Source organism: Sciurus vulgaris (assembly GCF_902686455.1).
Source record: "Sciurus vulgaris genome assembly, chromosome: 4".
NCBI lineage: Eukaryota > Metazoa > Chordata > Mammalia > Rodentia > Sciuridae > Sciurus > Sciurus vulgaris.
The window spans coordinates 57,129,098-57,413,290 of record NC_136464.1 but is presented as its reverse complement, the minus strand read 5'-3'; the positions used below and the strand labels follow the sequence as shown (position 1 = coordinate 57,413,290).

General features: G+C 53.4%; 1 protein-coding gene across 2 annotated transcripts; it reads left to right on the top strand.

Annotated features, from left to right (window-relative positions):
- Positions 1 to 110,852: 110,852 nt before the first annotated feature.
- On the top strand, positions 110,853 to 252,677 carry COL13A1 (collagen type XIII alpha 1 chain). Of its 2 annotated transcripts, XM_079135786.1 has the most exons (41): positions 110,853 to 111,683; positions 128,491 to 128,560; positions 169,443 to 169,450; positions 173,949 to 173,975; positions 176,800 to 176,835; positions 180,207 to 180,233; positions 182,290 to 182,340; positions 189,619 to 189,654; positions 190,433 to 190,459; positions 191,429 to 191,455; positions 193,699 to 193,725; positions 193,822 to 193,848; positions 194,477 to 194,503; positions 196,141 to 196,197; positions 197,523 to 197,588; positions 201,106 to 201,213; positions 203,490 to 203,516; positions 204,290 to 204,325; positions 213,722 to 213,766; positions 214,663 to 214,695; positions 215,212 to 215,238; positions 217,906 to 217,959; positions 218,932 to 219,018; positions 220,509 to 220,562; positions 221,701 to 221,745; positions 222,054 to 222,122; positions 223,183 to 223,206; positions 224,462 to 224,524; positions 225,444 to 225,488; positions 225,798 to 225,950; positions 226,517 to 226,615; positions 227,838 to 227,882; positions 230,304 to 230,345; positions 231,389 to 231,415; positions 232,244 to 232,324; positions 238,663 to 238,716; positions 239,776 to 239,829; positions 241,067 to 241,102; positions 245,893 to 245,979; positions 250,096 to 250,134; positions 251,848 to 252,677. In XM_079135786.1, the coding sequence occupies exons 1-41, from the start codon at positions 111,390 to 111,392 to the stop codon at positions 251,848 to 251,850; spliced, it is 2,244 nt and encodes a 747-aa protein (XP_078991912.1). In that variant the 5' UTR covers positions 110,853 to 111,389; the 3' UTR covers positions 251,851 to 252,677. The 2 variants fall into 2 exon arrangements, with proteins under 2 accessions (XP_078991912.1, XP_078991911.1); XM_079135785.1 differs by lacking the exons at positions 110,853 to 111,683; positions 128,491 to 128,560; positions 169,443 to 169,450; ... (13 more) ...; positions 250,096 to 250,134; positions 251,848 to 252,677 and adding exons at positions 196,210 to 197,285; positions 235,779 to 235,814; positions 246,866 to 247,871.
- The last annotated feature ends 31,516 nt before the right edge of the window (positions 252,678 to 284,193 follow it).

Genomic DNA, 284,193 nt, shown 5'->3' with positions numbered 1-284,193 from the left:
GTTTCCTGTAGCTCTGTCAATAGCCGCAGAGGCAAAGGAGGAAGTTTGAGCACCCTTTTCCTTCTACAGATGTGTATGTGTTTCAGAGAGGTTAAGGAACTGACCCAAGAAGCAGAGCAGACTTCTCTGGCTTCATCATGTTGGTCCCACACACTGTTCCAGACTTGGCCCCATTTCCACAGATGGGGAAACTGAGGTTCCAGAGACTCTGAGATGCTGCGGAAGTCAGAGCATCATGGTGGCTTTTATCCCTTCTGGTTCCACACGGGTCCCTTGTCTTGCCAAAACCCATTGAGTCTTGGGGGCCTGCTTACCCCACCTGGACCCCTGACCCCTTCCTACTGGTCCCATGACCCTTCGATGACTGTGCCTCGTGGCCCTTCCCAGAGGCAGCTGTTCCAGATGCCTGCAGTCGGTTTGTGAGGCCCATGATAAAGCTGGGGAGTGGACAGGCCCCTGAGGAGACAAACTCCAGATCCCTCTTGCCTTGCCAGGTCGGCGCCAGAGGCCACTCTGCAAGGCATAAAGGGCTCTTTATTGGGTTTCAGGCCCAAACGGGAAGAAAACTCCAGGGTCACAAGACCTGTGAGCGGGGAGGCAGAGGTGGGGCGTGTGGCCAAGAAGACAAGAGGCCGAAGGAAGGCAGAGATGGCGACTCAGGACCCTTGAGGGACCAAGTGTGGGGGAGTGCCCCTGAGCGGGCACTCCAAGATGGCAGCCCCACACAGCCGTCCGGCTCCTGGAGCTGCTCAGCCGGCCCTCCCAGCCACCCCTCCTGGCTGGAGGGCAAGGATTTGAGAGCTAGGTGGAGCCTGGGGAAGGCACAGGCTCCGGGAGAACAGGTGTCTTCCCAGAAGGTGACCTGGGAGGATCTTGGGGAAGTAGTCCCTGGCGTGCTCGGGCGGGTAGGTCTTCAAACTGCTACTAAGTAGACTGCTGGCCTGCCTGGCCAGCCGAAGGGCTCCATTAACTGGCTTGCTGGAAAGGAGGCCGGTCTGAACTGGAGACTTCTTCCAAAGAAAAGATACTGAATGAGCCAAGACACCAGCAGTCCCTGGAGGACCTGTTCTGAGGAATAGAGAAGAATGGCTGTCATTAGCATCTCTAAAACGTCTGGGAGGAAAGGGGCCTTCTGGAGCCTCTTTTCAGGGGCCAGTGATTGCAATCTGTTCTCCGGTGTCTGCAGAGTGCTCCCTCTGAGCCTGTTTGTGGGGGTCTGGCATCTGCAGAAAGCCTCGCCTCCAGGGGAGCTCAGCCCCAGACCTCTCTGCTGCTGCCCAGCTCAGCGTGAGTCGAGGAGGAAGGGCAGGCCATGCTGTGTTCACACGACCTCCGCAGCTGTGGCCCCAAAGGTAGAGGTTCAAGGACCCCGTCCCCTCAGGGTTCTCCTGAGGCCTCAGGTGAGCTGAAGAGGATGGTTTCTGCCTTCCTGACCACTGAATCCATCTGTCCAGTCGGGTGCTGGCTCAGGGCGATGACAGTCAGCTTGTAGGCCCCTGGAAGCATTCTCTCTGTCCAGGGGTGGCTGCGCTGCACGGCCTGGCCTAAGAGAAGGCCCTGCAGGTACGTGGCGAGCTGACCACTGCGTGTCCTGATGGGCTGGTGCACAGCGGGGAGCTGGGCACGACTCTGGGCTCGTCCAGCCCTGCAGTCACGATGGACAAGGACGGTGACAGGACTTGCCACCTGCCAGCTGGCTTCCCCAGCAGGTGGGGGAGCCCCAAGTCTTCTCTGTCTGCCAAGGGGAGCCCCTTCCCCCACAAGGGGTAATCAATCCACAAGGTCCCCTGGGGTACATGTGACAGGAAGGAGGAATGCTGGCCTCACCTGTCTCAGATGCCACGTTGGAGATCCCCTGTCCCTCAGAGCCCCTTAGCTTTCTGCTCCCACTTTGAAAATGGCCTGTCCTTGTTCCCTGTGTGGTTAGGACTCTGGAATGGATGCTTCGGGACGGGTGGGTGGCGAGGGTGCTATGCGGGGCTGTTCTGGGGAGGCTGACCTGGGGGTGGCGAAGGGTGTGTGTGTGTGTGTGTGTGTGAGAGAGAGAGATAGAGAGAGAGAGAGGGAGAGAGAGAGAGAGAGAGAGAGAGAGAGAGAGAGAGAGAGAGAGAGAGAGAGAGAGAGAGGGAGGGAGGAGTGGCGCAAGGGGAAGGCATCATGGAGTTGGAAGAGACAAGTGCATTCACAACTGGCCCCCAGGGACCTCACCTCTGGAGGGACTTACATGTCCCTATAACCCCCTGTCTTAGTACAGGAGTGGTGTAGGTTAGGAGGGACAAAGCCTTTTCTGGGGGAAGAGACAGCTTTCCCCAAAATGCTGAGCCCCGAAACTCTGGCTTAATCTGAGCTACAGACCTGGGGAGGAGGGCAGATCTTCCTCAGAGGTGAGGACCCAGGGCCACAGCCAAAAGGCCACTCCAGACTGAACTCAGACCCAGGGTGGTGAGCAAGTCTGTCAGGAACATACCTGGTGGCCTGGGATTCTGAGAAAGATCAGCTGGTGACCCCCACTTTCCACCCCAGCCCCTTCCCCTGGCTGCCTAGAACCCCGTCTCCCTTAGTGGAGCCTGAGCCCCCAGCTTGGCTCCACTAAGGAGCCAAGTTACAGGGGGTTGGGGGCAGGGGCTGAACCTTGGCCAGTTTGCAAAGTGGCTGGGGAGCGGGGAGGGTCACCTGAGGCTGGCGGGGCCTCTCCTCTTCCAACCTGGGGGTCCAGAGTCCCACTGCTTCCCTGGGGTGTGCCTGCCGTAGGCGGCAGGAGGAATGCCCTGCTGGGGTGGGAGGCGGTTGCTCAGGCAGTGGGAGCAGCTTCGCGGCCTCCATCGTGAGGGGCGCCCCGCGAGGCCCCTTCTGGGTGCTACACCCCCTCCTGCCTGTGAACTCGGGCAAGTCACTTAACCTTGGCCAAACCAGGTGCCTGAGAATAGCTTTCTCACTAGGCTTCTAGGAGGTTCAAAGGAGATTACAAATAGTGATAGGCAATATTTGCTTTATTGATTACTGGCCATGAACCAGGCAGGAAGTCCCTGTCAGATCAAACATCTGCTCCTTAAGAAAAATGGCATTTTAGTGCCTGTGGGCCAAACACTGAACTGGTGTGACCCTGTGCACCAGAACGGTGGGGGTCGGAGGAAAGGGGAGCCCAGAGGCCTGTGGACCTGCTCCTGCTGCCCGTGGGCGGCTGGCGAAGGCCTGAGGGGGCAGGAGGGAGGTAGAGCCTGGGGGCAGCAGCTAGGTGAGCAGCTCAGGTTCAAATGCCGGTAGCCGACCTCGCACGGTGCTTCCTCTCTGAGCCTCGGTTTCCTCATCTAGAAGATGGGTATGATAGTAGTGTTTATGTCCAAGCATCCAGGTGGGGTTCAGTGAGACGCCATCTGCTCGGCACAGTTGGGAAGCTCAGTGGCATGATTTCCCGCGTTTTCTTCCTTCCGCACTTCTCCCGTTCCTGCAGCCAGGCTCTTTGGTGCTCCCTGCCCCCGGGTAGGAGGTGGCAGAATGAGGTAATGGGAAATGGAAGGAGTTTCTTCCTGTCTCTCCCGTGCAAACGCCTTGGCTTCAGGGGAAGCTGCGGAGGCAGCAGACTTAGAAAAAAAATCCCCTCGGAATGAGTGAGTAAGAATAGCCTCAGCCCAACCAACTGGAAGGTCGCCCCTGAGGGACGTCAGGAGCCAGAGGGGATGTGAGGGCCATGGTTCCACAGGAGGTCTGGCTCTGGGAGCAAAGGGGATCATGCCTCCTCTCCTGGCGAGGCAGTAAGGCACAGGAGGAGGAAAGGACCGTGCAGTGTGACCGGTCACGGGCCCCGAGCATCCCACGGTGGCCTTCCTGCCTCATCACTGGAGGCAGCAGAAGGGACCCTAGTGCAACTCTGACCCAGATGAAGTGGAGAAACCTCCCCATCCTCTCTCAGACTGGAGGGGTCATGCAGACAGGATCCCAGGACACCTCCATGGTGACCAAGAGGACACGTGACACAGAGGTCTCATTGGATGCCTCATCAACCCATTCCTACCCACAGGCTCTCAGACATCCTCCTGGGGAAGGTGAGGGGCACCTTGAGTCGTCTGAGACGAGGCTACGCTGCCCACCGACGTGCAGATTCGATGAACATAAGTCTGAGTCACAGAAAAGGGAGGAAGTTCTGCTTCTTGCACACCTGAATGTAAGGATTGAGATTCGTGCTTGCTACAGTCCATGCAAAGGGACAGGCACGATGCCTGGGCCAAGGCAGCCTGTGTCCCATGCAGGTCGGGATGCTGGGCTGGGAATGTGACTGGCCCCCGCTCCCCCGTGCCCTTAGAGTTCCCTGCACCACTGGCTCCCCGGTTCCCTTCCTGTTCTCCACCACGAGCTCTCTGTGGCTAGTCTCACAGGAGCCAGAGGTGCTGGACTGAGCCTGGCTGAGCAGAATTCGAGGCGGACGATCAGATCAGATTGTTCTACGGGCTCACTGCAAATGGGGGCGTGGCTCTGGGCTATCTTTGTATCTGGCGAGCCCCTCTCTCTCTCTGCCCTTACTGTCCTGTGGGCTGCTTCCCTCCGCCACTCTCTTCCGCCATGGGGTTCTGCCTCACCTCGACCCTGAGGAAAGGAGCTGGTCTTCTGGACTGGGACCTCTGAAACCCTGAGCCCCCACATAAACCTTTCCTCCTCCAAAATTGTTCTGTCAGGTCTTTCAGTCGCAGCAGCCAAAAAACTGACTATAAGGAGTACTTAATGATGAGGGCACCTCCGAGAAATGTGCTGTTCATGCACTAAGCTCGGACAACCGGCAGCGCTGGGTTTGTGTGCACCAGTCACCACAAAGGTGTGAGTGATGCGTGGCGCTGTGATGTATGAGCATGTGCATGTATCATCATGGCCACAGTGTCACCAGCTGAATTTCCAGCTCCATTACAATCTTATGGAGCCACCGTGGTATGTGTAGCCCGTTGTCGAGTGAAACGTCGTTCCACATGTGGCGCCCGACCAGGATGCCGAGATCACCTAAGGTCGGATCCCTTAGGATGTATCCTCCTCATCAGGTGGTGTGACTGCACCATAGAACGGGACTCCAGAATGCCCCCAGTGTAGACCTTGCAAGAGAATTCAAGTGAGTGAAGACTCACAGGGAGGTTACGCTGGCTCAGGAGTCCATCAGACTTCTACATCATTCACTAGACTTCCAGAAGTGAGGCGAAGAGGCCAGCACTGTGTTCATATTTTGCTTGAGGGAAATTTGAAATTGGGGTATATATGTCAGTGTCCCCAGAAGAAACAGTCCACTTAGGATAGTTTGAGGGAGTTGAGTTTATAAAGGGATATTTACAGAGGTGAGGCCAGGGTGGAAGGGATCCTGGGAGGTTGGGATCCTGGGTTAGTAACAGGCCTCTCTGAGTCCACCAATTCAATACCAATCTCATCTGGAAACATCTGGGCCGTTCTTGGACTACTCAAGGTGGTGCATAAAACACCATCACAGAGAAGTTAGCAGCACCCAGGAGAGAGCTTGAGTGGGTGGTGGAGGCTGCTTTGTGAGGAAGCTCCTATGGCGGGACCAGCAGGAAAGACGGGAGGGAGCCAGGCTCCCTCACCTCGCTCTCCCTCCTGGCTCTCAGTTGGCCAAACCCGGGCACAGCCAGAGGGCAGGGGGCCCACTGATGTGGACAGCAAGGCGAAGAGCGAGCAAGGGTGGCACTGGGCGTGTGGCTGGGGGGCAGAGGGACAGGATTGTTACCATCACATGGTCCATTCAGTCCTCATTATCTGGGAGCCATGTCCTGCCTGTTCTAACTGCCGGGGCCAAGTCCCTGCTTCATGGAACAGGTCAGTGGGTCACTATTAAATGTGGCAGTGGCCATTCAGTTGGGAATATCTGCCCAGCCTGACCTCCCTCTGTCTCCAGTGAACATTCTCATCACCAACTGGGCCAGGCCAAGAGGTGTGCCCACCTGAGCCCCGTGCCTGCCCCTGACTGTGACATGCTCGGCCTCCCCGCCTTGCAGAGGCCTACCTGAGCGTTCAGGGGATTGTACTGTTTTATCCTGTGTATGGTGGTGACCCTGCTGGACTGGGAGGGTCACCAGCATACACAGGTGACCAGGTGCCTTGTGACAGTGGCTGTCCCACAGGCATTGGAGGAAGGGATAAGAGAGGGTTTCATTTTCTCACAAACTGTCCTGCTGCTCTGCATCTTCCTTCTCTTGGTCACGCTCCCCTTTTATCCTCTGCCCTTATCTTGCTGCATCTTTGCTGGAGTCCCCGACCCCTAGGAAGCCCTCGCAGGCTCCGGTCCACAGCACCCCATCTGTCCTGTGGTGACCACGTCGGTTTCCTGCCCCGTACCCAGTTGCTTCCTGATTGTCCCCTGGGTGCACCACACGCCTCCTTGGCTGGTCAGGAGCTGGGCTTGAAACCCAGGCTGCGAGCGTAGGCCTTGTCTCCTATTTCCTTTGTGCCTGCTCCTGCCGCTGCCCGCCGCGCGGTAGGAGAGGTGAGAATAGCGAGCCTTTTCAGTGACATCCGGCCACTGGTAAGCGGTGGAGCCTGCTCTTGAACCTCCGCAGTCTGGTTCCAAAACCTCAACTCAGAACCACATCGCGCACGTCCCCTGCATTTGGATTCTTCGACAGTCTTCCCACCGCCTACCCCTCCTGTCCCCCGATCAGCACCCAGAATGGGCCCAGTCACGTGGAAAGTGCTGAGTAAGTGCTGAGGGTGGATGGTTGCGTGACGCACCCATGACAGATCAGTGACCCACTTTTCTGCAAGCCCTGTGAGGTACAGGAAAACCTTTGCAGTCAGGCCTCGTCTCCGGAAGTCAAGCATGTCACCCTTCAATAGCCCGACAGCCCCTTGTCTCCCAGATTAGAGCGCCGGCTGCTTTTCCACCATTCCGGGACACGGCTCCTGACAAGCCTCTTGGCGTTCCAGGCTAACCCTCATTCAAGCCCCGTGAATCAGAGCGACGCGGGCCCATAAAGTCCCGGTGATGAAGTGTCACAGTGTCTGAAACAACTGCTTCTTTATTGCGTAAGCACAGACCAGAAATCTGGGCAGCGGTTGATGGAAAAAGAGAAGGATTTTCCATGTATTTATTATGTGAAGCGTAACATATGGGGATACGCACAGCGCTATGTAATTAGACATAAAACGAGCCAGACCTGCGGAATCGCCAGAACTCTGTGACAGGATAATGAAACTGTTTTGAGTGGTATCTTTTATTTCACAATCTGTCATTGTGACGGACTGCTCCTGTCACCGGTAGAAGGGAGACCTGGCCGAGGAAGCCAGGGCTGGGGGCTCACTGGCCGGGAGCCTGGCCAGCACCATCTTGATTAGTTCCTGAGTCTTTTCCATGGCAAAGGTGTTTCCATCTTGGAACCCTGGCTGTGAAAGAGATGGAGAGAGAGGGTGGGCTTGGAAGGAACAGGGTCCACCCCAGGCACAGGTGGGTGACAGCATGTCCCCAGCTGGACTGGGCTGGACCATCATCTTTAAGATCAGCTTGGGAAAGGTGACAGTAGGGGACCACGCAGCTTCTCGTTTCAGCTCTGTGACAATCTTGCTTTGGGATGTTCCCCAGACCCCTGGAATTCCCTGGGGCCTGTGTTTTCTCCTCTCCAGGATGGGAGAGACCCAACCAAGTAGTCCATACTGAGTGGTGACTGCGATGAGTCTGAATAATAATAAGTGATCCTCCAAACAATAATGCATGCATTTGAGAATAGCAGAGCATTGAAATGGGAATATGTGTGCCTGGTAAACTGTGTGCCTATTCCAAGAGCTCGAAAAGGAGATTCTAAAGGTACGATGGGAGGTGCCAGTGGTGGCCACGCCTGTGATCACAGCTGCTTGGGAGGCTGAGGCAGGAGGACCTCGAGTTCAAAGCCAGCCTCAGCAAAAGTAAGGTGCTAAGCAACTCAGTGAGACCCTGTCTCTAAATAAAATACAAAATAGGGCTGGGGGTGTGGCTCAGGGGTTGAGTGCCCCTGAATTCAATCCCCAGTACCAAAAAAAAAAAAAAAAAAAAAAAAAAAAAATACAATGGGGAGAATTACACAAGTTGAATCAATCCTCCTTGGCTACCGGGATGGACATCCAGGGCAGTGTTGGTCCACAGTTGGACAGACAGTTGTTGGGCAGATGGCCTTGTCAGAGTGTTTTCCGTGTCAGGTTGTGGTGGCCTTTGTGCACGGTGGTGGTTCTGGCAGTCTGTTAACAAGATAGTTCTTGCTAAAAGGCCTGTGTGCATGAGATCCCTTCTGCCACACATCTGGGCTGTGTGTTCTAGGTTAGGGCTCGACCCAGGCGGCTCTATTCTGACTTTGATAATGTCCCCAACTGCCTAGCTTATCATTCATCACCACGGTGCATTTCAAGCCTTTAGGACGAAAAAGATGTCAGACACGTCAGAGTAGATCCTTTTTTTATGACAGATCTGTGGATTTTTATTTTAAAACATTTAAAAGATAAGACGTGTAAATATTCCCTAAAAATACCTTTCTTCTCTTTAGTTAGTCACTCATAATGAACATGAAGTAGAGGTATGTTTCAATCAAGAAAAAATAATTAAATGTTAACTTTTTTCCCCTAAAAAACATGCCTTCATGGAGAAAACTATGGTTTAAGTGACTGCGTGTTTGCATTTTTGCATATGTGCCGAGGTTCCCTTCCTGGAATTATCCTCCAATGTGCTTATAATGACTTTCTTTAGGTTAATTGAAGGCTGTTCTAATTAAAATGGCATCTGAAAGAAGCAGGTCTCCCCCGCCAAAGGGATGCCAAACTGGGGAAGACTTTAAGCCATCCCTATGTTGGCCCACCAAAAACTGAATTTGCAATTGCAGTAGTGCCAGCCGAGGTGCATTGGCTGAATTAACATCTGCATACGGTCTTTGTGGTAATTTATTTTTAAATTAGGTTTGAAGGTCTGCTACGTGCACCCCTGGCTCTTAGCAGGTGCGCAAGCCCTTGAACCTTGCAGACACTGCTCACCAAATTCCGCCAGTCTTGTTTCAGTAAGGGTCCCCATGTTTGTCTCAAGATCTTTTTTTTTTTTTCTTGGTACCAAGGATTAAACCCAGTGACACTTAACCACTGAGCCACATCCCCAGCCCTTTTTAATATATTATTTAGAGACAGGGTCTCACTAAGTTGTTTAGGGCCTAATTAAGTTGCTGAGACTGACTTTGAACTTGCGATCCTCCTGCCTCAGCCTCCCGAGCCAAGCCGCTGGGATACAGGTGAGTACCACCTTGCCTGGCCCTCCTTCTCCTTTGTCACTGCCCTGCTTGTCTTTCACGATCACTCCCAAACCATGAAGTCCACACTGGTCTGGTCCGGATGGTGAGTTCTTTCTGTTTGCCCACCCCAGTCCCATCCTCTCTCCATCTGTCTCCAACCTGCTCTGGGTCCCCAGGTCCTGACTCCTGCAGACCCCTACTGCCTGCAGCCAGTTCTGGCAACTGCCTGCGGAAAGCCCAGGAAGGAGATCTGAAGGCTGGTTCTTGCTCCCTTCCTGCGCCAGGTCACATGTCCAGTGGCAGTCGCTCCTGCTGGTGGCACCTCCCCCTCTCCCCAGGTGCAGGGATGGAGTTTTCTGTCCTCTTTCATGACTGGGAGCCTCTGGGGGCTTTTCCATTTCTCACTGGTCCCTCCCACCCCTCCTTGAACACAGGTTCATTTACCTGTTGGTTGAGCCCCAGGTCAAAATGCCTCTCGCCAGAGCCCTGAGTGCGCAAGCTGCTACCGCTGCTGCTGGCCCAGGTGTGACTTCCAAAGCAGGCCCTGACTGTGCCCTAAGACCTCTGCTCCGTCATCTCTTGTCAGCATAAAGGGGGCATTTCCAGGCCTTGGAGACTTGCCGTGCTGTCTCCTCTGATCCCTTTCTGTCAATGCTGTCATTCCCTGGCAGAACAGGCTGCTCTCCCGGAACACAACCCCCACGCTCCCTTTTCCCCAAACCCCGCTCCCACTCCTACCTGTGCTTCCAGGCTTGGCCTGAACGTCCCCTCCTGCCTCAAGCCTCCCTCCTCCTGCCAGCTGGAGGCTGTCTTCCCCTCATCTGAACTCCCCGCGGGTGTTACGCTTCTCTCTTGGTCGTGACCCCTTCTCCAGCTTGTACAGAGCGGCTGATATACAGCCACCTCGTCCCTTCGGGGCTATAAATTCCAGCTGTGTCTCTTTCATCTTGCCGTGGACCGTGCGGCAGTCATTCACCATGCCTGCTCTGGGGACGGTGCCGGCTTCAACACCTGTCCCCGCTGCTTTCTGGCCACAGGAACATACGCGATCCATAACGTCACCTCTCTGAGCCTCACGTTATTCATGTGTTCACCAGGGCGTGGGATGCGGGCTGTGACAACACCTGTCTGGTAAGGCTGCTAGAGGATCGCATGAGCTCGTGCACAGAGAACAGGGAGGAGCGGGTGGGCTCAGGCAACGCTCCATAAACGTCCCGTCTCTTCTCTTCCAATCCCATGATGACTCAATGTGGCACATGAGTCAAGTCCACTTGCTCTCAGAGATAACGAGAGAGTAGATGGAATGATGGAACCATTTCTCAAGGACATAAACTTCCCCATCACAGTGATTTTCCTAGGTTGATCGTGCAAAGATTATGACTGGTTCTAAAGCTGGAAACATATTCAGAGACAAAGCCCACACCGCTCATGAAAATGCTGGGAAAACAGGCTTTAATTTTCTTATTGCAAGAGTTTTCCTCCTATGCTCTGTCAGGTTTCTTAATAAAGTACACAAACTCCCAAGCCCCAAGGGACAGGACCTCCTTAAGATCAACCTGGAGGATGGGTCCCCTTGTCCACTGGGGTACCCACTGCCGTGGGGGTTCCCTGGACCTTGCTGGCCCTTCTCATACTAAAGGGGTAGAATTCAAGGATCTGGAGACCCAGCCTCACCTTTGCTTCCTGGAACTTTGCAACTCTGGCGACAGTGCACCCTGTGAGCGGGTCTCAGAATAACAGGAGCGTCCTTGGCTTTGAGAGGCTTGAGCACTTTGGGGAAGTCAGAGGGAGGAGATGGAAGAGAAAGGCCTGGTTGATGTTGCCCAGTCTGGAAAGAGAAGACTGATTTGACCTGATGAAATTTGGGCAAATATTGACATGATCATGGAGTCCCAAGTCTCGGCAGTAGGGCAGGGACCAAGAGCATTCCAGGAAGGATGCTCACGGGTCTGGACCACCAGGAACGCCGCAGGGGAGATCTGGGGAGAGGAGCTCCATGGACAGGGAGTTGATCATCTGAGGGCAGTGGAGGGGAGGGCATTTTCTTTTTTGGCAGTGTGGGAGTTGGAGCCCATTCTGGTACCCCACCTGGCCTCTCTGAGCTGCTGAAGTCTCCTCAATCCACTATGGGACAGCATTCCTCATCTTCAAGTTGGGACATTGGCTCCTGCTCAGGTTCTCAGAGTTCCTAGGGGAGTGTAAAGAGGCTTAGAGGCAGGAGAGCGGAGTGTGAGAGATGGAGTCAGATCCTGCTTCTACCATGTAATGCTGTGAGTTCTTGAGATACAGATATTCTGAGTCTCACTGTGTTCCTCTTTACAAAAGGGTCATTGCAAGGGCCAAACAGCGAGGCCTAGGAGGGGCCTGCTAGTGGTGTCCTTAGCAAGGCACAAAGCCAGACACAAAGCAAAGGCTCAGGAAGTGTCCGTCAAATGGCCAACGTGTGCAAGGCACCTTGAAAATGACAAAGGAAGCAAGGACTATCATACTCAGGCAATGGGTGCCTCTAGGTAGGTTGTGGAGATTTCTGCACCTGAGAGACCTTCTCCCAGCCTTCTTAGCACCTCAGATTGGTGCTTAGCCTGAACTAGAGATCCACACAACTGACTTTTCTCTGGAGGGGGAAAAGCCTCACTGGCATAGGATTCCCACAATCCAACCTTAGGTCTCTGTCCAGAATATACACTGGGCAAGATGCCAGGGTCCCTTGGTACCCTGCCTCACCACAAGGGAGGCACTGATGGTGGTGAAGGCCAATCCTACCAGCCTATATCAATCTTTCAACCTCCAAGTGCTAGGAAGCCCATGATCACTCGTGTCCACTTGGAGACAGTAGAGATAATGAAGCAAATATGGTAAAGAAGCACTCCCTCATGACTCCCCTGTCCTTGGCTCAGACACAAGGTCTCACGCACACAGGCAGATACTTGTTAATACCATACCTGTGGACAGACAGTCCTACTCTCAACAAACATTTATCAAACTTCACTAACACTACAAAAATGAATCCAGTTCAGTCCTCAGGGAGTTTGCCATCTGGAACAGGGTAGGAAAACTGACTTAAACAATATGGCGGTGGGTGCTTTCTCTTCGATGGGCAAAGCCAAGCATGTTCTGGATCGAGAAACACTCATTCTGCTGGGTGAGTCTGGGAGCACTTCAAAGCAAAGGTGCTACTTGAGCTGGGAGTTGGAGGATGAGTAAGAGTTCTCCGTGAACAAGACAGAAATCTCATTAGAAGGTACTTTTCACAGGAAATCTTTCCTGACTCTCTCTCCTACTCCCTTGGCCTAGTGTCCTGGGCCTATGACCCCATGACACTTTGTATGTCTCTGCCAGTGTGAGCCACTGAGGATGGGGCCTGCGTCTTTGTGCCTCTAGTTTCTGAATCATGTCTAACATACAGATGATTTTCCATAAATGCTGAATGAGTATGCATGGGAGGAGGAAGACACACCTAGAGAGAGCAGCATGTATGGGGACAGGGAACATGGAAAAGAAGGGGCATCAAGGCAGAGCATAGAGGTACACAGGGCAGCTGAACAAGGCAGCCCAGGGCCCTCTTGCCAACTCCCCGTGGCACTCACCTGAGAGTTAGCAAGAGCAGTCACTATTTGCACCTTCACTACCACTTGGAGAACACCAGCAAGTCTAGTATTGCCACAAAAGGGGGTCAAGATCAGGAACAGGACCCGGATCTTTCACTGCCTTTGTCCTGTGTGCAGCCTACAGCCTGATGCACACCAGCACCAAAGGCTGGAAAATGCTTTGCAAATCTCATTCCCATTAAGATACCAGAAAAGAAACCCAAGAGGTTGTCATGATAAAGTCAGACCAGATGGGAACAGACTGACCAAGATCCCCGGGGACCAAATCAGCCCCTGGCTGGGAGGTTTGAACACATCCAGGCTCCCTCCATGTTGGGGTAGGGTCAAGAGACAACCCTGGCCTTTGAGTATTTCTAAAGAATGTAAAGTCACAACATCGGTGAAGAAATGTCTCACCAAAACGTGACCCAAAGAGCAGCCCAGCTCCCCAGGGAGAAAAGGTCACTGCTGCTGGTGGTGTAATCATGGTGCTGGCCACACTTGCTGGACTCCATTAAGTCGAGGCAAATCCAAGAACAGGACTGCAAGGTGCTGGGAGCAGGGCCTCTGCCACATGGCATATTCTGGTTCTGCTACCTACTAGCCTCGTGAGCTTTGGCGAGGATTCAATGAGGAGCTAAGATTGCCCAGAGCCCCAGAACACTGCCTAGTTCAGAATGAACACCCAACCAGTCTCAGCTATCATTCGTATTCTTGCTAAAACCCTGAAAACTAGCTCAGGAGGCAAGCAGTGGGATCATGTCCATGTTGGAGGTGAAGAAATAGAGGTTCAGAAAAGAGTCACACAGCCGGGACAGGAGGAATGGGGCTCCAGGATCAGGTCTCTGCAGAGCTAATGGACTCAGGAGCATGGTGTCCTGGGACTTCAAAGCCAAGAGCTGGGGCCATGCTGGAAATAGGGGTAAGGAAGGCAGAGAATGGTCGGTGGAGGTGGCAATAAACAGGTGCTAGAATGTTAGAAGAGTCCAGAAGGAGGACAAGGTACCCATAGCACCTCTTGCCCCATCCTCTCTGCAGGTGAGACTGGCTAACTGGCTGAGACCTGAGTGTGAGCTGGGGGCTCAGGTCTGTGCCCAGATCCACCATTCAAGCCTCCCAGTGTGGTTTCCTGTAATTCCGTCTGGGTCTGAGAGCACCCTTTCATCTGGCCGACTCAGGATAGAAGGATTCGGAGAGCTCAGCTCAACACTCAAGAAGTTTAGCTTTTTTCAGATAACTTCCAGTAAATTCAGTTGAAACTTTTCAGTCAAACCAGTCAGACATCCAGTCAGGTGGGTTGAAAATTGGTCAAGTCAGGCCATGTTACTTTCAGTCAAATTTCATGCAAACTTCTGCAAAATCAATCAGAAACTCAGTCGGTTCATCTCAGAGTCGGGGGAGTCTAGACAGAAGTTCAAACTTCACAAGGCCTGAGGTGGAAATTTGGAGAGCTCAGTCCAAGATCCAACAAGGTCAATCCAAACTCTGGATCCTTTCTAAGTTCCTTTCAGTGGGGCAAAAGCCCAACCAGTGAAATCAAGTATTTAGTCAGATCTGTCTAACGTCAGCCAGACTAGATGGTACTTTCTAGGCCTGACACCCTAGTGTGGTACTGGGTTTGAGACAGACAGAGGATTGGCTGTACACATAGGCCAGGCAGAAGATTGGAGACCAAATGGTAATGTCTGGAAGTTTCTGGAACTACCTCTACTTGAGCTCTGCAGAGGAATGACCAGGCTAATCAGGAGTGGGGGTTCTCAGACAAAGCCCTGCAACCACCTTGAGGAGACCCCACCGCCACTCTGTTGACCCCTGTGACCCCCGCACATCGTTAAGCTGTCAGGTATTCTAAAATCTGGCTCTAGTCCAGCCAGTGGGCAGCAGGCCAGCCTGTCCTTACCTGGAGAACAGTGGCTGGGTGCACACGTAGCACACGCTGGTCCCCACCCGGCCTGTTTGTCTGTTCTCCCACGCTCTTTCCCTCCCTGGCCAGAGTCGAGCAGCCAAAGCCAAGAGCTGGCCGGCACCCCAGTGCATGGAGGTGTAGCTGGGCTCCGACCCAGCTCCTCAAACAGGTTCCATATGGCCGCCCCTCAGCCCCCTTCCCCACCTTGACTGTTTCTGAGATTAAAATTCTTTCCTGGTTGTCGGCAAACAGCAGCAGGGAGGGAAGGGCTGAGCAGTGTGCCATCCTCATCACCGGGCTGGCTGAAGGGGTCCCATTTCCTGGGCGGCTGGGTGAGGGGCATGAAGGGGACCCATGGCCTGAGCAGGAGACAGACCCCTGTCTGTCCCCTTCAGCCCATCTGTGGTTTCTGAAGGAATTCCTGACTGTCTGGCCTTGGTATCTGGACATCGAGACTCCAGGTGGGAATAGGCAGCAACCTGGGTCTCCCTAATTCTCTTCCAGGACCTGGAATTCCTTATGCAGCTAAGACAGGGATGATGAAAGCAAAGAAAGGGACAGCTGAGAGGAAAGGACCTGGCAGAAGCAGGGAGGCTAATCCATATATGTAACCACCAGCAACACGACGCGGCCCTGGTGAGGGGCATCAGACGTGGTGGAGGAGTGGGGTCCCCGGCGGCCACCCCGCCCAACCTGGTGTCCGCTCCTGGTTGCAGGGCTGTGGGGGAGTCCTGGCACCGGAGCAACTAGCTGGGGTGGGTGTGGGAGACACTCTGGAGCTTAGGACCTCAGTTCCTACCCTGGTTATTATGTATTTTAATCATTGAATAGCCCCCCTGGCAGTTCTGAAAGTTGTGGCCAGACCTTAGCTTGGTTTAGGACCTGTTTCTCCACTGTCTCTGCTCTCTTCCCTGGAAAGACTTCTGTTGACAATGAAGCCCGAAAACACGTGGTGTGTGTGTGTATGTGTGTGTGTGTGTGTGTGTGTGAGAGAGAGAGAGAGAGAGAGAGAGAGAGAGAGAGAGAGAGAGAGAGAGAGGGAGAGAGAGGGAGAGAGAGGGAGAGAGAGAGAAAGAGAGGGAGAGAGAGGGGGGAGGAGAGAGAGAGAGAGAGAGAGAGAGAAGAGAGAGAGGGAGAGAGAGGGAGAGAGAGAGAAAGAGAGGGAGAGAGAGGGGGGAGAGAGAGAGAGAGAGAGAGAGAGAGAGAGAGAGAGAGAGAGAGAGAGAGAGAGAGACTTCTCTGGGCACCAGCGCTTCTAAATGCCCAGGAGACATTCAGGCACGTGCCCCACCCCCACCTTTGCACTTTGCCTGCCCTGGCCCTTGGTCCAAGGCCCACCAAGTCCAGCCCAGAAGCTGGTCCAGACAAGAGGCACAGCTGATCCACCTCTGAGCTCCTGGCTAAGCCATGTCCTGGGCTTCTGAACTATTATCCCTTCTCTATCCTGTCCCTGGCTCTTGCCTAGGATCTGGCCCCCATGTCTGGGGCTCTGGGCATTTGGAAAGCTCCCATTGGAACAGTGTCCCACCCGCCTGTCCTCCCACCAGCAGGCCACACTGCTGGCTCAGTGCTGGGAGCCCATCCTCCCTGCCGGGAAGATCAAAGCAGAACCCATGTCTGTTTTCAGTGATGACATCTGTCCACAGCAGGTGGTGATTTAGAATCTCAGCACTGGAAGGACCTCAGGCATCTCCATTGCAACCATCTCATTTCCCTTGTGGAGACTCAGAGAGGGGAAGGGCCCCTGAGCTGGTAGCCATGCTGAGGCTGGAATCCAGGTCTCCAAGGTCCCTGGAATTTTACCAGCAGCAACCTCATGCACAATGGGAGAAAGTGAAAAGGAAACTCAGCCAAATCAGATTGGCCCTTCTTCCAGAACAATCTGTGGGCAGAGAGAGGAAAAGTCATCCTTGGAGACTGATGTCTAACGTCTTGTGGTCCTTTGCATGGAAGGAGAGGACAACATGGTGCCCCAGGGAGATGTCCAAGAGGTTGTAGGGCAATTCCAAGAGCATAAAGAATCCTGATCTGTGAAACACTTTGGAACACAGGTGCCAGGGAGGGAGGCTGGACGGAGAGGCCTAAATACCCTGGATCATCTTTTCGCTGGTCTCCTCCCTCCCTTCCTCTCTTCAGCTGTTAAAACTATTGCTAGACACAGGGAGAGGAGGTGAGCGTGTGTGTTTCTCCTTTGGAGGTGCTGTTTGGGAGTCTGGGGCTGAGGAAGAAACAGTCATGACCCCAGTTAGTCCTTAAATGTGTGTCAGGGGTTGGAGAGGCTGTGCACCTAGTCCAGCTTCCCCATGGAGCCCAGTCTCCCTTACAAGGCAGTGGGAAGCCCTTTACACTAGCCCATCTGCAGCTGTCCCAGCTGTACTCACAGTGGCTAGCTCTTCTTCTCATACTGGGGTTCTGTTCATGGATTTTTCCTCCTATGACATCTTTCCAGGGACTTCCCCATCCTTCCAGCCCTGCTCAGTCCACTGGGGGACCAGTTCTCCAATCTTCACATCACTTCCCCACAGCTGTGCCTTCCTTTATCATGGTGCGCACGCTAACAGCCTCAGCTAAGGAGGCGGGATGCCCCTGTTTGAGCGCTTAACAGGTACTTTTCTTTGGGGCATCTGCTCTATGCCCCTGACTCCGCCTCTGAGCCTGTGATTAGGAAGAGGGGCAGGAGGGATTGTGTGCGGAAGCAAAGCATGTGTCTGGTGCTTTAGTCAGTTTTTTGGGGGGCTGTGATTGAAAGACCTGACAAAACAATTTTAGAGGAGGGGGTTCATTGGGGGCTCCTGATTTCAGAGGTCCCAAGGCCATAGAAGGCTGGTTCCTTTCCTCAGGGCTTGAGGTAAGGCAGAACATCATGGTGGAAGAGTGTGGTGGAGAGAAGCAGCTCAGATGATGATCAGGAAGCAGAGAGAGGGAAATTCCACTCACCAGATACAAAATACATACTCCAAAGCCACGCCCCCAATGCCCACCTCCTCCAGCCACACCCTACCGGCCTTTAGTTACCACCCAGTTAATCCCATGAGGGGATTCATTCAATGATTGGGTGAAGGATCTCATAACCCAATCAGCTCTCCTCCAAACCTTCTTGCATTGTCTTACACGTGGGTTTGGGGGACACCACATATCTAAACCATCACACCTGGCTTTGGGTCCTCACACTCAGACCTTGGAAGAAAGGAGAAGATGTAGGGCCTAGTGAAAATGGGGGAGCAGGGTCTCCAGTGGGAGCAGGCTTTGAGCTTCGGGGGTTGGGGGCTTCCCTAGAGAGTCCTGAGAGGCAGCAAGACCCAGTCCTGAGAAAGGCTCCTGTGCCCTCTTGCCTTGCCAGGAGGAGACAGGGAAAGACAGGAACGAGGGGTGACTTGGCCATGGCTTCCGCATGTGCCCACTGAGGCGTGATGCAGAGGTCCTTGTGGGACAAATTCTTAGGGACTTACTAACCTCATGCCCCAGCACATGGGGCTCTACAAATCCTATAGCTCAAGCCTCTCCTGGGGAAAATTGAGAGGGACCTCAAAGCCACCAAAACACTGGCTGGAGAGAGGGCGCTCCAGCCTGAGATTCAACAGCTGTGGTCAAGAAGAATTCTTTGCCTCACGCGGCTGGCTGCAGCCCCAGCCTGTACCTGCTACACTAACACAGTCAGCAGGGCCTGGCAGCACCTTCGTCCATCCTCACCGTTAGTAGGGCTCATGTAGTGAATCCTCCCATTTTACAGATAAGGAAACTGAGCCACAGAGGTGCTGAACTGCTTGTCCAAGGTCACCGAGCTGGCATGTGGAAAGCGCACAGAAGCAATCCCCTGTTGGTTTGACTCCAATCCCAGGTTTCTTTCTGCTCCCCCTTGACACTTTCCCACTTGGAGGACATAAAGTATATTTAAACATCTTAGCCATGCTGTCTGAGTTTAGTCCACGGGTTTAATGCCTGCTTTTGTCAAAAAACTGTCTGTTCTTCTGTACCACCAATATTCAGATCCTCCAGAGGCCCAACCCAGGTTACCCTTCCTACCTCTCTTCCTGTATTCCTCACAGGCTCTGGAGCAGGCCCGTTCCTCCACTGCTGTGACCTGCAAGGAACACAGTTATCATGGATGTCATGACAGCCCCTTAAATTCTGAAGCTGACTTCATGGCGTAGCTCTAGGAGAGAGGCAGAATAGGATTTGTGCCCATTTCACAGGCAAAGAAATGGAGGCTCAGGGTTTGACCTAAGCCCTACTGAGCACAGGAAGGAACTAGACCCAAAGGCAACCCTCACTTTTGTTTCCAATTCATGTGCAGCTGAGAACCACCTGATATGTTTATTAAGTACTGATTGGTGGGCTGAATTCAGATGTTTAAATCAGTGTCTTGGAGAGAGCAAGTCTCTTACCTCTTCTGACAAACTCTGTTGCCAGAGAACTGTGAAGGTATTTGAAGACTTGGAAGCTTTTATTCCAAAAATTTGTGCGCTGGAGAGAAAATCAGTGAAGCAGATCCAAAGTCCTTCTCTGAAGTGAGGGTGGTCACCCTGCACTCTGCTCAGATCCCTCCAGGTGCCTCTGGCCTGGCTGAATCACGGCAAACCACACTCTCATTCAGATCTCATCTCTCCTTCTTATTAACTGTGGCCCCCCAAATTTTCATTAACTTCTCTGTGCCTCATTTTCCTCATCTGTACAATGGGAACAATAATGTTTTCTGCCTCACAGAATTGCAGCAACTATCAAATGAATCAGTGTCTGTTAAGTACTGAAAAGAGTACTTAGCAAAGAAATGCTAAATACATAATTGTCATACTCCGGGACATCTTGTCTTGTGTGATGATGATGATGATGATGATGGTATTGGTGATGATGATAATGATGATGATTAATTATTTGTGGTACCAGGGATTAAACCCAGGGTGCTTTACCACTGAGCTACATCCCCAGTCTTTTTTTATTTTGAGACAGGGTCTTGCTAAGTTGCTGAGGTTGGCCTCAAACTTGGGATCCTCCTGTCCCAGCCTCTTGAGTGGCTAGATTTATGGGCGTGCACCACCACGCCTGGCTTGCCTGACTATTAGTTGAGGACTACATCCATGCGTGACTGAGTTAAATGGTTGCCTTGGTTAGAGGAATGGTGAAATGTCATCATCCCAATGAGTCAAGAGGAAAAGCCGTCAAAGCAAGGGCTAGATTTATAAAAAGACTGTTTTAAAATAATAATCCCATGTGGGGGTGCTGCTATTTCTTGAAGCAGGACCAGTCATCCCTGTGGACGTGGGTGGGTTGGGATGTGAGAGGACCTTCAAATTCCCGGCCAGGCTTCCGGGAAGCTCCCAGGTGCGGCAGACATCAGAGGACAGGCCCCCAGTCTTCCTTGCATGCCCAGGGCTTCCCAGAGCTGCCGCAGGGCGGAGCCTGGAAACCACGCGTGCTTCCGTGAGGGGACCTTTGAGCTCCCCGGCTCCCTTCCAGCCCATTTCCTCTGGGGAGCTCAGCAGAGGATCATTCACTTCCCTGCTGGTCTCTTCAGGTGGGGCAGCTGGGTCTGCTCTGGGCAGGAAGCAGAGATGGGGAAGCACAGGATGGTCATCTCCTCCCAGGCTCTGCTTTCCTACCTGAGGGCACTTGGACCTGGGGGATACCCAGAGTGGGGGTGCACCAGAAGAAGGGCCTGGAGGCCTCGCAGATGGGAAGCTACATGAAACAGTTCAGGGTTTGGTGTGGGGAAGGCCTTGCTGGTAGAATCGGCCAGGAATGGAATGAATGGGTTGCCGCAGGGAGGGGTGAGTTCCCTGTCCCCAGGGGTCACAGGCTGAGGCTGAGTGACTAGGTGGTGGGAATGCCGAAGAAGGAATCTGAGCTTCTGAGCAGGTTTAGTTTCCAGAACCGTCTTTCCAACCTTGTGTTGGTGATCCTAAGGTGGCCATGGGTGAGGGAATGGAGCAGGCACGCCCCTGTCGCCTGCAGGAAAGTCTCTGCTCTTTTTTTGGTTTGTTTTTGTGGTGCTGGGAGTTGAACCCGGGGCCTTGTGTCTCTAAGCACGCACTCCACACTGAGCTACTGGCCCTGCCTCTGGCGTCCGTTAGCCTAGAGGCAGGGGAACTACCTCTTCTCAGGTTTGTCCCTGAGTCACTGCCCAATCAGTAGGTGGGACCTGTTAAACCAGGGTGGCTCATTTGGCACCCATGAGGGCCGGATTTGGAACATAGATGAGTAGGGACAGGCAGGTGTGTAGGAATCAGGCAAAACATGGTGGTGTGGACACAGAGAGGCTACAGGGAGCAGTGGGGACTGAGGCAGATGAGAGCACAGGCCCATTTGAAGGGGCCACCTCAGGAACCGGAGGCCAGTGAACCTAACACTGTCTAGATCTTTTGATTTTTTTTTTTTTTTCACAGAAGCTGAAAATAAGGATTTGTGTATGAAATCTCCTAATTTTTCAAGTGTTGGCGACTTGTGAACCAGATGGAGTGCATCTAGAGACTGCATTTGACCTTCTGGCCTAGTTCTAAGATCTGGGGGATGACGTCCTGGTGCCCCAAGGACAACTGGACTTCTACTCTGAACCCTGCTGTCCTAAGTCACAGTGGCAGGCCCCCTCCTTTCTGCACACAGCCCTGAACTGGACACTGAGGTGCTCCAGCTGGGCGCCCTAGTCCAGGCTGATGCACCCACCCCCAGCTGCTGGGAGTGTCAGCTGCTACTGACTACAGCTGCATTCTGGGGACAGCCTGGCTGGCAGGGAGTTGTTTCACTTTGGGCCACAGCTTCTCCCAGGGGTGACCCACGACTGATGACTGTTCGATGCTAGGATATGAAGACCGTCCTCCCCACCCCTGTCTTAATCCAGGACAGCTCTGAAGGACCATTAGAACTTCTCACAGGGTGGCCAAGGCCCCAGGTGCAACTAGTCTCGTTGGGCTCCTAGAAGTGACCACGGTTGATAGTGAATTTCTTTTTCCAAAGTTATCAGCTATTTATGAGAATCTTGTCAAAGGGTGGATGTAGCTTCGGGAATTAGCCCAGTGGACAATGAGATCAGATCAGGGCTTTTCTGACTTATCAGTGAGTCAGGGATGGGACCATGTGACCACTGCAGAGGAAGACCACATAATCCCAGGTCCTGTGAATACGGTGGGGCTGGCCTTTGTCAGAGCCGGAGAGATGTTAGGAGTTCCAGGAAGAGACCCCGACACATAGGGAACCGCTTAGCTGGGTGACTTCCTCCCTGCAGAGCTCTTTCTTCACTGATTGGTTGCAGTATCCATTTGAAAACTGCGTCCACATCAAAGCTTTTTTATGGAGAAGATCCGCACACTTATGTGTACACAACAAAAAACTCAATGCCTAAACCCAGAACCGAGACACCTAAACTTTCTCTGTTCGTGCCAACCAGGCCATCACGGTAAAAAAAAAAAAAAAAAAAAAAAAAAAAAATTTAATTACTTATGTATCCTTAAGGCCAAAAGAAAAACCAAAAAGATTCTCTGATTAAGAAGTTAGGTTTAAATAACTCAATGTGTGTTTCTGTTCTCTCAACTCTGTAGCCATTGAAGAGCGTGAACACACACAAACTGAAGGGAAAACATGTTTTTACCTCAGTCTGAAACAACCACACTTATTCACTAACAGGATGTGGGGTGGACACTGCACGGCTTCTTAAGCCCTGGAACCATACCGGGCTCCGTCACCTCGTTTCCTGTCCTGCAATGATGTGCACATGGTACTGACTTTTTATCACAGAAAACATCTGAAGCTAAGACATTGTGGGAAGGAATGTGGTGTGCTGTGCTCAGGTGGACAGCCGGGAGCTAGCAGTTTGCAGCGCATCCGACAGGCGTCGCTGTGTCTGCCATGGGATTTGAAGTATCCCTGCAGCAATTCTGTGACCCTGGGGGACTGTGGTACCCTGGGGTGTCTTGTGGTACCCTTGGTGGCTACACTTTGACAGTCCCAACCGTAGCCTATTAATTGTGGTAGTCTTCAGGGAGTGGAATTTGGGGATTATTTTACTTCTTTCTACTTTTCTCACATCTTTTATATGGTGAGCAACTAACACTTAAACAAAATTAGAACCAGAGACAGGTGACGGTGAAGGCCCTACAACATTGTGAATATTCCAAAGTCGATAATGGTCCTATTTATGTTCTGTGCATCTTACCACACAGGAAAAATCTCTTTTAAAAAGATCAGAGGGGCTGGGCTGTGGCTCAGTGGTAGAGCACTTGCCCAGCATATGTGAGGCACTGGGTTCCATCCTCAGCACTGTACATAAATCAAATAAATAAATAAAATGAAGGTCCATCGGCAACTATATATATAATTTTTTAAAAAGATCAGAGATAATAAGTCTTATATCTCTTAAAATCCCAGATCCCTCAGGGAAGTTGACTGAGATGGTGAAGGGAAGGCCCTGTGAGATCAGGGGCTGCGGGGCAGCCAGCAGCCAAGACGCCAGCTGCCCGGCCCCGCAGCCAGGCAGCTCCCTCACCAGGCCTCCTTCTGCTGCTCCCCAGGGGAGCACCCCGCACTGGAGACACCACTCTGCTTTCTACCTTTTGGATAGAGAGAAAGGCCCGTTGGGGGGTCCTTTTGGGTCTACCAGAACTGATGGTCGTCAAGCAATCTAATTGTGATTTCTGAGTAGTCTTTTCTGTCTGGCTGCTTTTAAGAGTTTCTTTCTTTTTCTTCTTTTTCTTTTACTTTTTTATGGTCTAGACCTTTCCTTCAGCGTGACCTGGTGTGGGTTTGTCTTTAAACATTCCGCTGGTATATGTTGGTCTCCTTATGTCTGTGGATTTATGTCTTTGATCAGTTGTGGCTAATTCTTAAGCATTCTTTCTTCACATATTCCCTCTCTGATATTATTTTTAGTTCTTTCTTCCAGGACTCTGATTATACTTCCTCATTCTATTTTCTATGTTTCGGAAACTTTCAGATTCTTTGCCTCTATGTCTCTGTCGCTTTCTCTCTGTTGTATTCTAAGTTATTTCTTTAAACCTGTCTTCTAGTTTATGAATTATCTTTTCAACTATGTCTAATCTGCTACCTAACCCACTAACTGTTTTGCCTGGGTTTTGTTGTTGTTGTTGTTTGTTTGTTTGTTTCAGAGTTTATTTAGGAAAGAAGGGGCACTTTCACAGGGGAAGGTGGACTACATCAAGAGTGAGAAGCAGCAACCTCTTGGTGAAGCAGCATTAGTGTTTGTAGAGGGATGGGGCTGGACTAGAGGTGGAGTCAGGGCAGAGTTAAGCAATTACATGCCAGTGTACCCTGGACTTGTGTGATGCCCTCATGCTACTCTTTGCATGGGTCAAGGACACTGACCAAGGGTGCAGGCGGGGTTGCTCAGGAGTCTTAACTGTGCAGGGGCACATTCTGAATTTCAGTGCTTCATGGACCTTTTCTGCATCTCCATGATATATGTGCTTTTCCTGCATTTCAATTGTTCATCAGTACTTCCTTCAAGACTCAATATATCTCTCCCTTTTTTATATCCCCAAATCCCTGTCTCATTACCCCTTCCCCAGACTTTGATTCCCTAATAGTAAAGGTTAGCTAGGGGCGAAGCTTCATCTTCTCTATCTGGCTGGCAAGGGGCAATAACTTTGGCTAGTACAGGACCAAAAGTCTCATCCTGACCGATCTAAAGGAAATAGAGAGACAATGGTCTCAGTGGTGGGGCTGGTTTGGAATTCTTGTGCTGCTATCCTCTTAACAAGGAATTGTGTAATCAATGTTGATAGCTCCAAAGTTCCCCATACAGACCATCAAGAGATGTCATGGGTGAAGCCATGTCTCCCAGGTTTCTCTGGGAGAGAAGGAGGAAAATTGGACTCAGAACCAGTGGAGTTCTTGGCATAACTGATGGAAGAGTTCCAGCACGTGGCAGTCAGAGGCACAGACGGAGGTTTATTTAGGAAAGTAGAGGCACATTCAAGGGAGAATGTAGGCTATCTCTGCGGTAGGGACTTTCTCAGAACAAAGGAAAGTTAGCATGGCACCGTCAGTATCCATGTGCACATCCCACAACTCTCGTGACATGGCTGCAACTCCATAGTATGGAAATAGAATGGCCCATCAGAAGGTGTGTTAGCTAACATGGGAGACAAAGAGCCAGCGTGAAAATAAGAACTAACACCAGGTTCATAGAGCAATGCCTCCTGCATTGGGTGCTAAGCCTTTGGGATAAGAATCCTCTGAGCTAAGACCGGCACTAATAAACTCTGCTTTCTGCTGAAGACCATGGTGTTGAGTCTCTATGCAAGAATCCTGCAACATCTCAAGAGTGAGAAACAGCCTGCTTATTTTAAATAATGAAGGTGCTATTGCCATATTGTGTGGGAAATTGTTTTGCATAACTGTCCCATTAATCGCAAAACTTAGCATCATTTAATTGCACTCACTAAAAGTTCTGGTTCAGCGTATGCCCCAAACCTTTCTCAGTAACATGAGGCAGATGTAGGGCAGAAATGACTCACCTTCACTGAGGGCAAAGAAACACGAAATCCAAACCAGAGTGTATTATCAACTCAGGTGCCATAGCAAAAATCATAAATTGGGTGGTGTCACAAAAGAAATTTATTTTCTCACAGTTCTGGAGGCTGGCACTCAAGGATCAAGATGCCAGATGATTAGCTCCTGGTGAAGATTTTCTTCCTCACTTGCAGACAACCATCTTCTCCCTGTGTCCTCACATGGTGGAAAGAGGTCTTACTTCCTTTTCCTTTGCCCCACCCTTCTGACTTTACTTAACCTTAATTATTTCCTAAAATCCCCATATCCAAATACAGTCACAAGGAGGTTCAGACTCCAACATAAGAATTTGGGAATAGATACATAATTCAGTCCACAGCACAATACAAATAGAAATGAGAACTTTTGCACAGAACACATGCAAAATTATATTCCACACATGGAGCTACATTTTAAAATAAAGATAAATTAATAGAAAGCAGCACCGGATTTAAAACATAATCCCCAGACATCAAGGAGTTAAAAATCTGTTTGAGAAAACTACATAAAGTCGAAAAATTTGCAAAACGAAGGATCAAATGAGAATTTGAGATATGTGTAGAATAAATGCTGCAGGGTATTCTAGCGCAGGGTGAGGGAATGATGCCCTTCTTAATAACCACTGGGGCCAGGGGTGTAGCTCAGGGGTAGAGCCCTTGCCTAGCATGTGTGGTACCTGGGGTTTGGTCCCCAGCATCACCAAAACAAACCAAAAAAGGTATAAGCTTCTCTCCACTGACTCTCTCTTACATAGGAGCTGATAGAAACCCCGCAAAGTGCGCGACAGCACCTGCCTTTGTCTGCAGGTGTAGTACCTGGTGCACAGCTTCACGCCGATGCCTCCTTTATGTATGTATTTAATAGCTGCACCTTATTTCTGAAAACCACTTATTTTGAAGAAGTTTTTAAACTGAGAGGAGAGTTGCAAAGATAATGCAGAGGGCTCCACCCCAGCTTCCCTGGTGTCCATCCTACCTGGCTACAGCACCCTGGTCAAACTAAGACCCAAGCACTGGTACAAGAATATTAACTAAATGATTTTAACTTTATCAGTATTTTTTTCTACTAACATACTCTTTTTTTCTATTTCAGCATCCCATCAATAATACTACCTTGGCTTTAATGGTCACATCTCTTCAGGTCCCCAATCTGTGATAGTTCTTCAGTCTTTCCTCATCTATCTACTCTTGAGGAATTCTGATCAGGCAATTTGTAAAATATCTCTCAAGTTGAATTTGTCTGATGTCTCCTCATGATTGGATGAGGGATATGGATCCAGGGGAAAGAAGACCACAGAAGCAAGGTGGCTTTTTACAGCATCGTGTCAGGTAAGACATGATCTTGTTACTGGTGATGTCAGCCTTGATGTCTTGGCTAAAGATTTCTCCATTGTTATCATCAGAAGTGAGACATAGACGCAGGCCTCTCTCAGGAGAGGGGAATTAGGCTAACCGCTCACAGAGAGGTTCATCAGAGAACTCATGGACGTATGGTAAAACTGCCATAGTAAGTATTTGAGGAAAGAGACCTTGAGGCTATGAAAATATAATTTTTCTTCCTGTAGTTTTGTTCACTAATTTGAATATGATTGGTGACTCTTGACTGCATCCATGATTACTGTTGTGTTCCAATGGCAATTTTCTATTTCCTTCATGTATAAGAATTCTTCTACAAGAAAGAGTTCTCCCTTCTCCACCATTAATTTATTATTGAGACAGACATCATTACCCTATGTACATGTATGATTACACAAATGGTGTGAATCTATATTGTCAACCATAGAAACAAAAAGTTGTACCCCATTTGTGTATGATGAATCAAAATGCAATCTGTAAAAATAAAAAAATAAATACATAAATAAAATACGAAAAAGTACCATAATATTAAAAAAATTATTTACATCAATATGGATTCACGGAGATTTGGGATTTTTTTTTGCTCAAATTATTACAGGCTGGCCAATGGAAGCTCATTCAGTTTGGCTCCTGTGCTTTTTGCTTTTTTTTTTTTTTTTTAAGTACTTCCTTACTTCCTGCACTCTAAGGTGTTTTGGGTTCATCTTGTGTTTCCCTGTCTCAGACACAGAAGCAGGCATCTCATCCAGGAGTCTGGTTTCCTTTATTGGGCATTGGTATTAGAAACCAAGATCTGGGCATGAAGTGTTCTCATGTTTTCTGAGTGTCACAACTTCTAGGTCCTCTCAATGGGCAGAGCTAGGAAATGTGCATACGTCTACTAACCCATGTGTGTCCTTCCATCCATCCATCTATCCATTCACCCTACATCCATCATCTATATTTACCTACCTACCTACCTCCTACCTACCTATATTTTACCTATCATATCTATCCCAGACACACATACACACACACACACACACACACACACACACACGCAAACACATTTGTATGTGTGTGCGTATCAATGTGATATCGCTGATATTTCAGACTCCTAATCAGTACAATAGGGTTCCAAACGCTGAGTTCTTAACTGGACAATTACAGTGTTTTCAAAAAGTCTGATGCGTTCATTTGCAATCTGTCACTCATTTTAAGTGTATCATGTGTTGAGTTTTGACAAATGTTTACATACCATGTAGCCTCCGCCACCACGATCACCATGCACTTCCATTACCCCAGAAGATCCCATATGCCCACTGAATCCTCTCTCCAGTCCCAGGAGAGACTGGGACTGTAGATTAGATGAGCTTTAGATTATCTAAAGTTATCTACAGTTACTGTAGATTAGATGAGCTTTCTCTAGAATTCCACTAACATAGGAAAGGTACAATGTGTATTTTTGTGACCTCTTCTTTTGCTCACTGTCTTAGCTTCTTAGTGCCGCCATAATGGCTCACTGGGTGGCTTCAGTCTACCCCATTTTATTCCCTTAATTCAGGAGGTCAGACATCTGAAATTAAGATGTTGGCAGGATCAGCTCCTCTTGGGAGTTCTGAGGGAGAGTCTGTTGCCTGCTTGCTCCTGGTCCTGGTGGTCCCCAGCAACCCCTGGTGTCCTCTGGTTTGTGGTGGCACTCTTTAATGTCTGCCTCTGTGTTTACATGGTGTTCCTCCCTGTCTGTCTCTCTGTGTCATTTGTGCCTTTGTCTTTTTATAAGGACACCAGTCTTACTGTATTGAGGGTACATCCCAATAAGTAGGATCTCAATTTGATAACATCTGCAAAGACCCTTGGTTAGGACTTCAACATACCTCTTTTGGGGGTGGGTATGTTTCAACCCATAACATTCAGGAAAATCATGTTCCTTTTCATTGGTGGATAGTGTAATATGGAATCGGCTTGTTGATTTCTACCAGAAAAAGGCATATGGGATTTTTTTTTAAGGTTTGCATTAAACCTATTGATCAACTTAGGAACAATGGACATATTTACAATATTGAGTCTTTGGATCTGTGAGCATGATACAGTTCTTGATATTTTTTGGCAGTTTTCAGTACATAGGTCTTGCACATGTTTCATTAAATTGATTTCTAAGTACCTTTGGATAGTATTTAGCATTTTCCCATGTCAGTTTCCAGTTGTTCATTATTGGTTCACACAAATATAATTGATGTTCGTACATTAACCTTGTGTCCTACAATCCTGCTCACCTCATTTATCATTCCAGTAACTTCTTTATTAATTTTTTGAGATTTTTAATGTTCTTGATTGCATTGCCCGAAAATAAGGATGCTTATACTTCTTTTCCAGTCTGGAAGCTTTTATTCTTACCTTATTGCAGTAGCTAGCAACTCTAGTAAAATGCTAAGTATAAATAATGATAGGAGCCATCTTTTAATAAAAAAGGCAAAAATAATTGGATGATTGTATGAAAACAAATAAGTAAACAAACAAATAAGCCAAAAGCTCCAGGGATTCTCAGTCTTGTATGGGTTTTGGGAATTTTTCAGCTTACATCTCTCTGGTGATTGTTCTTTCCCCAGAATTGTTTTTACTCAGTATTGGGTTTCCATCCGTGATGCACAGGCTGAAATTTAGCCAATGATTCAAGGGGAAAATTTTTTGATTGCCCAGCAAATTGTAGCTTCTATGGCTTCCCCAGACTCTAATTTCCATCTCTTCAACTCAGTGAAACTTCTTATTCTTTTTTGATTTCTCCAATTTGTCCTATCTTCCAGAAATTGCCTCCATGCAGAAAATTGGGATGGAATTGATCTCATTTATTTCTCTTTTTGTGGTCCTGAGTTGAGTATTATCCAATGTCTGAAACTAATTGTTCCATGTACTTCCCTGCTGAACCCTAGTTTTCTAATTCCTGACAGAGGGAAGAAACAATTGAACACGTAGCACATGCCTAGATTCCAGCAATTTGAGGACTGGGACAAGAGGATCACAAGTTCAAGGCCAACCTGGGTTACTTAGTGAGACTCTCAGCAACTTAGTGAGAAACTACCTTAAAAAAAGTAGTAGTGGAGCTCTGCTTCCTGATTGTCAAATCCTGAGCTGCTTTCTTCTGTCATATCCTTCTTCCCTGGTGTTCTGTGTCACCTCAGGCACAGAGCAATGGATGGAATAAGCCGTCTGTAGACTGAGACCTCTGAAACCTCTTACTTCCAGGTACACTGAGATACCCATAGGAAAGAAGGAGTCAACGTGTAGAAAACAGTAGAGAAAGAAAGGGAAAGGATCCTAACTTGTTAAAGGACTCCTTGAAAGGTAATTACTACATTTGAACTCATTTGAAAAGATGTTCATGAATTTTGTGAGAAGATAAAATACAATTGTGTAAACAAAACAAACATGAGCATCTAAATGCATAGTTCTGTTTGACAATATGGTCTTGTCTTTTTTGGGTGAGAGGAATTAAAGAGAAAAATAAAGTCCAATTATCCTGTTTTTTTAAGAAAAAAAAAAAGGTACTAGAGATGTAGCTCAAAGGTTGAACACCCCTGAGTTCAATCTATAAGAAAGGAAGAAAGGAAGGAAGGAAGGAAAGAAGGAAGGAAGAAAGAAAGAAAGAAAGAAAGAAAGAAAGAAAGAAAGAAAGAAAGAAAGAAAGATTCATCAGAGGGAAGAAAAATCTAAACACTGCAATTTCCTCATGGCGAAAAGCTAAAGTCCTAAATTACTTTTGATAATCTCTGTCCCTTGCTCATTTTGGGGGATTCCATCTTGTATTTCTTTAACTCTTTCAAATATTGTTATTTAATTGGCTATTTTTTTTTTTTTTTTTTTTTTTTTTTTTTGTGCTGGGGATTGAACCCAGGGCCTTGTGCTTATGAGGCAAGTACTTTACCAACTGAGCTATCTCCCCAGCCCTTAATTGGCTATTTTTTAAGATTCTAACATTTATAACGCTTGAGAATCAAATGTGGTGACTTGTAGCTTGGTGTGTCTGGTAAGTTTTGATTGTGAGCTCACATCTTGCTAACCTTCATCCCTGGGCATCACACGAGTCCCATCTGGGAATGCCTTCCTCTAGAGATGCTTTGTGCTTGTTTGGCTGGGAATAAGAGAAGCACTTCTGAGCTGGAACCCTTGTCCCAGAATTAATTTAGGAGAGAGAGAGAGACAAAGAGAGAGAGAGAGAGAGAGAGAGAGAGAAAGAGAGAGAGAGAGAGACAAAGAGAGAGAGAGAGAGAGAGAGAGAGAGAGAGAGAGAGAGAGAGAGAGAAAGAAAGAAAGACAGAAAGAAAGAAAGAAAGGCGCGAGGAAGTCCTTTCCTCTCAGAAGTGTCACAGCAGAGGAAGCATTTCTAACACACTGATCCTCCTTTCAGAAGCTCCTTCTTCAGCGGTCAGGCCTCCCGCCCGGCACAGCTGTGCCTCTTCCCAGTATCTCAGGACTCCCTGGAGTTGCCCCTGTTGAGGAGAAAGCTCCCAGCTAGCGTCATCCCCCAGCCTGGACTCGTGGGTTCAGGGCCACTCTGGGTCTGAAGCTGATGGGGCTGTGGGAAAGGGGGCCAGAGGCAGGGCTGGGGAGCTCCGGGTGGGGACACACTGGGATGCTTGGGTCTTAGAATCGGCAGGTGCAGCTGGGCCAGAACAGCGTGGCGACATATGCTCCCAGTCCCCAGAACAAGCCCCACTTGTTAAGAGAGAAAAACAAAACAGCCCATCTTTCTCTGTGTGGAGTGGGTGCATCTTTGAAGCTGTGTGGCTCCTCGAGGGTCCAGGCGGCTGCCGTTTGGTGTGTTTGGTCAGGCTGGCTGCCAGCCTGTGCCTGTCTCCCGGTGCCCTTCTCCATCCCAGCGTCTGCAGCAGTAAATCACCCAGTAAATGCTCCCTCGGAGGGGGAAGAGGTCTCGGGACCTCCTGGGCTGTGCAGAAGGAGGGCTCCCCGCACAAACACCCTCTGCCTCCTCCGCCTCCGCAGCTGAAAGGATCTGAGAGGTGGGGGTAGGGAGGGCGCTGCAGGGCGTGGCAAAGGGAGCTCTGCTGGACTGAGGGATAAGGTGGGAACAAAACTGTGTTTCCCATCAGCCAGCGCTTCTCAAACTTTAAAGTGCTGGTAGAATCACCTGGAAGTTCTGCTCTGGTGCAGATTCTCCTTGGGGAGGTCTGGCATTGCTAACCAGCTCCCAGGGCTGCCTTTGCTGCTAGCCCAGAGGCCTGAGTCCTGGGCTTCAGGACAATGGTCCCTGCAAGGTAAGCTGGGAGGAATGGCACCCAGAATCCTTGGGGAACTTTAGGGTGTCCCTGGCCCCCACTCCAATCATTTGAATCAGATTCTCCACTGGCACTAGGGCACTTGAGTATCTTTGATGTCCCCACTGCATTCCAGAGGTGGAAATGAGGGTCACACCTTGTCCAAATCTAAATGTCCCCTCCCTCTCCCCTTACAGGTGGTTTGTATGCACAGCCAGGATGGAGATCCACTCGGCTGCATTATGGAAGATTATTTTCAATCTTCAAATCAGGAGTTTGCGAGGAACTGATTTGCACAGGGGCAGTGGGGGTGGGGGTAGCTGGAAATAAATGATTTTACATCAAAAAACTCTTCCCAGGAGCCCTTCCTTTTCACAGTGAGTGGGCGTCATGCTTTGGGGGCTGTTTTGCCTCAAAGGAATTCCTGGGGTGGTGGATATGAGGGTCACCCCTTGTCCAAATGGCGACATTATATGATTTCTGTTTCAGCAATTTCATGCAGTGGGTCTCTGAGTCTTGGCCTAAACCAGCAGAACTCCTGTTTTGTTCTGTCAACCCAGAATTCCCAGAGGGCTTGGAGTTTCCACTGCTCTGGAAGGTTCTCTTCCCCTCGCTCATTTCATCTGAGTGAAAGAGGCAGCTGGGAGCCCTCGCCCCACCCTCCTCCAATGACCCCAAGCCACGGCTGAGGACAGAGGGAATGAGGTGCTAATGCCCAGTCTTGAGTGGATTTTCCCCCAAGGCCCACACATCTGGTTTCCATTTTTCTCTGCAGCAGGCCCAACGGAGGAAGCCTTTCTCTTTGTATCTCTTGGAAAACCACATCTAAGGATAATGTCCAGGCCACCCTCCATCCCCAATCCACCCAGAGTCCTTCCTCAGAGACACTCGGCCCACTCCTCCCCACAGGAGGCCCCTAGGAAGAGGAGGGTCCCACGTCAGAGGGGCGAAGAGAAAATGGGACTGGAGGAGGCTTGGTTCCTTAGGAAGCAGGAAGGTAGTGGCCACGGCATCTGTCAGTGAGCATCAGGGAAGACAGTGTCTGCTTCCCCTGGGCTGTGAGGACGGCCACTAGGTCCCAGGAGGGACCAGTTCAAGAGCCCCTCCTCACCCTCATTCTCAGGGCAGGCTGGGGACAGGAGAACTCTGCCACATCTCCAGAGTCTTCTTTCTCTCACCCAAGTCTTTGGTCCCAAAGAGAGAGCAAGGGCCTTGTGGGGAGGGGGATGAGGGTTCCTGGGGTCAGAGTCTACTTTAAGAGATGCCAAGGTCTAAGAAACAACAAACTCGTTCTGCTCACAGACCGGAGGGTCTCCCAGAACTGGCTCTGGAATCTCCCAGGCCTGCGCCTAGTTCTGGCCCTGAATTTCTCTAGACAGGTCAAAGAGCCAGTTTCTCATGCAAAATAGGAGCTGTGAAGTGAAAACTGAATTGAATAAATATAAGCAAAGCATTCAACTAGCACATAGGAAATTATTAATAAATGGTGCAGGCATCTGTGATTTATCTACGCACCCATCCATCCACCCAGGGAAACATCCATCCACCCAGGGAACCATCCATCCATCCATCCATCCATCCATCCATCCATCCATCCATCCACCCACCCAGGGAACCATCCATCTATCCATCCACCCACTCACCCAGGGAACCATCCATCCATCCATCCATCCACTCACCCACCCAGGGAACCATCCATCCATCCATCCATCCACTCACCCACCCAGGGAACCATCCATCCATCCATCCATCCATCCATCCATCCATCCACTCAGGGAACTGTCCATCCATCCATCCATCCATCCATCCATCCATCCATCCATCCACGCACCCATCCATCCATCCATCCACCCATCTGTATGATGGAAGGCTTCTTACGGTCCCTGGGGAGCTTGCCTGCTGGGTGGGCCTGGACCTCCCTCAGAGCTCCTGACTTTGAGGCTGTGGTGGGCCCAGGAATCTGCATGCTAAAGGAGCTTCCTGAGTCATGTGGATGCAGGTGGTTCTCAGACCCCTGCCAAGAAACCCTGGCCAACTACCTCACCTCATTAGGTCAAGGAGGAAACAAGGACAGAAAGGTGACTTCCTTAGTTGTGTGACTTGGTGAGCCAGTCAGGCTAAGGGCCCTGTTTGAGCTTGGTCCCTCCCCTCCCCACATTGTCTCCATGAGCATGATGTTTGGGGGCGAGTAGGTCCAGGAGCCCCGCCAAGCATCGCCAGCAGCCCTCACACTGTCCCCCCTCCCCTGCCCCTGCTACTGCCCTGACTCCCACACTGAGTGTCGGGCAGTGGGGATTTATTCCCCTGGACCTGCTTTCCTCCCTTTATCTGCTGTATTATTTATGTCCCTTGCCCTTTATCTCCCTCCTGGCTGGCCCGTGAGGCCCATTATGTCTCTTTGGCTGCGGCCACATCAATCTCTAGCCCTGGGAGCCGAGCCCCCAGCTCATCCTTGTCATTTATTTTCCCTGAGGCCTGGCAGCAGCTGTCCAACACCATGGATGGCCCTGACTGGCCTTGTCCCCAGAGAGGACCATTGTGAGGGCACCTGGGACTGACAGTTCAGACAGGCCACGGGCAGCTTGTCTGGGGACCAGGAGTGAAGCGACCTTTGGGACTTGTCAGGAATCTAGAGTCCTGACCTGAACGTGGCCAGTGACTCCAGGGGTGACTGGGCAGTGATCAGCACTTCCTGGTCCCAGTCTCTTCCTCTGTAAGATGGAGACGGGCTGGATGGGATGATCCAGATGGTCACTTCTAGGGTCCCAGGCATATGACGAGTGCTTCCCAAACTGTTTTAAAATTTAGTAACTATTCCTGAAAAAGGCAGAGGATGGTTCCATTGTCCGTTTGGGGCTCTCCGGGTAGAACAGAGGCAGCGGGGGGTTGCCTGGTGGCTCCTGGAAGAGGTGCTTATGTCTTTACCCCAGAAAATGTGGATGTGACCTTGTTTGGAAAAAGGGTTTTAGCAGACAAGAATAAGGTAAGGATCTCAAGATGAGCTTCTCCTGGATTTAGAGTGGCTTCAACCCCAGTGACAAAGGCAGAGATGGACACACAAGGGACAGGGACAGGGAAGACACAGGCAGGTGGGTCACATGATCCTGAGCTGAGAAATGCCTTCCAGTTCCTGGAAGAGACTAGGAAGGAACCCCCTGGGGCCTTCAGCGTTAGAACAGTCCTGCCAATGCCTTGATTTCAGACTTCTGACCTCCAGACTAAATTCCTATTGTTTGAGGTCCCTAAATTTATGTTAATTTGTCATGGCAACCTGGGAAGTGACTACAAGAGGAGACTGAGTTCTGTACAGCAGGGCTCGTCAGGGCCTTGGGAGCTAATGTGTGTGAGGAAGCACTGGGGTACAGTGACATGAAGCACTTGACCAGGGACCACCCTCGGGCGTGTCCTGAAGGGTAAACTTGGGCGAGATTGACCTCCGTTTTGGTGGGCAAGGTTGGGGAAGGAGTGGAAGTCGGGGAGACCTACCCAGTCCGTCTTTTCCTGCCCAGGTGCCAGATACCATGCAGCGAGAGAGACTGAAGTTCACAGCCATGCTACTTGCTCCCAGACAGCATTAAGGTCACATTATTGTGTTCTAGCTGCAGACAAGATCAGCCACCCATCCCCAAATCCTCCTCTGCTTGACAAAGATGGGGTGGTGGAGTTCCTGCACTGTCGATCATCTCTTCACTCCAGGGCTAAAATTTAGTGAGAGGTTACTAAGTGCCAGACCCTGTGCTGAGTGCTTTGTGGATATTGATTTCCACAACCAAATAGGTCATTTTACAGATGAGGGAAGGGAAGCGCAGAGAGGTTGAGTAGCTTTCTCCACAGCACACAGCGGGTAAAAGGGATTTCCAGGATTCAAATCCAAGCTGTCCAACTACTCTTAACAATAATGACAGTTGCAGGGACTCTGGGGAGATCATGTCAAGCATGGAAGAATGACTGGGAGGGAACGTTCATTCATTCTCTCAACATTACTGCCTGCTTATTATCAGTTGCTGGGCCAGTCTGAGGCCACAGCGCTGTGCCTGGGAGTTCCTGATTCAGAAGAGCCCATGCACGGCCTGGTGGGGGAGACAGCCAGGATTACAGAGATGACAGTGGTCACAGCACTGGGGACAGTGGCCACCGTTGTTGGCAGAGGCTTCTATCCAGCCTTAGTGCACAGGTCTCAGTTTCTCTTTTGTTCACTGAACTAGATTTTCAAGGGCAAACCAGATCAGTCCCAAGAAGGGAGACTCTGGCTGACAGATTCGGGAAAGCTGCGCATGGAGCCCTTTGAAGGGCTGGGTCCACCTGACGGGGACAGAGAGGATGCGGCGGGCCACGGATGCAGCCATCGGAGGATGGGGGCCGTCTGGGGGTCTGAAGTGGGCAGACGTGACTCCCCGTCTCCAGTCTTGAGGGTCAGCCCCTCCCATAGGTCTCTGCCCAGTGACAGTAGCTCCATTCATGCCAGACACCACTAAGCATGCGGCATTGATGGTCTCATTCAATCTTCACTGGACAGAGTGACGTGCTGACTGTTCACCATGAGAAGGCACAGGCTCCTGGGGCTGAGCTCCTGGACCACGCTGGGGGTGGCATGTGGTCTGCTTAAGAAAGGTCTGTGTTAAGCAGGGTGATATTCATTCCACCTGCTTAACAAAGGGGCTTCAGGGACTCTGAGCTGTCAGTTAAGTGAGTCCCAGGAGCCTCTGGGTGTGTAGCCACCAAGCAGAGACTCTACCAGAACCTATTCTTGCAGAGCTATTCTTTTCCTCCTAGGTGTTTTCATTATCCATCCCTCTTTCTGGGATGATGGGACCATGTGGTTCCATCTCTTCCCACACCTTTCTGGATTTATTTTTCAAAGCTTTTATTTAAGGCCCATCCACTGCTCAAGAATCTTCAATGGCTCCCCTTTGCCTTGAGGAAAAATCCCAACTCTTCAGTCATTCACGGCCCCTGAAGATGGCTGCATGCGCCCTTTGCAGGTGGATTTCCTTCCCCTCCAAGCCGGCCCCTCACAACTGCTTCCTCTCTGCGCCCCCAACATGACATGCTCTTCCTTCCCTGGGCCTTGGCTGAGCACTCCCCCACCCCAAAATAGCTCCTCATCTTCTTCACTGCTAAAAATCCCACATTGGTCTAGAAGCCTCCAGAACACACCAGCCCTCGGTCACCCACTTTTGAATGTCCTACAGCGATCCCTTTTCCGCCAACACTTGTTCGTGGGCCACAAGTCAGTCTTTGGTCTGCTTCCCAGGAACCCAGTCACACTTGATCTTAGCCAAAAGACCGAGGAGGAATAAAATGCACCTCTTGATGTTGGGTGTTAGATTCACCAATGTCAGTGCGCCCACAACCGCCTGGGGATCTTGTTCAAATCCTGACTCAGGAGGCCTGGGAAGAGGCCAGTTCCCAGGTGATGCCGCTGGTCTTGGGACCCGTCCTGGAGTAACAGGGCCGGAGCGTCTGTCAGAGTCTCCAGCCCTTGGTTCTCAATCCAGGAACCTCAGGAAACACCACACCTTGCCCGGCTCCCAGTCTCCTTCCACTGTGGGTGCAGGTGGAGGGCGGCCCCAGGAGACTGGTGAGCGCTCCTGGCCTAGACCCTTCCCTCCCCTGGCGGAGGACAGAGATCTGACTCCAGAGGCAAAGGGAAGACCAGAGAAGCCGAAGCACCACAGGCTTCGGTGGGTGGGTGTCCACTGACTGCCGGGGCACTTGGAGGGTGTCGAAAGAAAACCAGCGCTGATGGCCCCAGGGTCAAGGCATCATCCCTAAGCCTGCCTCTACCACCCAGGCCAAGGCACAGACAGAGCACGCGTGACTCAGGAAGGACCAGGATTCTGACCCAAGCAGAGGTTTGACCAGGAGCTCCCTCCTCCCACCACCATCTGGGTACCAGCATGCCAAGGACTCCTGCCCTGGCGCCCAGGAAACGTTGCTGAGCTGTTAGAAGGCACAGCGCGCCCTCTGCTGGGATGTTCGAGTCATTTCTCCCCTGGGGATTCCCAGGCAGGAGGAGACCCGGGATTCAGCGGGTGCAGGCAGGGAAGGGCGCTGGTACCTGTGCCCTTTAAACCTCCTCAAAACAGGGGAGGTCAGGGCAGGGGGCGGGGAAGGCTGCTCTGTCTCTTCTCTGCCTCCTGATTCCAGGGTCAGGTGGGGAGAGGTGGCACGCCCATCTCCTCATCATCCAATCACACGGTGCCTCTCCCACCTTCTCCTGCGACCCTAACCATCAGCATCGACCTGCAGTGGCTGGTGCTTAGAGGGAACAGGACTGAAGCCTGACTTTGGCTGTGTCCCCAGAAAGGCTTAGTCGTCTGAGAACCCACAGTTCCTGGTCTGCACTCCCTCTTGGGGTATAATGCTCTGGGGTCTGTGTGTAGGCAGTGTTAGGACCAGGGGTGATCCTAGGGCCTAGAACTCAGTCTGGGCTAGGATGGGGGTCAGCTTCGACTGGGGGCTGGCATTATTCTTACAGAGTCAGAGTCAGCCTGGGTCCAGGGTCCAGGTGAGCAGGCCAGCAGGGCCATCTCACTCAAGGCCAAGGCTGTGCATCTGGCCACAGTGGAGGAGCCCCAGGCAGGAGAGGATGGCAGAGAAGGTAGAGCCTGCCCTACACTCTCCTGGTTTTCCCAGGATGGCTGCTCTGAGCTTTCACGTCAGGTACAGGACAAAAGTTTGGGCTCAGCAGGCAGTACATCAGAGGTCAGCACCAGGGCTTGCTTCCACCCTGGGCCCAACCCCATGGCTCTGTCTCAAGGTGCAGTGCCTCCCCGTAATCTCTACTGGGTTTTTTTTTTTTGTTGTTTTTTTTTTTTTTTTTTTTTTTTTTTTTTTTTTTGCGGTGCTGGGGATTGAACCCAGGGCCCTGTGCCTGACAGGCAAGCACTCTGCCAACTGAGCTACATCCCCAGCCCCTGGATTTCTTGTAAAGACATGTTCTTGGTCCAAAAAAAAAAAAAAAACCACCAAGTGAGGGTGGGAAATACTGAGGAGAAGGGGTTCAACATTATTTGGGGTGGAGAATTAGCATACGAACAGGTGCAGTGACTGAGGCTACTGTAGACCGGGTATGTGGAACATGGGGTCAGAGGGCAGGCTTCACAGCCTCTGAAGTCTACAAACCCACCTGGAATCTCATGGGACTTGTGCATGTCTGATTTTCTGGGGTGCCCATCAGATTCTCTAACAGTTTAGAATCCTTGCCAAGCTTGTTGTAAACATTTTGTGTTAGAGCTTTATTGAGGTATAACTGGATACACGATTTAAAATGTCCAATTTGACAGATTTCGATGTGTGTCTACACTGTGAAATGTTCACCACAATCAAGATATCAAACTTATCCATCACCCACAAACGATCTGCTGCTCTTTATTCCTATAGATGAGTTTGCATTTTCTACAATGTTCTATGAATGGGACCCTACAGCATGTACTCTTTGGGAGTCTGATTTCTTTCACTCAGTCAGTCTAACGATTTTGGTAGCCATCTGAGTTGTGTGTCCGTAGTTCATCACTTCTATTGCCGAATGATTCTTCATTGTGTGGAAGTGCCACAATTTGTATCTCCGTTCATCTGCTGAACATCTGAGTTGTTTTCAGTTTGGGGCTCTTATCAATAAAGCCACTGTGAACGTTTAAGAATAAATATTTATGAAGATGTGCTTTCATTTCTCTTGGGTAAATATCTAAGGGTAGGAAGAAAATTCCAGATTGTTTTCAAAAGCAGTTGCACCATTTGTGTTCTCAGAGCTTCTGGAGTTCCAGTGGCTCCACAAGCTGGCCAACACTTGCTAAGGTTTGTCCCTTCAAGCCGGATTTCTCCTTCTCTGTGGCTGAGCAGTGGCTTGTTTTGCTTTGTCTTTGTATTTCCCTAAGGATGAATGAGGTTGGGTATCTTTTTGTGTGTTTATGTATCTTCTTTGGTGAAGTGTCTGTTGAAATATTTCATTCATCAAAAAAACTGGGTTGTTTCTTGTTTTCTTATTTGAGTTGAAGAGCTCTCTATTTGGCTCTTAGAAATAGAGTTGCCATGATACAAGGCCTTTGTTGAATAAATACATATTGCAAATATCTTTCCCAGAGTGTGGTTTACCTTTCCATTTTTCATGACTGGATCTCTTGAATAGCAAATTTTAAAAGTTTTGATAAAGTCCACTTTATTTATTTGTTTGTAATTCATTCATTTATTTTATTTTATAGTTTGTGCTTTTTTGCATCTTATTTACAAAATCTTTGCCAACTACAAAGTAAATAAGATTTCTCCTATGTTTTCTTTTTAGGGCTTACATTGAAGTCTACGATCCCTGAGCTAATTTTTACATGAGGTGCAAGTTTTGAATCCAAGTCCCTCCTTTTCTGGCCGCTTTCTTGTACACGGATAGCTAAATGTTTCAGTGCCACTGGTTAAAAAGATTACCTTTTACTCATTTTCTGGCACTTCTGTCAAAAATCTATCAACTATACACATGTGGATCTACTTTTGGACTCTTACTTTCTGTTGATCTATTTGTCTGTGTTTATTACAATACCATACTGTTTTCTTATAGCTTTGTAATAATAAAATCAGACCGAGTGAGTCTTCCAATTTTATTCTTTTTCAAAATTGTTTTGGCTAATCTACATCCTTTGTATTTCCGTAAAACTTTAGAATACGTTTGTCAATTTCAACCAAAAAGCCTGCAGGGATTTGGACTGGGATTCCATTGACTGTATGCATCAATTTGGGGGCAAAGTGACACCTTTCCTACCAAATCTTCTAACCCGTGAGCTCAGCAAATCCTCCATTTATTTGATCCTTTCATCTCTTCCTAGTTTACAGTTCATGGGTCTGACACATCTGTCGAATTCATCCCTGACTATTTCACACATTTTCGTGCTACTGTAAATGCTAGTGTTTTCAATTTTGACTTCTCAATTTGTTGCTAGTATATAGAAATTCAATTAATTTTGTATTTTGATCTTGAATTTGAGAACTTTCTCACTCACCTATTAGTTCTAGAAGTGCATTGGTGGTTCAGCGGGATCATCTGCATAGACTATTGTGTTACCTGCCAACACAGACGGCTTTGCCTCTTCCTTTCCCGTCGGGATGTTTGTGATTTCGTTTTCTTGCCTTATTGCTCTGGCTTCAAGTACAGTGCAGTGTCACATAGGGAGCGAAGCTGGGCCTCCTTGCCTTGTCTGCTTTCACGGGGAGCAGGCATGGCTTCAGTCTTTCATCCTTTACTTTCACTCACCTTGAAAGGCTCAAAGGGTGTCCCTTCAGGACGGGTGGGAGGGCCTGGAGTTTGCTCTGGGTCTTTGCCCTCCTTCCTGGTGTTTTGGTGGGGGCCCAGGGAGGTTGCAAGTGCCAGGAAGGCCGGATGGCCAGTCCCCCTCGCTGTTATTGGCACGGTGCTCAGCTCCATGCTGTCCTAACCGCTGGACCCCGAATCCTTCAGCGCGGGTCTGCGCTGTGTACTGTGGCCCATCCCCTCAGCTCGTGGACGGTGGACCGGTGGCCGCCCAGCTCCCCTCCTCTCCTTCTCTCCCCTCTCCAGAAACCTGAATGGAAGGGGATGTGAAAGAAAAGGACTCAGGTTTCCCAGCATCGGGTTACTTTCACGCAGAGTCCTCATTCAAAAATAAACCTGAGGGGACCAAGGGAGGGGGGTGACAGAGACAGGAGGGAGCTGTTAGCATAGCTCTGTTTCCAGGCAGTATTTTTAGGGTTGGTATTTAGGCTTGGCCTGGGGACAAGGGGCTGGAAAATGCAAGGCATTTCCTCTTCCTGTCAGCTGAGACTCGGCGTGTGTGAGTGTGGCCAGGGCCCCTGCCATCTTCCCATTTAGCACCTCCAGAATAGCAAGCGAAATACGTGTCCTCCACAGGCCTGCCCCGCGCCAGGCGACCGCAGCCCTCCCAGGCCTGTCTCGTCCTGGGACACTCAAGGCTCCTGAGTCCGGCAGGGAGAGGAGTGCCTTGTTCCCTTGCACTGAGGTGCTGCTATCCCCTGTTGAGCAGGTTGTCTGCCATGTGAGGGTGCCAACTCTGTGCCTTCTGAGGCCCCCCGGGGGACATTTTCAGAGGACCCAATGATGCCACTGGGACTCATTCATGGCCAGCCAGGCATTGCGTGGGAGTTTCTTGTACTCCTGGTGCCTCAGTTTCCCCATGGGGGCGATGATGGAACCCACGTCCTAAGGGAGTGGAGAGGACTGGCCGAGTTCCACAGGTGAAGCTGTGAAGCACTTAGGACAGCCCTGGGCAGGAAGGAAGGCGTTTAATGAGTAAGAGACACTCAGTTTTGCAAGATGCGAAGACTGTGGAGACAGGAGGTGGTTGTGTGATGTAAGTGTGCATTGACACCTTATGAATGTGTGATCCATTCATGGTACGGTCCGAAGGTGTAAACCACACACTTTAACTGGTTGTGGTAGTAAATTTCATTAGATGTACCACACCACAATAAAAAATTTAGAAAAAAAAAAAAATGAGAGGATGCCAGGTAAGGTGGCACATGCCCGTAATCCCAGTGGCTTGGGAGGCTGAGGCAGGAGGATCGAGAGTTCAGAGCCAGCCTCAGCAAAAGGGAGGCACTAAGCAACTCAGTGAGATCCTGACTCTAAATAAAATACAAAATAGGACTGGCTCTGTGGAAGAGTGTCCCTGAGTTCAATCCCTGGTACTCCCCCACCACACCCCACCCCCCAAAAATGGCAGGGAAAGCAGTTAGATAACCAATTACGTCTGTACCAATAATTTCTCCCCTAAACTGAATTCTTTTTCTCCTTTCCTATTGTCTAGATGGCTCCCTTCCCCTCTGTAGACAGCAGTCACAGCTGGCCACTCAGGAGTACACATTGTGCCGTAAAAAAACAGGGACTGCTATTTTCCACTCGAGTGTGAGTGGTCTGCCTGGAGTTGGGCAGTGCACAGCCTGTTCAACCACATAATCGAGGCTGCTTCTGATCTGCCTGAACAGAAGGCGGTCCCCAGTGTCCCATTTCTTAGTTTTTGCAAAGTAGGAAACAAAAACAGCATCATATAGGAATAACAAAACAAAACAAATCCACTTACCTGGTCCTGGGACACTGACCTAGAGTAGTTCCTTCTGTGTGGGCTTGTTGACATCCCTGGCCATTCACTGCATAAATCTGTAACACCGACAGGGGGGCGGGCGCCACAGGGGTGCTGGGACAAGACTGAGGTCCCTGCTCTCAGTTGCCCTAGGCCAGGGAGACAGACGAGGCCCAGCCAATGACAGGCCAGACAGTGTGGAGTGCTAAGGGCCATGTGGACAGTGACGGGCCAGGCAGGGTGGAGAGGGGCCTGCTTCAAGCTGTGATGGGGGAAGGCATCTCTAGAGAGGCGACATTTGAGTTGTCACCAAATGGCAAGTGGCGTAGGGCAGAGCCCTCCCGGGTCTCCTCGCTCAGGCCTGCCGTGTTCTTGGCCTCTTGTGACCTATCCAGCCCTTGCTCTGTTCCCTTGGCCCCAGGCCTTGCCTTTGACGGATGGCAGGTCCCTGCAGGCGAAGCTTGTGGATCTCCACTCGCTGCAGCTGCAGCTGCCCCTTCACCCCCCGCAGACCCAGGAGACAGGAGCCGCTCGGGTTGCTTCCCGGAGATGTTTGGGGCAGATCCCCCAGTGAAGCTGCTGCCACATTCCAGGGCCACTCAGAAGGAAGGAAGGCCACTTACTCGAAGGCTCCCCTGACTCGGCTGACAGGACAAGCCCGCCGGCATGGCTAGGTCAGGCCAGTGAGGAAGAAGAGAATTGCTTCCCCTGTGGCTGAGCTTGCTGGGTGGAGCCTGGCTGCCGGAGCCCAGCGGCCCTGGGTCCAAGCCCCATCTCCGCCTCTTCCTGGCCAGGAGGTCTGGCATCGACCTCTCTGCGTCTCAGTCTCCTCCTTTGTGATGAGGCACAACAGCTGGCAGGAGCAGCGGACTCTGCCTCGGAGGTGCCACCAGGACTGGGTGAATTTTGACACAGTGCGGGTGCAGTAGTTAGCAAGCGAGCATGAGGACCTGGCTCTGCTCTTGTTTTTCAGGTGGAATCTACCCGTGGCGACTTCTCTTCCATCCACTAGGGACCCTTTCCTGACTCTACAAATATGATCTTGGTTCATTCACAAGAAGCTTAACCTGGAAGGGACAGAGCAACACCCAGAGCAGGGGATGTGTAAGTTGAAGATCTTAGTACGTGGGAGGGGAACTGGTGGCAAATGTGAGGCTACCTTCCCCACCTGTGTCAAGGTCCTCAGCATGTGGGTGCCTGCTTTTGCATCTCTAAGAAAGAGATCGTTCCTTACTGCATCCCACCAGCAAAGACTTTCATCCATCCATCCATCCATCCATCCATCCATCCATCCATCCATCCATCCTTCCTTCCATCCTTCCATCTATCTATGCATCTATCCATGCACCCTTCTATCCATCCATCCTTCTTTCCATCCATCCATTCACTCATCCATCCATCCACCAATCCACCAATCCATCCATCCATCCATCCATCCATCCATTCACCCATCCATTCACCCATCCATCCTTCCATCCATCGATCCATTCATCCATCCATTCACCCACCCAACAATCCATACATCCATCCAACCATACATCCATCTGTCTGTCCGTCCATCTATCCATCCAACAAACATTCTTCAGAACTTGTTTTTGCTAAATATTATGCTGGTTTTACAAAGGCGAGTACTTCAGCCAGGGTTTCCACAGAGCCTGTGGCAAAGTTGATATGCTAATATTTTATGATGCAACCCCAGGAAGCAGAGTGCAGGCAAGGGTAGAAGGGCAGAGAGGAAGGAGAGCAAGCAGTCGCTCACATGGTCTGATTTGAGGACTCTGAACAGGGTCTGTCCCAGTGACACCATACCCCCAGCTAGCTGTGGCTTCTAGAAGGAGTTAAGTTTCCAGCTAAGCATCTTTGTGTTAAATACTGTTCTTTGTGTGGCTTTTCTTTTCTCCATGGCCATACTACCAAAAGTGTTATACAGATTTAATGCAATTCCTATTAAAATCCCAATGACACTCTTCACAGAAATAGAAAAAGTAATCATGAAATTCATTTGGAAAAATAAAAAACACTGAATAGCCAAGGCCATCCTTAGCAAGAAGAGTGAAGCAGGAGGCATCTCACTACCAGACCTTAAACTATACTGCAGAGCTATAGTAACAAAAACGGCATGGTATTGGCACCAAAATAGACATGTAGACCAATGGTACAGAATAGAAGACAGAGGCTGGGGATATAGCTCGCTTGGCAGAGTGCTTGGCTCACAAGCACAAGGCCCTGGGTTCAAATCCCCAGCACTGCAAAAAAAAAAAAAAAATTCTCCACATTCCCAGAATAGAAGACAGAAGACAGAGACAAACCCACATAAATACGGTTATCTCATCTATTTAAAAATACTTTAAAAATTGTGATAAAACACATGTAACATAAAATCCACCCTTGTTGCCCTTTAGGCCTACAGTTCTGTGGCAGTAAGTACCTTCACGTTGTCGAGCAGGATGTACCAGGATCCACCTCCAGGACTTCCATGTCTTGAAAAGCTGGAACCCCGAACTCATTGAACAATACCCTCCATTCCTCTTCCCCAGCCCCCGGCAACCCCCTTTCTGCACTCTGTCCCTGTGATTCGGACGCCTGAGGAACCTCACAGGTGCGGCCACACCATGCCTGTCGTTGGGTGGCTGGCCTGCTCCACTCAGTGCAAAATCGCCGCCGTTCACCGTGCTGTGGCGCCTGTCAGACGTCCCTCCTTTTCCACTGGATGTATGTCGTCCGCCTCTTGCTTGGCCTTGGGATTGCTCTCACCTCTTGGCAGCTATGGTTGACTCTGCCCTGAAGGTGGGCGTGTGCCTGTCTGCATTCTGCTTCCGGTTCTGCTGTGTGTCTATCTGGGAGCGGGCTGGCTGCTCCTAGGCTGGTTCTACATTTAATTTTTTGAGAAACTGCCTCCTATTTTCCATGGTGTTGCAGCCTTTGTCATTCCCTGGGGCTTTCTTGGAACCAGAGGCTGTGTTGCCAACCTAGGAGGGTCCCCGGAGGCAGGGCCGCCACACCCGCCTAGCTGCCTCCTTTCCTCCGCACAGTGGCTTGGGTTGTCATGAGGCTCTTGTTACCTGTTGCCACACTGATGATGAGGTGGTGTCATTATCTCCCTCTAGTAAAAGAGGAAGGCCAAGCCTCAGAGTCCACAGCAGGCCTCCCTGCTCCCTCCTGCCCAGCCTCCACACATCCTCCTGGTGCAGCTCCTCAGTTTTCCCCTGGGGACCCTCCTTCCCCACCCCCGGGCACGATGATCCCTGGTTCTTGGCTCCAGGGGCGAATCAGACATCCTTTTCTCCGGGAGGTGGTGATCCATTCAATGGGAATTCCATGACCCTGACCCGATCAACCAGGGCCTAGGAGCATCTTCTGGGAATTTGACAAGTGTTTGAGGAAGCTGTTTGCTTTCAACTTGGATTGCTAAACCTATAGAATGTGAACTTTTAGCTGCAGGTACCCACTGCTGCCACCTCTTAGGAGCACCATAATTGAGCATGAAGTCAACCTGGAAACATGGAATCAAGAGGTGAAGAGAGGCAGATTTCAAACAATGTCTTTGGAGCACCTGGATCTAACTGTACCTGAAGCTCCTGGACGTCTCAGTTACAAGGACCAAGAAATCTCCTTCTTAGCTTGAGCAAGTTCATTGAAGTTCTCTCTTATATTTGAAGGGAATCCTGACAACTCAGATGGGTTAAGAGATTGCCCAAGATCGCCAGCCAGTGGTGGTGCCCAAACCTCAAACCCGTCTAGGAGCCTTGACTTAGATCTGGATCCCGGCTTGGGGTCAGGACTAACCCTGTTCAGCTCCGGAAAGGGAGCCGGATCCTGGCTGAAGCAGCACGGGAACCAGCCGGCAAAGCGCAGTGCTCGCAGCTAAACCTGTAGTGAGGTGGCAAATCCTAGCCCAGGGGCCACATCCGGCCCCTGCCTGTTTTGGGGATAACCCATGAGCTAAGAATGCTTTTCTCATTTTTAAATGGTTGAAAGCAATCAAAAGCAGTCTATTGAGTGGCATGTGAAAAGTACACGCAATGCAAATTTTGGCAACCATGAATAATGCTCTCCTGGAACACGGCCGAGGTCCCCACAAGCGCCTGGTTAATTGCTGTTTTCACACCACGAGGGAGGAACAGAGGAACTGCCAAGAGACGCCTGAAATATTGACTATCTGGAAAAGGCCTCCACCCTGCCCTGTCCGCTTCCCTTCCCTCCAGTCCTGGTCATTAGAGGTCTGGCACACCATCTGCAAGTCCACGGGAAGTGCTTAGCACGAAGCCTGGCACATCCTTTGCGCTCAGTGATCAGAAGGTGCCGGCAAGCAACCTGATTCAGTGGTTAAGCACATGTGTGGCAGCTCTACATCCTGTCTCTGCTTTTATTCCCTGTGTGACCTTGGGTTAGTTGCTTCACCTCTCTGGGCCTCAGTCACTTCCTGCAAAATAGGAATAAAAATAGTACCTACCTCATGGTGTCCTTAAGATCAAATTAGTCATTACGTGTAAAGTGCTTCAAAGAGTGGCATCTAGTAAATGCTGGCCAAGATCCTAATTGTTGTTCTCCTTGGCTTAATCTCCATGGAGGATCTGGGTCTGCCTATTACTGAACCTGGCCCATGTCTGACTGCAGGGAGCAGAGACCTGGCCTCCTGACCCAGAGCCGCATCAGGCCACTGCAGGATCCTCCCAGAGGAGGCAGCTAGGGCCTACAATGAGGTCTTAAAGGATAACATCCTGGGTTTGGCCTCCCCAGCAAAGGTGTGTGTGTGTGTGTGTGTGTGTGTGTGTGCACGCACAACAATCATTTGGGGGAAAAGGAAGCAGGTAGACTGGGCACGGTGGCACACACTTGTCATCCCAGCAGCTCAGGAGGCTGAGGCAGGAGGATCATGAGTTCAAAGTCAGCCTCAGCAAAAGTGAGGTGTTAAGCAACTCAGTGAGACTCTGACTCTAAATAAAATACAAAATAGGGCTGGGACGTGGCTCAGTGGTCGAGTGCCCCTGAGTTAAATCTCCGGTATCCCCCCCTCCCCAAAAGAAAGCAGGTAGGTCGTGCTCAGGATGGCTAAATTCAGCGGGCAGTTTCCAAGGCTGGAGCCGCCCGCGTGAGTTGGCCTCCACCCGTGGGGCAGGAGCCCGAGCCTCTAAGCCCACCTGGACCTGTTACCTCTGGCCTGACATGCTCTCTGCGGGTGGACAAGGCCCAGGACAAGCAGCCCAGAGGAGCCAGACTCCTGAGCAGGTGCAGCAGGCTTGGGTGGGGGCAGGAGGACAACAGTGACCTGAAGGAGGAGGAAAAGGCCTCCAGGCCTCCTCTCTGCTCCCCATTCAATTGTCCTCTAAGGATCAAGAGGAGGCTGGGCAAAAGGAGGCAGAGTTGAAAGTCGGGGACTCCTGCCCAGGTTTCCAGTGGCTGGGAAGTTCTGGAAGTCCTGTGGGAGGGGGTCCTCTGTGGACCCACTGCCTCTCCTGGCTGCCTCCAGCCTCGCCCGCTCCACCCACCCAGCCGCCTGCAGCCGTGTGTTCTGGCTGGAGTCCAGCCCTGAGGGAGGCAGGGTCCACGCTCTGCCCAGGAGGGAGAGAAGGGCCATTTCAGCACCCGTCCCTCCCCCGCAGCATCAGAAGGTGGCAGGAGGGCAGCGGGCGCTGAAGGACCCAGCCTTCGGGTGCGTGGACACGGGCGCGCACACACACGCTCTCTCACACACACACGGCTGACATGCATGGTCGCACACGCTCAGTGAGGACACGCACACCCAGACCGCCTCCTGCCACCAGCCCCGCGCTGCCAGCTTCTCCTGCTGTCGCTCTGCTCCTGTGCTGGTCTGAAGCCAGAGTAGGCCCGCGTCAGCCTGCGGGCCGCGAGAGCCAGGCCAGCGCATCCGCAGAGCCCTGCGGCCAACAGGGTCCTCTCCAGTTCTGGCCTGGGGCTCCCATACCCGTACCCCATCTTAGGGGCCTTCAGTAAACATCCCCAGAACCCGTTCCCAAGCCCGAGCTGGTGACTGGGAATCGTGGGGGCCGTGAGCGGGAAGCAGGGCTGGATCTAGCAGGGGTGGGGGCTTCTGAGGCGGGGTGGACTTGGTAGCCCAATCTGGCCCCGCGCCCTCGCTGATCACGTGCAGGAAGCAGGGTGGAGAGCAGGGCAGTGTCACACGGCAATTGCATGAGACAGCGGGGCTGGAACCCAGGTCTCTACCTCCCGTCCCCAGACTTTGGGGTCTGCAGAGGCCCCCATGCCCTCTGCCACCCCCATCAGCCCGGAGGGCCTCCTCATCCCTGCCTGCTTGCCAGCAAGGGGGCCAGCTGTCTCTTGGGTTCTGTAGGGTGCAGGGGCCAGGGCCAGCCCCCAGCAGGCAGTGCCCTGCAGCAAGGCTGGGTGACGTCCCCCTCTCCTTCCCAGGTGGAGGGAAAGCAGGGTGGGGCTCCCTGCGACCACAGATGCTCTCACAACACGCTGAGCCCCCACTCCTGGGGGAGGCCGGAAAGGGGAGTCCGCACACTGTCCAAACATCTGGACTGCACAGAGCGCCAGGACTCGCCATGCAGATGTTCTCAGAGCTCCGTGCTGGGCGCGGCCCAGAGCAGACATCTGGGTGGGATTGGTGCTGGTGTTGGAGGGAAGGGTGGATTTCATTCACGATTCAGGGTGGTGTTAGCAAGAAGATGGGGAGAGGTGTGGCCCCCACCCAGTTGGCCTCACTGCGTGGGATTCGGGTGCCAAGGGTAGCAGCCAGGTGGCCTTAACAATGATAGCTACCATTCCCTGGGCTCTTGCCTTCCTATGCTTTGCACGTATTATCTCATTTAACCCTGACAACAACCCTGTGAGGCAGCTACTATTACTGTACCCATTCTCTACGTGACAGAAGCACAAAAGGTCGTGTCATTGGCCCAGGCTTACTCATGGCAATTCCAGACTCGCATGGAAGCACATGCAGGCCGTTGCTGTGACAACCCTGCCCTATCCTGTGAGCAACTCCCAAGGGTTTCTGGGGGCCAAACCTAGGCACCCTTCTCCCCCCAGCATCATCTGCATGTGGAGAATTTCGCACGGAGCCAGTGGGCTGCCAGGGGCGGTTCCTTTTCCTCGGCTGGAACTCGGGAGAGAGGGGCAGCAGGAAGCCAGGCCAGGCCCTCCTCCCAGGCTGGTGGGCAGCGGGGGGGATGCCATGTTCCTGGGGTTCCAAGAGCAGGGGCCGCTTCCTGAAGGACAAGTTGCTCCCTGTGGTAGAGGGAGCTGTGGCCAGCGGGCTATTTATTTCCTGTCCCTAAGCCTTTAAGTCATCTGTTTACACAGGGAGAAAAGGGAGCTGGGCTCGTGTCCCTGCCCAGGCCCCCTCCCCCGCTGAGCCTTGCAGGCTGAGCCAGGGACCCTGAGAGCTAGTGGCAGTAGTGGACAGGAGACAGTTCTGGGGCTTGGAATCAGGGCTGAGATATGGACTGGTCCTGGCCAATGCCTTTCCAGGGACAGGGGAAGTCCTCAGGCCTGCCAGGGTGGGGCGGGCCACACAGGGCCAGGCCAGGTTAAAGGTAGCCTCACTTCCTGTGCCTCCTCCCCCACTGCCCTCCTGGGCCATCAGCCTCCGGCCTCTCCCCTCTCCTCATCCCAGCTCCAGAGTAGTCAGATAGCAGCCATTCACAACCTAGTGAGAAAGCTCACCAGCCCACATCACCCTCCCCTCTTCCTCCTGCTGGGAAGGGACATCGTGTCCCCACAACAGAGGCCCTCGGGGAAGGCTACACAGGGGTCAGGGCCAGGCATGGGAGGGGGGAGCTTCCTGGGCTCTGAGCACCTCAGAAAGACAGGTTCTGCTCCTCGAGGCTGCTCTGGACACCCCGATGGAGTCCCCAGGCTTGAAGAAAGACCCCAAGCTGGCTGGGCCAGGTTAGAGGCCCCCACGACGGCGCGGCTGCAGTGTAGCGGGCAGTGGGAGGGACCTCCAGGGCTGTGAACAAGCCATTTCTAGAACATGCAGGCTGTCCACCAGGAAAATACAGGAGGAAGCGGCTCCGTTTCCAGAGGGGAGCTGAGGCACCAGCGGGAGGAGCGGCATCTCCCCGCGCCTGGGGCTCCTTTCTCTCTCTGGGTGCTGTGTTTCTGGAGGGTGAGGGACCCTATCAGTATATCAGAAACAGCTCCTGACGGGCGGTTGGGGGCCAGGGCTGCCCGGGCTCATCGCTGCCCCATGGGGGATACAGTGCGCACACCTCGCCTCGGCTTCTGGTGAGTAAGACCAACCGGCTGTCCTGGGCCAGGTGAGGACAGCCCAGAGCTTGTGCAAGGCCACACTGACAACTGGCCACACTGACAACCGGCCACTGGAGAGGCCTCCCGGGAGGCTGCCCCGAGGCTGGGCCTCCTCCCAACCACTTCCCCACCCCGGGCCCCTGGCTGGGTTGCACAAAGCAGCAAAGGGATCAAAGAGCTGAGCCCAGGGTCCGTGTGATGTCCCAGTGGCCTGGCCCACCTGGCAGTGCTGGAAGGCAGCCCCCACCCCAGGGCTCCCCTGACCCTCACCGCACAGGGGTCAGCCCAGCCGTTGCCGCCCCAGCCAGGGAAGATGGTGGGCCAACGTGTGTCACCTCCGGGCTCTGGCCCTGGATGCTGGAGAAGTCACAGACAAGAAGGGTCCAGTCTGTCCTCCAATGGGGCGGGGGTCCTCACCTTTTCCTGAAGGATGAGGCTAGGATTTCCTGGGGGTTCCCAGGCCAAGGCCAAGGCTTCCTGGGCTCCTGCAGGCAGGCCTGTTGCAGAGGACCCACAGCTGGCCTGGCCTGAGATGCCCAGGAGGAGAGGGGCGCTGCCAGGAGGGGCCCGCAGCAGCCTCGGACCCCACCTCCTGCTGGAGACTGCCATGGGGCCTCCAGGCTCTGCCTCCTAGGTGTCAACTTAGGTCTGATTCGCTGGGTGACCTCAGACCACTCACGTGCCCTCTCTGTGCCTGAGCTTCTCCTTGGGACGATGTCAAGAAAACTTTTCGTCTTTCTCTTCCTTCTCCCACTTGGAAGGTGTGGGAGGGTCGGAGAGGAGGCTCTGGTCGATGGGGCTATCATGAGTCCCACGAAGGGTGCAGCACAGACGCGCGAACCCGAAACCCCTCTGCCTCGGAGCCCCCGTACACACAGGCACACCCTTGTGGACGCAGCGACCCACACACACACCGATGTGTACCAGCACGCACGCTAATCTGCCTCCCCTTTCATTCCTTCAACTTCGCCAATTCAGCTCGACTTTTTGATACCAGAGACCAAAGAAGAGGCCCCAGGTCTTGAGTTTGCCTGTGAAGGCACAGAGTCGGGCGTACCCACGCAGAGCAGTGGTACGGCTGGGTGAGCCATGGAGGTGGCTGGCGATGTGGTGATTATGGAAGCAACAGAAGCCGTGGTCTCCGTCTCCTATGATCAGATGATATGATGATTTATTTGGCACTGGGGATTGAATCCTGGCGTGCTTATCCACTGAGCCACATCCCCAGTCCTTTTTAATATTTTATTTAGAGACAGAGTCTCGCTGAGTTGCTTAGGGCCTTGCTAAGTTGCTGAGGCTGGCCTCAAACTTTTGATCCTCCTGCCTCAGCCTCCCGTGTAGCTGGGATGACAGGTGTGCCCAGCATGATCAGCTTATTTTCAAAGTTCTAATTTCATTTCTGAAGATATTAGCACTCTGTCTCTCAGTCCACCCCTCCTAAAAAAGCAATCCCTTCATAACTTTAGAGTTAAGGTCAAGAAGTCTCAGAGAGGTACATCTGCTGGTCCAGGGTCCCACCGTCGGTTTCAAGGAGGGGCCAATGCTGCCTGGTGCCCATGCCTGACTCAGCTTCCCTGTCACATCCAGGCTCCCACTGAAAAGACCTTGGAGGTCAGCTCATTCAGTCTGGGGTCTTGTCCTGGGTCTGAGACCACACTGGGGACAAACAAGGGACCAACACTGAGAGCAGAAAGTGGCCAGAAACAGAGTGGACTCCAGAGCGACTCTGCTTCTGGCATCTCCTGGGGGCTGGCCAGTGGAGCAGCTGTGGCTGAAGGGCTGGCCTGAGCCCCTGACCTGGCCCTGGAGCCGACTGGCAAACTCCGGGCTTCCTCTCTGGGGCCAGCACCTTCCACGAGCCACTCCTGGCAGGACAACTGCTGCCCGGGCCTTTGCAGGTCGAGAGGGCCCAGTCATGAGGTCATCCAACTGCCCTCTTCTCTCCCTGTGGTCAGTCCACAGAGGCCTGAGGTCCCCACACCTGTCCCCTGGCACTCCTGGGGCAGGGCCTGGCAGGAACCTTCTCTGTTCTTCGGCTTCCTCTGAAGCAGGACGAGCCCCTCCACCGAGCACCGTCCAGTCTTCCCGTTCCCTCCCACAATGCTGGGTTGGCGGGGGATGTTGGGAATGGAGGGGCTGTTCCTGGCGCAGAGGAGGGCCCAACTCGGCCTGGACACCGAGCTCCGTCAGTGTACTCCACTGCTGTCAAAGAGCTACAGAGGCAGAGCTCAGCACCAGCAAAATTGCCACAGCTATCCCTTCAGTGAGCATGCAAGACTGTGGGGACAAACACGGGCAGGCAGATGGGTAAGGAGAAGGGGTTGGCCCGTCTGTCTTCATAATATTAAAGGTGAAATAGCAACAACAATGGCTAATTCCTCTCCTACTGACCATTAGCCAGACACTCTTAGTACCTCTCATATTAAAACAGCTCATTCTCATCACCCTATGATGTGGGTATTATCATATCATCCCTATTTCATGGATAAGGAAAACAGGCTCAGAGAAGTCAAGTGTGTCGTCTGAAGTCACACAGCAAGGGGGTCTGATAGCAGCAGTCGGGCCCACAGCCCCCGCACTAAAGCACTTTTGCTGACTGCTTCTGCGTGCTTAGGTGGTTCAGCGGTCCTGCCATGAACCTGTTGAGTCCTAATCGGGTCCTACAAATTCTTGGATGGTGCAAAGCCCATGCCGGAGTGACGTACAGGTTGTTTTGTGAAGAACTGACATCACTGGGTCCTCTTAGGTCCTTCTTGGCCACTGCTGCCCGCCCTCCCGCTGCCTGGCCGGGCCCCACCACTCTTCTGCTGGGATCGTGGCACCCACAGCGGGCCTGGTTCTGCCCGGGTGAGGACGGCACCCTCCTGGGGAAAGTCTCCCGCTCCCCCCAGCCCCCACCTTCACCCTCCCCAAACAGCTGAAGCTGTGCAATGTGAGAGGAGAGTGGACTTGCCAGAGGTTTCTGGAAAGCATCCAGAGGTCGCTGTGGTGGCTCCAGCCCTGACCACCGCTCTGAATAGCCACCCGTCTCACCCCCCCTGGGCTGGCTCCCTCAGCCACCGGGTGGGCAGTGGAGGCTGGGGCTGGTGTGCTGCTGAAGGGAGGCCACGGGAGAGCTGAGCATTTGACTCAGCAGCTGGCCAAACCTGGAGGCCAAAGGGAGGGAGGAAGGAGCCCCCAGCCTCTCCAGCCTACGCCTGCCATCCCGGGTCAGTCTCTGTCCACACCTGGCCCAGCCGCACTTCCACCTGCCAGCTGACCTCCCTCACCTCCCAGCCCACCCAGCACCTGAGCATCCCCAGGGCTCCCCTCATACCTCCTGGCCTAGGTGCCTCCATCAACCATGCTCAGCCCCTCCATCCCCAGGTCCGTTCGTTCCATGCCCAGCCGGTGGCTGGCTGGATACCCAACACCCATCGCCCCCTCCACAGGTTCAGCCCCGACTACTCCTAGAGCACCAGGTGACTGCCACACGCTCACCAGCACCTGTCCCCCATGGTGCGTGGCCTAAATTGGAGCCACTATTTCCAGATCCAGCTCCATCCAGGCTCCAAAGAGGTAGCTGGGCCCACACTTCCAGATTGCCCAAGAGTCATCTCTGGGGCTTCAGATATGGACAGACATTCTCTAACCAGGTCGGGGGGCAGAGCAGGTGGGTGGGGCCACCGGAGAGAATCTGCCACTCCTGGGGCACCTCAGTGGCTTTCCCCACCTCTCACCCCCTTGGCTGTGAGACTCCTTGGGAAGACAGGAAGTCTCTAGCATGAGGGGACAGGCTGAAGTTCCCAGCAGATAACAAGTCTGGGAGGCCCGGAGAGATGGACGGAGCTTCCGCGCCCACATGGCAACGCAGGGCTGGCAGAGTGGAGTCCTAGAAAGGTACCAGGTGAGGTTGGGCAGCTGGATTCCTTCCGCCCCACCATGCCCAGTGACCCTGGGCACTGCACCATGAGGTCTGGGCTAACAGTCACCTTGTGGTTTGGGTACATCACCTGTCTCTCTGAGCTCTTGCATAAAACAGGAGTGTTGAACAAGACGGCTTCCACCCTCCCCAGGCACTGAGGACAGGTGGAGAGCCCTCTCTGGCCTTGGTCTTCCACTACCAACCATAGGACTCCTGCTTCATCCATTGGCCAAGTCCCCCGGTACCTGGGTCCTGCATGGCAGGCTGGGGTTGAGAGGAGGACAAGCAGCAGGGAGCCGTCTCCAAGGACTCCCACACCAAGGGCCGCCAGCAACATCCCCATGAGGGATGCCCCAGGCGAGAGGGAGCACGTAGGCTTTCACAGGTCAGTGCCCTGGACTGCTTGGGGCTGCCTGGAGCTGTTCTGAGAAGGATCCTGCGCTCAGTGAGAAAGTGCCAAGATCAACTAGTGATGTCTGCACAGGACCTGAGTAGGAAAAGGAGGCTCCATGCTGGAGAACTTGGAAACCCTCAGGGAGGTTCATGCTGGCCCCTGGGGTTATTTCCCTAGCACAGACCTCAGGCCTACAGCAGAGTCTTATTTGAAGACTCTCAGTTGTATTGAAGAAAATTAAAACTGAAAAGTAAGTGTACCCCTAGATCAGATTCCGACTGGGAGAGAGCACCCTCCCTGGGGTCAACAGGGTGACTCAGGGGCCATCCTAAGGAGATCTGCTCAGAAAAGCTACTATCAGGCAGCAAGGTGGCCCACTGTGGGCCTGTTTCCATTTTGACATTTTTTTTAAAAGGATCATATTTTTCCAAGAAAGTGCAAGTTCCCTGAGCCTTGTCTCGATCTGCTGTTTCCAGTGGAATTCCTACTGGCCCCGGAGGACCTGGGTGTGACAGTCATCATTCATTCATTCCATGCAGCAAACACTTGCCAGCCCATCTCACACCGACTGCCTGCAGATGAGTGTGTCAAATCTTCCCAAGCCCCGAAGCACTCTGCCCATGATTAAAGGCGCCATTGGCTGGCAAGGGCGGGGCAGGGCCTATCAAGACTCACGGTGTGGGCGTGGTCTCCCACCAGCCACGCCCCTCTTCAGCTCGTTTTCACCTGCTGGTGGCCAGTGGGCAGCCTGAGAAGGAAAAGGGAGGAACTTAAGAAGAGCAAGTGAAATGAACTCAAAAACCTTAACACTCACAATACAAATAACCCAATCAGTGAATGGGCAAAGGAACTGAACAGGCACTTCTCAGAAGAAGAACTGCAGTTGGTCTTATTTCTTCTTCTATGAAGTGCCTGTTAACTAAAAAAACAAATTAAAAAAAAAGAAGAAAAGAAATATGATCAGTCAGAAAATATATAAAAAAGGACCAACAATTCTAGCAATTAGAGAAATGCAAATTAAAACTACACTGAGACTTCACCTCACTCCAATCAGAATGGCAACGATCAGGAATACAAGTAACAATAAATGTTGGCAAGGACGTAGGGGAAAAGGCACACTCATACAGTGCTGGTGGGACTGCAAATTGATGCGACCACTCTGGAAAGCAGTGTGGAGATTCCTCAGAAAACTTGGAATGGAACCACCATTTGACCCAGTTATCTCACTCCTTGGTTTATACCCAAAGGACTTAAAATCAGCATACTACAGTGACACAGCCACATCAATGTTCATAGCTGCTCAATTCACAATAGCTAAACTATGGAACCAACCTAGGTGTCCTTCAACAGACGAATGGATAAAGAAAATGTGATACATATACACAATGGCATATTACTCAGAGTTATGGTTTGGATGTGAGGTGTCCCCCAAAAGCTCACGTGTGAGACGAGGCAGCAAGTTTGGGAGGAGAAATGATCGGATCATAACCTTAACCTAATCAGGGAATTAGTCCCTGATGGGATTAACTGAGTGGTACCTGAGGCAGGTGGGGTGTGGCTGGAGGAAGTGGTTCACTGGGGGCATGGCTGTGGGTGTGTACTTGTATCTGGAGAGTGGAGTCTCTCTGCTTCCTGAGCTCCACATAAGCCGCTTCCCACCTCCCTCTTCCCTCTGCCACACTTTTCCGCCATGATGTTCTGCCTCTCCTTCAGCCCCAAGGAACGGAGCTGACCTTTTTTGGACAAAGACCTCTGAAACTGTGAGCCCTCAATTCAAGTTTCCTCCTCTACAATTGTTCTGGTCAGGTCATTTAGTCACAGCATCTAAAAAGCTGGCTAAACATTCACATAAAGAAGAATGAAATGATGGCATTTGCTGGTAAATGGATGGAATTGGAGATTACCGTGCTAAGTGAAATAAGCCAGTCCCAGGCACCAAAGGCTGAATGTTCCCTCTGATATGTGGATGCTAACACACAATAAGTGGTGGTGGGAGGGTTCATTCCCTGGATTAGATAAAGGGGAATGAAGGGAAGGGGGGGATGGGAATGGGAAAGACAGTGGAATGAATCAGACAGAACTTCCCTATGTTCCCATGAGAATACAGCACCAGTGAAACTCCACATCACGTACAACCACAAGAACGGGATCCTAATTAGAGTGTTCTACTCCATGTATGTATAATATGTCAAAACACACTCTACTGTCATGTATACCTAAAAAGAACAAATAAATTTTTTAAAAAAAAGAAGGGCGGATAGTTCATCATGTAGTGTGCTCGCCCAGCGTGTGCACGGACCTGGGTTCGAATCCCTGGCACCTGGAGAACCAACAGACCAAAAAAGAAGGGCAGGTGAGACTCTTCCTGGCGATGATAACAGGGTCCAACTTCCTGCCCAGATCCGAGGGAGGGGCGGGAGTGTCAGGACGGGCTGCAGGGACACCCAGCACCCAGGAGCTGTGGCCACGCTGGCCCAGCTCCCAGCCAGGGGCACCAGGTATGCTGGGGATTGGGCATGGTTGGGCCCCTCCTGCTCTGCTGCCAGGGGTGTTGACCTCCGAGTGAGGAAGCCTTGGGGGTACTTAGGACAGCTGTGGGGTGCACTCGTCTGAATGTGTGTTCATGTGGCAGCCCTGGCGGGGAGAGGGTTCCCAGCCTTCCTCAGAAGACTCTCCTCAGCAGGAACCAGCAGCTCTGATCCCCCTTCTCTTCCTGCCCCTCCATTGCAGGCAGCCTCTTTAGCAAAGTAGCAAGAGCTCAAACTGCCTGCTTTGAACCCTGGTCCTATCAACTTCTGGCCACTAGGCCTCAGGCGAGAAAGCTCCCCCTCCGACAACAGAGGAGCATTGGGAACTTCTGGGGACAGGGGACCACAGTGCCTGCCCCTCTCTCTGCCCCCCGTCTTAGTAAACACTGGGGCCTCCACTAGCCCAGATAGGGAGGGGGAGGGAGCAAAGACCCATTTCCCAAAAACATTGGCTTCGACCTTGAACCCGAGCAGCTGGTCAGAGCTGGTGGCCTCTTTCTGGAAGCGTTTGTGTAGTTCTTCTTGTAAACACAAAGGATGGAAAACAAACCCCCCAAATTTAAAAATAAATGAATGAGGAGTCATCCGTGGGTAAAAGAGCAGGGCTGGACAGATGGGCCGCAGAACATGGCCCCAGGGATGAGTCTCTGGGTGGGGCTGGGGGCTGGCCCAAGACTCTCCGGTCACCCCCCCACCGCCCCGTTCTTGTTATAAACCCCGATTGTTCCCACCTCGCCGGACAGGCCCAAATCCTACAGTGCTGTCACCCGGTCACCACCATGTTGAAAGCCATGGGCTCCTGCAAGGAACTGGCCCTCCCTGTGTGACCATGGGAAAGTTACTTTCCTTCTCTGGGCTGGTTTTGAAGACTTCCAGGTCCTTTTTCCGACTGACCTGCAGACAGTCTGTCCTGCTCAGAGAGCAGCTAGGAGGACTTTGAGAAGAATAAAGAATCTCTTCGTTAACCCCGTGCTGGGGCAGCCCCACCCCCTGGGGATTGAACCCAGGGCCTTGCACGGGCAGCTCTGGTTTTCAAGGTCTGGTCTGGAACGGGGGATAGAGGCTCTGGGGTCATTGCCCTGAGATGAAATATCAGTGTTCGCCAAGGGGGTAGGAGGAGCCCGGGGCTGGACAAGCAGCAGCAGGTGGTAGTCAGGAGGCCCTGGTCAGGGCCTGGCCTCGCGGGGAAGACTCGGTATTCTGACCGTCTGGTCCTTCATAGGTAACATGTACTTACTGAGCACCTACCTTGTGCCGGGGGCGTGGTACATTAATGAACAGCCTCGACCTTTGTCCTTGTAGAGCACCCTTTGGTACAGGGCCTGCCTCTCCATCACACCTGCGTGACCCCTCCTGCTCCTACGCCCCCTGCAGGCATCACTAGTCGATCACAGCCCCTTCATACCCAGCATGGCCATGACCTCAGGCTGTCTTTGAACCCAGCATGCCAGTGTCTCCAATCAACTCCTCCCAGGTGGGGACTGTCCCCTGCTGTGCCTTCCTCACATGGTCACCCACAGAACAAAATTAGACTGTAGCTGGGGGAGGGGACCATGTCCAAAATCCAGGACGAGGGCCTGGACTATCCCTGAGCCGCATGAGCATGCAGAGCTGCCAGTGGGACAGGAGGGGGCGCCCTTCCTCAAATGTCCTAGAGAATGAAAGGGCCAGGAGCAGTTTCTGTGCAGGCACCTCGCCTGTCCCCCAGGTCCAGATCATGGCTTGCACACTCTGCCTGTCCCACTGACGCTGGCTGGGACAGGCAGCATCATCCCAGCCCAGCCACGCTGTCACATGCCAGGACAAGGGGCCCTGTTTCCTGGCTCTTCCTCTGGAGCAGGTCAGCCCTGTCCCGAGGGCTGCATGGACAGATCCTCAGACGGCAGATCCAAGGCCCTGGGTGTGGGGAACTGCAGCCACGCGCCCCCTGGGCCTCCCAAGCCTCTTCCTTTCCCTCTTGGCTGCAGCCTACGGGGGTCAAGATGGCCTGCACAAAGTAGGGTGTGTGTCTGGTGCCTTCTCCCTCCCCACTCACCAGCTGGATGGCGGGTGGAAGCCCCAGGGGCTTCTGGGGCCTGAGGATGCTCCCGGAATGTGACAACACCTAGGCGCTGACAGAGTGGGAGGGGACCACTCAGCAGCCTTCCTGGCTGGCCTCCACGGCCTGTGTGTTTCCAAAGCAGACAGGTGAGGATCAAGGAGGTGGCTTTCCCCAGGGGACACAGAGTCCGAGCTTGGCGGGGCCTCTGCTCTGCTTGTTTATGAACTGGAATCTCACACAGGAGTCTGGCCGAGCAGTGTTTTCAACACTCTCTCCCATCCTGCAGCTGATGTGAGGCTGTATAAGGTCCAGTGAGAAAGGCAGGCATAGTGATCACTGCTGCTGTGCCTATGAGGAAGCTGGCCCAGAGAGGCTGAGCATCTCATCCTGGGTCACACAGCCTTCTGAGACTGGCCACACATCCATCCTTTCTGCCCACTTCAGGGAAACTTAGAGACGTCACAGCTTCAAAGTCCACAAAAGACTGCCCTGTGGGTGAAACAGAGGTCTCTGGGTAAGCGCCTGGGCCCTGGATAGGCTGTCTGGACTGAAACCTTGCTCCTCTCACCTTCAAGACGTGGACTTGGGGCACATGGCTTAACCTTCCTGAGACTCGTTGTCATTTGAAAACTTCAGGAATACCACCCAATTCATGAGGGTTTTAGAGAATCAATCGATCAATCTCTCTCTCCCTCTCTCTCTCACATGTATTGGGATTTATTCTTTGCTACTGAGGCATAAAGTTGGACAATTTGTCATCTCTGCCCTTGAGTTTGATGTATAAAGACCACAGATAATAAATACATGGCTGGGACTTGCTCCTACTAGTGGCCTAGAGATGCTGAGGAAGAAATTGACTGGGGGCGGGTGCATGGGAAGCCACGGTGTGGGGGTGAGTAGGAGCTGCCCTAGGCACAGTGGGCGCCCGGGCTCAGGGGGCCAGACAGCTTGTAGAGACGTGAGGCGTGAAAGGGCGCGGCGGGTCTGGACAGTAGGAAGGGTCATGGGTACTTGAGCTTCACCTTGGAGATGAGGCCAAAGGGGTTGCTGTGCCTGAGCACAGGGGGCTTTGCAAAAGTCCCGGGCCCAAGAATACAGGGCCCGCTCCCAGAGGATCTCCATGTGCAAGGGGGCCGAGAATCGGTCGGGGGCTACTGAAGAGATCCCAGAATCCTTGAGGCAGCGAGACGGGGTGGGGCCAAGGAAGGACCAGGAACCAGGGCCAATCCAGGAGCGCAACCAGGAGCCGACCCCCTGGGCCTCAGGCCGACCTGGGAAACTCACACTGCACCAGAAAAGCTGGGGGCCTGCCGGAGCAGCAGCCCACCCTTTGTGGTCTTGTCCCAGGGCTTCCCTTCCCAGGCATCACCCCAGGGAAAGAGGCCTCCTAGGCAGTGAGGACCAGATACCCCACTTCCCAGAGCAGAAGCCTCAAAGTTCAGAGAGCTCAACCAGCGCACCCAAGGTCACACAGCAGGTCTGGGGCAGAGGAGAGACAGTATGGAGTGTTTCCAAAGATGCGAATACACAAGTCTTGGCTCTGATCTCCCTGGGGAGGATCTGGAGCAGGCTGAGGAGGAGAAGCCACATAGGGTGCCTCACAGGAGCACGGGGGCAGCACCAGAAGCAGAAGTGAAAGGACAAGCCCAATTTGGGGACTTCCATTTGTAAAACCCAGTATTTCAAAGGTCACTGTGCTGCTGTCCTGTGGGGTGGGGGCAGGAAGAACAGAGGGAAGAGTGGGAGCTCTTCTTGAGAAGTTTCCTGACCCCCCAGCACTTCTGGGAACCTACTCTAGGTACCTACCCTGAAGAAACACGAGCCAACTGCACAGGGTTTTCACTGCAGTGTCGATAAACAAAAATGGAAAGCAAACTAAATATTCCCAGTACGGAATAGCTACCAGAAATGGGATCTATTCCAAGATGGAGCACAATTCACTAGTTAAAAGAAAATCCCTATGTGCTCTCATAGATAAATCTCAAGATCACTGTTAAGTAGATAAAGCCACATACATATGCAGTACAATCCTTATAATCCTGAGTCAAGATTCCTTTGTGTTGTAAATAAGAAAAGACTCAAACTACTATAGTTTAAATGAGGAAGAACTTATTTTTCTCAAATAGCAGAGTCCAAAAGTAACAGTTGCTGGAATTGGGATGGCAGCTCAGTAATGTACCCCAGTGATTCTCAGTGGTTCTCTTGGCTTTTCTCTTTTGTTCATTGCCTTATAGTCACAAAATGGCTACTGCAGCTCCAGACATCACATTTGTATTCAATGTAGAAAGAAGGGGAGAGTGAAGGGATTTTTTGTTCACAAAACTTTCTTTGTCTTTTTCTTTGGTAAGGGATGCTTTCCACCATAAAATTCCCCCTACGTCCCAATAGCAAGAACTGGGTCATCTGCTCATATTTAGACCATTTCATTAGAGACTTTTTTGTTTTGGTTTAGTTTTTGTAGCACTGAGTATTGGTCCCAGGGGTGCTCTATGACTGAACTGCTTCCCCAGCCTTTTTATTTTCATTTTTGATTTTGCAGTAGGGTCTTAGCAAGTTGCCCAGCCTGGTCTTGAACTTGTGATCCTCCTGCCTTAGCCTCCTCAGCAGCTGGGATTGCAGGCATGTGCCACCATGCCCAGTTAAGAAGGGAGATCATGAAGACCTGCGTAGGCAGTCCCAATTCATTCTCTAGTGACTGGGAAAGAGACACTCTTGACTGGAGAGCAAGAGATGTCTGCCCCCTCCTTCCATGTCAGTTTCTGGCTGAGAAGAGAGGGCGCCTCCTTCTGCGAGGGCAGGTGGGCACGGCCATGTCTGCTGCAGACGCGGTCCACACAGAAGAGAAACACACCTAAGTGTGCGACCAAAGGCCGTCACAGAAATGGAGGTGGTGGAGACAGAGAGGAAGCGCGCAGGGAAGGGGCTTGGGAGGGACATTCGAAGGACCTCTGGCCTTACTTGCAATCCTTTAATTTTTAAAGAATAAAGACATCACGTGTTCCTGTAAAATCCTGGCGGTGACCAGTTTCCCTGTCCCCAGATTGGTCCAATCCCAAATGTGCAGAAGCAAATGGCTGGGTCCTCAGGGGAGGAGAGGGGCAAGCAGGAGAGGAGGGAGGGATCCAGAACAGGTGGGCACAGGTCCCTTAGGGCTTAGCACCCTCTCCGCCAGGTTCTCTGTGACAGACAGAACGTCAGAGGTGGGTCTTTCCTTGTAGATTTCCGGGACTTCCCTCTGGGATCCTCCCTCATTCTTCAAACAGAAACTGCAGTGTCTGATGGACCTGCCTGTCAAAGACCCAAAGATGGACAGATGCAGCTGGCATCCTTGATCCCACTTATAAGGTGATGCAGGGCACAGGGGTGGCCGGGACCCACGGGTGCTGCCTTCACAGGCTAGGGGGACCACGATGGGGCCGGGGGCCCCTGCAGTCACCGGGTTCTCGGGAGTGGGCCAGGCAGAGCTGAGCGGGGCCCAGAGTGGTCCTGCTGCTTACTCCACCCAGCGTCCACTGCTACTTACATTTCAAGAAACAGGGTCTGGGAAGGAAATCGCCCAGCTTCACCCAGCACAGAGGGGCTCAGATCAGTCACTGGGCCCAGGAAAGACCCCCGGGATATCTGGGGCAGCCAAAGGGAGAACGTGGGTAGGACGGGCAGTCAGCTCCTCTGCGCCCCCTCTGCGTTCTTCAGGCACCCCACGCGCTCAGCTGACATCTCCAGTCAGAGACCCCGCAAGCACGGAGAGCATTGAGGAAGGTCCTTGGAGTCACGTTGTCCTGGGGGGATTTTCAAGAGTAGGTGCAGAAACCAGCTTCAAACACAAAATAAGCCAACCCCAAAAAACCAAAGGCTGAATGTTTTCCCTAAAAAGTGGATGATGATATATAATGGGGGTGGGGGAATGAGGGGTGAGAGAAGAATGGGGGAGCTTTAGATTACGTAGAGGGAAATGAGAGGGGGAGGGCTATGAAAGATGGTGGACTGAGACAGACATCATCACCCTATGCACACGTATGACTACACGAATGGTGTGACTCTACATCGTGCACACCCATAGAAACGAAATGACGGACCCCACCCATGTACGATGAATCAAAATGCAGTCTGTAAAAATAAAAAAATGAGAAAATATCAGCATGCATTTCTTGTAACAAAGGTCCATGCTGTTTATGAAATTCGTTTATGTGTTTGTATTGGGTCAGTGGCAAAGGTGTTTCTTACTCTGTTGCAATTGAAGGAAAGAGGAAGGAAGGAAAGAAGGAAGGAAGGAAGGAAGGGAGGGAGGGAGGAAGGGAGGGAGGAAGGAAGGAAGGGAGGGAGGGAGGAAGGGAGGGAGGAAGGAAGGAAGGGAGGGAAGGAAGGAGAAGGAAATGAAAGAAAAAGAAAAGAGAAAAAGAAAAAGAAGGAGAGAGAGAAAGAAAAGGAAAGAGGAGAGCTGCTGTCTGGCTGAGGCCTGGCTTCATGGAGGGGAAGCCTGAGGCCAGGAGGGCATGTGGCTGTGCAGGCCCTGCGGTGAGCAGAGGCCAGGGCTGTCCCCACTGGGAGGGTGTCCCTGGGGTTGCCTCTCAGTGTGGCCCTGTCTGGACCTGCAAACCTGAGTCCTCATCCGGCTGTCCCCCGCCTTGCTGCCTGTCGTTGGGTTTCCTTCCCTGTTAAATCAGGTAGCTGTCTGCCCCCAGCGGCCCCGGCTGCAGGGAGCACGTGAGATCAGCTTTGATGCACTATCTCACCATCTGGGACATCAGTGGTTTTCTCCTGACCTGTGTCGCTCTTCCTCTCTCCCTTTCTGCCACTGGTACCCAGTGTCCCTTGGACAACCCGCTTGTCTCAGTTAGTCCCTAGGGTTGATGTGGCTGGCCACCCCTCCCAGGTGCACGCTGACCCAGGCTTAGTAAATCAGCATGTTCACCTCCCTCCTGGCCTGGGGTGTTTCAGGAATGAATGGGATTGAGCCTTGGGCCCCAGCCAGCCCTACTGCAGGATGACTGGGTTGGTACAGGAGCCTGAGACGCAGGGAGCCACAGTTAGAGGAGTCAGATCCAGGAGCCCAGAGAGTGTTGCCAACATTGCTTGGCCCTCTAATCCAGATAGACCAGAGCAAACCCCAGCCCTGTCAGCCTCTTAAAGGCAATGAATTCTCCTTATGAGTTAGTTTGACTTGAGTTTCTTCCATTGGCAGCTGAGAATCCTGACTAAGCCAGTGGTCAAATATATACATAAAGTGTTAATCAAAAAAAGGTATGTTTTCTCCCATGGGGGCCTCCTAGACCCCTGTCTCCTCCTCTGCTGGCAGCAGCATCCACTGCCTTTCCCAGAAGTCACCTCTGTATTCAATGGCTGGGGAAGGGTCATGCTCGTCTCTCCTGTGAACCCATCTTGGCCACACTGGAAGGTAAGAGGGCCATTGACAGCCATTATTAGTTTGGGCATTGATTTCCAGTGTAGGACACCAGCCTGCCCAGTTCTGCTCCTCCTGCCATGTTGATCCCATGCTGCTCTGGGAGGCCCAGCAGGCCTGCAGGCCTCTCTGACCTTCTCCGCCATGCGGTGTCTACACCCTGCATCTGAAATGCCTCACACCCACCAAGAGGCCCAAGCATGTGCTGGGCTCCAGCCCCGCCCCTCCTCCCCACCTCTGCTCCCGTTTCCGCCTCATTTGGAGTCTGGCCCTTGGCTCTTTCTTTCTTCCTGACTCCACCTTGGCAGCCTCTGCTCTGGCTTTTGGTGACTTCCAGGTGCACATGGGCAGGGCCTTGTGTCCCACTCTGGCTGCTGGGCCTCCCTCGGGGGCAGGGCCCCTTCTCCCATCCCCTCCTGACGGGATGGCGCACCATCGTCAGACCTGGCCCTTCACGCTGGGTTCAACCCACTGACTCCAGAGTGGGCTGCTCCAGTCTGGACTTCAACACCTCCTCTCCTGAGGGCCAGGAGAGGTCCTCCCAAGTCCCTCCTCCAAAGCATGGGTCATACATCCACAGTCCACAGTCAGCATCAACCTGAGCAAGGTAAAGCGTGGCTTGCCAGAGAAAATTCAAGACACCTGGTTAAAAGCCCATCACGTTGAACTGGAGACTATCGTGCTAAGCGAAATAAGCCCATCCCTGAAAACCAAAGGCCACATGTTCTCTCTGATATTCGGATACTAACACATAACCAGGGGGAGGGAGAATAGAAGTTCAGGGGATTAGACCAAGGGGAACGGAGGGAAGGGAGGGGTGGGAATGGGGAAGACAGGGATGGATCTGGCATTCCTTCCCTACGTTCACAGATGAACACAGACCGGTGAAACTCCACGGCACGTAAAACCACAAGGACGGGATGCTCATCAGAATAAGCTATACTCCATGTATGTATAATATGTCACGCTCTACTGTCATGTACATCTAAAAAGAACAAATGTTTTAAAAAGTACATCACAAGTAAGTAACAAATGACTTTGGAATATAAGTATATCCCAAAGAGTGCATGGTATATACTTATACTAAAATTGTTCCTTGCTTATTTAAAATCAAAATACATCTGAACACCCTGTTCATTTGTTTATGCTTTGGTTAAATCTGGCATAGGTGGTAGAAGCAGCCCAGATCTTGCAACTGGTACCCAGGGTGCGTCTACCCCTGCAGGACTTCAAGAATAGAAAAAAATTCTAAAAAGCAGATCAGTCCTCTCTTTAGAGGTGGATGCTTCCAGGACTCTCCTGGCTCTGGGCTCCCACTCTGTTTTGGGGATCTGGCTGCGTTTCAAGTTCATGAGCTCTGAAGTGCCCCCCAACCATCTTCTGTAGGAGGATTTTACAGTGTCTGTTGGTGCTGTGGAGAGCAAGTGTGAGTGACCCTAAATGCCCAAGGCCCTGGAGAATAAAGGGGGTATAGGAGGGGGGTTGCCGCAGATGTTAGCAGGAGGGAAATCAGTCTTCAAATCAGTTTCCACATATTGAGTCCTAATTTTTCATCGATTTTAATTGTCAAATTAGAAATGGATTTCTCTGGAAGGAAAATTTTGAATCCCAGATGTAATTAAATGACAGTTTTTTTCCCCCCAAAGCTAAATTAAATATTTAAAGGGAAAATATTTTTCCAGTGTAAGAATGGTAATATTCAAAATAAGTGGCCAAGCATAAACACAAAGTGACCAGAAGTGAGTTTTTGTGTTTGACCCGTAGTTTCTGAACACCCTGGGGCAGCTGCGTGGAGCCGAACATGGAGTTCATGGAGATTTTTCCTCAGCTTCACACGGCCGCAGACAGGGCTGCACCTCTTGGCTGCGAGAGTCACGTTTAAGGGCACTGTGGCAGCCCCCACGGGACCCATGGGGTCCAAGTTCCTCCAGGCAAAGCCAGGCGCAGGTGCTGGCTTGACAGTTAGGAGACGGTGACGCAGGGGGGCGCGCCCAAGAGCAGCAGGCTGTGGACAAAGACTGTGTGGCTGCTGGGAGGAATCAGGGAGAAGGGCTGCCAAGGAATGTTCTAGAAGGTGTACCTCTAGGTTTCTCATTTAGACCCAACATCTAGGTGAACAACAAAACAAATGCATGGCTCTGTTGGTGGCATTTCTAGGTTCGAAGTTCCATCTACAAACAGCAAGGCCAGAGCTGGATGGCTTCTGGAAGGCGGAACTCATAATGTGAGAGGTCCAGCCCGGACGAGGAGAGGGCGGCTGGCGGGCAGACCGGCGGCCTTGGCCACAACGTTCAATATTTGCAAGTCTGGACCACAGTGCGTCTCTCTGCTTCTCGCTGCCCCGCCCCACCTGGCTCCGTCACCTCCAATTTCCCCGTCTTCCCCACTTGGGCCTGCTCTTCCCGCAGGGCCCAGGCGGGGGTGTATCCTGGGCTGGGCCGTCCCTGGGCTCTGGCCTGAGTGGTGTGTGCCGGTGGGTGTGCTGGGGCGGGCTGGGCTCGTGAGCATGGAAATTCTTTTTCCCAGTGCAGAATCTCGCCTCAGTCGGGGCTGGCAGATCTTTCTGGACACAGTGTACCGGGCGCGGCTCTGGGGTGTCGACCTAGCACGAGGAGGCTCAGGTGGGGATTCGGAGGAGGATTTAGGCCTGTTTCCTCCCTCTGAAGAAGAGGCCAGGAGTAAACGACATTCCCAAAGAAAGAGGTAAACAGAAGGCTCTGGGTTTGGGCCAAATCCATAGCAGAGCCCAGAGGTGACTAATAAATGGGTCAATTCTGAGGAAATCTTGGAGGACAGGCGAGGGAGAGCTGGGAGCATCTGGAGAGGGGGATGTCTGAGCTCCTGGAGAGAAGGGTGAGGGGAGAGGACCAGGAGGGAGCCTGCAGGGCCGAAGAGGGGTCCCAGAAAGGCCACGTGCAGAGGGGGACTCCTTCCCAGCCAGGAGGCCAGTGTCCTGAAGACGGTGAGGGGCACAGCGGGTCCCCAGGCCTCGGCTTAGGCCTGCTCTCCATTCGTTCTTCCTTTCTCACTGGGCATCTTCTCTGTGCCTGGCTGTGACCTTGAGCTTCCTGCTCTGGGAAGCTCCTGGCTGGTGGGAAGTACTGTGCTGAACATCTCCATCCGCCAGCTATGGCCGAGGTCCTTGGAGAGGTGGGGTGCTGCCCATTCGTCCATCGACCCCTCTGGGGCTCACTGAGCCAGTCTGGACTCCCCCATCTTGGCCCATTTAAGTGGGGCTTCCTGTCACTGCTGGTGCTGGGACGATTCCATTCCAGCCCCCGGTCACCCTCCCACAGACATCCCCTCTGAGAAAGAGGAGTCGAGTCAGATGTCAGGGCTTTGAGGACAAAGGCAGGGAGGCAGGGGAGGAGCGGGCCTCACCAGGCTTCTCCAAGTCCCTCCGGCCCTTCCAAAACCTGCTCTGGGAATGTGTGCCCCAAAGTGGACAGGCCTCAAAACAGTGGGACCAAATGATCTGGGACTGAAATCCCCCAAACTATAAGCCAAAGTGAACCTTTTCTCTTTGTACATTTATTATCCCAGGTTATTTGTTATAGTAACAGAAATCTAACTAAAACTGTCTACCTAACATCTACCTATATCTATCATGTATCTGTCCATTTATTTATCTATCTATAAGCCTATCATCTAGTTATAATCTCTATCTACTAGCCCATCTGCGTCTATCATATAACTCTATCATCCCTCCGTCTATCTAGCTATCATCTACCTTACAAAGCTAGAACAGAGGGAAAGATCCACCATGACAAAAGAGCACGGAGTCAAACCTGGAGGTTCATTTTTTGCAAAATGGAGCTCATTTCCTTCTAGACTTTTCACTTTGTCAGACGTATTGAATATGCAGACATATTGAATATCTCTCTGTACCTCTATACATTTTGTGAAGATAAGGACACTTTTCCAGAGTCTAATTTGCTCCCTTGCTTTTATTTCGTGGTGTGACCTTTCTGGGGAATCCAGGCTCGACAGAGACGGACTAGAGCCGGAGGGTGGGCGGCACACCGGCTGGCGGGTGGGAGAAGGCCTGGCCCCTCACCTGTTCTGCCTCCCCTGTCTGGTCTCAAGGGGCAGCTGAGAATGGGGGTGCCCCATGCACCTCCAGGGGCTCTTTCAGCTCCTAGGTAGAGGGAACTTACGTCCAGTCTCCATTTAGCTCCCACAGGACTCTGCATGGGCACCGTCACCATTTAAAACCCGGGCCCAGTGACAAAGGTGACTTCAAGGTCGTTCGGCAGTGCATGATGCTGTTAGGGTTGGAACTCGGGTCGGGTCAGTGTGACACCGTACCCTCTGCCTCTGCCACAGCGCATGTCAGAGGCCCTGGGAGGCACACTCCAGGACGAGGAGGGCCAGTGGTACATGGGCTGGTGAGGACTTTGGTTCAGGGTCACTGGGTCAAAGTTTATACAGTAAAGTAAGGCAGACACTTCTCCCAGAAGGAGCTGGCTTTAACCCTGAGCTTCGTGGATTCAGGGGGCAGCGATGGTAGGGAGAGAACAGATCTGGGGCATAGCTCAGCTGCCCTCTGGGGTAGAACCAGTGCTTTTAGTCCAAACTGAATTCTAAGCCTCCAGGAGTTTGTCAGGGGGAGTGCAGGTCTGGATGAACCCAGCTGCCCAATCCCCAGAGAGACTCAAACACAACTCTCCTGAGGCTCAAAGGTCTAAGGGTGGTGTTCATTCATCCCTGAGAGGGTCTGTCTACCAGGAGACCCCAGGTCAGCGTCCAGCTGCCTCTGCTGAAACGTCACCCCTCCCCCGATGATCATCCCACACAGACCGACATGGCCGGTCTCCCTATCCTCTGTTATTTATTTACACCCCCGCCACCCCAGCTATCCGCATCTTCTGGCTGGCCTCAGGCCACGCGCTTTCCTCCTGGTCTTGGCTGCAGTGACCGGAGAGGAGAGGGCAAGGGCATGCCGTAGCTCTGGGCACATCCGCAGCGGACCTGGAGCCCCGCCCTTGCTTTCTGTCCCTCCCCTCCCCCACTGCCGGCCGCCCACCAGCACACCCTCCGCCTGCGATTGAACCCAGATGCCAGGAAATGGCTGGTTGTACGGCTGGAGTGGAAACACGTGGACGGGGCGCAGCGCTTCTCCGTTAGTTCCGTTACTGTCATCTTGGAAACTTGCATCTTGGAGCGAGTCCTGGGAGCCCCGGGTGGAGCCAGCGTGCAGGGGCTCCGTGGGGACGCCCCAGCGGCACACAGTGCCCATCGGCTCCTGGGCTGGGCCCACGGGGCTTGAGGCGGACCGGGAAGGGACAGGAGGTCCTCACTCCTCCCCACTCTGCTGCTTCCTTCTCAAGGAATTTAGGATGCCAGTGCCTCAGTCTTGACCCTGACATTCACTGGCTGTGTGACTTTAGGCAAGACCCATCACTTCTCTGAGCATTCGTTTTGGAATCCATAAGGTGATGATAAAAATGCTTTTTTTTTTTTTTTTTTTTTTTTGGAGTTGCAGCGTAGCAACAGGTAATTTGGGATCAGAAAAAATAATCTGAGGCTATAAGGGGTTCATAATGCAGCCCCACGATCCCTAATCTACAATGGGCAAACCCACAACTTGGAGAACGCCGGCTTTCTGTGATTCATTTGATGGGAAAGGCTGAGTTGAAGGGACCCATATATTGCACATATTTATCCCCCTTGCTGTAGAAGTCTTACCACGTAGGATAGTGAGGTCAAGGTCTCCTGCATGCTGGTAAGCACTCTGCCGCTGAGCTCCTAGGGTCAGTGCTTACTAAGCCCTCCGAGGCTGTGGAGCCAGGAAGGGGCTGTCTTGGACAGGAGCACTCTGTGCAGCCCACGCCGGAAGGGGGCTCTTCTGCTCGCCCCTCCAGAGCTCTGCCTGGCTCAGCCGAGGGCTCTCTTCCCAGGCCCAGGCCTGAACCTCCTTCCTTCCCACACATGTCTGCCCTTTTCTTTCTGGTTGCAGGAAAGAAAATCATCCCTGAGACCTACTTCCTTTTTCCTTCGGTGGGATGAGGGGTTCCCAGAGTCCCTCAGACACTGCCCTGTTGGCTGTGATTCTGAGTCGCCCATCCACCCAGGGGGTCTTATAATTTCCACAAGACTCATTCGGACCAGCCGGATAAGGTCCCAGATGACCATGGGCCTGTCGGGTGGGAGGCACTACTGACCCCAGGAGCCATGTCCAGCAGCTGCCTTGGAGACATCGCTATGGGGACACCCCAGGGATCTCCCAAGGGCTCGACCCTTCTCTGGTCCATTTGCTCAGCTGCCCCAGTGGAAACCCAGCTCCCTGCCTCCTGCCACCCAGGTCACCTCCACCGAGAGCAGACGGCCTGGGCATGGCTCTGGGTTTGAATCACACCAGAGAACCACACACACGTCCTCCGTGGGAGGAAGCCATCCACCAGCACGCCATGGACAGTGACCATCCCCCTCACCCAGCCTCTCCCTGGGTGACTGCTGTTTACAGCGGGTGTCCTCATGGCCTGTTTTCTTGGTGTCTGTTTACTCGTGGGTGTCATTTGGCTTTGGGGCACTTGGTGTGCACGGCTCACATCGTGTCCAGTGGCATCGTGTCCAGCGGCTCGTCCTCTCCTGCACAACAGGTCTTGGGGACATGCCCAGGTCAGTTCCTACGAGGTGCCTGGTTCGCTCTCTCTGCTGCCTCCTCCTTGCTGGGTGCATGGGGCTCGGGGAAGCCCCCACCCTGACTGGCCCGGGAGCTGTCCCCCGACCTCCTTGCAGTGGCATGATGCCCAGGGTGGCTGCCAGGGGCCCTGCACGCGTGTGGACCCAGCACCCACGGGGCGTGCCAAGTGAGCATCCCCGAATGTCCCCAGCCCATCAGGAAGGGAAACAGCTGCGCCAGAGGGTGACATTCTTAATATGTGCTAACTTGTGTCAAATCGTCCTCTGAAAGGCTGAATAAATGGAGGTCTCACAATTGGAATCAGCCTGGTTGGGGAGGGCAGGTACCGCCGGCCAGGCTGGGGTCGAGGCTGCCCCTCTGCGGCAGCGTCCTAGTGCCTGGGTCGCACGTGGAGGTCAGCAGAGTGATCAGATACCACGGTGATTAAAAGCAGAGGCTGCGGAGGCTTTTGAGTCCTGGGCGTCACCCACAAGCTGCGTGACTGACCTGGCTGAATCTCCTCATCTGAAAAACAGGAGTGACGGGGTCCCCAGGAGGCACGGCCCTCGGCGTGGTCGTGCAGAGCAGGTGGGGATGCAGGGAGACGCGCCTTTCCTATGGTCGTGAGCCTGACCACCTCTGGGGACGTGGCTCCCTGTCCCCAGCTCGTCCCCACAACCCCTGCAGGTACCGCGCGGGTCTGTGGCTGCTGTGTGCAGAGGGCAGAGCCCATGGGGAGCGGGTGCTGGTCCCCAGGAGGAAGGACTCGTGGTCTGGCTTCCCGGCTGGAAGGGTAGACAGGACACAACCAGACAAACACCAGTCGACAGAGGTGGCCAGTCCTGCGGACAGGGCCATGCGGGGGGCGTCTCCCAGATCGACGCGCCAGAGCCAGCGGGGCGGATGCGGGGTGCGGGTGGGTGGGGAGTGGGCAGGAGGCAGCAGGAGGGTGCAGCCAGACAGACAGAAGAACCCGGACAGGCAGAGTGGAGGGCGGAAGTGGCCAGGGTGCCCGGGCAGCCACTGTGGGGCGGGAGGGTGTCCTGGACCGCCAGCCTCAGGACCCGCAGTCCAGGTCCCTGCCCTGCCTCTCACAGGCGCTGGCCTTGGCTGAACCCGCGCCCCTTCCTGGGCCTTGTTTTGAGCATCTGTAAAACAGGGCAGGGACGCGAGGGGCCTTAGACACCAGGGGCTCCGTCTAGAATCCCTTCCCGCCAGAGACTCCCAGGAATCCCGGCCCCATCACGAAACCTCTGCCGTGAGCTCTCTGCCCACCTCTGAGTCACAGAGGCCCCTGGCCTCATCCCTCCAAAGTGCCAGCACTCGACAGTTGGTGACTGTGTTCCCACCTGCTCCCTCGTCCAGGTCTGCCACCAGCCTTGGGTAAAGGTAAATGTGAGATTCGAATCTCGCTTTGCAGAGGAGGGTTCTGGGCTGGACCTGAGCAGAGGCGAGCAGAGAATCAGGAAGGTGGGGGACTGATGGAAATAGTACCAGCAAGAGTCACCGTTCACCTAGGCCCTGTGCTCAGACTCGGTTGAGCTTTTAACCATTTATACTCATAAGAACCTTATAAAGGCAGATGTTTGCCTCAGAGGTAAAGTAACCGGCACAGAGAGGTGGAGTAACTTGCTCAAGATCACACAGCTCTAAATGACAGTGTTAGATTAGCCAGAGCACTCAGCTGCTGATGGGAGGAAGGGGTGGAGCAGGGCATTCACAGATAGGAGTCCCCCTCCCAGTCTGAGACTTGCAGGGTCCCATGTCTCCTACAGGGAGCAGGGAGAGTGTCCTGTGTGCCCTCTGGCCCTCCACTGGGTCCTTCCTTCCAGCTCGCGGGAGGGAGGGGAGCCCAGCCCCCTCCTTTCGCTGCTGACTGGAGACCTGTGCTGAGCAAAGAAGCCGCTGGCTGCCCTGGCCTGTCTGCCGGTGGCCCCGTGGCTATGGGCCCTGGCGTGGCTGCCGGGAGGCAGTTCACACAGCTGCTGTGCACAGCAGCCAGGCTCCCGGCAGCTCCCCCGGGCCCAGAGAATGTTCCAGAACATCTTGGAGTCATTAGGTACTCTGTGCTCACCGCTCGTGGTGACAGCTGGGATTCAGACCCAGGGGCTCTTCTGCTGCCCACCCTTCTCTCGTTCCCTCACATAGCCGGCGAGCCCCCACCCGCCCTGCAGGAAGCGGGGACAGGAATATGGCTCAGTTCCCCAACATGACTTCCACTCTTGAGCTTGGCCTCTCTCTGATCCCCCATGGTGGCTTCTCCCACTGCTCAATTTGAAATGAGTCACTGTGGCCCTTGGAAGGCCATGAAAGGAAGGCTAGGTTCTGGGGCTGCTTCTGCTGTGTGACTATGGGCAGGTCACATAACCTCTCTGGACATCTGTCTCGTTTGTTTGTTGGCAGGAGCTCTTGGTTCCTGCCCTCCTTCCTCCTTTGTGGAGATGAGCAAAGCGTGCCTGAAAAATACTGACGTGGGAAAGCAGACGCTGGCAGAGGGTGAACTCATGTCATTTGGTGTGTGGGGGTCAGGCCAGGGTGAGCTCAGGGGACGCTGGAGCACAGAGCTGCCCGGGGGTTCAGGAGCACACGGAGAAGCCCCCTCACTGTAAGCGTGGGGAGGCTGAGGCCAGGCCAGTGCCAAGGAGGCTGGAGTTGGGAGCCCGCCCGCCGTCCCCTGCGCCCCGGCTCCTCCGTGGCACGGTTCCGCAGTCCCGGAGGCACGGACTCGAGGAACTTTCTGAGCGCTCTCTGTGGACCGTGTCCCCTCGCCCTGGGGAAGTGGGTCTAGTGGCATCCGGGCTGGGCCTGTGGACGGGATGTCCCGTCAGCCGGCTTAAACGGCAGTCCTTTCTAGGTCTAGAAAACCCAAGCGGGAATCTGTGCTCGGTGGACACAGAAGGAACAGGTTCCCCTGTGGACCTGACTGTCCGGTTGGATGAGGGAGGGGGATGCTTTCTGGGCCCCCGCGGGCAGTCTGCCTTCTGGGGTCAGTGTGGCTGGCCCGGGACCTGCTGCCGGGACCTTTCTCCCAAGCCGCCTTCTCAGCCTGTGGTGGGGCGGGGCGGGCATCACCAGCAGAGGAGGGAGGTCGGAGAGAGGCCAGGGCCCACCCGGGTCTGAACCCCGACCGCCTTCACTGACTGCGAGTCGGATGTTAGGCGCTGTGACATCTCTAAGCTCCTCTCCCGTCTATAAAACCATCCCCGTTAACGATCTCCTTAAAAGATCTGCAGTAACTCATGGGGTGCATTGGAGCTAGGGACCCCATAGCTATCACGGGACCACCGGACCAAAGACAGTGGGGCCTGCATGGAGAGGGCTGGCGTGGCCTGCGGAAGGAAACTGGGCTGCCAGTGGCCAGCTGGGAAGAGGGGCGGGTGGCAGGGCCTGTCCGCCCTGGTGGTTGGCGCCTGCCACCGCTCAGACACCTCTCGGCTCGGGGGCTCTTGGGGTCCAGCCCAGCCTCGCTCAGTCGGACGGGCTCTGGCGGAGACCTCGTTTTCTCCTCTGAACACTTCTCCCTGCCGAGGGCAGCAAGAGGCAGCCAGGTCGCTGGCGGTGCTGGGAGTCCTGCTGGCCCCCGCTGCCCTGCCTGGTCCTCGGCCTTGGGGTCCGTCCTCAGTCTGGCCTCCAGAGGCTGCGCCTTCTGGGAAGCAGGGAGAGAGTCGCCCCCAGGGCTCTCCCTCCGTCTCTGGCTGGCCGGGCTCCTCAGGAGGGCCACAGACGTTCAGGTGGCTCTGGGCCTTCTGGTTTGAGCTGAGGGCCCCCGGGAAACTGTGTCGCTTTCTTTTTTCAGGCAAAGCCCCTGAGTGGAGGGCTCGGCCCCAAGGCCATTCCCGGGGTGCCAAGAATGGCTGCCTTCCCCAGCTCCAAGCCACCTCCAAGGCCCACACGTGTGTGCACATGTGAACAGGGGTGCGTTGTATGTGTCTACGCACGTCTGTGTGGTGTGCACGTGAGTGTGTGCTGTGTCAGGTGGCGTGGGGGGTGCCCGAGCCTGGGACCCGACACCAGGCCCTCAGAGCGGGCGGTGGCTACAGTGAGCTGAGCCCACAGGCCAGCCGCCCCTCCACCCCTTCTCCTTTCAAGTCCCGTAATGGCTCTGCTGCGGGTGCCTCAGGGACAGTGTGGAGGAGAGTGCCCACCCCGTCCCCAGGGAGCTTGCCTTCTGAGGGGACAGAACCAACAAACGGGCGCTGTGGCGGTCACCCCGCCGTTTTCTCTTCCCTTCTCCTCTCTGATCTTGGGGGGCAGCAGGTGAGGGGAGGCCTGCCAGCCAGGAGGTCATGGGAGGCTCAGGGTGTGGGCGGGGCCCTGTGGAGACCACAGGGACACCTGCTGGCCTCGGCACCCGTCCAAGGTCTTGGTTCCAGCAGCCCGTGTCACCGCCGCAGGGCTTCTGGTGGCAAGAGGGGTCCCCACCCTTTCACTCTAGAGTCTGGTGAGTTTGCAACTGGGGGGAGAAAGAAGAAGCGGGGGTCTCATTTCAACTCTGGCCCAAGCGCACGCTCCCGCCTGCCTCCTGCCTCTCTCTTTCCTTCCCTTTCCTTTTCCTTGTTCTAAGCGTAGAGTGACCCGGGGGACACAGGCATAAAGGCTCTCAGGATGAACCTGACTTTCTTGTTCTGAACCCCCAGAAGACGGCATTCTGTGAAGAGAAGAGGGACACGGGCAGCAGCAAGGACACTGGGGGACTGACCAGGGACCCAGATGCTACCTACCAGAAGGAAGGCCCCCCAGGAGGCCAGAGGCAGGGCGAGGCTGCCTGGGGCCTGCCAGCTCTGGGCCCTCCTGCCTGCGTGAGCCACCCCACCCTGGGCACCCGGGGCGGATTTCAGAGGTGTGAAAGAGGAGCAGGAGGCTCAGAGTCCTCAGAGTCCTGGGCCCTCCAGGAAGGTCCCTGGAACCCACGGGGAGCTCCCCGCTCCTTTACACACCGATGCCGGAAGGTCCGCCTGTTACCCAGGCCACTGTGGCTGTGTCCTTCTGAAACGCGGCCGCCCGCCAGGAGGAAAGCCCACTGCATCAGTCATTTATGCGTCAACCTAAATTAGCCCTCCGGCCGGCTTCCAGGGGCAGGTTTGGATAGGAAGAAGGGAGGGAGGCTGTTCAAAGAGAAAGGACTCGCTGTCACCAGGCTGGGGGATATGAAGAAGCAAGGCCAGCAGGCTGCAGAGGGGCTGGAGACAGCATGCCCAGACTTTGGGGTGGGCCAGTGGCTGCCTGAATGAGATCAAGGCTTTGCACGGCCAGCCTCTGTCCACCCCACGAAGCGAGTGAGTTCTTCCAGGCAGCCTGTGTTCTCGCAGCCTCTGTAGCAACCCACAAGGTGCCGGCCTGCTGCGCCCCTGGCTGTCTGCCATGCAGGGGGGCTGACTCAGGACCACGCTGACCCGTGAGGCTGGAGGCTGAGATGGGAGATGAGCTGACCAAGTTCACACAGCAAGACCCTCAGCCTGGCCTCTGCCTAGGGCAGCCCAGCACACCTGCTCCTGCTGTGGTCACCAATGACCGAAAATTGAATGAATGAATGAATGAATGAATGAGTGAATGAATGAATGAATGAGTAGGGGAAACCGAGGCCCGGGGCCGCCATAGCTTGCCCCAGGCCACATGCTTGGAGCTCCCAGAGCAACACCTGAGACCCAGGCTGTCCCTAGCTGCACCCTGCCTCTGGCAGCCCTGACTCTTCTCCGCAAGCGCCTTTCCATAGTTCCACACGTTGGAGCTCTGAGCCTCCCTGGCAGCATGGGGGCCTGGATTCCTGCTCTCAGATGTCGGGAGAACTTCATTACAGTGGGTTGACGCTGTGGCTCAGTCACCTTCTCTCTCTGGTGACATCAGTTGGTCTCCCTGTCCCCTCCGCATTATGCCTGGGCTCTGAAGTCACAGGAAGACGCTTGACACCGGGTTCTGGAGGAAGGCCTTGGAGACCCCGGTGTCTCCGTGTGGTGCCTCCCCTTCCCACGCTGCATTGCACGTTGCACGCCTGACGCTCGGACTCTGCAGTTGGTGCCTGAAGGGGCCAGCAGTGCAAGAGGCCTGTCAGCCTCCAGGGAGAGGCCAGTGGAGGGCCTTCCAGAAAGCAGATGTGGTGGTATCATGATAGCCTCTGATGATGGGGAACCGGCCACCCAGAGGCACTGCCTCCTGGGAGAGTTGGAACCTCCCTATCTCCTGATCCAGTAGCTCAGAGACTCAAATACAGCAGAGGTTCCCAGGTCAGTGAGGGACCCCACACTGTGCCCACTGGGGCCTGTATCTGCTCCTCCATCTCGCCAGCATGCAATCCCAAGACATCTATAGCCCGTCAGGCTCTGCGTTAGCCCCGCGAGTCCAAGACGAGTCAGGCATGAAATCACCTGGGTTGGTCGCAGGCCCCTAGCCAGGCGGTCTCCATCCTCTATTTCTGCCCACTTCCATACCTCCCCACCGGGGCCAGGGAAACGAGGCAATGGGCCAGCCTCTGTTCACCCCCACGACGGAAACCATTTCTTCCAGGCAGCCTTTGTTCTTGCAGCCTGAAGCCCAGAGCCTTTGACTGTGGCAGTGAAGAGGGAGGGTCGCCCCAGAAAGAAGAGACCTAAGGAAGGGCTAGATCTCTCACCGGAGGCACAACAGAGAGGCTGGGAGGGCAGGACCTGGAGCTGGACAGACTGACCCAGCTGCAGCTCCACACTGAGAAGCCACGTGGCAGATCCTGAGCCTGCTGAGCTGCAGCCTCGGCCATCAAATGGAAATGGTAAGAGAGGCTTCCCCACAGGATCGCCAAGAGCCGAACCGAGCAGACGTGGTGGGCGTGAGTCCAGCGCCAGGCACATACGTGCATGTGGAGAGCTGGATAAATAGGATCCGCTATTATTTTCCCATGTAAATATAAATATTAATTAGTAATTATAAATAAATAATAAATATTATTTTCCATAGGAAATAATAATAGATGACAGGTGAGCACCTGAGAATAGAGTCCCTTTACAAGATCAGGCTGTGGAGGCTGGCCTGCTGACTGCAGTCTGGGCTGGGGTCCCCCTGCAGGATATTTGGCACAGGGAGAAGTGGGGACAGACAACACCAACACTGGGTGTCAGGCCTGGAGGTAGTGTCTAAGGAGGTTATTCCAACATGGCCATTTGACAGAATGGAAGACCAAGGCCCAGACATGGGAAGGGACTTGCAAAAGTCACTCTGGTTGCTGATAAAATGTTCCATTAGCATTAACCCCCGAGTCTGCTGGCGTGCTACCTGGTTCCTTTCCATCTCTCTTTTGCTCAGACTTTCTGGTGATGGACCCCAAGAAATCCCTTATGTCTATATCTCAGGCTTCCCTCCTTCCCTAGCTCTTGACACAGCAGGGAGACTGCTGGGCTGTCCTCCAGAGAGAGCTTCAGAAGCCAGGTCCAATCTGAACCAAAGAAATCAGAGTGTGCAGAGGTGGCTCTGCAGGCCCTGGGGCTGGGAGTGACAGCAGAGAGGCACAAGCTTGGAGCACAGAGGTGCCCTCCCTGGAGCCCTGGGCCCCTCCCTCCCCTGTCTGAAAGAACTCCACGCTGTCGGTGCCATGCTTGAGGCCTGGGGAGGCCCGAGGTTAATGATGACAGGTGAGCACTCGAGAATATGGTCCCTTTACAAGATCAGGCTGCGGAAGCTGGCCCGCGGACTGGGGTCTGGGCTAGGGGTCCCGCCGCAGGATATTTGGCACAGAGGGAGATGTGGGTACAGACAAAACATCCCCGTTTGCATCTGGAGTCTCGTCTCTGGCCAAACCTTCTTCCTGCCTTGTCTTCCTGCTGCTGCGTCTCCCTCGCCACCACTGCACATCTGTCAAGGTTCCAGCATGATGACATGCAACTTACACATGTGGCCAGGGAGGAAGCAGAGGAAGACATGGCTATCATCAGGCTGGCCCACAGGAACAGGGAAGTCAGTGCAATGTGGTGAGGAGCTACCAGCCCTGAACCCTCGCTTAAGTTCCCAGGCAAATTCCCTGTGTGGCTTTGACCAACTCACAGCTCCATTCTGGGGTGGGCCCTCCAGCCTGCCTTCAAGGACTCTTGCAGTTCTGATATTCTAGAATCAGTGCCTACCAGCAAGGCTCAGCTGACAAGCAATTACTAAGCACTCATCATGTGCTATGCACCTACTAAGTGCTCTACTCTGGTCTTCAGGCAAGGAAGGTGTATCAGTTAGCTATTGCTACAATACTAGTGTATAACAAATGACTCCAGACTTGGTGACTTAACATAGCAATCATTTATTCTCAAGGAGGTTGGCTGAGGCTCAGCTGATCTGGGCTAGGCTTGGCTGGGTGGCTCTGCTTCAACCCACTCCTTATTGTAGGTGGGGACAGTCAGAGGGGGACATTCTGCTTGCAGAGACATTGTGTCTCTCCCCCTCCAGCACAAGGTTGTCACTGGGACATGTTCCTTCCATGACAGCAGCGGAGGCGTAGAGGGATGCAGAAGCACATGGAGTAACCAGTGCCTTTTCATTTTTGTCCTAGGCTGTTGGCCAAGCAAGTCACATGGCCAATCCCAGAGTCAAGAGGCAGGAAAACACTCCACCACCGTGAGACTTGGCAAGGTCCAGCTGCCTTGAGGAGCCAAGAGCTAGGGCTATACCTTGCCAATGCCCCACAGTGGTGGAGTGTGTCTTCCTGCCTCTTGACTCTGCAATAAAAGATTCTGCATCTTTTATTCTGGAAGTTAAACCCTTTTGCTCTCTCCCTGTTGCACTGGAAGAAATTGAGTGCAAACATGTCCCCTCACTCACTGGAGGGTTTGAGACTTGAGACTGGGGTATTAAACAAACCATCACGAACAAAGGAAAGAGAGCTTTCCCTTTGCTGGGAGGAAGGGACAGGTCACGAGGTGGCAGGACCTGAGGGGAAGAGGGTCTAAGACCAGCCCTGGGGTGTGGAGGGATTCGAGGGATGTGAACCGTGTGAATGGGGGAAAGCTGGGGATCTGGGTGTGGGGAAGTCACTGAGCTGACGAGGCAAGAGACCTCACGGAGCACCATGTTGGACAGTCTGGGAGCTTCGAGGCCACACCCACCAACCCAAGGGCAAGACACTTCCATTCTCCTGGGTGTGCACCTGCCCTGGCTGACTGACCCAAGATTTCATGTTCACTCCTTATGAACTAACTAAGCATCAGGCCAGACAGAATGGCCACCCAGGTCACTGGTCTTGACTGAGCCCCTGTCTGGTCACCCTGTATGACATTTTCCATCACCCATGGCTAGGTACCTGTTACGGTTTAGACATGAGTATCCTCCTCAGAGGTGGCAGGATTCTATGATAAGAGGTGTAGCCTGATCAGTGGATTAATCCTCAGATGTGGGTTGGGTGATACCTTTAAGCAGGAATGTTGTGATTGCAGGAACTAGTTCACTGAGGTGTCCTTTGGGGTTATATTTTGTCCCTGGTTGAGCAGAGTGTGTTCCCTACCCTGCCCCCTCCTTCCTGGAGCCGTGTCCTGAGCTGCTTTCCGCTTCCACACCTTTTGACCATGATGTCCTGCCTCACCTTGGGTCCAAAGTTATGAAGTCAGCAGACCACAAAACCATAAGCCTCTAAAACCATTAGCCAAAATAAACTTTTTCTCCTTTAAAGTTGTTCTTTTCAGGTCTTATGGTCCCAACAATACAAAAGCTGACTAAAACGGTCCCCATGAGCAGGTCTCATGGGGGGCCAGAGGTAAGAGTATAAATGGCGTCCCACACACCCTAGGCTGGAAGTCTTCTCCTCACCATCCGATCCACTGAGAAACTTCCCAGTCACCTTCCCAGGGACCTCCCAGTCCCTTACGCCCCAGGGAAATCCAAGAAGGCAAAAGGACAGTCCCTGCCTGTTCAGAGTCCACCACCTAGCTGAGAAAACTAGCTCATGTTCAGAAAGCCTTCACGAGTCACATGCGTAAGAACCTCTCAACAGAGCGACACCCAACCTTCCACAAGGCATTGAGATCACCAGGGGGCCAGAGAACAGCATTGACGGAAGCATCCAGAATGTAGGAGGATGGAGAAAGGATCGTGCACGGAGCTAGTTAGACCCAGTTCGCTCTTCATTTAGTCCACAGCTACCCTGTGCCAGGCTCTGGAGAGGCACCCAGAGCCGTATTGACTGAGACGCACTTTCTGATCTCAAGGTGCTCATCATCTCCGACAAAGATCTGCAGAGACTTCATGGAAGGGAAGGAATTTCATCTACCTTTGAAAGAATACAACAAATTGGGGTAGACAGAGGAGGGGTCCCTGGAAAGCAGTCCCTGGAAGGAGAAGAGGGACTTCCTTCCACAGGAAATTTGGCTTGCAAGAGTTCCACAGGAAAGGGGACCAGGTGATTAAAAGGAGTGACTCTGGATGGCGGAATAGTGCTAAGTAGGCCAGCCGGAGACGGGCCTATGGGATACCAACCAAGGCACCAGGTTCACAGCCACCCCTCCACGGGCGCTGCCGCCCAGCCTGGTCATCACGGCGTGGGCAAGCTTCCACAGCTTCTCCGAGGCATGGCAGGCTCCTTCCACAGTCTCTCCTCCCAAGCCATGACTCCTTGCTTCTGGAAATCCAACACGCCTTCCGAGACAAGTACCATGGAAACCTCCCCACAAACACAAGCTTCCCTGATTGTCCTAATTAAAGGGAAAGGCTGGTGGAAAAACGATTTGAAGGAAACACGCTTTATTATTTTTAAGTTAATCCACTTACTCCAGAGAGCTAACCACTAAGCATTGCACAGGGAGGGTCTGCAGGGAACCTGCTGTAGCGTTCTTTGTTCATTTATTCAGTCATTCAACTTTCTTTTTAAGGTACTGGGGATTGAACCCAGGGGCACTTGACCACTGAGCTCCATCTCCAGCCTTTTTGTATGTTTTGTTTTGAGACAGGGTCTTGCTAAGTTGCCCAGGATGGTCTTGAACTTGCTCATGATCCTCCCATCTCAGGCCCCTGAGTAGCTGGGATTACAGGCGTGCACCACAGTGCCTGGCGCTAATAATAGTCATCCCAGGCTGGAGGCCAGCCGTCCAAGGCTGCGTCAGTCCCCACCTCTGCCCTTGGGAGCTCGGACTGGAGAGAGTAGGTACAGAACCATAATTACAAAGCCAAGGACGGGAAGACAGAACAGGAGCAGCGGTCCGGGCTGTGGGGCATAGCCCAGGATGAGTGTATGAGGGGTGGGTCATCGAGAGCTCGCTCTTGGAGCAGTGATAAATGCTTGCAAGAGAAAAGTTGGGGGTGGGGACGGGAGTGTCAGGGAGGCCTCTCCTGCCATGGGCACAGCATGCTCGAAGGTTCAAAGGAGAGGCGCAGGGGGATGGATAGGACCTGAAATTGGTGAGGCTGGGATGGAAAGAGAAGCAGGCAACAGCGAGAGGTGGCACTGGAGCCGGCAGCAAGGCCAGACCTGGGTCACCTGCAAGCTCTCCTCAGGGTTGGACAACAGGGGGGCTCTGGGTAGTTCAGCAGGGAAGTGAGGCAGGTAAATTCCTGTTGCAGGAGCAGAGTGGAGGATGCACTGCCAGCCCAGGGTCAGCGGCAGGCGGCCAGGAGAGAGAGTGCAGGGTCTCCTCCCAGGGCAGGGAAGGGAATGGACCTGAGAGACAGTGGGGCCTGTCAATTTGTGGATACAAGAAGGAGAGGGAGAATTCTAGAATGACAGCCAGACTGTCAGCTGGGGTTGGAAAGTGGATGGTGGTCACCCCAACTAAGGTTGAGAATTTTGAGAAAAGGCAATTTAGAAGGGGAAAAAACATTAGGATCGGTTTCAAGTGCTGAATTTGAAGAACCTGGGGGCCTGGGAACCTGCGGCCCTCCAGTGGAGAGGACCCTCAGGCAGTGGCGTTGAGCTCGCCTCTGCGGAGGAAGAGCCAGGCTGCAGACAAAGCCTGGGACTCTAGAAGCCACAGAAGCGGTGGGCACCCGCCTGTTCAACAGGATGTTTTAGGTGACAGGGAACAGAACACACTTCAAAGCTGCTCCCAGGATAAGGACTTTTATTTATTTACTTGGCTTTTTTTTTTTTTTTTTTTTTGGAGGTGGGTCGTAGGTTTCTTCATCATCTTAACATGTTATCGAGGATCCAGATCTGGATAGACCTTAGCTCTGCCACCTCAACTCATCAGTGAGTGTATGTCCTGCAGTAACAGGGAAGGCACCTGGAGGATGTGCACCGGGGAGGAGCTGAGGAAACGACTTGTTAATAGACGCGGTGCCTGCCTTTGGTCGGGTTTGATGAAACACACCAAGGATGGGGCTTATGTAGGAATGGGCTGCTTAGCCAGCCAGGAGGAGAGGAGGTTACAAATCCACTAATGAGCGCCCGAGGGGTCGGAAGAGGCAGCTACTTCTTAAGCTAAATGGGAAAAGGCACAGTTGAGACATGCTTTCCGTAGGAAGGCTGGTGGACACTGGTCCCTGTGGACATCTCTGCTTTAAACTCTGATGGAGGAACTGATACCCAGCCAGCCCCCAGCCACCCCTACAAGTAGGAAGATGGATCAAACAGAGGGAACATCTGTCTTCTGATATTAGATAGCCAGAAGACCTAGACCTTGTTCCCTAGGAAAAGGAGAACAAATAAAATGAACTCTGGCCAATCTGACTTTGTGCCTAGAGGCAGTGAGCCAACCGTGGCTCTGGGAGCAGGGAACCCAGTGGAGCAGAACTCTTGCTGTGGTAGGAGACAGAGATCAGAATTCTGAGAACTGGTGCAGCTGGAATTTGCAGGGCAGAGTACTGGAGAGGAGGGAGCTGTGAGAGAAGGAGCTTCAGAAACAGCACAGGGCTCATTCGGAGTCTTTGGCTAAATACTAAGCTGTGCATGTATAGGATGAGGTCCACGTTCACGTTCACGGGATCAGGCAAAGAAGACATTCTGGAGAAAGAATAATTACTGGAGAGTTGTAAATGAACAATACTCTGAACTCAAAGTTAGGATAAATTCATGTTTAGGGCAACCAGAGTGCAAAGATTCCATTGAGCACCCAGAGTATCCAGTAGAAACAGAACAGCTGTACCATAGGGGTCAAGCTCAGCTAGCAAGCCCTAGCATGAAGGCCATTCTAGACCCGTCCTAACAAAGTCTTGAAAGGATCAAATAGCTCCAAGTCAGCTGCTAGAATACAACTCAACACTCTTTAAAGAAAGATAAGAAAATTGAACACTCAGTTATCATAATATTCAAAATGTCTACCTTCCAATCAACAATTACTAGATATAAGAAGCAAAGAAAAAAAAAAAAAAGAAGAAGCAGCAAAGAAATGAATGGTACCGTACCCAAGGAAAAAATCAGGCAGTAGAAACAAACCCAGGGACAGCTTATGGAATTCTCAGGCGAGAACCTTCAAATAGCTATTGTAAATAGATTCAAGGATTTAAAGGAAAACATAACTATCGTGAGAAAAGAAAAGGAATATATGAAAAAGGGGGGGGCACACAAAATCTTTAAGAACTAAAAAATGCAGGTTTATTCCAGCAATTTTTAGGAAATAAAAATTTCATGGTAGGTTTAAAAGCAAATCAGACATGGCAGAAAAAAATGTCAGTGAACTTGAAGACAAATTGAAGGCTAGAGAGGAAAACAAGTCTGAGAGAAACATTAACAGAGCCTCTAACAGAGCCTCAGTGACTCATTGGACAAATGGCCTTAAATACACGATGTAATTAGAGTCCAAGAGAAAGAGTTGAGTCGGGGAGCAAATATTTGAAAAAATTTGACCAATTATTTTCCAAATTTGGTGAAAACTATAATCCAATAGATTAAAAAAAATAATGAATTTCAACCAGGAAAAAACAAAGAAAACCATACCACGGCATATCACAATGGTGCTTTAAATTTTTTTTTTCCATTATTGGAGATTAAACCCAGGGTCTCAGTTATGCTAGGCAAGCAGCTCGACCACCACTGAGCCACCTCACCAGCCCAGAAAATCAGTGAGGAAGCAAAGTCTTCAAATACAGCCAGAGAAAGACATGAGCCCATGACCAAATTAATGGAGTGGTTATCACATCCATTGTTGGAAACTCTGATCAGACTGAAGTGAATCTTTTTCTTCCTTTCCTTTCCTTCCTTTTCCTTTCCTTCCGGGGATTGAACCCAGGGGTGTGTAACCACTGAGCCACACCCCCAGCCATCTTGTGTATTGTATTTAGAGACAGCATCTCTCTGGGCCTCCTAAGTTGCTGAGGCTGCCTTTGAACTTGTGACCCTCCTGCTTCAGTCTTTCGAGTTGCTGGGATCGCAGGCATGTGCCACTGTGTCCAGCTGTGAACCTTTTAATCAGACATATTGGTTCAGGAAAAAAAACTTGAAGGAACGGCCCTCCTACCTGAGTCTGTTAGGCTCATCTTGCTGCAGTTAATTACTCCAAAAACTTAGCAGCTTCTAGGAAATGGGACCGATGGGGACAAGAGAGAAATTCAGAAAATTTAAAATACGTTTCTAAAATTCAAACCATGAATGTGACTCTTAATACCTGCAATTGTCCAGAATCAAGTAAATAAGAAAGCTATGTCTTTAAGTGAGTTATTCTGGGAAAAAATTCACAACCCTGGACATCAGAGATTTAACTTTTGGTCTTTCAAAATTCTACAGGCTGGAAACAGGCTGGTAAAGCTGCTCACCACCCAAAAAGGGCCTGTTCACCAGTGGTGACTCATGACGGGGCCAAGGAGGTTGGTGGCCGGGAGGGTCACCGCACAAAGGCAGACATTGTCGCTCTGGGCATTACGAGGACATTTGAAAGCTGGAGGGTAAAAGGAGAGCCTTTCCTTAACCTCCCTCTTTTCAAGGAGGGGCTAGGACTGGGCCTTGTGGCCACACTCTAGCTGCAAGGGAGGACAGTCGAGTAGCTAGCTATCTGGGCGTTCCAGCCTCAGTTTTGGGAGGTGGATTTTTCCAGCAAGGGAGAAATGGGGAGTGGGGTTGGGCTGGCAACTGGAGAGGCGAGCCGTGGTGTCCGCTTGCCCCAGGAGTGCCAGAGTGAGAAACCAGCAGAACCCCAGGGGATAGCGACACTTCGTGGGACTCCATGGAGGTGGTCAGGAAAGGGAGTCTGGTTTCTGAGTAACAAGAGACCCCCAAACTTAGTAGTTTAAAGCGACCAGCATTGATTTCCTCGTGCTGGTTTCCGAGGACCAGGAATCTGGGAACAGCTTAGCCGTTTGGTTGTGACTCAGGTGTCTCCTGAGGTGCAGTCAGCTGACAGGTGGGGCTGTGATCACCTCATCTGGGGCAGGATCCGCCTGCAAGAAGGCTCACTCACCAGCCGGGGATTGGAGTCCTGTTCCTCACTGTGACTGGCGTCTTAGGCTGCCTGAGGGTCCTCAGGGTGTGTCGCCTGGCTTCTCCTGGAGTAAGTGATCTGAAGACTGAGTGAGAAAAGGACCAAGATGGAGACCTCGCCGTCTTTTATTGCCTTGTCTTGCAGGCGACATACTATCGCTTCCACCATATTCTCTTGGTTGCGTTCTCCAGCCCTGGTACGGCGTGGGAGGGGATCGTGCAAGGTGAACTCCAAGAGGTGGACATCTCTGGGGGACACTGTGGGACCTGGTTAGGACAGAGCCCTTGAGGGAGATAGAAAAGAAGACATGAGACCTGAGGTGAGCCCAGAGAAACTGATATCCCAGGGGTCAAAAGAGAGAGTTCCAGAAGAGAAACATTCAATGCTTTTTAAGGCAACAGTGAGAACCAGTAACAAAGAGCTGAAAAATGACCACTGGATTTGTCAACCAACGTCATTGGGGTCATTAAGAGCGACCAGAGGAAAGTCCCATGGGCCAGTTTGCAGTGGAGTGAGGTCTGAGCAGGTGGGCCGAGCAGGTGTGGACTACTTTTTCAAGATGATTGGATAAGAAGGAGAGAGGGGAGATTTGGACAGAGCTAGAGGAGAACAGGGGAAGATTTAGTTTTTCTGGCTACAAACAGGCTGATTCTCTTTGGGGGCGGGAGAAGCAGCCTGAGGCCTGGAAGAGGTGAAGATCCAGGGGCGGGGAGGATGATGGATGAAGCAGCCTCTTGGAGAAGGCAGGAGGACGGGAGGTCAAGGACACAGGTGGGCTGGTTGGCTTTGAACGCAGAGACACCTCCTGCGCTGAGGCCGCCCGCGGAGACAGGAGGCTCTGGGCGAGGACGCCTGGCAATTGGGAATTCCTACCTGATGGCCTGGATTTTCTTGGGAAGAGAGGGAGGGTGCGAGCTGAGTGAACGTGGGGTGATCTCCCCGGTGATTGCTTGCATATGACGGAGGCCGGGAGACGGTCTGTTCTCCCTCGGGAGCTCACGTACTCTGTCTCATTTTTCATGGTTGGCGATGCCTCCCGACAGCACCTGGCTGAGTTGCCACAAGGTATGAATTAGCGGAATTGAAATGAATGAGGTGAAAGGTAGCGGAACTCAGTGGGCGCCAAGAATCAAGACATCGCAGGGAGCGGGACATTGGGGTCTCAGCTGATGTCCTACCATCCAGGGTTGGTCCCTCCTCTGCTTCATCAACCCCCTTGCAGGGAACCCTTCCCCACAGAGCTCTTTTCATTTGCAAACGGATCCTTAAGACTTTGCTTTGCTGGAGCTGAAGTCTGACTCCATGTCCCTCGGGTCCTCTAGGAAGTCCCAGAACTGGCCCTTCCCCTACCCTCCAGCCCTTCCGTGACGCAAGCCTCTCCTCTAGAATAAGCATTCTCTGTTCTCCCAGCCTCTCTCCTCTGGCAGGCTTTCCTGACACCTCCCAGAGTCACCTTCTCTCCCGGATTTTCTCCAAGGCAACAATGACCCTCAAGATTCAGCCGCGACCGGGTTTCCTTGCTTCTTGCTTCCTAAAGTTCTTGGAAGGCTGCTCAGCAATTTGCCACCACCCAGGGCCTGTGCCGCACTTCCTCTCCCAGGAGGGTCTGATGGGCCTGGGGTCCTGCAGGTCTCATCCCCTCCGTCCTGATGTCAGGTCCCCGGGGCGCCCTGGCTGTCGACGGCGGGCCCAAGTGATAGGTTCCTTCCGGACCCGTACATTTCTGTGCCCAGACTCCTTCCTCATCATAAATCAAAGAGATGCTCAAATCCTAAACTTTGGCAAGCAGAAAGAGGTCCCAAGTTCCCATTTGGAATCTGTCTGTGACAGTGGCGTTATCTTCACAGGTTCTGTCTGGTTTTCAGGGGAGACTTCAGGTCAGTGTCTTGAAGTATAAGTCTACATTTCTCCTGATGACATTTCCCCTTCCCACACCTTACCCCATTCCTAATCACCCCTCCCAAATTTTGTCCATTGACTTGGGGAAAGGGCATGACCCCAGAAAGCAGAGGAAGGTGTCCCCTGGCTTTGAGTTGAAAAGTGTTGGACTGCAAGGCAGTAGAAAGGATTCGTCAGCAAGATTTGGAAGGAAACTGAGCAAGGGAATGTGTCCTTCGCAAAGTCTTCACAGGAGCCGCTTCCCAGAGGTGGGGGCAGGGGCCTGGGGGAGCGCGGGAGGCCTCGGGAGTGAGGATCGTAAAGGTTTCAGGCAGAGGGTCCCAGAGAACTTTGGAGGATCTTAGAGTAGAGGAGACCTGGGTCCCCTTATCCAGTGACCCCTGGGAAGTGTCAAGGCCACAGGGAAAGAAAATGGTTTTGTGGAATGTTCTGGAAGCAAAGGCTTAGGCAGCCTTGCTACTCCTAAGATTAGCCTGAAACGAACACCAAAAGGGGCAGATCAGGGACAAAGGCCGCCAACCTCCACAGCAACCTGCAGGGATCCATGAACAGGGACATCCATGGTGACAGACAAGGCAGATGACAAGGACCAGAAGCCTGGGTGCCACCATGGACGAGGAGAGGGACCCCAAACCGACTGCATCACTCCCGCTGGGGCAGGACGAGGCCCTGAAACACGAGTCCAGCGGCAAGGAACAGAGACGGCGCGTACTCTCTGCCTGGGTCTGCCCTGGGATTCACCCGCCCTGGTCACCTCCCGTCCTTCTGCTTTCCCACAGCCCTGCACACACTCAGCAGGCAGGGCCCAGCAAGAGAGGCTGCTGGGGCAGGAGGACGCGGGTGGGGACCTCACAGGGTCCTAAAACCAGTGGGTCACATCCAGGGAATGAGAAGAGAAGTGGGACTCAGGGGCCAGCCATGGCAGGTGGGCTGGGGACAGGGCTGGGAGAGCCGCTGGCCCCCCAGAGTGCCGGAAGTTCCACCTGCACCCTCCAGGAGATGAGGGTAAGGGTCCCGGGGGGCGGCCAGAGGTCAGGGGCGCTGGGAGGCAGTGAGCCCAAGCCTTCCACCCTCTGCTTCTGCTTCCGCAGCCCCTTCCCTCATCCGGGGTCCCTGCTCCAGGGCATCCCTGCCGCCTCCCCCAGAAGCAGCTGAGGTCAGGGGAACCCCGGGATGTTTTCAGGGAGGCTGCTCCCCTGAGGGCCCCATTTTCCTTTCTGATCGGCTGGAAGGCTGCCCTCCTCCTCTCCAGGTCCTCCCAGGCTGGCTGAGCGTGCCTGGCCTCCCCCACTGCCCCAATACCCCTACAGAACAAGACCCTCCAAACCCCCTCGCCCATAGCACAGCCTGGCGCGGCCGCGCTTGGATGCTATTTGGGTCTCCTACCCTGCTCCTGTCTCTACTTCGGAGGAAGGCAGCCATGACTTCAGTTCCACATCCAGAAGCTTCCCTTCCCCATTGCTTTCTGTTTGGCCAAGAGACAACTCAGGGTCTCTGAGCAGCCAGGGTGACCCCAGCCACCCTCCCCTTTCATGCCTCACACAATTCATGTTGATCTGGCCTTCGCAGTCAGAGCCACTGGCTCATATGGCTCCTTTGGGAAAATTAGAAAAATACATCCCTCTAGGTCGAGCAACGCTGCAATGCGACAACTTGTTAAGGGGAGCACGGCTGACTTTCAAGACTCACCTAGGAGAAGGCACATTTGTGCAGTGAACATCCTGCAAAACCATACATGTCAGCTGTGACCACAGATATTGTTTTATTTGAGTTTAACAGGAAATCTTAGGAGGCAGGCAGGGAAAGTGTTTACCTCATGAGATGTGTCAAGGTCACACAGTGAGTAAATGGAAATGACAATGATCACCAAGCCGTTGGTACTTCCACCTTTCTCTGTCTAGGTAACAGCCCATTGCACAGTCCCCAGGTCGCTGCTCTTTGACTCTTAGGCAGCTACTTGTGTGGATAAGGAACTCTGAGTCAGGTAGGTTGTGGTGGTAAGCACCCACCAACCCAGCACTCAGGGGTTGAGGCAGGTGCTCACTTGAGTCCAGGAGTTCGAAGCCAGCCTGGGCAACACAGAGAGCCCCTGTCTCAAAAAAAAAAAAAAAAAAAAAAAGGAACCCCACATACACCTGAGTGCTGTGGTCCTTTCTCCTACCTCCTGTGCTCTGAAGGGCTTTTTTTCAAATGTCTTTGACCATTTTCTTGCCTTAGAGCACCATGAATTAGCTGGGCGTGATTGTGCACACCTGTAATCCCAGCAGCTCAGGAGACTGAGGCTGGAAAATCACGAGTTCAAAGTCAGCCTTGGCAATTTATCAAGGCCCTGAGTAATTGGGCAAGACCCTGTCTCAAAATAAAAAATAAAAATGGCTGGGGATGTGGCTCAGTGGTTAAGCACCCCTGGGTTCAATCCCTGGTACCAAAGCAAAAACAAAAACAAAAACCCTATTGTTAACCGTTTGGATGTGAGGTGTCCCCCAAAATCTCACGAGAGACAATGCAAGAAGGTTCAGAGGAGAAACGATCAGGTTATGAGAGTCATCTGTGCATTAATCCCCTGATAAGGATTAATGGAGTGGTACCTGAAGAGGTAGGTGTGGCGGGAGGGGGTGGGATCTGGGGGTCACTTTGGGTGTATATTTGTATCTGGAGAGTGTAGTCTCTGCTTCCTGATCACCCTGTGGGCTGCTTCCCTCTGCCTCACTCTTCCTCCGTGCTGTTCTGCCTCACCTGGATCCTGGAGGCCTGGAGCAGGCTGTCTATGAACTGAAACCGTGAGCCCTCAAATAAACCTCTCCTCCTCTAGAATCGTGCTGGTTGGATCCTTGAGTCGCAGCGGTGAAAAAGCTGACTAAAACCCTCCCGTGAATGATTTTTGCCACTAGAGAATGACCCTGGGTTCCAGGAGCCTGGGTGTGCCCTGCGGGATCAACGCTCTGCAGAGTACGTCTGACCACAAGAGCCCTGGGGGCGGGGGGTTTTCACTGTGCGTTCAGGGAATGACCTTGGGTCACTGTGTCATTTTGCTCATTTTCCTAAAAGGACTTGAAACGAGCACAAGTGATTGAGGCCGACGTGGAGAGAGAAAATGAGCTTTCCTGTCCTCGGGGACAACGCTGGCAGGCTCTGGCGACACCCAAAGCCCCCTCTTGGGCCGTGCTGGCCGTTTCACCTCTCAGACCCATGCGTGGGGGCTCAGCTCCTCTGCAAGACGACAGCCCCTGCCCTTCGCCCCCTCCTCACCGCCCCCCATCCCCGCTGGCCCCTCGGCCCTGCGTCCTCAGGTGACCAGTCCTACAGACACACCCTGAACTCCACTGGCCCTGCGTCTGCTGTCGGTGACAAGATCCCACACTTCGGGCTGACACGGGATGTCCGTCGGCTTTTTCTTGCTGTGACCAAAATATAGGACAAGAAGAACTAGGAGGAGAAAAGGCTTCTTTGGGCTCAGGGTTTCCACGGTTTCAGCCCGTGGTGGGCTCACGCCATTGCTTTGGGCCTGAAGCAAGAGGACTTCATGGTGGAAGGGCCTGAAGAAGGAATCTCCTCATCTCATGGCAGCTGGGAAGCAGAGACACGGAGAGGAAGGGGCCAGGGACAAAACAGAGACCCCAAGGGCATGCCCCCCCACCGTGACCCACCTCCTCCAACTAGGTTCTACCACCCAGAAGTCCATGAAGCCACCGGTGTAGTGACCCACTGATGAGGTCAGAGCCCTTGAATCCAATCGCTCCCCCGAGTCTCCACTTCTGAACACATGAGACTTTGGGGGACATTCTAGATTCAAACCGTAGCACCCTGTAATAAGACAAGGCTTTGGGGGACTCAAGAAGGGTGAGTGTCCTTTTGATGTGGGCAGGTCATGCATTGCCAGGAGCCAGGAGGAGCATGGTGGCTTCCAAGATGGCACCCAGTGGCCCTCAGGTCCTGATCTGCATCCTTGGTGATCCGTCCCTCGTGGAATCAGGGCTAACCTGTGTGACCTAGGTGGCTTCTACGAGTCAATCATAAGAGGTGTGGCAGTCTCTGCCTTGGTCTCTTGGATCCCTGGCACTGGGGGAAGCCAGCAGCCATGTCATGAAGAGACTCAGCAGCACTATGGAGATGACCTGAGAAGAACTGAGTCCTATCACACAAGCCCCAGGGCCACCTTAGAAGTGGCTCCATCCCATCAAGCCTCAGATAAGTTTGGTCCCATCTGAGAGCTGGCTTCAGCCTCATAGGAGACTGCAAGCTGGAACTCTGATCTCTCCTAAATTCCTCATATGCAGAAACTGAGAAGTCATGAATAATTGAAGTTGCTTCAAATCACTAGGCTTTGAGCGATTCAGTCACTAATACTGCCTTCCTCACTGTCAGAGGTTTCAATGTTTTTCTCCCTTCTAAATGAAGCACAGAGATGTTGAGAGGCAGTCCCAAGTCACACAGCAAAGTTATCAGGTTTCAATATAATACTCAGCTCCTATGTTCTTATATAGAGCGCCTAAAGCCACGGCAACCTCTTCAGCACCCTCTCTCCTTTCTGGGCCTTATCTTCCTTTAGCTCATGCCCCCCACTTCCCAGCACCCCACTACTGTCTCTTTGGCAACAGGCTCATTCTTCGTTTCTCAAATCCTTACGCCCCAGCCCACTCCAAAGTGGAAATGGTTAACAAGCCCTGCTTGTGAGCTAATAAAATTCAGCATGGTCAACTGGGACAGACGAAGCGTGAACTGCCAGTAGGTTTTCCCCTAGAAGGCTGGTTCACAAACCCCTGTGCTGCTGCCAAACACACAGTTCTTGGTTTTGCTTTGAGCTTCTTAGATGGGCTCAAAGAAAGGAGAATCCTGGCCGAAGAACAAGAACTTAAAGATAAGAGCCATAATGTGATCACAAAGGCCCAGTTTCAACCGTTCGTCCCTTGAAGGTGATCTTTTCATAACTCCCTGTGAGCTTTAGAGGTAGAAACCTAGCCATGGAAACAGCCCAAGGAAGACAGGGGAGGACGAACACATGGCCTTGCATCTTGCTCATCTCTGCTCCCGCGGTCCCCTGGCCTTCCAGCCTCTCTCTGGAGTGAAGCTCCTCAGGCCTGGAAGGTAGGCCCCACTGCGGGGCCCTGCAGATGCTGCCAGACCCGCCCCTGCACACCCCTCCCCCCAGCGTCCTCACAGGGCAGAGTTGCACCTCTCCCGGGCTGTCCTTCTCTCGACCCTGCATGACAGTTTGTTTTTCAGTATCCTGTCTTCCCCATTCGGATCCCTTTGAGAAGCATCACCTCAGGTAATGCCAACACTCCCGAGGGTGCCCGGCCGAACCTGGGCACTCCTGGATGTGTGGATAGAGAAGATGCTCAGAGACATGTCTGCTGATCCAGGCACAGCTACACAGTGGGCCAGTTGACACGTGGTCGCCCCGAGTTATGGAATTCTATTAACTTGAATTCCACAAGAAGAATGTGTCTGTCGGGTTGAACTTGGCTGGCGGGACAGACCGACCGGGCAAAGAGCATGTGGAATGAAAAATACATAGCAAAGCCCTTCGGATTATTTAGCCATTTGAGGAAGGACTTGCGTGGAAACGGCCGGCAGGCTGTGCACATTCTCCTGGGAAACAGTCCCAATAGGCCTGGCTTAATTTCCCTGGGGAGCAACCTACGCAGCACCCCCGTGATGCCTTCGTAAGGGGGTGGCCTTGCCTGCCTTTGGCTTCTGCTCCCTCTGGAACGCCTCCTTCTCCCGTATTTTTCAGAAAGGACCCTGTTCCTCCCTGGCCAGGGGAGATGGCCTGCAGGACGACTCTGACCCACTGCAGACAGCAGCGTTCGCTTTTCAGCGGGCCCAGTTTCGACAGTCCCAAGCAGAAGTGGCTGGCAGGGACACTGCCCCCTCGCTCACAGGCGAGGCTCTGCGCAGAACAATCAGTTGTCAGCTCACTGCCGGGGCCTGAAAACCCAGCTCGACTGGCTTTAGCCAAAAGAGAAATCGCTGGAATGTGCTCTGAAGTGTCCAAGAGAGCTGTCTTCAGGTGAAGCTTGCTCCGGGGTTTCAAATGGTCACTAGGGAGCAGTCTTGGTCTCTTCTAGCCCCGCTCGTTTTCAGGCATCAAGTTGTGGTTGCAAGGCTGTCAGCAGCTCCAGGTCACCCCCTCCCAGGTTCAAAGGCAGCGGAAAGGAAGAACCTATCCTCCTCCGTTGGTGGGAGACCAACTCCTGCGCTGGCCGCCATTGGCCCAGAGTGGATCACGTGCCTCCCTCTGACCCAGTCCCTGACGCCGAGAAGCTGGAATGCACTGATTGGCTAATCCTAAGTCACATGGCCCCATTCAAGTCCCAGGGGCGAAGAAGGTGGGTGGGTTGATCCCCAAAGAGAATCTGGGGTGCTGAGCAAGGTGTGAAGATTTGAAGTGTAATAAAGAACAAAGCGCCCACCACACCACGGGGAGAAACTCCGCCCTTTCCACAGCCACACGCAGGGCAGCCTGGGGCATCCACAGCGCTAGCCTGGCTGAGAGGCTTCGCGAAACGTCTTATGCTATTCTTGAGGTATTTCAATGTGTTTTGACTGAAAAAGAGGTCATGCACCATGGAACACGCAGGCATTTGCTGGTCGTCCCTTGGGACCCATTCCTAATAGCTCTATTTTCTGTCTGGGGACAGTGGCCCCGGAGAATGGGCTCCATCCTCACTCTCCGCCAGGAAAGAAGCTGCTGAGCCCTCCCCTCCTCCTGCCCAATGACTAGCCTAGTGACCCAAGCTAGGCCAGTTGGAGGGGCTCTCAGGACTTGGGACGGTGTGGAGGGAAGGAAGCAGGATGTCAGTAGGAAAGCGTGTAACTCTGGGAGCTGTGGGCAGTCATCTTGGAACCACCGGAAAGTGGGGCTGAAGGTGATGGTACCTGGGGGAAGAAGCAGGAGGGGTAGTGAGGGAGGGAGAGAGAAAGAAATGAAAGGAAAAGAAGGAAAGGAGGGAGGGAGGGAAGGAGGAAACAGTCCTTGCACTCTGGATCAAGCCTCACCTGAAACCAGACCTGCTTCTGGATTTTTTAATCATATAGATCTTTATTGTTCCAATCCACATGGGTCAGGCTTCCTATAACTTGCTACCCAGAGCATTCTAACTGATACACTTCAAACACTTTGATCTGTTTCCAATCCAGGCAGCCCATGGAAGTGGCTGCATACATGAGCGTCCAGCACAGGGGCAGTGACACTACCTCTATTCATGGTGGTATGGTTTGGATGTGAGGTGTCTCCCAAAAACTCATGTGTGAGAACGTGCAAGAAGGGTTAGAGGAGAAATGATTGAGTTATGTGAGTCTTAACCCAATCCAGGAATTAATCACCTTATGGGATTAGCTGATGGTAATTGAAGTCTGGTGGGGTGTGACTGGAGGAGGTGGGTCACTGCGGAGCATGGCTTTGGGATATATATTTGTACCTGGCAAGTGGAATCTCTCTCTGCTTTCTGATCATCATGTGAGCTGCTTCCCTCTGCCACACTCTTGCATCCTGACATTCTGCCTCCCCTTGAACCCTGGGGAATGGAACCAGCCTTCTACAGACTGAGATCTCAAATAAACTTTTCCTCCCCTAAAATCGTCCTGGTCAAATCTTTTAGTGCCAGCAGGGAAAAAGCTGACTAAAACACAGGACAACTCTGGAGGTATCTGAGCTCTGAGCTCCTCTAGGGCGTGGCTGAGATCTCTCTTGGTACTGCATTGCAGTTGAACTTTGACCTCCGTTCCTCTCACATGCCCAGCATGCCTTCTGCTGCACTCTCCTGTCTGAGAGCATCTCCTGAGAACCCAAGCCACAAGGTCAGGCGAGGCCCGTGTCTGTCTATGTGGCACGATGTCAGAGGCCTGATTCCAACCACACATCACGTAATGGTGGGGATACATTCAGAGATCTGCATCACTATTTAATCCTTGTGCAAACATCACAAAGTGTATTCATGTGCACTATGATGGCTATGACGTCCTAGGCAATGTCATCTCACAGCACCACTGCTATAGATGCAGCCTCTCATGGACCAAAGTGACACCATGCTGTGTGTGACTGTCTCTTTTCCCAGGCTGATGGGAAGAGTGTTCAGAAAGGAAATGCAATTGAGAAGCACAGAGATTTTGTTTGAGTTTTATTTCAAAATAGAAGAAATATTCTTATTAGAGAAGCAATGTGTGTTCATTGTATTAAAAAAAATCCCAAATAACTAGATAAACAAATTAATTAAAAGACCCCCACAGGGGCTGGGGTTGAAGCTCCACGGTAGAGTGCTTTCCTAGCATGTGTGAGGCCCTGGGTTCAATTCTGACCACCACATATAAATAAGTGAGTAAAATAAAGGTCTATCAGCATAAAAAAAAAAAAAAAGACCCCCACAATTTTCCATGAAAAACAGTGATGGTTTTGTGTGATTTAAATTTGTGTGATTTAAATATGTATCAAGTCCTTTCCATATTGAAGGCCCTTTGTGCTACCAGCCTGAGAAGCCAGGACACTTATCCCTGAGGGGTTACACCATGGGGTGCAGAGGGCGAAGGGCAGATAGAGCCTCTGTCTTCTGACTCCAGATTTGTCACTTTCCTCATTAGGTTTACACCAACAGATTGATGTCAGAATTTCCGAGCATGTGCTTTGATGGGGCAGATGTTGGTGTGTTTGGAAGAGTATTTCTGGGCCAGGAAACCAAAACCTCTAGTTCTGGCTCTGCCGTTTACTTTCTGATTGACCTTAGACAAGTATTTCACCTGGTGGGGGGTCTCTGTGCACTAACCCTGGGGTCTATGCGCACCATGTTGGAAACCATAGATAAATCAACAGGATTAAGAATGCAGTGACCCTGCCTGCCTGCAGGGGGCACCACTAAGACGAAGAAGACAAAACTAAACTTGGGCATATGGGACACCCCTCCCCCAACAAAAAGATAGTATCTCAAGGAAGACTCCCCATAGGCCTCCCAGGGCACTAGGGAGGGGACTCCAATAAAGTCAGCACCAGGCAGGGTGGGGCCCAGAGCTGGAATAGTGTGTCTGAGGAAAAGGCTTAATTTATCTTTCTCAGTCCTCTTTGACCAAGGGAGACGACAGGAGTATGTTTTACTTTCGTTCTTTTTTTTTTTTAAAGAAAACTTTCCATTGTGGAAATGGCATGTGTTTATTTTTAAAAATCCAGCCACAGGGCTATGTAACTTCTGGGGGCGGGAGGAGGCTCAGGGGCCAATAATGACCCTTTCTGCTCTTAAATTCACGTCTGGGTTTCTTTAGCTGGTTGATCTTTCCCTCCTGGGCCTCTCTCCTTTTAGCAGAGCAGAAATCTTGCTCCTGGATGAGAAGGGAGATGACAAAGAGGAGAAGTGAAGTCCAGGGAATTAAAATGCTGTTAGAATAGTTATGGCTGACATTTATTGAGGGCTTCCTAGTGCCAAGCCGTGGGCTAAGCGCTTGACACAATGAATGTTCCAGATAGCCCTGGGAGGTAGGTATTGTTATCTGGACTTTACAGGTGTGGAAATCTAGTCTTAGAGAAGTAGTTACCAGCCCAGGGTGGTGAAGTGAGAATTACACACAGGTCTGACTGACCCTGGAGCAGTGACTTATGTCTTCTTTTGTGGCAGAATCTTGGAGCTCTGAGCTTTCAGAGGCAGGCAGGATCCTTCTGTTTGGAAGGAGACACTGAACTCCAAGGAAGGGGGTGCCATCCCAACAGCCCAGCCCTCCTCTGTCAGCGCTCCCCTTACCTTAGGCCATTCAGTTCCCTAAAGCAGATAGCCTCTTCCAAGGAACCCAGCAAAATTCACTTCCTCCCTCTTGTTCTCAGGCCCTCCCTCTGGAAAGTTCTCTCCTGAGTAGCAGGGGATGAAGAAAGGAGGCAGGTGAGGAAGAAGGCGGATCAGAAGCATTGCTCAGGGCGGGGTATAGAAGCTCCCCCTAACTGAGATGAGTTGGGGGAGGCTCCCAGAGTCGGGACCACGTGCCTGTCCACCCTCCCTTCTGAGCAGCGTGACTTGGTGAGTTACATAATCTCTCTGCACCTGGGCTTCCTCATCTGTCAACTGGGGGATAGAAACCCCACTGTGGTGAGGATTTCATCACGTGCAGTGAGGCATATAAAGCACTTAGAACAGTGCCTGGTCCATAGTAAATGCGCCGCAAAAATTAGCTCCTGTTATTCTCCAGGAGCAACTCATTTTTTCACCAAGTAGAACATGGTGAGCAAATATTCACAGATATGTACAGCTCAAGTATAAATGCTCTAGGTCAGCTCTCCCAGGGGCCAGAGTATAGCCCTACCCCACGTTCTTCTTGCCGGTTTGAACCTGGCTACTCTTGGCTGCAGGGGCTGACATTCTCAAAAGGATCTGAAGGGGATGGGGAACGCCAATTCTCTCTGTTCCAGAACATTCTGATATGGTTCTGAAGGTCTATGGGACCCCATCTGTTACTCCTCTCCTCTGCAGGCCCAGGTTGAGCTAGGAGTTAGCCAGCTAAGTACAAGGAGAGCACCTGACATTCTGGAAGGATTTGTTCTCCCTGCTCCACCTAAAGACCCTTTTCTAATGATCCTTTCTTGGGTGAGTTGGGCCTGTGTATCTACATTCCAGATTAGGCTGGAGAAGATTCAGCATCTTCTCCATCACAATCCACCACATGGTCACTGCCGTCATCAACAGTGTCATCTTGGCAATGTTGCCATCATCCAAGCCAGGATCATCACCAGCTCCGCATCTCACAACCCCCTCACTGATGTGGTCTTCGCCATTTCCATCTTCCTCTCTACCATCAGCACTGCTGGAGTCTCTCCTACACAAAGAGTTTTACACTCACACCATCACCTGCTGCTCACCGTCAGTCAGAATCCTCTGGTGGGAACAGGCAGCAGAAACCCACATCAATGAACTTAAGAAAATAAAATGTGACTGGGGGTTTATGTCTCACCCACCCAAAACAGAAGGAGTAAGACTAGCCTAGTGACTGAGCTCAAGGCACTCAAATACCCAAACACAGTTAGGAAGATTTCTTTCTGTCCATCTCTGCTTTTCTCCTTTGTTTAGTTCATTTTTTTTTGCAGACAGACCCCTATCCATGTGAGCTTCATGTATTTCTATGCTGACTGTATAGTGAGTGACCCAAAAGCAAAAGAAATTTCATCTCTCAAGTTCTTACTGAAAAAGCCCAAGAAAGTCCTCTGATTGCTGGAGCTTGGTTACCCTTTGTGCTGAGATCACAGGAGTTGGGATGTGTGGTTGTGATTGGCCCATCTCGGACATGTGCCTAGCAAAGACAGGGACTGGAGCAAACTTGGCAAACAGGTGATCGCCTTAGTTTGTGTCCACATTCATACCTTCCACCAGCACCAGCATCACCACCACCACCATCACCATCACCACCACCACCATCACCACCACCACCACCATCACCATCATCATCACCATCACCACCAGCATCATCATCACCACCACCACAATCATCATCACCACCACCATCACCACCATCACCACCGTCATCACCATCATCACCACCACTACCATCGTCACCCCCACCACCACCACCATCACCACCACCATCACCATCATCACCACCATCACCACCATCACCACCACCATCACCATCATCACCACCATCATCACCATCACCACCACCACCACCATCACCATCATCATCACCATCACCACCAGCATCATCACCACCACCACAATCATCATCACCACCACCATCACCACCATCACCACCATCATCACCATCATCACCACCACCACCATCATCACCACCACCATCACCATCATCACCATCACCATCACCATCACCATCACCACCACCACCATCACCATCACCACCACCACCACCATCACCATCATCATCACCACCACCACCATCACCACCATCACCATCACCACCACCACCACCACCATCACCATCACCACCATCACCACCACCACCACCATCACCATCATCATCACCATCACCACCAGCATCATCATCACCACCACCACAATCATCATCACCACCACCATCACCACCATCACCACCATCACCATCATCACCACCACCATCACCATCACCACCACCACCACCACCACCACCATCACTACCATCACCAACACCACCACCATCACCACCACCATCATCACCATGTGCGTCATCTCCACCGCCACCACCATTACCGCCCCCGCCACCATAACTGTTTTGCTAAGAACTATCCTATGCCCAGCCTTGAACTTCGCATTTGGAACTGCAACAAATTTGATTTTGATGAAGTCTCTCAGACCTATGGGAATTTATCATTTGGGGGAAGCAGAGTTAATACATCAAGGAGTTCGGCTCCTAGCTCTTGGCCACGAGGGGAGCACGAGGAGAAGCGTGAGGACAGAGCCTGCCCCTGCAGCACTGGCCCTAAGCCCTACGCAGGGCCAGCATCCTTGGAAACCTCTGAGGCTCTACTGATGGGCCAGGCTATTTGGTAAATGGCGACCTGTGTCTGGCCCAGAGAGGGACACATTCCTTCATGCCTGCACAGCTCCTACCCCAGCCCATTGCCCTGTGCCCCACCAGAGCCCTCACCACAACTGCCCCTCCCCAAGGGCTGAGGCTTGTTTTTGGCTCCAGGCCTTCTGTTCCTGCTCCATCTCTGAGCAAACATCTGTTTCCAGATGTTGTCCCAGAGCCTTATAAAGTTGAGGAAAGGCCCGAGTTAATATATCTACAGCAGACCCGCCTGTCGGCAGCAAGCTGATGTCAGGAATGGATCACTCAAGGAAAGCAAGACCCCTCATTTCCTGAGGGGGTGGGGTGTACGGGAAAGACAAACAGGGCATCCCCCTCCCCATTTCAGAAATGACCTTAACAAAGCAACCACCTTCAGGAAGAAGAGAGAAAAGGCCTTTGTGATGAGGTTTGCAGGAACGAATGTTCCAGGCTGTTCTGCCTTCACAGCTACTGCTGGGGAAGGAACCAGAGGGAGGGAAGCTCAACCGGACAGCGGAGCCTCCTCTGGATTTACTGGCCATTAGCCACAATCTGAGTTTGACCCTGGGGTGGCAGGGAAGAGACCGGCTGGAGTCTGGCTTTGACACCAGTGTGCTGGATGACCTTGGACCACACTCTGACCTCTCCGCGCTCGGCGTCTGCAGGTGTCGCGCACAGTGGAGCCTTGGAAGATTTATGAAGGTCTTTCTGGGCCAGAGTCGGGGCTCCTCTGCACTTCAAACAGGGAGAGCGACTCCTAAGAAGAGATTCCAAGGCAAAGCGTTCAGAGTGGCGGGGTGAGCCCAAGGCCGGGGGCAGGAGACAAGCGAGGACCCCGGGCCACGACTTCACCTCCCAGGGACTAGTAAATAGGATCGGCTTCAGTCAACGAATCCAGCTCTTTGTTATGTGTCTGTCATCAACCAAAAGCATGTGTCTCTTGACGGCAGTGCCTGCCTTCCCGGCAGATCTCCCGCCTCTCATGGGAGCTCGGGTCCTGGGCTGCTTCTCAAGCACATGCTTGGGGCGCCCTTCCACCCTCTCTGTGCTGAGGCCCAGATTCCCAGCCCTGTTTCCACAAGCTGACAGCTCGGAGGGCCGGCGTCTCTCTCACTCCTCAGATGAATGTACTTCCTCCAAAAAGCTGTGAACGGGGCCCTAACGGACGTGTTCGCTGATGGTTTCTGACGTCTGGCTGCAACGCGGCCATCGCCGTCCCCTCTTCTGGGTTTTGTGCTTTATTAGGGCCTCGCGCACATGACCTCATTTGAGTGTTTCAGCATTCCCCGGAGTGGGAGTGAATATTTCCCCGCCCTGGACAGGAGGAAGAGTTCCAGAGAGGGTCAAACATTTACTGAAAGGCACACAGTTTTCAGAAACTGGAGCTTTCGGGTGCCTTGTTTCAAACTCACCCTGAATTAACAGAATGGTTTTATCTCCAGTGCTAATCTCACTAGATTGATAATAGCTTCCTGTTTTGAGAAATTTAAGAAGTGTGCGGGTGTGTCGAGAGCGGTGTTCTGTAGTTGATTAGTGATGTCTGCCGTTGGTGTGGGAATGGGAGTGTTGGCATGGCCAGACCATACCACAGAGAAGGGATAAATGGAAGCAGCTAAAGGTTGAGGACATTGGTATTAGGAGGTCATTTATGCATCCCAGTCATTTGCAGTCATTTGATGGCAAAGATGGACCACAAAGTTGGACCTTCTGTTCGATTCTCCCAGTCCTCTTCTCTATCTGGATCCTTCCATGCTCTAAGGCCCAACTCAGGACTTCCTCATCCAGGAAGCCTTCAGGAACCTTCATCCCACCTCTGAGTCTTCACTCCAGTCCCCTTCTCCAAGTCCCAAGGCACTAGTCATCTGCCTGCTTCCTTGGCCCTCAGCTCATGCTGCTGGACGTTGCTCTTCTCTTTCCTGAAGTCCCAAAGGCCCCACAGGATTGTGAGCCCTGTGAGAACCTCGTCTGGGTTTTGTCCCACCAGGAGCTCAGTACCAGATGTGGGCTGACAAATGGATCAAGGGCCTAGACCCTAGACTGGGCAAGCAGCGGCCTTCCTCCCAGCCACAGGAACAGACTTAAAAGCAGGCGAGACCCCTGTTCCATCTCTTTTGTTTGATCTTCGTCATGCGTGCCCGTCTCTGCAGTTATCATGGTGACCCCACAGGCTAAGCTGGGGGCTCTGCACGCTGTACACATGGCTGCATCCAATTCTCATGCTCCTGGAGAGAGAAAGCGATTCTCCCAAAGATCAGAATCCAAGCTCAGAGCTTGAGCAATTCACCCAAGATCACACAGATGGAAACAGCGAGTCAGTTCTGAACTACCTGGAACAGCCTCCAAGTGCAGAGAGAATGAGTCCCCGCTTCGCCCATGCCCAGCCCTGGGGAAGGCCAAGTGGGAGACACTTGTGGACTTATTCTGAAACCCCTGAGACCAGAGGGACATGGGCTGCTGGGGGCTTCCAGCTGCTCCTGGAGGAAGTCAGCAGGAGGAGAGCTGGGCTGGGAAGGAAGGCTCTGGCCTGGCTCTAGGGTTAGCAGCTGGGCATGGCCTTTGCTGACCACAACACTCCTCAGATCCATTCTTCAGGGCCAAGTGGTGCTGGACAGGCCCACCCCGCCAGGCCTTTGTTCCTTATGGGGGTAAACACATCTGGGGCCTCCAGTGCACCACACATCTTGGTGTCCTGCGTAGTTCTGGGCTTGGCCCTGTGACTCACACCACATGTCCCATGAGCAGAGGAACTTGGAGCTCTCCTTTGAAAGTCAAGTTCCCATGCCGTAAAGCAGCTCAGGAGAGACTTCAGAGGGTGAGAGGCCATGCTCAGAGGGTGAGAGAGGATGGTCCCAGTGGAGCACCCTGCCGAGTCCCCACAATGCAGCCAGCCACACGAGTCACCTTGGTCATAGTACCTAGAGCAGAAGAACCACCCCGCTGAGCCCTGTCAATTTGCAGAATTAAAGGGAAAAATAAATGCATGTGTAAGCCTCTGGGTTGGACCTGTTTGTTGGCAGCTACAGGTGACAGAGATACTGTCCTTCTTGCCATCATTTCTAGACATGGTTGGGGACCTGACCATTCAGAAGTATGAGCATTTAGACCAAAGCAGGCCACACACAGGGGGTCAGCACACATCCCTTTCAGGTGCATATAGGGGCACACCCTCCCCAACACACGCACACTGAAAGCCAGCCACGCGTGCCTTGGGACAGCCCTGGGCATCCACCACATTTGCTCTCTGGCACACGCCTGCAGAAACATACATGATCTCCTGGGCCCCAAAGCACCGCAGCAGATAAGACCCTGAGTAAATGACAGTGAAGGGTCACACCCACATAAGCAAAGTCACTCGTGGCCTGACACCGTAAACACCCACCTTCCCCGTTGGGCCCGCTGCCTGTAGAAGAGGGTCCCTCAGTGTTTTCACCAGCCCTGGCTCTGTTCTTAATTAGGGAATTTGTTTTGGCTCCAGTTAATAAGGCTCCCAGGGCCGGCCGGGCCCTCCCCCGCACATCTGCAGCCCTGCCCCTCGACCCCAGCCCCCTTTTCTGCAGGGTCACAGCCAGTGAACTGATGCATGCGGCTGAGTGGGAAGGAAGTGAGGCCTCAGGAAAAGGCATTTCCACATGTCTGGACTGCAGCTCAACCAGCCTTCTCAGGCTGGGCCCCGAGGCCCCAAGTGCTCTCCCCAGTGACACTACATACTGCTGTCCTGGGGTAAGAATTTAATTTTACAGCCTGTACCAATGCAATTTGGGGAGTCAAAGTTCCAGAGAGTGGCTGCCTTGTTCGTCCTGGCTCTTCTTGGGGTGGGCCTCAGTTCCTATTCTGTGGGATCCATGTCGGGCACACATCAATAGCACTCACAGCCAACGGAGGAGCATCACATCTTTGATGGGCCCGTTTGCCTTCAGGACCAAGTCCAAAGCCCCTACAATGCTGGGCCCCTTCCCTTTGCAGGCCGCATTTCAGCCACAATGAGCCACACCACTTCCCCCAAAGCACTATGAGCTTTTGTGCCTCTGGGCCTTTGCACAAGCAGGTCCCTCTGTCTATGTCTTCACCTAGCTACTTTGCTCATCTCTCAGGTACCTGCCTGACCTGGCAGGGCTCCATGTCCACACTGCACTGTGGCGTCTAGCAGCCTTACTGGCACCACCAGCTGGCCTTGTTCATATCTGTGTCCCCAACACCCGTGCAGAACCCAGCGCTAGGAAGGGCCCCATATTTGCTGAATGAATGGATTTTGGAGATGGAAAGGCTCTTTCTCACTCCCTTCCTTGCCCACCAGTCTCTGCATGTCACACAAGAGGACATGGAGGCTGGGGTAGTGACTGAGCTGGGAGAGTGCCACCTGTGTCCTGGTAGGCTGTGCCCTCGTTCAGTCCTACCACCATTTCCAGGACATCTGCACTGCTGAGGGCACAGAGGTGGACACAGGCAGCCAGTTGCCCAGAAGCTCACAGCCTGGGGGACAGACACAGAGGAGTTAGTCTAGAGCTCAGGCCCAGAAGGACAATGCATTCACTGCAAGTCTAGGCTTGCGTGGCAACTCGACTCCACCCAGCCACCGGGCCCAGGGCCCTGCTGTCCTGCTGCCCACCACACACGGGAGTCAGAAGCAGAGCAGGAAAGTCCGGCTGTCCTGCCAGAAATCAGGAAGCCTGGGAAAGAAATACGGAATGGGGAGTCTGGAGTGTGCGTGGGAGGCTCTGGCAGGTTCCTGGTCCCGGCCTCCCTGGGTCAGGTTTGCCAGTTGCAGTGGAAGAGGGGCGGGAGGGTTGGACCTGGGCGAAGGGGTGGCTGGCCAGGCAGCAGGAGCGGAGAAAGAAGCGAGGCAGAGCGGGTCCAAAAGAAGCGCTGCAGTGTAGCCCACGGGACCAGGCCTGGCTGGTGAAGGAGGCGAGGTGGGGACAGAGCCAATGTCCAGCCTGTGCCACAGTGTGATGCCAGTGGTTCTACCAAGGGGACAGCCGGGGAGCCGGGGGAGCTGGAGGGAGCTCCACCATCCCCCCAGGAAGCAACTGGAGATGCGGGGGAGACATCCAGGGAGCAGGACGTGAGCTGTAGGTTTGCAGAGGAGGCTTGTGGACGGAGAAAGGGGAGAGAGGCCAGGAGGGACAAGTCCTCCCAGGGCCAGCGTAGGGAGGCAGTGGTTCTCTCCTGGAGGCACCTCTGTTCCCCGGGGAGCTGTCCTGAGCAGGACAGGGACTTGGGAACTCCTCCCACCAACCACAAAGAGTTTGGGGTCTGTAAGGTGGAGTAGGACCTCCATGGTGACCTCCGGGTGTGCCAGAAAAGAAGCCAAATTCACACTGGCTCGAGCAAACCCACTCACAGCACTGGACGGCTCGGCCTTAGCGAGCCTCTTGCTGGTGCTCCAAGGGCATGATGTCTTAAGGACTCATTTCCCATGGCCTCCCTGTTGGCTTCATCTCAGGGAGACGTCACCCCCAGTGACAAGGTGTCCCCTGCAGCTAAAGTTGGGGCCATTTTAGAAAACCCTTGCCAAAGGACTTCTCAGTCCTTCCAGCCCCTTTCTTGTGGCCTGAAATGAGCCCTGGGCCCATCTTTGACCCAGTCACTAGCCAGGGGAGATGGGAGAAGCTGATTGGCTACGTAAGGTTTTATACCTGACAGGGCCAGGTGTGGCGTTAAACCATCACAGACACTTAGACTGAAAGGAAGAGGGTTCCCCAAAGGGAACCAAGTCACAGTTTCTAGGAAAATGGGAAATAGGCTCACACTGGATAAAATGACAGATGTCTGCTCTCCTGTGACTCCGGGGTGATTCCGATGTGCAGCTGGGTCAGGAGCCACGGGGAGAACGGCCTACCAAGCGGCTGTGCCAGTCCTGAGGAGGCTCGACTGCCACGTTTGACTTGGTGAGTGGGAGAGCAGTGTTTGGGGAAGACTGGAAAGCAGGCAAGAGACAGCAGGAGACGGGATGGGAAGGTTGAGAAGAAGGTCACAGCCACAAGGAGAAGAAGTGGGTTTGTTTGATAAAACCACACTTGCAGCCAAAGGCAGGATTGATTTTTATTTTTGTTTTTTTGGTACTGGGAATTGAACCCAGAGGTCCTTAACCACTGAGTCACATCCCCAGCCCTTTTTAATATTTTATTTAGAGACAGGGTCTCACTGAGTTGCTTGGGCCTCACTAAGTTACCGAGGCCAAGTACAGAGGAGAGTGAAGAGTAGCCTTCTGGGCAGGGGTCCAGCAGGAACAAATGTGTAGAAGAAGAAAAACACAGAAAATTCTTGAAGAACAGTACCTGCTGTATTTGTGGGGGTATGTTTCCACTTAGTTTCCCATCCGGGTACCCCTAAATGTCCATTTTTATCTGGGAGTATAACCAAGACCACAGATCACAGTCAAATTCCTTGGCTTAGCACTAAAGTCCCTCTCTTCTTGCTGCGAACAAGAAATTCTATTTCCTAGGGACTCTGCTGAGGCCATTCTTCCTGGGGACCCCTGAAGCTTCAAATAGACTTCATACAATCTGTGGATGACTTAGTACCTACTGGACTCTGAGCTCCTGGAAGGCAGGGTCTTTTCACCTCTGAGTCCCCAGGTCCTGGCTCCCACTTCTGAAGAAAGAGGAGTTCAAGATAAGCCTAGTTATGCTGTGAGATTCATTTGGGCTGTACAATACTAAGGCTAAAGGGAAAATCTCCAGGGTAAGAATTTCAGACAGTGTTGGAAGAAGGAGAGGGACATCTGGGGATAGGGCACCTCAACCCAGGTGAAGGGTCACTTCCTATACACTGCTACCTCTCAGCTGTGGAAAATCGGAGGCTAACAGTGACCCATTTGCTTTCTCTTGGGATCTGACTTTTTTTTTTTTTTTTTTTTCACGTTACAACTGGGAGCCCAGAAGTAGCTGAGTCTTAGCAGCTGTGATTTCCAAGCAGATACCATTTATCAAGTCCCCACCATGTGTCAAGTGCCATTTTAAGTGCTTATATGTATGTCTTCATTACATCCTCCCAAACAGGTAGGTATTTTTTTTATATATGTCCATTTTATAAATGAGGAAACTGAGGCTTAGAGGCAGTAACTCACGTATTGATAGAAGTGGGCTGTATATCTGGATGTCTCTGACCCCAGGGTCCCCAGGAAGCCCTCGGGTTTGGACATGCTTCCAGTGCTGAGGTCAGGTCAGGCTAGCACAGCACCTTCCTCCAGCAGTTCCCAATCCCCAAAATGCTGCAGCTCCAAACTTTTTTGGCTTCACTGCCTTTGTATTCCTGGGAGCCCCAAAAGTCCCGAAAAGGAAAAGATCAACTTGCAGAACAAGGAAGAAATGAAACTGACTCCCTAGTTCAAATACCTTCTTTCAGTTTGGTCTGGGAGGAGGGAGAGGGGGAAGCCCCAAATCCCTGAATTTCCTGGCCTCTACCTCCTTGCAGAGAAACTCTCCAGCTCCCCCTAGTGGTCTTTAGTACCACTGCTTTCTCAAGGACTGGTCCTCAGGGTACCCTGACTGGTACATCCTAAGGCCTCAGAGATGGGGAAACAGAGGTGTCTTCCTCAGTGAGGTACCTCAAGGGAACTCAGAGCTCCTGGCTACCAGCCCTTTCTGCAGCATCCCTTCCCATCCCAGTAACCCTTCATGTTATTTGATTGGCTCAGTAATTGTTATAACACTTATCATACATGAATGTAAGTACTGTGTTACAAGGTCAATGCACTCGGACATATCTATTAAATGTTCTGCGATACTGGATTGTGAATCAGTCTTCCTCCAGTCAATATGTAAAATGTGAGGTTCGTAATAGCCCGTTCTGTTATCCCAAAAAGAAATCCCAACTCCCCTGTCACCTCCGCCTCTATTTCACATTTCAAAGGCTAGCTTCAGCCTGCTGTTCCTGAGTGGTTGGCTTCCTCCAGAAACTCAATCCCACCATGTCATTTGCAGGAACGTCAAGAGACACAAAGAGATACACTCACTTGGGACACAAATGTTACTTAAAGTAGGAAAGGTGACAAAAGTTGAACAAAACTATGAAATGCAAAATACCCTTCAGATCACCAGTTTTTCTCTTGTGGAGTTCTAATAGGAAATGACAGTAGCAGAGTGTGGTGCCACACACCTGTCATCCCAACAGCTCAGGAGGCTGAAGCAGGAGGATTGAAAGTTCAAAGACAGCCTCAGCAATTTAGTGAGGCCCTCAGCAACTTAGTAAAACCCTAAGCAACTTAGTGAGAACCTTTCTCTAAATAAAACATTAAAAAGTCCTGAAATGTGGTCACTGGTTCACCTCTGGGTTCAATCCCTGGTACCAAAAAAATAATAATAAGGAAGTGAAATGTGAATTGACAGCTGGAGGGAGGAGGGGTAGCCTTAAGGTGGGACTCACACAGGGCTGGAGGATGAGCAGGTGTAGGAATTGCTTGCCTTTGATGACTTGGGATGGTGGGGTGGTCTGATCTGGTAGCAAAGCGATGGATGGAATGGGAAAAGGGGAGAAATTAGGAAATTCCAGAAGCAGGACTGACCTGCCTCTAGATAACCTGGAATTAAAACAGCGGAGGGGGCACTGACTCACAAGATCTTGGTCCTGAAAGAGAGAAGGGGCATCTTTTCTCTTGCCCCTGGAAGGCTGGCTTTTCACTCCAGAGTAAAGATGAGGCTGGCAGAATGGGTGCTGGCAGCACCCATGGGTGCTGGAGGAACCGTAGGACTCAGGAGATATGGCGCCCAAGATGCCAGGGGTAGAAGAGAGAAGCTGGGGTGAGAGGTTGGCGGGAGCTGCAAGGGCAGCGGAAGGCATTCAAATTGTCCTGCTGGGGATGTGAAGGTCCATCAGACGCCCTGGTAATAACTCAGTGGGGTGTCTGTAAGTGGGGTGTCTCAAAGGCTGGCTTTGCCAACTTCTCGAAAAATGGAGTGGCATGAAGCGTGGCCCCTTGACTTTGGCGGAAGGCGAAATGGGCCCTCGCTGTGAATCTGGAGAAAGGGAGAGAAGTGCAGCCCCAGCGCCACTCCACACCCCCTTCCTGCCTATAAATAACCCCAAGTGTCACTTCAAAGAGGACAGGGAGCGCGGGAGAGGGGCTCCTGGCCGGCTGACGAGGGTAGCGGCCCTGCACACCACGCCCCCAACCCCGGGCGAGTTTGCATAAATAAACAAATCCAAGCAGGAGGCGGAGGGGGAGTGGAGGGGAGGAGGAGGGAGGGGGCGGGAGAGATTAGTTTGGGAAGTAGCAGGGATTGCTCATCCGATCCGTGCAGCCGCAGAGAGTGTGTCAAGTTACAGAGGCGCCGGAATCTGCCCCAGCGCTCCTCGGCAGCGGCCGCGACCCACCTCAGCCCATGGGGCCCTCCATGTGCGCCCCTTCACCCGGGGACTGAAACTGGCTCTCCCGGGAGAGGCAAGACATCCAGAAGGACCGGCAGCGCGGCACCAGCTCGAGGACTCTGCAGACTCTTGAAGGGGAAGACAGGCGGGGAGCCGGCCAGATTCCCCTAACTTTCTGGACTTGGAGCGTTCTTCAAAATAACTTTTTCCTCACTTTGGTGTACCCCGATTACCGCTGGTTGTGATTTTCGGCTTTCCGCTTCCTACTGCTAATTTTTCCGTCCTCTTTGCCGGAAGCAAAGGAAAGGGACGTTTTCCAGCCACACAAGCCCTTTCCCCCTGCCCCACAGTTTGGATCGCGCCTTTCTCGGCAGCGGCTCTTACTTTTATTTATTCTATTTATTTATTTATTGGTTCTCAAGACGCAAGGGGATGGTGGCGGAGCGAGCCCGCAAAGCGGCAGCCGCCGGTACCCGCGGCCCCGGGGAGCTGGGCGCGCCCGGGACTGTGGTGCTGGCGGCGGCGCGAGCCGAGCGCTGCGCGCGGCTGCCCAGCCCAGGGTCGTGCGGGTTGCTGGCGCTGACCCTCTGCTCGCTGGCGCTCAGCCTGCTCGCCCACTTTCGGACCGCGGAGCTGCAGGCCCGGGTGCTGCGCCTGGAAGCAGACCGCGGGGAGCAGCAAATGGAGACGGCTATTTTGGGACGAGTCAACCAACTGCTGGACGAGGTCTGTGCTCTTTGTTGCTGACTTTTACCCCTCCCCGCGGCGCCCCCTCGCGCAGCCTCCAGGCTGTCCACCAGCCAGTGCCGGTGGGTACTCGCCCTCCGCGCCGCTGGGTGCGCCCTGGGTAGCACGAGTTGTCTGCGGGACGGGTGGGGGCACAGATCGACGCCGTGCTGCCAGGGATCAGAGAACCTGGTCGGCTCCGCTCTCAACGGGCACCCCCATGTCCGACCCTGGGAGCACCCTGGGCGCGCCAGGCAGGTGGAGGAAGGCAGGGCGCACGAAGGAGGGCAAGCTCCACTTCATCCTCCGGGACCGGCCGGGGTGGTGTGAGAGGTCCCCGCGCCCACGCCGGGGGCAGCATGGCAGGCCCGGCAGCCGCCCAGGTGATGAGCCCCTGTGGTCTCCCCTCCACCCCACCAGGTTAGGCGCTGCCTGTTTTATTGCCACTGTGGGAGGAGGGAGTGACGAATTGAGTCATCCAAGGGTCTGCGGAGAGGGGGAATGCAGGGGACAGTACTGGGGGGGTTGTCATGGTCTTTGCTCATTGGTCCAGGGGCTTGAGCCCCTAGTGTGGGTCTCCTGGCTCTGCTATCGTTGGGCATGAATTAGCCCATACTTTCTTGTTCCCAAGCTGGGGTTCTTATGCAGGGGCCCTTGGAAAGGGTCCCCAACCTTTTTTCTGGGTAAATGATTCTGAGCTTTCTCCCGTTTCCCAAATTTCCTTGATCCAAGTAGAAGAAAAACTAATTATGTCACTTAGCCATGGTACTCTTGGGAGTGCATGAAGGGATGGCACCTCCCCAGAAGGAGGGACAGGCCTTCACCTCGGGCCATCAGAGGAAAGTTTGGACCTTGCTGGAGTCTGGACTGCACAGAGAATCCAGGCAGGTGAGGACCGCAGAAGCCGGAAAGTGGTCCTGGAACAGGTGTGGCGGTGGCGGGTTTCCACGGGGAGAAGTGGAAGGAGTCTGTTCCCTAGTTGGAGGTGGTATGGAACAGCGGAGAAAGAGCAGGGTGCTGGTGTCTGGCCACTCTGGGGTTTCATTCCTGCTCTGCTACTTGGAAGCTGTGCAACCTGGAACAAATATGCTGACCTCTCTGAGCTTGCGGAGTCGTGGTGATGATGGCGGCAAACCTCAGAGGCCAGCTCGAACAGTGGTGAATGCTGTGGCCATTTGCTTCCCTAAAGTCTGGTTCCTCCCCGGTACCTTTGCCAGAGTGGTTCTCCAGGCTGGTCAGGGAGCGGGTGTTCATAGGGCCAGAGCAGAAGGGCGGCCTTACGGCAGTGACTGGTGCTAGTAGTGCCACCAGGACTGCTGCTGTCAGCTCATTCCCACGCCCTCCAGGCCCCAGGGAATCCAGAGAACTCCGTCAGGACGCCCAAGTCCCCTGCCCCCAGGCTGAGCAGCAGGAGCAGGCAGCCCTTGCTGGTTGGCCGGGTGTGCAGATGGGACTGGCTGAGAGGGTGTCAGATGCCGCCTCCAGGTATCCTGGGTGCCTGGCTGCCAATGGCAGCATCTGGCCCTGGAGACGCACTCAGTTCTCTCTACCCTCTCCCTGCCCAGGACCCTTGCGGGCAGGGTGAGCCCCAGCCCTTCCCAGCTCCATGCTTTCTCTGCTGATGATGTAGCTGCACCAAGTCACATGCTCTCAGGGCCTTGGGACTAACTACCTGCCATGCCCACCCATCCTCTCGAAGAATAGCTTCATGTTTACCCCCCTACACCCCCAGATCACATCTGCAGAGCTGAGCATCAACCCAGAGATCATCTAAAGTGATCCCCACTTTACAGATGGAAAAACTGAGGCCCAGAGAAGGGCAGCAGGTTGCTCAAGGTCAGATGGTGAGACCCGGGACTCCAGCCTCCAGACCCGGTGTAAGGTGTTTTTTGGTGTCCTGCCAGGGCTTCCTGAGAGCCAGCTGTGGGTCAGGCCCTGTGGGAGACACACGTCTGCCTCTTACACTCAGTGGTACATGGGACACAGAAAGAAAATGGGTCGTGACCTTGTCATGTAGAAAATATTACAATAATGAAAGAGGGGGCTGGGAACCATGTTCCATGTGACATGATCTGATGGTGGTGGTCATGGTGGGCTTCGGGGGAGTTAAGTGAAGATCGAAAGGGTGAATAGGAGTTTGCCAGGGGAAAGAGGGGGAGCGTGTGACCTGGTGCTAAGGGGCCAAGGGACCCGTTCTGGAGGCTGGAGCCAGAGGGTAGGGTTTTCCTTGGGGTGCTGAGGAAATTCCAAGACCCCGTGGGCCAGGAGGACAGGAGGGTTGAAGATATGGCCACGGAGAGAGAGGGGAGCAGAGGCCAAGAGGGAGGCAGAGCTCTGTGAGGGCAGTGGGGAGCCACCGGCGGGTTTGGAGGAGGGCGCTGGGTCCCCAGAGTGAGAGCCCAAGGCAGGCAGATGGGACACCACTGCAGGGAGAGGGGCGGTGACCTGGAGCAGAGTGGAAGCAGGGTCCAGAGGAGCGCCTGGGCGGGGCTGCAGGGGGCCTGAGGTCTGAGGGAAGGTGCTGGGACCCAAGGGAGAGTGGGAGCCTTCCTGCGGGTGAAGGCCTGGCCGTGCGGAGGGGTGGCTCTAGTCCTGGGGCTTCTGGAGGGACACACGGGTCACATGGTCCCATACAGTGACCACTGGTCACATGTGACTTATATTTGTATTCATTAAAATTAAGCAAAAGGTAAATTTTCAGGTCCAGTCACACCGGCTCCACTTTAAGGGCTCAGTCGCTGTGGTAGCAGCAGCACAGCTGGCGGAAAGTCCTGCTGGACAGCACCGTTCTGGGGGCAGTGTCCAGGCCTGCAAAAGTGTCCCCAGGCAACTTGGGGGGATCCACCCTCTGTTTTCTTTCCCAGCTGTGGGCAGAAGCAAAGGAGAGGAACAGGAGAGGCGGGCCAGGCAGGAGCAGGCCCGGCTAGCGCCTTGGGGGAAGAGGGACAGGCAGAAAGGAGAGCAGGTCTGTGGAAGGGTCGGGCAGAGGTCCAGCCCTCGTGGGGCCACACCACAGACGACGAGCTTAAGGCCAAGAACAGGATTCTAGCCGGGCTTTGCCGGCCCTCTGGCCTAGCCAAGCGGCCCTCAGGTTCCTCCTCTGTACAGAGCAGGACCTACCTCCCTCCTGGGATCGCTGCAAGACCCTCTGAGAGGGCAGCTGGGAGCAGACACGGAAAAGTGCCACCAGCAAGAGCTACCCAGGACCAAATGAGCACACAGTGGAGGCAGCCAGGCCGGGGGTGGGCAGCCTCACAACAGTAGACCTGGGGCGCCCACAAAGGAGGGTGGAGGGCCTTGGGCAGGACACCTGGAGAGGCACAGCCCCGCAATGGCCTGGAGGCAGGAGCAAGGGCGCACAGTGGGCAGGGGCTGGGCTCTGTCTACAAGGTGGAGGGAGGAGGGAGCTGGGAGGCCAGGCCAGGCTGGGGACCCAGTAGGAGATGAGCCTGAGACAAAGGCGAGGGGCCCAGCCACTGGGCGTGTGGGAGCCGGGATGGACGGGGGAGCTGGAAGTGAGGCCTCCAGTCAGGGCCCCACTCTTCCCCGTCGGCGCCTCTCCCCTGGTCGGGGACCCTTAACGAGCACTCCAGCTGCCTGTTATTTGATTTGCTTGCTGAGAAGAAAGAAACTGGAATGTCCCAAATGGAGAAAATCAGATGACACCTAGGACTGGACAGCGGGCGTGCAGCAAGAGGAAGGAGCAGACTTGACACCAGGCAAATGCATCCTGAAGGGCCAGGGGGCATGGAGGACAGTGTGGGCAGTCACCTCCAAGGTCAATTTAAGGGCTACCAGGCAGGATCCCCAGTCCCAATAATAATAACAGCAACTCTAATAAGATGTGGGGTTTCTGGGCAGGACCCACACCATGCTGTTACCAGCCCAGTTCTTTCCATCCTCACAGCTTCCAGAAGGATGGCCACTCTCCTTAACCATCCTACAGTTGAGAAGACCCCCATCACCTCCACCACACTCTTGGTGATCCCTTCCTTCAGGCATTGAGGAATCCCCTGGGAGAGGAAGTGGTCAGAACTTCCAGGCTAAAATGTCAATGGACCCCAGGCAGACTGCGCCGGGGCCCTAGAAATAACTATGGCAGTAGGAATGTCGTACATTTACAGCCTGTGCACAGGGGCCTTCTTTTGGGTCTTTTTCCAAAGAAGTATTTAGGGGAGCAATCCGTGGCTTACTTACTGCGGCTCTGGATGAGGTTCCCAGGACTGAGATGGTAGGATGAGGGTGGGTACAGGGTAGTCTGTGCAGTGTCCTGGTAGTGTGGGGACCACAGCTGCCTGGACCTCAGGAAGTGGACAGACCCTAGATCCAGGCACCCTCAAGTGTAGCCTAGCACTCTCCTGCGTCAGTCCCAAATCTGGTCCTTCTTGCAGGTCAGGAGCCAAGTCCAGGCCCCTCACTCTATGGCTGGGGAAAAGATCCAAAGGATCTCTCCTCCACACCACCCCTTCTCCTTTCCAATTACCTAGGTGACCAATATGTGGCAAGTGTACCCTGCTCCCTTCCCATTCCAGGGCCCTCAGCAGACATCGCTAATCAATTGCAGCCTACTCTCCACCCCCTCTCTCCCTGGGTTCACCTGCAGCCTCAGAATCCTTTTCAACTCGTTTTCCAGGAAGCCACTTGTAACTAGTGGGCAAGTTGGTGTTCGGCTCTGAGATTCTTTCATGATTCTAAGTATTTTTATTTTTCCAAATACGAAGTGCTTTGTGATGGGTAAAGTCAAGGAGAGTCATTACAGCCTTACAGCTTCTCTGGCGACCTTAAAAAAAGCAAGTAACTCCAAATCAGACAGAGGACCTCATCATGTAGCCAGAGGTGGGGACAAAAGCCAAGTTCCATCTATCACAATTTGATCACTCCCAGGAAGGTGTCTTTTCTTTCCCCTTATTCTGAATCATTCTAGATTTGTCCCCAGGCACCATGGAAAAAGCCTTCTCAAATCATCCCAACCCAGTCCTTGCTCTGACTTCCTGTGGCTCTTCCTGGCTGACATTTAACTCAGAGGAGCTAAACGCTGTTGGCTTCCCTGTCCCAGACCCATGGCAGACCTTACTAATCACTGCACGCTGTGTCCACTGAACCTAGATGGGCCTTGGATCCTTCTCGCACAGGGCTCCAGTGAGCAAGGTAAAGTCTGCTCCACGCAAGGCTCAGCCCCACCCCATCGTGCCTTTAAATGTCTCATCTCTCCATTCAGCCATATGCAATCCGATGACAGAGTCGGCTACTCCCTAGTCTCTGGGTCTCTTATCGAGCCCAGTCAGGGTTTTGCAGGCAGGAGGCAGACCTGGCCATAAGTTTCTGCTGATAGAGGCCACAGAAGTCATCTCAGCCAGCTGTGCCCGCCCCGTCCCCAATCCAGGACCCAGCTATAGGCTCAGCATTTGCTCAGGGACAGTGTCACCTGGATGGAAGTTTTCCCAGCAGCCAGCAGCCAGCAGACGGTGACATGATTAACTCCTCTAAGTCCTGGCAGGGGAGGGAGGGCTCTGTGCAGTGGTTCTACAGCACGCCGCAGCTGGGGTGCTGTCCCCACTCATCCCCTATTCTGGAGGTCGGGAGCCATTTCTTCACCTGCCAGGCTGCCTGGCAAGTCTTCCTTTTTCTTTCGGCAGGGGACAGGGACCCAGCAGTGAAGCAGGCTGGTGCACAGCCTTGGTACCGCAGAGATCTCTGCAGCGGGTTGTGGGACCCGAGCCTCAGGCTCCGGGTGGGAAAGTGGAGATGACAAGTCCTCCTCACAAGGTGGTAGGACTAAACCGGACCATGCACCCGATGTCATCTGTACCCTTCCCACCTCCCTCATTGCTGGAGGGGATGAGATGGGGCCGCTCTGGGTCCACAGCTTTTATTCAGAGCTAATATTTATTGAGCGCTTACTGTGTACCAAGCACTATTCAAAGAGGTTTAGCTCTATGGGTCCACAGAATCCTCACTCTGACCCTCTCAGTGGTTGCTATTTATTTATTTATTTACTCATCCCTTTTTACAGAAAAGTAAAGGCACTCCAGGGAGGTTAAGTAACTTTCTCAAGATCACACAGCTAGGGAGCAGCAGAGACAGGTCTTGCCTCCAGGCTGTGTGGCCCCAAAGTTGGCTTCTGAGCCGCTAGCTATTCTTGTCTGCATCGAGTACCACACTCCTGTGGCTGCTAAGGCTGGCCTGGTCAGCTGGGGTCTAAAGAACCATTTGCTGGGTCTGGGGCCCCCCAGAGGTGGCGTTCACTGAACCCACTTGACAAGGGGCCTGCATTACCACTTTTTTTGTCATTCATGTCGTCTGACCTGGGTGATGAGGACCCTTCCTCGAGTCCTTGTCCAGCCCTGGCATGTGGAATGCTGGGGCTCCCAGGAAGGGAGGGGCCTGTGATTGTCTCCTGGACTCAGAAATGGCCAAGAGGGAGCAGAGCACCCTGTCTGGGGCTCGCGCCCGGCACAGCGTGGTCCGTGGGCAGGGGTTTTGTATGAATGGCAGTCCCAGTTCTACTTGCTCGTGGACCTGGCTTTCCTTCTATGGGCTGTCTGTCCGTCTGATCAGTTGCTCCAATGCCCTTTAGAAGCAGGATAGGGTTCAAAGTTTTGAAGCAACTGGATAGTTTAAGTGACTCTCCTTCCTTCTCATCGGATCTAGAAGCCCTCAAGGCCTGCACCTGGACCAGCGACCCTCTGGCTGCCACCTTCTCCCCGAGTGGGGGTCCCTGAGGGTCAGGCCCGCCAGTGCGACATGCACAGACTCCATGGGGCGCTGGCTCTGTAGCCGGGGCCCCCTGCGCAAGAGTTTGGGTGTAGCCCGGTGCCCAGAGCATCCTGTGCAATGCGACCCAGACCCCTCCCAGGGTCCCCCCAGTGCCTGAGGGGCTGAGAGTGGCAGCAGCAGGGTCAGAGTGAGAAGTCAGTGGGAGTCCTACTGTGTGCTGAGCAGTCTGAAAGACTGGAGGTTTCAAGAAGGGCGAGCAGTAGGTTCTTCTGGGGTGTTGTTTTCCAAAAACTGAAGCCAGTGAGGGCTTGTCATTTAAAAGAGAGGTTTCTAGAAAGGCCTGGAAATTCTTCTGCCACCTCTTTTTTTTCCCTGCCCCCAGTGCTGTGGGTCACCCCAGGGCCTCACGCGAGCCAGGCCAGCCCTCTGCCGGAGCCGCCCTTCCCTGCCGCTGGTGGTGGGATTCTGGACCCAGAGTCACCTATTAGGTCCTCGGGAAGTGAGGGGTGAACGCCGCCCTCCAAGGGACGCTGAGGCCCAGGGCTGTTGGGGACACTGGGGCTCGCTGGACTAGGTTCTCCTGGGCGTCGCCTGGGCCCCAGCAGACGCCAGCAGCGGCACCCCTGCTGACTCTCCAGCCTCCCACGTGGCCAGTGCTGCCATCGCCCTAGGGACAGGGCGTCACAGGCTCTGTGGCTCGAAGGGTGGGAGGGAGCTGCTGGCGGCTGGTGCTCTCCCATCCTTCCAAGAGCATAGGCACACTAACACAAAGGGGCGGAACTGGCGTGACAGTGAAGGGACACTGGGCTCCTGTCGCCCTCCTTGGGGGCTATTGTGGGCTTCCCAGGCACCACGTGGCCAAGTCCACTTGGGCGGGGCCTGGGAGGCCCCTTCCCCTTCACAACCACCCCGGCCGCCCGGCCGCTGGTTGGCTGCAGTGGCCTTGGTGCGTCCTTTGAGTGTGCTCTGGTTCTCCCTCCGGGCAGGCCCTCCCGCCACCCCACCTGGCTTCCCGCAGGTGGCCTCCTTGTTCTTCACGGTGCAGCAGCAGGCTGGCTGCCCCTCACTGTCCTGGGGCTTCCGCCATCAGGAGACTCTGCGCCCGCAGCCACCTGTGCAGCTGCAGGTGTCCTGAGAGGGCACTTCTGTGTCGGGTCATGCTCTGACCAAGTGGCCTGCAGGGCAGGCCAGGGAGAGCGACCTCTGGGGACAGGGACACAGGAAGGGCAGTGGTTAAAGGTCCACTCTCGGGCTCGGGGGCTCTTCTTCTACCTGCTGCAGGCTGGCACTTGAAGCTTCCTGGGCACGGAGGAGGCTTATGACCTATGAAGTCACCTGCCACCCCAGCCTAGGAAGTCACCTGCCATTCCAGCCTCCCCCACTTATAAAGTCAGAGTGTGGGAAGGAAGGGCCCACGTGAGTCACGTGCCGCTGGGGACTTGCCCCCAGCAGCCCTGGGTTCGCACACCCTGGGTGACAGAGAACTCACTCCTCGTGCTGCGGACCATGTCACTGGGGCCAGACACTCCGCCACACCCACCATGCAAGACCCCTGAGGGTCTCAGAGCACCTCAAACTCAACGCGTCTAAACCCAGGAAAGCCCTGCCTCCCCCTCGGCACAGATGACCATGACGTCTCGGCCTCTTCCCTCCATCACTGTCTGCCCCTCACCCACTCCGTCCTGACCCTCTTTCCCACCGGCAGCCACACAGTCACATCATCTCCCTGATTAAAACTCTTTAGTAACGACCCATCGCTCTCAGGTCAGAGGCAAATATTTTCAGGCTTACCACCCTCTCCGGTCTCATGACTTGCTTGCTCTTGGCTCTCAGAGCCCAGCTGTATGGCTGTGCACAGTCATGGCTGGGGACACAGACTCTGGAGTCAGTTTGCTGGGTTCAAGTCCAACTCTGCTAATGGCTGGCTGTGTGACCTTGAGCAAGTTGTTCAACCTCTCTGTGCTTGGATGGTCTCTATGTCAGATTAGAGTTGATGCTAATGAGAGTGTCTCTCCCTATAAGGGTTGTTTTTAGGATTAAGTCAAAACATAAAGTGCTTTGAGCGGCACCTGGTCCTCTGGTAATGGATATTTTAATCTCCTTGAACAAGCCAAGCTCCAGCTGTCGCGGTCACAGAATTAGGGCACGGGCTCTGAGCCAGGCTTTCTGGGTTCAAATCCTGCCTCTGGCCCTCCTGGCTGATGCCGACTGGCAGGTTACTGCCCCTCTCTCTCTTCCTCAGTTTTCTTGCTCATAAAATGGGTGGCCGTTGGCACAGAATGAATGAATGTTGGCAAGAGGCTTGCCTGTTTCCTAAGAAATGCACTGTTGTGCAAGCTTTGTCCCCTTGGCTGGCTGGTGCCCCTGTGTCCCCAGCACAGCTATCACTTCCTTATGATGAGCCCAGCTAGCCACACCCAGGGAGAGTGGTCCCTGGCCACTCTCCCTGTCGGCCGCAGCCCTGCTGACTGTGGCTGCCCCCACCACGTGCGTGGTCCTGTGTGGCTCTCGAGAGCTCTATGGGGACAGTCTGCACCTCTCGGCTGGGGCGTGCGTCTCCAGGAAAGAGGCTCCAGCTTCTGCCCAGGACTCTTTCCATCAGCCGCCAGCTCCATGATCAGGGCCCTGCCTAGTCCTGCACAGGCCCAGAGAGGAGCCCTGACCTGCTGAGCCCCTGGGGGTCCTGCCCCCCATGCCGGGCTGGCTCCCACCCACAGCCGGCTGCGGGGCTCAGCCCTTGACTCCCCAGCAGTGCAGCAACAGGGCCTTAGGGTAGCAGAGAGGAAGGACTTCCCCATCTGAAGGCCGGAAAACTTGCACAGAGGTGTGAGCCTCCTTGTTCTAGCTTTCTGAACTGATTGGAGCTTGGGGTGGCGTTTGTCTGTGGTTCGGATGGAATGCAGTCAGTGGCAGCTCGCGGCATCCGGCGGACCCTCCGGCCCCTGTCTCATGGCCCTGGGAGTCTGTGATCAGGAGCCAAGGCCCTTGACAAAGAGAGCTGCGGAGCGAAGGAGACCGCTCCAGCACCCCCTCGCGCCCCTCCCGCCATAGCACCCAGCCCGGAGTGACTGGGCACGGCCTCTCTGGGTGGGCGTGGGTGGGATGCCCAGTTTCCTCTGCTTTGATTTTGCGCTGCCCGGCTGCCTGTACCCTGGGGCGCGTGGTGGTGCATGGTGTGGGATCAGCCCACTTCTGCGGTCCCTGGGGTCCGGCCTGCGCCCTAGGGAGTCAGCACCGAGCAGCCTGGTCCTCCCCAGCCTTGAAGGCCTTCCCGCCCCATCACCACCGAGCCCCACCCCGCCGGAGCCCCGCCCAGAGCCCACCTCCCTCCTCCACAGGGGCCAGGCCTCTGAGCTGGCCCAGAAGTAAGGGGTATGGTTCTAGAGGGGATCAGAGACACCAGAGCGACCCTGTCCTCAGAGGGCCAGCTGGGGCTGCAGCCCAGAAGGCTCTGGAGGAGGCCGGAGCACAGCTCAGTGCCAGGATCAGGGTGTGGCGCACCTGCCATGGTCATTACCCTGGAGCTTCCTCTACTTCAGCATCTAGTCCTCCTGCCCACAGGACCAGGGTAGGGTCAGGAAACCTGACCACTCTGAAGGGGCCAGGCCAGCAGGAAGTGCAGGCGGTGAGGCGGGCCTGGCAGCAGCTCCAGACAGGAGTGACCTTCACCTGGCCTGCGAGCTGCACGCAGCTGGACAGGTGCCCCCTCGCAGGCCTGGCCCCCTTCTCCTTTTCTCTTCCCGTTTTTGTCCCTCCAGCTAATATTATCCCGACTCCAGGGCCAAGGAAATCGAGGTCCTATTGGGTTAGACCTTCATATATGTCGAGGTGGAACACGGGGTCTAGACCCCGCTCAACCTGTGTGGCCAAGCTCCGCCACAGATAGTGACGCTGCGTTGGCGTTTGGAGTTCATCCACACCAACCTAAAGACAGTCCCCAGGGCAGGTGCTGCTAGGAGAATTCATACTCTAATAATAACAAAACATTAATTGTTAAGGGACTGTGGTAGAGCGCTTGACACATTGCCCAAGGCCCGGCTTCAATCTCCAGGACTGCTCACACAAGCAAACCATGAACTCACAGCTTCTTTTTAAAAACATTAATTAAGACCGGGCACAGAGGGGCACACCTGTAATCCCAGAGGCTGGGGAGGCTGAGGCAGGAGGATCACAAATTCAGCCAGCCTCCACAACTTAGCAAGACCCTAAGCAACTTAGTGAGACTCTGTCTCTAAATAAAATATAAAAAGGGCTGGGGATATGGCTCAGTGGTTAAGCTCCCTTGGGTTCAATCTCCAGCACAAAAAAAAAAAAAAAAATTTTTTTTTTAATTAAGTGATTTTTTTTTCCTAGCACTTAGCACAGAGCCTGGCGTCTGGTGCTCAGTGAGTGGCCACAATTGCTATTCATGCATCCTGTGTGTCATCTCGTTCCGTCTCCACGTCAGCACTTGGGAGGTGGCAGCCGTGCCACAGGCCATGGAGTGGAACTCAGAGTCCCAGCCTCTCTCTGGGCTCCCTCCCATACCAGGACTGAGACCCACAGGCATGACAGAGGCCCCGGGAGCAGGTTCCTTTAAGAGCCCTGAGGCTGGGGCCTGGGGCGGGCCCCTGGCGGGCCCTCTGCAGCTGCATTCTCTAGGGCAGCGAGAGGCCGCCTGGCATTTCCCGCTTTGATACTGATACAGGCATTTTAATAGCTGGGACCCATCGGGCGGGCGGTGTTTCAGCTCTGGCCACACAGGGCATTCCAGGAGGCCCCAGCCACCAGCAGGGGTGAAGCAGGAAGGCTTCTCAGCTTTGGTGGCTGGGGGTCCCACTTACCCCTGAGATTCTCACTAGGGGTCTCAAACTCAGATGCCTCAGGGAGCAAGCTGGTGTCCTAAATAGGTATCGCTGGCCACACAAAAAGAGTGCCCCCGTGATGTGGGTGGCACATTCACATACGGGGGGCAGCTGCCACGCAGGGCCACCTGATGGGACTGTGGCCCACGACCGCCAGCAGTCTGACCCTGCCACTGTACAAGAGACAGGAAATCAGAACCTAATGGGACCTCATCTGATGTGTAAACCACCAGTATTTACTGAGCACCTACTGTGTGCCAGGCCCTGTCTAGACACTAGGGACGTGGTAGTGAATGAAACAGAACAGAATCCACATCCTTGTGGAATTGACCTTCTTGTGGTGGAGAGAAGCTATAAACAAGATAAACAACCAAATTCCTAAGGAGGAGATGACAGAGGGAGAGGATAGGAAGCACATGGGGGAGGGTAGTAAACGCAAAGAAGGCCTCATTGGGAGCACTTCAGGTGGACAGGGAAAAGCATCCCAGGCAGAGAGACCAGTAAGTGCAAAGGCCCTGAGGCAGAACGCTGGCAGCGTGTGAGGGATCAAGAGGCCTGTGGGGTCGCCTGGCTGCTGTGTGGAGGAAGGGCTGTGGAACCAGAGCAGAGGCAGCAGGCTCCTTCAGACGGCTTTAGCAGTAATCCATGATGAGGCTCGGACCAGGCGGTCACGGTGGAGGTGGGAGAAGGGCGAAGACCTGAAGCGTCTGAAAGGCAGAGAGCAGGAGTTGCTCAGGAGGCCTGGGTGAGAGGATCCTGAGGTTCCATGGGTTGTCGGTACTGTGGTGGGGAGGTCACTGGGAGGCGCAGGCCCGGGGAGGCGCTCCTTTGTGCAGGGCCTGGGTGGACGCGTGGGGCAGGCGGCTGGCTGCGCGGAGTTCCGAGGAAGATCGAGGCTGGGGAGGCAGAGGCAGCGGTCACCACATACAGATGTCACTGGAGTCACGAGGCCAGGTGAGGCCCCCAAGAGAGGCAGTGTCTAGAGGAGAGAGGCAAGGCCCTGGATGGGGGCGCTGGCCGTGACATTTAGGTGTCAGTAGACGAGAAGAGCCAGAGACGGAGACAGAGGGGACAGCCAGGGTGGTAGGAGGGAAACAGCAGCGTCCAGGGAGCCCAGGGCTGGAGGACGCAGGAGGAGGCTGGGCGGACGGGACCGTCCAGCAACATGAGGTCACTGGGTTGGAACCTTTGCCAGGAGGGGAGGGCTGAAGGCAGCTGAGAGGGGACCAGGCGGGCAGGAAGAGGCAAGCAGGGGGCAGCCGAGGTGGACCGCGGTTGGCCGAGAGCTCTCCTTTGCCACCGCGTGTGCGTGACGATCGTGGGCTGGCGGATGGCCGCTGCGCCCGGCTCGTTGGGGTGCACCCCTTTTCTGGGAATGGCCACACTGACCTGCTTTGGAATCGTCTGTCTTCTTTCACCTGAACAGTCGAGTCCTTTTGATGGGGCCTAGACTATTTCCCAGGGGGCCCTGGGCAGAGAGCCTGCGACAGCCCGATCTAAGTGAGCCGGCCCAGAGGAGGACGCTGGCCAGGCAGGAGGGCGGGGGCTCGCTGGCGTCACCTCCCTGGGCCGGTGGAGCGTGAGGTCCGGGTGCCGAGGCGGGCGGCCTTAGCCTGGAGCACAGATGGTGAGAGGGGAGAGGGGCGCTTGGCACTGACGCAGATGGACAGGCACGTGCCGGGATCGTCTCTGGAGCCCCAGGCTGCTCCTGCCCGGTGCTGTTGCCAGCTCCATGGGTCCTGTCGTCCTTGACCAGCTCCACCCATCAGCAGTCCTAGGTCACACACCTACCAGGCGCCAGGCCACAGGCCATTGGTGGGAAGGGGTGAAATAGATTCTTGGAGTCCCTTACTAGAAAGTGGCACTCGTGAGCCAGGCTCAGAGTCCGGCAATGGAGGGGCTGGCACCAGACTTTGTCCTGGGAGGTCACATGCTAGCCCAGTGGCCACTCCTGCCAACCGCACCTGGCCTCCACACGCCCACCTTGGGTCCTGTGCCCAGCCTCCTCTTTCTAAGTGAGGGTCTCCCCTTGGGGTGTTCCCCTTCTTCCCTTCTGCTTTGATCTTCAGCCCCCTTCTGCCCTCAGAGCCCCCACCCATCCTGTCACCGTGCTCCCTCACCAGGGTTGGTACACTCTTTTTTTTATTTATTTATTTTCATTAATAAACTTTTATTTATTTATTTTCATTAATTTTTTGACAGTGATAAATATTTTTTTAAAAAAATTCTTTTCACACTTGTATATAGGATAATAATGTCTGCCTCAATCTGCCCTCCGTCCCATCCCCACCACCCCACCCCTCCCCCGACTCCCTTCTGTACATTCCAAAGTTCCTTCATTCTTCCTTACCCACCCCCCACTATGGATCAGCATCCATTTATCAGAGAAAACATTCAACCTTTGGGTTTTGGGATTGACTTATTTCACTTAGCATGCTTTTCTCTGGTTCCATCCATTTGCTTGCAAATGCCATAATTTCATTCTTCTTTAAGGCTGAGTAATACTCCATTGTGTATATGTACCACATTTTCTTTATCCATTCATCTGTTGAAAGGCACTTAATTTGGTTCCAGAGCTTAACTATTGTGAATTGAGCTGCTATAAACATTGATGTGGCTGTGTCACTGTAGTATGCTAACTTTAAGTCCTTTAGGCATAAACGAGGAGTGGGATAGCTGGGTCAAATGGTGGTTCCATTCCAAGTTTTCTTAGGAATCGCCATACTGCTTTCCAGAGTGGTTGCACCAATCTGCAGTCCCACCAGCAATGTGTGAGTGTATTTTCCCCACATCTTCACCAACACTTATTATTGCTTATATTCTTGATAATTGTCATTCAGACTGTAGTGAGATGAAATCTTAGTGCAGTTTTGATTTGCATTTCTCTAATTGCAAGAGATGATGAACTTTTCTTCGTGTTTGTTGATCGATGGTATTTCTTCTTCTGTGAAGTGTCTGTTCAGTTCCTTAACCCATTTCTTGATTGGGTTATTTGATTTTTTGATGTTAAGTTTCTTGAGTTCTTTATATAACCTGGAGATTAATGCTTTATCTGAGGTGCATATGGTAAAGATTTTCTCCCATTCTGTAGGTTCTCACTTCATGTTATTGATTGTTTCATTTGCTAAGAAGAAGCTTTTTAGCTTAAATCCATCCCATTTATTGATTCTTAATTTTACTTCTTGTGCTTTAGGAGTCTTGGTAGGGAAGTCAGGTCCTAAGCCAACATGATGAAGATTTGGGTCTACTTTTTCTTCTATTAGGCACAGGGTCTCTGTTCTACTTCCTAAGTCTTTGATTCACTTTGAGTTGATTTGTGTGCAGGGTGAGAGATAGAGGTTTGATTTTATTTTGTTACATATGGATTTCCAGTTTTCCCAGTAATAGACTATCTTTTCTCCAGTGTATATTTGTGGACGCTTTGTCTAGTATGAGATAACCATATTTATGTGGGTTTGTCTGTACAGATTGGTGGGGGTACTGGGGATTGAACCTAGGGCCATTTAACCACTGAGCCACATCCCCAGCCGTTTTTTATATTTTATTTAGAGACAGAATCTTGCTGAGTTGCTTAGGGCCTCACTAAATTGCTGAAGCTGATCTGACCTTGAACTCACAATCCTCCTGCCTCAGCCTCCCAAGCCGCTGGGATTGCAGGCATTGCCACCATTCCTGGCTAGGGGAGTGGACTTCACCTAAGAAGGCCTGAGTTCATAGCTCAGATCAGCATGGGCTGGCTGTGTGACCTTTAGCAAATCACTCAGTCTCTGAGTCTGTTTTCTTAAGTATTGAATGAGGTCCCTGTTAAACCTACTTTAGAATTTGATTATGAAAAATTGATGTGACTCTTTATATCCAAGCACCCAGCTGAGTGCCAGTCCTCAGCAGGAGGCCAAGCAGATGTTAATGTGCTACAAATCCTCTTGAAGTTTCCCGACCTTCCCTCCCCACACCCAACATCAACTCCTATGATACAGCCCCCGTGACAAAATGACGAGGTAATGAGGAAGCAAATGTCACAAAAGTGCTTGGGGGGGGCCACTGGCACTCAGAGTGGCCAGCACCATCCAGGGGGACTACAGTGCCCTGGATGTAGCCAGTCACTGGCCACTGGAGTGCAGACCCCCTTCTGGGCAGATCTTTGGATTTTCTAAGAGAAATTAGAAATGCAAATTTGCATGGGGAACCACCCCCTTCAAAATGTTGTCAACGAATCCAATAATGATTTTAAAAATCACTGTGGGAACCAGGTGAAATCCACCGAGGCCCAGTGTATGTCCAGGACCCAGGCCCCCTCCCCCCGCCCTGCCGTGACGTTGGCTGGCTGCAGCCTCCTGGGTCTTCAGGTTCCTCACCTGTAACAGGAGCGCAGCAGAAGCCAGTACGTTGAGGCTGAGCGCTTCCTAGGACTCAGGCGCCCATCTCTGTATGTTCCAGCATTTTCAATGGGGTCTGGGTGGGGTTGGGACTGTTACCAGCCCCGGGTCCCAGACCGTGTGTGAACCGGGCAGCCTGACCCGGGCCGGTCTCTGCAGACCCCCATGCTCGTCTGGCCGCCTCATTGCCAAGATCAAGTCTGAGTGCTTCCTAAGGCCCTCAGCCCGCAACCTGGCAGCGCGAGCCCACGGCAGGTGAGCACCCGCCACGGGGGCCGTTCTGCATGAACTGGTCCACTTGCCACCAGGCATGTGGCAGCTCCGTGAGGCTAGGGGGCTACGAGCTCTTTGGAGCCCCTGCCTCTTTGGTGCCTTCTGTCGTGGCTCCAGGAAGAGCTCCGGTGGAGCCTGCCCAGGGCCTACCCAGGGCCTGCCCAGCTCCCTTCTCCCCCACCTCTGCCCACCTGCCTGAGCCAGATGGATCCCTCCCGTGGGATCCATCAGAAGCCCAGTCCCAGAAGGGAAACAATTAGCAGAGAACCCAGAAAAGCATGTCATTGCGCACATGGTGAGGCGCCTGGGGGCTGGGGTTAATTTCTTTAAGAGCGCTCTGAAGAGACACTGAGATTACCAAGATGGGCCTTCTCCTCTGCTTCTTATTACCAGAGGCCTGGTGGCCAGTGGAGGGCCATTAACCACCAGCCTTTGATCCCCGAACAGCCCCCTGCAGGTCCCCCAGGTGGCCCCTCCTCTCCCGCCCCTCCCCCACCCCCTCCCCCGCCCCCGCCCCCCAGCCCACAGCCGGCTCCAGCTCCAGGGCTGCAGGTTTACAAGCTCCTGGTGACTCCTCTTGTCTGTCTCTTCCTGCAGAAATGGAAGCTCCACTCACGGAGGCGCCGAGAGGCCCCAAAGATGTCTCCGGGATGTATCTGCCCACCAGGTAAGGAGCCCTGCTATGCGGGAGGTCGGGCGTCCCTAGGACAGATGCCACACACCACGCCCTTCTGCAGTGGTCATGCTACGTTCCTGCCATGCTCGGGACATCGATTCTCTGTTGAATGATGGGAACAGCAATATCCATGATGGTGACTTTGCATCCACCCACTGATGGGTGGCCCGTCCCCCTCCATCCTTCCTCTGTCAATTCAGGCACACATTCCTTCATGAACCTCTTCCGCGGGCCTCACGCTCTTTGACACGGGTTGTGGTTAAGTCAGATAAGATGATGGATGTGGTTACGTTTGGAAATCATAACGTTACGCAGAACCCAAGGGCAGGTCAGCCCCAGGAGGGCGAGGGTCCCCCTTGCCGTGTTCACTAGTGCTCCTGATGTAGCCGGTGCACAAAAATGTTTGTCACTTGAACAAATGAATGACTCCCTGATGATAAGACTTGGTTTGCCCTGACTAGGTGGCTTGGGGTGATGCGTGTCCATTGTGTGGCATCCAGACTGCCCATATACACCAAGGAATCAAGACATGGCTGCGGGTTGACAGGTCACATGGTGCAGTGATTTAACCCGTCCAATCAGGATTCAGATTCTGCTTTGCCATTTACTAGCGTTGCATGGGCAGGTTCCTTGAGGAGGATGTCTCTGGTGCTTCGCGGGGCAAGCCTTCTCCACGCTCCGTCTTTTGATGGACTTCAAGCTGTGTGCAGAGTGTCTGCTCTGGACTGGGCACCACATTGGGTGTTGGGTTCGAGTGCATTGTCGGTGGTTAATAGCACTGATGAGTGATAGCTCATGAGAACCTCTCAGAATCCTGACTGTGTTGGTCAACTATGAGAAGGACAGATGAATAAGTCACACTGTTCCCTTGAGTAACTGAAACGGGGCATGCCCTTAGGGGGTAGGGAAGGAAGTCTTTAAAAAGGGTTGGGGGAGACAAGATAATATATTTAAGTGAGTTCAGGGAGTTTTGTCCTGCTCAGCGTCTCCGCCACACCAGTGTGGTTTCCTTAGCACCTGTGGGGGAAACTGGCCTTGGGAGGGGACTTACTAGGCTCTCTGGCAGGTCCTTCTCTGGCCTCAGGACCCTGAGGCTGTAGAAACCCTCACACAGGGTTCTTAAGCCAGGGAAGAGAGGCTAACAGATGTGAAGCACATGGGACACGGAGGCTCTCCATTGGCTGGGAGTGAGTGGGCCGGGTGGGAGTCACAGTTCAGGCAGGCCATCCTGGGAGACTGGGACAGGGAAGGGATTCAGCTGGCCCCAGGCAGCAGAGGGTCATCTGGGTTAATTAAAAGGGTATCCAGAAGCCTTGGGAAGCTCCCTCCCTCCCTCCGGGCCTGGGAGATTGGGCCCTGGGGTCTGGGAACACTTCCTGGAGAGAAATGCTGAGGTGAACAAGATGAGGTAGGGGTGAGCGGGCGGCAGGGCCTGGCAGGGCCACTGTAGACTTCCAAGTGTCTGCGGCTTCTCACATTTCACATAATTGTGTCTGCTGCTCCGTAACTCTTGTGCAATTGCAACTGATTTTGCTCAAAGTGTAGAATACTGATTAAGACCAGGAGATTTGGAGCCATTTCTTAACCTCCTGGTGCCTTCATTGCTTTGTCCGAAAAAAAAACAGGGACAACAGTCACGGTGCAAATATGTGACAGAGATTCCGAGGAATATCCAGGCTCGGCCGGACGTTAACACCATGTCTGATCCGTAGTAAGCACTATTATTGCTATTTTTTCCTCCATTGCCTCTTATACTTCAAGAATGCACAGAAATCCTCACCAAACACCATATCCTAGGGTTCCGGGCAGCCTGCACACCTGTGACCTGGCAGAGGCTGTCCCTGTCCCGTCCCGCTTGCTGGGAAAGCAGAGCAGCTGTCTGGTGGCCTGGCCACCGTCAGAGTGGCTGCCTCACCAACAGGCCTCACTTCTGTGCTTCAGAAGATCCGGCTCAGGCTGTCCTGGGGAGGCAGAGCTGGGGAGGGACGCGGCAGGAGGGAGGGAGGATTTGGAAGAGCTCTTTGTCCCCTCCAGGCCTACTAGGAGGTCACGTGGGGCCAGGGGTTTTGGTGTGGTGGGGAGGAGGGACACAGGGGGAGAAGGAAGGGTTTAAGCGGAGTGGGGAGGGGACACCAGCAGGGATTGGGTGGGGCAGGCCCAGGAGAGCGAGAGAGCAGGGCTTCAGGATGGGTACCCCAGCGGTTGGGCAGAGGGCAGTGTGGCCCGATATAGAAATCAGAGCCAAGCGGGGAAGGCCAGGAGGATGGAAAGAAGAGGCCCCACCAGGAGGCAGAATCAAGAGGGCACCAAGGGGCTCCCTCAGCTTTCCAGAAAGTCAGGCCATGGACTGGAAAGTCTGCACAAGGGCACGTGACATCTTGGACTCTTAGAGCACAACTGCCAGGGTGGATTAGGTCCTGCTGGGTCCCTGGACCTGCCTTCCCCGGGGCCTGCCGTAGAGGAACCTCCTCAACATGAAAACCAGCCCGCTTCACATAATGGCAGTTCTGTGGCTGCTCCTAACTGAGCACCTACTATGGGCCAGGCACAGTACTGATGCTGCATATTGATGGGTGACCCTCCTCAAAACGCTTAAAAATCCTCAAATGTCTGCGTGAAGCCCCCTCTCCTTGCGCCAGCCTCCCGGATGTCTCTCGTTAGGGACGTGACCACTCTTGGTGCTTGCAGAAGGGCTCGTGAAGCCATGGAAACAGAAAGTCTCACCAGCACTCGTCTTGCTCCCCTACACAGAGGCTCTGAATGTTCAGTCCACCCAGTAATCGCTCCTGAGCACTGGATCCTCCTTGTGGTCTCCAGCTGCTCTCTGGCCTCATACCCCTGGTCCCCTCACACCCCTGGTCTTGCCTGAAGCTAAAAGCACCACCATTGGGACTCAACCAAAAAACACATTCTCCCTGCCCACGGTGGCCACTGGGATCCCAGCCTCCAGCTCCAAAGCCTGGCCTGCCCTGTTTTTCTGTGTGGTCAGCGAGGCTGAGGCCGGAGTCCTGTGGTGGGTGTGTTCTTCCTTGTGGCAGCGCTGGGACCCTGGGTAGCATCCAGAGGGTTGGGGACACATAATCGTGGGCAGAAAACCTACGTCCTTCCCCTCCTGCTGACCCTGCCAGCATCCTCCTGGGATCCTCCCTGTCCCAAAATAGCCCTCCCCTGGCTGAGAGCTGTCTGCATCCTGCTCCGGGGCTACAGGCGCTGCCTGCCAGGGAGTGATGGGCGGGCGTGCAGGCCTGGGATGGGATGCCAAAGGTCCTCCTCAGTGAGGAGGGTCACGGTGTCCAGAGGTTCAGAGGAATAGGTGTGGGCCGCTCACAAAGCCTGACCCTGGTGAGGCAGGAGAAGCAGCTTGGGAACAGAGGTACATACCGTGGGACTTCCTGGGCCACTTGAGACAAATACAAAGATCAGGAAAATTCGCCCATTCTCTGTCCCGATTCTTCTTAACAAACGAGGAGCATACAATATAGGTTCCAGCTGGCAAGGAAGCAGCTCCTTCAAGCCCGCCACGCTGGGGCTGGGCAGGGCTGCTCCTCACCGCGTCCAGGCTGGGCTGGCAGTGGGGACCCATGGCCAGCTCAGCCGCTGGAACCAATCACTTTGCAGCCTGGGCCTCGGTTCTAAGGGGAAGAGCAGGGCAGGGCCACGAAGGGGCTTGGGCTGCAGCAGTGGGGGCCAGGGCAGCACGGGGTGAGCTCTGTGTGTGAGCACCATAACCGGCTCTCATGTGGAGGACGGTGGCTGGGAGAGAAGTACCCTCAGCTGGCTGCCGGGAGCAGCCAGCACCATCCCCTGGCTCAGGTGTGCTGGTGACGAGCTGGGCACCCATGGAGATTGGGGCTCTAGGAAGACTTCACTGAGGAGTGGCTCTGAAGGCTGGTCCCGAGGAACCAGGAAGCAGGTGGGAGGGTCTAGACAGTTAGGGTGGAGACTCAGCTGCCACCCGGCAAAATCCCCCTCAAACGGGGACTTCAGCAAAGCAAAGGTAGAGGTCTCCCTTCCTTGGCAGGAGCATGGCCCAGGCCTGGGATGACGCCGCTGTCTTCGTCTTGGGACTTCCATCTCTGGGCTCTCACAGCTGTTTTGTCCTTGCCATCCGCTGGCCAGCATGAAAGGAGAAGGGACTAGGGGACTGCAGGCTCTAATCCCAGGAGCAGACCTGGAAGAGGAGACACTTCACTTCTGCTCACATCACTGGCCAGAACTTAGCTGCATGGGTACCCAGGCCCGTGGGAGGCCAGACACTATTTTGACGGGTAGCCAAGACACAGATAGCACCTTGTCACTGTGGAAGGCGGGGGAACAGATTTCCAGTCATCCCAGGAACCATCAAGGATAAAAGCTTGGAGAAATATGTTCACGGATGACCAGGCAGGTTGAGAAATCTGAAGCACAGAGCAGTGGGTGGGGAGCAGATGGGCAGAGATGAGGGTGGAAAGAGATGTTGAGATGGCAGGGACCTAGGCTGAGGAGATTGGCTCTCTCTGTTCAATGGGAGGCAAATGGTTTCCATGCCAAGGATGATTGATTGGTAATGGCTGCCAGGAAGGTTGTGCCAAGTTAGCAGAAAATTGGTGATTGCTTAATGATGTCTGCCAGGGGTACAGGAGTGGTGAGCAGGAGTGCCTGCATTCTGGCTGTGTTACTGCTGTTGTTACTGACATTCAGACGCTCCCTGGTTCTGCTGTAGCCCAAAGGATGTGCTTTCCACCTTCTGGATCTCTGTCTGTCCCTTCCCCCTGGCTGGAGAGTCCTTTTCATGACCCATCTGACATCCCAAAGGCCAGGCTGGGTCCTGCAGCAGCAGCCCTGAGACCTCCTTCACCCTGGCCCCTGCAACCCCTCAGTTGCTGGGGCCGGTCAGTTCCATTCCTCTGCTCAAGAACCATCCATGGCTCCATGGTGCTCAGGCGTCCCCTCCCCACCCCAGTGACGACCCTCATTGTCTCTCCAGCCTGCACTCTGATCCGTCCCCTCCAGTCCTTCTTTTCTTTCTGTAAAACCAGTCTGTGCCCCGCCAGGCCTGCAGGGTCCCCCGCACACTCTTCTCCCGCAGTCCTGACACCTGTGTCCCCCGCTTCCCTGAGCCCCTTCAAGCCTGTCACCCTGTGCTGACAATATAGGCCATCCCGTAGGGCGCCGGCTTTGCAAGCAGAAAGGCCGGGGTTCAAATCCCCAGCACAATGGCATGGAAAAAAGAAATAAAAAACAAGAAGAAAAGCCTGTCACCCGGCCCTCCCGCCTGTCTCCTCCTGCCTGTCTCCTCCTGCCTTAGCCTGTCTGTCTGCTCCACTCTCTGAGCTGTGTGGACACAGCGTGCTTATCGTAGGAGGCATGCACCTTGAAGGTGTCTCCCTGGCTGCAACCATTAATCGCCTGATGTAGATTCTAGGCGTCTGAGACCATTGGTGAAGGATCCCGGGCTGATCCGGGCCGTGGTCGTGGTGTGCTTTAGAGATCAGGCAGCCACCAAGAAGCCCGGCTGGCAGTGCAAAGGAGGACGCTTCCTTCACCTTTTCAGCCCCTCCTCGGGGACCCTGCTAGCTCCAGAAAGGACGTCCTCCGTTGTCTTGAAGAAGGCGCCTGCCCTGACAGAAGCCCCCCAGCCGCAGCTCCTGCCCCTCCTGGGAAGCAGGGTCAGGTGACGGGCGTGGGAAGCCCCCAGCTGCTGGAAGACCAGCGCCCATGCAGGAGCCTCCACCGGCTGCCCCTGGAAGTGCCTCTTCCCTCCAGGCCCCAGCCCTGGGTTTTAGAGTCGCCTGGGGAATTCTCCGAAGCTCATTTCTTCCCCATTTCCTCCCAAAGCACTTCCAGATCCCAGCCCTCCTGGACTGTGCTGATAATGTGCTTCTCCTAGATCAGCTCTGATAACGCCCGGGTGGTCGAGGTGATTTGTGGGGAAATAAAAAGAAGGAAATGGAGGGTTCCGGAAAGGCCAGAAGAGGCCCGGCCTGGGAAGGATTCCCAGACCCTGAGGGACTCTGAGCAGGTTCTCCTCATTCTGGTCCTTCATTTCCTCACTTACCCAAAGGGGTGAGTGACTTCCAAGAACTATTTGGCAGTATCTGGTAAGGGGAAGATTAACCCTATGAAGATTTACCCCCACGGAGGAGCCAAGGGGGCCCTGGGGCAGCGCTGTTCCCACCACTGGATCAAGGGAAGGAAGAGAATAGCCAAATACTCATCAGGAGGAGACAGACAGGCATGTTGAAGGGTAGATAAGTTGCAGAACTTTTATCAAAGAAATACCACCACAGCGAACACAAATCAATAGACCTACAATGCAGCAATTCTATGGATGAATTTCATCCTATGGAGGAAAATAGGCAATGGCAGGAGAATCTTTACAATATAATTTATTTGTAAAGTAAAAAATATAAAGGGCTGGGCATGACAGCTGGTGCACACCTGTAATCCCAGTGACTAGGGAGGCTGAGACAGGAGGATCCTGAGACAGGAGGATCGCAAATTTGAGGCCAGCCTCGGCAGCTTGGCAAGACTGTGTCTCCAAGGACTGGGGATGTAGCTCAGTGGAAGAGCACCCCTGGGGTCAATCCCAGTATCACACACACAAAAAATTAAAGCAACATAGCACATTGTTCAGGAAATATATGCTTGTCATGAACATATAACAAGTATATGGGAATGATCAACCGTATTAGATGGAGAGGAGGGTCACAGCGGAGATCAAGGGTCACTGGGGGTTCTGGTGAGCTGGGTGGTATGTCAGGTCCATAACGACTTTATTGAGATATAGTTCACATGTCAAACAATTCACCCCTTTAAAGTGTACCATTTTTTGTACAGTCACAGAGGACCATCATCACCGATGGCATTTTTAGAACATTTTCATCCCCCCAAAAAGGAACCCCACACCCTTCAGAGGTCACCCCCCACCCCCCACCCCCAGTTCCCACCATCACCCATCTCCTGTCTGTGGATCTAGTATTTTCGCGGTTATCCATGTTGTAGCCTGGCTCAGTACTTTGTTCCTTTAATGGTCAATAATACATCACATTCTTTTAAGCCTGTCTGGATATCTGAAGTATTTCAGGAAAACACACGTTTAAATCGGGAGGCCAATCAGAGGGTGTGGTTGGATTTGCTGTTAAGGAATCTTTCAGGCCTGACTCTCCTCCATTGAGGATGTACCTTCGCTTGGCACTTAAATCGCTCAGCCACCTTGGTCTGGTGGCCATAATGCCAGTCCTCCTAGAAGCCAGGACCAGGGTGTTGACGCCCGCTGAGGCACATCTGGACTCCAACACTTAATGCCCGGGTGGTACTGCACGGTCCCCTGCCCATCCTCTGCCCCTGTGAGTGTCATCACCTCCGAGACATCTCCCAAGAGTCCCCCGGGCACATCAGGTGGCCCGTATCCTGAGCCCTTGCAGCATTGTGTTCCTGCCACTGCTTTCCCCGGGAAGCAGCAGCCAGGCTCACAGCCCAGCAAGGTCCTTCACTGTTCCAAGCATCAGACCTTATCACAGTACAGTGACGTGGGCACCCATCTGATGGACGGGAGGGGCCTCATCAACCCTGTCCGTCATGTCGGGAAGGACATCTGCTGGAAGGTCTCCGACTGCCCCTCTGGACAGGAAGGTGGCCGTGGGCAGGTGCTGGCTTCGGTGGCACTTAGTTGACATGGGCAGGCTAACCTGGTGGCCACAGGTAGGTGTGGGCTCAGAATTCCCACCACCCTGGGTTCAAATCCCAGGAACCCCGGTTCTACACCATCCTAGCCCTGGGGCTGCGGATGAGTCCTCTCCTGACTCATGGAACTGACATCCTGGCTGCTGGGCTGCACCTGGGGCCTGGTATGCTGAGCTCCAAGTGACTGTCGGTTGCCGTGGCCCTATGATGATGACGTTCTGAGTGGAACAGAGCTTCTGGTGACCTGGGGTTGTGAGAGCTGCAGCCAGCCTAGGGTCCTGGAGACGATGCCACCTTTGCCACTGAGTGCAGTGGGGAAATAGGACTGAGGCTGCCCCGGCGCCGCACCTCCCTCTCTGCCCTGCTGGAGGCCAGGTCCCTCCAGCTGTGGGGAGCTTGGTCTCCTCTATTGGCACAGCAGCATGTAAAGTGGGTCAGATGCCTGCCTGTCCCCGAAGACGGGACGCAGCACTTGCTGTGGGGAGAAGCCCTCTTCTGGATCCAGCTCTCCACCCAAGGAGAGCCTCCTCCCTCCCTCGACTCCCACTGGCTCACATAGAAAGAAGGATGACCTGGGGTTCTTGGGAAAGTTCTTGGGCTGCTGTGCCAATGAAAGATGTTGGGGAGGGTTAACTTGCCTGTGACCCGTTCTCTTTTTTTAACATCGCCTCAATTTTGTTTCATTTATTTATTTTTTATTTGCTCTGTAGTGACACATGGCAGTCGAGTGTGTTTTGACATATCTCACATACACAGAGCGTAACTTCCCCCTCCTGTGGTTGGATATGGAGTGGAGTTTCACGGGCCACGTGTTCCCATAGGAGCACAGGCGAGTGCTGTCCCCTGTGCTCTGCTGTCTTTCCCTGCCCACCCCTCCCCTCCCCCATGTCCCCTGGTCTGACCCAGTGAACTTCAGCTGCGTCGCGGTTCTTTAGTAGAAGGCAGACTGCGAGGGCTGTGGGATGAAAACCCAGGGCCATCCGTGGACCACGGGTTAGTTACAAGAGGGACGTTGGACTCACTGGTGATACTCAGGGTCAGAGCCTTGGGACCTCTGGTTTATGAGGAAAGATTCGCCCTCCCTTCGCTCCATCCAGCCACCACATGGGCTGGGAGCCACCAGAGAGTGGAACTTGTCCTGGGGCCACATTCATATCCCTGTCCTGAAGACTCACCTGTCCTCAAGGGGAATGGGCCGTGGACTCGCCGATGTTGGTTGGCACAGGGGGAGTCCTTGCTTTTCACAGGCGCTCCATTGCCCATGGAATGCTGGGGACCATGAAAAGAGGACATGGGACAGCCATCTGGCCAGGTAGACCGCAGCACCCAGCAGGGTCATTTCTCCCCATCTTTTGGACTTCCTGCCTCAGAAGCCAGCAGAGGTGGACTGGAGACAGGAAAGGCCACTCTGTCCCTGCTCTTGGAGGCTCATACCCCCCAGAGATGATTCCATAGGTTTGTCAGAGCGGCTCCTTAGACCCTGCCCTGTCAGGGTAAAAGCTACAGCTAGGGGAGGCAAGCGGACCCCCACCTCCCGCCCACTACCCCACTGAGCAGAGAGGACAGCGACCTGTGGCCGGATTCCTGGGCTGACCACGTGCTCTCAGGGCTCCAGGATGCCCGTGGGCCACATCAGCAAGTGACCAGGGCCCACCAGTGGGTGCAGAGCAGCTCCAGGATCCTGCTCAGGGCTGTGTGTAGATGAGACACAGGGCCTCCTGTCCAGGTGCGGGACATGCCAAACAGAAGAAGAGGCCACCTTTGGAAAATGCAAGATCAGGCATAAGGGAGGATCTGGGGGCTTCACTGAAGAAGCGGCCTTCAAGGGAGGCCCTGAAGGACAAGCAAGACTTCAGGAAACGAAAATGTAGATAAGGAACTAAGACAAGGACTCAGCATAACCAAAGAACAGGACCTGGAGGACTGGGTGTTTCTTTTTGCTATTTTCCCTCCTCCCGACTCTGGAAAATAAGGAAAAATCTGGAATGGTTGGAACAAGCTCACCTGGAGGATGGAGAGAGGCTGGACAGCAAAGTGGGGTGGAGGGAGGTGGGCCCTCAGGGAGCTGGACGCCACCCACTGCTCTGGGTGGGCCTGGCATCAGCAGAAGATGTCTGCAGAGGAGTGCAAGGTGACCTCCTGCGGAGCTGTAGTGTAGAGGACGAATGAGGACAGGGACAGCAGCCAGGAAGAGACTACAGTGGCCCTGCCAAGAGAAGACCTTGAGGAGCACAGGGAAGGAGTGGGGCCGAGGGAGACATTGCAGAGGGTCACCTGCTACAGGTGGGCCCAGGAGACCCAACATGATCATGGCACCTGTTTCAGGAGGAGACGACCTCACACCCCTGTGCTCATGCTCTGGCCCAGCACCCCGACTCGTAGGCTGTGGTTTACGCCCAATTCAAAGACTAAAGGAGGCTCGGAGATGCTAAAGGATCATCCGAGGTCCACAGCTAAGAGCCAGAGCCAGACTTGAGGCCAAGACTTAGATGGCAGTGCCACTGCCCTCAGGGCACAGGGCACAGCGGGAGAGGCAGGATGCGGAGCTCAGTGTGGGGCAGCTGAAGGTGGAGCCCGGGATGCAGGAAACCCCTGTGGAAGCGCCCGAGGCCCTGGAAGGGCTGGTCCCAGGGAGGAGTGAAAGGGCAGCTCTGATGGCGATCTCCGTGGCCAGCATCTGGCTGGCTGCCAGGGTCGCCGCTCAGGGCAGGGAGAGGACGGGTGTGCTCGCTGGAGACCCAGCTGCAGACCCAGGGGCTAAAGGTGTTCAGCCCCAGGAGAACCTCTCACCCGCCCAGGGCCAGCCCCGCCCAGAGCCGGCCCCGCCCAGAGCCGGCCCCGCCCAGAGCCGGCCCCGCCCACAGGTGCTGCGCCGCGCTGGGCACAGAGCCCCCTCTCTTACTCAGGGGAGGGCATCTTGGTCTGGCCTCCTGCTGCTCAGCCTGCCAGGTCCTCTGAGGAGGTTCCCACGGGTGACGCTAAAGATCGTAGGATGGTACTTTAGAGGAAGGGGACAATCAGGAGGGACCAGCCCTGGGTTCTTCTCCCAGAGCCCCTCTGGCTGTCCCTGCTCCTTGTCACACCTGCTCCCTGGCAGATTCCTGTTTGGCCACCAGGGTGGCCTGGACGGTCCCTGCTGTGGAGGGTGTCATCACTCCCGTGCACCTTGTCCCCTGAGTGCAGCCCCCAAGGTGGCTCTGAACTTACCATTCACGTTGCCAACCCTTTCCTGATGAGAAGGAAAGCTTCAGTACACTGAAGCTCAGAGTACTTTTTTTAAAAATCTGTTTTTAGACATACATGACAGTGGAGTGTGTTTCCACATCTCACACACACATGGAGTATGACTTCCCGTTCTTGTGGTTGGACCTGAGGTGCAGTTACCTGTATTCATTTGTGAACATAAGTTGTGTCCGATTCATTCTACTCTCTTTCCTATTCCCACCCCCTCTCTTCCCCTCATTTCCCTTTGTCTAATCCAGTGAACTTCTATTCTTCCCCCTTCTGCCTCCCAATCCCACCCCACTCCCACTTATTGTGTCAGCATCCACATATCAGAGCGAACATTGGGTCTTTGGATTTTGGGGACTGGTTTATTTCATTTAGCATGATAGTCTCCAGTTCCATCCATTTACCAGCAAATGCCATAATTCCATTCTTCTTTTTATGGCTGAGTAATATTCCGTTGTGTATATATACCTCACTTTCTTTATCCGATCATCTGTGGAAGGGCACCTAGGTTGTTTCCATAGCTTAGCTACTGTGATTTGAAGCTCACAGTACTTTACTAAGGATACAGAGCTGGGAAGTGCTGGGGTCAGGACTGGAAACCAGCTCCCAGACATCAGAAGGTCACTGCCCCATGGCAACTTGAGGGCTACCCTGGGGTACCGCAAAGAAACTGAAGACAGATGATGACCGCGAGACTTGTCCAGGGAGAGTGCAGTTAGGTAGGGCCAGAGGACATTCATTAGTCATCATAATAACAACATGGATGAAATGCTTACCGCATGCCAGGCACCGTGACTATGCTGCATGATCTCATTTCTCCCGGTAGCTGCCTAATGTGGCAGATACTATTGCTATGTCCACTTTACAGCTGAGGAGACTGAGGCCTCAAAGAGCTTATGTGACAAGGCCAAGGCCACAGAGCTAGTGTGTGGGAGTCAGAATTTGCACCCTGGGCAAACCCAGGCATGTGGGAATGCAGAGGCGTCTCCCTCTCTCCTGCTTGGCCGCTCAGTGTGGTTCCTGAGCCCTGGCTCTGAGACTGTCCTGTCTAGAGGAAGGAAGGTAAGGCTGCCTCACCAGGCCAGGTACAGCGGTGCCCAGTAAAGCAGCCGATGCCACCGGGGACAAGGGCGCCCGCATGGGCTCAGTCCTGGGGCCTCACCCTCATCATCCCAGCTGCTGTGAGGTTGATTCCAAGCAAGTCAGGGGTCCAGAACCACGCCGCTGGCGTTTGGCCCTAAGACACCAGATCCAGGGTCAGAAGGGAGCCCCCAACTCGGTTGGTGAGGAGCAGGAGAAGCCCCCCGCCCCGTCCCACCAGGGGCAGGCTCTGCATGTGGGTGGGGCTGGGGAGGCAGAGAGGAGGGGAGGAGGGGCAGAGCCTCCAGCTGCTGATTGGCTGCAGGGCCCTGCCCCTCCTCTCCGCCTCACTTCGCGGTTTCCGCCACCACTCCAGCCTCTGCCCTCTGTCTCTGTGTGGCAGGCACACAGGCAAGGCACTTTGGGAATGTCCCCAGCAGGTGGGGGACTGGTAGCTAAGGAGGAGATGGGTCTGTACCCCTGTCCTCAACCTGATGCAGACCCTGGGGAGCCCCCTGGAGCCTGGAATGAGCGTGGAGCCTGGACAGGGGATCCGGCAGTGCTGGCCTGCCACTTGACACTCCAACTGGGGAGGAAACGCCATGAGCCCTCCTGGCACCGGGCCATCGGAGAGTACCAGCCGGCGAAGTGTGTATAAGTGGATGCCAGCTCCCTGCATAGCTATGCGAGCTGTCACAGGGCGGCCTGGCACCGAGACGGCCGCAGGGAGGGCCGGGCAGCCTGGACATGGCATTGCCCTGTGCGCCCCAGGCCTGCCGCGGGTTGGCGGGGAGGGGTCTCCTGGGCCCGCCTTCGTTCTCCAGGGCACCTGGGGCCCGCACGCCCTCTTGGGTGTCCTCTGGGCTTGCCCCCTGGAGGTGCGTCCTTCTCAGGGAAGAGCCTCCTCCCCTCGTGCTGCTCACGAGTCTAGACGCCGACATCCAGGTCAGCCTCCGCAGGCCTGTCTGCCGCATGGTTGCGGCTGGCCGTGGTCATGACGGGTGGGCCCGAGTTCGGGGCGAGGTCTTCACACCCTGACAGTGTCATCCTTTGATGATTGGCCCCCAGGCACGTGGCCGGCTGTGTGGTGTTCCATTTTACTTCAGGAAATAGGAATGAGTCAGGGGCAGGTGGTCCACTGGGTTGACTGAGTGCTGACTCAGTCTGTGGAGAGTTTTGAAAATCTCTGTTGGATGATCATTTTGAACTCTCACCCCCCTTTCTTCTGAAAGTGTGGCGTTCTGGGTAACTGAGCTCCTTTCTGGTGAGTCGAGGATGTGTCCGATGATCGGCATTCCTTTTTTTCCTATTTTATAGACAGGAGATTCATTTCCCATCCCCATTCTGTCCCTTTGGTTCCTCTTCACCAATCATGAATAAAAGAGAGAAAATCTGGCTTTGGAAAATCCTTTCAATTCTAGGAGAATCCAGCTCCCAGCCCTGACGTTCTCAATGCAGGCGCCGGCCCTCTGCCCCCCACTTAGCTGGGAAAGGAGCAGGAAGTCACAAGCAAGGAAAGGATCTTTCCTTTCAAGGAAATTAAAAAAAAAAAAAAAATATATATATATATATATATATATATATATATATATATACACACCCCCCCCCCCCCGGGGATTTACCCAGAGACGCTCACTGAGCTCCATCCCCAGCCTTTTCTTATTTTTATTTTGAGACAGGGTCCAACCAAGTCATGTAGAGCCTTGCTAAGTGTCTGAGGCTGGCCTTGAACTGGCAATCCTCCTGCCTCAGCCTCCTGAGTCGCTGGGATCACAGGTGTGCACGCCTGCACCTGGCTCTTTTGAGGAAATCTTACATGAGCCCCACCTACACTCTGGGTACACGTAAGAGCAAGCCCTGAGGCAGGGGTTGGGGTCCTCGGGTGCCCAGCGTGTGTCCTCCTGGTAACTCCCTCGAGGTGCCTCCGGAGACCCCCAGATCTCTGTCAGCACAGTGTCAGATCTACCGATGTCATTCAGCCTCTTCATTTTACAGTTAAGAGGCCAGTGTGGAAGGACGCTTAATCCAGCCCACATGGCCACAGGGGGTGCAAGGTGTGCCAATGGACCAGGCTCCGTCCCCATATGTTACCTCCTATATGAGTCCCCAGAGCCACTGCCGGTGTCCCAGGGAGGCAGGAGTTTGATGGAAACTGAGGCAAGGTGACCCCAGTGGCCAAGGTCAGCCAATGCTACAAGCCCCTGTGCCTCCTGAGGCCAAGAGCTCCCGCCAAGCTGGGCATGTGGTTCCGGATTCATCCGTTCACTGACAGCTTGTCCTTCCTGACAGGTGATACCTCGGGTAAAGCGGGACAAAAGATGCTGCCACGGCCTAAAACCAATTGGCCCCTCCAGCCACCACCCACCGCACAGCTATTTCCAGGGGTGAGGTCATGTCCCACATGTCAATCTTTAGTCTCCCACCGGCAGTCCCGCTGCCCCACCAGCTGGCTTCGGTAGGTTCCCCGGAGAGCACTTGGCATGACCCTTACCCTTCTCCACCCTCCGCCCCCCCCTTGGGGGGCGGTCACCTGGGGCAGTGCCGTCACGTTCGGTGGAAAGGTAGACTCCAGAATTCTGCCCCCCACAAGGAACCGACACATGGGAATAAAACGAAAGCATCAGGTTTTATTAGCGAGGAAGCTCAGCTCAGGGCTGATTTCCGACGCATGTTCTAGCCGGGCCTGGTGGAGCCGGGTGCTACTCGGAGGCTTCGCCCACCTTAAAATCCCCCTATGAGATGAGGAGTCGCTTTCTTGGTCTTGAGGCTCTCCAAGACCCCTCAGCCCTCTCCGTTCCTGTGTGACTTCACCTTTGTCCTCTGGCCTGCACAGGAGTCTGGGCACCGTGACTGGTTACCCTGGGCAGTCTACCCAACATCCTGGGCAGTTCCCCGCTCCGTGGCTCTCAGGCAGCGAGCGACCCAGGAGACAGCTGCACTATGTCTGCCCCACTGTGAGTCAGAGTTGGACAGGCCTGAATAGAATCTGGTAGGAACCTGAGCTTCACAGACAAAGTCTAAAACCTCAGAGAAGGCAAGGAACTTTGCGAAGTCCCCAGCAGTTCCTGAAAGTGCCTGGACTAATGAGTGGCAGGGTTGTGTGCCGGATGTGTGCTGGGATCCTTGCACCAGTGAATCAACCTCTCTGATTCTCAACTTCTCACCTGTAAAACTGGGATAAGGACCACCTCTACCTCTCATGGGGATGCAGTCCACTGCTGGCATGGGGGCAGTGCCCAGCAAATGCTCGTCCCTGTCGTCTCCCAGTTCTCCTGAAACCAGCCCACGGCTGTTTTGACCCCTGTCCCTGTCCCCCACTCCCCAGCCTCTGAAACACCATTGCCCTGGGGACCGGCCCTTGCAGAGCAATCCGTTTGGATGTGAGCACTTCCAATTGCCTGCCGGCTACAGTACATGCAGCGTCTGTACCAGGTGCTCAGGTGGTGGCAGGGAAGACGCAGGTCTGCACCGTGACATGGCCGGAGCCTGGCTCCTGTGGGCACCGTGCGGCTGCAACTCCGCAGACCCCACTTCCCACATCTGTGAGGGGGGTTCCAGCGGCCCCCGCGAGCGGTGGCAGGAGGCCAGCTGGGCCCTGCGTGTGGAGCTCCCTTGAGCTCCGCAGTGGGCTGCTGTTCGCTGCACGGCGCCACTTGTTATTTTCAGATTTATGTGATGACGGACAAGACCTGACCCTGCCTTCTAGAAACCTTTTCCCTGCCTGGGCTTCTGAGCAGTGTCCGCAGGAAATATTTCACCAATTATATCCTGCAGTCTGGCCGTGCCAGCTGTGGCGCTGAGAGAGCGTGCTGGGCTCAGAGGCCTTCCCAGGGCAGGTGACCGGTCCTTTGTTCACTCACTTGATGACTCTGTGCCAGAACCTGCCCGGAGCAGGCGCGGCTCTGGGCAGAGAGGGGTCAACCTGACTGGAGCTTGCCACTCGCAGGAGAGACCCACAGAATAAACCCGTACAGAAAGCTTTTATTACGAAGAATAAAAATTAAGGGGTTCTTTTTAAGGACCCCCCAGTTTTATTGGAATATAATTAGCAAATAAAAATTGTACATATTCAAGGTTTACAACTTAGTCAAGTGGATATTTTCAACAGGGCCTGGCAGGGTACAATGCTCTCTGTGCTAGATGGTGGTCAGAGAAGGCCTCCACCAGAAGGGGACATTCGCAATGACAAACCAGACTGACTATGAGAAGAGTTAATTTAACAATGATTCAGAGCGTGAGAAGGGCTTGGACTGAGCCTGGTGTGGTGTAAGCTATAAAAGTGTCCGTTAAATAACTAAATCTGAGGATGGGGGATGAGTGTTTTGATCAGCAGGAACAGTGTGTGCAGAGACCCTGGGATAGGAATGAGTTTGGCTTGTATGAAGAAGAGAAAGAAGGTCCGAGTGGCCCTGTGAAAGGAATGAGAGGGCGAGGACTGAGATAGCTCAGAGAAGGGGTGTGGCCAACCCCGGCGCTCCGTGAGACTCTGGCCTGTGAAGTTTATAAATTTCTCCCTCAGTGAACCAGGAAGGCCCTGAGAGTCCTGAGAGGGGGAGCCACAGGTTCTGGGTCCCGCAGGTAGAGAGCGGAGAGGCTGGGGTGGGGGCCTATTGCGAGTGTCCGGGGGAAAGGCCATGGAGACAGAGGAGATGGGGGCGGTGGACATCCTTGGGGTGGGCAGGCCTTGCTGATAGCTGGTTGCGGTTAGAGACAGAGGGAAGGGAACCAAATTTCAGGCTTTGGACTTGAGCGGCCGTGCAGGGCGTGGAAGGGGTGGAGCTGGGGACTGTGCAGCCCAGGTGCTGGTTTCTGGCAGGATGAGGACAGGAAGGTCAGGCTGGCCCGGAAGGACCGGCAGACTTGGGGTCCCAGAGGTAGCACTCCTGGCTGCGGCTGGAGAAGCCTGGCTCACTCCCGCTCATCAGCGCCGCTGGCTCAGGAGCAGAGAGGGGCCAGTGCGGGGAGGGGGCCGCTGGTGGCCTGTTGGTGGTGTGAGGGGCTCTGGAGTGGCTGTCCCCGGTTCCCCTCCCAGCCCGCTGAGGGCGGTTTCCTCTCTAAATCCTGAACCACAGGACGACAGGCCCCTGGAACCGTAGGAGGTGAGATGGGGACAGGAAGCCCTGCTTCCCACGGAGACTTGGCTCGGAGAGGGGGTCCTGGCAGGACTGGCGTGCAATGCAGCCCCCAGGGATCCGGGTGAAGTCAGAGGACGAGGGGCCTCCACACCCTGGGAGCAAACCTGGGACTCGCGTGACCTTTAAGTTGACGTCAGGAGGAACACCAGTCTCCTGAGGCTTCTGCTGGCAGCGGGGGTAGAGCCATCCCGACCCAGCCCAGCGCGCCCCTGCCCGGGGCTCCGCGACGCGGCGCCAGTGCTGCGGCCCAGACTGCCCGGTCCCGTCCTCTCCTTTCACTCAGGACACTCCTCTGTCGCCCTTCTGCTGGGAACCCCATGGGGGCACCAGCCCGTCGAGGCCCCGCTTCACTGTCCTCGCTGAAGCCCCGCCGTCCAGGGGTCGGGGGCTGGGCTCTCGCCCAGGCCTTTGCTCCTTCTCTGTCCTGGGTCAAGAAGGTCATCGTCGTTGTTCTCTCCTGGACACCCCCTGATCCTCAGGGCACAGGGAATCCTCCCGACTTTGTTTTTGTACTAGGGATCGAACCCAGGGGTCCTTTACCAGTGAGCTCCATCCCAGCCCTTTTTATTTTTTATTAAGACAAGGTCTTGCTAAGTTGCTGAGGCTGGCCTCAAACTTTCCGTCCTCCTGCCTCAGCCTCCCTAATCACTAGAATTACAGGCGTGCACTGCTGCACCCAGATTTGGAGCCTAGTCGTAACCAGCTGGGTCCTGTGACCTGTTCACACATCTGCTGCCCCTCTGCACAGTTAGCTCTATGTCTTCCCAGCACCTGGCATGGTGTAGGGCTCTTCAAACCACCATTAAGGGTATCAGGCCCAGAGAGTTTGCCTGGCACAAAATTCATAACAGTGCCAATTCATTCATTCACACATCCAACATGCATCCCTGAGCACCTACTGTATGCCAGGCCTTTGCTTGGTGCTGGGTACCCAAAGAGAAGCACAACGTCATCCTTGCCCTCACAGAACTTAGTCACACTGGTGACTGTCAAATTGCCAAGGTGACAAGTACCACCGAAGGACCCACAGGTTTTCACGAGGAACTAGGTGGCATCCTTAGAGATGCGGGAAGGCTGCCCTGAGGAAGGGACCCTTGAGAGGTGGCCTGGCAGGGCAGTAGGACTGACCAGGCGCAGGGAGAAGGGAGGGTATCCCGGCAGAGGGAACAGCACGTGATGTGCAGTGACCCCGAGTGGGGAGAGTGGAGAAAACGAGGTGCGGAAGGAAGAGCAGCGTGGCTGTAGTGGACCTTAGGGGCAGAGTGTGTTGAAGTGAGGTTTTGGGGGTCAGCAGCAGCTGGCCATGTGGGGCTTTGAGATTATTTTACAGTTTTAATTTTTAGCCTAAGAGCAATAGGGAGCCACTGAAGGGTCTTGAGCAGGGTCATGACCTGACCAGATTGGTATCGTGGGAGCTCACACTGGTTTCTTTACAGAGCAGGGATCAGACCCCAGTTTCCTGACACTCAACCCCTGAGAATGTGACACCCACATTCTACAGCTCCCCCTGCGCCCAGGTCCCAGCATCCCCCGGGGCCTTCTTCAATGGGCCCATGCTCCTTCCTTGAATGCCAGCTTTCCCGGGCCCTTGGCACAGCCGTGCTCCACCAAGCTGAAATCTACTCCTACCCCGTGTCCGGCAGCAGGATGGGCTGTGGGCGCCTGACCCCGTGTGGGCACCAGTGCCGAGCGTGAGGACGACTTCACTGGGGTCTGCTCCTCTGGGCACAGGGAGCCCAGCTCCCTGCCACGGCTGCGGGGTCCTGCGTGAGTGTTTAGACAGGAGCCCCGCAGGGGTCCCCGGCAGCGCTGCAGACAGAGCGGACACCAAGCCGAAGCCCTTCTTTGCTGCCGGTCTGCACACATGGAATTGGCAGCAGGACCCGGCAAGGTGGAGTCCCCCAAGATCCCCGGGCTGCAGACGCACAGCGACAGGCAACTGCGTGTGTTCCCTCATTGCGGAGCAGAGGCCTAAGGCTTCCTGCAAAGAAACCGCCATGTGGGAACGTGGGGACCGTCCCCTCCAGGCCCCACTGTCACAGCAGGGCTGGATCCCAGGGAGGTGCAGAGCCTCAGCCATGACACGTGGCTCACGTCTCCGAAGGGCGCAGCAGAGCTGGCGGTGAGCTTAGATTCCTTCCTCTCCACCGTGACCCAGGGGTGAGGAAAGGAGACGGAGCTCAAGGCGGGGGTTCAAAACCTGGGTTTCAGAGCCAAAGGACCCTGGGGTTCAAGTCTTGCCTTTGTCACTTGTCAACTGCAGGCTCTGGGGGGAGGTTCTTCGCCTCTGGGGTCTTTCTTCATCTGTACTTCAGTGTCTGTTATGACCGCCGCGAACCGCATGGACGCTTTATGCTGAAATGAAACGAAATGAAGTTTAAAATGCAGTTTCTCAGTTTCCCCAGGGGTACTTCCAATGCCCCTCTGGCGCCTTTGTGGCCAGGGCATTGGACATTTCCATCACTGGACAGCTTCCATCTCTAAAATGAGGATCGTGACACTTGTTCTATGGCTTATGCTAAGGATGCCACAAGACGGTGATTGTAAAGTGACCTGGCAAAATGCCACCATATACTAGGTGCACAGCCAACCTTTAGCGTGACAATATTGGCAGCGATGGGGTTGGTGCAGCCCATTCATGTCTGCGTGCGTTCTCTGCAGGACGGGTGCTGTAGCCAGTAGAAAGGTACTAGAGGGAGGCCTCCATCCACCTGGATTGATTGGTTGATAGATCGATCGATCGATGAATCATTGGCTCTGAGCCAGGCGCTGCGTAGGTTTGTGACTTGGCACAAACTCAAACAAGACATGGTCTCTGCCCACTAGGAGAGATGTGCAATATGAAACGCAGCATGTGCCAAGCACCCAGGAGTGTCAGGAGGAAAGGGAAAGGAAGAGCAAAGCCCGAGGGCTTCCTGGAAGAGGTGTCATTTGCGCAACTTCTTGCATCAGAGAGGGCGGGAGGGCAGCCCAGACGAAGGGAGCCACAGGTGCTGACATGTGGGGCCTGAAAAGCTCTCCATGCTGTGGAGATGACATCTCACTCTGTGTGCCTGGCTCAGAGGGGACAAGCCACAAGCCCTGTGCTCAGCCAGCACCAGATGCTCGGTATTTGCTGGGTCTGTGAGCAAAGCGAAACTGTCACTGTGACCCTGGGCAAGTCGTCCTCCCTCCCAGGGCCTTGTGGCCCACTCCGTGCCTCAGCTCCCCATCTGAAAATCAGAGTAATAACGGAAGCCACTCCCTGGGTCACGGGAATAATTAAACGAGTTCGTTCAGAAGCATCACAGGCACAGAGCGGGCACTGCGGGGAACTGGCATGACAGCTGCAGAGACCACACTTGTCAGGAGAAGGGGGGGCAGGCTGACCCACCTGAATGGGACCTGACCCTCAGGACAGGTTGGCCAACCAGACCTTGCCTGCCTTCAAGCACGACTGGAAGCCCGAAGTCCACGTGCCAGGCGAACACAAGCTGGAGGGAGAGGTGCTGCGGTGCCACTGATGTTGGCACTAGGTGGCAGGGAGGGTTGGGCCTCCAACCCAGGCTTCTTCCCTGTCTTCTGGACCTAAATGTCCAGTTATCCACTGCCCACGTGCCCCAGGAGGGCCCGCAGGGTCTCCAAATTGAAGTCCAACAACATGCACCATTTTTCTCCTGAACAGCCCCAGGAGAAGCCCCTTCTGCCCCTTACCCAGCCTAGAATGCAGGAGGCACCCTGGCAGCTTCCTCCCTCAGTCTTCCAGGCCCTCTGCCAGAGGATCCAGGCTCCTTGGCATCGTCCATCTGGCCCTTCCTCAGGGATGCTTGCCCACCTCCTGACCCCGCCCTCCTCCATCGCACCCCGCACCTCTTCCCACCAGGCAGCTCAGAGAGCCCTTTCAAACTGGGGACCCAGTCAAGAGGTCCCCTTGCTTGAAGTCCAAGGCATGTCCAAGACCTCACTCTGCTCCAGCCTCCAGCCCGCTGACCCCTTCCTCTCCTCAGTAGGAAGCAGTGTCACGTGCCCTCCTGGGGAGCCGTCCTGCGCCCACACTGCCCTCCATCCCATGCCCTGTTCTGCACATTCCAGTCTGTCTCCAAATCAGCTCTGACATCCACCTGCAGCAGAATCACTTGCTCTGCTTAAAAACGCAGACGCACAGGCCCCGGGTGGGACCTGCGCCGATGTCACACTCATCTCACCCTCCGAGTCTGTGGCCTGCACGTCGGCATTGAGCTCAGTGTCCAGGTCACCCTTTTGTCCATTAGGTTCAGAAGCCACTGCTATCTGTTTTCATCTGAGCGCGCCTGTCCTCATCTCTTCCCCCACCAGACAGGGCTCTCCAAGGGGCAGGGTGGGGACAGGGACAGCGCCTTGCTATCTGTTTTCCCAGGGCCTGGTGCTGAGCCTGGCACAGAGCCGGTGCCCAGGCAGTTCTGAATGAACCGTTCCTGGACATGATTCCCGTGCCCTCCCTCCTTCCAGCCTGAGCCGGAAATAACCTTTCATGCAGGAGTGGTCTGTGAGCTCTCTGGGAGACGCAGGTCTCCCTTGAACAAGGAGGATCCTAGATGAAGAACAGCCAGTTTAGGTGACAAGGGGCTGGAGGTGGCCCCAGGACAGGGAGTGTGGATGAGGAGGGGTCTGGTAGAACGGGGAGGGGTTTGGGGGAGAGCGTCCTGGTTCCTAATCAACAGGAAGGGCCTTCTTCCTCCTGGATCACTTTTCAGCCCAGCTGCTTGGACAGAACCTGAGCTGGGGGTTGGGGCCGTGGGGGAGGAGCGGCGACAGACAGACAGGCTGATGGGAAGGCCAGCGCTGGGACAGACAGACAGCCAGCCCAGCATGCCCGCGGGCTCCCACACACCCCCGTGCTCAGCAAGGCCTGCCCAGGAGGAGCTCAGCTGGGAAGCACAGAGCACCTCCTGCTCCCTCCCCCAGCCCTCTCTTCCCTCCTGCTCTCTCCAAGTTCAGGGACATTCAATCCTTCCTTTGATGGACAGCCAAGAAAAGACTTCTTCCACATCCTAAATTTGTTAGCACCCGCTAATCATCTTAACCTTAGTCCCTCCCAACAGGCGCCTCCTTAAAGACACAGGGTGCCTTTTTCCTCCTCAGCAGGGAGTCCCAGGAGGGAACAAATTCCCACAGGAGACAGATCCAGCCCCGAAGCTTAGCTCGGACCCTTCCGTGTGCCTCGGGATTCCTGGTGGGAGTCCCCAGGTCCTCCCTAGGAGCTCACCCCCAGGTACTGCAGGAAAACCGAAGCTGACCACATCCCGGAGGAGGCAGCAGAGGGATTCTCCAGCTCGGACCCTCTTAACCCCCTGCTGTCTTCTCAGAGTCTCACTGTCTCTGGAAGCTGCTTCTTCCTCCCTTTCAGCCGCACCCTGTTGAGCGCTTCCCAGGCCAGGAGCCTTGCTGAGGTCTGACCTCGGCTCCTCCAGAGCCCTAAGAGGCAGGAACTCCCATTTCACAGAGGAGAAATAACGTGTCTATGTCGAAGGTCATCCCTAACGGGCGAAGCTGGAGCACCGGACCATCCCGTCCCCAAAACACACTCCCGCCCTGCTCACGCCTGCGCACAAAGTCGCTAGCGGTGATCTGTTAAATGAGATCACTCCTATAAACACTTGAGCTCCCCTTCCTCCATCCTTCCTCTCTCTGTCCCCTCTGCTCCTTCCCTCCCTGCTCACAACCCAGGTGAGAAGAGCCAGGACCCCAGAGAATGTGGCTGAGCTCTGGGCCTCTGGGCCCCATCCTGGCCCTAAGCCTCCCCGTAAATAACGGGTTCTGCGCCTAGGCCTCCAGCTCTGCAGCATCTCAGCGCAGGAGGTCAGGCTGGGTGAGGGACGAGCAGCCCCGGGGGGCAGGAAGAGGGGTCTCCATTGAAACGGCAGGGTCCCCTCCCTTTCTCCTCTCCATGTGTGACTGAGGATCATGGCAGGCCCCTCAAAAGTATCCAAGAAACCTGAAAAGAAAGGTCAATAGGTTCTCAACATCCGTTCCTCAGCGGGAGTGGGACTGGCCCCCGGGGGGAGGGTCCCCCTCTCTGCTGAGGGTCGGACTCTGCTTCCAAGGAGTGCGAGGACCTTCCGAGACCCAGTGCGCCTGCAGGGCCCTGACCCGGGCTCCAGCCCCACCCTCCTCCCCTGCCCAGCTATCTGGGCTCCTACAGCGGGGCTGCCTGGCCAGATGGAGCCTCGGGTCCTTGGCTGAAGTCCTCGAGGTCGCGGAGCTGGGGAAAGCACGGGGCCAGCTGGACGGAGGGGCTCTGGGAGAGTTTCCAAGCAGAAGGAGCAGATGGTTGCACAAGGGTCTCAAGGGGTACGACTGAAGTGCTGATGAAGGTAGCAAGACGCCCCCAAACCCAGGGTGGCTTAGCAGCAAGGGCTGAAGCTGCCCTCTACTCTCTGGGAAGGGCAGGACCTCGCACGCTCACACAGCTCACTCCCGGGACCTGCCCATGAGCTCCGTTTTATCAACAGGGGGGCCGGGGCTCAGTGAAGTGCAGGAGACTCACCTGGGTCCAGGCTGGAGAGTGGCCGGGAACTGAGCCCAGGCCTGGCTGGTTTAGCAAAAAGCTCTGCGGCTGTTGGGAAGCTTGCCCGCAGCAGACAGGAGCTCCTCAGAGTGAGAGGGCGACAGCCTGGCCCGGCCAGTCCCTGTCCCTCAGCTGCCCTCCAACTCACCTGTCCTCCCCGCCCCGGATACCAGCCGTGCCTCTCTGGAGGCAAAGGGACAAGGATGCCTCCCTGGACCAGAAAGGGATGTTCTTCCCCTTGTGAGACCGAATGAAGCATCCCACAGAGGAATGGCTGGCCCCCAGAGGGGCAGCGGGGACAAATGAGGGTCATGGCCACACCACCGGCCCTCATGTCCCACCCGACAGTTCACCCTCTCCTGGGGGCCATTTCTGCCGCCACAGGCTGTTACCTGCAGCCCACGATTGTTCCTGCGTCCTGTCCGGCGGGTCCTCCTGGACGCGGACTCCCGGGGTGCCTCGGGCACCCTACCCCATTCCGTCTCCCTTCCCCTCCAGCTCAGATGGACCACAATTGTCTCAGCACGTTTTACGGAACCCAAAGAGAAATATTAAAAACACTTCTCGATGTCTTAGACTTCTCAAAGTTTCTCACATCTCGTCACGTACAGAGAGCAGGTTCCCGACCCTCACTGACGGAAGGTGGCCCCCAGGTTTCTGGTCACATCGGAGTCTCTTCTTGCCTCAGAGGCAGAGGGGGCTTCCCGCCCCTCGAATTCCTTTCCCAGTTCTTCTGAGATGCTCTGGTCATCCGGTTTGGTCTTCAGGGGGCCTCAGGCAGCAATGCCACTCTTGTCATTTCTCAGCATGGAGGCCCAGCATGGAGGCCCAGTGTGGAGGCCCAGCATGGAGGCCCACCATCAGGACCTAGCTTGGCAGTCCTCCTGCTTGTCTTTGGGAAGAGCTGTGGTTTTCTTGCTTCACAATGGCAGCTTTTTATTCTTATTTGTTTTTATTATAAAAGAGAACATGGTTTCTCAGTTTTTCCATCTCCTTTTGATCTTGGCCCTGGCCCTCCCACTGTCCCCAATTCTGCAGGACCGTCTGGCCCTGGAAGCATATGGGTCCTGTTCTTCAGAAGTCAACTGTGGTCTTCTGATGCGTTCAGGGCTGGGGACAAAGACAGTGTTTCCTGCCATCTCTCCAGGATACTTCCCCCTGTCCCCAGGGCAGATGGCGGCTAAGATCCTCCTGTGGCTCCTTTATGGGTGTTTTTCCCAAATGCTGAAGTCAACGGTGGTCCTGGCCTGCAGCCAGTCCTCCTTGTCTAGTGTGAGCTGCCTGGGGTCGCACCCCTGGGTGAGGTCAGAGGTCATGGGTCTGCTCCATCTAATGATTTCTTAGCCACTGTCCCCATTAGGGGCTGTTAGCACATCGCAGCAGTACTGGTAGAGGCTGGGAAAGTAGAGACTGTGACAGTGACACGCAGCAGCTGGTAGCTGTGGCTGAGCCGTAAGACCCCCACTGGGGGAAGTGAACCAGAGGGAGGGGTGGGTCACTTTGGTCTCTGACCACAAAGAAGGCAGGCGAGATTCAAATGTCCACCTTCCTTAAAATGAGCCCAAGTGCTAACTCATGAGGCTCCTGAGCTGGCAGGGAGTTCGGGCTGTGTGGCACCGTGTGGCACCGAGCGGCACCAATGGCCCTGGGCCTAAGGAGCAGAAGCTGGAGTCGGAACAATCTGGGTTCAAATCCCAGGTGCGGCACTGGACGCCACAGGATGCGGGCTCCCTGGAGGCTCGGCTGTGTCTGCGGGGGCTTGGGGCCACCACACCTCTCACTGGAGAGGCCTGGAGAGGGACCGGGCACGGAGCGACACCCACGGGCGCACTTCCTTCCACACAGGGCAGTCCGGTGCGGGGGCTCTCTGGGGTCTTTCTGGCAGCCTCCCCATTTGGAGGAAGCCGCCCTCTTACAGGTCCCTGCCAGTCCGGTCAGGGTTTAGCACTGTCGCCTTGGCGACCGCTCTTCCTGGACTCCTTGATGTGCTCTGACCAACACAGGGACAGGGCTGCTCCCTGTGGCGTTGAGGGGCCCAGGCAGGTGGGGTCCTGGGAGATTGGCTTTGAAATGGAGGGAGCTGCCGGCTGAGGATCGGGGGCAGGAAGCAGAGGGAGAGGCTCCACTCACAGGGTCACCTCATGGCCTCACCGACCAGGGGGTTCTGAACTGCGATGGCCCCTCAGAATCCCAAGTAGGGCTTGACAGCTGTACCTCCAAGGGGACCCTGGGACAAGGTGGCTGTCTCCAGCCAAGCAAGCCCTGAAGAGGGTGATGCCCAGGACGGTCTGCAGGTCTCCTCAGTGTCTGGGGACGAGTCCGTCACCCCCTGGAGGGCACTGTCAGCGCCGTGTCACTGCAGTGCCAGGACACGAGCCGGCGATCTAGAGACAGAAGCTCCGTTCTGCCTTCACTGAGGGCAGCCGGGGATGCCGCCTCCCCGGAAGCATCTGTGGCTTTCCTTTCTGCCCTTCAGAACTTGTAGGTTTGGAAAAATGAGACCACGGGGCTCAGCAGACCCCTCTGTTGCCCTGGGCTCTGACTTCTAAAGATCCTTAGGCTCAGGGAAGGAGGGGAATTAGAGAGAGTGTCCCCTGCGCCCGCTGCACACGCAAGCCAGAGTGAGTTTACCAAGGTACGGGCACCCCAGCGGACGCCCAGCGCTGGGCTCCTTGCTCTGACCGTGGAAGGCTGGCCCTCCTGCCTCTCCTGCCTCAGCTCAGGTCAATCTTGTGTTTTCCCCAAAACTCCAGGACACAGCAGCTTAATAGAGCTTTCTAAAATGATAAAAATATTTTAGGCCTGGCTGGCGTGGCTCAGGGCGAGAGCACCTGTGTGCGAAATGTGAGTGACATCCTGGGTTCTACCCCCAGCACTGCAAAAAAAAAAATCTTTTAAAGGACACCTGGGTTGGTAAGACTGTTGCCTCTAGCCACATGTGACTATTGAACACTTGAAAGATGGTCAATGAGACCAGGGCCTGAATTGAATTTTCATTTTTATTTTAGTTGATTTAATTTTAATGACTGCGACTTAATTTGAATGGCTAGCAGCTACTGTAGTAGACATCTCAGCTCCAGCCACGCGGGCCTTTTTTTCTGTTTCCCAGACCTGCAAGCGAATTCCTACCTCAGGACCTTACTTGCTGCTGTTGCTCATGTGGAATGATTATCCCGTGGGTGCTCTCGGGCTGCCGGGAGAGGCTGGGCTGCTGTGGCCCCCGGAAGGCCTCTGACCCCGGGTGTGGACTCAGGCTCTAGCTCCATGGAGCTCCAGGCTGGAAGCACGGGCTGGGGCAAGGACAAGGGAATTGCCAAATAGGGCCTGCAGTCACACCCACCCTGTTCTAGGAGACACCGGGGCCTGGCAGGGGACAGGAGTGGGCCTGAGGCAGCCTCTGCCAGTCCTCAGCATGGCCATCCCCAGGCCCAGGCCCCGCTGAGGCCCGGCTGCTGGCCTGTTTGTTGTGTTTTCCCAGGACCTCAGGCAAAGGAACCGGAGCCGAGTCCACCCAGTCGTTCCCTCTGCTGAGAGCTCACGCCCACCGCCCTCCCCTCCAGAGGGCTGACCTGGGGGGTGGAGGGACAGCTGCCTGCGCAGCCCACCCCCCGGAGGAGGGCGAGGTGCTGCGGGGAGCTCCTTCATGGGAACCGGCCCCTGATAACACAGCCTGCCCCCATGCCCCTCCCCCCACAGCATCTTCTTTTAATTAAAAAATCAGGCGGACCTCCTGTTGGGAGGGACATTCCAGGAGGAGGGGAAGCCACCAGAGAGGCTTGGGCCTCCTGGTGATGCCTCTGTCCCTGTTTCCGGTGCCCTGGGCATTCCCCCCACTCCCCTCCTCACACCAGGGCTTCTGGGTAGGAAAGGGCTTTGGACCAGGACCTGAATGGCCAACTGCCAGGTCCTACCACACTTCTCTGCTCAGCGACCTGGAGAAGCTTCTTGGCCTCCCAGCCTCAGAGTCCTTGTGGGTTCAGAGGAACACAGGAGCCCTCCTAGGACGGCAGCGGCGGCGCCCAGGGAAGAGTCCAGAGTCTTCACACGGGAGGTCAAAACCAAGTGCACGCCCACGTTCCTACCGAGGGACAGTCCTGCTGGGTCTGTGTTCCTGCACCAGCTCCGCTGTCCTGGCCTAAGAAACAGTGTGTCAGAAGAAGAGTGCTAGGCCCACAAGATGCTTGTCGCAGAATGCAAACGCCTGCCCACGTGGCGGGCAGTCACCAAGAACAGGCAAACTGCTCCCCGGGCAGCCATTTCAGAAATGGCACTCGAGCAAGGGCCCGTAACCGCGGACATGGGTCTGTCTTGTCGTGTTAGGTGGAAGAAGCGAAGGACCAGGTTACTTGCATGCCGATTTCTGCTCCAGGAACAGGTTGATGAGGTGCCTGTGGGCGGGGTTGGGAGGGGACCTGGGAGAATGGCAACAGTGGGGTGCAGGGGCAGGGCAGGGATCAGGGAAGACGCTTGTCTTTCATAAATGTTCTTTAATGTTCTTAAAGAGCTGGGGTTTGTTGTTTTTTGTTTGGTTGGTTGGTTTTCGTACTGGGGATTGAACTCAGGACCACTGAGCCGCACCCCCAGCCCTATTTTCTATTTTATTTAGAGACAGGGTCTCACTGAGTTGCTTAGCACCTTGCTTTTGCTGAGGCTGGCTTTGAACTCGCGATCCTCCTGCTTCAGCCTCCAGAACTCCTGGGATTACTGGTGTGTGCCACCAAGCCCAGTTTAAAGACCTATTTTGACAATAAATGAATGTCAGAAAAACAAACAAATTATAAAAAAAAGGAAAAAGCAAAGACAATAAGAGCCAAAGAGTTTTCACTCTCATCGGCTCCGAGGGACACCCAGCAGTTCCTCCGCTCCTCAGTCACCCGGCACTCCGCACACCCAGCCTAGGAGGCCAGGCAGCCAGTAGTGCAATCCAGGCCCGACCCCCACCTCTCTGGTCTGGTGCCTGGGGACACAAAGCAGACCTTCATCCTTTTGGTTCCTTCTGTTCCGTCTCCTCTCCCAGGCTTCAGTCCTTTTCAGTTCCCAAGACAGTGCTTTCTACCTACCTCTACTTTGCACCAGACTCTGTCTAGAGCTTCTACATCCTCAGTCAGGAAAGAGCTTTCCCTTCTAGTCGTGCTGAGCGCCAGCTCTGACCGATTGGTTGTGGCTGCCAGAAGGATAAGAATCAGCACTGCAGTTGACTAGTTATGTCTGCACGGGCTCTGGACAGAGGAGTCATGGCAGGATTCCCAGACATTTGCCATCCCAGATGGATCCAGCCTGAAATGCAGGCCTCTGACATCTGGGCTTTCATCTGTTTTCTGGAGTATTATAGGTACTGTGTGGCCTTGTCCTGTGTATAGGGAGGGAGAGGCCTGAGTTTTCCAGGGTGGGCTGGCGGGATGAGCATGGCCTCTGTAGCTTCACGGGCCCGAACGGGAACCCCAGCTCCGTCATGTCTTGGTCACTTGACCTTGAGCAATCTGTTGAACTGTGGGGCCTGGGGTTTTCATCCGTAAGCTAGAACCCTTGCAGGTAAGTTGGGTTGAAAGATTAGAAACAGTGGATAGAAGGGCCCAGTCTCCTGCCGGCCCAGAGCAGATGTTAAACACGAGTAGCTGTCATCGGATCACCTGTGACGTTCAGAGGGCTTGCCGGTGCCAGTCAGGCAGGTGGTGTGGCAGAAGGCACCCACGGGGTGTCAGGCTGCTGCCCCTGAGGCTGTGTGTGTGTCTTATGTCTCTGTGTGTGTTTGCTTTGGTAATTCTTTTATAATTATAAATATTAACTCATATTAGTTCTACAAATCAATGGGTTTCATGGTGACATTTCCATAACGCACGGATGGTGTCTTAGTCGTCCCCTGACCCACCGCTGCCATGTCGTCGTCACGCCTCCCTGACACACCATATGGGGCACACCTAACCACGGACAATACCACAGCTGCTGCAGATGAGACGAGGGGAGACAAAGACAGAAATGATGTTTCACTCAGTTGTGGGATTAGAAGTTAAGACACTTTAATAAGACCAAATACCAGCATTTATTTATTACTAGTCACATTATACATTTTTTTAATTGCACACAATTGTAAATATAAGATTTAAGAAAAATAAGTACCCAGGGGTAATTCAGAGTCTCACAAATTATTAACTATTCCTGATCACTGTTCCACACAGCTGTGCTTTTCCTCCAGGCCTGGGAGAAACAGCCTTAAGGCCAGACTTGGTGGCACATGCCTGTATTCCCAGTGGCTCAGGAGGCTGAGGCAAGAGGATCGCAAGTTCAAGGCCAGCAATTTAGCGAGGCCCTAAGCAACTCAATGAGACCCTGTCTCTAAATAAAAAATAAAAAGGGTTGGGAATGTGGCTCAGTGGTTGAGTGGGTTCAATTCCTGATACCCACTCCCAACAAAAGGAAGAAAGAAACAGGCTTCTGAGTCACCTGACACCCTGAAGCCTGGCCCAGCAGAAGTAGGGAGGCCCAGGCAGGGAGGCAAGTGCACAGAGGGAGGCAGAGCCAGCAGTCCCCCTGTGAGTAAAGCCAGCTGTCAGACACAAGTACAGCCTGCACACTGTCAAGACGCTTCTCCTCCACAGCTATCAGCCCAGGTGGTGGCTATGGGTCCTCCCTCCTGTGATTCTACCCAGGTGTCCAGTGAGGATTTATTGCACACATGCTCTGGTCCAGAAGTTCTGGGTTAGCCAGTGCCATGGCACATGCCTGTAATCCCAGTCGCTTGGGAGGCTGAGGCAGGAGAATCGTGAGTTCAAAGCCAGTCTCAGCAACTTAGCGAGGTCCTGAGCAACTCAGTGAGACCCTGTCTCTAAATAAAATATTTTTAAAAGGGCTGAGGATGTGCTCAGTGGTTAAGCACCCCTGGGTTCAATCCCTGGTACCAAAAAAAAAAAAAAAAAAAAAAAAAAAAAAGACAGAAAGAATAAAAAAAAGTTCTGGGTTGCAGAATTGAACGGTGCAGGGGAAAGGTCCCAGAGACGGACAGTATGTTGTGAATTAGCAGCTTGAGGACTAAATGCAATTCCCTCACTGGTTTCATTTGGCTTATAGTATTAAATTGTATCAACATTTAGAAATAGGAGATTTTTGCATGAAATATCAAATATTTAAGAGTTTTTTCTTGAGTAGTTTCAAGATTGGGCAATAGTAGATCTGCCTCCCCAAACTGGCAGTATTTACTTGCAGGTGAGGGGTGGTTAGTCCATCTTGGACACACAGGCACGTGCTTGGTACTTTGCCACAGTCTCCACCACTCCCTATTGCACGACACCTGGTCCGCTTCCTTCATTACGGTGCTCTTCACAGCCACCAGAGCATGAAGCCACTAGTGTCCCTCAACTCCTCTTGGAGAAATGACTGAAAGAATTAATAACTGTGCCATCATAAATCTTCTAGACTAACAGAAAAGACAAGAAGGAAAACATGGAATTGGTATCCACACAGACAAGGACAATAATAAACTGAATATCTTGGTATCATGGGGTTGCAGTAAATGAACGCCCACTGCCTGGAGAAGGTGGCGTGGGGCTGGTGTGCGTGCCATGACCTTTTCTGGAGCCCCGTGCCCTTTGGTTGTGGAAGAGGGATGACAACGTGTACAACGGCCGACTTTCTGGGAGAGACCCAGGGGCGAGGGCCTGGGGTGGGTAGGAAGTCACTCTCTCTGGGAAGATGTTTCCAGGTCGTGTGGGAGAATGTCACTGCTGCTGGGAGATTCAGTCAAGAGTGACAAGTTCAAGTTCAAGTTCGGAGACCCTGAGACTGCAGATCCTTGTCAAAACAGAAGCGAGGGGTCAGAGCCAGCACCATCCGGCGGGCGAGCCCCAGCCCACGGGTTCCCCTGTGCCTACACCAGGAGGGACTTGACCGAGAGCCTGTCCCCTTCCCCAGACCGGTGGCCCCCATCCGTGCCGCCAGCCCCTCAGCCCCGTGCCAGAGGTCACGCCAGGAAACGCCCAGCCTGAGAACAATGCCTGCCCTTGGCCTGAGCCTGCAGAATGGCCTGTAATCTCCCCCAGCAAGACCTACCCCAGACTTCCTCGTCCCGGGCTTCGGAGGCCGACCCCAGCGCGGAAGTGTGGGGGCCCGCGGAAGAAAGACACAGTTTGTCCCCCAGTCCAAAGCTGGTGACGCTGACCTGGGCTGTTTTATTCAAAGGCCCACCCGGCCCCGGGCATCCTGCTCTGCTTATCTCCGTGCATCCTGAGCCCTGCCTGTTTGCCCTGCTCAGTTTCCAGGGTTTCGGGGCCCCTCGGAGAGGCAGTGTGGTTGAATGGTTAGCAGCCTGGACCTTGGATCGGCCTGCCCCTCACCAGCTGGAGACCCCAGGCAGGAGGTGAAGACCCTCTGCGCCTCAGTTTCCTCACACATAAAATGAGGGTGACGATGGTACCCATCTCCAAAAGCGGGGAGCTGAATAGGGTGACATTCGTAGAGCGTTAAGAACCCATGAGGAGCCGGCGCCGTGGCGCATCCCTGTCATCCCAGCGGCTCGGGAGGCTGAGGCAGGAGGATGGAGAGTTCAAAGCCAGCCTCAGCAACTCAGCGAGAACCTGTCTCTAAACACAAAAAAGGGCTGGGGATGTGGCTCAGTGGTCAAGTGCCCCTGGGTTCAACCCCCTGTACCAAAAAAAAACAAACAACCAGCGAGAACTTGCAGGAAGAGCCCCTAAGTGTCAGCCGTTCTTCTGGGCAGGCCGCGGAGAAAGGCGACCCATGCCCCTGGGGTCGCAGCTCATTATTTCCAACTTCCTAACCACAGCGACTGTCGTAGCTGTCATTGTCACACACTTCCTCTACGCCAGGAAGGGTGCCAAACAGTTTACTCGTAGTCTCTCATTTGCTCCTCCAAATCCAGCAAGGTCGATACTATGATTACCCTCATTTTGCAGAGATGAACAGTGTGATTCAGAGAGGCTCAGCAATTTGCCCAAAGTCACACAGCTCGTAAGCAGCATTGTCAAGATTCTAACCTGCGGCTGCGTGGCTCCACAGCCCGTGCCCTTGTACATCTCTGGACGGGAGCCCGATTCCATTCCTCCTAAGTAAAGGGAGAGACCGTGAAACCTGGAGGCTGCGTGTGCTCAGCTGGTTGTCGTTCTGCCTGGGATGGGCCACGTCTGAATGAGGTTAGCAGTCAGGCCTCTGCGGAGGCAGTTTTAGGAGAGAGATGAGAGTGATCTGAATTTGGCCCAGGGATGAGGCCACGTGGTCCTCAAAGGGACTTGAAAGGACTTCTTACAGATTTTCCTCCTCAGTCGTCTAAACATCTCCCACCACCGCCTCAGTCTTGGCGACTCTTAATTTGCTTTCACAGCTGAAGCAATAACTATAAGGGTCAGGAGGGCAAGCTTAAGGATATAGCGGATTCCAATCACTCATTCTACCACTTACTAGCTGTGTGATCTTAGGAAAAATACTTAACTTCTCTGAGCTGCAACAGCACCATCTACTAAACGGGGCAATAAGACCACCGAGCCTTCAGTCAGGCAGTGAGGTAATTCATTCCCTCGGGGCCTGTGGCATGTCTGGCTCCCGGCTGGGCTGCAGGACCGTTGCCTGGGGACTTGACCTCCCTAACCCCTGTGTCTCCGCCTGTCAGGGGAGGGGCAATGGCACTACTTCACAGCACTGCTGTGCCAAGTAACCGAGGCGACGCTGGAGTGCGCGGCAGATGCCAGTGTGCGTGACGATGAGGCTCAGGGCTCAGATGAAGCCAGCAGAGATGGGTTGTCAACCAGTGAGACTGTAAAAATTAAAAGCCTGTCCTTGGGAGACAGAGGCCTGGTTGTCAAAACAAGACCTAAGAAGTTTGCAGCCTCTTGGCCTCAGAGGGTGGCTTTCGGCCTTGGTCTGACCAGGTCGCGACCTCCCTCCGCCCTCCTCTCCGCTCCTGCAGCAGAGGCCTGGGGTGGAGGCTGAGCCTCCCCGAGCAGGACCCTGCCCTGCAAAATTGGAGGCAGTGGCAAGATCAGGTGTCAGGGAGTGTTCCTGGGCCCGAGGTGTGGTGTCCCAGAGACTGGTCCTCCCACAGGGACCCGAGTGACACACTGCCCTCAGGGCTCCAGGGCAGGGGCAGGCAGTCGAGGGCCCTGCTAAGCCCACGCGTCCCCACAGTCCAGCTGCTGGCCACTGGGCCCAGGTCCACAGGCAGGCGCTGCTGGAGAGCCGGAGGCTGAGGAGGAGACCGGAGTCCACCAGGAATTCTCTGAGAGGTTCTAGTGGCACTGTCCCTCCCGCCCTCAAGTCTGTCACTCACAAGGCGGGGCTACGCCAGGGTTGCTTCCTGGCTCAGTCAGAGACAGTGAAACAGGAGCCTTGGGAAGTTGGGCAGGCCGCAGCTCACCGAGGAGTGGAGGCCGTCACAAGTCAGGGCCGGCGTCCCTCCGGAGGTCACGAGGTCAGGGTCAGGGAGCCTGAACCCGGGTGGGCAGCGTGGGGTTGCAGTGACTCTGCAGATACCTGGCCTCATCTGGAGGGTCTTCTGGAAACAGGAGGTGAGCCTGACTTCAAGGGAGAGGTCGCCAGAGCCTAAGCCTAAGAATAGGGTGTTGGGGGGCTCGGGTGGGGGCAAATCCGAGCCACACAGGAAGCCCCCCAGGACAGGGGCACCTGACACTCCAGCATCCAGGACAGCGGCCGCCACAGAGCAGCCCCTCCTCCTCACCTCTGGGGGACACACACCAAGACCCCCGTGAATGCCTGGGACCCCAGAGAGTGCCGAACCCCATACACACACGCCTATGATAAGGTTGAGGTATAAAATCAGGCACAGTAAGAAATTGACCACGAGGGGCGGGGCTCAGGGGTAGAGCGCTCGCCTAGCATGCGTGAGGCCCTGGGTTCCACCTCAGCACTGCATAAAAATAAAATAAGGGTATTGTGTCCACCTACTACTAAAAAATGATTTTAAACAAAGAAATCAACTATGATAACTAATAATAAAAGGAGACAATTGTAACCATATACTCTAACAATTTGGGACCACAGTTAGGTTAAACACGGGTTACTTGAGCACAATCACTGTGATACCAGGCAGTCGATCTGATGACACAGAGGCTACTCAGGGACTAAAGGGCAGGTAGCATATAGAGCATGGATACGCTGCACAAAGGGAGGATACCCACCCCAGGCAGAGCAGAGCGCGACAGCACAGGATTTCATCACTCAAGGCAGAAAGAATGGCATGAGATTTCAAATGTAGGGATTGTGATCTTTGCAGATGGTGGTTGACTGCAGGTGACAAACTGGGAAAATGAATCCATGGATCAGGACCTCCAGTCTCTCTGCCAATTGTAACTGCTGAGTGGGGGCAGGGAGGGGAGGCCTACAATTTTGTGACCATCCCTACACCTGGTATGAAGGGCCTCTGAAGAGTCCAGTCTAGCATGTCCACCTCCATCTCTGCTGCCCACCAAGGCAGAAGCCCATTCTGCCTCATACATCAGGAAGGGGCCTTTGTGCTCCACCTGCAGCCTCCCCTGTGTCTTTCCCAAAGATGGTTCTAGCTCTAGGTTCCATCTGACCTGCCAGTCCCTGCTGACTGACAGTGGTCATGTTGGAAAGAATTGTGAAGCTTTGTCTAAACTCACTAAGGAAGAGTAGCTGTGATTGATTAGCAATGTCTGCCAAGAGTGCAGAAATGGAAAGTGAGTGTGTGTGTGTGTGTGTGTGTGATGCAAACTGCTGTCCACACTTCCGGGAACCTATCATTCTCTATTCACCAGAGCCAGGGGATGTCTTAGGCTGAGAGACATGGTCACAGCACAGATCCCAACAAATATTGAACAACGGGCTCTTGGGGCAGGGAGGCTGCTTTGTAGATCTGACCAACTTCCACCATATCCATTTGTCAGCTGCCAATGAAAAGTCACCAAGTTAGGGCGAGGTTAGCCCTCCCAGGACCGTCTGTGCTGGTCCCGAATGGTTCTAATTTTTCCCCAAGCTCTGCCAATGGCAGGCTGTTCTGGGAAGAGCACTAGACTAGGCTCAGGATCTCTTACCACCAGAAACTCCCAGCATCCTTTTCTGAGCCTCCATCGCCTCCCTACACAAGGGGGCTGGTCAGGGTAAGCAACCCCGGGAGGGGGTTCTTGGTCAGTCACCAAGCAGGGCTATCAGATGCGCTCCAGGAGCATCAGCTCCAGAAGGTCAGCCCTCCCTGGAGAGCCGGGGTCTTGGCTGGAGGGGATAAGAGAGAGGGCTCAGTTGGCCTTTGATGTCAGCCTCAAAGACCAGACACTGCGACAGAGTGCGCTGAGTTCCCTGAACAACCACCATGCCCACCACAGACAAATTTCTCTAGGTGGTTCTTGAAGACTTCAGGTTTTTCTTCTTGGCTGCTCTTTTTTATGGACTGGGGATTGAACCCAGGGGTGCTTACCCACTGAGCCACATCCCCAGCCCCGTTTTCTATTTTATTTAGAGACAGGATCTTTCTGAGTTGCTTAGGGCCTCACTGAGTTGCAGAGGCTGGCTTTGAACTCGCGATCCTCCTGCCTCAGCCTCCCAAGCGGGGATGACAGGCATGTGCCACCATGCCCAGCTCTCAGATGCTCTTTGAGGCAGCCTGTTTCTCGGATTTCTTCAGGCCTCTGGGGGCTGCGTCCTGGGAGGCTGCACTTCACCAAGCCAAGCTGTGCTTGTGCTGTGGTGGCATCGGACCCAGCTTTGAATACCAGCTACGGTGTCTGTGACCTCTGCCACCCCCACTGCACACCTCAAGCACTCTGAGCCTCAGCCTTTCCCATCTGCAGAGTGGGCATGACGATCATCGTGGCTACCACTGGACTGTTGGGCAGGCTGAGTGAAACCAGGCACGCACAGTACTTGGCACGGTGTCGGGCACAGAGTAAATGCTCAGTGCGGGAATCACCATTCATCTGGCAAGGTCTTGGGTGGAGGCAGAACAGGCAAAACGATCAAAGAATAGGATCCCAAAAGGTGGCAGAGCACAGGTGAGTCAGGCCTGAGGTCTCGACAGGGGCGTGGCAGGCGTGAGCAGAGTCCCAGCAGTCCAGGGCAGAGGCTTCTCATCCTGGGTGCTAGTGACATTTGGTGCCAGATGCATCTTTGTTGTAGGGGGCTCTGCACATCATCTGTTTAGCAGCAGCCCTGGCCTCTATCTGCTGGAGACTAGGGACAGCTTCCCCGTTGTGACCACTGAAAATGTCTACAGACATTGCCAGCTGTCCCCTGGGGCAACACTGCCCTCGTTTGAGAACCCCTCCCCTGGCAGGCAGAACGTGACCAGTACCGTCAGTTACCCAAGGTCCAAAGGAAGCCAGAGATGCAGAGCATCTGTCCTGGCAGAGATGGGTGGGCAGGCACGTGGCAGAGCCAAGTGGCAGGTGGTCAGATGGGGGAGGCCTGGCAGCAGGCGCCAGCCAGCAGGCACGGGTCAGGGCTCGGACCCCAGCTGCTGGGATCACCACGGTCAACCAGGGTCAGGACACAGCTCAAGTGACATGGAACCTGCAGCACCCGTGCCTCCTTCCACCCACTGCCCAAGACCAGAACTGGATCCGAGACGGAACTGGATCCGAGACGGCAGGGATGAGCAGGCCATGCCTTTCACCTTGGGGACCTTTCGATCTCCAGCCTGGAGAATACAGGCTGGAGCCAGGAGACACCAGGCTCAAATCTAGGCCCTACCACATGGAAACTAAGCCTGAAAAATATTAAGATTTTGAAAAACAGGTGCCGCCTCAGGTCACCGCCTCTGGTGGGTCGCTTCACCTTAAGGCTCTGGTCCTCATCTGTGAAGTGGGAACAACTGCACCAACCTCAGCAGATTGTTGCAAGGGCTAATGTCATAGCTGTGTCACTTAGCATCCTGCCTGCCACACAGCAGGCACGCAGCAGACGCTGCTTGTTGGGTGAATGAATGAATGAACGAACGAACGACTTCTCTTCCAGCAAGTCTTTCTCCCCAAATTCTCAGTCATTTCAATTCTCTTCTGTTGGAAATTCTCCTGCTTTCTCACATAGAAAACTTGACATCTCAGCAGGAGGAAATGAGTTCCTTGTCTCTGTATTACCGGAGTTTAGTTTTGAGCCTGGCAGGTGATGAACCAGGCCTGGTGGCTCAGGAGGCTGAGGCAGGAAGATCACAAGTTCAAAGCCAGCCTCAGCAACTGAGCAAGGCCCTAAGCAATTCAATGATACCCTGTGTCTAAATAAAAAATAAAAATGGGCTGAAGACGTAGCTCAGTGGTTAGGCACCCCTGGGAAGTTTCCCTCCTCAAGGGGTAATGGCTTTGCCTCGTTCAGTTTATGAAACCGTAGCCCAGCACAATGAGGGACACACAGTAGGCTTTCCTACCAGAGGTGGATGAATGAGTGAATGGAGACCAAAAAGTGGCTAAAACTTGCTTCTCAGGGCCCCTTCCTGCATGTCCGTGTCGGGGGAAAAGGCTGCCTTGCTGGAGGAGGTGGGTCAAGCCCTGGGGGAGATCAGCAGGAAGCTGAAGAGGCAGGGGACAGACCTGGGAAGGAAGGTCTCAGATAGAAGTCCCCATAGTGGGTGACTGCTGTGGACCTTCCCCAAGCATCCTGCTGCAGGTCACTTGACCCACCCTGGGGAGCTGGGACCATCTCCATAATCCTCCTGGTTGCAAGGAAAGGCTCTGCGTCCAGCATCATGTGCACAGTGGCATAGACACAGTGTCCTCTTTCCCTCAGGATGTGGTGCTGTGGGCGGCTGCTCGGCAGGATCCCCTCCACTGGCCTTGGGACACCATGTGCTTTGTTAGGAAGACCCCTGGAAGGGGCCTCGGGTCACCATCCCCGTCAGTGGTTGCTACCCCCTGGATTCCCCTTCCTAATCTGTATAATAAAGCCTTGGCGGTACCTTGGGATGACTCTGTCCTTTGGATACGCACCAAACAGCCATGTGACTGAGCCTGGCCACACGGCCTATCTGGGAGACCAACCAGCGAGAAGGAGGCACTGCTTGATTTTCCAAGGCCATGGGCTCCCCGGCCACCGCAGAGCTGCCAGGAGTGTTGCAGACGGCCCCAGATGAAGGATCAGCTCTGAAATCCAGGGGTCCCCTCTGCGGACCTGGTTGATGAGAGTTGGCAGGGCCAGGACAGTAGCTGGATTTCCCAAGGGCCTAATGACCTTCCAGAAGGATACATGGAAGGGAGACGATCTCATCCTGGTCAGGGGAAATCTCAGTGATGGAGAAATCCTTCTTTTTAACGCCCTCCACCCCTTGGGTCTCTTTCCCTTCCAACCACACAGTGTCAGACATAGGGACTTTTCTCTCTTCTGAAGAGACAGATGGGGACAGTGGCACCCTGGAAGAGTTTTGCAAAGTCAAATTCCCTTGCGTAAAACAAAGGAGCCATAGGAGATGAAAGGGTGGGGTCTGGAGGGAGGAGCAGAGCTGGGACTTGACGGGCATCCCAGGGAGAAGTGGGTCTGCAGGCGATTGGGGATGGGGTGGGTTGTGTTCTGAGTGACAGGCATGGAGAAAGGCACTGTGGCTGTGGGTTGAGGAACTAGCTCTTCCAGGTACTAAATGCTTGGCCACAGGGGAGTCGCTCAATTTTTCCTTGCCCCAGTTTCTTGATCTGCAATCTGGGGACAATAGAATTTGCTTCATAATGGAAAACACTCAGAACTGTACCTGGCACCTAGTAAAGACCTTAGAAGTACATGCAGTGCTGATGGTGGTGATAGAGAAACCCTAGAAGTCTCCAAACAACTGCCATCCCTCAGGGTGCTCTCAGGGGAACAGGCCAAGCGCCCATCCTGGATTAGGTCCCTGTGCAGTGGAGACACTCACCACAGGCGGGGCCCTGGCCCGGGTCACTGGGAACTTCCCCAGAACTTGCTGCGCTGGGAACCCAGGTCACGCCAGGCCTGGCGGGTGCAGAACATCTGCCCTCCATGTGGCTGAACCATCCAGAAATTGCCACAGGCTGAACTTTGTCACCAGCCTGCTTCTCATGCCGAGGACACATCCCCCAGGCGGGAGGCAGGGGTGGACTCTCCAGCTGGGCCGGCCCCTCTGGCAGACTGCACCCAGGGGGTGTTTTTTCAGATTCTGGGTGACATTCCCCTGCCCCTCAGCCTAATAGGTCCCAGATGCTCCCACTCCCCCTCCGTCCCACGCTGCTGCTGCTGCGTGTCTGGGCCTTCCTGGCTGGTCACTACACCTCTTGACATTTTTTTCTGTTTTGTTTTTAATTCAAAACATTTTGTCCGCCCTTCACATGAGGACTTGACAGAGGCCAGCGTGAGATGGGCCGCTTCCTCTGGATGGGGACCAGGGCTTAGAACCGGGCAGACTGAGGAGAGAAGGAAACCGGCCTCGGGCATCTGAGGAGCAAGGGGAAACACAGGGAGCCTTTATTGGCTGAGCATAAAAGCAGCACAGGAGCAGCAGCTGAGTCGAAGTGGCCAGGTCACTAGGGGCTGGGCAGAGGCACAGGCCAGCTGGAGACCAGGGCCCTGGCGCTCTGTGGCTCGCTTGCCCCAAGGCCGCCTATCCTAAGGCCTCAGTCCTCTGCCTTCCTTGCTCCGGGGCCCCCACTCCTTCACTCCCTCCTCAAAACACTCGAACTGGTCATTCTTGCCAGTAATGAGATGGGGCTGGGCGGCGGAGGGAGAGGGGACCCCAGGAGGAAGGGAAGAGAGGCGTGTGTGGAGAGCTGGCTGGAGGCCCAGAGGTGGGCGCTGGGAAAGCAGCAGGCGGCAGACCCAGGAGAGGTCAAGACGACTGACTCAGCGCCTCACAGAAATCAGGGCAGGCCTGATAGACATCAGCCGGGACCGAGTGAGAAGGACTGAGAGCAGCACTGCCCCTCCCTGCTGGTTTTCCACGAGCGGGGGACCCAGGAGCACGCTGCCAACCCTGATCTCTTCTGGTTGTTACGTTGACCTTTCTCAGGCGCCTTGGTGCCCACCGTCCCACACTGTGGAAAGCCACCTGGATGGTGAGCCCAAGCAGGTTCCAGGGAGCCCATTTTATGGGGCGGGAAACTGAGGCCTGGGGACCACCACCCAGAGTCCCGCGGAACTGAGCCTGGGCCCCAGACCTCCGCGTTTCTCAGCCAGAAATGAAAACGTGGAGATGAAATTAAGAGGGAGAAGATTGTATTGGTAAAACCGCATCAGGAAAACAAACTTCCTGAAGAATTCCTGGATGCCGCCTCCCGTGTCCCCTCCTGTCAACAGTGGCACTGACCGGCACTCTCTCTCTCTCTTTCAGGACCTCCTGTAAGTACACGGCAGCCAGCTCTCAGGCGTCTGAAAGGCTGTGTCATCTACCGGTAACAGGGTCCCGGGTGGGGCACAGACAGCTGTCTTCCAGGAGGCTCCTAGGCAGACAGCTTCTGCAAGGCCTTCCAGAACATTCACCCGGGGACAGAGGCCACTATTTTGCTCTCCACACACCTCTGTGCCCACGAAGGGCAAGGCAATGGCTGCTCCAGGGGCAAACCAGGCCCTAACTTCATGTTGAAAGTCTAGCTTGCCCCGTGTTAGACCAGCTCCTTTGTCCTTCAAAAAAGCAACAGGAGTCAAAAAAGCGGCAGGTACTAGAAAGAAGAAGGCGGTCACCTGCTCACTCTGCTCCTTGAAGAAAGCAGGTCGGGGAGTGGCTCTGGGACACTGGATGTCCACGCCTCTGGTAGGCAGCTCCATTCTGGCCAAGTCACTTGGGGCAGGCGGAGCTGGTGGCCGATTGAACGAGAGCAGCGTCGGGCGGTCAGCTGGGGAGACGACACGTAGGTTAGAAGCACCAGGCCACTCTTCTTCCAGGGCTCCACTCCCAGGGTGGGCAGCGGGGGATCTGGGTCATTTCCAAAGAACCCAAGAAGAGCCCAAGGAGACCGTCTCCCCGTCTCCCCGAGGTAATGGATCCAGGGAACAGGAGCATGTGTTTTTGAGGGACAGCATTTGATATCCCAACAAAAGACCCAGCGGGCGCTGGGGGAGGACTGAGGGCTGAGCTGAAGGGCCCCAGCCCTCCCATCAGACCTTCCTCAAGGTTACTGAAATCTACCCCCTCACCGCCCCTCGCCTGCAGAAATCACTTCCACAGTTGTTTACCCGTGAGAGCAGCCTGCCCGATTTTTAATGAGACCATGATTGATATAATATTCCATCTGTGCCCTGGAACGCCCTCAGACCCAGGCTGGGGATCCTGTCTGGTAGTCTCCCTGTCTGGCAGGTCACGCCGAGAGAGGAAAATCTAGTCATTCCTTGAAAGGAAGAGGGGCGATTTATCATGGCATGTTGGGAACGTCAGATTGAAATTCCTATCATCCGTCTTCTAAAATAAACTGCTGGAGCTGGAAGGTTGGGCTCCCTGTCCCCCTGTCATCTTATTGATAAAGCTGAAAAGTCCTCATTGCCCACCCCCACCCCACTCCCTGCTGGAGCTTCCTCCAGGACCAACATGCTGGGACACCCCGGGGACATCAGCTGAGTCCCTGCCCAGCTGGAGGAGCTTTTTCTCATTAGCGATTTAGCATTCTGAGAGTTCATGCCTGCCTGACCCGGAAGTTGATCCCAGCTAGAGTGGGCGCTGCCACTCTGGGGTCTGCGTTGAAGGAGCAAGTGAGGAGAAGGGATATGGGTCTCTGCCCACCTGCCCGCCAGCCAGGGAGTGAGGGGAAGGGCCAGGTAGCTCCTGCCTGGAAAAGGCGCCCTGAACCTTTGCTGGCTGCAACCACAAGGCAGGAGGAGGAAGGAGCAGGAAGCAGGCCAGGGCGGGATCACCTCCTCAACCCTGTTCTCTCCACTTCCTGCAGAAGAAGGACGCTAGTGGTCAGAGGCGAGGGCTAACCGGATGCCTGTCTGCTGCCCTCTGGGTGTATCTCGGGGGCTGGCTCTGTCCTCCAAAAGGAAGACCCAGCTTCTGGTGGACGCTAGGTCTACGCATAACCATGGCAGATGGGTTGATGCTGCAGCAGGAACCACTGAAGTCCCATCACTGCCCCACCCTCCTGCCCAGGCAGGCATGGCTAATCAATTCCATCAGTTATTCCCAATCCATCAGAGTCGGTGCTCCAGCTGACACCCGTCCGCCATCCCTAAGTTAGATCAGAAGATGTTCGTAATACTGGGAACTGCAAGCCTGAATCAGATGCCCAAGGGAAGTAGGGAGGAATATAGGGAAATACTGAATGTCAGCTCCAGGCAAGTCTGAGCATGACCCTTGCCAAAACTCAAGCTCTCGCTTATTACATGTGAAGTGCTCTTGGGTTTTTGTGCAGGCTGTGTGACCTAGGGATTAGGAGACGGACTCTGGAGTCAAACCACACATGCTTCAATCTTGTCCCTGCCACTCCTAACTATGACGTGGCAAGTTATTTAACCTCTCTGTGCCTCAGTTGCCTCATCTATAAAATGGGAATAGTGATGGTTTCCGGCTGTTGTGGGGGATACAGATGTATATGAACGTTACATATGTGTATATATTTTCTTCCACTTAGAATATGTTAATTCATTTTGTCCTAGAAACAGGGCTTTCTTAGATGAGTTCCCAAAAGGTCTTTAATTTGAAGGAGGAGATTGTTATTCTGTGAACTTTTACTAATTTATTATTTCGTTAATTTCTACCCTACCTCATTCTGAGGAGGGGATTTATAAGGTAGTCAAGCAAATGGAGAGCAAAGGCAGGAAAACTTGGCCTTGAGCTCCCTCGTGGTCAGAGAAAGAGCAAAGCAGAGTTGGGAGCAGACTCAGACTACAGTGAGGTAGGGCTGTACCTGTGGTTGGGGAAGCACAGCTTTCCTTGGTCCTGGGCCTGAGATAAGACCCTCCTGTATGTTCTCACGAGGGTCACACGACCTGGATGACCAGGCTTTACATACAAGGTGCGTGAATCAAGCATCCCTTCTGTTCCTGGGTAGACCCCCTGCGGGAGGCTGGAAACTCCCCCCAGGCTGATCCCTTCCCTGGGGCAGGAGAAGGTCACCACCCCACCTCCTGTCCCACTGGGTTGTGTTAGGGAACAGGCTGGTTGGAAGTTAAAGACATGGGCTCCTGGCTGACGGGTGTGAGGAGGGAGTCCCTGGACCTCTGCCCTCTTTGTTGGGGTCTGAGACAACTGGAGCCTGGGCTGCCCGGTTCATTCATTCACAAATGACCAGGAGCTCCGTCCTCTGCGGGCACATGCGTGAGAGAAACAGGAATGCCCCTCCCCCAATGCGGGGGCAAAATCACACAGAGCAGGGAGATGGAGATGAGTCCCGCCCCCATTACCCAACGTTCTCCTGGCTCTCTAGAGTCACTGCACCATTGCTGAGGGACAGGGGACAGAAGGGGACAACTTACGCCTGGTGCTGCCTGAGTTTGCCCCAGCAATTCCTCAGGGGATGGACTTGTCTCTCCCAGGGACACCCAGGACCCACTCCTGTCCTGCCTTAGGTTGATGGGAAGAGCAGCGTGTCTGGAAGGGGAGACACTGTACCCAGGGGAATTCAGCCCAGCTCCATGCCCCTCCCCATCCGCTCCCTTTCCTCCAACCACAGTGCTCCCTGCCAGGCCCAGCTCAGCGCTTCACACCCATTATCTCATTTAATCCTAAAAGACAGGGCATGAGCATTCTCCCATTTTTTCAAGGAAACAAAGATACAAAGAAACCAGACTGCTTGCTTTAATGTCACTCAACCAGTAAGTGGCAGAGCCAAGAGTTGAGCTCAGGTGGGCTGTTCCTTACCCATCTGTCCTGCATCCCAGACCCCAGCAAAATCAGGGCCAGGGGTCAGCTGCTGATGATCCCCGGGAGTCTCCCCTCCTGGCAAGGTGCTCCCTGGTGCTCAGGAGGCAGCCAGCAGGACAGCTTCTCGGCCACCCTCTTGGATCAGATCCATCTGGAAGGTGGCACCCCATGGGAAAAAGACAGACTGTCTTGGGATTCAACTGCTCTTGAACTGCTTCCCATGCACATTGCTATGACGATACCTACTGTAGTTGATGATGAGTTTCGCTGACTGTCCTCCTGTCTGTGAGATTTCCAATCCATTTTGTGGAAGTCTTCTGTGCCCACATTGTGCCAAGCAGAATGCTGAGGTTGTGAATAGTGGATTCCAGAAAGACAGAGCTGTGTCCGTGAACACAGGTTGCTGGAGCCTCGGAGGCCCCATGTGCCAAGGCCCAGCCTCCCGCTTCCGCCTCCCACCCGGCACTGATCTGCCATGGAGTGGGTGGTGTGACTCTGGTCAGGGCCACTGCTTCCCTCAGGGTCCTCTGGGGATGGTCCCCCTGTGCCTCCATGATCGCAAGCCATTGACTCAGAAGTGACAGGTCCTACGGGAGCTTCCCAGTGGGTGACAGGAGCCCCCCTGCATGGTGGGACAGGGAAGAGCGATCCCTGATGCCCATCCCCACCTTTTCCTGGGCCAAGGCCAGCACCCTGAGTGGTGAACAGAGGATCACCCTGAGCAAGCAGAAGGGCTCAGAGCGCCGGACTTGCTCGTGGGACCCACAGTCCTAATGGTCCTGGGTCCTGAGGAGGGACAGTCTTGTCTCCTTGTCCCCTGTTCTGTTCCCACCCCTGGGCCTGGCATCCCAGAGACCCTGGTCACCTGGTTTTTTGAAAGAATGAATGTGAGGACTGAAGGGAGGCCTGGTCATCAAGGAAATAAGAGGAAAGCTTGGAACCCAGGGGACAGCCCTGGTGGTGCTGCTGGCTGCCACCGGGCTATGGCCAGTTACTCCAACAGCTCGGCCCACATTGACTTCATTCTTCGCTCCTTTATTTCAGGGCCCCACCGGAAGACCCGGGCTCCCAGTAAGTAAATTTCGTCCCTTATTTTTATCTATTTATTGACTTTGCGGTGCTGGGGGTGGTTCACAGGCCCTTGTGCCCCACCACTGAGCCACACAGCCAGCCCTCTGCCTGCTCTTTCTCAGTCTGAGGGCTGGCTGGGCCAGGCCGCTGGTTCTCCTCTGGGTGTCTCTGAGTGAGAGGTCTCCCTGGAGTCTCTTATCTGCAGCCTGGGTGAAGACCACTGCCAGCCCCTCCACCTGGGAGCATCTGGAGCCTGCAGCTGCAGCTGGGGCTCCGGGTGTCCCTCCTGGGGCAGAGGGCAGGTGGATCGCGGCAGCAGACCCTTCCGAGGCTGGGACTCGTGTCTACGGAGGATCCTATCGCCTGGTGCACAGGACCCTCCTGCACACCAGCTGACATTCAAGCCACTGGTCCCCTCCTCCCTCCATGCCTCCGGTAAAAGAGTGAACTCAAAAACTTGGTTTTCTCCTCGTTATTCTTTCTGAATTCTAGAGAGGCTGTGCCAAGGAATCATGGGAACTTTGAGACAAGAGTAGAAATAATACCAATGGCCACCTCCTATTGAAGCTTTAATAGGTGCCCACTCTGCTAATTGTTCTTCAGACTTGACTTGTTCAACACGCAGCGCAATGGTTATTTTCATGCCCAATTAAGAGATGAGGAAACTGAGACTCAGAGGTAAAATATGTTGTCCAACTAGCCACACATCAATGGTAGCCTGGTTGAGGCCCACACTATCACATCCCATTCCATACCACTGCTCCCTGTGGTCCAAGCTTAACATTTGAGAACCACCCTTAGTGTCTTCTAGAACATGGCTGTGGAGTCAGGCCGGGATAAATGAGATAAGTCCTGGGAATGGATACCATGGGCCCTTGGGTGGGGCACAGCTCAGACAAGATGCTGTAGCCAACCAGAGAGCTGAGGTGGGGCGTGGAGCGGGAGCTGGGGCAGCACCTGTCTGCCCTGTCCCTCTTTGCCAAGGCCACATCCACTGGATCCCACACCGGTCTGTGTGTCCCTCCTACTCCCCATTAGACATAAATCATACTTTGACCATTTGACTAATCCAACGGCTTCTAGAATTCATGCCCAGCAGAGGCTTTCTTAATGAATTGCATGTGGGAGAATGTTCAGCCCTGAAAACGGAAACTCTCCCAGTACGAGTGCGCGGCGGAGCAGCAGAGCGCGGTGAATGAGTCCTGTGAAATCCAAGGAGGGGAAAGTCAGATGACCGAGGGGAACGTGGGCAGACTTTGGTTTCTTATTTTTCTTACAAAGTCCACCTTTAAAAAACATTTAGAGGGCAATCCACAGAGCGGGGACTGCTGTACAGTTTCCAGTCTCTGGCCATTCCACGCCGGTCCCTAACCTGAGCATTTTATGGCCGGGACTGCAAAGAACATTAGTTTTAAAAAAGAAATGAAAAAAAAAAAAAAAGAATCCAAACACACATCCTGAAATATCATTCTAAAGCCCCAGAGTGAGTGGACCATGGGGATGTCACAGCCAACCACCAGCCCTGGCCTGGCGTCTCAGCTGGATAAACAAATTTCAAATCCGTGGGTCCTGGCCCTGGCTACGCTTCCACGTGAAGGGACCTAGGAGTGGATGCTGATGATTGCTGATGCTGGCCCCATTGTGGAACGCAAACGGCCGTGCTGGGCTTCAACACTAACCAAGTGCCAGGCGCCAGGCGGAAGCTTCTTAGAGACATTGTCTCTGGGATCCTCCCAGCAACCCACGAGAGACAGACTCTTGTTATCCCCATTTAACCAACCAATGCCACGGAAGGTCAAGGAAACAGTTAGTGCTCATAACACGCACCGCTACCTTGCCATTTTTGAGCAAAGTTAGAACACCGTGGGTCTGGACGACATAGTGTTACCAAGAGCCTGATTCCAGAGCCGACTGCTGTTCTCCTGTGTGTCCCACATATGCCTCGGGATGCCAAGGGTCCCTGTGGGCATTTTGCCTCCGTGGGGTCAGCCAATGCACCATCCCCCCAGCAAACACCTGCACATTCCAGAGCGATATGAGAACACAGTTCTCTCCCGCCCAGCCGGCCAGATAAACAGTGATCCTATTTTCTGCACCCCATCACCTTCCCTCCTTCCAGGCCCCACCCTAGATTTTACGATATCTGCGTGCATATGATGGCAAAAAAATATTTTCTACCAAAAGGGAGAGAAACAAAACAGATTTCCAGAGCAATAAGATGTAACCCCTGGCTAGGAAGCAAAGCAGCTCCCTCGGAGCATCTGAGACTCGTGATGCGGCTGAATTCATGCAGTCTTTTCTGCCCGGGCTGGCGATGGCTGTGGGGAGGCAGGACTCCATCCGTCGACTCCACTGGCAGAGAGATTGGAGGAGCGGGGAGCACAGGCGCCGCTCCCCAACATTGGCAGACAGACCGAGGGAAGCGATTCACCCATCTGTCACACAGGAGCCGCCCGTCACCTTGCTGTGTACATTGAAGCTAAGGGTGAAGAAGAGGCCCACTCTGGCCGCCGCTGGATGGGTCTCGCTCAACAGCAGAAGTCTAAGGGAGGAAGGACCTTGGGAGCAAGCAGGGAACCTGAGGCCTGGGCAGGGCCCAGATCCCGGCGACTCTCATTCACGCCGTGCCTGCGTGTGGGTGGCAGGGGTCCACCTGGGAAGCTCAGCCGCATGCCACTCATGCCACTGGCATCATGCCAGACGTCACCATGGCTGCTCATGCAGCCCATGCAGGCTGGCTGTGCCCCAAACGAGGTGCACAGCTAGCCGTGGGTCACACTGGTGGGTTCCAGCCACAACTGATTATTCATGCCTCCTTCATTAGGGGGACAAAGGTGCCATTGGGATGCCTGGACGTGTGGTGAGTCGGCCCATTTATACCTGCTGGGGGGGCCATTGCTTGCTTCTCCATGCTGGCCTGTCCCCCAAACCTTGGCAGGGTGCTACCACCCCAGCCCCAGAGGAACGGGCAGCTTCAGGGAGGGACAGGAAAGAGAAGGGAAGAAATTTTATTCTGGTCTTCGAACCTCACAATAGGGTTCACCCGTCCTCCACAGTTTCTGTAGTTAACCCTGGTCCAAAACTACGGCTATGTATAATAAGCCAGGCATGACAGCACACGCCTGCCATGCCAACAACTCGGCAGGCGGAGGCAGGAGGATTGCAAGTTTGAGGCCAGCCTGGGTGACTTAGAGAAGCCTTGTCTCAAAATAAAAAATAAAAAGGACCCAGCCTGGTGATACACGCCTGTAATCCCAGCAGCTCGGGAGGCTGAGGCAGGAGGATCTTGAGTTCAAAGCCAGCCTTGGCAAAAGCAAGTGCTAAGTAACTCAGTGAGACCCTGTCTCTAAATAAAACACAAAATAGGGCTGGGGTTGTGACTCAGTGGTCGAGTACCCCTGAGTTCAATCCCTAGTACCCAAAAATTAATAATAATAAAATAAAATAAAAAGGACTGAGGAATGTAGCTCTGTGGTAAAGCAAATCTGGGTTCAATCCCCAGTACTAAAATAATAATAAGGTATTTTGAGAGACCACATTTGCATAACTTTTTAAAAAAATGTTGTTGTAATTATTCTATTTTATTACAGTTTTTGTTGATATCTAACTGTGCCTACTTCATAAATCAAACTTGATCATAGGTATATATGTATGTATGTATCCAAAAAAAACACAGTACATACAGGGACCATTACAATCTAAAGTTTCTGGTGTCCACTGGGGGTCTTGGAAGATGACCCCTGTGGATAAACTGGGACCACTGTACCCCATTAAAAAAAAAACTGCCACAGCAAGAGAAAAAAAAAAATCCCCAAAAGTTGCACCAACAAAGCTCTTTGTGGATCTCCTCCTGGGTGACAGGGTGAGGCTGAGCCTCTACATTGGGAGGATTCCACTCCCCTCCTCGAGGACGGCAGCTCACCCTCAGATTTACAGCTGTTCCTGCCTCCAACCCCCAGGAGGACCAAAGTTTCCAGAAGTTTCTTGGGTAGAGGGAGACTTGCTAAAAGATGTCGAAGACAGGGCCTGCTTCCAGGCGGTGCCTCCAGAGCCTCACTAGGAGGCTGGGCGTGGAAATATTTAACGTCTCCTGCTGAAAAATGAAGACAGAGACAGGAGATGAGGACGGAGTAAAGGGAGAGGGTTTCCCAAATGGAAAAGCTGGCAGCAGGCTCTGAGTCCTGGCACCAGATGCTGGTCTTCAGAGGGCAGGAAAGGCCGAAGCCTGGGAAGTGATGGCCCTGCACCAGCCTCCGGGCCGCACAGCCTGGTCTAGGACACGGCCAAGGCTACTCCCGCATCTGATTCCTAACTCCCCAGCAGCCCCGCCTCAGCCTCCAGCCTGGCTCCCCAGACGCTTCCCCTCCACCACCCCTATGTCCTTCCTGGCTTTGCCTCTGAACCTCGCCTCCTGGGCTGGGATTGCCTTGGGCATGGCTCTGGCATCCTTGTGTGCATTTGCATGCCTGGTGTGAGCATGGGGGACAAGGCCAGCGCTGACTCCATGCTGGGCCTTGTGCCAGGGCTTCACACGCATTATTACCTCATTCAGTCCTCACAAGAACTGCATGAGGCGGCCATCACTGCCATCCCCGTTTTTCAGATGAGAAAACAGAGGCCTAGAAGTTAAATGTCTTTCTCAAGATCACACAGTCAGGAAGTGGCTGAGGAGGGACTTGAACCTGGACAGTCACACTCCAGACTCTTGACCCTGGCAATGCACCCACAGTGCCACAGGTCTAAGGAGGGTCTGGTCCTGGGGCTGAAGCCGCCAGGGCCTGAGACAGTCCAGGGTTCAGGGCAAGTATTCCATGCCGCCAGGCTGTGAGTTCCCCGGGCCCGACCCAGCCTGTCTGTCAAGGAATGGGAGTTGGCAGCCCTGGGCCACCTCGAAGCTCTCCCACTATCCCAGACTAGAACACTGTCGTCTCCGCCTGGCCCCGGCACTCTGCGTCCCTTCTCTAACTGCTAAACCCTGAGTCCACCCAAGCAGTCTCTGGGTCCTGAACTGAGCAGGGAAACTGTCCTGCAGCCTCTGTCCTGGTCTTGTTGTTGGGGGCCACACCCCGTGTGTAGGGGTTGCCTGCAGGGAGGGCTGCAAAATACACAGTGGCACCTCCTGCCTCTGCCTCTGCCTTCCTGCATTCCTCCTTGGGCCCTGATGCCATCTGCCTGCCCGCCCGCAGGAAGTGCCCCTCTGAGTTTATCCTGACCCACAGCAGTGGGGAGAGGTGGGACCACAGGAGGCCTCCCACTTCCTTCTGGGCAAGGCTACTTTCATGACACTTTGGGACATCACGCTGCCTGTGCTATTTTAAATGTGACCATGGGCCCATTTGGCAGCCCACTAGGGGTCCTGGCATGAGCCTCCTGATGACAGCTTGTGAAATTCCCGCTTCATTACCAGGCTTCACCAGAGGGGGCACCATTGGCTTGTCGGGAGCAGTGCGGATCTGGGCTAGCCATCCTCTGGTCACTGTGTTATAGGGGACCCTTGGCCGACCCCCCAGCTTTCTCTGCATGCTGACCCACCCAGACTTGCAGCTATGTGTGTCCACTGATGTCCCTCTGCCTCCTTCTTCCACCTGGCCTGGCCAATCCTAATGGTTCTGGGTTTGTCTAGCCTGGCAGAGCTTGGTACCTGGTCACCAGGGCCTTCAAAGCTCCTGAAGCCCACCACAGCACATCCTTGGGAAACCGCCCCACCTCCACCTCCCAGTGACTCGGCCAGCTGGGTCATGGCTGCTTGGCAGACCTACTGACCTGCACTGGGTCTTGTGTTCTCTCTCTCTCACACACTCACGCACCCACACTCACACTCGCAAACACACACTCGCGCACACACACACTCACGCACATGCATGCTCACACACACTCATGCATGCTCACACACACTCATGCACACTCCGGACACACACACATGCACACGCGCGCGCGAACACTCACACATGCACGTCCTTGGAGAGGACCTCCTGCCGCCCCAGCCGCTGTTCACCGCGGTCATCTGGAGCGGCCAGCCGGGCCTGGAGCAGGGGTGAGGCTGTGTGCTTCCACAAGCGTGGCTTCTTGGTCGGGGACGTGTCGAGTGTCAGCATCTGTGTTTTGCTGTTTCTTATTTCTCGGCGATCTTGTTTGTTGGCTGTGCCATGATGGGCGTTCCTGCCTGTCTCTCACCTTCTTTCTCTCTCTCCTGCCCCTCATCCCTGTGCCGTGTCACCTGTGGCTGCCCAGGGAGCAAAGGGCCAACCAGGCGAGAAGGTGAGTCCACACCTGCCCCGTCCGCCTACCGGGCCGCGGGTTCCGGCAGACTCTTGGTGGTAGGGAAGGGTCCCCCGACAGCGCCCCCTCCTAGCCTCCCTGCCATACTCCCCCGCAGAGCGTGTGGCAGGCCTTTCCTGGTCGCCAGCTTCCTAACAGCTTCCGTGCCCTCAAGCCTGAGTCTTGGGGTTCCCGGGCCACCACCCCAGCCCTCCTGGTGAACCGCGTCTCCCTGCCCTGTCATTGTGACTTCAGGGGGCCTGGTGGCTCTGAGTCCCTGCCAGGCTGTCACCTTTCGTCAAGGCAAGGAGGCCGGCTCATCGCTGTCATGTGACTGGAAATGCCCCTGGGGTCCCTGGGGATCTAGAGAGGAGCCCCTAGGGAGCCAGAGCCCAGGAACCCGGCCCTGGTGCACCCTTGAGAAACTTCAGGACACACCCTGTCCAACCAGCTCATTTGACAAAGAAGGGCTGGGGCTGCCCCAGGTCCCACAGCCATAGTGACCAGCAGGGTCTAGAAGCCAAACCTCCTGGGGCCAAGTTCTGCCCTTCCTGACTACACGGGAGGTATTTCCTCAGTCAAGCCTCCTAGCTCCAAAATAACAACGATGGCAATAATAATAACAACAGCTACCGTGTGTGAAGCACGCCGAGTCAGGACCCACTTTAAGTGTCTGTGTCACTGACACAACCCCACGTATCTGAAAACAGAGAGACCAAGTCACATGCCTGAGATCACACAGCTAGAAAGAGTCAGAGCTGGAGAGGATCCCAGCGTGCCCCTGACCACCAGGCTCTGCTGTCCTCCAGACGCACACATGGAGACTGTGGTCCCGCCTGGCAGGGGGACCACAGCCAGGAGAAAGGCACAGGCCCTTTGTGAACCAGGCGTTGTTTTAAGCACTCTGCTGCTTCGTGCGTGAAGTGTCCACGTCCGCTCTACGGGACAGGCGCACTCACTCCTGCTGTAGGCCAGCCCGCCCCAGGTCACCCCGCTGGGGAGAAGCAGAGCTGGCCTTCAAACCCAAGCACTCTGCTCTTAACCACCATGCTACGCTGCCCGGTGTGATCTCCCTCGCTGCGCAGGAGGCAGGACACTGTTCCAAATGCCTTCCTCCCGTCCCCTGGGCTGCCTGGCGCTCAGCACTGCCCTTCCCGTGCAGCCTATGGGCTCTGGTTTCTGCACCTTGCCCGGCACAGCAAGACCTTGAACTCAGGCTCTGGGCGTTGTCACTCCCCTTCCCTCTTCCTGGAGGGTCGGGGCTTCCTGCCTCCTCCCAGCCGGGCATGGTCTCGGCCTCCTTGCCAGAGCTGCCCCTGGCCTCTCCATGCCTGCTCCCTCCTCTGCCTCACGCACATGCACACACACACACGTGGGTTCACAGCTTGGCGCTCTGAACCCAGCACCTGCCATTTCGCAGGGCTGAATTCTGTGCCCCAGCCTCAGCCCCCATGGCGTTCTCAAACCAGGCCTAGAGGGTTCAAGCCCCTCCACCTTTCAGTCTGGGGGCTGCTGGGCGCAGGTTGTTAGTGAGCGTCGCCTGTTCTCGCAGACCACTCTCAGGGCAGGGCTCTGTCCACCCACGGGCAAGGTCTGCCACCAGACAGGTATTTAGGGGTGGACAGGGAGGAAGACCTGGGGGCTGTGACATGTGGCGAGGCCTGGGGCCTGGATGGCCATGGCTGACCTGCCCCTTCCCTGTGTCCCTCTTGCTGGCCATGCCCTTCCCCCTTTCCTCTGCACCCCACACCTCGCCCACGTCTCTCCTCATCTCTGCTGCTTCCTGCGGCTGTTCTCAACCCATCCTGAACCTTCCATTCACTCCCTTCATGCCCCCCATTCCCTTGTCCTCTGTGCTCTGGCCTCCCCCATTTCCTTGTCCTCTGTGCTCTGGCCTCTCCCATTCCCTTGTCCTCTGTGCTCTGGCCTCCCCCATTCCCTTGTCCTCTGTGCTCTGGCCTCCCACCCCCCACCTGCCAGCGCCTCTCTTTTGTCTCCTTCGCCCCACTCCTCTCCGCCCCATCCCACGCTCCTCTCCCCTCTTCCTTCCCCACAGGGTGCCCCTGGAGATGCCGGGATGTCCATCATCGGTCCCCGTGGCCCCCCTGTAAGTTGCTGCTCTTTGGGGAGGCGTGGGGGATGGGAGAGTTGGTGGAAAGGGCCTCGAGGGGACCAGGGGAGGGTGAGGCTTGGCCGGGTCCCTGGGTGTGGCAGCCGCATGTGAGCGGTCAGTGCTGCCGGCCTCGGGCTGCTGTGGACATGAGGGAAAGCGGCCTGACTAAATATACCTCCGTCGCAGCCCAGGGAGGCTTGGAGTCCGCTCCCAGCCACAAACCCGCAGCTCGGGCGGCCCTGCCGTTCCAAGCCACCCGCTGGGTGGGTGCGCCAGCTCTCCCGGGAGCAAGACCGCCGGGTCCCCAGAAGCCAAGTCCGAGGTCCTCCTGGCCTTGGAGGAGCCTCGCCCACCGTCTGCCCTCCTTCTGGGGCAGCGCTGGCTCCTGCGTCTTCATCAGCAGGGACTCTGCAGAGCTTGGGAAAATCAGTGTGGCGTTCCCTGGGACGCGCTTCCTTGGGGACCAGGGGGACGTGGGCGAGGGAGCCTGCAGAGCGTGGCCTGGGAAGGAGGGCGGCTGCCGTTCCCACAGTGCCACCCAGGGGCTTCCAGAAAAGCACCAAGTGTCATGGGGTTGCATTCGTGGGACCCCAGACGTGGTCCAGCACGGTCCTCTCCGAAGGGGAAACTGAGGAGAAAGGGCTTGGGGCCCAGGCATTCAGGTGGCAGCAGGTGGCTCCATGTCACACTGCTGTCTTCCTGAGCTCCCGTGCACAGAGAGGGTCAGGACCCACCAGAGGAGGGTGAAGCCCAGCCGGCCCGCAGTCCTGCCCTCGACGAAGACAGCCAGGGCAGAGCGGGTGCCTCTCCTACCACGGGCAAGGGAGAAGGGTCAGGAAACACAGCACCCAGATATACCCAAGGCAGGAGGCTACCCAGAGCTGGGCCGAGAGGCCGAGCCAGTCAGACGGCTTGGAGATCCCAGAGGGCAAGAGCAGGGGCAGAGGGGGAGCAGGGCCTGGGCTGGAGGCAGCCTTTGGATGACCTGGATGAGGACCCTTGTCCTCAACTAGCTTTCTTCTGGACTCCGCCCACACAGTAATGGTGGGGAGTGACACTAGTCTGTGGCAGTGAGTATCTCGAGACTGTCACACGTATGACCTCACTTAATTCTCACACAAGAACCTCACCAGGCATGGTGACGATGCCTGTAACCCCAGCATCTTGGGAGGCTGAGGCAGGAGGATTGAGAGTTCAAAGCAGCCTCAGCAACTTAGCGAGGCCCTAAGCTCAGTGAGACGCTGTCTCTAAGTAAAATACAAAATAGGGCTGGGGGTGTGGCTCGGTGGTGGAGTTCAATCCCCAGTACCAAAAAAAAAGAACCTCAAGAGGTAAGAACTGTTCTTACCTCCACTTTTCAGATGAGAAAACCAGGGCACAGAGAGGCACAGCTAGACAGCGGCCACCCTGGGCGTGATCAGCCAGCCATGGTGGTGTGATTCCTGAGTGTGAGCGCTACACCTGCTGTTGCAATGACCTGGCCGACTGCTGTGTCACTGTCACTCCTGGGTTCACATGGCTGCTGCTCTGATGTGCCTCCTCACGTCCTGGGAGAGTCCCAGCACAGGTGCCCTGAGCCCAGGCGTGTGACGGGAAGGTCCTAAGAAAGAAGACGGTCCCGGGTCTGGCGTGGAGGATGGATCCTGGGGTGGGCCTGATAGTGGGACAGAGGAGGAACACAGGACAGGCCCACCCTGAGGCCACCGCTGCTGCCTGCTCCTGCTAAGACCACAGGCGTTCTGCTGCGTGGCTCAGGTGGGGGTCCTCTGCCGTCCGCTCAGCAAACCCTGAGGGGCTACCTCAGGTCCGTGTGAGGCTGCCCTCTGCAGCGTGTGCTCAGGCCCCGCAGGCGGGAGGCCAGGCGGGAATAGACGACCACGATGGCTTTGAATCCGGCCGGGAGAAGCACCTTCTGCAGTGACAGAGGTCACGTCCCTCTCCTGGCACCGGTCACTTCCTGGGCCTCCTTAGTCCTCTGGCGCAGGCAGCCTCATCAGCCCATTTTCCAGAAGGAGACCAGACTCGCCCAGGCACACCCAGGCCGCGAGCGCTGGGGCCGGGGTTTGGCCAGGCCGGCCTCCCTCCTAGGAGGCGCCAACATACACACAGGGCCTTCACCTGCAGGACAAAACCCTCGGCCCTGCGCGTGCCCGAGTTCCTGCTAGGAAAGGCTTTCTGGCCCCAGGAGTCCTGACCAAGCCCAGGGTCTTTCAACATTGGCCTGTCTGGTGACCGTCACCGGGGTGCCTGGGCCACCCTGGCAGAGTCCTCACCGGGCTGCAGGGACCATACTCTCAGCGCCTCCTGCTGCCCTGGGCTGGGGAGAGCGGAGGAGGGGGAGAGAGAGGGTCCTCGCCTTGTCAGGACGGAGGTCGAGGGCAAATCCGAGGCAGCAGCTGGGGGTGATGGAAACACGTGGCCTTCCACTCAGCCAGGAAGGGCCCAGGACATCACTGCTAATCAAAAGCACTCTTGCCACTCCCAGGGCACCTGCCCCCTCCCCTGGAGCTTGATGAGTGGTCTGAGCAAAGGGGGAATCCATGGAAGGATTGTTCACGTTCCGGTCAGGCCAGCGCCAGAGCAGTGTCTGGGCGCGAGGGCGCCTGAGAGCCTGTTCCGCAGCAGGGCCGGGCAGATCACCTGCCAGGTCAGGGGATACCCCCGTCTCACAGGGCTCCCGAGCCCCCCAGCTGCTCCTCCTGGAGGCCTCGGAGCCTAGGGTGACCTAAGCTTCTCACTCCCTTCCCCAGGGAGCTGCCCCTGGCCAGGAAGACAAGCCTGCTGAGCATCCCCGTTAGGAACCCAGGTGCCAGGTAGACAGTGGGACCCTGCCCGCAGCCCACCTGTCCCTCCAGGCCCTTGGAGAGCCCAGCACTCCCATCAACCATTGCAGTTCAGACAGGAAGTGCTCAGGGAAGAGTCAGGGAGCTGTGGGGACATGGAGGGGGCACTGGACCTGGGCTGAGTGAGGCAAGAAAGGCTTCAGGGAGGACGGGGTAACTAATCTGCTGGAGGACTTGCAGAGGTTACCCAGGTACTGCGCTCGCGGCCTGGGAGGAGTGCTCAGCCCTGAACCTGGAGAAGAACCTAGAACCTGAGGAGAGGAAAGCCTTTCTGGAGGAGAGCCGGGGCACGCTGGTGAGAGGCCAGGTGGCGAGGCCAGTGGGCCTGGTTGCAGGGAGTCCAACACCAGGTTCGGGAGCCAGAGCTGCACCCGAGGGCAGTGGAAAGGCAGTGGGGAGCCCTCGGCTTGGGTGACGCCGACGAGGGACACCATCTGATGTGCGGTCAGGATAGCCGACTCCTCCCGGCTCCTGAGGGAGCTGCTCAGAGGAGGCTGCATGTGGAGACTGGAAGGTGCCACAGTCCCCAAGGTCTGAGCTGGAGCCGAGTCGGTGGCCCTGGCCGGGGTGGACCTAGGGACATTTTGGAGGTGGAGTCAATGAATTTTGTGATGGCAGAGCGGGCTTGAGGGAGAAGGAGGCACACAGGATGCACTTGCGCCATGGGGATGAGTTTCCCTGGAGCAGGAAGCACCAAGGTGTCCTCAGGACGTGGGGGAGGGAACCGGGCACGGGCTGCTGGAGACTCGGGGTGCAGGGTGCTGTTCTGGAGCCCCGGTGGCTCTCAGCCCTCCATCTGTCCCTCCTCCCAGTGGGGTCTGGCGACCTCACATCGATAGCTCAAAACTGGCCACCGTGGGAGGAATCTCACCACAGGCATCGGCCGTGGGGTGCAAGCAGGGTGCTCCTCTCCTGCCCCCTGAGCCCCAACCACAAGGTGGGGTTGGTCGGCTCTGACGTGGAGGCAGGACCCAGGCAGATACAGGACTGACCCTCTTTGGGGCATCAAATAGGAGAAGGAAGGAGACTTCCACGTAGGCTCTTGCCAGGCAGAACTTCCCGCTATGTTACTCTGCCCCACAAAGAAAGACCAGGAGCATTAGCATTAGGGAAGGGGTTCACTTTCAGAAGGTGAGGGCCCCTGGGCTCCCTGTCTGTCCTGGCCTTGAATCAGGGGAGGAGATTGCAGAGACCTATCGTTCTTGGATGGAAGGGATAACGCTAATGCACAAATTCATCTGCAAGCAGATCTGTTATCTCACCCTTTAAGGCGCTCCTCGTCCCAGTGAACATTGTACGAGGCTGGGCTTCCAGTGAAACATTGAACTTCATTCAGAAAAAAAAATTAAGCTTGCAAGAATGTCAGGAAAATTCTGGGAAGTGGGGAAAGGGGGTGGAGAAGGAGGGGACTCATTGTTCTACTAGATATCAAAATGTATCATAAAAGCAGAATGATCGAAACAAATGGGTAGGACAGAAAGAGGAGACCAGACATAGAGGGGAATGCATCTGGGATTTGGTACATGATAGGGCTTCGTTTCAGAGTAGCAAGAGAAAGGAGGCATTCAGGAAGTGGGGCTGGGGCCATTGGCAGGTAAACTGAAGAAGTTCTGCTTTTAAATAGATGAATCTCTACCCCACTCCTTATATCAGGAGAAATGATATGATGAATAAAGTACTTAGATGTAAAACATAAACCACAACTTATGAGGACAAAGCATGAATGAATGTTTTATGACTCTTTAGAAACATAACATTAAACCCAAAGTTACGGGCAAACATTAGTAATTTAGAATGTGGAGGAAAATATGCCATAAACAAAGTCCAATATAAAGGAGAGTTAGAAAGTATTTGCAACACATCCGACTATTAAAGAGTTATTATTCTCAGCCAGGCATGGTGGTGCACGCCTGTAATCCCAGCAGTTGGGGAGGCTGAGGCAGGAGCATCTCAAGTTTCAAGGCCAGCCTCAGAAATTTAGCAAGCAACTTAGTGAGATTCTGTCTCAAAGTTAAAAATAAAGTACTGGAGATGTGTCTCAGTGGGTAAGCATCCCTGGGTTCAATCCCCAGTACTGGGGAAAAAAAAAAAAAGAGTTAATATCTTGACAAAGAGATAAAAGGTAAACAACCCAGTAGAAAATACTATTAAAATTTGGGTGCGCTGGCCTGTGCCTGTCGCCCCAGCTACTGGAGAGGCTGAGGCAGGAGGAAGATGGCTTGAGAAGGAGTTCAAGGCCAGCCTGAGTAACATAGTGAGATCCTATCTAAAACTTTATATATATGTGAAGAATACAAACAGGCAGCTCACTGACCTGAAATAGGACTGGCCAACGAACACTGGAAGAGATGCCTGGCACGGTGGCACCCACTTGGGAGGCTGAGGCAGGAGGATGCCAAATTCAAGTCCACCTGGGTAACTTAGTGAGACCCTGTCTCAAAATTAAAAAGAGAGAGAGAGAAAGGAGGGGACGCTCAGTGTAGAGAGGTTGCCCACTATCTGCAAGCCTGGGTTCAGTCCTCAGTACCAAAAATAGAAAAAAAGGGGAAAAAATTGGAAGAAATGTCTCAGCTTAGTATATAATTGAGAAGATATAAATTAAAACTCAGTTCCAAGTCTCCTTAAGTGCCTTCCCCAGGCCCAACATCTCCGGGAAGTAGAGTCCCAGTTTCCATTTGGTCATTCTTACCAAAATCCCTGAAAAAGGCCTGGTTGGCCCTGGGCTTGGCCCTGAGCTGGAAAGCTGTGTCCTGCTCGCAGGGCCAGCTCTGTCATTAGGAAACCGTGTGATTATCCCTACCACGTAAACATTATCCAGGATGAGCCTGAAGACGTTTCTTGGAATCCTCTCCTCCTGACCTTTTCTTCAGGCCTCTCTCGGCCTTCAGAATAGTTTACAGAGTTTACGCTGCGAGGCTTCGGAGATTACATTGCTTGGTTTCCGGGGTTTCTCCTCAGGGCTATTCTTAGCATCATTTATCCTTGAGAAGAGAGAAACCGAGGGCCCTTCTGACATCTGAGTGGCATCTCCTCCCTCTTGTCCTTTGGGTGCCGGCCACGAGTCCACCCTGAGCCTGCAGGAGATTTCAGCTTGCTCCCTGCTGGACCAGCACCCACCCTGACATGGCAGGCAGGGCCCCCATCCTACCCAGCCAGGGTGGCCTCGGTGTTCCCTGAGCAGAGGTCTCTGGACACTCCTGTCCACAGCATCTAGGAGGATCCAGGCAGCCTGGAGATATTTCAGGGTCACAGCCGACGCAGCCAAAGAAGTCTTGATTCTGGAACTACTTGACAGGACAAACATCCACTGAAACCCAGACCTGCTGAGCGTCAAAGCAACCTTGCTTTATTCTGGTACCTATCTGTTCAGGTCAATTCAACAAACATCCAGTGAGCATGGCTACCATTTTGATTTACAAACATCATGGAATGCATTTCTGTAGCTCTGAGTTTATACAGTTATCTCCATTCTACAGACGAGGCTCAGGGAGGTTAGACAACTTGCTCAGAGTCACCCAGCCATGGTTGGTAGAGGCAGGATTAAAACTTAGTCCCCCAGACTCAAAAGCCCATTCCTGGGAAGGACTGTGACCATCTAAGCCAAGGGCAACCCCAAGCAGAGAGCTGGGCATGTGTGTTCTGGGAAAGGCAAGTGAGCAGGGTGGCTGGGCAGACAGCAGTGGGAGGCAGAGGCAGGAGAGGAAACTAATACGGTCCAGGGGCAGAGCCGGAGGACACCTGGAAGAAGTTAGAGGAGCCCAGTGGCTCTTGAGAGCACGTGAGGGGATTCCCGTTGTTTAGTTCTCACTGACCTCCTGACCAGCCTCCCAGCTGGGTGTCTCACAGCCTCGGGCTGCTTCTAACCTCTCTTTTGTCCTGCTTGACCGCAAGCCACTGGGCTCTGACCAGTGAGCTGGACTGTCTCTCTGGGCCCCACCCTGCACCTCCAGGGAAAGGGGAACGGATTTCCAGGAGGGCGGGCCCAGGGATGCTGGGAGAAGCGTCTGGCCAGGGCAAGGCAAGAGTGAGAGTCGAGCCATCTGACCGATTCTAGTCTGAAGACACACATCCCAAAGGTCAGGGATCTGCTGCTGGCCAAACCATCCCCGATAAGTGGCCAGGAGCAGTGGCTGTAAATAAAAAGGAGTGGAGGCCTTGGACCTGGGAGGCCAGTGCACGGTGGCCGAGTCCCAGCTCCTGGAAGCAGGAGCTGCTGGCCCTCATCTCCCTCCCTGCATCCCTATCCTTCACGGATTTGCTATGAAGATCCCTTTCCACTGTTCTCTGTCCTCCCTGCAGCTGACGCACGTGGCGAGTGTGTCCCACAGATGGCCACACCACCACGGAGGGTTGGGTGCCAAGAGGCGCCGGGGAGCTGGGCCGGCTCCAGCCTCCTGGCCGGTCCTCACCGCGCTCCCGTTCTTTGCAGGGCCAGCCAGGCACCCGAGGCTTTCCTGGATTTCCGGTGAGTGAGGAGGCCGAGGTGAGCTGTGCCAGGCGGGCTCGGGGCCTGGTCGAGCCACACCCTGTCCACGCCAGGTCAGCCCTGACGCGGCCCTCTCCCTCCAGACCCTGATCGTGAAGGACCCACTTCTGCACCTTTCCCAGACACTGGCCAGGAGAGTAGCTCGGGTTGGGCTCCTGGTGGAGAACAGGACAGGAACGTAAACACACATGCAAATAAAGGGGCAGTAGACCGGGACCCAGGGAAGCAGAAAGCTGAAGACCCAGCAGGACCCCGGGACGTGGACAGGGAAGCACCCTGGGGATGGGCCTCCAGTGGGACTCAGAGGAGGCTCCCCAGGACGGGGCATGGGTGGCTGTGTGAGTGTCCTTGACTGCTGCCCCTGGGGCCTTAGACAGGTTCGGAGAGCAGGACCAGGGGAGCAGCTAGTTCCTCTACCCTGGGCCGCTCTGCTGAGCACCCGGGCGTCCACTCCCTACCTAGGGTGCGCCTTCTTTGGTCTCAGTGACAAGGCGCCCATTTGCTTCTGCCTGACAGGCAGTGCCCACCCCTCCTCACGAGGGCCCCTTGGGGAAGGCTCTGTTACTCTTGTCCCCCTCTCAGGATGGAACATGGAGGCCTGGCCCACCCACGGCCCCAGGACCAGGAAACGGTCAAGCAGGGCTGGGCCCCAACCCTGGGAAGGGAGTGGAGCCCGCACACCCACCCCCTCACCAGGCTGCCTCCTGGCAAGAGGCCTGGGGTGCTCCGTCTTGACTTCTGGTTTTTCTGCTTTCAGGGTCCCATTGGGCTGGACGGCAAACCGGTAAGTGGACCCTCTCAGGCTGGGGCTCCTCGCCTCATGGGGTCTAGCTCACTCAGCCTGGGCCTATTCATCCTCCTGCAAGACCCTGACTCTTTGGAAGATGCTCCTGATAGAAAGAAAATCGCTGGCCGGAAGTGTTGTTGGTGGGAAGGAGAGGGGAGGTATCTGTACCAGCACCCCACCCCGGCGGGCGTCCCAGAGCGCAGGTCCACAGCATCCAAGCTGGCCTCGGTCTCCGGGAGCAGGAGCCACATATAGAATGTGGTGACCCTGGGACGCTCCTGGGTGGCCCGGGCAGGGCAAGGGGCAGCAGGAGGCAGGGGAGTGGAGAGCTCTGCAGGTGATCCTAAGAGTCTGCCACCGGCCCCAGTACCAGCAAAGTGCCCACGCGTCTCCTGCTCACCTTGGGGTTGCAGTCTCCCTCCCACCTGAGGCCCCCACACACTCAAGTGCACAGGGACACTGCTTCCCCTCTGCGGCTCCTCCCTCTGCTCCATGCTTTGGCCTGGGTCCCCTACACATTCATGGGGAAGGAGGCTCCTCCCCACTCCTAGGAAGAGCTGAGCCCACCCCCCAAGCTCTGAAGGTTCTGGTGCGTGTGCTCACCTCTGCCAGGGCAGCTGGTCACCTCTCAGATAGGGATCTGGCAACCCGCCCTGCAGGCCAGCAAGCCATGCAGCCCAGAGGCCCAAGGTGTCATGTCCACTCATCTCTAGGGACCAGACATCCCTCAAAGCCAGAGACCAGTCCCACCTTGGCTCCCCTCTGAAGAGCAGGCAGCTGCCAGTAAGGCCCAGAGAGGGCTGGGGTGAGGGGTTAGGGACTGGATGGCCCAGCCAGCAAGGGAGTGACCAGGTGAGAAAGGAAGGAGACAGCAGTGTACTGAGGGTGGGTAGCCTCGTGGGGGGCAGGGCAGGGGCATCTGCGTGGCCAACCATGTACCTGGCACTCACTCCCTTCTCCTTCCAGGGCCATCCCGGACCAAAAGGGGACATGGTAAGACTCCAACTTTCTTGCCTTCCTGAGATGGGTTGGAGGGTCAGCCTGGGCTCACTGCCCAGGAAAGGGACTGTGGAAGTGGCTGCAGGCCCGGGATCCTTATGGCATGCATGGAGGGCAGATGGGTGAGGGTTCGGACTCTCCTTTCCCACATCAGGCATTTGTACTAAGCCTGACTCCCCTCTCCCACATCAGGCATTTGTACTAAGCCTGACTCCCCTCTCCCACATCAGGCATTTGTACTAAGCCTGACTCCCCTCTCCCACATCAGGCATTTGTACTAAGCCTGATTCCCCTCTCCCACATCAGGCATTTGTACTTAGCCTGACTCCCCTCTCCCACTGCAGGTGTTTATACTAAACCTGACTCCCCTCTCCCACTTAACCTGATTCCCACTGCAGTCTTGGCCCTGAGTTGCCCCAGTTGGGCACAGAGGAGAAGCAGACTTCAGCCCAATCTGCCTCCTGACCCTTCCACCTTATGCAGAGCATTTAAAGGGAACCAGGGCTGCCCACACCCAGTGAGTGGCCAGTTCTCAGCAGAGACTGACAGGCCATTGAGAGCAAGTGGGCCACCTGAGCCAGTTACCTCCCCCAATTGAGCCAGTTACACCCACCAATTGTTGGCGGGACTAGATTCTGCTGGGTGGTGGGGGTGAGAGCCAGCAGCAGGCTCCCCTGTCCTGGCAGACAGGGTCTGATTCCCTCCTTGCTCCACTCGTGAACCAGGACCCAGACACTGCCAGGTCACTGAGAGAAGCAGATCATCCGTGAATGGAAAGGGGGATGGAGATGTTACTGAGAGGCCTGGGTTCAGTCCCAGCCAGGCACCCTTAGCAACCGGCCTCTTCTGGGCCGCCGCCTGTCCTCCAGACTCAGTTCCAGAGTTTGCCACCTGATCAGCGCTGCCCTAGATGCTTCCCATGTTCACTGTTGGATGAACATCAGGGTGTGCCCACCCAACGCCAGCTACGTCACTGGGCAACATCATCTATGGGACCACTTTCACATAGGTGGTCCGTCGATAGCTGGGTGCCGTGGCACACGCCTGTAATCCCAGCTACTCAGGAGGCTGAGGCAGGAGGATCACAAGTTCAAGAACAGCCTCAGCAACTTAGCAAGATCCTGTCTCAAAATAGAATTAAAAAGGCTGAGGATGTAGCTCAGCGGGAGAAGGTCCCTGGGTTCAATCTCCAGTACCACAAAAACAAAACAAAACAGACACACACACGTGTGTGCTGCATGCAGCACATGACTGTTATCTCATTTATTCCTCAGTGGGAACCTGCATTCCAGTTCCCATTAGGATCCCCTTTCACAGTTGTGGAAATGGAGACTCAGAGAGTTGAAGTAACTTGCCTTAAGTCACACAGCTAAGAACCATCCTCAACAGGATCCAAACCTAGTTCTCAAATTCCTTCCCTTCACCCCTCATGGCCTCCACACGTCTTTGTTCTCTCTCTCCTCACCTGCCTTCCTGCCTCCTGACTTCCTTGGGTGCCTTTTTATTGAGCACATGAAGTATGCTGGGCACTGCAGGAAGGTGCTGGGGATGGAGACAGGAGCCAGAGAGACCCTGTTCTTGCCATCCTGGGTCTCACAGTCTAGAGGAGGAGACGAACATTTAAATACTCCCTCGTGGAATTAGCGATTCACCTTGCAAAACTGCGCCCAGCACCGCGCCTCTATCCACAAGCACAGGAGCCCGGGCCCTTGTTCTCCAGGGTCTCCTCAAGGAAGGCAGGGCTTTCCTGACCCCGAATTTGACAAGACAACCTTGAAGGACACCTCGAGACCCCTTGAGTTCCTCCCTGGAGCGCGGAACGTGGCTCAGGCTAGGGCCAAGGTTTCTCCAAAGCCCCGGGGCCCGCAGCACTGGCCTCCCAGGCCTCCCTGTGCCCCTGAAGCCCTCCGACTCGGTGGCAGAAGACAGCACATACCGGGGTGTCCAGGAGGCAGGACCTCCCAGAACGCCACCTGGCATGGTGCCTCTCCCTGTGGGGATCCTGTGAGGCACGAGTGGTTGGAGGAACGGCCGAGGGCAGCATCTGGGGGACAGAGCCCACCTGTCGTGCCCACACCACCTGGAACAGGTCAGGCACAGGGAAGCCGGCTGAGACCAGCCTTCCGGACCGCAGGACCCTCTGGAAGCCCAGAACCCGTCCCAACACCCGCCCAGCCGTGGGTGTCAGGTCGCCCTCCGCGTCTGCCCACTGACCTGCGTGTGTTTCCTCTCCACAGGGCCTGGCCGGTCCCCGCGGACAGCCGGTGGGTATCTCCTCTTCCTGGGTCACCGTGGGGCGGTTCGGGGCCCCTTCGTCCTGGGCCTCGATCCCTAACCCTCTCATTTCCGTCTCTCTGTAGGGACCCCAAGGACAAAAAGGAGAAAAGGTAGGCACGGGGCGGGGGCTGGGGGTCCTGGGACACCCTCTGCACGGCCTCCGACAGCTGGGGAAGGGTCGCCGTGGTCATTTTCAAACTTGAGTTCTGTGGACGGGGCCCAGGCCCTGAGGCCCCAGAGCATGGGACAGGAAGGACGCTGCCCTGGGTGGCGGGCGGCTGCGTGGCTTCATCTTGGCGGAGGGGGACTCCCAGCCTGGCCCTGCTGGGCTCCTTCCTCCGCCCCGCCCACCTGCCACGCCCTGGCCATGGGCCTGCAGGGATGTGAGGTACTGATTTGTACACCAGTGGTGCTCTTGGCTTAGAGAAGGCGTCCCCTGCCCTGGGGCCTGCGACCAGGCTGGTGGGTGGTAACTCCCGACTCTGCCAATGGCAGGTGGTGGACGCCCTAGGGCCTCCCTGGGGCGATTTCCCAGCAGGCCTTGGGGTTTCTTCCCTGCTGCCAGCCAGGGGCAAGGGCGGGAAGTGGTTCTCCTGCCTCAGAGGGCTCAGACCAGGGCCTGGGCAGCGGGGCTGTCGGGTAGAGAGAGGCTTTGTGTGTCCATAGGTCTTGGGGGCCCTGCGGAGCAGGTCTCTCAACAAGGACCTAATCACCCCTTTCCTTCCCTCCCTCCCCCAGGGTCAGTGTGGCGAGTACCCACACCGGGTAAGTGAGCCCCCAAACTGGGCAGGGCCCTTGGGCCCCTCCCTGAGGCACAGGCCCACCCACCTCATGTCCCCTGATTCTCTGGCACCACTGTGCTCAGCAGCAGGACAGGGCTCACGGGGGTGGCCATGGGCTGAGTCAGCTCCACTGGCCATCTCGGGGATCGGGGACCGTTGTGTGCATTTGCGTGGGGCTGACTTCCAGCGTCCCCATCTGTCTGTCCTTCTCTCGCTGACTGGGTGTGCGTGGAGTCTCCTGAATGTGTCTGGCCCCCAGCTGCCTGCCCCTCACCCTCTCTGTGCACCCTGTGACTCGGATGGTCTGTGAACCCCCTGCTTGCGTCGAGAGCTTGTGTGTCACACGTGTGAGTCTGGACAAATATCAGGGGCTTGGGGTTCGTCGTTGCGTCACGTGACCCAGCCCTGGAGAAGGGGAGAGTGTGGGGCCACTGCCCCGATCTGGGAGAGAGTCTCCGCTTGGCTGTGGAGGACACAGGGAGCCCTCCTCTGGCAGCATGGGGGTTTCCAGGCTGAGATGGCTCCTCCCCGCCCACCACCTGGGGTTGCTCTGTCCCGAATACAGACCCAGAAAGGCTGCTGTGGGCCCAGAGGGGTCCTCACTGTGCACCAACAACAGGCACCATGCTGGGGACAGGAGAGGGCCACCCAGTGAGCCAGCACCATCATGGCCTTGGGCACAGGCCTGGCTTCTTTCGGGCAGGCGGGGGCAGTAAGTACAGAGAAGAGAGTTGTCTAGGTGGTCACCCTCTGTCACGGCCTCGTCACGCCCAGAAACATACATCTGGCTCTCTTGGCTACCCGCCACTTCCCAGCAGGTACCAGGGTGGGGGTCTTAGGGGCCGGAGACCGGCACAGACCAGGCACAGCTCAGATGGACTGACCCTGGAGAGGACCGTGAGGACCTGGCCGGCAGGGGCTGTCCTCTTCCGGCCACTTGGTTGGCAGGAAGGCATGCCTGTCTCTGACCTCTGTATCCCTGAGCCAGAGAGGCCACAGTGGGCCTGGACCAGGAGAGAAGGGGTTAGGTGTGAGGCCATGCCTGGGCTAGGGGACCCAGGCCGTCTACGGTGCAGACAGAGCCCTGTGGCATGAGCTCCAGGGTGCAGGGTCCTGGTGTTCCAGCCATCCTGATCCCAGTACAATGACAGGCCGTCTGCTGTGTTTATTTGAAATGATGGGCTCACAGGACTGTGATGTTACCCCAAAGAAAAACAGCATCCCCAGCACAAGACAACTCCCCACAGACACCTAGGCAGTGTGTCCTTGGCCCTGAGTGAGCACTTGGGGCAGGAGAGGAGGCTCCTGCCCCTCAGCCCAACCCAAGGAGAGGGAAGACAGCAGTGATGGAAGCGTCCAGAAGCACCCTGGCCACAGAGTGCAGCCAAGCATAGCCGTAGGCCTGAGGCAGTCCTCGGAGCAACTCGGGTGGGGGCGGAAGTGGATTTGGGACCCCTGGTGACAGACAGAGTAAGTTGACTCAGAGGAGGGTGGGAAAGCAGGGTCGGCAGGGTGGCAGGTCTCCCTGAGAGCCAGGCCGGGTTGCTGAAGGCCGGGCCCTCCCTCTCACTCTGCCCACCACCCTGTCTCTGCCACCTTCGTCCTGCTCTGCCCAACCAGGAGTACCTGAGCAGCACCCTCGCAGCTCTGCGCTCCAACCAGATAATCACGCTGAAGGTTGGTGGGTTCTGGAAGGTCTCTGGCCCCTCCCTCTCTGCTGAGAGGCTTCCTGGACACGGAGCCCAACATTGCACACCCCCGGACCCCGCAGCGGGAGGGGCAGCACCCTTGAGTGGCCACTGCCGTGGTGGTGACCTGCAGGGGCCCCGCGGTGGGGCTCCCAGCTCCCCAGCTGGGCACATTCTTGGCGCAGGCCACTCCTGGTTCTTAAGGCCCATTGCAGGGGGCCCCGTCAATGTGGGTTGAAGTGCTTTTGACAACAAGTGGTTGATTCTCAACCATCTTTGTTTGCACACAGATTGTAACTGCTTCCGCGGGTACTCAGCTCTCAATGGATAGAGGGACAGGAAGCAGCAAAATCTTTCAGAAATAATAATAATAATAAAATCACATTAAGAAACCAGGCCTGGTGGCACACACTGGTATTCCCAGCTACTTGGAGGCCGAGGCAGGAGATCACAAATTCGAGGCCAGCCTCAGCAACTTAGACCATGTCTCAAAATAAAATTAAATTAAAAGGGCTGGCGGGGTTCGCTCGGTGGCAGGGCTCTTGCCTAGCAGGCATCAGGCCCTGGTTTTTCAGTCCCCAGTACTGGGGGAAAAAAACAGAAATCACATTGAATAATGTGATTGCAAATTGCCCTCCCTCCAAAACAGTGGTTGACCACTCCGGAGTCCTCTTCACCCCACCCGTTTTCCAAACCCACCAGCCCCAGAGAGGGACCTCGGCAGCACTCAGCGAGCCCACAGGCACCACACCCTGGGCCGGCTCAGCCCCAGGCCCCGGCTTGACATCCTCCACAGAGTAGCTGACATCAGCCCTTCTCGTCCTCCCAAAAAGATCCCAAAGGGGGCTGCACGCCCGCCTAGCTTCAAGTACCAATTTAACTGGTCCTGTGGCTTCCAAGCCAGAGCCTCCGAGTCTGCAGTGGTCAGCGTCTGTCCACCAAGCAGGGACAGGCGGGGCCGGCAGTGCCATGTTGGGCCGTGTGTCAGGTGGCCGCAGCAGCCCAGCTTGGCCAGGGAGCCACTCTCCCACGCTCGGGGCTGCTGGCCAGCACCCGGGCTCCAACCTGGAGGCCAAGGTAGGGTGCAGACTGAGGGCCACCCTCCTCGGAGGGCCAGCCGTGCCATCCACGGGCAAGCTGAGAGTGCCTGTCCATGCCTCCCCCCGGTCCCCAGGCTCACGCTAATCTCTCTTCTCTCTTCCTCTCCTACGACCCCCTTGGCCACTCTGCCCTCCTGGCGACTTTCGGCATCGTTCTGAATACCTGCGAACTTTGGCCTTTGCCCTCTGGCCTTCACCTCATCTTTCTCCTCAGCTGCTGCCTCTCCTCAATTCCGTGCGCCTGGCTCCACCCCCCGTCATTAAAAGGCGGACCTTCCAGGTAGACACCTTCTGTTTGCCGGACCTCCACCGCCTTCCCCAGGGGACTCAGCCGCTCTCGGGGCCCTGACGGGCAGGCCGGGGCTGTAGACAGAGCCAGAACCTCTCTAAGATGGTTGAATTTAATTCAACCAACATGGACCCCCATACCGTAGACATGAAAATGCACAGTACCCAGCCCCACCAGCTACAAGCTGTCACTGCGGCCAGGGACCAGGTTAAACCACTTTTGGGGCCTGATTTTATTCAATTCTCTCAATAGAATTCAATTTGTGAATTAGGCATGATCATCCTTATTTCACAGATGAGGTATTCAAGGCTTAAAGAGGCGAAGTAAGTGAAGCAAAGTCACCCAGTCCATAAATCACAGAGCAGGGATTTGCATACATGTTCTTTTCCCATGAATAGCTGGGTTATCTTCAGCAAGTTACTTAACCTCTCTGGGCTTCGGTTTCTCATCTGTAGAATAAGGATAATAACAGTGTCTATTTCATAGGGCTATTTTCGTACATGCAAAACACTCAGAATGGTTCCTGGCAGTGTGTTATAATGTTAGCTGCTGTTGTTGCTGTTATTCATATTTGGAAACAAGGAAATTGAGGCTCAGAAAAAAGAGTTAATTGACCCGAAGTTGTACACACAGCAAGAGGGAGAATTGGAACAGGCAGCCAGGTCTCCTACCCCACATCCAGGGCTCTCAGTCAGACCTTCATCCTTTATACTTAGAAATGCGGATTGCTTAGCATCTGATCACCTGCAATCTGAGTGTGAGGGGTGAGGGACCACCAGGTGTGATCACTGTGAGCAACTACTTCCTTCTTCCTGCCTTGCTAACCCAGGAGTTTGGGATGGGAAATGAAGCAATTTCTCCCCTGCTCTCCAAAAGGTCACAGCTTGATTCCAGGCCAGGGAGCCCAGGGCTGCTCTCCTTGCCCCTCCCCATCCTTACACTGTGAGCCGAGTGCCCCAAGGCACAGGCATGCTGGGAGCGGCGGGCTCTGAGCCGTCTCTGGAAGCCTGGTGGCAGGATCAGGCACTGCAGGCTGGGCGCGCAGGCCCCTGACCCACCAAGTGAACAATCACTCCTGGGAACAGCTAAAAATACAGGGGACACGCAATGCATCCACGACCCAAGGCCAAAGGCTGCGTGTCAGGTGACCCCACCCAAATCCTCGAGAGTCTCCATGCACCCCCAGAGCAGCCCCGGGCCACCCAGCCCTGCCTGTGCCAGACCTACTGCAGCAGAGCCCATTCCCACACACAGCCACCTTGTGACCAGGGTGCCCACTGCCCTTTGTGGCACTTGGCTGGGTTCAGACGTTGTGAGCATTCCACGCAGATCATCTCATGTCGCCCCACACATCCCCCAGTGGCGGAGGCAGGAACCATGCTCACCATCCCCCCTTTGCTGAGACACTAGAGGGCCCAGGATTCCATTCAGGCCACTGCAGGTTACTTTTCAAGAGCAAGGGGTAGCTGAGCCAGACCCTTCTGTGCTGCCCTGACCTGGTTTCCAAAGCAAAAGGGGGACCCCTCTGCAGCCTGCTCCAAACTCTGCCGGGGGAATAGGCTTTTTATGCCGGGGGTCATCGTGGGTCATAGAAAGCTTGTCCACTTCCTCTCGATAAACTAATATTGGTTTTACAGGCTTTGTAAGATGGCCCAAGATGAGCAGAAAGAGGAAACTTTACATAAGATCTGCTGTGCTTAGCAGACAGTGTTGGAGGGCATTTCCAAAGTGCAGAGACTTGGAAGGCACACCCTTGCCAGGGCTTGTTTAGATGGAACAGATAGAGTCTGGGCTTCTAAGCGGGGGTCCTGGCTTCAACCAGGATTCTCCACGTGACCTCTGTGAGAGCTCAACTTCTCTGAGCCTCCGTTTTCCCTTCTGTGAAATGAACTGGCGACATGAAAGATTCTAGAATTTCACGGTCAGAAGGGACCTCAGGAACTAGATTCAGATCAAGCCTTCCCTGCCTGGTGAATTATCCTTCAAAAATGTAGGAACACTCTGGAGAATCTAAGACAGTGGAGGGAAGCAGAGGATTCTGAGGATAATTGAGGACTGCAGGGGCTTAGTCAGGTTTAATCTGATTGGAAAGGAAGTTACCGTGGTCCCTCTTGAAGACCAAGTTCAGTTAAGCAGCTCTGACTTCAGGAAACGCAGGTCCCCTGGGACCTATCAGCGACCCACATGAAGCAGACCAGAGGAAGGGTGACCCCTGAAGCAACTTCCGCACCCCACACCTTCCACCTCCACCGTGGACAGACACCCGGAGCCCTAAAGTGGCTTCTCAGGAGCTGTGGCAGGATGAGGCCCAGGCCCCAGAGCCATGCCGCTGGGTGCATTCTCTGCCTGGGGACATTCCAGCTGTGAGCTGGTGCCAGCAGGCATTGCTGAAATCGTCCATCTCCCACTCCCAGGCCGTCTGCTCCTGTCTAGAGACACCACAGCCCTCGTGGAGTCTGCAGCAAGCCTCTTGGGCTCCCCTCTTCCCACAGAAAAGCAGGAGACCCAGTGCAGCCTCTGGGACCCCACTGAGCAGGAAGGGCAGCCTGGAACTGGGCCTCCTGTGCCCGCTGTGTCCAGGAGCTCTCCCACCCCCTGCCATTCTGCTTAGCTGCCGAGGGATGGCCCCTCCCCACAGGAACTGAGCCCGGTCCTCCTGGAGAGGTCTTTTGGAAAATGATGTCATAGCGTGGGACAAGGTCTAGGATGACTGGCTTGTCCCCAAGATCTAAGTCACATGGACCAGGCTCTGTTCTGCTGATGAGGGAATGCAGGGCCGCCCTTGCCTTCCCGGGCTGTCAGCACATTCTAGGGACAGGCCTGGTGGGCTCAGGGCAGTTGGTTCAAGGGGCAGCCGTCCGCGATGCAGGAACGCGGGTCCAGTGTTCCCTGGACTCCCAGTTTTGTTTTCTGTTTTTTATCGGATGCCCCCAATCCAAATTGGTCACAAAAACCTCCTGTTGAATCAGACAGTAAGCCAAACAGAATCCCGAGGCTCCTGCGGGTCTCGTTTGATCTGACCTTCAAGAACAGCTCAAAGCTGAGGCAGGAGACAAGGCGACTCTCTTCCCGTCCCGGGGCTGAGAGGCTGAACTCAGTGAGGTGAAGAGACTGGACACACAGAGAGGGTGGCAGAGGGAGGCCTAGGTGGCAAGTACCTGGTCTGGACTCTGGACATCCAGCCAGCCTGGGAGCTGGTGAGGGCTGCGTCCCACTTTCCTGCCACTGCCACCCACACAGGGCTCTCTGCCCTGGGGACCAGCTGCCCTGCACAGCAAAGTTCTCTCTGGTCCCGCTGCTGGGGACCTCATGTTTGCCCTCTTCTTGCTGCCACCAGCCCCTGCATGTCGTCACAGCACACAGCATCACCACCATCATGCCACCATCTCACCCTCTGTCACCTTCCCAGCAAAGCCGCGGCAGGGCCTCACCGATGCATGGTACTGGGGTGGGACCGGGCTGTGTCTCTAGGGGTCTTCTCTCTAACCTTTGTTTCAATGAACCTCAGGGTGAGCAGGGCCAGGCTGGCATCCAAGGCCCACCAGGGCCACCAGGCCCCCCTGGACCAAGTGGACCTCTGGGGCACCCAGGACTGCCAGGGCCCATGGGGCCACCTGTAAGTATCCTTTCCCTCTCTCCTTCATCATTCAGCCCAAGAACTCTCTGGAAACCCCAAACCTTGAATAGCCAACAGGAACCAGGGTTCCCCCTAAAAGGCAGACGCAGCGTGGCAAGGCTGCTGGCCATGGTGGCCAGTGCGAGGAGCCGCCCACCTCTGGCCTTCACCTGTTGCCCTCCAGCTCTGCACGCACATCTGCTGAGTTCATGTCCACGCATGGCCTTCCGGGCGGGAGGGGGAGACCGCTAATAGGCCTCCCCTTTCCCAGCCTCAGCAGAGAGGGACTCGGAGGGAAAATCTCCAGGGCCACTCTCATGGCTGTGTCTGACCCCTGGGCTTAGGGAAACCCCAGTCGGAGGCAATGGTTCTGAAAGCCTACGAGGGGACGAGAACACGCCTTCTGGGGTGCGTGTGCTTCACCCTGCTGAGCCACCTTCCAGCCAGTTAGAGGGACCAGCATCCAGTCAGAGGATTGGCAGGGCCTCCACTGGAAGGGGCCCGGGGGCAACTGGGACCCCCTCCAAGTGACAGGTCAAACCCAGTGCCCCCCCCTCCAAGTGATAGGTCAAACCCAGCGGCCCCCATCTTGCCCATGTTCAAGCCTGGCCAAGACCCTTCTCCGCCCCGGCACGTTAGCACAGCAGAGCAGCGGCAGGACGCTGAGCATGTGGCTGGACTTCTCCAGAGAGCGGCCCCTCTCACAGAGAGGACCGCCCTCGCTTGTCCTCAGAGGGATTGGGTTCAGGCAACATCGGCTTGCCTTTTAATAATGATTTTCCTAGGAGTTTAAAAAGTCTTTTCTCTCTTGTGACAAAGTCATCATGTGCTCATTGTGAAAAAAAATAGGAACACAGACGAGGGAAATGTTTTAAGTGGTCCATTTCCCACATTCAGAGTTCACCCCGTTAACGTTGTAGAGAGTCCTTCCATTTTTCTCCTTACACAGACCTGCCTTAAACATCGTCCAGGTTAGTAATGCTCTGGATCACCTGAGAGTTTGCATGTGAAGTTTTCCACTTAACGTCACGAAGCTGTGCTGTATCAGAAAAGTCTCTCGTGATATGATTTTCCCGGGCCCATTTGTAACTTGTCGAATGAGCCCCCTTGTGCAATCCATATCCTGGAACATAAATGTCTGTACTCCTGTCCGAGGGTCTCTCTGAGACAGATCTCAGAGGTGAATCACCAGTCAGTGTGTCCCAGACAAATAGCTCTCACTGTGTATGGCCGCATTCGAGATCAGTCTCCAGCCGGGGCCCCTCAGCTGCCAGGGGCCAATCTTGAAGCTCAGCATAGGGTCCCTCTGGGCTGAGTGACAACTCTGTTGGGAAGGTGGTTACCATAGTGTGAAAGTCGAAGTTCTGGAAGCTGGTTCCCCGGCTCAGCTTGGTCCCCAGCACAGATTTGAAATATTTCTATAATTTCTCCCCATGAGCCCAGAGAGGGAGATTAGTCTAACATCCACCTGTCTTTAGACAGGAAAATGGAAAACCTGAAAGGAAGTGCATTTAGAAAATTAAACCAAACCAAGCCAAGAAAACCAAAGTGCTCCGAATTCACTTCTCTGCTGACCGCCGCTCGCCTGCTCAGCACATGGGGCTCACCTTCATGCACCCACGCAGGCGGTTTTCTTTGTTAGGTTGTTTATAAGGAAAAAACCAGAAAGCATGTTCTTAAACCAACTGAAACAGACCAGACCTAGGCATAGCGGTTCTCTGCAACCCACGTTTGCCTCCCAGACCCACGCCCGAGACCAAGGTGGAGCCCGCCTCCCCCGGCCTCCGCCTTGGGCTTCCAGGGGCCTCTGGACCCCCCCACTTCACCACAGCCAGCCGCCGTGGTCACAGTACCCTGGGCAGAAGGAGGCAGCGGGCTCCTCCACAGGTGGGTAGGGTCAGGGCAAAACTGAGGCCTTGCTGGGTATGGTCAGCTTTCCAGGGAGGGGTCCCACTTAGGAGGTGGGTGGGTGAGGCTCTAGACCACACCACACGGTCAATTTAACTGAGGCCACTTGACCTACTTTCCAGTGGGTGAGCCCAGCGGAGTCGCCCACGATGCCCACATGGCTCCAAAGAGGGACAAAAGCCCGTTGTCCCCATGTGCCCTCTGCAGATTTCAGACGCCCTTCTGGGTGCCCTGGAACTATTCTCCAGCACACCTGTCCTCTGGTTATGGCTGTTTGGGGGCCACCGTGGCCCACCCTGTAGTGGAAACACACCCAGCCTCGCTGACCAGTGGAAACCATCCCCACTCACCTATTTCTTCTTCCACAGGGTTTACCTGGGCCTCCTGGACCGAAGGTGAGCGTCCTCTTGAGTGGTGCAGTGAACAGGTGGGAGGTTCCCCGCAGGAGGGGACTGCGGAAGGAGCTGAGAGACGGGCACAGCTCGGCTCATTTCCAACGCCCCACCGTCCCCTCAGGAGCTACTCTAGTTCCAGCGCATCGCGCCCTTGCTGTGGGTTCAGGCTGACCCAGCCTGTGCAGCCGCCGCCGCAGGAAGCACAGTCCTGTCGGCCGGGGAGTCTATACTCTCCTTGGAAGCTCAAGGCGGATGCCATGACACCATCACTACATCCCAATAAAATAGTGTTCCACAAGGTTGAAGAGCGGGAAGCAACCTCTGGAGTCACCCGGTCTCTTGTGAAACCTTGCACAGAAGCCTGCAATGTCAAAGACGCTCTCCCTTTGAAGCCGAGGACTCCGAGGCTCTGGGGACAGGGCACTGATTCCACCCTTCCATGTTATGAATGTGGACGCTGAGCACCCTGGGGAAAAGGGGCTTGTCCAGGTTCCACAGAGTGGTTGGTAGAACCAGAACTGATGGCCAAGGGTCCTGAGTCCCTGCCAAGCTGGCCCTTCCCAGCATGCCTCAGCCACTGCACAGCAGGGCTGTGTTGATGAACAGAACAGTCTCAAAGGACTGTTGCCCCAGGGATGGCTGGAGGTGGAGGTTGAAGGGGCTCCTAGAAGGATTTGGAGTCTTGGGAGGAAGAGAAGTGGTATTGTATGGGAAGCGGCACTGGCCATTTCAGAATTGGAAAAATCACCTGATAGCCTTCTCTTTCTTCCCAGGGAGACCCAGGGATCCAGGGTTACCATGGCCGGAAGGTAAGACAGAGGGGAGAACCCAGTCCCTGGGCACCATGGGGGACCCCACAGAGCACAGTGCTGGGGGGCTTGGTTGTGCACCGTGCATTTGGACGGGTACCACCCAGCGTGAGCAGAACGTCACTCGAGAGGTTGCCTGAGCAGGTTTAGTGTTTCCACCTGGGAAAGGAGAGGGGCAAAGGCGGGAGGGCTTTGGGCAGGTAAGTGGGCCTGGCATCCTCGGGCTCAGGAGGATCCCTCATGCTCACCTGGGTGGCCTTGTCTGGACTGGCCCCCTGAGGGTCTGATAAGTAGAAGAAAGATTACAGGACCCTCCCTCAGCAGAGTTCCATGCTGAGCTTGGGGGACCATGATGGGACCACCCCGCTCTCTGGCAGCTACCAGATCAGGAGACAGAAGCATTCCTGTCCAAATAGAGGTGATGCAACCAAATGGTACCTTGCAAGATGCCCTGTGTGTACAGGGGGGATCCAGATAGGGAGGGGTTCCAGAAGTGCCCAGGGAGAAGATCAACTCTGATGAGTGGGAGCCACGTCAGTCAGCTGTTGCTGCGTAACAAGCCATCCCACGTGTCTGGCTTAAAACAATATTTATTCCACATGATTTATGGATTGGTGACCTGGGAGTCTCACCTGGCCTTGCTCATGGGGTTGCTTATCAGATGACAGCTAGAGGACCAGGATGGCCTCATCCTTGTGTCTGGTAGTCGATGCTGGCTGGGGGCCTCGGCTCTCTTCCACATGGCCCTCATCCTCCAGTTACACAGGCTTCCCGCCAGCATGGCAGGCCCAGGACAGCATTCAAAATGAGCAAGTCCCAGGGTACGAGCACCTTCCCAGCATCTGCTGACATCACAGTTTTTAATGCCCTTACAGTCAAAGCAAGTCACATGACCCAGTCCCGTGCCTCAGCATGGGACAGGCCTTAGTCTCCGTGCTTAATCAGAGGAAGCGCAGAGCATTTGTGGCCGTTCCCAATGCAGTCCTGTCATCCTTTCAGCCAGCCAACTTGAAGGGAAATGGTATTTTAGACAGGAAACAATTTGAGCACAGGCCCAGGAGCAGTCATTACAATTCCTGTAAGAGCACAGGAATAATTTTCATAATAGTCACTACTTACTGAACACCTGCTACGCTCCACCCACCATCCTGATCTATTTCTAACCTCAGCAGACTGGCACGGCCATGCTTCTATTTAAAAAATGGGAAACTGAGGCTAGCGCCATGGCTTCAAAGTAGCCTAGCAAGGATTCAAGTTCAGATTTGAGTTCTTCCAGTCCCACCTGCTGCTAGGAGCTCATCCTTGCCCTCCAGTCCCGGAACGGGAAGCTTCCAAAGCCTTCCAGAAGGAGAAGAGGCAGGAAGGAGCGGTACCAGGAGGGGGAGGGCTGTTGGAAAGGGAGGACCCATTCTACCAAGAAACGCATTCCTCACTCGCTGCAGCAGGACGGCTGCCATCACCACGTTGTTTTATGGGTGCTTGGTGGGTGAAATGGGGAGACCCGAGAGACCTTTAATTAGTTCTACATAAACTGAGAAGTTTGCATTATGTCAGAAAGTGGAAATTATAGCTCCCACGGTGGCCTCTATCCACTCGTGCAGACACAAAATTTACTGCCTCCTGGTGCAGCTCAGAGTTGGTTTTCCCATTAGAAGCCAGACCAGCTCTTTCCAGCGTGAGGGGGCTGAGGGGCTGGAAGAGTGTCCCCAGGGGTCATGGTGATGCCCCTAGCTGGCATCATACCGTGTTGGGCGCCTGCATCTGCTGCAAACCTGAAGTCCAGTTCCTCCTAAAAGGAACCTGGGAGCCTGTTGTGCTGGGGATGCCGAGGCCTCCGCTGAGGGCCGCGGTGCGTGGTGTTGGGACACCGGGGCCAGGAGTGTGGTGATCCTAGGCGCAGACCATAGCAAGGGTCACTCGGCTCGGGCCGCCTCGACTGTGCAGAGAAAACAGTGTCGTGGGGCAGCTCCAGGCCCCAGGTTTGCTCTGGGGGAGAAGGAGGCTCCCTGAGGGCACCACATGCTGGGGGCGGGGCAGGTCATCCTTCTTTCCAGGAACTAGGGATGAGCAAATGCCCCAGGAAGAGGAAGCTTCCCAGCTTCCCTGCGACAGAGGGAGGGAGGGGAGGCAGGTGGGTAGGGGGCTCCCTCCCCGAGATGGTCAAGTGCAGGGTGGGTAATTCTGCCCGAGTTGTGTTAAGATGGGAGACTGGATTACCATCCCTTCCAGTTCAGGGAAGCCATGGCTTCCTGGGAACAGACTGGCTGCACCTTGGCTGAAGGAGCAGCTCCCAGCTTTGTGAGGAGACTTCGGCTCCCTCTGCCTTTGTCCAAGTCTTTTAAGCCCACATCCAGGGCTGTCCGAGGCATCGGCCCTCTTAGGACTCACAGAAACAGAGGAGAAGGAAGGCCCTCCTCTCCCTGCTGGACTAGCGCCGCCTCCCGTCCCTTCTTCCCCTGCCAGACCACCCGGCTCCGCTCCTCCCGGAGGCTGCTTCTCATGCAGCATGGAAGGGCTGGGGACATGGCTCCCCCTCACTGCTTCTCTGGCTCTCTGGAAGGCTCCTGCACCCACCAGCCTCCTACAGGCAGGTGGCTCCCAGCCTAGGACAGCCCCAAAGGGTCCCGCCCCCAAGGATGTGGGGTCGTTCCTCAGCCCCACTGGGATGGTAGGTGATTTGACCCTAGTGGCTGCCATGTCTAGATGGAAATTTGTTTCCCCTCAGAATCCTGAGATGAAGAGGTGTATTTGTTTTGGTTTGTTTTTTTATCTTTGAAGCCCAAAGACAAGTTTGCCGTACTTCACATCTCTAGGTTGGCCAGAGTTCAACCGCACCTGTCTCATTTGGTCCTTATGGCCCAATGGTTAGAGCGCTTCCTGCACACTGTACCGATGAGCCGCTCAGAGAGGTTAGCCCTTTGCCCAAGGTCATGCAGCTAATGCATGCCCTTGCTGAATGAGAAGCCTGAGGGCAGCCTTAGGCCACCCTTCCTGTGGTTACTCTGGGATGGGGAGGCTGATCTCCCCACCTGCCTCCTGAGCCAGCAGTCCCCCTCCCTCTCTGCTCTCTGCTCTCTGCTTGGAGTAGCACAGGGTGAAGCCGGAACGTGAAGGGGGCGTGGTCACACATGCTCCTGCCCCGCCACCCCAGGTAGGAGCTGGAGCCAGGAGCCTGTGACAGAGACCACGTGGCTGCCCCTTGCTGTGAGGGTGTGAGGGGACCCAAGGGGTAATGCAGGGACCACCACAGGAGCTTCACTTGACCCAGGAGCAGGGAGGCTTCTTTCAGCCCAGGGTAGAACTGAACTTCTCAGCCTGCCAGGGATCAGCTCCATCCACTGCTACCACAACCCCACTGCTGGACTGGGCCTGGTGTCCTCTCAAAGGCCAGCAAGGCCAGCTCCTCCATCAGCTCCTCCAGATCAAAGCCCAGCGTGGCCAGCAGTCCGTGCCACTCGGGCCAGCCCTCCCGCCTAGCCTAGACACTGCAAGTATTGTGGAACAACCATGCGGTACCAATTTGATCCAAATTTATGACATGGATCTACTTTAAATACGTGGCGAGACCCAAAGTGCGTGTAAAGCTTTACAACCTCGGCTCTCTCTCAAGAGGATCGATGAGCATCGTCAGACTATGTGGGTCACAAAACCTGATGTGAGCGCACCTCCAAGTGTATCAGAGCTGGTTCTTGTTGGGCAGGGGAGGTGCCCCGGGGTGTCAGCCTCGGGGTTCCCGTGGAGGACCAGGCTTGCTGCCCACAGTGCCCCCTGCAGGCTGCGGATTCTACAGTCCCAGACCAGGGCAGCCGGGATGCCAGAGCCGCTGGTGATTGCCCTTACTCCAGGAGGCCTTGAGGACAGTCCTCAGAGGAGGGACACCCAGGGAGGAGAGCCCATGAGCAGCCCTGGGGTATGATGATTCTGACCGGCCAGTCAGAGCGAGGGACCAGGCAGGGGACGTCACTGTGTAGAACCTGGGGCTGTGTTGCTATGACTGCCTTTCTGAGGCTCCTCCACAGACCAGGCTGTGTCCCAGGCTCTCGGTAAGCATCATTTCATGGCCTCCCTGTGAGATGGCCTCACTCCTATGCCCACCTTACAGATGAGCACGAGGCTCTAACCCCAGGCCCACAGACAGAAAGCGGCAGAGCCGGGGATATCTGACCCCAAGGCCTTCCTCCGAATGACTTTATTCCCTGTGTCATATGGGCCTCAGGGATCCCGGGATTTCCAGTCAACCTTCACCCTTCTCGTTCCATGGAAGAAAGCAGAGGTGGGAGCTGAGCTGTGGTTATAAGAAGGCCATGACCGGATTCAGGCCATCTGGAGCCTCCAGCTCTGTGTGGCGGACCTGAAGCAGAATCCCGGGGCCTTGGTGCCTTGTTTAGTCAAAGACTAAGGAAGTGGAGTGCTTTTCTCACTAGCAGCCCCTCCAGTGATTCCCCAGGCAGTGGGGACTGTCCCTGACGTCCAATACTGCCAGGCAGCTGGTCTCCCCCTCTGCAACAGCGACTCCTGAAAGTTCCCTGAACCCCTGCTGCTTCTAGAGGGCCAGAGTGACCCCGGGCCTCCCGGGGCGTTCCCATGCAGCAGAGGACTCTGGACAGATGGGAGTCTGCGGGTAGGGACAGCATTTTCTTTCAAAGCCATGAAATCTCAGTGGGGATGTCCAGACCATTTAAATTAAAGCAGATCAGAAAACGGAGACACCAGTCCCAGATCTGAGGCCCCCCGGGGGCTGAAGGGACTCAGCCCCCACCCTGTGCTCTCTGAGCCCTGTTTCTTCTGCACTCCAAAGTCCACAGATTAATTAGAGCTGACTTTTCTTTTTGGAACTAACTACAAAATCAACCGATCTCAAATTGAGATTACAAGCCAGCCGCCCTTCCAAAGCCCTGGCCTTCAATGGGGCGCCCGACCCCGGTAATTCCCTAGATCACTTCCTGCCGGCCCTAATTACCGGAGGACCTGGGATTTCCGTGGTTCCGGTCCTTATTGGTCTGGAGACTGCCTGGGGCAGGGAAGCAGGAACTGAGCTGCCTTTTTCCCGGAAGGGAGGCCTGGGAACTCTTTATGGGGGGAGAAAGGCAAGAGTGCACCCCACCCCTGCCATCTTTTCCAGTCCAGGAAAGGGCCCTGGTCCAGGTGTGCCCGCTGCCTGCTGGCCCCAGCCCCTCACTCCCACTCTCAGCCCTTCCTCCTCCCCCACAGAGAACAAAGACTCTGTGTTCCTCGCCTTCAGCCCAGGGCCCTCCCCACCCAGACCTTGCCTACCACAAAAGCCCAGGCTTCAGGTTAGAGGGATCCTTCATGTCCCAGAGTTTCCTGGCCTGACCTTTGTTAGACTGGGGAGCTGACCTTGAAGCCCCCCCACCTCCCTCTAGACCGTCTCCTTGCCAAGTCCCTGCCCAGCTAGCTCGTTCAACCGACGATAAATCACCAATTAAGAAGCCACTCCTATGAGACCAGGGTGCAGCCTGCGCACTCCAAAGCGCTTGCTCAGGCCTGTCATCTCCTGAAGGATGCGTCTTCCACCTGGAAGCTGCACAGAACAGAGGACCTATTGATGCTGCCCTGCACTCAGGTGCAGCACCCCCACCCTGCCTGGAGCCTGAGGGGCAGCTCCTAAGTGGAGGCTGGGGCGGGAACAGGCCTTTGAGATCATGCGGGGCCGCCTCTCTCATCCGTGGGTCCTCCCCGGGGGGCCTCCTCAGCCTCAGCAACTGCAGCCCGCCTTTTCCAGGTCTTGGTTCTGGGCATCAGGTTTAAAGAGCCAGCCTCCCAGTGGGGGGCCAGCCACCTAAGAGTCAAGCTTCTGCCACCGCATGCCACACAAATAGACCAAGACCCTTTGTAACTCTTGGAATGCCCACTTCCCACACCCTAAGATGACCCAGATTGGGGCTGAGAGTCCCTGGGGAGCCTCCCAGGTCCCCACTGGGGAGACTAGGAAGTCAGGAGCAGAGACAAATCAGAGCCCAGAAGCCTCTGAAGACACGCCCAGCCCTGAGCCGGTAGATCAAAACTGCACCCAACTCCTAACCTAAAACTTTGAAATAAGACAACATCGACAGTCATCGGAAAAGAAAGGAGCTCTGGACACAGTTCACAAGGACATGACACAGGAATGGCTCCTCCGTTAGAGGCACGTCCCTGTCCTCCTTCCGTAACCAACCCTCCATCTCCTGCCAATGTGCCCTTGCCTGGGTGACCCTGGCCCCTGGCCCCCTCTCACCTCACCCACCGTCAGGGAACAAGGTCTCCTGCTCTGGGAGAGACCCAGTACCGCCCCAGCCCGGAGGTCAGGCAGGCCAAGCCCACAGACAGGAGCCCCGAGCCTGACTCTAATGAGAGAGGAGCGAGCTGCAGGGGTAGAGGTCAACCAGGAGCCCCTGCTTCCTGCCCAGCAAAGCAGGCGTGGGGCCCGAGAGGGGGATCGAGGGAGCTCGGGTCATCTGCAGAATGAACAGGCTTGACCCAGAGGGGAGGGAAGGGGCGAAGGTCAGCCACCCTGCCGAGGAGGTGCCTCCCTAGGAGGCTCCCGGGACCCCTGGAGCACACAGTGTGTCCTTCCGTTCTGGGCTGAGGACAGTTCCACTGAGCCTGGAAACCTCTCGCCCCATATTTTTTCTGCACAGTCTCTTCAGAGCAGAGTGCGAAGCAGGCCCCACCCCTTCCAACTGCTCTCTAGTTTGAGGGTGCTTCTCCCTGCAGGGGTGTCCACGCATCTCGCAATACCGTGGGCAGGAGGCGGGGAGAGCAGAGCCCCCAGGCCCCTCCTAGAACTGCATCTTGATTCACAGCTGAGTCTCCCTCCCCAGCGGAGCTTTTTCTGGAGCCACCAACCTAGTAAAATGTCGTCACTCCAGCTTTGGCCCCTCTCCTGAGCACAGTGCATAGGAGCCAGGACAGGGCTGGTGGCTGGAGAAGGGCAGGGGAGCAGGCCTCCGTCTAATCTAACTGTGAAAATGAGAAGATGGGCCCAGAGAGGGAAAGCAGCCTGCAAATAGTCACACAGATGCCCACAAAGGGCAGGAGGGAGAGAGAGAGAGGAAGGCGGGGAGAGGCCCCTGAGTAGTCAGGGACTCATAAGTTGACTTCCCACTTGTACCCCACCCACAGGAGATTCTATCTGGGGGCTCCAGGCTGAGTCACCTGGAGTGTTAGCAAGGGAACCTGGTCCTCCAAAGGAAAGGGTGACAGAAGCCCTCAGCTGACGCTCCTGAGAAGGGCCTCTGAGCACCATCCCCGCCAACTTCAGACAAGATCCTATCCCGCCCTCTGCTGGCCACAGTGCAGAACTACATGCCAGGCAGCCCCCCCCCCCCCCCCCCCAAGCAACCTTCACTGTGAGCTGAGCTGCCTCCACCCCTAAGGGCCACAGACCCGAGGAACCCAGAAGACAGGGTTTGGCCCTGCTTTCAGCTTGCTGCAACAATCGGATGGAGGCAGATGGAGCAGTATTGTGTCCGACATTGGGGCGGTCAAGGAAAATGAGTACCTGGGCCTCAACAGGCAACAGGCTTGCGTTCAAAGTCCTCCCCTGCAAGAACTTGGCAGTCATCCCTGGCCTCTCTGAGCCACTGTTGCTTACCCAAGAGACAGGGAAGAGCATCACTCCATGGGAGAAGGGATGCTTGGAGGTCCACTAGCCGGAGGATGGAAAGCTGAGAAGCCCGGGGCCAGACAGGGCATGTGTAGGAGATGGCTGGGCCTCTTTCTGCAAAATGGGACTTAGTGACTGGGGCAGACCTGGACTGCCCATTGTCTGCTGCAGCCACCTCCTGAGTCCAGCTCAGCCTCCCCTACCTGTGGATAAGGGGACATTGGTGGGGTCAGGGTGAAGGAGGGCTCTAACATTTGAAGGTAAAAATTCTGGCCTTTGACAGAATTCAGAAACTGGCCCTGAAGAGGATGAAGGTGACATCACCACAGGCTGATGTGACTCTTTGGGTGCAGATTGCAGATGTGAAGTGGTGGCCCGAGGAGCCAGCACTGGGCCGTGGGGCGGAGGGTAGCAAAGGGCTTAATGGAGCTGTGGTGTTGACGAGTTTTGAGTTGAGGAAATAGAAAGACATAGAGTCACGAGACTGGTGGTGTTTCCAGGGGTGCCCAGAGGAGCCGATGCAACAGAATGCCAGGTGACAAGGCCCAGAAGGAAGGGCCCTCTTCCTACAGTCAGTAGGGGCAGCGGGTGTCTGAGCAGGGGGTCTCGGGACCCAGGCTGTGTGTCAGGAAGCTGCCTAGATGCCAGTGGAGGAAGAGGGGGAGGTCGCACTGGCCTTGGCCAGGACGAGGGTGGACCAGGACTTCCTGCTAGATGGCAGAGAGGGCAGAGGGGGCAGCTGGAAAGCGAGGGGGTGGGGACAGGTGGGACCAGATACCCCTCTGCCTTTAGAAGCCTGAGAGGTTTGCAGCCTGGCCTGCAGACCACGGCACACAGACCCCGGGGACAGCTCACCGGGAGCAGGGTTTGTCAGGGCTCTGGGTTGCCCATGCGCAGAACAGGCCCTCAGGCGGGGGAGACTGCAGCAGCCTGGCAGCTGTCACCTATTGCTGGACAACATTCTGGGCCCAGCTGCAGCTTCCTGCTGGGCCATCATGCAGAATTCAGCTCATGGAGACAGGAGTGGCCCTCCCCGTCCCCCGACAGGGCCGTTATAGTCCCGGGTCACCCACTCACCTCTAGCTTCACTTCCTTGTGACGTGTGTCCTCTTCCTGGTCTCACCCCCACCCACCCCCATGTAGATCTGGCATTTTCAGGGGGACACAAAGAAGTTGAAGGTAAAGAGAGGAAGTGCTGAGGTGGCTGAGCAGACCCGTGACATCCCAGACAGGTGACAGTTCAGCAGAAGCTTCTGGATGAACAGGAGCAGGAAAGAATGCAGACAGATGGGCAGCACCCAGGCCCAGACCCACTGAGAAGCATTAGACCTATTGACAGGGCAGGGAAAAGACCCTCAGATGAAGAGACAGAGCAAGGCCGCATCTGGCCCAGCCCTCAGGAACCTTGCTGGGTAGCCTGCTGGAATAAAAATGGGGTGCAAACATCCAGACGGGGGCCGAAGGGAAGGCTGTTGTTGGTAAGCAGCCACGTGGGCTGCACCACGCTCCAGACCCTGCCTGGTCACACGGTGGTGGCGGAAGATCTTGGGTATATCACCTCCCACTCAGATTCCATCGGGCTGGCCTCCGTGGGGGCCCTTCCTGCAGGATCATAGCTTGGTCCTTCTGCGAGTTGACGTCACATAGCCGAGGGCAGTGGTCCACGCGGCTGCGCCCACAGCGGGGTCCTCAGAGCTGGAGCGCCAGGCTCCCAGGCAGGCTGACTTCCTTGCACAGCCCGGCCAGCGTCTGGTCCTTTTCTCATTGTTTCTCTTCTTTTCTTCCTCCAGGGAGAAAGGGGGATGCCAGGGATGCCGGGCAAGCACGGAGCCAAGGTACCTGTCCCTCAAACCCCCCAGGCAGCCCCAAGGCCCCTCCCCAGTGCCCAGTTCTCTCTCCCAAACTCTGGGGAATCCCCTTAGTCCTGGTTCCTTCTTGGGCCTCCTTCCTCTTGCACCCTGCTGGGGAACGGGGTGTACACTTCCTCCCTGGACCCTCTCCCCTGTCCCGCTGGCCTGTCCCCCAGGCAGGGGAGGGGTGGGGCTCTTTTTGGCCCATGAGCAATCTCTCATCAGTGCCCCCCATGTGGCCAGGCCTCCACCTGGATGTCTGGTCATAAAGAGACTTCTCAGGTCACTCAGGTCTGGCTGTGGTGAAAAGAAGGGACCCTTCAAAAATCACCTTCCCTGAGGACTTACTAAGTGGCACTGTGGGTCACCTATTCATCTATATAGGTCGTCTTGAATTTATATAAATGTGGGTTCGTTCCCAGCCATCCCTAACCCATAAGGCAAAGGTCCAGGGAGTTAAGGGTGAGGCTGACCCCACGTCCACACGCTGGTTCACTGTACCTGGTAAAACCAGGCCCTTCGTTTTGTGTCATCTGCAATTCTCCCCTCCCCCGGGGTCTCCATTCCTGCCCCCTCCCCCTCCCATCTTCTTCTTCCATGTTCTGGTGAAGCCCCTCTTCCATCTCAGGGACGCTCCCTATAGCCCTTTCTATCAACCCGGGGTCCCTGCTGCACCTCTGTGGAAGCCTGGCAGCTGGGCTGCCCGAGCCTCATGGTCAGTGGGTACAGCTCAGACCGGGCACTCCGTAGGGGTGAGGATGCTGGGCAGCCAGCAGAAGTGAGCAGTCCTCCTTCACGTCCTCCACCCCGGAAAGGTCTGGAGCTTCCTCCATGCTGCCCTGACTGCAGAAAGCTTTCATGCCTCTTTTTCTCTCTGCCAGGGGGCTCCTGGGATCGCTGTGGCCGGGATGAAGGTCAGTGGATGCTGGAATTCTGCACAAGGGCAGGTTGGGAGAGCTGGCCTGGGAGGACAGCTGGGGCAGCAGGGGCTCCGTGGCGGGGGGGGGCGCTGCTGGACTGAGGAGAGGGCAGGCAGGGTGAGGAAACGTTTTCCTAAAAGCAGCATTCCTGCCAGACACACAACCTTAAGACAGATGTTGACATCTTGCAACGGGAGGTTCACCAGGCCTCCCGAGCCTGCCAGTGCACGAAGGGAAGCCAGTCCATTGCCGCCCCCTCTACATAATTCAGCAGCTCCATGCTTCTGAAGCTTCAGAGAGGACAGCAGGAGTTCTTGCCCTGAACCCCGACCCTAAGCACCACTGGGTGGCCACGTAGGAGAGGGGCACCTTGGAAGAACACCGCACAGGTCTACCTAAAGGGGGCGCTGTGTCCAAGCCAAATGTCCATCCTTCCGCTCCTATCTATCTCTTTTTCTCTCCCATTTCTTTACCTGTGTCTGTCTTTTTTTTTTTTTTTTATTCACACAGGGTGAGCCAGGGACCCCAGGAGCCAAGGTACTGATGCAGAGGGACTGTTCTGGTGGCATGGAGCATGGATGGGTGGTGGGTGGTGGGAGTAGCTGCTGCTGGTTTGCTCTTGGTCTCCTGAGGACAGCCCAGGGCTCTGCTGAGCAGAGAAGGTCCTCTTGTCAGGCGCACACTGCCAACGCCCTCCTCTTCCCTGGATCCTGGTCTGTATGCACGCCAGCTGCCGTGGACAGGGACAGTTGTCCTCTGCACTTGCTGCTCTCTCTTTCTTGTCTACATAAGAGAGGTCACATGAAATTTTTTCTTCCCAGGATCAATAAGTTTGAGAAATACACTGGCTTCTTTGTTTCAGGCCTTCTCACTGCCTTTAAGATGCTAAATGTGCATTGAAAAGTCCAAAAAAGATATTATCTTATGCAGCACTTTCAACACTTATTTTTGGCAAGAGTACCCTTTCATTGAAGAGGAGAAGCTTAGGGACAAGTCTTCTGGAAACGCTGGTCTCCGATCGCTGTCCACCCCTCTCCCCTCTCTTATTAATGACTTACTCAAAGGGGACCCAGGAGAAGCAGGGGAAGCTGGGGCCCCCAGGTTTGCCCAGAAAGAGGGGGCAATGGGTAGGAGATGGTGTACTTGAGAGTGTGCCCCTCACCCTGGCCTCCCTGGGCCCTGGCTCCCTGTCACGCCCCCAAGGCTGATGTGTTGTTGCCTGCGGTATGATGTGGGTCACATGTCCCTGGAAGAGGGGGACGGCAGGGTGGCTCAGCAAAGCTGCAGAAACCCACACTTTAGAACACCCAGCCCTTCTTGGAAGCCCTCAGCTCCCCAACAAAAACCCAGCAGGCAGGGGAACCTGCCTCCCCATCCCTGCCCCTGGTGGATCTCCTAGGCTGGATGCACATCCTTTCCCTTTAGATGTGGCCTGTTCTGGTGAAGGCACAGCCCAGGATCAGCCCAGCAAAGCAAGGCAGTAGCGACCCCGTCAGGAGTCACCTCCCTCCCCTCCCAGGGCACTGCCTGGCCCTCCTCAGCCCCTTGGGCAGCTTCAGGCCGTTTTACCACACAGCCTCTATGCAGGGGCACATGGCAAGGGGGTGACACCCAGAGGCTTGGTGTGGCTTCTTTTGTGGCTCCAGCTAGAAAGTTCTTTGAGCTCTCTGATTGAATTGTGGTCCCAGGGCCCCCAGTTTGTGTTTACATATGAGCACAACTATCCCTCAGCCCTGTGGAGACAGGAGCTTCTCGTGTCACCAGAGCACTGACATGGGACATTGCTGTGGACTAAATTGTGTCCCACCGCCACCCCCAGATTCATAGGTCAAAACCCTAACAGCAGGGTGACTACGATGGGATAAGGTTGTTGGGAGATAATTAAGGCTAAGTGAGGTCACGAGGGTAGCCTCCTAACCCGATAGGTGGCCCTATAAGAAGAGAGACCTTTCTCTCTGCCCTGTGAGAAGGCGGCCGAAGCTGCTGAGCAGGCCCCCCCAGACCCACCACGCTGCACGCTGATCTCAGGACTCACAGCCTCAGGGCCGCGTGAGACCGGCTTCTGCCGTTGAGACCAACCAGGCTGTGAGATTGTGTTCCAACCGCCCAAGACGAGTAACGTAGGCACCTAGGCACCGTGTGAGGCAGAGAGGAGATTCTGTGCCTAGAAGCAGAACAGCAGGAGGCCTGGACTGGGCCAGCTCTGCTGCAGGTTCAGCAAGGGTCATCTATAGCCGCCTTACCTCCTGGGCCCTGGCTTGCTTCTGAAACGAGGCTGGGGTTCGAGTATCTCTAAGGGCCTCTCTGATCCACGTCGTAGGGGAAAATAAAGAGTTCTTCAATAGTGGAAGAAGCTGGTGGTGGTATCCACGTGCCCTAGACTAGGGTACCTAACAACACACTGTATTCTAGAAGTTCTAGAGGTTGGAAGTGCAAAACCAAGGTGTAGACAGGGCTGCTTCCTTCTGGGTGCAGGGGGAGAACCTGCCCTGTGCCTCTCTCCTTGCTGCTGGTGACTTGGGCCTTCTTTGATGTCCCTTGATTTGCAGGAGCATGTCCTCACCTTGGCTCTGCCTCACAGGCTTTCTCCCTATGTGTGTGTCTGAAGGCCCCTGGCACGTGGGATTAGGGGCCCACCCCGGAATGGTGTGACCTCATCTTAACCAATTACATCTGCAATGACCCCGTTTCCAAATAAGACTACACTCTGAGGCACTGGGGATTAGCACTTCAACGTAGGAATGCGGAGGGAGACAGTGTGACCCACGACAGACACAAACTTCTCAAGATATTCCTTCGAAAAGAAGGTTTCAGTTAGAAGGGTTTTGTCTTCCTGAGGCAGGAGGGAGTGGGCAGAAAGGTGAGGGAAAGGACGGCAGGGACAGACATGAAAAAGAGCACAGAAGATACAGGAAAGGAGGAGTCTCCAAATTTCTCGCTCTTCCCAGAGGGTCTACAGGCTGCTGGCCTTTGCTATGGTCTGCGGCCAGTGTTACTCCTCTGTCCCAGGGGAGATGAGGGCCACGGTCATGTGGGAACAGGGATGCAGGCATGCAGTTTGTCACCAGCGTGCAGTGGCCCACTGAAGGAAAGTCTGGAGGGATCCAGAAGTGGAGCCCTTCAGAGGACAGCTGAGGAGGGCCAGGTAGGAGCCAGGAGAGCAAGGACCAAGACAGTTCCCAACCCCAGACTGTCTCCCCACAGGGGGAGAAGGGGGCTGCCGGCTCCTCTGGGCTCCCTGGGCTCCTGGGACAGAAGGTAGGTGTGTGCAGCCCTGAATGGTGGGCTCTCTGCAAGGCCTCCGTGTCCTTCCTGGTCCCGCGCATTCCCTGGGGACTCACATTGGAGGTGTCCTGATGGGTCTAAAAGCTGCCCCAACACAAAAATCCCAGGAGCTATGACCTGGGGAGATTGCTATTTATTTATTTATTTATTTATTTATTTATTCATTTATTTACTTTGGTACCAGGGATTGAACTCAAGTGTGCTTGACCCCTGAGCCACATCCCCGGCCCTTATTATTTAGAGACAGAGTCTCACTAGGTTACTTACAGTCTCGCTAAGTTGCTGAGGCTGGTTTCCAACCTGTGATTCTCCTACCTCAGCCTCTCGAGTTGCTGCTGGGATTACAGGTATGTGCCAGCGTGCCTGGCTGAGATTTCTTAATACATGCTCTGAAAACCTGCCCACAGTCCACAAGCTCTGAAGGGTATTTCATTTAAAGTCATTTTTTAAAGGCTCAAGGCCACATGTGTCTGGGGAGAACTGCATGAGAGAGGTACCTTGGGAAGTCACGGTGCACCTCAGCCTGCTAGAGGCTCTGAGCACCCCGCAGCAGAGGAGCTGGCAAAGCTGCCCATCAGTCTCCACCCATCAACATTGTTTAGCCACCAGACCCTTTTTCATGTTTCAAATAGCCCCAATCCACTGAGGAGTGTTCCACGGAACACACTTTGAGAAACGCCATGTAGTCCCAGGTGCTGATGGGTCTTGTTTCAGCTCTAACCCTGTCCCACTTCAGTGACCAGTGCCACACTTTCAATGCACAGCAGACCAGGGATCTAGAGCCCAGAGCAGAGCCCATGGGCCCCTAGTGTCCCGCCTACACTCAACAGAGCCTGGCTTCCTGCCTCCTGTCCTCTAACTGTAAGGGGACAAAGCAGCAGGTGAGGGAGCAATGTCCTCTTAGAGCTAGTGGAGTTGTGAAGTAACCCTGCTTTCCTCTCCCAGGGAGAGAAAGGTGATGCCGGCAACTCCATTGGAGGAGGCAGGGGGGAGCCCGGCCCCCCAGGGCTCCCTGGGCCCCCAGGGCCAAAGGTGAGTGTTCCCTGAGTTCAATGTCAAGGAAGATATTTGTCTGTGGTCTTTATCTCTCTCATGTTCTCAGGGACCCTACATCCTGGATGCCTCACCTTCTTTAACCTTCTCCTAGTTTTGCCCAGTAGATTCTAGAAAAGTCATATGGACCGAGCTCCTGCTTCCAAGCAAGTGACCAGCCTTCCAGGAGCTGTGTCTCCCTGGGGGCGGATGGAGGGCCCCACTGGTTAACTAAGTCAGGGATTGAGGGCAGCAGGCCTTAGCACAGCCAGGAGCCCTCACCTGGATCTGAAGAGGTTGTAGGTCAGGGTCAACTGGGCCCACCTGGCACAGACTCACCTGGGGGAGGGGGGGAGGGCAGCAAAGGAGGGGGCACCGCATAGGGACCACCCCCCTTACCTTCCACTGACTGGAGGCTGCAGCACTACGGTCTGGGTTTCCCAGAGTGGATGTGGCTGGTGTCATTTATTTTTGCAGCACCGGGAAATGAAGGGTGCCTCTCTTTGCCCATCGTATCTCTACTGATCTGACGCAATCTGTTCATTCATTGCACCAACATTCAGCAGGGGCTGCCCCGGCCGAGCCCCACAAGGCAGTGGGGCTGCAGAGAACCTTCCCTTGACTCGTTCTCAGTAGAGCAGGAGAAGCAAACTCATGATCCACAGAGATAAAGAGCAGGGGATCCCAGTGCCCCCAGTGACAGGCAAGATGAAGGGGTGGGCAGGGTCTCCCCCACGTGCCGTCCTCACTGGCTGGAGTGGAGCTTCTGGGCAGAAGCAGCAGCTTTGCCGAAGGCAGTCCTGCCCTCCCGCCCCCGCCTCCCCCTAACAACCAGGTCCCAGAACCGTCCCGTGAGCCACAGGCAAGGGCCTGCCACGGCTCGGATCTCCACTGGCCATTACTGTCTCCATCTTTGAAACAAATGGAGGGAAAGCCAGAAGGCTGTGTCCCCAAACTCAGGTCTGCTTTTCAGATCCGAGAGAAATGTCTAATAAGTGAAGCGTTTGGAGTGGGCCTCCTCCCACCTTGCCCTGCACCTCCTGTCCTGGGCTCCTGCAGCCCCCTTCCCAGATGCCCAGGGCCCCCATGTGCCCCTCTGTCCCCCAGGCAGGACCCCAAGAGACGGGACATGCCAAGTGCTGCAGCCTCCCTGCAGGTGGACAGAGGGCAACCCTCAGTCCTGCTGGGGGCTGTGACACAGCTAACCTGTGTGTGCCAATCAAGGACTGAGGAGGGCCTGGCAGGGCAGGTGGACTCCAGTGAACAGTGCAGAGCTCAGAGAGAAGGGGAGCTCAGAGAGGGCTTCCAGAAGGTGAGGCCCAGGCTGGGCCATGAAGGGAATCAGGACAGTTCACATTAGTGGAAGTCAACTGGGAAGAGAAGCCCCCAAACCATGCCCTGAACAAGAGCAGCAAGACCAGCTCTGGCCCCTCGAGCAGCTGTCCCAGCCCCACTTCCTGTCCTCATGCCGTCCCTCTCTTCTTCCCCAGGGAGAAGCAGGTGTCGATGGCCAGGCCGGCCCCCCAGGTCGACAAGGAGACAAGGTATAGAGGCTCCCCCATCTGACAACTGCAGGAAGAGGGTCAGCCTGGGAGTGCCAGCCCCGGCTCAGGGAACAGCCCTGGCTGTCCCTACCATGGACCCCGGGGCACAAGGTTGGCTGGCCATGACCTCAGGCCTCCATCTTTCTGGCCAACTTGGGCCTCAGAGAACCATCCCCTGAGAGCAGTCACACAAAAGCCAGCCCAGCCCAGGGAGGGCACACTTGGGCTGGAGAGTGACGCTGAGTCCCAGTGTCTGGTCGCTTCCCAAGCCTCGGGGCCAAGCAGCGCAACCATTTGAGACTTTCTGAGCTCCTCCAGGGCTGTGTGTCCCTCCCAGGTGCACAATGACTAAAATGCCACAGGGGCAGGAGGGTGGGGACAGAGCAGCTCCTCTGGAGGTGACAGCAGCTTCACACTCTACCAGCTGGCAGACCGCAAGGTCTCAGAGTTGAACCAAAGGTTCCTTCGCTTTATCCTCACTTTCTATCTTGATTTTTTTCCCGACGATATTCACGTTAGCCCAGAGAAGCTAGAACCGGGCTTGTTCTTCACAGTGGACGCCACTGTTTCATCTACTCCCTTTCCCCGCCCGCTCTGGGAGGTGGGTGTCCCTGCACCTGCCCCTGGTCCTCCTCACACCTCCCTGGCCCCCAGGTGTCATCCTGCAGGTTGGGTCCTTGACAAGGAGAGTGGGCCTAAAAGAACCCCAGGGGCCCTAAAAGAACCAGGCAGTGGCCCTCAAGTGGCAGAGCCCTTGCTACCTATATAGAGTGGAAACGAGAGAAAAGAAGGGCCAGTCCCTGCTCCCTAGGAGGTAGCTGGCTGAGGAGACAGCGGGGTGGGGGAGGTGGCCAGAGGGACAAAGGGGAGTCGCTAACAACTAACACAGGACAGAAAGAAACAAGAGGAGCCCAGAGGGACTGGGAGAAAGAGAGGAGCGTGGCAGGGGTTCAGGGGATGTTTTCTGAAGGGGCGGAGCCTGCAGTTCAGTGGGCGGGGAGGTCTGAGTCCTATTGGCCTGAGCTAGGATGAACCTCCTGGGACTTCTGTGGACCCCGACACACAGCCCATCTGGGGACACCCGGTTCTCCTGTACCCAGCTTTATCAACCCATTTCACTTATTTTGTCATACCACAGGGGCAGCCCGGAGCAGCTGGAGAACAGGGACCAACTGGCCCCAAGGTACATGCATCTCTCGCCTGGAGTCAGTATGAAGCAACTTGACCTGAGTTCTTAAAGGGGAGGAAGGGGAAGGCCCCGGTGGGAGGTCAGCACGGCCACCGGGTCTGACTCGGGCTCCTCCAGCTATTGTCTAGTCCCCACTAGTCAAACGGAGGCTGCTCTGTGCAGCAGTCCTGCGCCTCCTGAGCCCCTGACCGTCTGCCCAGCGGCTGTGGATTGCCAGTGTGCAGGCAGATGCACCCAGTGCAGGCTGCGGGCCTGCAGGACCCCCAGTCCAGGCCCTGGTTGAGATCTCGTCTGCCTTTCAGGGCTCCAAGGGAGAACCAGGGAAAGGAGAGATGGTGGACTACAATGGAAACCTCAACGAGGCTCTCCAGGTGAGTGGGCAGCAACCCAGCGGAGACCTGCAAGTCCACGGGGACCTCGCCCTGACCCTCCACACAGCTGCCCTGCTGCCCTGCAGCCAGGCCCTTGGACAGAGCTTCCGGGAGTCCCTCCTGCATCCCCTCCCCTAGCCTCCCTCTGTGCAGGCTCCAGGTAAATGACCCCATTATTTGTGGCAGCAGGTGGCCTTGGCTCTCTGTCTGGGTCCATCTGGCCAGTTATCTGGCTCTGGGCAGCTGAGAACCTCTTGGAAGCATCCTGGCACCCACAGGGCACTGCCCACCCGGGGCTCTGGGGCACATGACTCCCCTTTCACGTGGTGCCTTCTGACTTCCTGGAACACATCTCTCTTTTGTGTCAATTTTGCCCACTTTTGAGTTCATACACGCCCCACCTTTTAAAGCAGGTGCCTCAGCCTTGGCACTGTGGACACCAGGGTCTGGACCATCGCTGGGGTGGGGAGGCGAGGCTACCCTATGCATTGTGGGAGATTTAGCAGCATCTCCACCCACTCACTGCTGCAAGCACCCCACCCACAGTTGTGACCCCAAAGTATGTCTCCAGACCTGATCGAAGGTTGAGAACTGCTCCTTCAAAGGAGTATGTGTGTGCGTGAATCCAGCTACAAGTGCTAAAAGATTTTTAAAATGACAGTTGTCCCACCCATCTGACTTTTGAGTAGTTCGACGCTCTGCTATGCTGTGTCTATTTAAAGGGTGTCGTAAGCTTGAAATTTGGGTTCTGGAAGAGGAGGGAGGATCAAGGGAGGGTCCCCAGCAGGTGATTAAGAGAAATCTGGGTGGAAGGCTAGAGTCCACCCCTAACCTGTCTGCCCTGTCACAGCACAAAGGGTCCGGGCTTACACGATGCCTGCGCTGCTCTCTCCAAATGACGAGCCTTGAGGAGAGTGGGGCGGGTGTGGGCTGGAGCCAGGGAGGACATCTGTGAGGGTCTCCCTCTACCCTGCTCCCTCAAGGGGCCATGACTGGGCAGAAGAAACCTTCAGACGGCCCTGGACTTGCTCTTCAACTAATTCCTTGTGGTTGTTTTCAGGAGATCCGAACGCTGGCCTTGATGGTGAGTGTCCCCACACCCTCGCTTTCCTGAGCACTGGCTGGGGAGGGGCGCCAGAGTCCAGAAGCACGGACTTGAATTCTTGCCTCCAGAAAGTGCACATTGGGTCCCTGGGCAGTGCTGGGCAGAGGGTGCGCTGAGCCTGGGGCAGGGCAGGCCTGGAGGTGGGCCCCTGGAGCCGCCCGTGCCTGGGTCCGGGCTGCCCTCCATGATGGCACCTCACCAGGGCAGCTGTGCACTTGGTGACAGTGTATCTCGGCTCTGTTGATTGCTGTGTGGCGGAAAGAGCAGTATCCAAAAGGATGCTTCTATTTTTCTTTTTTTTTTTCTGGAAAAAAAAAACGAGCCAATCTCCACATGTCCCTATTTTCTAGATATCAAGCTCATTATCTGCACTCAGAAAAACCAGTGAATTCCACACTGGGTTTTGCATACATGTCTACTGGGGATGGGCCCTTAGTGAATATTTGCAGTTAAAACAGCTACCACTAAGTTTAACTGCCCAGCAGGAGAGGGTAGGCAGAACCATAAAGTCCCTAGACTACAGGAATTTCAATTCACCTCATATTTTCCCATTCACTTAGGGATGACACAACTCAGAACAAAACACCACGTCTATGACAACCACTCTCAGATGTTGGTAGAAACTATGCAGTTCTGGAGTCAAGGACCTTCATTTGGGGGCATTAAAATACATTATTTGAAATAACTTGGAAATAAAACTTTCCTGGAAGCTTTTTTTTTTTTTTTCTTTTAAAATCAATCTTAGGTATAGCCACCAATAAAATATATCCATATTCAGTATAGAGGTTGATGGGTTTTCACAAACGTAAATATTTGTATGCATGACTCCGGTTACTACGAAAAGTTCCTCATGAGATTTGGGCAGCATATTCCACCGTAAGGACATGCCATGCCTTCACCTGGTCGTAGACCTTTGGGCTGTTTCCTCATGACCTGACGCATTGCTGGGAAGGTCAGATTTATCTTCTTGGAGCCCCAGAGGGAGAGGCCTCAGGGGAAAAGCTGTCACCCCACTTTGGTCCAGACACACTCGTGGTTACATCTGTTGGCACTGGGGACTCACTGTGTTGTTTCCTTTGAAAAAAAAGAAAAAGAAATTTAAAGTATTTCTGCTAGCAAAAAAATGTTGAAAATGACTGGTCCCTAAAATCCAGCCGCTCGGCATGGTCCTCTGCTGATGGGCCACCCCTCCAGGTTGGAAAGTTCTGCCATTTGCCTTTCCTCTCTCTCCTAGGGGCCTCCTGGTCTTCCTGGACAAATAGGTCCCCCCGGAGCTCCAGGGATCCCAGGCCAGAAGGTAAAATGGCCTTGACAAGGGGGACAAAGACCCTGCAAGGACACTGCATCCCTGAGCATGGGACCTCAGGGCCGCCCCTGGTCCTGTGGCCCTGCCACTGTCCCACCACCCTGGCTCCCCTCAGCCCTGGCTCCATCATGCCTCCCTTGCTGTCTGTCTCAGGGGTCCTCACATGCGGACACCCTTCTGAGGTGATGGAGCCTGGAGACACACCCAGCCCCTGCTCCAGCAGACCACAGCTGGGACCCGAGCCGCCCCTCAGGGAAGGTGGCATCTGAGCCCTGCCCTCCTCACCCCTCCCTCCCTCGCTGCCTTTGCTTTCCTTGCCTCCTCCCATCCCGCCCAACCCCGTGCTTTGTTTTAGAAGGACTGCCCCTCTGTCCTCTGCCCAGGGATCCCTTCCCCTCTTTCCTAACTTTCAAAGACTTCTCATCTTCCAAGCCCAACTCAAAGGTCACCTCCTCCTTGAAGCCTCCTCTGCCTGACCCATCGGGCAGAATTCACCGCCCTTCCTCCCTACAACACCTACTCATCTTGTCATACCGTCCTCGCCTCCTAAAGAAGCGGGTGGGCGAAGATGCCCGGAGCCGGGGACACCAGGCTGGGAGGGCTGGTTCAGAGGGCCAGGGAGCCCCAGGTTGCTCAGGGTTCTGAGAGACGGCTGTGTGCGGTGAACACGGGCCGTGGAGCCAGGGTGCCCAGACTCGGATCCCGGTTCCCTTTCTCACTGACCGTGAGCCTCGGACGCATACTGTGTGCTTCGGGCCCTGATCTGTAAAACAGACACAAGGACAGCCCGTATCTCCCAAAACTGCCCTGTAGGAAAGTGAGAGACAGGCGCCCGGTACCAGGAAATGCTGCCTAAGTGGCAGATATCATTGTCCCTGCTCTGAGTCACCTTCAATTGTTCTGGCTACAGGGGGAGATTGGATTGCCAGGCCCTCCCGGACACGATGGGGAAAAGGTAAGAAGAGCCAGTGCCAGACAAACCTCTGAAAATGGTCCTCGATGAGGCTGAGGGGAAAACTCTGGAGCAGGCCCAGCTGTGCGCCCTCAGCGAAGGCAGGAGGGACAGAAGGGGCAGGGAGGGGAAGGGAGGGGCTCGTGCTGCAGTCCTAGGAGAGCCAAGAGCCAGCCTAGGGGCTCCTTTGCCAGCTCCAATCAAGCACCAAAAGTCCACTCCTTTGGGCCTCGCTTTCTGCTCCAGTCTTTCCCCCTCGCTCCTCTTTTCTCCATTAACGTGCCTAAGAAGCACTATTGATATTTTCTAAAGGGACCTCGAGGCAAACCAGGAGACATGGGCCCCCCTGGCCCCCAAGGACCCCCAGGAAAGGACGGGCCTCCAGGAATGAAGGGAGAAAATGGATCCCCAGGGAACGCAGGAGAGAAGGGGGAGAAAGGGGAGACGGGACCAGCAGGCTCTCCGGTGAGTGGCAGGGCCGTCAACCCCTCCCTGTACGTGACCCCTACATGCCTGTCCTTGGCTCTGCACAATGCCAGCTGCTGCCTCAGCTGGAAACCTGGAGGCAGGAATTAGGGGCAGGGGATGCACTCAGATCCCCACACGCCACTCACTTTATGAAGGACAGCTTCCTGACTCAGACCTGCCTAAGTCCTGTTCTGACATCGTCTGTGTCCTTGGGAAAGTCACTGAGCCTGGCAGAGTCTCAGTTCCCTCATCTCTAAATGGAGATAATAATGCCCTCCCTGGACACCGCATGGGTTTCTGGGAGATAGCGGTGGGCATAGAACCGCCTCATTGGAAGCACCGTTCCCCTGAGAGGTTGCATGCAGGAGTCCCTGCCCTCCAGCTAGGCTACCAACTTGATCTGGGGGCCTTCTTGGGGCCTCGGGGTTTTCCTCTGTGAAGTGGGCGCCCTCCTAGGCACCCACCTTGGAGGAACGGAGCCAGGAATGTGTGCCATAGGTGGCCACAGACGCTCAACATCACAACCCTGAGCTTCACTAACAGAGATCTTTGTCAATCTGTAGGGTCTAGATGGCCCAACTGGGGAGAAAGGAGAACCAGGTGGCCAAGGGAGGCCCGGAGCCACAGGATCGCCTGGCCCCATCGGGCTCCCAGGATTTACAGTAAGGCCAGAGGACGGGGTATCAAGGGTGTCAGCAGACAGCTACAGATGAGGCCACATGAGCCACCAGCCTAGGGTGCCTGGCACTGTGACAAGGCTGCACTAACCCTGAGCTTGCCCACCTAGTCCACGGGTCCTCTCGATGAGCAGCTACTGGATTTGAGAGCAAACAGGGTCCCAGTCTCCTGAGCACACAGCACGGTGACCTCTGTCTTCAGGGCCAAGCTAGTCCTGAAGTGTAGCACTGTGGACCTGGTCTTCCCTTCTTGGAGCAGAAAGAGCCCTGTAGGCTGATGGCCCCCCATGTCCTCTCCTCTCCGTGGTGGGGCAGCTCCAAGATGGAGAGAGGCTCCCACACGTGGTGCTCAGGGTCCTCAGTGGCCTGCCCCTGCCCCCTCAGAGGCCCCGGGCTCTGGAGCTGTGTCCATTTCCTACTGCTGCAGAACAAATCGCCACAACTTCAGCAACTTCAAACTATACGCACCTACTGCCACAGTTTCTGTGGGTCAGGAGTGCAGGCACGTCATGGCAGGGCGCCTTTCCTGGGTCTCACAGGCTGCCATCAAGGTGCCAGGCAGCTGTGGGCTCATCTGGAGCCAGGTGTCCTCTTCCCAGATCACTGGCTGCTGGCAGAATTCAGTTCCATGTCATCATAGGGCCGAATCCCTCAGTTCCCAGAGGACAGTTCCCTGCCACTTGGCCCTCTCCATCGTAGACAGTTCACATTACAGCAGCTTACTTCCTCAAGGTCAAGATCAACAAGAGGGTCTCTGCCATGTCTAATGCAGCAGGACAGAGCCCTGCGTGTGTGTGTGTGTGTGTGTGTGTGTGTGTGTGTGTGTGTGTGTGACATTTGCAACATAATCTCAACACTGCTATGCATTTTCAGTTTTCATGTAGAACAGGTGTGTTGTGACTGCAACATGCTCACAGGAGTGACAGCTACCACCTTACATGTGCCCTACTCCATGGCTGAGAAAAGAGCCACAGGCCCATCCCAGGGTCTGTCCACTGTAGGAACCACATAGAACACCAGTTCCTCCCCCACTCTAGAGCCTCAGGTCCTTGCAGACATTGGTCAGAGCACCCACCGGCGAGCAGTCTGCTATCCACAGCCTGATACCTGGCCCAGCCTAGTCCAGGTCGAGTTTGTCAAGGATGCAGGGGTGTGCCTGTGCACTCACACTGGTGCTGACTCACGTCCTGGTGTCTTGTGCCCACAGGGAGAGAAAGGAGAAGCCGGGGAGAAGGGGGACCCAGGAGCAGAGGTAGGTCGTGCCTGCTCTTCCTTTTGTGGCATAGGCAATGATTTGACAGAGTCCTCATCAGTAAGGACAGACTCTCCAGGATGCCCAGCATCTCTGTGCTCGAGGGTGAAACTCACAGCTGCTTAACAGGAGAAGGGCAGGAGGCGGAGCGCTTGCTGGGCTTCCAGAGCAGCCCCCCAGCCGGGCGCGGAGCCTCAGAGCTGCTCGGCTATCTCCCCCTAGTCAGCGCCTCTCCGGTGTTCAGAGTCCCTGCCAAGTTTCTGTCCTGCTGAGAGTCTACAGATAGGAAAGTAAACAGAGCTGTCCCGCAGGCGGCCCACCGTCCCCAGTAATGGGCACTAGAGTGGCAGCCCCTCAGAGAACCAGGCGAGCATCTCAGGTTGGGTCTTAACGACGTCATAGGAGTTTGCCTCAAATTTTGGAGGAAACTTCCCAGAGAGGCGCAATTCTCTGAGAACTGCGATAGCTACGTGAGAGGAGGTCAGGGCAGAGGCCAGGATGTCAGAAGATGGGAGAGAACTGGGTCCCTCTTGGACTTGGGGGAAAGCCACAGAGGTCTAGGTTCCTGAGGGAGAAGACATGTGGTGGGAAAGCCTGGGCAATCAAGAAACCCCTCAGAGCAAAGGGACAGGCCACCAAGCCTCCTCACTCCTCTGTGAGGTTCCTACCCTGTCACCAGCCCCATCTGAATTTAGTGAAATAGACCTGATCATATCTATGTATGTGACTTAGAAATGGACAGCCTCCTGAAGAAGTGAGCCTGAACCCGGGAAGAGCATCATACACAAAAACATTCTTCCCACAAGTATTTAAAGTAAAAACTGGAAACATCCCATGTTTAACAAGAAGAAAAGGATTGGATAACTTAGGCTAACAATACTAGTAGTGATAGTAGCCGCCATGTCTGAGAGCTCTCCTGGTGACAGTACTGCTACTAGCCCTGGCTACCTGATACTCGTTTCCATTCAGGAGAAATGGGTTCCATGTTAAGTGGAAAGAAGCAGAAAACCCAATTATATTAATATATTTATATATCATCACGAGTATGTACATACATCCAACTACACATTCTGCAACACAAAAAGTGTAAGGAGATTTTTAAAAAAATATTAGCAGTGCTTCTCAGCTAGGTAAACCAAAGATTTCTTTCTTTCTTTTTTTCTTCCTTTCTTTCAATTTGCTTAAATTCATCAGCTATTTTAAGGAATTTGCATTACATTTAAACTTTTATTTTTTAAAGGATTGTTCAGGTAAAATTGGATTTGGGGGAGCATGCAAAATTCTGTGAATTTTAATGCATGTGGGGATTTGTATAACACTACCATAATCACATTCGTGTAGTATTTATAGTAAGAAAACAAGGTAAACTTTTTAAATATTTTTTAGATGTTGATAGCCTTTTTTATTTTATTCATTTATTTATATGCAGTGCTGAGGATCGAACCCAGTGCCTCACACGTGCTAGGCAAGCGCTCTCCCACTGAGCCACAACCCCAGCATGCAATATAAACTTCTTCTAAAAAGGTAGTTTCCAAAGATTGTATTCTCTACAAGGAGACTAGGAAGAAGCTGAATGAAAAGCCCATAGGTCCAAGGGAGCACGGGGACATTAGAGGTCTGCCTGTCTGCCCAGTGCAGCGTGCCTGGCAGAGGATCTTCAACCCGGTGGCATTCTAGGTGATTCTATCTCTGGCAAAGGTGAGGCATCCACGGAGAACCTTAAAGCAGAGGGGTGGGGTGCCCAGCTCAGAAAGGGGCAAGCAGTGGCTGACCCTAGACAATGAGGGTCCATCTTCATCAGAGACAGACTCTGCAGTGGGCACCATCTCTGTGGAGGAGAAGGTAGCCTGGGCTCCTCCATCTTCACCATCCAGGCTGAACCACTCCGCTGCAACCTGCCCTTGGGGGAAATGGGATCCATAGTCCCTAGACTTTCTGTTACCCACCTGGGGGACTTGAGGAGTATCCTTCAGAAACATCTCATTCTCCCCATTCCAGATAAGCTATCTCTGCTCCTCGAAGCAAAGGACCTCAAATTCAAATGCCTGTGGAGACCAGGCCAGGATGTCATGCCCCACGTGGAGGGAAACGCTCTTGCTCCTCCCAGGAGAGTTGTCAAGCACTGTTGCCATGGTGAACATGGCGTGAACACAGTTTAATGAGATTTTCCAGGGTTTCAAGAAAATATGGAAGAATGGATATTTTAGGGACATTTCCTGGCAATTTTTGGCAACACCATGTAGGCCAATGGGTTGCTATGAGTTGCTGACTTGTCCTAAGTCTTCTTTTGGGACACTATGCTGGGCTGACCTCCAGTGAGCAGCCCTGTCCTCCTATGGCCTTGCAGTCCTCCACAGACCCTGGGCCATGTCAGGAGGGAGGACTACCTGGTGTGTAACTGGGATTTCCTTTGGCTTCCAGGTTCCTGGGCCACCAGGGCCAGAGGGGCCTCCTGGACCTCCGGTAAGTACGGAATGCTGTTGACAGAATTTCAGTCCAGCGTGGTCAGGTCCCTAGCCGCCACCACCACCTCCCGGGCAGTCCCTACTCCTCTTCCCTCCCATATTAGACAGGGCATCCCAATGACACTGAAGAGCCTGGGCATGGCCTGGGTCCTGGAAACTTAACTGGTGTGGCAGCCCTGGGCTGACTTTGCCACTAAGCTGTGCCTGACATTTGCATAACTCTTTGCCATCCAACATCTCTTCTTCCTCTTCCTCCTTCCTGTTATCCAACTGGCAAGAAAACTGGATTGAAATAAAAAGTGACCCATTAAAACCAGCCCCACTGGATTGGCCTTCCTGCAGTTACAGAAATGTAACTGTGGGACCCCTTTGCATCATACCTAGAGTGTCGCCAAGCACCCCGAGCCAACAAATGCCAGTCTGTATCCCTGCATGGTTCTGTGTCACTTGTTGTCATTGTAGAAGTAGTAGCAGCAATAGAGACTAATCGCCGGGCAGGGTAATCCCATGCCTGTAATCCCAGTGGCTCCGGAGGCTAAGGAAGGAGGATCTGAGTTCAAAGCCAGCCTCAGCAATAGCGAGGCGCTTAGCAACTCAGTGAGACCTTGTCTCTAAATAAAATATAAAATAGGGCTGGGGATGTGGCCCAGTGGTCAAGTTCCCCTGAGTTCAATCCCCAGTATCCCCACCCCAAAATAATAACGATGATACTAACCAACACTTATTTAAACTTACTATTGCCAGATACTATTCTAAGTGCTTTTCATATGTTAATTGATTCAGTTTCTGTTCTCTTTCCTCAATGTTCCCATGGGGGCCACAGGGTTTTTTCTGTTGGCTCCTGGCTGGAAAAGGCTGACTCAGACTCCACCCCAGGAAGCCCCACGCACGACCTCTCTTGACATTCCCTTCTGCCTATTGTGGGCAGAGGCTCTAGATCACACTGCACCCGAAACCCTTCCTCTTCTGGGGTCCAGCCTGAGGACAGGAAGTTAACTAGAGATGCAACTCTAATGCACCTTGTTTTGATTCCAAATGCAGGGGCTCCAAGGTGTTCCTGGACCAAAGGTGAGAAGAGGTTACCTGGCGGGCTGGGCCAGGGTCGGGGAGGGGTTGCATCAGTGAGAGCAGAGAAGAGGGAAAGCGCTTCAAAGGCCCAGCCAACCCTTCTCCCTAAGTGGCAACATGTGACACTCCAGCCAGTGGGGTGCCATCAGCATCCAGCACTGACATGCTCTGGAGGCAGGATTTTCCCATTCATGCATACAAAGTGACAGGCTAGATCCTTAGCAAATGGTGAGATCGGTTTCCATTTCTCCTGCCCCATACTATCCACTCACCCTCAAGTAGAGGAGGAAGACAGATGCAGTGCAGTGTGGGACTCCTCCCCAGGTCTGAGCCCACTGGCTCAGTTTATTCAGTTGCCTCCAAAGCATTTCAAATGAATAGGGAGGCTGGAGGCTGTTGGCATGACAACAGTCCGTGCTCCCTGCAGAGCATCCTGCAAGGGTCTTTGGGGAAGTTTCTTCTCCCAACTAGTCCATGAGCCTTGGTGCTCTGGTGGTGGAATTCCAGGCGTCTGCCAGCCGATCCTGCAGGGTCCCAGTGTTCCTGCACTGCAAAGGGTCACCTATGTCAAAGCCTGACCTGGAACTGTCTTGTGCATTGCCTCCACTCCACGCATCCCATTTCCCTTTGGGGAACTTGGTGTCACCAGGGGATGCTGGGGCAGAGACCAGGGACTCTTGGAGTCTCCAGCCTGCCACCTATGGTCCAGCCACCTCCACCTCCTCCCGCCTCTACAAACCCCACCCCTGTCTCCAAACTCAAAGATGCAAGAATGGGTTGTCCACGACATGCCCTTCAGTGACCTCCTCTTGTCTCCTTCTCCTCCAGGGAGAAGCAGGACTAGATGGAGCAAAAGGAGAGAAGGGAGCCCAGGGAGAAAAAGGAGACCGAGGGCCTCTGGGCTTACCCGTAAGTATCTCAGAGCCAGCGAGGCTGCTGTGAGGAGCCCAGCTGGGTGGCCCTGACGGGGCCAGGAATGGGTGGGCAGGGCCCTGGGAGAAGGCCACTGGGAAACTCCAGGTTCTCGAGTCCCGAGCGTTTGTTCCAGAGCTCCCAGTGGCCTTCCTTTCCCACCTGGGCAAAACCACAGGCTCTGATTCTCTTTCCGAGGGCCTCCTTGTAGGTTCTGGGAAGTGTGAAGCTAAATAAGACAAGGCCCCACCCCACGGCAAGTCCAGGGGAGAGACAAAGTGGCCTGAGACCAGCCCTAGAACTGGTTTGTGCCTGTTGCGGGGCCATCTGCGTCTGCTCTTTGGGAGTCAAGCTTGGAGAGTTCGGGAAGAGCAGGACCATGGGAGGGATAGTCTTCATCCTACCCATTGTCCCAGAAGGACCCCCAAGAGAACCCCTGCTTTCTCCTCTTAAGCACTAGCCACATCACAGCATGTGAAAAGTCAGGGTCCCAGCAAGTTAAGGCCACTAGTACCCCAGGCTCCAGAGAGCTCTGGTCCCAGCCTGCCTAGGGCTCGAGGCCCGTTCCTGGTGAGGGCTGCTCAGAAGGAACCATCCTGTCTGGAAGTAGGGCCTGGGCCAGATGAGTCCCTGCACTCTCAACTCCAGTGGCCCGATGGCCTTTTACACCTCAGTGTGTCCTGGTGATCACGTCGCAGTCCACTGAGATTGGCACTCTGAGCTTTTTTTTCAAGAGCTGGAAGTGACTTTAGTAATCCATCTCATCATTTTACTGATGGACACCTGAGGTCACATGTGAGGTTGGTGGCCAGGTTGGGCCAAAGGCTGCTTCTCCACTGAAGTCACAGCCTTGCAAAGGGACTCCTCTCAGCCACTCAGACTTCTCCATCCCCATCCCAGTAAACCACAGAGAACAACGGGCAGCCACTTCCGCTCTGGTTCCGCTACTCTCAGCCACTGGACAGCAAAACGAAAGGTGTAATTACAGCCTCTTTATGCAACAAGCACAAGGTTATTTAAGAAGCTGACTTGCCTGTCGTGCTACAGAAAACTAATGACTTCAGCAGACATTTTCCCCTGTCGCAAGCTGTGTCCGGAATGACTAAGTACACCTTCCCATGGATGCACCTTCCTTCCCCCCAGCCACAGACCTCCCCTTGTCCACCCTCATGGCCCTGACCACCCGAGAGAATGTTGGAGAATTCAGTCAGAGATTGGCATGCCAATGGCACGGCCACCACACAGGTAACAGAAACAAAGAAAGTGCCAGGTGAAGGACAAAGTCCCGTCTCTGTTTAATTCTTCAACATTCAGTAGAGCCGTGGGTCAGAGAAATCCCCTTCCCAACTTAAGAAAACTGAACTGAGAACAAGTGTATTCCAAATGGCAAGACCCAGGGACTGCAGGGGTCAGTGGGGTGTCATGGCACCTGTGGAACCCCAGACCCACAATGCCCTTCCCCTGGGGAGCAGCCCTTTCTGGGCTCAGCAGACAGTTGCCTGGGAGGAAGGAGCATTTCAGGATCTTCCAGTTTTTCAAAGGAAGCTGGACATCCAGGATTTTGGGTGAAATCTCCCCATTTTCTAACATTAGATCAAACTTTTTTTGCCACACCGCAGGCCCGCATAAGGCCTGAACTTTGAGGTGTGCGTGTCCTCTGCTCCCGGCCTCTGCAAAGACACAGTAACTGGCTCTTAGCTCCGGTTGGTTTCCGACTGCAGTGAGCGCAGCCTGTTCCTCCACCCATATCCTATTGAGCTCCTCCCCATTTGCACTTCATAAGTGGTCCTCAGTGCCGCGGCCCACTGAGTCATCGTACCGTCACCCAGACCCACTCATGGAGACAGGTTGTGTCGGGCCAGGGGGAGTCTGAGCCTCCGTATTATGTAACTTCACTCCAAGGGATGCTATATGCTGGAGTTGAGGACCTCAGTTCTGGCCTGAGTCAAGGTCAGTCCCAAGTCCCTGTAGAATCCTTCTATCCAACTGGGAGAATCGTTTTTCACCCTTCTCTGTGGGTTTCCCTCCAACTTTAAAATCCCGAGGTTGAAGCCCCCAGCATGGTGGCGCACACCTGTAATCCCAGTGGCTTGGGAGGCTGAGGCAGGAGGATTGCAAGTTCAAAGCCAGCCTCAGCAAGTTGGCAAGGCCCTAAACAACTTAGGGGGACCCTGTCTCAAAATTTAAAACAAAATATAGAGGGCTGGGGATTTTTAAGTGACCCTGGGTTCAGTCCCCTCCAAAAAAAAATGCTGAGTTGAGGCCCCACTGGAAGCAATTTCCAAGAACTCAGCCCTTAACTACCAACCCCCCACAGCCTCCTTCCTTCCTGGCTTGTCACACTGGATTCCTCAGAGAATGGCCCCCAGTTTTCCTAGGTGGATCACAGGGACAGCTGCATAGCCTAGCATTGAAGTGACAGCTCCATCCAGCCATGGATCCCTGGTCCGCAAAGAGTGAGGTGGCTGCAGAGCAGAGGGCTCTGAGCAGCAGCCCATCTGCCCACCCACTTGCCACTGGGGACATGTGACTTAGGCCTATGATCCAGTCAGCATTTTCTATAAAAGGGTTCTAGTTTGGGAGCATAAGGATGGATTGAGTTTGGGTCAAGTTTTTGCAAACTCTTAAGTGCCAGGGACCCATCAGACACTATCGTCACAGGGCCAACTCCTCCCACCAGGCTAAAGTAGAAGTAGGCCAGCTCCCACCTGAGATTCAGAGCAATGCACTAGAGCCAGGTGTAGTGGCACCCGCCTGAAATCCCAGCAGCTCAGGAGGCTAAGGCAGGAGGATCAGGAGTTCAAAGCCAGCCTCAGCAACTCAGCGAGGCCCTAAGCAACTCAGTGAGACCCTGTCTTAAAATATTTTTTAAAAGGGCTGGGGGGTTGGCTCAGTGGTTAAGCACCCCTGGGTTCAATCCCTGCTACAAAAAAAACCATGTGCTGGAACTCAGAGCTGAGTCCCTGGGGGTTGGGGAAGGGGGTCTGATCTCAATAGATTTGCAAAAGAGGCTGGGAAGACCCCCTGACCTGGGCCCCCTCTGTGTCCCCCCTAATGAAGCCCATCCTGGGAAGAATGGCTTCCAAAAGCCTCTCCAGGAATTCTGTTCTGAATCCCTTTCCCTGGAGCACTGACCGCCCTGGAGAGAGGGGCCCTGAGGGGTGGGAGGAGAGAGGGGGCGGGGTGCGGAGGACCTGAGCAGCCCCTGGCCTGGTCTCTGTCCGGCCCGCTCTCCGCCGGCCACAGCCCAGTGTCTCCATGCTTTCGCTGGTCTCCGTGTGAATGCCGCTCCCTGTTCCCAGCTTGTCCTCCCGTCGTCGTGTTGGAGTGCCAGCATTTGTGTCTGTCCACAGTCACCGCTCTACTCACCTCTCCCCTCCCTGTTGTCCCCTTTCTCTCCCCCCAACACCTCCCTCCCCCTTCTTTTGGTCAAACTGTGCCCTTCGTCCAGGGAGCTTCAGGTTTGGACGGCAGGCCTGGGCCACCGGTGAGTGTCACTTCTCTGTTACCCCTCACCCCGCCCCACCCCATGCCTAGCCTGTGATCCCTCTCGTCTGTCCCACTGTGGCCTTGTCTCCCCCGTGAGTCACACCTTGTCCCTCCATGACCAGTAGAAAGGTCCCATCCACGTCGAGTGCAGAAGAGCTCTTCCAGGCCTCTGCATCAGAGAGCCTGGCTTCCGTTTGAATTCCCCTGTCCATAGTCTGCACCCGGGAGCCCCAAACCTGTCAGGTGTCGGCCCGGGAGGCTGCTCCCACAGCATGACCCTGACCTTGACGGGACGCAAGCTCACCCGGGGGCTTCGGACCCTGACTCCTCCTGGGGCACGGTGGTGTCTGCATGTGCCCGTCACTCTGTGTCGTCTTCACGCTGTGGCTCTGTCCATCTCCTGTCTGCCCATGAGGGCTTCCCAGTCCTGTGAAGCCACCAGCGAGGTGGGGGGCAATGGCGTGGAAGGGTGAGGACAGGCCAGCCTGGAGGAGCACAGAGGCCTGTCCCAGCTCAGTGTCCCATGGGCATGTTTACCCACACCTCTGCCAGTGACACCACAGTCGCTCTGCAGTCCAGCAGAGGGACTTACTACAGAGTGGGCGGGGTCCCCCAGCCCCACCTCTCCATTCCTCATAATTCCAGACAACGGGCATCTCTCACTCCTGACCAGAAAGGCCCAGCACTTGTGCTCGTACCAGACAACTGAAGTGTCCTTCCGGCCCCCTCCCCGAACACCCTGCGAGGTCATCAGAGCTGTGGTGCTCCTGGCTGACACAGGGTACCGCTCCTGGGGGTGGAATCACTGGTGATCCAGGCCGGGAGGCTGGGCTTCCCTGCTCAGGAGCCCCCCCGGAGCTGCGCGTGGGCCGGGCCCCTTCCAGCCCGCGAGTCCCAGCTTTGCCTTGCACGGTGCTTTCAAGGCTCACAGGCCTGTGTCCTCCCGGAAGATGAGCTTCTGCTGAGCTGGCGGGGTGGCGCTCGAGAGAGAAGAGAGCTTGCAGGGTCCGTTTACGGAGGAGAGGATGGCATACAGGACAGAGGGATGCTGACCTTCCCAGGGGTCTGGTGGGGGGACTCAGCTGATGCCAGAAGCAGCTTAGAGCCTTCAGGGGGAGGAGGGTCACAGGTGACCCTATCAGAGCCTGGACTTAATGAATGCCCGCCCTGTGCCAGCCTCTGAGGAGGTGAGCCAGGGCGGAGGTGCCCACCCAGGCTGGGGCGGGAGAAGCCCTGAGCCCATGAGTTTGAGGCCAACCTAGGCAACATCCTGGTAGCCATCCCCCCTCAGAAAAGAGAAGGTGACATGGACACAGCAAGCCCAAGAGGCCACTTGTCTTCAGAGCCCCTGTGCATTGGTGGAGTTGGCACCCCAGTTCACCAAGCTGTGCCTGTTCTCCAGGCTCCTCCACCACAGCCCCCTCCTGTCCAGCGTCCTCACAGAGCACACCAGTCCCAAGTGCCCGGTCAGGGCTGCCGGTAGAGCTGAGGATGTTGGCAGAGAAACTGTGACGCCGCCTGGGCTGCTCATCCTTCCCTCTCGGGCAGGCGGAAGCAGTGCAAGCCCTCTGTCCTCTCTGACCTCAGGCTTTATTTGCTTTATCACAACCTTGAAGGAGAATGTTCTGGGGAAAAAAGAATCCAGCCCTGCCAAATTGACTACCCCTGTAGGAAGGGGCATTTGCTAGTGTCAGGTACAGCGTTCCCACATCTAGACCTGATGCTGGCCTGGGAGCAGACCCTTAGGTTACCCTCTTCAGTTTACAGAGGGGAAACTGCCCCCCCAGACAGGCTTCAGAACCGCTCCAATAGGGAAGTCTGCAGGTCCTGAGGCAGGGCTGGAGCCTGGCCCCAGGACCCCAAACCCTGTTCTGAGCTATCACCCTGATCTGGACGGTGACCTTTGCAGTTCTTCGGTGACAGATGCCCGTGGCCTCCATTGTTCCTCAGAGTTGCAAATCAGGCACTGAGCGGACCTAGTGGCTTTTCCTCTTGTGGAGAAAATCAGCATTTTCCTACTTGCTTAAGGCCCTCCTTTCCTGGCTACATTCAGAGCCCCAGAAGTTGCCCCTGGGTCCAACCCAAGCCCCACGTCCTTGCCTGAGTGAGACAGTGAGGCAGAGAGAAGGGAGACTGTGAAATAGAGGCTCGGTCAGTCCAGCTGCAGCTGGGAAGCAGGGGAAGGTGTCTGATGATGCCCAGGAAGCCCGGCTCCAGCTCCAAGCAGTGCAGCCACGGGGGCTCCAGCCCCAGCTCCCCAGCGCCCTGAGTTAGAGAGGTCATGACCCGCCTCTCTGCAGGCCCCCCGTGGTGCAGGCTCCCAAGGCACCCTAACTAACCCCTCCAATCCAGTCTGTTCGGAGGACTCAGGGGTGGGGTCCGAAGCCGAGGCCAGGGACAGGTCTGCCGAATGGTCCCCTCGCACCTGCCTCTGTGTGCGTGTCTGCATTGGTCTCTGTGGCATGAAGACCCTCCTGCTGCATGCGAAGCTGCGACAGCAAAGGGGTGCCCACCCTAGGCCCCGCCCCTGGGACAGGGTCACTTCCCTCCAAGTGCTTCTGGGAGCAAACTCAGCAACCATTCTGCCATTTTCAGCCTTGGCAAGCTCAGCTGTGACATAGAAGGGTCTCATTCCCCAAATGGGGCTCTGAGGCAGGGGCCAGCGCTCTTTCCTCCAAGGCCTCCAAAAGGATCAGAAATGGCCCCTCTAATGACCACCCCAAACAAGCCTGGCCTCGCCAACCCTGAAAACTGGGCCTGGGCCCTTGCTCATCTCCAGCTGGGAGGCAGGACTCCAGGGCTCCCAGTGCCCGACGCCTCAAGTCTTCTTTCTTTCGCCTCCTCAGGGTACTCCAGGACCAATTGGAGTTCCAGGCCCAGCTGGACCAAAGGGCGAGAGGGTGAGAGCTGGGTGGGCTGGGAGCCCAGGCGGCAGGAGGGAGGGGTTGGGCCACCCTTCCTCAGTCTCAGTGCCTATTAGGGTCACCACAACAGCCGCGGGGGACTCGGCCACCATGGCGTCCTTCGGCCATGGCTCCTGCTCACTCTCCCAGCAGCCTGAGGGAGCCGGTGGGCCTCGGGGAGGAGAGCCCATGGAGTGCCGGGAGAGACAGACAAGGGGGACGCTCCCTCCACTTTGGTTTCTAATCACCTGTCATCTGTCATGCTTCAGTCTGGCAAGGCCCCAGGGCTGTTAAGGCTACACATGCCAAAATTTCATAATGATGAAGGGAAATGGCACAGAAGAGTGTGGTGCTTAGAAAGTCCCTGGAGGACGTCAGGCTGTCAGAAGGCCAGGGTGTCAGGCACAGTTCCCGCAGTCACTGAGATGAGTGGTCCAGCCCCATCCCATGTGGAGAGGGTGTGTGAGAGATGAGGTGCGGCGGACTCCATGGTGCAGGAGAGCCACCTGCCTTCCTGCGCCAGCTGCTCCCAGGAAGCCCCTGTTTCCACACTCTCAGGGCTGGGCAGGCTGGTCCCCGGGGGCGCCTGTTGGCTTCTCTGCCTGCATGAGCAGCTCCCTTCTCTCCACCCACCCACTTGCTGACTGTGGATGGGCAGCTTCAGCAGAGCGGCCCGGCTTCTCCGAGGTCACTGCCACACACAGAAATGAGATGGCTGCTCTGGAAGATGACGCCAAGGTTTCAGAGCAGAAATCAAAGCTCTTTGGCTACCTTCCTGCTCCTTTTTCTCCTTCCCTGCTTCTCTCTCAGGCCAACCAGTACCCCAGGACAAGGCTCGGTCCTCCCAGAGGGCCTTGGGGGACAGGCACTGCTGGAGGGAGAATGAGAGGGTTCAGAGTCTGCACCAGTGGCACCCCACCTCGCATGCAGACCTGGCCTCCAGAGGGTCCTTAGGGAGGCTGGAGAGGCTCCCAGACTCCGCACCAGAATAGGAAATGGTAATGGAAGACTGGTGCTGCCCCAGGGAGGATTCATGGCTTCTTCCTCTCATTTCAGGGCAGCAAAGGAGACCCAGGGATGACAGGACCAACGGGAGCAGCTGGGCTTCCTGTGAGTGGAGTGGAGTCGGTTCTCTCTGCACACCCCACCCCCACAGAAGCAAGGTCAAAACAGTGTGCAGGACCCCAGCGCGAATCTCAGGCCAAGGGACAAGTCTTATTTCCATGACAGAAGAAACTGCCAAGAGGCAACTATGGTTGGCTAGAACTTCTGGGGGGCCCTGGCAGGGGCCAGGTACTCAACCCTGTGGCCCATCTCAAGGGACACAGTAATGTCCCAAGCCCTTCTACTTGAGCCTCTGTAAAGGACACAGGGGCCTCCCAGGTGAACGTGCCATGGTCCCTGCCCTTGAGGAGGGGCAGAGTCAAATCCAGATCTCTGTGGCACAGAAGGACACTTTCCCTGGGGAGCAGGACCTCAGGGAATGGACCTAGCTTCCATGTGCAGTGCAGTCACCTTTTGGTTTGTTGTAAAGGTCAAGTGTCTGACCAGAAGAGCCAGGACCTCTATTTTTTTTCCGTCATCGAAGGTTGAACGCGTGTTAGCTGGGTAGGCTTGTCTGGGCCGGTCTCCTTCCTGCCTGTTCCGCTAGAGCATTCTGCACCTTGAAAGAGGGTCTGAGAACACTGCAAAGTCATTTGCTAGCAAGGGCCTGGCAGGAGAGCCAGGGAATACTCCTCCACCAAGAGTGTTCTGTGCCCAGCGACATGTCCTCGGAAGCCCCCGCTCATCCATGTGAGTGATCTTGGAAGAACATGACTACAAGCCAGGGCACAACTGGAGAGCAAGACCAGCAAGATGGGCAGGTGGCTCCATGGTTAAGCACCCTGGGTCCAATCCCCAGTGCTAAGAAGGGGAAGGGGGAGGGAGAGGGGAAGGGGAAGGGGGAGGGGGAGGGAGAGGGGAAGGGGAAGAAGGAAGAAGGAGAGGAGGAGGAAGAGGAGGAGGAGGAGGAGGAGAAGGAGAAGAAGAAGAAGAAGAAGAGGAGGAGGAGGAAGAGGAAGAAGAGGAGGATGAGGAGGAAGAGAAGGAGGAAGAAGAGGAAGAAGAGGAGGAGGAGGAGGAAGAGAAGGAAGAAGGAGGAGGAGGAGAAAAGAAAACTCATTTGCCTCTAGGTCAAGTCCCTGGAGGGACTGGCTCGCTGTCCCCCTTCTGTAATATGGGGATCCCCAAGCCTGTCCCTGCTGAATTAAGTGTCAGAACAGCACTTTCTGAGCCTGGAAGGAATGGCTCTTTGACCAATCTGTCTTTCCCATTAACGCGTCTTTGTTTCTCTGATTCATTGCAGGGTTTACATGGACCACCCGGGGACAAAGGGAACCGGGTGAGTCTGAGCCCCACACTTCAGCTCTGGTTACTAACATCTTTCCGAAGGGCTGGAATGATCAACAAGGGATTCCTGACCCAACGTGGAAAATACAGCTTCTCCTGATAAATCAACTTAAATTGAAAGACTTTATAATAAGGGGTGTAATCCACAGCACGCAGAGAGCCTGGGGCCTAATCCCAAAATTGAAGCGTGTGTATTTCCACGTTTCGCAGGGACACTGAATCAGAGTGGCCAACAGAGAAGCATTGCCACACAGAGCCAAGTGTCCAGTGCTCTCCATGTTGTCCTGGTAATGGGCCCCTAAATGGTACCTTTAGATTCATTCCTACCTTGTCCTCACCTTCTGAGACAGTTCTACCAGGAATTCCAGGCTACTGGGAAGCAAGAAAGTAAATTCCACAGAACAAGCCAACAGCTGCATTAGCAGCCAAACCTTTGAAAAAATATCACAGTTTTGGAGTCGACAGGACTATGAAATGAATGGTGCTTTCCAGGCCCCTTCTTTCCTGCCATCTTCACAAGGACACACTGAATGTCCATGGCACCTACAGCCTCTTGATGGCATATGACACGTGCCACAGCCTCGGGCCTTTGGGTCCAGCTACGATCATTTTAACTATATCTGACCTAGAGATGACCTGTAGGTCCTTTCTAGAAGGTCTCTGCTGCTGCTTCACAGGGTTTCTCCCTGGGCTGCCCATGGACCCTAGAGGCCCAGGGGCATCTTCTAGTGTATCATAAAAATCCAAGGATCTTAGAAGGGAAGGAACGGAAGAAAGAGCTTAATGGAGAAACGCAACCCAGAAAAATGATAAACTGTACTGAGGTCCCCAGAGAACTAGGGGCAGAGCACCAGGATTCCAGAAACCAGATCTGTGGCTGCTCTTTGGACACTGATACCATGTTCATGGACAGAAAGTGCCAGATTTATATGTGTTTATATATGGCAGAAGTTAATTCCATTTTCTTCCCTTTAAGAAGTGTTTACTGAGCACTTCTCTATTCTCAAACGTTCCTCATCAGCAGCTGGTCAAAACCACTTCAATTTCCCCCACAAATTCTATAAACAACAGAAAGCAGACAGAGCTACCCCTACCAGATTGTCCGCGGCAAAACTCATTCTAGAAGCTGCTAGAACGAGCAGACCTACTTACGGCCAGCCTTTGAGGCCCCTATGAAATGTGATCATTCCACCTCTTCTTGGCATACTAACCTCTTTTCTAATTTATTTCTAAAGTGTTCTGGTTTTCTTTATGATAGTCCATTTGTGAAACCTATTTCTTAAGACACTTTCAGTTGGCTTGAGGCACTGAGCCACTTGAAGGTTGCAACCTTCAAGTGACAACAGCGTTATTGCTGGAGAGGTGCAGGCAGAGCAGGCAAAGTACCCTTGTCACAGAGGGAGGGAGGGGGAGGAGATGGACCGGCTGGAGGCTCTGATGCCAAAGCAACTGGTGTAATTGAATGATCCTCTGAGGCCCCAGTAACCAGTGGGAAGATACTTCCCTTTCCCTTCCTGGTGTTTAACACTGTCCCCATTCCATGTATAAATTAGGAATGTGTCAATTAATCTACGCCAAGTTCAGAAATCAGTGAATTTGCACAACGCGCTTCCTTGGAGTCCCCCAGAAAGAACAGGTTGACTTATTCCAAAGAGCAGGTTTAGAACCGAAGGCACATCATCCAAGAGAGCTGCTCTTCATCGGGAGATTCCACTTGCAGGCTACTACAAGTGCTCCAAGAGTCTCGCCTCCTGGTCCACACCTCTCTACAGCCCAGCGCCCCTCTGAGAGATGAGAGGACTTGGTAATGATGCCTGCTAATAAAGGCTGTGCAGGGCTTCAGGCTTTGTTTGGTTTTGTTTCTCTTCCTGAAAGCTCAGGATCTTGAGTTTCAATCCAGGTAAAATGCCAGAGGGCTAAGACAACGTTCTGCTTAGAAGTCGCTTTGTTACCTGGGAGGGCGAAACTAGAACCGTACAAAGCCCTGCCCTGCCTGCGTCCCGGAGGAGCCTCCCTGTAAGACCGCCCCAAGCGCTGCCCTCATCAGCCTAGATCCCATCCGAGATGTGTTCTAGCTCACCGGGAACCAAGGCAACCTTACATCATGCTGCCCCGCGCCCCAGCCAAGGGTGGCTTTATGGCCCTTCCTATTCATGGAAGAAAGAGAGAAGGTCCTCCTAGAGGTGGGCCAAGGCAGGGAGCCAGCTAAGGATGCATGTGACAGCCAGAACAATGTTCTACCCTGTCACTAAGGGCCTCCTCTCTGTCTCTAAGTAGCTCTGTGAAGGTGGCCCAAGAGTCATGTTTAGGATCAAAAAAATCAAAGACAAAGGGTAGCATGAATCCAGCCACGTGGTCTTCAGAGAGGACGGGTGTGCCAGGTGCTGCCTGAGGCCGGCCAACTGGAAAGGTCTGAGCATGCAGGAGGCTTGCCATTCCCGACACCTGCCTGCCTGGGTGTGTGCACGCGTGTGTGTGTGTGTGTGTGTGTGTGTGTGTGTGTGTGTGTGTGTGTGTGTGTGTGTGTGTCACTTCCCTGAGCCTCCGCGTCGCGGCTCCCCCGCCTCCACGCTCTCTCTCACCCTACACACGCTTCTTCCTTTACTCTGGTCTTTCTCCCTCGGTAAGCCCACTCCTTTGTAGCCCCATGACTCTCACACTCCCCCTTCCCCTTCTCCCCTTGTGATTTATTTCCTCTGAAATCAATTTCATACATCTATTATTTTAAAAATCTCTGCACTTGACTTGATGTGCCCCTGTCCCCCTTACCAGTTAGAATCCCTTCTGCAGGGCTTCTTCCGTCTCTTACTGCAGCTGGGGGACAGCAAGGATGCAGGCAAAGCTCCTAGTCCACACCTTTACAGGCTCAGAACATGGTGCCCCCAAGTGACCCTTATCAAGTTGAGCACAGGATCCACCCTGTTACCCTCTGGCAAATCATCCAGGGCCTGGAATCTCCCACCTCTGGGCAGCTTTGCCCACTGATCTCATGACTCAAAAAGAATGGGGGCCCACACTCCAAAGCACACCAGGGTTTCCCCATCCAAAGAGCTTATCTACCATTTGGGAATTGTTTATGCTATGACGTTCTTGTTGGTGGACGTGTCCTGGAACCAAGGGGATTGTACCTAGTATGCACATACACGGTTTTTAAACACATGTCATTTTCTAATTCACTTAGAATAATGCATTGTGACAATTACAGAAAGCTCTGAAATCAAGAAATTTGGGCAATTTACAAAAATCCAGGGAAACATCAGAAGTATTTTTAAAGTCTACCTCCTTCTAACAAATTTAAGACCATGCAGCTTGCCTCTGCAGGAATACTGCAGACACGAAACTCTGACCCCAAGGTTTGCCTCTGGCAGCAGCTTTAGTTCCTATTATTGACTATCAGGAAATAGTAGTCATTATTATTATTATTAGCAACTATCACCTACTGAGTACACACAATATGCCATTATTATTAAGCATATAACATGCACAAAGATCTCACAACAAATCTTTGAAGTGGGTGTTTTGTACCCATTTTACAGGTACCAAACCAAGACTCAGGTTGTGTAGCTTCCCAAAGTCAGAACACCGACAACTGGCAGTTTTAGCTCTCATTCCAAGCCTTTCTTCTGATGTACATACAGGAGAAACCCTGTGCAAATCCCTAAGCATTCAATAACCAGTCTTCCCAAGAGAGTTCCTGGGAAGACTCTCAAGGGACATACTTGGCCACTTTTAAGGAAACAACATATGAAAATCCAAATTCAAGTTCATTACAAGGTTGATTCTTTTTTTATATATATATTTTTATCAGGGATTGAATCCAGGGGCCTCTGCCCCTGAGCTACATCCCTAGCCAGCACCCGCCCCACCCCCGGCCTTTTTTATTGTATTGAGACAGTCTCACTAAATAGATGAGGCTGGTCTTGAACTTGTGATCCTCCTGCCTCAGTCTCCTGAGTCACTGAGATTGTAGGCATGTACAGTCATGCCCTGCTTGATAATTCCCTTTTAAGAATTTCCCGCCGCCCTTCTTTAGATGAACCCTGACATGTAAAAAGAAAAAAATAGGGCTCAGTTTAGAAAGATGTCATTTCCTGAAGCTTTTCAGAAAGAAATGAATTCCTTGAACCAACATGCCCATCCACAAAGAGCTGTCTATAACAAAACAAAGTCTACAAGAACACCATCTGACTGCACACCCGTGTGAACCAGACGCACACCAGATGGAAGGACCCCACTGAGAACACACACAGGTGCACACGCACGCACACCTATGGGCACAAGCACAGACCTGCATGCTGCACTCACACACGCCAGCAGGTGCACACCCAGGGCTCCACCTAAAGTCACCTTGGCCCCTGTAGAACATCAGAGGGCTGAAAACTAATGGGAACAAAAGGTCATCAGCCCGAAGGCCCTCAAAAATGGACCCTCCAACGAGGGAAGGTGATGTCCCTTTATCATCCAGTTCATCTCAGAGCCTCTCTGGGCATCAGCATCTTCAGTCCCCACTTCCCACCACCTCTGGCTGAAGGTGCCCCTGCCTCTGGCCCCCCTTTCCTCCCTGCCCCCCCCCCCCACCTTCCTGGGTCCAACTCTCAGGTGCTTCAAGCAGGGAGGCGGGGATTGACCCCACATCCTGCTGGAGACACTATCTAATTAAGAGAATCTACTTTTCTCTTTCATTTGTTTTTTCTGTCTCTAACCTTAACATATGAATGACCCTAAAGTTTTGATGTTCTTTTTTTTTTTTTTTTTCCCCTTGAACTAAACCATCACTTACAGGGGGAAAGGGGGAAGAAAGGATCTAGGGGGCCTAAAGGGGATAAGGGAGACCAAGGAGCACCTGGATTAGATGCCCCCTGTCCACTGGTATGTTTTCATTTCTCACTTGCATTGTTCTGGTTTTTTCTTGAGATCTGCAAGCTGGAAACAAAGAAGGCAAATAGACGACACTGAGCTGCAGAGTAATGTGCACTTGGAATCCCGTGGCTGTTGGTGTTGCCTTAAAACCACAGCTGCAAATAATTAAGGCTAAATCCCTTTCCTTTGAATCCTCTTCCTTTGAAGATGCGGAACAATTGATGCTCAGAAGTGAAGAAACCAAGAGAAGAGGGATTTGGGGCGGAGGCCTTGGCTCTTGGTTCCAGTATGGCTTTGGGAGCCCTTGTAGCCTTTGGGAGTCATGAATTTGCCTTCTTTGTTCGGGCCACTTCTGTGGCCAGCAGTTTTGTTGTCTGAATCTCCACTGGGTCAAGATGCAGGACACCAGAGTTAGCGTTTCTCGAGAGTCACTGATACTCTGGGCAGAATGAGGCCAGACCAGGGGCTTCTCCCCACAAAGCCTCGCAAGACTCGCCAGCCAGCTAAAACCTAGAAAGCAGACAACCCGAATTGGAAGACAAGACACCCCTCGGGAAGCCAGTCCAAATGAACCAGGATCTAAGGATATGTGGCGCATCTGCCAGGCTTCCCAAGCGCCTTTCAAGGTTCTAAAAATTATGATGGGCTGAAGCTGAAGGTTACCTGCGATTGCTCTGCGGGGGTCTATAGAGGGAGGAGTGGGCCAGCGCAGAGGCCCACAGTGAACTCTCCCGAGGGCAAACTTGGAGATGGGGGATCAGCTAGGATCTTGCCCTTATCTGAGGTGCCTCAAGGGTCCTGCATCCTGGCCAGGGTAGGACTGCGCCTCTCCACTCCACATGTGGAGTTGGCCAGCCTTGACCTAAATAATCATCGTGGTTGGTTTCATGAACAGGGACACCGAGGTTTTAAAGGAGAGAAAGGGGAGCCGGGGTTACCAGGGCTGGACGGACTGGATGCCCCCTGCCCATTGGTATGGCACCACCCTCTCTTGCCTGCATGGCCAATTTGGGCTTCCCTACGTGTGTGGTTTGTACCTGCGTGCCCCCCTACTCCTGTTCCTTCCGCCCAGTTCCCACTTCCTGAGGTGTCTGTAGACATCAAGGGTCGCCCTGTACCCTGGGGCACCCAGCTGTACTGCCCTCTTGCATGCGAAGTTTGCTGGGGTGTTTTCTTGGCCTCCCCTGCAGCGGCTTCTGCAGCACATCACCTTGATCCAGCATCCTCCACCCTTGATGTAGGACACACGAGAGTGGACACCTGAGGAATTAGCAGGAAGCAGGTTTATGGGCTATAGCAGTCCAGAGGAAGCTTGTGCCTAAAAGAAAAAAATCTCTGGACCATGAGTCTGGAAATTCTTTGAACTCTATACCCAGTGGGAGGAGGGGTTTGAAGGTTTACATGAAAAGTGATTTTTGTTCCATTTTTTTTAGACTAGACAGAGTTTTTACAAGTCTTTATCACAAAAAGCAGAAGTAACAATTCTTGTACACCATCAAGTTAGCGGGCAAACTTAGCTTTTGCAAGACACAGCACTTGGCCCTTACAGAAAATAGGAAGTTCCAAGCCACACTGAGTTCTTAGCAGAAATTTTTGCTGCTATTCTGTTAATAAGAACAATTTTGATGAGGGTCTCTGGAGAAGCTTAATTATGACAAGGGTCTCTGGGGGGGGGGGGTACCTGGTCTGCTTCACCCTGAGGCCAGTTTGGGCTGCATCTGATCCTCGTTGCCCAGTGCTTCTAGGCAGATCTGCCAACCGAGCCCAGACAGAAAAGCGCATCCTCTGGCTGGGTCCTTACAACTGTGACTTCTTTTCTTCCTGTGCGCTGGCTGAACACCTGGCCCCCTCTCCCCTGCCATTCCACCCCCTGGCAGTTTGGCAGGGGACAGGTGGACTTGCTTCTAGACGACGGGCAGGCGGAGACGGTCTAGAACTGTGGGGAGAAGGGGGCTACCCTGCCTCTTCTTCCAGTCGGGTCATTGTCTAAGTGACTATCAGAACTAGGCGAACACCAAAATCAGGTGTTCAGATCCCAAACGTTTGTCCTCATTTAAATCCCTGAAGACACTACAAGACCCACACTTAAGGTCCCCATCCCACATCTTCCAGGGGCTCACACTGAAGAGTCCGGGGGAGATGGAACAGGGAGGAGGTAGGGAGACGGCCAGAGACCCCACTCCCAAGCAGGACCCCGGCTAAAAGGCTGCAGTCCAACCTGTCCCAGTGCCTCTCCAGGCAGGGACACTCTGAATCTCCACGTGATCCTCTTAACTTACTACAAGAGAAGAAGGTGACCCTCAATTCCAAGGGGATTGGTCCAAGAGGTTCCTGCTAGCCCTGCGCCTCCCCAGAAGGGCTGAGCGCTGGAGTTGATTTCATGTGGATGCCCAGCCTCACCCCGCCCTGGAGTCATTCGGGAATTCTTGAATGAAAATAGTTCAGAAAAATATGGGTAATGATAAGGCCTCTTGAAGGACACTAGGGACATTTTAGGACCAGCGTGTGCGACAAAAAACGAGCAAAGGACACACATGCATAGGAGCGCCCTCCCCGACCCCGCCGTCCTGCACGCGCAGACGCGGTTCTTAACCATGGTGCGTCATCCCTGGGCTGCAACCCCTCCATCATCTGAGAACCCTCAGCTCTGTGACCACCACCCTGGCCGCCCTGCTCCTCCCTGCACGTTGCTTCCCCTTCTCTGCCAGCTGGCCCTCCAGTGCCCACACGACCATCCATGTCCCAATGGGAATGCCTTGCAGCCCACAGAGGCTGGGCTCCCGCCCAGAGTCCCTGTGCAGAGTGCCACAGCGTGGCCTGGAGGGCCGAGAAGGGGGCGAAGGGTCACCATGACACTGTGGGCTGCACCTCTGCTGTCCCCTCCCATCGCAGAGGGGAGAATGAAGGGCATCCGTACTTAACCATTTCCACAGTGACGTTTTCTCCAATAACATCCCATAACCGCGTGTCATTTGCTTATTAATTTTCTGTGGAATGCCCATAGCTTCCCTTTCTTGTTCCCCATCCCGCCTCCGGCATTGTGTTCTTGTGACCCTGGGGACAGGGGAGCTATCCATCATGACTTTTAGTACAAGAAAACGAGACTTTGGCATCCCGTCAGGGCAGCGCTGCCGAATGGCAGGTGATGATGCTCCCATGCGGGTTATGGGTAGGGGACATGGGCCCAGGGCACAGAGGAGTCCCGTCCACCCTCCCTGAAGACTGAGCACTTGCTCCAGTCCCCTAAACCTGTGTCCACCTCTGTCTCCGTCCTGAAGCCTGAAAACGTGGAGTCTGGGCTGCCTTCCTGGGCCTGCCCTGGGTTCAGCTTCACCACCTCCCCCTGCCCGGCCACCTTGCCTCTAGAAGATGTCGAGGTTCCCCAGGCCATGCCAGAAAGGCCAGGACGTTAGGCCAAGAGACTCAGGAAGATTGTAACCGTGGACAGAACATCCTGAGGTTACAGGGCACTCCGTGGTTGTCACCAGCAATGAGCTGTTGCTACCCACTCTGCTCCACCATTTTGCCCCAAATACCCCGCGGTGCCTAAGGGGGGACCAGAAACCTTTGTTCCCTAGCTGAAGGCATCTCTGGGTCATGCTGCAATACCCCTGAGGCTGCCTGACCCTGGCCCACCCACTGACCATCATTTGGAATTGTCTAGATGTCCTCTTCTAGAGAGACAAGTAAGAGATGGGAGAGTGTGTGGGCTGGGACAGTGCCTTCATAGCTCTGCTTGCCCAGGTTTTGCAGATGAAGAAATTGAGGTCCAAGTGCTAGGTGACTTGAGCAGCCAGCACCTTACAGAGCTAGAGCAGAGACTGCCCTCTCAGGGTACTCAGGGACATCTGTGCTTGCTGACCCCACAGGTTAGGACAGTGCCTTACACTGCAGGTACATGGGACCTCAGCCAATGTCAAAGTCAAAACAAAAACAGCCACATCTGTCAAAGTCAAAACAAAATCAGCCATACCCTTGCAAGGTTCTGACCTCGAGTAGAGAGAAGAAATAGGCCAAAGTGGGTGGGCCCTGTCTGATCAGTTGCTGGGATGTTTTGTGGTCCTTTTTACCCCTACCCTGCTTGCTTGGTCTGAGTCTGAGGATCTCCTTCCCTTCTCCTTGCAGGGTGAAGATGGCTTACCAGTCCAGGGCTGCTGGAACAAGGTAAGCTTCTCAGAGGCTTGTGCTGCCTCGGGGACATAGGTGTACTGCCCCCTCCCCAGTAGTGCCCTAAAGTTTGCAGTTTCCATTCTGTCTTTCTGCAGATGAGGCAGGAAGACAAGGGTGGGAAAAAGCCCTACTTCAAAGGCAGGGTGCCTGTTAAAAATCCCAGGCACTGCTGCCGTCAGAGAACATTTCAAAATGCTTTCTAAGGTGTCAACAAGCCCCAATGCATGGAATTTCCATGTAGCCACCCAGAAGTAGGAGCTCCAGGCCATGTTTTGAAATAGATTACCAATGCCTGCTCTCATGGCATTCAGATGAGCTCATTTAAGCCACATAATGGCATTTATCCAGATATAAAACATCTACATTGCCTAAACTCTAAGCTCACATGACTTCTATGCCTCTGGATGGCCTGGCTCACCACTCTGTGCCTCCCCTTGAACTTCAGCTCTCAGAGCCTGCATCTACCCAAGTGCCATCTGCAGCCCAGCCTCTCCTGGGTTCCCAGAATCCCCACCAACAATGATACTTCACTTATTCGCACTGGCCTTGGCCTTTGCCACCATTGAAGCAGCCTGAGGCCATAGAGCCGGCTCTTCCATAAGCTTTCCACTCAGCCACCACTCCCAAAGGGACAGGATGCCCCACCTAAAGGCCACCGGCTTGGAGATCCCAAAGCTCACCTTCATCCCTGGCACAGGTAGCAGCAGCCGGGCGGCTTCACGCACGTGCTTAGCTAGTCCAGTCCTGTTCCAGGACAGCAGAGCCGCACGTACAAGGAGACAAATAAGTCCCCTGTGCTGTGACGATGCTCACATGCTCACTGGCTCACAGGGTTGGGTAAAGGAGTGAAACCCTGGAGGCCTTATGCCCCAGGTTGAATACCACTCGCTAGGGTACCCGAAGTGCCCCTCACCAAGGACAGGAAAAAGCCAACGTTCGAGGGCTTCCCCAAGAATCTGCCACCCACACCACCCTTCACCCTCTTCTCCAGTTCCAGCACGACCTAGTTAAAACGTCACAGAAGCAGGTCAGAAGTATGTCCAGGAAGACCCCCAGGCGTTCGCCCCCTAAAAAAGAGATCTTCTTGTTTAAGTTTGCTGCCAGTAGTCAGGAGATAGAAATACTTGAGCTTAACAGAGGAACAACAGCCACAATCTAGAACTACAACAGAGCCAAGCATGGTGGCACAGGCTTGTGGTCCCAGCGACATTCAAGGCTGAGGAAGGAGGATGGCAAGGTCAAGGCCAGCTGACAGGAGACCCTGTCTCAAAATAAAAATTATAAAGACCTGATGATGTAACTCAATGGTAGAGCATCCCTGGGTTCATCCCCCAGTACTGCAAAAAAATAAAAATAAACATAATGGGCCATGATACCTTAGGAAGCAACTGGAGGCCCTTTGCCTGTTCATTCAAACGGTGAATTCCCTCTGGGACCGTGCTGTAATCAGCCCCGCCTCCAAGACAGCGCAGAGAGTGCCCCCTGGTGGGCACAGGGGAAATGACAGGAAGGTGAAGATGGGGTTTCTCACCCTCAGGGTGCTTGAAGTCCACTGAGCTTCTTCCCACTAGAAGCTTATGACTCCTCAGTTTCCCTATCAAGAGCTCCCATGCAATTTAGAAAGAGGTACACCCCCTTTCTACAAGGAAGGAAGCATCCACAGACCCCCTGAAACTAACTGAACGTTGTTTTGGTTTTATTTTGCAGTGATGCCTCTAACCTTGGATTGGCCTGTGTGTGTTTTGTACATAGAATATTTATTTTTATACAGTTTTCACTTTTTGAAAATGCCAGAAGTATGATACATCTTACAGATTATCAAAAGAGAGAGAGAGAGAGAGAGAGAGAAACCTGCATATTTTGTACAGAAAATAACCCCTTCCCTTTGGTTTACAAAATGTTTAAGTCTGTGTCTCTAATACACTTTCTGTTTGTGAGTACGGCCCTAATGTTTGCATGATATTTGTGCACACTTATTAAGTTTCAAAGCTTAATAAATTATTGTGTTCTAGTGCCAAAGGGAGCCAGCCAGCACCAAGGTGCTGCTAGCTTATGTGCGGATTCACATCAACGTGGAGGTCCGTGATGTTTGCCAGACTAGATGTATCTAAGAATATTGTAAACTCTTGTGGATTTTCATTATTAAAAAGAAAAAGAAATGAAACATGGCAATTCACAATCCTGATTAATCACTTAACACTCTTTCTTGTGCAAGCAGGAAATCTCAGAAGCAGGGGTCCTCAGAAGTATGGAGCAATGTTTTGAAATGTTAAATCCAGCAGAGAGAGGGAGGGTTCTCAATGAGGCAACGTCTATTATACCATCTCCCAAGTTCATCCCAGAGCCATTTAAGCAAGAGGGTTCATTTGTGCCCCAGACCTCCAGGAACACAAAGGGGCCATGTGCTTTTAGGTTTTGGTGGAATTTTTTGTTTGTTTTGTTTTTGTCTTTTGAGCTACCCTCACTACCACCGGCTACTGCAGGTCACATTGTTGGCTTATGGGAATGTGAGGGTCCACACAAAGCGAGCCAGGGAAGGGGCTTCGCTTTATGCTCTGTTCTACTCCAGCAAATAGTTAGAAAATTCACCAGATGCAGGCCAGATAGGACTTGGCTGAAGTTGTTTTATATTTTTTTAAAGTGTTGTAGCGCTTTCCATTCATAGCTGGCTGCCTCATACAGGTCTCAGAACACCTGCTTTAAGGACGTGGTATTACTCTGGTGCAGCGTGCAGGTTTATTGTTAGCTATTTTACAACATATTGGTGCTTCCAGACGGCTCCAAAACAACCAAGACCCTGGGAGCTTCAACACACACGCCCATCTTGTGCACATTTTGCATTTTATATTGACATCTTTTCTTCACACTCAGCACAAGGGAAACTGAAAGTGTCCACACACAGGCTCTGCATCAGAGGGCTTCGCATTCCAGAGAGCCCTGCCCGCCTGGGGGTCACGCAGGCTCACTGACTTAGGCTGCCCAGACCCCAGGGGCAATCCTAGTGAATCCTAGTGTTTCTCTCTCTCTCTCTCTCTCTCTCTCTCTCTCTCTCTCTCTCTCTCTCTCTCTCTCTCTCTCTCTCTCTCTCTCTCTCCACTCTGTTATTTTGGAAACCAGATCACTGCCTCCTCTGAGTCTCGGCTTCTTTGTTTCCAAAGTAAAGCTGTTGAGCTAGAATTGATCCCTGTGGACACAAATGGAGCTCATCTGTCCCCTTCCCAGGAGGCAGGAGCATGCAGTCACCCAGACCCCACACCTCCAGCTGGCCCCAGGTGCTTTTCCCACAGAGGCATGTGGCACGTTCCAGCTTATCCCAAGTCGGGGACACTTCTCAGCCTGAGCCAGACACCCACAACCCCACCCAGGGCAGCTTCCCCCTCGGATACAGTGGCCACTGAACTGGAACTACAGTTCTTTTAGGGGCCTCCAAAATATTTTAATGTTCAATGCTTTTAGATTCAGAAGGGGGGAAAGTGAATAGAGAGCAATGAATCCAGTCTGACTGTATATTTGTCTTTCTACGAACAGTCATAAATATGATTTTTATGTAGGAAGTAACCCATAAAGAGGAAAAGGAGCCCAGGAGCTCTGAAAGTCATAACGTGGCCTGCCATGTGCTCTGCTCCTTGGAATCTGCCCTCACCCTGGCTCTGCAGGTTGTCCCATCTCCGGGGCCGACGCCCCCCACCCCAGGGGAGGCCCTGGGAAATCAAAGTTGCCTGCGCTCTGAGCCTGCCACCCGATGGCTTTGGGGCTCTGGCTGGAGCCGTCACAGCCCCATGGCGATCTCAGCTGAGACTCCAGCTGATCGCCCTGCGGAGTCTGGGCTCACAGAATCCTCTCTCCTGTTCCAGACCTGGGGTCCCCACTGACTTACTACATCTCAGCTAACACGGCAAAGGACTAAGTCACTGATGGGATATGTGCAAGAAAGTAGAAAAATATGTAGAAAGAAGTTTCAAAGTCAGAGCCAAGGAAAAACAGGTGGATAGTGGTAGCAGGGACGCCCTGCCTGGACAGGAGATGTCCTCGCCATTACTGAGGTGCAGTCCCACACGTCACTTCCAACCGTCCTCGGCCTGGGTATAGCCCCCATACTGTCCTGCCCAGTGGGCTGCAGGCTACTGAGGTTTAGCTCCGAGTCCATAAGCACATTATCTCCCTATGTGGTTGAGGTCCCTGGATCCCTCAGCCAGGAACCCTCCCCTCCGTCACAGGGCAGTGGCTTCTGACTCCAGCCTCTACCCGCAGCCCAGTCTTCTCCACTTGGGTCTTAATTCTGTGTCCAGGGCAGTGCAGGGAGGTTAGGAGTAGGAAGACAAGTGGCCCAAAGTTCGCGAGTCACTGGACATCAGTGCTAATGCTCAGAGGACCAGGACAATAGAAAGGGAGAATTATCTGGTGGGGGGATGGGAGGTGAGGGAAATTGCAGGAGAAATGGGGGACCGATGTAGAGCAGCTGGGGGCCCCAAGGGCACATGGAGGTTAAAGTCATTGGCTCCATATGGGGAGCAACCAGGAGTCAGAGCTGCACCAGCCCTTGCCTGCTGGCAGACAGCCGCCATGTTGGGGAAAGCTTTGGCAAACTGTCTTGCAGCCCTTGCCTCCCATGGTTACTCTCTGGTCCCAGGGCCTCTTGCCATGTTCTCTGCCACAGGGGGGACATGTGCTGCCCAGCATTTTCCACCTCCAGACATGCAAACATCTAGCTTGGCAAAGACTGACCCAATGCCCTGTGGGTGGCAGTGACAGGTTCATCCAGGCCCAAATAATGACTCTCCCAAGATGGGCAACTTACAAAGCTGTAGTCATGTGGGCCACAGGAAGCCTTGCCTTGCCCAAGGAAGGGACAGCCTTTTTCCCCACACTCAGCCTGCCCCATCAGGCCCCCCAACCCACCCACCCGGTGCTGGGCAGCAAGTGCAGAGATTCGGTCTCTGGTTCTCTCAGCTGACAACTGTCTGGCCTTGGGCAACTCACCTCAGGTCTCAATGTCCCAAGCATCAAACAAGGAAGTCAGATGTGAGTGGACTCCATGGCCCCTCAAGCTCTGACACCCTAAAATCTTTTGATTCCACTGAGAGGTGAGCGCCTGGGGGACCTGACACTGGCACACAAGTGCCCCACCCTATAGGGTTATTTCTCTGGGACAGAATTATGCATGGACTTGGGATTGCAGAACTGTGTGTGGCATGCATGTGGCCTGTGTGTGGCATGCATGTGGCCTGTGTGTGGCATGCATGTGCTTCATAACCCTCAATAACAAAGCGTGCGTGGGCCTGCAGCCCATGGCAGTAGAGCTTCCTGAGCAAACATGCTGGTAGAGGTCGCGTCTCACAGTGGCCTCCAATCTGAGAGATTACTGGAGAATAAGCAATACAGCTTCAACCACCTGGCACATGGGGGCTCCCCAAGCGTCCCCAAATGCTCAGGAACACTGGCCAGCATGGTAAAGTTTGCCACCTTCCCTATCAGGCCCCCCGCCCCATGTCCCTCCCACCCATGACTCCACACAGGCGACTTGAGACATCAGTCACCTGAGATTCTAAAATATTTCAAAAGAGGAGAAAGATGGGTTTCTGATGAGTGGTTCAGTAGAGACCCCACCAAGATGAAGAGCAGAGGAGGGAAGCCAGGGGCGGCCAGAGTCTTCAAGGGCTGTAGCTGCTGCTCAAGATGGTGCAGGGGAGGGTGGCGTTGCAGGGAAGGAAACACTACTCAGACCCTCGGGCAGAACAGAGCAGTCACCCTCCAGCTCTGGAAAAACTGTGTCTCTGAGAAACAGCCGAGGAGTTGTGGAAGGAAGATACAGCTGGAGAAGGGCTGAGCTGGGAACTGAGAACCAGGCCCCCCGCAGGCCTTCCAGGGTCTTCTTGGGGTCCTCCATGGATGCCTCTGCTCTCCCTGTCCATCGCCCATATTGGGCCCTCTGCCTGAAACCCTTCTTCCCCATCTGTTCCCATGGCTCAGATGCCAAGGCCCTGGGAAGGTGCTCTGGGCTGCTTGGCTGGCTGTACCTCTCCCTTCTCTATTATCTAGAGTGTTCTTTTCTTCTTCCACCTTACGTTAGGGTGGTAGAGGGGCGTCCCTGTAGGTGGTGAACAGAGAGGGCAAGAACTTCCCTATTCGTTGTTTTCCTGAGGGTCCTCACTCAGTGTCCCCCAGGCCAGGGCTCATCCACATCTGTGGAGCTACCAGTCAGCTTTATGAAGCACCTGCTCTGTGCAGGCTCTGTGCTTCCCACCAGTCAGAGGGAGGCGAGGGAATGGGCCACCATGGCCCGTAGGACGTTCCTGCCCTCCAGGACTAGCAGTAGCCAGCAGTGCCAGGGTGTGTGTGTTCAGGATTCAACGGGGCACAACCAGCCAGGGCTTGGGGTCCTAAGGACAGAGGACACTATGGTGGCTAGCATGGCCAGGAGGAAGAAAGGATGGGTCCCCCAGGAGAGGGAGGAGCTGGCCACTGTCCACAGGGCGTCCCCTCCCCTGGCTTATACTCCTTTCCCTGTTAGAATCTTCCAATGAATATAAGCCTGGGCTGTGCTCGCTTCTCAAGTCAGGGGAGGACAAGGGGGATCGTATGGGAAAAAACGGGGAGAGAGGAGAGGTCCCAACCCTGAGGGCTGGGAGTCTGGCCAGGTCGCAGTTGGGCTGGGGGGACTCTCTAGCCCTAACAGGCACTCCTGAAATGTGCCAATCTCCAGCAAACCTCCTTCTCAAACACCTCCCTCTCTGCACCTCCTCAAGGGCCAGAGTCCTTGGTTAGTGGCCAAGAAGTGAGGCCAGCCAGCCAGCCCAGCGCCGCGGGGAAAGCACCCTGCCCTGGAGAAGGAAGATGGAGGAGCTGCCCCTGGACAGAGGGTCGCCGGCCGAACCCTTCCCAAGGGCCTGGTTTGAGGGGCTGATCAGAGTGTGACCAGGGGAGAGCGAGGTCCACTGGTGGCACCCTCCCCGCTCCTCCAGCTGCAGTGACCTCCGTGGCCGCCACAGGCAGGTCCAAGGCTCAAGGACGTCCTTCCCTCAGAACTGCAGGAGGGGCCGTCAGAGCCTTCCCAGGAGGCCGCGACCAGGGCCGTCACCCTCCCCAGCTCCTCCTCAAAAGAGGTCCTGCGGCCTCCTTGTGGTGCTGCCCCATCCACACTTCCGCTTCCGGGTTCCTTCACCTGTCGTGAGTGTCTGTCCACACCACGCTGGAAAGCAGGCCGCACTCGCCTCACAAGGACAAGGACGTGGCAGAGGAGAGAAGCTTGCAAGCCAGGCTGGGCGATCATGTTGGCCGCCTGGCTGGCCCTCAGAGCCAAGTGCCCTGCACCCTGGGATGCCGCAGGAGCCCCTGAACCACCGTGGAGGCTGGAGGCAGCCGTCCGCACAGCTCCCAGAGGGTCTGCAGGAAGCCCCCTTCCTTCAGCAGAATGGCTGACGGAGATGAACCGCCTACGTCTCCCTTTGTCGTGATACTGCAGCTGTTTCTTCAGTGACAAGGCTGACCATATTCTCTTGTCCAATCCAGGACACTTGCAAGTGAAGGAGGACACTGTTCATAATTACACTGTGACAACAGATGCCAACCTGGCAAACCAGGAAGGGAGGTCACACTAACAATGACCCGACACCCACATCATCCTCCGGCCATCAACGCCTCTTCTTATTCAGACCATTTGCTGATGGCGCCAGGTGGCCTCAGAACCAGGTGGACAATGTGTGGAGAACAGAGGGGAATAGACCTCTGTCCTCGCCTCTGGCAGGAAGGTAAAACCAGCACACGGAGGACCCCCACCCCCTTTAGAATGGAGGGCAGGCCAGAGGGAGAGTGACACAGAGGGCAGGGGGCGTTCAAAGGAGAGAGAGAGATCTTGAATAAACCTGACATCTCAAAGGAACCTCTCCCCAAGAATATGTCAAGGCGGAGGGCATCCTGGTGACTCGACCTTAAGTTCTAGGATGTTGACTTTATATCCCTAACAGCATCTTTTCTCTGCCCTGGAAGGTTAAGGAACAAAATTTGGGGCCTTATCCCTCCCCTCCCCCATTCACAGTGTCTGACTCACAATGCTTGGCAAAATGCCACCCTCATCTTCACATGATCATTTCACCTCCACCCTCTCTGGAGACTCATCACACAGTAGGGACAGCAGCTCTTCACATGAGTGGGAGGAGTACATCCAGGGCTGCAGAGAGATTGCATGGGTCCACCTTGGACCCCTTGGGGTCAAGGACATATGTGCATAACTGGACATGGCAAGAGCCATAGCTGATGGATCCAGACATGACACGGAACTCACTGGGTACTGTGGAACTTTTCATTACCACGGTAACCAGCCACCCAACCCTCTGGCCATCCCCAGGGCAAGGGAGAAATAAAAAGCTTCCCTATAAACAGACACAAGCGAAGGGGCTGAGGACTTGATGGCTCCCAGGATCCTGGTCCACTCAAATGAACTTCATCATCCACCAGCAAACCAGCCGCCCTGAGCCAACAACAGTTGAAGGAGACAAAGCCATTTCGCCCTCCTTTTCAGAGAGGAGATGGCCTGGTCCCAGGGCTCACTGTAAGAAAGGCAGTGAAACCTCTTGCTAAGAGACATTTCTTGCACTCCATTCATTCCAAAGACCAAGTGTTTTACTGAGAAGTCTTCCCCAAAATGTGCCCCCAGCCAGGTGGAAAGTGCTGGAACCGGGAGTAAGGAAGCCGCCCACTCGCCCTGACTGCAACTTGCTCAGGGTGGCTTCAACAAGTACCTCCTACTCCAGCCTCCACTATCTCCTCTCCACAGGGGCAGTGCCGCCTGCCTCCTGGTGCTGCGAGGGCTGTCTCTGGGAAGGCACTTGGAACACGAACAGGCAGTACAAAGGCTAGCCTGTAGGACCGCTAGTGTTCACTGTTTAGGAAAAGAAAATCTTCCTTTTGATAGACAAACCTCAATTAACTGGAATCACTCAAAGAATGGTTCGTTAAAATTTCTGACAAAATTCCTTTCAGGGAGACCCTCCTCTAACCAAGCAGGAGATTCCATGGATAATGTTGTGGATGCTGAGTAACAAAGATGGAGAAATGTTGGCCAACTTGGGGTGGGACAGAAGGCCGGACTGACCCCTAAGAAGTTGCTTCTTAAAACTAAATTCCATAAACATTCATAGGGTTTTTATTTTCTATTTCCTAAAAAAAAAAAGAAAAGAAAAGAAAAAGAAAAAGAAAAAGTCAGCAACTTAAAAAAAAAAAACAAAAACCCTTCTTGCTTTAAAATTCCATTTACCCACAGTTCCAGTTAAATGAGGCTAGTGCTACTTCCATCTCCCCCACAGCCTCCCTCCCTTCTATCACTCATCTCTGTCACCCTTCTGTGCCCTCTTAGACACGTGGACTCATTCCCCGTGTGGCCAACCTGATGTCTTAAGTTTAAAAATCATTACCTCAGTATTTCATTAGAAAAGGTTCTATTTTTTGTGCGTCTTGTGGTAACTTCAGTCTGGTTAATTGAGGCTTTAATTAATGCATTTTCTTAAAATTCGACAGAACTTACTTTTCAGAACTGCATCACATTGAAGGTCGGTAGCCTATCTGGTTACTCTGGAGGTTAGGCAGTGTGACAAAAAGCTTTTTAGGAGTAATCCCTAGATGTGGAAAGCACTAATTTTTCCTGGTGGTAATAATTTTTGCTGAGAACCTGTCCATACTGCAGGCAGTAGATCTTTTATATGGAAAAAGAAAACATGAACTTGCCTATAGTTGGCTAACGGTGTGAGTTTTTCTATAATTTCTGTTTTGATGTTGAAGGAAGATGTCTTTTTACCAACTGTTGAATTCTTTGTATACTTTTTAAAAGTTGTTTCCCGTAACCTCTTCTTTGGGTCAGAAGTGCGTCCTGCCAGGTCACCTGGGGCTGAGCCCCCACCTTCTCACCTACAGCTTCCCCTTGGCATGCATGGCTGTCCCCTGCCAGGACCCCTACCAGTGCCTTTTATCAGTAAGACTCACTCATCAACACTTGGGGTCTTTCCTGGTGGTTGGTCCATGGTCTCCAGTGTGGGCCATTTGTGCAGCCGTGGGGAGCCCGGCTGCTTCTCACGTACCCAGCAGCTGATAAGACAGCCTGCGAGGTTTCTAACTTCTTGCTGCCTTTTGGCACTTTATCAAATGATTTCCAAAGCACCCCCGCCCCCAGCCTTCCCTGACCCCCTTTTGGGTGGTCCTCTCCGCCATTGCTTTTCCTGGCTCTGCCCCTTTTATTTTTTGCATCCCATGATAGTTTCTCAACCCCTTCTCTCACATCTGCCCTTAGTTTATTTCCTTTTCTTTTTTTTTTTTCCCTCTCCTGTCACCGTCCCTATCTCCTTTTGTCTCCTTCTGCCTATCCCAAAATCCCCAAGAGCTCCCTGACTTCTTTGAATTCAGTCCACTGAGCCTGGTTGCAGTTCACCTCTACCGGCTCCCCCAGGGAGGAAGAATCTGCAGTCTGTCAACTCGCCTGACAGCTTTGTTTTCCGGCCTACCCCTCCCACTGCCTTCCATTGAAATTGACTCTTTGACAGATAGATCTTATTATGTTCCCCATTAGAGGGGAAAGTACACACTTTCATTTGATTTGATTTTTAGTTCTATTATAAGTCTGATAAAAACATCATTATCAATATTACTAGTGAAGGAATATTTTGTTCTTTTCTTCACTGTTTTTTTTTGGGGGGGGGGTGGGGGTTTTGTTTTGTTTTGTTTTGTTTTGCCTTTGGGGTCATGAGCAAAGTCTCCATGGTTTCCTACTGGCTTGAAGTTCCATGTGTCACAGCAAGCGTCTTAGGATGGACCTGTGATACGCTACATCTCAGTGGAGGAAGGCAGCAGATTTAGTGCACAGGGTATAAAATAAAAGGGTGAGGCTGGACCTATTTATATTTTGTGATTCTATAAGAGTCACTTTTCTGTTCCATTTTCCTTATGCCTATCCGGGTTTTACTATTTATAACCACATAGATGTCTATTTTTTCTAATTTGAAGAGATATTCTGGCTCAGGACTGAGTTGGTGCCCACCCCCCTCTTCCACAAACCCGGATGGAAGGTGGGGAAGGGCTAAAAGTCCCTGCCCTGGAAAAGACCGGCAAACTGCTTCAAGCTGTTCTTTCCTTCTCCCTTGGGAATCCTCTTGGGCTTCCTCTGGCACATGGGCTGTTGGAATCTGAGATTAGGCTCCTAATAAGTGATGAGAGAGAAACACAGTGCCTGGTATTCATGGCAGAAAATGGAAGAACTAAACTTTTTCTTTAAAACTAACTCTCTCGTTCAAAGAACGAGCCAGTTCTTTGGCCATTCAGATCCTCATGGAAGATCCCCAGTATCTCCCATGAATGATCAGGGGTCTGCAGGGTCCCTATCTCCACAGTCAATGTGAGTGCTCTGGAATGTCAGGGTAAGCGTGTAAAAGTCTGAGTGTTTCCCTAGCCAAAGGGTTTACAAAAACTGTGTTTAAGAGAAAAACAGAACCCATATTTTCCATGGTGATAAAGAGGTTGGAGCAGGTTCGTTTGAGACGCAGCAATGTCTCTGGGAATACGATTGGGCGTGAACCATGTTCAAACTCATGTCAGACGAGCCTTCACCCCGCAGAGCAGAGGCTGAGGAGAACACGCAGCAACACTGATTGGCCAAGATGGCTGCCCTTACCTGGCACAGAGACTCAGGAGGCTGCTGGGGCCATCCTCTGGTCCCCTGTCCAAACGTTAACTTCATCATAAAGCAAGGATACCTCTACTGGGAAGGGGACCCTGGAGGAAGTCTGGTTTCCAGCTGTCTTCTATTCTGAACATGCCTAAGGCCCTTGCTTAGGGCTCTTCCAAGTGTGTGCAGGGCTGGAGGTCACTGCTCAGGGCCCTCAGGCTGCCCACAGCAAGCTACTGGCTGAGGGAGGAAGAAGTCTTCCCGTGGGGGGGGCCAGACATCAGAGAGCCGTCCCATGGTGAGGTGGGGAGGTGGTGACCCAGAGCATGACGGCCTTTGTGGGCCTCCCGTGGGCTGGCCTCAAACCCAGCCTCTGGGGACCAACAAAAGGGACTCTCCTGGTCAGGACGGCTGAGCCTCAGACCAGGGCTTCTTCCAACAATCCAGCGCCCCCATCACTAGACTTCACCAAGCACAAAGCCATCCCATCACCTCTTTGGTTAAGGATCTAAAAGTAATTTTAATTACCCTATATATTTGATTGCTTTCTTTATAAGATCATAGAACCTCATATCCTATCTCAGTGATTTAGTAAAGATGCCATTTTTACCAGGAACACATTACTAAGAACCAGGCGTGGATTCCCCTATTCCTGACACTTCCTTTCTGCCACATGAACACGGGAGATCTCCACAGTGTCCTGGGCCCATCTTACCAGCCAGTTTATTCAAGCCATTGGATTTTATGCCTTTGATCGCTTGACTCTTTCATTTAATCTTCCTCGCATCATGTGGCACATTTGGTACATGATATTGAAATATACAGTATTTTATTTCTATGATGAACTTGATTATGTAATCCTTTCTCTTGCTTTGCACAGTCTTTGGATAATTTCAGAAATGTTTAAGTCTCCACTCCTACTTTATATATATTGTGCCGTAACTAATTTCACACATGTAAATACCTTTGGACATATCTCAGGGTTTTAAGTTCTGTTTGTTTTTTATTGTGATCATTATTGTTATGATCCCATTCTCATTCTTAATTTTGGATTTTTTTTTTCTGGTGCTCTCAATTTATTCTTTTTAATCACCCTGAATATTTTGAACTTTTTTTTTTTTTTTCCTTTAGTTATTTCTGTAAGTAGATGGGGGAGAAAAGGTGTTTTATTTAAGCAGTAAACTCTTTGATAATATTGACCTTAAAAGTTTGGTTCTTTTAAAGCTACTAAATCAGGTGCTATTTCAACCAAAAAAAAAAAAAAAAAAAAAAAAAAGAAAGAAAGAAAACTTGTTTCTTTGCTGGATTTTTCTGTCCTTGCCATTTCTGACTTTGATTTTTAATTGCCCATGATTCAATTTGCTAATGCCAAACTATACCAGGTCAAAGATATTTCCCTGGACAGTGGCATCTTTTGCCCTTCCAATAACTCCAGGCTAAAAATGAAAGGCAGGAAAAATGTGCCCCTCCCCCACCGAGAGACCAGGGTTGGCCTAAGTTCCCACTCACCAGATGGTTTCACAAGTGGCTCCTCAGGTGTTTGGGGACTGGGGACATGTCCCCAATGAACCCACAACCTCACCTGTTTGAAAATTCCTGCCTCCACCTTCCCCACCTCCAGGTAGGCTTCAACTGACTCCAGAAGTACAGGACAAGCCAGCCCCTGCTCTGCAAGGAGGCAGCAGGCACAGAGGTAGCAGTGTGACCCCAGGGTAAAGTTCCCTTGTGGGGGGACAGAGGGCTCAGTTCTAGTCCCATTCTGTCACTGGCACACCAAGCGGTAGCCTTTCTGGGCCTCGGGTCTTTAAAGTGCAGAGGACATTGACAACAACTTGAATAGTCTGACTTAACTCAACCAGTCAGTCTGTTCCTTGAAATGTAATTTCGCCACTGGCCAGATGTGGAGGATTTTAGCCAAGGAGTACAACCATTCTTTTCAGGAAGAGGTCCTACCCCCTGGAACTCACAGGGGCCAAGGACTTGAACTGCAGTGAGATCATCAGAATGCTAAAGATCAAAGGTGAACCCAAGAGGGTGATTTGGAAAGATGAGTTACTAATGACACAGAACAAAGGCTCTTTTGAAGAGGCCATCAAGCTAAAAAGTGGAAACAGCAACTAGCCAAATTAGCAAAATAAGTAGACAACTATTAGTCTTAGGCACTTCAACTTGGAAAAACAGAGCCAGAAAATTCCTTGCCAAAATTGTGGTCCTTGCTGTCTGTGTTGTCCTGAAGTTTTATATTGCTATTTTGTATTTATTCTCTATGATGTAAATACTTTTCATTGTAAAAAAAAAAAAAAAAAAAATGTAAATATTTAATTATATATTTTGTTCTTGTCTTTTTTAAAATGAAAGTTGATCCAAGTAATAAATCACAAATCATCTACATCTTGTTCTTTCTTTCTTTTTAGAAGTTAAATACTTAAACATCCTTCGGAAGGGAGAGGGTTTCATGATTAAAGAGAGCCCTCATTCCTAACTAATGGAAGTAAGATGGTGCTCTGTAGAGGCAAGGGGTAGGGGTTGGGGGCCTCTTTCAGTTCTGACTCGTTTACTAACAGGTGGGAGATCCTGACTGAGCCACAACCTCTTGGAGCTTCATCTGAAAATGAAAACAGCTGCCACTGCTGTTTTAAAACTCAACAAAGTAACAAATGCAAAATATTCTGAAAATAGAAAGCTGTTCTCAAAGGCATGGCACTGCCACACCCTAACTATAATGCTGTCCGTAGGTTGCGGATGGATATTTTATAGATGGGAAATTTGTTCAATATTTTATTTTGCTCAAATCCTATTTGGGGACAAAAGCAACAACAAATTGAGTGTAAAGTCAACTTCTGTTGGTGCTTCCAAAGATCTATCTATGATGGATCATCACAATTATTTTATGAACTTCAAAAGAATTGGGGGGAAGAAATAAGTTTTCATAATTCTCAAGAAAATTCTTGAGCCTTAAATATGTTCTTGGGTTGACCAAAATTTCTTCGTCAATGTCTATCACCCCATGCAGAAGGGACCTAAAATTGACAATCCACCCAAAGTAAGCAGGAACTCAAGACCATCCCAAGCAATTCTACTTTATATAAAATAACATGAAACTGAGAAATGCCCTCTTCTTTGTGAATAACCAGACTGAAGCAAAGACAGGGATGGGTATCAGGTTGCCTCCCCTTCAACCGACAGAAGACTTGACCTTGAAGCTTACTATGTCAGCCAATCCTGAACTTCTATCAGCTCCTGGATGCAAAACTGATAAAGCAGATAGGTTCTGTAGTACATAGTACTGTGGTGTTCAGCTAATCAGCCTGACAATTGAGAAAACGGTATTCAAGAAAGGATTCCAGATGTTATTTTTTTTTAAATGACTGATGTTTAAAAGTTCTATTAAAAAGTCTCTGAGAACTGATCTAGCAACCCAAATCTCAGAACAAGGAAAAAGACAGGCTGAACCTTTCTAAAGCAAGCGGTCTATGGGAGGATTTTGTGTTAAAAGATAATATACAGAAAGAAGTAAAATCACACTCATAAAGATATTAAAATGAACACACGTTAAAGATTTTATTTAACTCATATGATGATGGAGCCAGACAGCTATATTAACAGGTTCAAAAGAAAAAAAAAACAAAAAAGCACAAATTTATATAAAGTAAGGATCGTTGAGATAAATGGGACATGAAAACAAAGTCAATTATCACTATCAGACAGGACAGAAATTACCTATCTATCTTCACCTACAGTTTATAAAGGGCTGCAAAGTCACTCAAAGACAATGAACAGGACCAGAATCTAGTGACCCAGAAAGGACTGCTACAGATGAGGTACAGTTTCCACTGACACCCCAAAATTTTTGTACGAGCATAAATCAAATGCTCTGCTTTCTTTAATAACCAGACCTATTTTGCGGACTTTAAGACACATCATCATTTTCAACTCATACGTTATGCTGGCAAATGAGCCACCAGGGGGAACAAAAAAACAAAACACTAAGCAGATACTGATGGAGCCCTGTATGAGGGTTAACCTCCTGACCTCTGACCTCTGAGTCCTTCGCCTCTCTCGCTCACTGTCTCCCCTCCACTCCGGTCCCCATGGTAGCTTGGGGCTAAAAACTCTTGACATAAATAACTACCTCTGCAGGGCTGATCAAAAGCAGATGTAGGAAAGGCTGTTGAGCCTAAATCTCACAGCACTCATCTCTAGCCGAGCCATAAATCTCTAGGTTTATAAGGCCAGAGTCTTTCCTCTGTATTAAAGACCCCTAGCCTTCCCAGTGGTGGCTGCCAACTGGGAAGAACCTCTTTTGCTACTGGCCCCTTAATTCAACGTGCTGACATGAAGATGCTCTTAGATAAGGCATTGCAGTGTCTCTATTTGACCTCACGGAGCCCCATCCAATGCTGCTTCATGCATCTCATCCTCCTGGTATTTTTAATTGAGCTGGCAGAACCATAGCATCTTAGTCCTGGACACACAGACTATGGCTCCCTCACCCCCCTTTTCCAGTATTGATGAATGTGGTCATCGTATTCTCACCATTGCTGAAGAGTGGTTTCCTTAGCAGCACTGGATCATTTCACGTTTAAATAATAAATCAGAATATTAATTCAAGATGTGTGGGTGGAACTCACAAGTTATGTGGCCTTCGTCTCCCGTGGCCTCTACTTCTTCACAGAGGGGAAGATACGGAACTCTAAATCTCTTCTGATGCTATCGTGTTCTACAGCCATGGCTGGAGATATTTTGTGGCTGTTGGCATTTTCATTTTGATGTGACTAAAGTTGCTGTTGACAAGTGTGATTGACAAAGGCACCTCTTGGACATAGATCTGCCAAGTGGGGTCTGGGGAGAGTTGGGCCTGGACAGATGTAACCACACAGAGAGCTCTTTCCTGGCTCATCCTCCCGGGAGAAAGCAGGAAATTCCCCCGGAAGTTGCTGCCACATGGCATCTCCAGGGACTCTGAGCTTGAACAGGCCTTGGGGAGTTGGGGGATTAGATATACCAAAAGCAGACAGTTTGTCTCAGGCTTTGAAGAGTGAGGACGGATGGCGTGGAGTTAAATCCACTCTGAATCAGTCCCTCTACCTCCAAATTCTCACTGGCAGCACTGAACGTAAAAAGATAGTGAAAGAGAGGGACAGTCAAAAAAAAAAAAAAAAAAAAAAAACCCACTGGCCTGTGCTCCTTAAAAATACTAATACCATGAAAGACAAAGACAGAGGAACTGATCCAAATTAACCGTGAGATCAAAGAGACACGGACACTAAAAGGGTCCTGAGCCTGGCGGGGGGCATGCTATGAAGTTCATTAGGGCAGCTGGCAATTTGTGAGTATGTTCTGAGGTGATGTCATGGCACATTCTCGCCCTGTGAAAACACACTGAAGTATCTGGAAGTAAAGGGGAAGCATCTACAGCTTGCCCTCACACAGATCAGAAAAGAAAAAAAAAATAGAAAGTGAAAAACAACTACAGGAAATAACAAAACTTGTATAACTCTGGGTGAAGGGTGGGTATGAGTTCTTGATACTGTTGTAATTCTTCCTGGTATAGGAAATTATTTCAAAAATAGATTTAAAAGATGACAAGGTAGAGATAATTCCCAAGTTCTAAAACAGAATGATTCTGAACCTCAATTCTCTAACCAACCAAACCATTATTCAAATGTATCAGAACAAAATAAATTCCTGTTCAGATCATAGGACTCAGGATATTTCTTAGACCACAAACCCTGCCGACATTAGTAACAGAAAATGTCCTCCAGCAAAAAGAAAGACATGGAGACAAGAAATACTGTGTACAAAAATTAGTGAAATTTATGACTAAGTCTAAATTACAGTGGTTGTTTTGTTGATGGAATCTAGAAGGATGAAACTCCCAACGGCCCCAGCAAGAAGAGTGGCTGAGGCCGGGGGAGGAGGGAACGGCACCGGGCAGATGACTCCCTTTTCTGAGTAAGGAAGAGGAGGAAAACAGATCAACTGCGGACGTGCACAGCAGACGCCGTGGGCTAGGAAGCTAAAGGTGTCCAGGTGACATCCTTGAGAATGGTACAACGGAGAGTTCAGGACATTCTTCCATAAAATCAACCAGAACAACAATGAAAAATTATCAGAATCAACTTCTCAGAAGCCTGGAAATTAATGAAAACGTACAGCGATCCAGGGAGTGCTCATTCGAGAAAACTGGCTGAAACCTGGTAAGAACAGAGGTCTGCGGAGTTTTAACCTGCGCTGCTCCCAGGCCCCTCCTCGTGCAGCAGTAGCCTTGAAAATGTGGACACCTGCAGCTGTGGCCACTGGGTTGCAGGGGGCGTGACCATGTGGGTTTGGACCAGGTTGGAGCTCCCAACCTCGAGGCCAGCTTTGCAGAAAATGTGGTTCCTTGGTCCGCCTCCTTTCTCTTCTGAGTTTCCTTTCCTCGTGCCTCTCCTTCAGCCACGTGTTCCTGTTCCCACCTAACTCCTACCTCACGTTCATGGCGTCACTTGTTCTTTTTAATATTTTTTCAGTTATATATGACAGTAGAGTGTATTTTAACATATCATGCATACGTGGAGTATGACTTGCCATTCTTGTGGTTGGACATAATGTGGAGTCTCGCTGGTCGTGTGTTCATGTGTGAACACGGGAAAGTCATGTCCAATTCATTCCACTGTCTTTCCTATTCCCACCCCGCCCTTCCCTTCATTCCCTTTGGTCTAATCCACTGAACTTCTACTCTTCCCTCCTCCCCTTACTGTGTGTTAGCATCCTCATCTCAGCAAGAACATCCGGCCTTTGGTTTTTTGAGATTGGTTTATTTCACTTGGCATGATAGTCTCCAGCTCCATCCATTTACAGCAAATACCATCATTTCATTCTTCTTTAAGGCTGAGTAATATTCCAATGTGTATTCCACCATTTCTTTATCCATTCATCTGTTGAAGGGTACCTAGTTTGGTTCTATGGCTTATCTATTGTGAATTGAGCTTCTGTAAACATTGATGTGGGTGTGTCTCTATAGAATGCTGTATTTTAAGTCCTTTGGGTAAATGCCAAGGAGTGGGATAACTGGGTCAAAACGTGGTTCCATTCCAAGTTTTCTTTTCTTTCTTTTTCTTTTTTTTTTTTTTTTTTTTTTTTTTTTTTTTTTGGTACCAAGATTTGAACCCAAGGGCTCTTAACCACTGAACCAGACCCCCAGCTTTTTTAAATATATATTTTATTTGGAGACAGGGTCTTGCTGAGTTGCTTAGAGCCTTGCTAAGTTGCTGAGGCTGGCTTTGAACTTGAGATCCTCCTGCTTCAACCTCTGCCTGGCTTCCATTCCAAGTTTTCTGAGGAATCGCCACACTGCTTTCCAGAACGGTTGTACTAATTTGCAGTCCTACCGGCAGTACATGAATGTACATCCTCACCAACATTTATTACTGCTTGTAATCTTGATCATTGCCATTCTGACCGGAGTGAGAGGAAATCTCAGTGTAGCTTTAGTTTGGCCCATTTATTGATTGGGTTATTGGTTTTTGGTGTTACATTTTTTGAGTGCTTTGAATATCCTGGAGGTGAGTGCGCTGGTTTTCTCCCCTTCTGTCGGCTCTTCACGGTGTCCCTTGACTGGTGGTTTTCTCTCGTGCTGTGTGGCCCCTACCGCTGTTCTGCTCATCGTGGCCCCAAGCACACAAAACCCACTGTGAATGTTATCAGTGAGAGGCCACATCGAGTGGCTGTCCTGGAAACAAAGTCCAAGGTGATTAACGATGTTGGAGGTGGAAAGCAGCCGTGCTTATCCTTCACCGTCAGACGGGCCCCGCTCGCTGCGGCTGTGAACTTGACAAGAACAGAGTGAGGGGCGCGAGAGATGATCCACCTCCTTGAAGGCAACGAGACCCCAAAAGCCTGACTAGAGACAAAGGAGGACTTTGTCAAATGATAAGAGCCAACCCATCAAGAAGAAACAATTACAAACACGCCCCTAAAGGCAGGGTCCCCCAAACACACAAGCAAAAGCCAACAGAATCAAAAAGAAAAATAGACTCAAAAAATAATAGTTGAGTTTTCAATATGCCCCTTTCAATAATGTGTAAAATAGCAAAGCAGAAAGCAAGCAGGAAATGGAAGACCTGATGGCACTGTAAACCAGCTGACCGGACAGATGCCCATGGACCACCCCATCCCACGGCCACGGAATGCACATGCAGAACCTGTCAAGGACCGACCACATCCCAGGCCACAGGTGTCCATGAACTGTAAAAGATAAAAATGACCACATGAAAGTAAACTAGAAATCAGTAACAGTTGTCCTTGGAAAATTCACAAATACATAGAAATTAACAACATACTCCTAAATAACCAGTGGGTCAAAAAGAAGAAGAATCTCAATAACCTTAATTATTTTTTTACCTTAAGAAAATAGAAAAAGAAGGGCAAGCTATTCCGGATGCAGTGGTGCACGCCTGTAATCCCAGCAACTTGGGAGGCTGAGGCAGGAGGATTGCATGTTCAATGTCAGCCTCAGCAACTTAGTGAGGCCCTAAGCAACTCAGTAAGACCCTGTCTCTAAATAAAATATAAAAAAGGGCTGGGGGTGTGGCTCAGTGGTTAAGTGCCCCTAGGGTCAATCCCTGATACCAAACATAAATTTTTTTTAAAAAGATGGAAAAACAAGAATGCAGAAAACCCAAAGCCCTAATAAACTGCTAATTGGGTTACAAAATGGTATGACCACTTTGGAGAACAGTTTGGCAGTTCCTCAAAAAGTTAAGCATAGAGTTTCCACATGACTCACAGATTCCACTCTTAGGTCCATACCCAACAGAACTGAAAACATATTCACACAAAAATCTGTACACTAAAGTTTACAGCAGTATTACTCACAATAGAAAACAACCCAAGCGACTGTCGATTAATTAATGAATAAACAGAATATGGTATATCAAGGCAATCGAATATTATTCAACCAAAAAAAAAGGAATGAAGCCTGAAAACATCGAATGAAGTGAAAGAAGCCAGATACAAAAAGGCCACGCATTGTATGACCTCATTTACATGAAATACCAACAGGAAAGGCCATGGAGACGGAGGATGGACTAGTGGTTACTAGGCTGGGTCTCTTGGGGATGGGGTCGGGTGACTGCTGATAGGCACAGGGCTTCTTTGCAGGTAGATGAAATATTCTAGAATTATATGGTGATAATGGTTGCATAACTTCTTTGATATATCAAAACTCAGTGGGAAAAAATACCCCACTAACTTCAGACTTGAAAAGGGACGATTTTTATGGTATTTGAATTACATCCCAATAAAAATGATAAATAAGTCATTTAAAGGTATCCTTCTGAAAAAGAAGACATAAGATCTTAACATTACAAATAATTAAAAGGAAAAACTAAGACAAGGAAAACTTATCTAAGAAAAACCAGGCAAGGAAAGAAAAAAGAAAAGAAAAATTTATATTTATAAAATGTAAAGGTAAAATATCTAGGTAATCACTTTGAAAAAGCAAATGTGTTTAAATATTGTGCCAAAAGAAAACAAATACCTAAAAGGAAATGTCATGGGAAGACTGAGAATAAATGATGGGGGGAAAGTAACAGAGAAGGTGAATAAACAAAATTAATATAAAATAAAATAAAAATCACGGTAAAACATACACATGTATATCTTTTTATTGCTGTGCTGGGAGTCAAACCCAGGGCCTCGCTCATGCTAGGCAAAGTATACCATCACTGAGCTCTGTCCCCAGCCCAAGGGGACATGCGTGTAAAAGGACATAGAAACAATTCTTATTAACTCAGGTTAAAATTCAATCAAGGAGACATATAATAGTCATAAATTTTTAGACCCAGAAATAAACTCATACTTGTGAAAGAAGATATTTAAAAATCCAAAATAATGCAATATTTTTAATCCATTTCTCTCAGACCAAGAAGGTTAAAAAAAAAAAAAAAAGCTAAGAATATCAATTACATAGCAGGCGTCATACTGAGAATATGGCTTTCCTTTAAAACACTTGTGGAAGATTAGTAACATTTGACCATATTTTACACTAAAAAGGAAAACAATGACCTCGAAAGAAGAAATCATAAAGTTTTCAATCACTCTGTCCGTAGCAGAGTAGATTTTAAAATGAATCACTAAGGATAGCCAAACAAGACATGTATTTTCATTCATACGGACATTCTAAAGCACCATTTTTAATCATTGTGATTTAAGAGGCAATCAGAACAAATCACAAACTATTTTGAAATCTGTGCCACTAACAGCACCCAAAACTTACAGGTGAAAACAAAACAGGAATCGGAAGAAGATTTAAAACTTTCATTAAAAGAATGGCTGAGACTAACCCAAAGCTACAAAAAAGGAAAATCAAAAATTCCAGCAAAAATAGAAGGAAAGAATTAGTGAGGATTAAAAACAGAAATCGATTCAGTTATAAATTTCTTTGAGCTGGGGAGATAGCTCAGTCGGTAGAGTACCTGCAAGCACAAGGCCCTGGGTTCGATCCCCAGCACCAAAAAAAAAAAAAAAAAAAAAAAAAAAAAAAAAAAATTTCTTTGAAGGAAGTAAGCCAGGTGAGGTAAAGCACACCTGTAATCCCAACAGCTCAGGGGGCTGAGGCTGGAGGATCGCGAGTTCAAAGCCAGCCTTAACAAAAGCAAGGAGCTAAGCAACTCAGTGAGACCCTGTCTCTAAATAAAAATATAAAAAAAGGCTGGGGGTGTGACTCAGTGATTGAGTGTCCCTGGGTTCAATCCCTGGCACCAATAATAATAATAATAAGGCAGCGCATTGTAAATATAGAGGTACTGTTTTGACTTATGAGATATGTATAGTTTATGCCACAGAGTGGTTTAATGGGTATTCTTCATATATTCTGGGAATTTCTCCACTGTTGAAAATATTTTCATATTGTCTTTTCATATTGTCTTTTTTATAAATGAGCAGCTTGACCCATTTTAAGTGAAGGAGATGAAAAGACGATTTACATAGACACATGTATAGACCTGGAATATTAAAACAAACATGAAATGGAGGGGAAGCTGATTTCTTGCACAGGGGAAGAGAGAAATCCATTGAACTTTCATTGGACGGCATATATTTTCATATAAGAATTCTTTTGCATCAGTATCAGTTATCTCCAATGTGCAGAACTATAAAATAACTCAGATGCAATGGCGGGGCTAGGTTCTGGCTACCTGGAGGAGTGTGCATGAAAAATGCATAGCTTTCCCCTGCAGACTCCATCCTTTTCCCTTATCCTAAACTTCCCTGCACGGTGTATCTTTCTGGTTGACAGGGAGCCTACTTCTCTGCTTCTTTTCTGCATATTTGTGCATCTGTTTCCTCCTGCTAGATATTGAACTTCTTTTTTTTTAGAGTGTATTTTTTAATTTGTTCTAATTAGTCATACATGACAGCAGAATGCATTTTGATTCATTATACATGAATGGAACACAACTATTCATTTCTCTGATAGTACATGATGTAGAGTCACAACATTCATGCGATCATACGTTTACCCAGGGTAACAACGTCCATCTCATTCTACCACCTCTCACACCCCCATGCCCCCTCCCCTTCCCTCACTTCCTATCCAAAGTTCCTCCATTCTTCCCTGCAACCCCCCCCTCAACCACTCCCATTATGGATCAGAATCCACATATCAGAGAAAAAATTTGGCCTTTGGTTTTTTGGGATTGGCTTATTTCACTTAGCATGATATTCTCCAACTCCATCCATTTACCAGCAAATGCCATAATTTCATTCTTCTTTAAGATTCAGTAATATTCCATTGTGTATATATTCCACATTTTCTTTATCCATTCATCTGTTGAAGGGCATCTAGGTTGGTTCCTTAGTTTAGCTACTGTGAATTGAGCTGCTATAAACATTGATTTGGCTACATCGCTGTAGTATGCTGATTTTTTTTGTTTGTTTTTTGTTTGTTTTACATATATATGTAAAATTTTTACTATTTTACTTTTTACAGACTGCATTTTGATTCATTGTACACAAATGGGGTGCATCATTTCGTTTCTCTGGTTGTGCACGATGTAGACTCACACCATTCATGCAATCATACATGTGCAGGGGGTGATGACGTCTGTCTCTATTGAACTTCTTAATGGTAAGAACAGTCCTGTATTCTTTTTGTCTCCCTCAGTTTTTCCATGTCATATTGGAAGAAAAATTCATACTTCTTAACTAGTTAGTAGAATTGCTTTATCAGAACTGGGAGTTACTGGTCAACTAAAATGGGATGTTTGATCTTCATGGCATGTTATCCAACAGTTCCCCAGGGGAGAAAAATGTCCTTAGAAACCTATGGAAAATGAAATTTTAAATTTCGAAGGAACCAACACTGTAAATCTTTTATTTTATGGCATATGGATTTTATATGTTCTTTGAAAAAAAAACTAAGTTAACTTTACAGTAGAAGTTCAAAACCTTTTCATCTGTTTCTATACACTTTTTATTGCATTATAGTTGTACATAATGGTGGGACTTGTTGATTCACACAGGCACATAATATAAAAATATAATTGGGCCAAAATCTGTTTCTATATACACTTTTTTTTTTTTTTTTTTTTTGGCACTTGAGACTTAACCCAGAGGCACTTTACCACTGAACTACATCCCCAGTTCTTTTCACTTTTTATTTTGAGACAGCGTGTCATTAAGTTGCTGAGGGTCTCACTAGGTTGCCGAGGCTGGCCCCAAACTTGCAATCCTCAGGCCTCAGCCTCTGAAATGGCTGGGATTACAGGCATGTGCCACTATGCTTGATTTCTACATACTTTGATAGTTAATATAACATGGTAATTATTTATTGAAAACTTGGTAGAACTTGCCTGTCAAACTGTTGGAGTATGGTGCTATTGATGAATTTTTACAATTATGTGTTTATTCAGGCCCTTATCTCTTACTCTATTTTCCCTGGAAATCATAAGCTTCATGTAGGTTCATTTAGCACACTTAATGACTGTAAGAAGACAATGCAATACACTGAAACTAACTCTAAGATGTACTGTAAACTGAAAAAGCAAGATACATGATATAGACATGAACCTATATGCAGAAGATAAGAAATAAATGTATATGTATTCGTATGTCTGTAGCCACTTAGAAATAAAATTGGAATTATGCTCATATTTTATTAGTTAACAGTAATTTACTTCTAGAGGGGGGAGCTGAGAGTTTAAAAAGAAAGGGGCACTTCATGTTTCCTCTCTAATAATTATTTTGATCTTTTACAGTAAGAATGTATTCATGTATTCTTTAATTTTTTATTAAAAAAAGACAAGAAAAGAAATGAATGGGGGATCCAAGATGGCGGACTAGAGGGAGGCTGCATTCCTTGTCGCTCCTTAACTCCGGTTTCAAGCAGAGGATATCTGTTTCTTGATTGCTCACTGTCAGGCACCTATCATCTGCCATTTGCCTGCCTCTGGCCGGTCCATCGCCTGCCTTACACCTATCCATCACCCAACACACGAGGTTCACCTCCCGATCGTCCTACAACAGTCAGCAAACCGATCACCAACCAGTGGAGCACCAGCTGCCTGCTGTTGCCTGGAAGTTCACTGTGACAGTACCTGCAGATTTGATTACACGTGGCTGCTGCCATTTTGAGACAACAGCCAGGCCCGGTAGGACCCCCGGCCAGACTGACTGAGCCCTATCTCCAGGATCCCTCAGCCCGACCGATCACTGCCTGCCTCTGGGGCCCTCACATCGACTGACCGCTCCCTGCCAGGACCCCCAGACCAACTGACTGCGCCCTATCACCAGGACCCCAGACCAACTGATTGCAACCGGCCTCCAGGATCCCACAACCACACCAAATACACCCGACCTCTGGAAGCAGTAGCTTCGATCTTTAGGTGAGGCAAATCCCATCCTGAGACGCCTGCTGGAGGCTTGAAGCTCATTGTCAGGTACCTCTCATGCATCAGGCTACTGAACTCTGGGAGTTTTCATTACTATATGACTGTTGTACTGTAGATTTTCTTTTTTCTCCTTATTGAAAAATTTAAGAAATGAATGGATATTCTAATTATGAAAAAAGTAGAGGAAAATAACACTCAATACAATTGGAGGAATTAAGGATGATTCTCTTCCTTCTTCCTCCGCTTTCTCTTTCCCTTCCTCTACCTCTTCTCCTTCTCCCTCTCCAAATTTTCTGTAACAGAATTGATTTGTTTTGGGATGAAAACTTTTTTCTTTCTAATTGGCCTCTGAGCTCACTGAGCACCTGGTACTTCTCTCGTTCACATCCTGTAAAGAGCCAGCCTCCCTTAAGTAGAGGTCAGAAGACCCATCAAAACAGTCACGTGACTTTGTTATTTCATCTTTTCAGATGATAATTATAAAGATGGTAAAAGACTCTGTAGCTACGTGGGGAATGGTCTCCACAATTTTAAGTGGGATTTTGTTTTATTTATTTACTTATTTTTAAATTTTGGTACTGGGGAATTGAACCCAGAAGTGCCTAACCACTGAGCCATATCCCCAGCCCTTTTTTTTTTTTTTTTTTTTTTAATCTTTTATTGTATGTCAGAGTCTCACTGAGTTGTTTAGGGTCTTATTAAATTGCTGAGGCTGGCCTGGAATTTGTGATCCTTCTACCTCAGCCTCTGAGTCACTGGGATTACAGGTGGGCACCACCACACCTGAATTTTAAAAATGCGGAAACAAAATTGTAGATTCTTATTACATATGGATACAATAAAAAATGTCACTCAAAGAAAATGTATCTCACAAATGTTTCTGAGGCAGAGCAATGAGATTATGAATATTTGAGGGTTTTTTTGGGGGGTTGTCAATGTTATCTTTAAGATTGTTCTAAGAATAGATAAAAATCAAAGCGGTGGGGAAGGAAACAGGCAGAAAATAAAATAAATGGGAAATAACTTCCTGGTAATACAGAAGTAGAATTGTCTATTGCAATAAGGACAATAATTCTTATCAATGGTTCTAGAAATTGCTTTCATACAACTCTGAAATATTTTTCAGTCTATGATACATATTTATAGCTCACAACATCTCTTTTCTATTTGAAACATGGAATTAGGGAGGTATTTTCTCAAAATCAAATTCATAGACATAAGATCTAAAAAGGCTTTATATTCTCCTTCCTATAGTATACTCAGATTAACTGGATAATTATATTCCCAAAGGAAGTCTGTCAAACATTTCCATTTCTGGGGGAATTAAAAACAGAACGGGGCGGGGCTGGGGCTGTAGCTCAGTGGTAGAGCACTTGCCTGGCATGGGTGAGGCCCTGGGTTCAATCCTCAGCACCACATAAAAAAATAAAATAAAATAAAGTTTAAATTCTTAAAAAAAAAAAAAAAAAAACAGAATGCAGTCCATTCCCAGGTAAGATAATTGTGTTGGTTTTAATCATTGAAAATAACATCAATACAAGAGGCAAACAATACCAAAGTTTATTCAAGAAAATGGATGGAATAATTTACATAAAATAAACCACAAAGTTTTGGAATACAGATGATCCTCTTTTATGGGACAACTTTTCTGAATTCCTACAACACATAGTAGGAAACCATTCACCAACTGAGAGAATTAATTCTTTTTATATATCATTTTCTTTTATTTAGGTGTAAATGGACACAATACCTTCATTTTATTTATATTTTTATGTGGTGCTGAGGATGGAACCCAGTGCCTCACACGTGCTAGGTAAGTGCTCTACCACTGAGCCACGACCCCAGCCCCCAAAATTAGTTCTTAGGGAACAACTCTTAGAACCATGGTGGTTGCCACAGATAAACATAAAATGTCCAGTTCCATGAAGGACTGTCCCTTCCTACTATGGTGTTGGGAGGTTGGCTGTCTCCCTTGAAGATCTCTAGGAAGACCAGAATTTCTTTTTTTCTCCCCACAAATATTCTGTTCAGAAAGTCCTGAAATTCCTAGATAATTTTCTTAAGAATTATTGATTCCAGCTGAGCATCGTGGCACACACCTGTGATCCCAGCTACTCGGGAGGCTGAGGCAGGAGGATGGCAAGTTTAAGGCCAGACTAAGCAACTCAGTGGACCTGGTCTCAAAATAAAAAATAAAAAGGGCTGGGGATGTAGCTCAGTGGTAGAGCCCCCTCGGTTCAATCCCTGGTACCATAAAAATATATATAAAGACTCCAGCAATGATTCTCAAACTCTAAAACCTCTGTTAAACTTCCCAGCCAAAGAAGATTATTGGATTAGACAAAGGGGACCAACGGAATCAGTGATGGGAATGGGAGAGACAGTGGAATGAATCAAACATAACTTCCCTAGGGCCATGTATGAACACACGACCAGTGAAACTCCGCACTGTGCGCAAACACCGAACGGGGTTCTAATCAGGGAGTAAGTCATACTCCATGTATGTATCATATGTCAATACACTCTACTGTCATGTATGCCTTAAAAGAACAAATTTAAAAAATAACTTCCTAGCCAAGTGCTCAACAATGCCATTTGCAGTTTGCAGTCTTTGAAGCAGATTGCAAGCCATGTGACTCTTTCTAACTCCAAGCCATCTTCAATTTTGCTAGTATAATTTTCAAACATTGTTTGAAATGTGTTACTAACATGTATGCATATAACACCTACTGCATCCTCTCTAATTTAAAAACTATCAAAATAAGCCGCAAAATGTTGCCTGATTATAACCTTATTTTTAAAAATAAACCCACCCTGCTAAAAACTCACAGTTCCTCATTCTGCTGGTCATTAGCCAGTTCTCTCCATTCCCTTACCATGTACTCAAAACCATCAGCAGGTTTCACACAGGAACACTCCCATGATAACACCCATCCTTACAAGTGTCTTCTCCTTAACCACCAGTGTTACCTACCCTGATGGCAAAAGAAACAGTCACAGGTTTCAGTGGGCGAAAGGCCAGTCTCTTCCAGTCCCAACCCATCCCAAGGGACAACGGTAGAGCTTCGGGTTAGCCAAGGGAGTGCCATGCAAAGATCTCAGCCCAGGACAGCCAAATCGGGAAGAGAAGAAAACCAGCATCTTAGAGGGCACAGCCTTGAGTCTAAGCCAGAGAGAACAGTTGCCAAAGTCCTTAATCCCTTTGGGAATAAAATTTGAGATTAAGGCCAAACGAAACTGAATGACAGTTACAGATATTCAGGTGGCCGGATATCACTAGGCAACCCGAATTTTTCAGCTTCATTATAATCTTATGGGACCACTGTTATACTCACGGTTCATCGTTGATGGAAATATGTGGCCTGTGACTATACAAAATCATGTTGTTTTTGAGTAGAGAGAGTTTAGTCTCCCCAGTCTCGATATTTCTTCTTTTTTTTCTCTTTTCCTTCTTCCCTCCCTCGTTTCTTCCCCTTCTATCCAACCTTCCTTCCTTTCCTGATTGTCCTGGATAAAACCTGCCTTATGATATTGAAAGGCAGCGAGGGTGGACATTCTTGGTTTGTATCTGCTATTGGGGGAAAGTACCCCCTATTCACCACCAAGTAAATGATTAAGTTTCTTTGTGGATGTCCCTTTCAGCTTGAGGATGCTCCCCCTATGTGTTAATATGTAAGCTGTGGCTCAAATTGTGACTGCACCGAACTTTGTCTCAGAATTCACTTCTGTTGCGGCAGCTACAAAAGTGGACGCTTTGGTGACATGATTAAATAATAAGGACTCCTCATTAAGTAATGAGAATTAGTCCCTCCTACAGGGCTGGAGGGACCAACTTTGGACCTTCGGACCCTTGGTCTTTCACTCTTGTGCCACACGAGGGACACTTGGGCTGTGTTGTCTATGGATCTTCATCAGATACCAAACCTGCTGGCATCCGATCCTGGACTCCCCAGCCTCTATTACAGTGAGAAGTAAGTTTCTGTTCTTTATAAATTACCTGGTCTATGATATGTTGTTTTAGCAACGCCAGTGTACTAAAGCAATATATATATATATGTATACACATATATATAAATACGGATACATATATATATAAATTATGAAGAAGTATTGGATTTTGTCAAATGCTTTTCTGCATTTATTCAAAGAAACATGTGAATGTCCCCAAAGGTTTGTGTGCTAATGGCTTTGTGTTCAGTTTGGCATTATTGGAAGGTGATGGAAACCTTTAAGCCTAGTGGGAGATTTTAGGTCATTGAGGGCATGCCCTTAAAGAGAAAGTATGGGACTCCAGTCTCTTTCTCTCTCATCGCTTTCATGTCCCGGCCATGGAGTGAGCAGGCTTTGGCCCATGCCCCCATGCTGTACTGCCTCACCACAGGCCCAGAGCAACAGAGTCAACGGATCACAAAGTGAAACCTCTGAACCTGGAGCCAAAATAAGACTTTCCTAATTATAAGTTTATTACCTCAGGTATTTTGTTACAGTAATGGAAATCTGACTGATATAATGGAAGGACTCATCAATTAATTGTATTAATTGTTTAATACAATTCCTATCAAAATTCCAATGGTCATTTTTGCAGAAATTGACAGCTCATGCTAAAATTCGTATGCAAATTCAAGGGAGCTGGAATAGCCTAAGGAATCTTGAAAAAGAAGAACAAAATTGGAAGACTCATACTTTCCAACTTCAAAACCTACTATATAGTAAGACAATGTGGTACTAGAATAATGAAAAATCATATAGATCAATGGAATAGGATTGAGTGTCCATAAATGAAACCTCTTGTTTTGAAGATTTAAAACAAGTGTATCAAGACATTTCAATGGGGAAAGAATCATCTTCAACCAATGGTGCTGTGAGAATACACATCTAGGTGTAAAAGAATAACTCTGGACTTCTTCCACACACCTTCATGATAAAGATCATGCAGAACAGATCCTAAAACTTAATATGAGAGAGAAAACTATAAAATCTTAAAAGAAAATATAGAAGTCTTATGACCTTCATTTAGGCAAAGTCTTCTTAGATACAAAATCAAAAGCACAAGCAACAAAAGAAAAATAAATTGAACTTTATCAAAATTTAAAATGCGTGTGTCTCAAAGGATACCAAACTTTGTGCCTCAACGCAGACCATCAAGAAAGAGAAAAAAGCTGGGCTTGGTGGTATATGCCTCTACTGCCAGCAACTAAGGAGGCTAAGACAGGAGGATCCCAAATTTGAGGCCAACCTGGGAAATTTATTAAGACCCTGTCTCTAAGCACAAGGCCCTGGGTTCAATCCCCAGCAAAAAAAAAAAAAAAAAGACCCTGTCTCAAAGTAATAAATTAAAAGGATTGGGGATGTGGCTCAGTGGTAGAGCACTTACACAGTATGTGTGAGGCCTTAGGTTTGATTTCCAGCACTACAAAAAAAAATTTTTAATTAAAAAAAAATTATTTAAGTAAAAAAGATAAACCAGAGCATGGGAGACAGTAGTTGCAAGTTCTATATCTAATAAGTCTTTTGTCTAGAACATGAAAAACACACTTAATAACTCAATAACTAAAAGGACAAATAACCTTGCTTTAAAAGTAGGAAAAGGATTGCAATAGACATTTTTTCAAAAACAAATATATCAATGCTAATAAGCACATGAAAAGATGCTCATCAACATAAACCATCAGGAAATGCAAAATTAAACCACAAGATTTTACTTCACAACACCAGAGTGGCTATAATTTATATATATATATATATACACACATATATATGATATTATATAATGTTATAAAATTATATATAATAATGGATATATATATCCATTATGATTATATATAATAATATACATATTATTATATGTGGATAATTCCAAGGGTCGGAGAGATGAGGAGACTCACTCATGTCCCACGTGGGCAAGGGAAAGGGCTTCCGTGGGAGGGATGGGTTGGTTGTGAAATAAAAGCTAAGAAGTATATGTATCAGAAATAAAGACAAAAAGGCAAGAATGTTTTTGAAGCAGGGGCGTGATGGGCTGAGCCTCCACCAGGGTCTGACTCTAACAAGCAGCCCGCGCTTGCTTTGTTTATAGCGGTACAGACCAAGGGGCCTGGTAGGAGCTGCTTCTCAAACTGCATGCGGGTGGAGGGAAGCAGGCCGTTTGGTTCTAGCGGGACATTCCCACCTCTGGCGCCTGTACTGAGCGGTGAGCTAACACAGGATGACCACGTGACTCAGGCATTCTTGAACAGTGGATCTCCAACTGCGAGCTCCTGAGCCAGGCATCTCTGGTTAATGGCTAGAATTTGCCTGATTCACACCAGACATGGGTGACTCGGGGCAGAGGAAAGGTTGCAATCTTCACACGCTGCTGATTAGAATGTGAAACGGAGCAACCACTTTGGAAAACAGTGACATTTCCTCAAAAGGATAAACCACATAAAGTTATCATGTTCCCACCAACTCCAACCATTGTATGTATCAAACAAAAATGAGGACATGTGGACAAACATTTGTGTACAAAATACACATGGCAACATTAATAATAGTCAAAAAGTGGAGGAGAAAATCAACTGATAAATGGATAAATAAAAGGTGGTATCTGTGTACAAGGGAATGTTATTCAGCCAACCAAAGCCTGAAGTGCTGATCCATGATGAAACACAGGTGCACTTTGAAACATTGCATTAAGTGAACCAGCCCGACACAGAAAGCCATGTGTTGTGTGGTTCCATTTATATGAAACGTCCAGAACAGGGAAAATCCACAGAGACACAAAGCAGATCAGTGGTGCCAGGGAATGGAAGGTGACTTCTTATGAATATGGAGATTGGGGGGGATGATAGGAATGTTCTCGAAATAACTCGTTGTGATGATTGCACAAAATTGTGAATATACTAAAAACCATGAATTATACATTTTTACATGGTTACGATAGTGATGTGAATTATCCCTATTTTTTAAGCGATGGACAATATCTCAAAACCTGATAATACGGTGTGAGTGCATACGTTGTCAAAACTTCCCAACATAACCCTTAAGATGCGTGTATTTTATTATTTGTACATTATGCAGCCAGTGGGGAAACCCTGGATGGAAAGCAATCCTCACAAGCACCTAAAGACACCTGGGCACAGAACCCCCCTCACCACAAGACCTGCATCAGCACCAGTGCCGGCCAGCAGAGGAGGGCAACAGGGGTCTGGTCTGACAGATGCAGGAACAGGAGAGCCCTCAAGGTATCCAGTAGGCAATGGAGGAAAGATCGTGGGAGACTTTAATTTGGCCGCTGGAAGAGTGGGCTTTGCACAGTCCAGTCATAAGTGAGGGGGAGGGGAGCTGAGGAAGGCCTGCAGGAGCAGGAGCTCTCCACCCTACGAGTTCTCAAAACTGACTCCAGGGGCTCCCTTCAAGACAAGGACGCACCTTGTAGGGAAACAGACGAAGAGAAGAGAAGGTCCACATAAAAATAGAGGAAGTGTTGAATCCAAGATGGCGGAATAGAGGGAGGCTGCATTCCTTGTCGCTCCACAACGCCGGATTCAAGCAGAGGATATGTTTCTCGGTGAGGCAGTTTTTGCTGCTTATCGATCCCCTGCTCTTTACCCCATTTGTCTGCTGTGATGACCTGCAATCTGCCAGCATATCGATGCCTTTTTTGAGAGCAGATTGCTCACTGTCAGGCGCCTATCATCCGCCATTTGCCTGCCTCTCGCCAGTCCATTGCCTGCCTGACCCCTATCCATCACCCAACGCTCCAGGTTCACCTCCAGATCGTCTGACAGCTGCCAGCAGAATGAACGCAGACCACCAGTGGAGCACCAGCTGCCTGCTGCTGCCTGGAAGTTCACTGCTACAGTACCTGCAGGTTTGATTACACGTGGCTGCCGCCATTTTGAGACAACAGCCAGGCCCTGTAGGACCCCTGGCCGGACTGACTGAGTCCCGTCTCCAGGATCCCTCAGCCCGACCAATCACTCCCTGCCTCTGGGGCCCTCACATCAACTGACTGCTCCCTGCCGCCAGGACCCCCAGACCAACTGACTGTGCCCTATCACCAGGACCCCAGACCAACTGATTGCACCCGGCCTCCTGGATCCCACAACCACACCAAACACACCCTACCTCCAGGACCACTGCTGGACCAACTGCATCCTGTCTCCAGGACCTCCAGCTGACCACGTCTACCCCTGAGCTGCAGCTCCCCATTTGCCAACACATTTGGAAGCCAGAGCAGCCATCTTGGATAATCCTGGAAGCCATAGCTCCGATATTCGGGTGGGGCAAATCCCATTCTGAGACGCCTGCTGGAGGCTTGAAGCTCATTGTCAGGTACCTCTTATACATCAGGCTACTGAACACTGGGAGGTTTCATTAGTATATGACTATTATACAGTAGATTTTCCTTTTTCTCCTTTAAAAAAAAAAAAGTTAAGTTTTTATTTCTTTACCTTTCTTGTTTTCTTTTCCTTCTGTTTACTTGTTCCCTCAGAGTCACTTTCTCCCTTATTTACATGATGTTATTGTCCCCATAGGGGCTATTTGGTC

What these genes read in the sequence shown, in the direction of transcription:
- COL13A1 (XM_079135786.1), top strand. Translation starts at nt 111,390, where the DNA reads ATGGTGGCGGAGCGAGCCCGCAAAGCGGCAGCCGCCGGTACCCGCGGC. An exon ending in CGGGCAAGCACGGAGCCAAG is followed by an intron (nt 213,767 to 214,662) that starts GTACCTGTCCCT and finishes TCTCTCTGCCAG; the next exon opens with GGGGCTCCTGGGATCGCTGT. An exon ending in CTGGGCTCCTGGGACAGAAG is followed by an intron (nt 217,960 to 218,931) that starts GTAGGTGTGTGC and finishes TTCCTCTCCCAG; the next exon opens with GGAGAGAAAGGTGATGCCGG.